A 282,504-nucleotide genomic window follows, 5' to 3' on the forward strand; every position below is an offset into this window, starting at 1 on the left:
ATGCACCTTGTGCACTTAACGTGCCTGTTATATATCAATTACAAAGTATTTTATTAGTGTTTTAAACAGAATATGAGTTACTAAGCAAATAATTATTGAATATGTATTTTTTTTTTTTTTTTTTTTTTTTTTTTGAGACGGAGTCTCGCTCTGTCGCCCAGGCTGGAGTGCAGTGGCCGGATCTCAGCTCACTGCAAGCTCCGCCTCCCGGGTTTATGCCATTCTCCTGCCTCAGCCTCCCGAGTAGCTGGGACTACAGGCGCCCGCCACTTCGCCCGGCTAGTTTTTTTTTATTTTTTAGTAGAGACGGGGTTTCACCATGTTAGCCGGGATGGTCTGGATCTCCTGACCTCGTGATCCGCCCGTCTCGGCCTCCCAAAGTGCTGGGATTACAGGCTTGAGCCACCGCGCCCGACCGAATATGTATTTTAAAACATTCTCTTTATATAAGAAACCTATTAAATGATTAAAGATATGTTTTAATACCTCATATTAAGGAAAAATATATTTAAGCATTAGAAATTTATGTGTTAATCAAGTAACTTGTGCTTCAAATGCTATTTGGAAGTATTTTCCTATTACTTCAGGATCCTATTTTTCTGGCATATATATGCCGTCTTTAAAAATAATTAAATTTTAGGTGGGCCACCGTGACTCATGCCTGTATTCCCAGCCCTTAGGGAGGCTGAGACAGGCAGATCACTTGATCTCAGGAGTTTGAGACCAGCCTGGGCAACACGGTAAAACTCTGTCTCTACAAAAAATACAAAAATTAGCCAGGCATGGTGGCATGTGCTTATAGTCCCAGCTACTTGGGAGGCTGAGGTAGGAAGACCACTTGAGCCTGGGAGGCAGAAATTGCAGTGAGCTGAGATCGCAGCACTGCACTCCAGCCTGGGCAACAGACAGAGTGAGACCCTGTCTCAAAAACAAGAAAAAAAAAAAGACATTGAGAAAAATAAACTCCATCCTCTATGTTCAAATAAAAACATTTATTTTTTTGTTTGTTCACTTAATTTGTTTTCTTTTTCCTTATTTTCCTGTTTTTTCTACTTTTTTTACCCAAGGATTTGACATGCATAATGAACACATTTATAAGTGTCCATATTTATGAAAGGCATTGAGTCATCTTATAATAACATAACAATAACCATAACAATAAACTGAGTTAATCTTAAATAAAAAGGTTTTGCTAGGTCAAATAGGTTTTGTTTATATTTTAACACTCGCCAGGTAGTGGCTCATGCCCTTAATCCCAGCACTTCGGGAGGCCGAGGTGGGTGGGTCGCTTGAGACCAGGAGTTCAAGACCAGCCTGGGCAAAGTAAGAAGATTCTGTCTCTACAAAAAAAAAAAAAGTTAGCTGTGTGTGGTTGCATGCGCCTGTAGTCCCAGCTGCTTGAGGGGCTGAAGTGGGAGGTTCACCTGAGCTCAGGAGGTTGAGGTTGCAGTGAGCCATGATTGTGCCACTTCCCTCCAGCCTGGGCAACAGAGTGAGACCCTGTCTCAAATAAATAAATAAATAAATATAAAAATAAATAAATAAATAAATAAATAAATAAATAAATAAAATAAAACTACATTTGATTTATTTTGTTTTAAAATAGTTATTTTAGGCTGGGCGTGGTGGCTCAAGCCTGTAATCTCAGCACTTCAGGAGGCCGAGACGGGTGGATCACGAGGTCAGGAGATCAAGACCATCCTGGCTAACACGGTGAAACCCCGTCTCTACTAAAAAAAAAAAAAATCCAAAAAGCTAGCCGGGCGAGGTGGCGGGGGCCTGTAGTCCCAGCTACTCGGGAGGCTGAGGCAGGAGAATGGCGTAAACCCGGGAGGCGGAGCTTGCAGTGAGCTGAGATCTGGCCACTGCACTCCAGCCTGGGCGACAAAGCGAGACTCTGTCTCAAAAATAAATAAATAAATAAATAAATAAATAATTTTTAAAAATTTAAAAAATAAAATAAATAAAGTAGTTATTTTAGTCAGGTGCGGTGGTTCATGCCTGTAATCCCAACTTTGGGAGGCCGAGGCAGGTGGATCATGAGCTCAGGAGTTCAAGACCAGCCTGGCCAACAAAGTGAAACCCCGTCTCTACTAAAAAATAGAAAAATCAGCCAGGCATGGTGGCACACACCTGTAATCCCAGCTACTCAGGAGGCTGGCAAAAGAATTACTTGAACCTGGGAGGCAGAGGTTGCAGTGAGCCGAGATTGCGCCACTGCACTTCAACCTGGGCAACAGAGCAAGACTCAGTCTCAGGAAAAAAAAAAAAAAGTTATTTTAAAACTCCAACTTCTGATGATACAATTCAGAATAGGGGTTACCTGTGAGAGATGTTTATTGGCTGGGAAGGAGCATGACGGAGCTTTCTGGGTACTATACCTTCATCTGGTTCTTTGCTTACCAGGATATATACATATTTAAAAATCCATCAAGCTAAGTATTTAAAATTAGTGCCTTTTACTGTACATATATTATACATGTATTTTACCTCAATTTTTTTCTTTCTTTTTTGAGATGGAGTCTCTCTCTGTCACACAGGCTGGAGTGCAGTGGCGCAATCTCACCTCACTGCAACCTCCAGCTCCAGAGTTCAAGTGAGTCTCCTGCCTCAGCCTCCCGAGTAGCTAGGATCACAGGTGTGTGCCACCATGCCCGGCTAATTTTTGTATTTTTAGTAGTGACGGGGTTTCACCATATTGGTCAGGCTGGTCTCGAATTCCTAGCCTCAAGTGATCCACCCACCTTGGCCTCCCAAAGTATTGGGATTACAAGTGTGAACCACTGTGCCCAGACAGGGTCTTGCTCTGTCTCCCAAGCTGGAGTGCAGTGATGTGATCTCAACTCACTGCATCCTCTGCTTCCCAGGCTCAAGCAGTCCTTCAGCCTCAGACTCTGGAGCAGCTGGGCAGCTGGGCACCTGGGACCACAGGAGCAAGTTACCATGCCCAGCTAATTTTTTTTTTTTTTTGTTTGTTTGAGAGGGAGTCTCGCTCTGTCACCCAGGCTGGAGTGCAGTGGCCAGATCTCAGCTCACTGCAAGCTACGCCTCCCGGTTTCACACCATTCTCCTGCCTCAGCCTCCCGAGTAGCTGGGACTACAGGCGCCGCCACCTCGCCCGGCTAGTTTTTTGTATTTTTAGTAGAGACGGAGTTTCACCGTGTTAGCCAGGATGGTCTCAATCTCCTGACCTCGTGATCCGCCCGTCTCGGCCTCCCAAAGTGCTGGGATTACAGGCTTGAGCCACCGCGCCCGGCCTTTTTTTTTTTTTTTTAAGAGATGGGGTTTCCATGTTGCCCAGGCTGGTATATCTCAATGGTTTTTTTGTTTTGTTTTGTTTGTTTGTTTGTTTGTTTGTTTTTTCTGAGACGGAGTTTTGCACTGTTGCCTGGGCTGGAGTGCAATGGCACGATCTCAGCTCACTGCAACCTCTGCCTCCCGGGTTCAAGTGATTCTCCTGCCTTAGCCTCCTGAGTAGCTGGGATTACAGGCGCCCACTACCACACCTGGCTAATTTTTTGTATTTTTAGTAGAGACAGGGTTTCACTATGTTGGCCAGGCTGGTCTCGAACTCCTGACCTCGTGATCTGCCCACCTTGGCCTCCCAAGTGCTGGGATTACAGATGTGAGCCACCGTGCTTGGCCCTCAATGTCTAAGTTTTACTGTATACATGTTTGAACAAAAGTATGTTCCCAGTTTTTGTTTTTTTAATTTTGTTGTTGTTTTTGTTGTTGTTTTTGTTTTTGTTTTGTTTTGTTTTTGAGACACCATCTCACTCCCTCACCTGGGGCTGGAGTGCATGAGTGTGATCTCGGCTCACTGAAACCTCTGTCTCCTGCGTTCAAGTGATTCTCCTGCCTCAGCCTCCTGAGTAGCTGAGATTACAGGTGTGAGCCACCACACCTGGCTAATTTTTGTATTTTTAGTAGAGATGAGGTTTCACCATGTTGGCCAGGCTGTTGTCGAACTCCTGATCTCAGGTCATCCACCTACCTCAGCCTCCCAAAGTGCTGGGATTACAGGTGTGAGCCACTGCGCCCAGCCAAAAAAAATGTAAATTTAAGAATATAATCCTTTCATAAATTGGGAACTGCCTGTAATGTTCTAGTGATCTTTGGAAAACATTCACAAAGCTCTGGAGAAACAAAAATCTTACAACTATTGGCTTCATGAGCCATATTTGAAACCCAAGCCTGTGTGTGTGTGTGTGTGTGTGTGTGTGTGTGTGTGTGTGTGTATGAGTTTAAGCCAAACCCCACATCTAAGATGGTAGATATAACCATTTTGTCCCCTTTTCCCCATGAGTGGTTCTAAAGCAAAAAGTCTGCAAGTGAACGGGCCTGAAGATGATTTATACCTGTTTAAATGCTTTTATTCAACATCATTGGATTCAAGCCTATGAGTTCCCTTTGTGTATAGGGCAGGAGGCTGAAGGGTGTATGACAGGTGGGGAAAATGCTGTTAGTTAATGTGTGAACAATAGTTGCCCTTCCCAATTTAAATCTTGTTTGTGTCCAGTAAGCCTGCCAGTGTTAATATTCAAGGGTACTCTAGGGATTGCTATTGCCAAAGGGCAAAGCCAAGTTAAAAGACAAAGTTACTCAGAACTAGCTTCCCAAGTATTTGGAAGGTGCCTGTCATGTGATATAGCTGCCCAGATGCAACAATGCGGTGGAAAAGCTCTGCCGCTGTTCATAGAGTTTATAGTGATACCCAGGATTTTCTTAGAAACCCTCAGGGTTGGCCGGGCGCAGTGGCTCACGCCTGTAATCCCAGCACTTTAGGAGGCCGAGACGGGCGGATCACAAGGTCAGGAGATCGAGACCATTCTGGCTAACACGGTGAAACCCTGTCTCTACTGAAAATACAAAAAAGTTAGCCAGGCGCCGTGGCGGGCGCCTATAGTCCTAGCTACTCGGGAGGCTGAGGCAGGAGAATGGCGTGAACCCAGGAGGCGGAGCTTGCAGTGAGCCGAGATCCGGCCACTGCACTCCAGCCTGGGCGACAGAGCGAGACTCCATTTCAAAAAGAAAAAAAAAAAGAAAAAGAAACCCTCAGGGCTAAGGGTTTGAAATTAGAGAATGTGAGAGATTACATACTATAAGAACATTATTGTAGGTGTTTGATGTCAATGCCCCAAATGTCTGTGAGTAACTCATGAGTCACTTTCAGAGAATCACTCTTTCCCTACAGTTCCTTGATTCCTGCCTATTCTCAAGAGGAGGAATTGGTACCGCATGACTGTACTGTAGAAAGTCCTCTTCCTCTTTGTGACATTCCCGCCAGCAATGCATGCGGGTTCCAATTTCTCCACAACCTTGCCAACGCTTGTTATTTTCTCTTTCTCTCTTTTAATAAATAGCCATACTGCCAGGTGCGGTGGCTCGTGCCTATAATCCCAACACTCTGGGAGGCTGAGGTACGCGGATCACTTGAGGTAAGGAGTTTGAGACCAGCTTGGTCAACACGGTGAAACCGCGTCTCTACTAAAAATACTAAATTAGCTGGGCATGGTGGTGCATGTCTGTAATCCCAGCTTCTCAGGAGGCTGAGGCAGGAGAATCACTTGAACCTGGGAGGGAGGTTGCAGTGAGCTGAGATCGTGCCACTGCATTCCAGCCTGGGCTACAGAGTGAGACCCTGCCATAAAAACAAACAAAAACCACACAAATAAAATAAAATAAAATAAAATAAAATAAAATAAATTAAAATAAAATATGATGACCCCTAACAGAAAGGTGTTTCTAGACTGGACTTGGTGGCTGATGCCTGTAATCCTAGCACTTTGGGAGGTGAGGTGGGTGGATCATGAGGTCAGGAGTTTGAGACCAGCCTGGCCAACAAGATGAAATCCTGTCTCTACTAAAAACACAAAAATTAGCCAGGCGTGGTGGCATGCACCTGTAATCCCAGCTACTCAGGAAGCTGAAGCAGGAGAATCGTTTGAAACCAGGAGGCAGAGGTTATAGTGAGCTGCAATCGCACCATTGCACTCTAGCCTGGGCAGCATACTGAGACTCTGTCCCAAACAAACAAACAAACAAAAGGTGTTTCTATAAAAATCAAGTTAATTGTTAAAAGACTCAAAATGATGTTGCTTTGGAAAAAAAAAAAATTGTTGGCTAGGTGGGATGGCTCATGCCTATAATCTCAACACTTTTGGAGGCTGAGGCTGGAGGATCCTGTGAGCCCAGGAGTTTGAGACCAGCCTGGGCAGCATGGCAAGACCCCGTCTCTATGAAAAAATCAAAAATTAGCCAGGTGTGGTGGCACACACCTGTGGTCCCAGCTACTCAGGAGCCTTAGGTGGGAGGATCACTTCAGCCCAGACGGTTGAGACTGCAGTGAGCCGTGTTTGCACCACTGCACTGCAGCCTGGGTAACAGAGCGAGACCCTGTCTCTAAAACAAATTAATTAATTAAAAATGAAAAATGAAAAAGCTTTAAGACAAACTATGGCATTCATATGTCACTTTTTGACGTTCAGCTTTAATCTACTTTTTCGAATTGACAATCTAATTACTGATCCCAGCTGTGTCAGGTAAGACAGCAACAATCTGTTGACTTCAAAATTATCTTACCTGAACAATAGAAGGTATGAACTTACTTAGGAGCTGGAAGATTTATTTTAATTATGACCCCACATAAAATCTTCAAGACAACAAAACTTTAAGATAAGACTTTCTAATATATTAGGTAACAGAGTACACTTCAATGAGACATTTGTTTACGTTTATTTTTATTCATTTATTTATTACTTATTATTATTATTATTATTTTTTGATGAGGTCTCACTCTGTCACCCACAGGCTGGAGTGCAGTGGCTTGATCTCGGCTCACTGCAGCCTCTACCTCCTGGGTTCAAGCAATTCTCCCACCTAAGCCTCCCGAGTAGCTGGGATTACAGGGGCCTGCCACCACACCTGGCTAATTTTTGTATTTTTAGTAAAGACAGGGTTTCGCCATGTTGGGAAGGCTAGTCTTGAACTCCTGGCCTCAGGTGATCCACCCACCTTGGCCTCCTAAAGTGCTGAGATTACAGGCATGAGCCACTGCACCCCGTACTATTTTTATTTTTTTTTTTATGTTTATTTTTATTTTTGTTTTTTGAGACAGAGTTTCGCTCTTGTCATCCAGGCTGGAGTGCAATGCTATGATCTCAGCTCACTGCAACCTCTGCCTCCCAGGTTCAAGCGATTCTCCTGCCTCAGCCTCCTGAGTAGCTGCGATTACAGGCATACGCTACCACACCTGGCTAATTTTGTATTTTTAGTAGAGACAGGGTTTCTTCATGTTGGTCAGGCTGGTCTCGAACTCCTGAACTCAGGTGATCCGCCCGCTTTGGCCTTATTTTTATTTTTTTAGAGACAGAGTCTGACTCTGTCACCCAGGCTGGAGTGCAGTGGTGTGATCATAGCTCACCACAGCCTTGAACTCCTGGGTTAAAGTGATCCTCCCGCCTCGTTCTCCCAAAGTGCTGGTATTACAGGCATGAACCACCATGCCTGGTTGCAGTCTTATCTGTTTTTTTTTTTTTTTTTCAAAAATGTTCTGACTATTCCATTCTACTATAGCCTCTTGGGAATTCTCTCTCGCCAGGATTTAAGGCACTATCAAGGTCTGTCAATCCCGAGATGAGCTATGTAAAAGTATTTAAGAAAGGATAGGGCCAGGTACAGGGGCTCACGCCTGTAACCCCCCACTTTGGGAGGCCGAGGCAGGGTGGATCACGAGGTCAAGAGATCGAGACAATCCTGACCAACATAGTGAAACCCCGTCTCTACTAAAAATACAAAAAATTAGCCGGGCGTGGTGGCGGGCACCTGTAGTCCCAGCTACTCAGGAGGCTGAGGCAGGAGAATCACTTAACCTGGGAAGCGGAGGTTGCAGTGAGCTGAGATCACACCACTGCACTCCAGCCTGGGTGACAGAGCGAGACTCCGTCTCAAAAAAAAAAAAAAAAAAAAAAAAAAAAAAAAGAAAGACAAAGAAAGGATAAGGACTAAGGACCATATACATGTAAAAGTATAGTACTTCTTTCTCGCTCTCGTTCTCATTTTCTCTCTCTTTCTCTTCCTTCCTTCCTTCCTCCATCCCTCCCTCCCTCCCTCCCTCCCTCCCTCCCTCCCTCCCTTCCTTCCTTCCTCTCTCTCTCTCTCTCTTTCTTTCTCAGGATCTTGCTCTGTTGCCCAGGCTGGAGTGCAGTGGTGAGATCATGGCTCACTGCAACCTGGAACTCCTGGGCTCAAGTGATCCTTCTTCCTCCTGCCTCAGCCTCCAGAGTACCTGGGACTACAAGCTTGCTCCACCATATCTGGCTTTTATACATATATATATATTTATTTTTATTTTTATTTTTATTTATTTATTTATTTTTTTGAGATGGAGTCTTGCTTTGTTGCCCAGGCTGGAGTGCAGTGGTACGATCTCGGCTCACTGCAATCTCCACTTCCTGGGTTCAAGCGATTCTCCTGTCTCAGCCTCCCAAGTAGCTGGGATTATAGGCGCACGCCACCATGCCCAGCTAATTTTTGTATTTTTAGTAGAGATGGGGGGAGGGGGGGGTTCCACCATATTGGTCAGGCTGGTCTTGAACTCCTGACCTCGTGATCCACCCACTTCAGCCTCCCAAAGTGCTGGGATTACAGGCGTGAGCCACCGTGCCCAGCCTCTGGCTGATATTTTTAAAACATTTTTTGTAGAGTGAGGTCTTGCTATGCTGTCCATGCTGGTCTCAAGCTCTTGGCTCAAGCGAACCTCCTGCCTCGGCCTCCCATAAATGTAGGAGTTACAGGTGTGAGCCACTGTGCCCCGCCTTAATATTTCTTGTGTTGTTATTTAAATGTAAGTATTCCCTTGTCTTTAATTCAGCAGAAAATTCCTCAACAGCCAAAAATGCTTTTTAAATTTTTAAATTTTAAATTTTATTTTAATAAATAAATAAATAATACAAATTTTAAAATTTAAAAAATTTTAAAGAGCACTTTATAAATCTCAAACTGCCCTGGTCCTCACAGTCTTTCCAACTTGGCTGAAGATAGCTCTGCTTTTGCTGAGAAAATGCAGGTCACTTTCCTCTCTCTCAAAGGATCTGTGGAGCCATCCCTCTCCTCTTACATCCTCTACTCCCTCTCCTCACATTGTACACTCAGATTTCAAAATCTTGGAGGAAGCACCTCCCTCATCCTTCTCAGGGTTCGCTTTATGTTCTCCGAGTGCACCTCCCAAGGGGCAGCCCACTGATTCCAAATTGGAAGTCCTTTCCTTGGTTCTTATGAACAAAGGCAGGAGTGAAACCTCGTCTCTACTAAAAATAGAAAAATTAGCCGGGCATGGTGGTGGGCGCCTGTAATCCCAGCTACTCAGGAGGCTGAGGCAGGAGAATTGCTTGAACCCAGGAGGCGGAGGTTACAGTGAGCTGAGATGGCACCACTGCACTCCAGTCTGGGCGACAGAGCGAGACACCATCTCAAAAAAGAAAAGAAAATAAAAGAAAATTTGAGTTACTGGTAACTATGTAAAGCTCCCACTATGCAAATACCTACATCCTTGGGATTCCTCAACTTTCTAGTTAGATAGGTTTTTTATCAACAAAGATAGATTTGTTACCAGCACTTTATGTGTTGACTCAAGACAGTTCGTTAGGTATTAGGTTGGCTTAGTCTTTCCTTTAACATGTCATTTATTAGTTTAGCTTCATTATTATCGATTTGGTGTTTCCTTTAGCCAACTGTATGGTTTCTGCAATGCTCATCTGCATGAGCATTTTTTTGTTTTGACATGGAGTCTCGCTGTCTCTCAGTCTGAAGTACAGTGGCGCGATCTCAGCTCACTGCAACCTCTGCCTCCTGGGTTCAAGCAATTCTCCTGCCTCAGCCTCCTGAGTAGCTGGGATTACAGGTGTGCACCGCCACACCCAGTTAATTTTTGTATTTTTAGTAGAGATGGGGTTTCTCCATATTGGTCAGGTTGGTCTTGAACTCCTGACCTGAGGTGATACACCTGCCTCAGCCTCCCAAAGTGCTGGGATTACAAGTGTGAGCACTAGGTCCAGCCAAGTAGGCTTTTTAGGCCATAATTTTCAAGGAATTAGACTTCAAGATGTGTATAGTTTGATATTCTTTTATTTTATTTTATTTATTTATTTTTTTTTTTTTGAGACAGACTCTTGCTCTGTCACCCAGACTGGAGTTCAGTGACGTGATCTCAGCTCACTGCAACCTCTGCCTCCCGGGTTCAAGCGATTCTCCTTCCTCAGCCTCCTGAGTAACTGGGATGACAGGCGCTCACCACCAGGCTGGTCTCGAACTCCTGACTTCAGGTGGTCCGCCTGCTTTGGCCTCCCAAAGTGTTGGGATTACAGGTGTAAGCCACCACACCCAGCCAGTTTGATACTCTAATAGGATTCTTCTATATATATATCGCTAAATCAGAGGTTTGTATAATTTCCTAAATATATGCTTGCACTATGACACTTCATTGGTTATGTGCTTCTCATGAGTTTGTGCTATTTATAGAACATGGAAGCTAGATAGTTGTAATGAAATGACTGGGTTATTCTTTATTTATTTATTTATTTATTTATTTATTTATTTATTTTTGAGAGGGAGTCTTGCTCTGTCACCCAGGCTGGAGTGCAGTGGCACGATCTTGGTTCACTGCAGCCTCTGCCTCCTGGGTTCAAGTGATTCTTCTGCCTCAGTCTCCCAAGTAACTGGCATTACAGGCATGTGCCACCACACCTGTCTAATTTGTGTATTTTTTGTGGAGACGGGGTTTCACCATATTGGCCAGGCTGGTCTCAACCTCAAGTGATCCACCGGCCTTGGCCTCCCAAAGTGCTGGGATTACAGGCGTGAGCCACTGCGCCCGGCCAATGACTGGGTTATTTTTAAATGTATAAGGCACTTTGTACAACATAAAACCATGTGGACAAGCTCATATTCTTTTATCAAGTAAATACCAAGTGATTGTATGTTTTGTATCCAGCAACATATCCACCCCAATTTGTTTATGGGTCAAAGCGTATCAATCGTATCCCTAGTGTACATCATGGTATCATATTGTGATATGGCATTGAGAATATGTTTATCGTTTTGCTAAAAATATATAGCTATTTTCAACAAGGGTACCATTCAATGGAGAAAGACAGTTTTTTTCAACATATGATGTTGGGAATATTGGATATCCACATGCAAGAAAATAAAATTGGACCCTTACCTTATTTACACCATGTGGTGGTTAATTTTATGTGTTAAACTTGACTGGACATAGGGATGCCCAGATAGCTGGCATCATGTCTGGATGTGTCTGTGAGGGTGTTTCTAGAAGAGATTAGCATTTGAATCAAACTGAGTAAAGATCACCCTCACGTGTGTGAGTGAGCATCTTCCCATCGCTGAGGACCTGGATAGAACGCAAAGGCAGAGGAAGGGCAAACTTGCTCTCCTTTCTGGAACTGGGATATCCGTCTTCTCCTGCACTTGGACATTAAAGCTCCAGGTTCTCAGGCCTTCAGACTCAGATTGAATTATACCACTGGCTTTCCTGGTTCTCTAGCTGCAGCCCACAGACACCACACTCTGGGACTTCATGACCTCTCTGTTTGCATGAGCCAACTGCCATAATAGATCCCCTCTTACTTATCTATGTATATCCTGGGGAGAGTGAAGTATATGCATAGGTTTCTGACTGAGAAGGAAACAAGAGGCTATGTTTCTGCACAAATGTTTTATTCATGTGGGTGGGGCTCTGCTGAGCTGGCTTTTATAACTTAAAACCTTTTCACTGGGAGGACAATGCCAAAGTCTAGCAGAAGCAAGCTTCAGAAAGAACAACAGCTCCAACCCCACCCGTTTTTCCATTTAAGAGAAAAATTAGCTTCTCTGAGACCTCTCCACCCTCCTCTTTGAGTATCTGGATGGGATTAAGACAGTCATTCAGGGAAAAGGGGCATCTCAGAGCTTGGAAGAGAGGAGGCAGAGTCAGCTGCCACAAGCCAGTTGAAAATAAAACAAGAGATTTCATGACAGACGGAAGAGCCTGGTGGCTGGATTTGGTAGGTTATGTCCCTGGAAATTCAGAGCTGCAAATTAGAGCCACGGACTCTTCCCTCTTCCTTCTTCCTGGATTAAAAATAATAATAGACTGACCATCCTGGCTAACATGGTGAAACCCCGTCTCTACTAAAAATACAAAAAATTAGCTGGGCGTGGTGGCGGGCGCCTGTAGTCCCAGCTACTCAGGAGGCTGAGGCAGGAGAATGGTGTGAACCCGGGAGGTAGAACTTGCAGTGAGCCGAGATTGCACCACTGCACTCTAGCCTGGGCGACACAGCGAGACTCCGTCTCAAAAAAAAAAAAAAAAAAAAAAAAATGTTGAAAACCAAAAACCGAAGTGGCTAGGCACAGTGGCTCATGCCTATAATCCCAACACTTTGGAAGGCAGAGGCAGGGGGCCACTTAAGCCCAGGAGTTCAAGACCAGTCTGGCCGACATAGGGAGACGGTGTCTTTACAAAAAATTTTTAAAAATTGGCTGGGCGTGGTGAGGTGCACCTGTGGTCCCAGCTACTTGGGAGGCTAAGGTGAGAGGATCACTTTAGCCCAGGAGGTTGAGGCTGCACTGAGCCGTGATTGCACCACTGCATTCCAGCCTGGATGACAGAACAAGACTTTGTCTCAGAAAAGAAAAAAAGAAAAGAAAAGGAAGTAACATCCTTCCTGGTCTTGTGAACTGGTGGGCCACCCCTCCAATGAACACCACCTTAGCCCCTCGGAAAAGAAAGGTGAGCAACATAACAAAGTTTGGTTTCTTTGTTGTTTTTTGTTTTGAGACAAGGTCTCCCTCTGTCACCCAGGGTGGAGTACAGTGGCATGAACACAGCTCACTGCACCCTGGACCTCCTGAGCTCAAGCGAGCTTCCTGCCTCAGTCTCCCCAGTAGCTGGGCTCACAGGCATGTGCCAACACACCCACCTTATTTTTAATGATTTTTTTTTTTTTTTTGAGAGGGAGTCTTGCTCTGTCACCCAGGCTGGAGTGCAGTGGTGCCATCTTGGCTCACTGCAAGCTCTGCCTCCCGGGTTCACACCATTCTCCCGCCTCAGCCTTCCAAGTAGCTGGGACTACAGGTACCCGCCACCACACCCAGCAAATTTTGTCTTTTTTTTTTTTTTAGTAGAGATGGGGTTTCACCATGTTAGCCAGGATGGTCTCGATCTCCTCACCTTGTGATCTGCTCGCCTCAGCCTTCCAAAGTGCTGAGATCACAGGTGTGAGCCACCACGCCCGGCCTTAATGATTTTTTTTCGGGGGGGATGGGGTCTTGCCATGTTGCCCAGGCTAGTCTCAAACTCCTGGGCTCAAGTGATCCTCCCACCTCAGCCTCCCAAAGTGTTTATTATTTTATTTAAAGGGCTCATGTGGAGTTGAAATAGCCAAAAGCAAAAACAAACAAACAAAGAAAAAGAAAAAAGCTAAAAGGTTTATTTGGTAAAATTTTAAGTAGTTTTCCTTCCTCTTATTCAGAATATATGTTGAATTATTATAATGAGATAATTAGATAAAAATTATTGTCTATAACATTAGATATAACCCCATCCTGACTAACACAGTAAAACCCCGTCTCTACTAAAAATGCAAAACATTAGCTGGGCATGGTGATGGGCGCCTGTAGTCCCAGCTACTCAGGAGGCTGGGGCAGGAGAATGGCATGAACCCGGGAGGCGGAGCTTGCAGTGAGCTGAAATCACGCCACTGCACTCCAACCTGGGCAACAGAGCAAGACTCCATCTCAAAAAAAAAAAAAAAAGAAAAAAAAGGATATAACCAATCGTTGTGTTGCTGTTTTGAAAAGGTCAGGTTGTGTTAGCATGGTGCTTCAGTTATTTGCAATAGTTATGAAACTATCTCAAAATTCAAATGCTTGTATCTTGTCTTCTAAAGGCTCAGGAAAAATAAACTGCAAACAGGGCAAAGGTTGCAGCATGAAAGTAAATATTTAGATTGCCTCTTAACTCTGCCAGGTACAATATTCCTGTAAAATACTGATACCGAAACCAGCTCTGGAGATGGAAAGTAGAATCAGGAGGTTTGTTTTATGATAATTTTAATACCCTGGTCCCAAGTATTTGCTTCTGATAACTACTTTCCTATTCTCTTACTCAATATTTATACCTGAATCCCCACTCTCCCAGTTCTCTGAATGGGCTCTCCCATCATATACTCCTAATTTCATTCACATGTCCCACAACAGTTTCACCAAGGATGTGTTCTATTTTCTTCAGAATCGTTTGACCTAGAGGATCTGCGAATGATTCACTGAAGCACTCCCTCCTCACTGCTACAAAACATGTGTGAAACCTGTCTCTTCCATCTTCCTTCCTTCCTTCCTTCCTTCCTTCCTTCCTTCCTTCCTTTCTTTCTTTCTTCTTTCTTTCTTTCTTTCTCTTTCTGTCTTTCTTTCTTTCTTTTCTTTCTTTCTGTCTCTCTCTCTCTCTTTACTTTCTTTCTTTCTCTCTCTCTCTTTCTTACTTTCTTCTTTTTTTTTGAGATGGAGTCTCACTCTGTCTCCCAGGCTGGAGTGCAGTGGCATGCTTGGCTCACTGCAACCTCTGCCTCCTGGGTTCAAGCGATTCTCCTACTTCAGCCTCCCAAGTAGCTGGGATTACAGGCACCTGTCACCACACCCAGCAAATTTTTGTATTTTTGGTAGAGACAGGGTTTCACTATGTTGGTCACACTGGTCTCAAACTCCGGACTTCAGATGATCCATCCACCTTGGCCTCCCAAAGTGCTGGGATTACAGGCATGAGCCACCGTGCCCAGCTGTTTCTGCCATTTTCTATCCAATTTATGGACACCCAGGTTTGGAGTAGAGAGGACAAGTACCAAGCACAAGGCTTGGTTACTGGGTACCCAGAAAACACAGTTGCAGGTCTCAAAGGAGTCTTGGCCTTGTTGCTTGACTTCTTTTTTTTTTTTTTTTTTTTTTTTGAGACGGAGTCTTGCTCTGCCACCCAGGCTGGAGTGCAGTGGCCGGATCTCAGCTCACTGCAAGCTCCGCCTCCTGGGTTTACGCCATTCTCCTGCCTCAGCCTCCCGAGTAGCTGGGACTACAGGCGCCTGCCTCGTCGCCCGGCTAGTTTTTTGTATTTTTAAGTAGACACAGGGTTTCACCGTATTAGCCAGGATGGTCTCGATCTCCTGACCTCGTGATCCGCCCGTCTCGGCCTCCCAAAGTGCTGGGATTACAGGCTTGAGCCACCGCGCCCGGCCTTGACTTCTATACTTTAAATTTTTTTGTGACCTACTATACTTATCTGGCCAGCCCAACCAGCAGTCCAACAGTAACATCTGTTGCCCTAGATAAACTCCACCATCATTAAGCCCCCTATCAGATTATGTTATTTTCATATCCAAAGATAATTTAGCTGAGATTATTTTCCGGAATACATTTTTACAACTCTTCTGATGAACAAACAGATGGATTTAGCCAAGTTCAAAACTAAATCAAATTCAGAATATATAAAGAACTCCTACAACTGAACAACAAAATGACCACAGCCCGATATAAAAATGGGCAATGACCAGCCGGGCGCGGTGGCTCACGCCTGTAATCCCAGCACTTTGGGAGGCTGAGGCGGGTGGATCATGAGGTCAGGAGATTAAGACCATCCTGGCTAACACAGTGAAACCCCATCTCTATTAAAAATACAAAAAATTAGCTGGGCATGGTGGCACACACCTGTAGGCCCAGGTACTCAGGAGGCTGAGGCGGGAGAATCGTTTGAACCCATGAGGCGGTGGTTGCAGTGAGCCGAGATCATGCCACTGCACTCCAGCCTGGGTGCCAGAGTGAGACTCCATCTCAAAAAAAAAAAAGGGGGGGGGCAATGGATTACAGGTGCACACGATCATGCCTGACTAATTTTTGTATTTTTGGTAGAGATGGGGTTTCACCATGTTGGCCAGGATGGTTTCGAACTCCTGACCTCAGGTGATCCACCTGCTTTGGCCTCTCCAAGTACTGGGATTATAGGCCTGAGCCACCGCACCCGGCCTGCATCATATTTTATCATTTAAATAATATTTAATTAAATCATACACACACACACACACACACACACACACACACACACAGTAACAAGTACAAGTGGGAATAACAGGTTTAGGTACAACAAAACTATTGCTAACCACCCAACTCCACTGTTGAGAGCAGAAGTAGTCTCTAGAAAGAGGCCTGCTAGGTTGCTGAGTGCATCATAAGATACTTAAACTAAGCTTGTATGTTTCAGAATTAGCTGATATTTTTTAAATGGCTTCTATTATTATTAAGTAAATAACTATCAAATTTCATAAGATATGAATTATTTGAGGACTGAAACTGTATTAGTCAGAATGGCTTTGGTTTCAAATAACAGAAACTCAAATCAGCCTATGCATACAAGGGAATCTTTTGACTTAGAGAACTGAGAAGTTCAGGAGCTGACTTGGCTTCAGCGTTCCCTCTCAGTCTGTTTCTCTCGTCTTCACTGCTTCTCACAGCATATTTTAGTCTCATGCTCTCAAGTTTAGACTTTCTCTGTGTAACTGTGGAAGATGGCTGGTGTCAGTTCTAGTACATAAGCACATAGTGGGTTAAAGGGAAGTGACTCTCTTCCAGCAACCTTCTATCATGTCTCTGGAAGCCTCTGATAGGCCTTGGTTTGGGTTATGTGTCCATCTTTGAACCAATCACCACATCAGATGAGCCAGTCTGGATCTCATATCCACTAATGCGTGGGCAGAACATAATCCCATCAGAACCTCACAGAGTGGAAGAAAGATAAGTTTTGTTTTGTTTCTGAGACGGAGTCTCACTCCATTGCCCAGGCTGGAGTGCAGTGGCGTGATCTTGGCTCACCGCAAGCTCCACCTCCATGGTTCACACCATTCTCCTGCCTCAGCCTCCCGAGTAGCTGGGACTACAGGTGCCCGGCACCACACCCAGCTAATTTTCTTGTATTTTTAGTAGAGACGAGGTTTCACTGTGTTAGCCAGGATGGTCTCAATCTCCTGACCTTGTGATGCGCCCACCTTGACCTCCCAAAGTGCTGGGATTACAGGCGTGAGCCACTGCACCGGGCTGAAGAAGGGTAAGTTATAAATGAAAATTTGTATGTGTGCTCTTAATAGAAGCTAGACATGGAAAAACCACAGATGTCTCCAGTATAGACCATGCCTTTGTTACTAAAATACCAGGTATTCAGTCTAAGTTCTGCTCCTCACAGCACAGAAAGCCAATCACTGAGACAATGAATATTGCTGAGGAAGAAGGCTTTAATTGGGTGCTGCAGCAGAAGACATGGGAGCTAGTCTCAAATTCATCTCCTGACTGACAAAAATTAGGGGTTGATCTAGCAGGGAAGAAATGTAACTATGCATGGGAAAACAGAGACTCAACTTGAGAGGGGTAAGGAAGCAATCATGATGAATGAAGGGCTTGGTGTCTTCATTGTCTGAATGCAACGACCTGGTGAGTTTCAGTTATTTTCAGTTCTTTTTCTTCAGGTACTTTTTGAAGGCTATTGAGGGTCCTTTCCTGAGGAAGGAACTCAGTTAATACAAATGTAAGTTTCAAGCTTAAGACCAGAACTGTCTATGGGACTATTGAGTTGGTTTCACCTTAGCTGTTCTTTAATTCCCTCCTAAGACCAAGCCCATGGAAGCAGCTTGCCCTTAAATATTGAATGACTCAACTGCTAGCAGCACTTTATTCTTCCAAACATTTTTACAGACTGATAAGGTTTGAATGTTATGTCTCTTCCAAATCTCATGTTGAAATGTGATCCCCACTGTTGGAGGGGGGCTTGTGGGAGGTGTTTGGGTCATGGGGGCAGATTCCTCATGAATGGGTTAGTGCTGTCCTCACAGTACTGAGTTCTCACTCTCAGAGCTCTCATGAGCTCTGGTTGTTTTAAAAAGTGTGGCACCTCCTCCACCTCTGCCACTCGCTCTCACCACGTGACATGTCTGCTCCTGCTTTGCCTTCTGCTATGCATAAAAGCTCCCTAAGGCCTCACCAGAAGCCAAGCAGATCATGGTGCCATGTTTCCTGTAAAGCCTGCAGAATGGTGAGCCAGTTAAACCTCTTTTTTTTCCTCTCTCTTTTTTTCTTTCTTTTTTTTTTTTTGAGACGGAGTTTCACTCTTGTTGCCCGGGCTGGAGTGCAATGGTGCAATCTCAGCTCACTGCAACCTCCACCTCCTGGGTTCAAGCGATTCACCGGCCTCAGCCTTCCGAGTAGCTGGGATTACAGGTGCCCGCCATCATGCCCAGCTAATTTTTGTATTTGTAGTAAAGACGGGGTTTCACCATTTTGGCTAGGCTGGTCTTGAACTCCTGACCTCAGGTGATCTGCCCACCTTGGCCTCCCAAAGTGCTGGGATTGCAGCCATGAGCCACTGTGGCCGGCCACCTCTTTTCTTTATAAATTACCCAGTCTCTTTCCAACGGTGACAACCTACCCATGAGAACGTGCCTCTCACAAAAGATCTTCATCCCTCTCCAGAAAAGGAGAAGAGGAAACACAAGAAGCAGCGCCTGGTGCAAAGCCCCAGTTCCTACTTCATGGGTGTAAATGCCCAGGATGCTGTAAAATCACCACAGTCTTTAGCCATACACTAACAGAAATGTTGTGTGTTGGCTGCTCCACTCTCCTCTGCTAGCCTACAGGAAGAAAAGCAAGGCTTACACAAGGATGGTCCTTCAGGAGGAAGCAGCACTAAAAGCACTCTGAATCAAGATGAGTGGGAAATCATCTCAATAAACACTTTTTTTTTTTGAGACTGAGTTTCACTCTTGTCACCCAGGCTGGAATGCAGTGGCGTGAGCCTGGCTCACTGCAACCTCCGCCTACCGGGTTCAAGCAATTCTCCTGCCTCAGCCTCCTGAGTATCTGGGATTACAGGTATGCGCCACTATGCCCGGCTAATTTTGGGGTTTCGTCATGTTGGCCAGACTGGTCTTGAACTCCTGACCTCAGGTGATCTGCTCACCTCGACGTCCCAAAGTGCTGAGGTTATAGGCGTGAGCCACTGTGCCTGGCCTCAATAAACACATTTTGGATAAAAAATAAATAAATAAATTACCCAGTCTCTGTTATTTCTTTATAGCAATGCAAGTGGACTAACACACAGACATTATTTTATTGTGAGTGGTAAAGGCAGATTAAATGACTTGCTTAAAATTACACAGCTGCTACTTGACTTCAAATTATACTATGAGACTACAGTAACCAAAATAGTATGGTACTGGTACCAAAACAGATATATAGACCAATGGAACAGAACAGAGGCCTCAGAAATAACACTACACATCTACAACCATCTGATCTTCAACAAACCTGACAAAAACAAGCAATGGGAAAAGGATTCCCTATTTAATAAATGGTGCTGGGAAAACTGTCTAGCCATATACAGAAAACTGAAACTAGACCCCTTCCTTACAGCTTATACAAAAATTAACTCAAGATGGATTAAAGACTTAAACATAAAACCTAAAACCATAAAAACTCTAGAAGAAAACCTAGGCAGTACCATTCAGGACATAGGCATGGGCAAAGACTTCATGACTAAAACACCAAAAACAATTGCAACAAAAGCCAAAATTGACAAATGGGATCTAATCAAAGAGCTTCTGCACAGCAAAAGAAACTATCATCAGAATGAACAGGCAACCTACATTGTAGAATGGGAGAAAATGTTTGCAACCTATCCATCTGACAAAGGTCTAATATCCAGAATCTACAGGAAACTTAAACAAATTTACAAGAAAAAACCAAACAACCCCATCAGAAAGTGGGCGAAGGATATGCACAGACAATTCTCAAAAGAAGACATTTATGTGGCCAACAAACATATGAAAAAAGCTCATCATCACTGGTCATTAGAGAAATGCAAATCAAAACCACAATGAGATACCATCTCACAACTGTTAGAACAGTGATCATTAAAAAGTCAGGAAACAATAGATGCTGAGAGGATGTGGAGAGAAATAGGAACGCTTTTACACTGTTGGTGTGAGTGTAAATTAGTTCAACCATTGTGGAAGATAGTGTGGTGATTTCTTGAGGATCTAGAACCAGAAATACCATTTGACCCAGCCATCCCATTACTGGGTATACACCCAAAGGATTATCAATCATTCTACTATAAAGACACATGCACGTGCATATTTATTGCAGCACTATTCACAACAGCAAAGGCTTAGAACCAACCCGAATGCCCATCAATGATAGACTGGGTAAAGAAAATGTGGCTCACACATACCATGGAATACTATGCAGCCATAAAAAATCATGAGTTCACGTTGTTTTCAGGGACATGGATGAAACTGGAAACCATCACTCTCAGCAAACTAACTCAGGAACAGAAAACCAAACACCGCATGTTCTCACTCATAAGTGGGAGTTGAACAATGAGAACACATGGACACAGAGAGGGGAACATCACATACCAGCGCCTGTTGGAGGGTTGGGAGGAAGGGGAGGGAGAGCATTAGGACAAATACCTAATGCATGCGGGTCTTAAAACCTAGATGACGAGACGATGGATGCAGCAAACCACCATGGCACATATATACCTATGTAACAAACCTGCATGCTCTGCACATGTCTCCCAGAACTTAAAGTATAATTAAAAAGAAAAAATACTACACAGCTGATTTCTGACAGAGTTGAGTTCATAAGTGGGTTTCCTTAGGATGTTTCTCTCTTTTCTTCTCTCGTGCTGCCAGAACTGATATCAAAGGGAAGGAAGAACATAGAAATATTCAATTTCACTACTTCTTTGACAGTTTGATATGTTGTCCCTAGAAGGCCACGATGATGATGTGTCATCTCTAACTTTCAGGCTAATTATAGGTACAGATAATGGGTGATTATTCAGACTATTTTAAAAAATAGAGACAGGTTCTCACTATGTTGCCCAGGCTGGTCTCAAACTCCAGGGCTCAAGTGATCCTCCTGCCTTGGCTTCCCAAAGTGCTGGGATTACAGGTGTGAGCCACCACACCCAAACTTTTTTTTTTTTTGATAGGTTCTCATTGTGTCACCCAGGCTGGAGTGCTGTGGTGTGATCATGGCTCACTGCAGCCTCCACCTCTTGAGCTCAAGCAATTCTCCCACCTCAGCTTCCCGAGTAGTTGGGACTACAGGTGCTTGCCACCACACCCAGCTAATTTTAAAACTTTCTCATGGAGATAAGGTCTTGCTGTGTTGCCCAGGCTGATCCCGGATTCCTGGGTTCCAGCGATCCTCCCACCTCGGCCTCCCAAAGTGTGGAGATTACAGGCATGAGCCAGTGTACCCAGCCTATTTAGCCTATTGATTTATGGAGTTGTGGAGTCTGCTAAAGGAAACCTCACCTATGTTTTCGTTTCTAAGGCTAATATTTTCCCTTATGTTTGACAATACATTGATGTGCTAAGACTCCATAGTGAAGATAGTTTCTTTCTTTCTTTGATTCTTTTTTTTTTTCTTGAGATGGAGTTTCACTCTTGTTGCCCAGGCTGGAGTGCAATGGCATGATCTTGGCTCACTGCAACTTCTACCTCCCGGGTTCAAGTCATTCTCCTGCCTCAGCCTCCTGAGTAGCTGAAATTACAGGCATGCGCCACCACGCCTGGCTAATTTTGTATTTTACTAGAGACGGGGTTTCTCCATGTTGGTCAGGCTAGTCTCGAACTCCCGACCTCAGGTGATCCACCTGTCTCAGCCTACCAAAGTGCTAAGATTACAGGCATGAGGCCCCACGCCCGGCCTGAAGATAGTTTCTTAAAGACAGTGTGGTATATTGGACATAATGTAAGATATACAGTCAAACTGTGTTTGAATCTCAAGTCAATTATTTGTATCCTTGGGTAAGTCAGGTAAGCGCCATGAGCCTCTGTGTTCCATTAAAAAAAGGGTGATATCATCATCTATCTACTATACATACTTCACAGGATTGTGGTGAATATAAAATGAGGGAATTGTAGGGAAAGCTTTCCCTTGACCCTCTTAAGATTTGTTGAACAATAACTCACAGCCAGGCGTCTCGTGGCTTACGCCTGTAATCCCAGCACTTTGGGAGGCCAAGGCAGGCAGATCACCAGAGGTCAGGAGTTTGCCACCAGCCTGGCCAACATAGTTAAACCCCTACACAAATTAGCCAAGTGTGGTGGTGTACACTTGTAGTCCCAGCCACTTGGGAGGCTGAAGCGGGCGGATTGCTTGAACCCAGGAGGTGGAGGCTGCAGTGAGCTGAGATGGCACCACCGCCTAGGTGACAGAAAGAAAAGGAAAAAAAGAGGCCGGGCGCGGTGGCTCACTCCTGTAATCCCAGCACTTTGGGAGGCCGAGGTGGGTGGATCGCGAGGTCAGGAGATTGAGACCATCTTGGCTAACACAGTGAAACCCCGTCTCTTCTAAAAATACAAAAAATTAGCCGGGGGTGGTGGCGGGCGCCTGTAGTCCCAGCTACTCAGGAGGCTGAGGCAGGAGAATGGCGTGAACCCGGGAGGCAGAGCTTGCAGTGAGCCAAGATCGTGCCACTGCACTCCAGCCTGGGTGACAGAGCGAGACTCTGTCTCAAAAAAAAAAAAAAAAAAAGAAAGAAAAGAAAATAAAAAAAGCAAAATAACTCACAAAAGGAGATTAATTGGAGAAAAGGCATATACATGGATTAATGTACACATATAGTGATTACTTCCAAGCTCCCAATAGGGTATGGAAGTTTATGCATCATCTTGAGGTTCCATAAAGAATGGGGGTTTGGATAGCGGCAAAACAGGTTATGGGAGAGGGAGAAGAGGAGGCCTGGCGAAACCTCACAGGCAGCAGCCTTCACAGAGAATAGATGGTGAAGGTTTTTTTCAGATCTTTAAAACTGTTGGACTCTCGGTTAACTTGTTTTAGGTCAGAGAAGGGAAGGCCCTAGGAAAAAACCTAACTGTACTGATGTAGACTTTATTTTTATAGATGTAAATCTCCCCCACAACAAACAGTCTTTCAGCTCTTCTATTTCTAGCCCTTTTGAACAGACATCTTAACTATGTCAGGGAAATAAATATGTTTTGGGGTGAAACATCTTGGTTTCCTTCATAATGTTTGTAAAAATATATTTGTAAAGTGTTTTGAAGGGTTCCATGAAATTTGCAAACTCTAAGTTTTAAATAACTATGAGGTTTTTTTTTTCTTTTTAAGACAGGGTCTTGCTCTATCACCCAGGTTGGAGTGCAGTGTCATGATCATAGCTCCCTATAACCCCAAACTCCTGGGCTCAAGGGATCCTCCTGCCTGAGCCTTTTGAGTAGCTGGGACTACAGGCATGCACCACTACACCTAGCTAAATTTTTTATTTTTATTTTTCATAGAGACTAGTTCTTGTTGCCTAGGCTGGTCTCAAACTTTTGGGCTCAAGAGATCCTCTGGCCTTGGCCTCTCAAAATTCTGGGATTACAGGCATGAGCTATCACGCTCAGTCACTATGATTTATTTCAAGAACGAGTATTAATTCAGGCATACTCTACTATGTATGACCAGTTATGTGGTTTTTACTGCTGTTCACAGATGAGATAGCCAGTTTTCCTCCCCTTCCCTACACATGGAAGACTGTGGCTGGGTGGGCCATCTGTCTAATTCTGGCAATTTTTTGTGAATGGAAGTGATTTGCATCACTTCTGAGTCAAAGCACTCAGTTTCCAGTGTGAGACCCTCCAGAGCTTTCTTCTCCTTTGATATATATATATACACACATATATACACACACACACACCCCATATGTCTAATACACGTACATATATACACACCATATATCTAATAGATATACATACATATACATATGACTGGTAACATTTGAAATGTTGTTTTCTCTAACAACCTGGGTCCAAGAGTAACAAAATTGTGAAGCAGATGCCTTAGCCAACTCTCTCTGGACATGGCCATGAGAAAGAAAGAAAGTTTTGTTGTTTTAAGACACCAAGATTGTGTTGAGTTTTTGTTCCCTCAGCATAACCTAGCCTATCCTAATGAAATCACTGTGATTAAACTTGGCCATTTTGGACATGGACGTTTTGGTCTATGTCAGTGAAGGTGAATGGAAATGTCTGTTTAGTAAAAGAGACATAAGAAGATAATCTTGGCAAGTAATGGTCTTATGACTTCCTGCGTGTTTTTCCTTAAGCAAAAGAACGTCACGGGTCAGGTGTAGTAGCTTACGCCTGTAATCCCAGCACTTTGGGAGGCCAAGGTGGGCAGATTGCATGAGTCCAGGAGTTCGAGACCAACCTGGGCAACGTGGCAAAACCCCATCTCCACAAAAAAATTAGCCAGGCATGGTGATGGGCGCCTGTGGTCCCAGCTACTCAAGAGGGCTGCTGAGGTGGGAGGATTACGGGAGCCTGGAGAGGTCGAGGCTGCAGTAAGCCATGATGGTGCCACTGCACTCAAGCCTGGGCAACAGAGTGAGACCCTGCCTTAAAAAAAAAAAAAAAAAGAGCGTCATAGCACAGAGTGAGCACCTTCACTTTCTTCCCTCTGTCAGTATAGTGGGTAAGGGGGCCAGGGTATCAAAAGATTCTACTTTGATTCCCAAATTCAGTATTTATCAACTCTATGACACTTTAAACAAACAACTTAATCTTCTGAGGCTTAATTTCCTTACTTATAAAGTGGAGGTGATGACAGGCCCAGTGGTGCCTATGTGGGGGTACCAGTAGTCCCGTCTACTAGTAAGACTGAGGCAGGAGGATCACTGGAGCCTAGGAGTTCTGGGATGTAGTGCGCTATGCTGATTGGGTGTCCTCACTAAGTTCTGTCTCAATATGGTGACATTCTGGGAGTAGGGACCACTGGGTTGCCCAAGGAGGGGTGAACTGGCCCAGGTTGGAAACGGAGCAACTCAAAACTCCCGTGCTAATCAGTAGTGATATATCCTGTGCTAATCATCAGTAGTGGTATAACCTGTGCTAATCAGTAGTGGTATAAACTGCGCTAATCATCAGTAGTGGTATATTCTGTGCCAGTCATCCGTCGTGGGATATCCTGTGCTAATCATCAGTAGTGGTATATCCTGTGCTAATCATCAGTAGTGGTATATCCTGTGCTAATCATCAGTAGTGGTATAACCTGTGCTAATCAGTAGTGGTATATCCTGTGCTAATCATCAGTAGTGGTATAACCTGTGCTAATCATTAGTGGTGGGCTATCCTGTGCTAATCAGTAGTGGTATAACCTGTGCTAATCATCAGTCGTGGGATATCCTGTGCTAATCATCAGTCGTGGGATATCCTGTGCTAATCATCAGTAGTGGTATATCCTGTGCTAATCAGGATCCTGTGCTAATCATCAGTAGTGGTATATCCTGTGCTAATCAGTAGTGGTCTATCCTGTGCTAATCATCAGTAGTGGTATATCCTGTGCTAATCATCAGTGGTGGGATATCCTGTGCTAATCAGTAGTGGTATAACCTGTGCTAATCATCAGTCGTGGGATATCCTATGCTAATCATCAGTGGTGGTATAACCTGTGCTAATCAGTAGTGGTATATCCTGTGCTAATCATCAGTTGTGGGATATCCTGTGCTAATCAGTAGAGGTATAGTGCCTGTGAATAGCCACTGCACTCCAGCCTGAGCAATATAATGAGACCCCCCATTAAAAAAGCTTTTACATGAAAATTAAATGGAAGTGATGGTAATACCCCCCTTGCAAGGGTTATATGTAAAATGGCCTTATTCCTGGCACAAAATAAATATTATTCGATGGATATTTAGTAGCTGCCTATGCTTCCTATATCAGGATGATTTCAGCTCAATGCTACCAAAAAAAAAAAAAAAAAAGGGTTTAAAGTAGTTTAAATAATAAGGCAATGTATTGTCCCACATAAATGGAAGTACAGAGTGAATAAAACATAAAATTTGGTGAGGTAAGATTTAGTGAGGTGGCCGGGCAAGGTGGCTCACGCCTGTAATCCCAGCACTTTGGGAGGCCAAGGCAGGTGGATCACGAGGTCAGGAGTTCAAGACCAGGCTGGCCAAGATCATGAACCCTTGTCTCTACTAAAACTACAAAATTAGCCAGGTGGGGTGGCAGGCGCCTGTAATCCCAGCTATTTGGAAGGCTGAGGCAGAAGAATCACTTGAACCCAGGCGGCAGAGGTTGTAGTGAGCCGAGATTGCACCACTGCACTTCGGCCTGGGTGACAGAGTGAGACTCTGTCTCAAAAAACAAAACAAAACAAAACAAAAAAAAGATTTAATGAGGTAAGATGAAAGGGGTAAGGGAAGCTGGAAGATATCCAATAGTATTCAATACTCATGCACCCAGCATTGGGGTAAGTGATGTGGACATAAGGACCTCACGGTTTGGCATGGGAGGCAGGTACCTAAATAAACAAGTCTATGATGGCATGGGTGTGGGGGTCAGAAAGACATGGGTTTTTGAACCCTGATTTTATTCTTTGCTAGCTGTATACTTTGGGGCACTTTTTTTTTTTTTTTTTTTTTTCCTGTTTGAGATGGAGTCTCGCTCTGTCGCCCTGGCTGGAGTGCAATGGCACAATCTCGGCTCACTGCAACCGCCGCCTCCCAGATTCAAGCGATTCTCCTGCCTCGGCCTCCTGAGTAGCTAGCATTACAGGCGTGTGCCACTATGCCTAATTTTTGTATTTTTAGTGGAGATGAGGTTTCACCATGTTGGCCAGGCTGGTCTCGAACTCCTGACCTCGTGATCCGCCTGCCTCAGCCTCCCAAAGTGCTGGGATTAAGACATGAGCCACTGCGCCCGGGCCTGGGGCACGTTTTAAACATCTGTGAAACTTAATTTCCCTGTCTATGAAATGAAGATAATATTTAAGATGTTGCGGTGACAACTGTATAAAACATCTGTGTTTGTGACACATAGACAGTGCTTAATAAGTAGCATCTTCTAGTTATTTTATTTTTTTACAGTGTACAATGTCTATGTGAGCACAACAAGAAAGCGACTTAACTGCCTGCAGCAGCAGACCAAGTTCCTGGATCACAAGTTTGAAAGCAGCTTCTAGATGACGCTTGTGGATATTTGGAATAATATCTACCAATTTCTGTTAAGTGGCTATGTTTCAACTCCACTTCAATAAAAACAGCCAAATTTCTCTCCTGGAAATTCTTAAAACTCAGAGAAACTTTGATTCTTTCAAGTGTTAGTATGATGACCTAATTTTGTGTCTCTCCTCTTACATAGAAAGGAACAAATATTTGATATTCATCTTCATTGTTTTTTGTGGGTTGGTTTCCTGTTATTTTTTTCCCTCTGTCTAGGGGAAAAGGAGTAAAGAAAACTTCCTTGTTAAACTGCTACTATAAGGAACATGTTTCAAAAAATAAACACGGAGGAGAGCAAGTGAGTTTCTCATTAATATCATTACCAGCATAATTCACCTCTTAAGTACTTAGGGATAGTATTGAAGCATTGAATACTGTTCATTTACTTAACTAAGGTAACAGAAGTGCAAAGTCCCAGAAGGAGGGTCACCCTCAGAGAGAATACAATCTAGGATGAGGGACCCACACATGATTGATGTAATACAAGTTAGAAAGTGATTTAACTTCAGGGGTCAAAAGATTCAATTTTTTTTTTTTTTTAAATACAGGAGTCCTGCTCTGTGGCCCAGGCTGGAGTAGAGTGGCACAATCTTGGCTCATTGCAACCTCTGCCTCCCAGGTTCAAGCAATTCTCCTGCCTCAGCCTCCTGAGTAGCTGGGATTACAGGCACACACCGCCATGCCTGGCTAATTTTTTTGTACTTTTAGTAGAGATGGGGGTTTTGCCATGTTGGCCAGGCTGGTCTTGACCTCCTGACCTAAGGTGAACTGCCAGCCTCAGCCTCCCAAAGTGGTGGAATTACAGGCGTGAGCCACCGCACCCGGCTGATTTAAATTGTTTATGAAGTATATGCAGAATAGGAGGAAGCCACTTCTTGGAGAAGAAAAGAAAGGAGTTTTTTGTTTTTGTTTTTTTTGAGACAGAGTCTTGCTCTGTCACCCCAGCTGGAGTGCAATGGTGTGATCTCAGCTCACTGTAACCACTGCCTCTTGGGTTCAAGCAATTCTCCTGCCTTAGCCTCCCAAGGAGGTGGGACTACAGGCGCCCGCCACCACGCCCGGTTAATTCTTTGTATTTTTGGTAGAGATGACTGACCTTGTGATCCACCCACCTTGGCCTCCCAAAGTCCTGGGATTATAGGCCTGAGCCACCACACCCGGTCCAGTTTTTTTTGTTTTTGTTTTTGTGTGTTTGGTTTTTTTTTTGAGATGGAATCTTGCTCTGTTGCCCAGGCTGGAGTGCAATGGCATGATCTGGGGTTCACTGCAACTTCTGCCTCCTGGGTCCAAGTCATTCTCCTGCCTCAGCCTCCCAAGTAGCTGGGATAACAGACATATGCCACCACACCAGGCTAGTTTTTGTATTTTTAGTAGAGATGGGGTTTTACCATATTGGCCAGGCTGGTCTCAAACTCCTGACCTCAGGTGATCTGCCTGCCTCGGCCTCCCAAAGTGCTGGAATTACAGGCGTGAGCCACCACGCCCGGCCTAAAGGAGGTTTTAAAAAATAATAATAAGGCTGGGCGCGGTGGCTCACGCCTGTAATCCCAGCACTTTGGGAGGCCGAGACGGGCGGATCACGAGGTCAGGAGATCGAGACCATCCTGGCTAACACGGTGAAACCCTGTCTCTACTAAAAATACAAAAATAATAATAATAATAATAATAATAATAATAATAATAATAATAATAAATGAAAGAGATTGTATCTCAGCTCAGTCTTGAAGCACTGGCAGTATTTTAGAATATGAACTTCCAGATGCAAAGTTGGGAAGAGAATGTTCCAGGTAGAGGAATTAGTATGGGCAAAGGGCAAGTCACAGAGACAAGAGTGGGAGGGACAGATGGGCAGCCAGGTGAGCAGTTCCACTTAGAAGAGAGAGTGGGCCAGGCGCGGTGGCTCATGCCTGTAATCCTAGCACTTTGGGAGGCTGAGGTGGGTGGATCACCTGAAGTCAGGAGTTCGAGACCAGCCTGGCCAACATGGTGAAACCCTGTCTCTACTAAAAATATAAAAATTAGCTGGGCATGGTCGTGGGTGCCTGTAATTCCAGCTACTCTGGAGGCTGAGTCAGGAGAATTGTTTGAACCCGGGAAGCAGAGGTTGCAGTGAGCCGAGAAAGCGCCTGGGTGACAGAGCGAGACTCCATCTCAAAAAAAAAAAAAAAAAAGAGTGGCCTTATCTCTGCCACTCATCTGCCACTTATCTGTCCTTTTATTTTATTTCATTTTATTTGTTTGAGACAGAGTCTCGCTCTGTAACCCAGGCTGGAGGGCAGTGGTAAGATCTCGGCTCACTGCAAGCTGTGCCTCCTAGGTTCACGCCATTCTCCTGTCTCAGCCTCCCGAGTAGCTGGGACTACAGGTGCCCTCCACCATGCCTGGCTAATTTTTTTGTATTTTCAGTAGAGACAGGGTTTCACTGTGTTAGCCAGGATGGTCTTGATCTCCTGACCTTGTGATCTGCCCGCCTCGGCCTCCCCAAGTGCTGGGATTACAGGTGTGAGCCACTGCGCCCGGCCTTTTCATTTTATTTTCAATTTTTATGAGTGTATGCCTCATCTTCTAGATGAGTGGTCCCCAACCTCTTTGGCCTAGGAATCGGTTTCGTGAAAGATAATTCTTCCATGGATCAGGGCAGAGGGGGATGGTTTCAGGATCATTCGAGTGCATTACATTTGTTGTGCACTTTATTCATATTATTATTACATTGTAAGATTTAGTGAAATAATTATTTAACTCATCATAATATAGAATCAGTGAGAGCCCTGAGCTTGTTTTCTTACAACTAGATGGTCCCAAATGGGGGTGATGGGAGAAAGTGACAGATCATCAGGCATTAGATTATGAGAAGAAGCTGCAACCTAGATCCTTCGCATCCGCAGTTCACCATAGGGTTCATGCTCCTATGAGAATCTAATGCTGCTGCTGATCTGACAGGAGGCGAAGCTCAGACGGTAAGCTCAGAGGGATGGGGAGCAACTGTAAATACAGATGAAGCCTAACATGCTTGCCAGCCACTTACATCCTAAATTAGCTATTTCCACCGTGCCAGTCCATGGCAGGAGGTGAGAGGCTCGATTCCTAAGAGATCATGGTCCGTGGCCTGGGGGATGGGGACCCCTGTCCTAGACTGCATGAAGGAAGAGTGCTGTCCAAAAAAATATGCTTTGGGCCAGTTGTGATGGCTCACACCTGTAATCCCAGCGCTTTGGGGGATTGAGGAGAGAGGACTGCTTGAGCCCAGGAGTTTCAGACCAGCCTAGGCAACATAGGGAGACCTCGTCTCTACAAAACATTTTAAAACTTAGCTGGACATGGTGAGGTGGGAGGATTGCTGGAGCTTAGGAGTTCAAGGTTGCAGTGAGCTATGATGGTGCCACTGCGCTCCAGCCTGGGCAACAGAGCAAGACTCTGCCTTAAAAAACAAAAAACAAAAAACAAAAAGTATGCTTTGATTTCTTCCTATATCGTCTACCCTCCTTAGTAAATAAAAAAGTAACACATCCTATTATGGAGGTGAGGGCATTGGTTGACTCATTAAAGGCAAAATAGAAAGAAAATGTGTCAGGCCGGGCGCGGTGGCTCAAGCCTGTAATCCCAGCACTTTGGGAGGCCGAGACGGGCGGATCATGAGGTCAGGAGATCAAGACCATCCTGGCTAACACGGTGAAACCCCGTCTCTTCTAAAAAATACAAAAAACTAGCCGGGCGAGGTGGCGGCACCTGTAGTCCCGGCTACCCGGGAGGCTGAGACAGGAGAATGGCGTGAACCCGGGAGGCGGAGCTTGCAGTGAGCTGAGCTCCGGCCACAGCACTCCAGCCTGGGTGACAGAGCGAGACTCTGTCTCAAAAAAAAAAAAAAGAAAAGAAAAAAAAAAGAAAATGTGTCACAAGAAGGAAAATTATGTCATGAAAAGTCGATATTTTAATGATTTAGAGCCTGTTCCAACTTCTTTTTCTCAAACTAACAATTTTTTTTTTTTTTGAGACAGTCTCACTCTGTCGCCCAGGCTGGAGTGCAGGGGCATGGTCTCGGCTCACTGCAGCCTCCACCTCCTGGGCTCAAGCAATTCTCCTGCCTCAGCCTCCTGAGTAGGTGGGACTACAGGCATGCGCCACCATGCCCCGCTAATTTTTGTATTTTTGGTGGAGATAGGTTTCACCATGTTGGCCAGGATGCTCTCAGTCTCCTGACCTCATGATCTGCCCACCTCGGCCTCCCAAAGTGCTGGGATTACAGGTATGAACCACCATGTCTGGCCTACACTTAAATTCTTTTTTTATTTTTTGAGACAGAGTCTTACTCTGTTTCCCAGGCTGGAGTACAGTGGTGCAATCTCGGCTCACTGCAGCCTCCGCCTCCTGGGTTCAAGCAATTCTTCTGCCTCAGCCTCCCAAGTAGCTGGGACTACAGGCTCACACCACCATGCCCAGCTAAATTTTATTTTTAGTAGAGATGGAGTTTCACCATATTGGCCAGGTTTCACCATATTGGCCAACCCCTGACCTCGTGATCCACCTGCCTGGGCCTCCCAAAGTGCTGGGATTACAGGCGTGAGCCACCGAGCCCGGCCTATACTTAAAATTTTTTTAAAAATTTCCCCTGGTAGTATTAAATAGTGTTGATGCTAATAGTTGATAGTATTAGAAAATAACCATAATGCAACAGCCAATGAAATGATGGATCAGCAGTGGACACTGAAAGCTTTCATTGGGTGAAAGGTTGTTGGGGAATAAGAGAGTCACACAGAATCAAAGCATGGCTCCATGGAATACTTACAAATTACAAAGAGAAAAGAGAGATCTCAAGAGCACGCCCTGAACCAAGCATTCTAACTTATCATCACCTATCCTGGGACAACTTGATAGTGATAGCCTCCTGATGTAATGCTCTATGAGGTCCACAACATCACCTGTGTAGTATTTTTGCCAAAATGTTTCCTTTAAATCTAATAATGAGGAAGGAAAATACAAATCCTAGTTGTGAGACATGCAACAGGACAACTGGACCAGATTCTTAAAAAAATGGCAACGTCATGAAAGACAAAAATGGCAATGGAACTGCTCAAGATTTAAGGAGACTTACATTTTGGGAGGTTGAGGCAGGCAGATCACTTGAGGTCAGGAGTTTGGGACTAGCCATGAGGTCAGGCCAACATGGTAAAACCCTGTCTCTACTAAAAATACAAAAATTAGCCGGACCTGGTGGCAGGTGCCTGTAGTCCCAGCTCCTCGGGAGGCTGAAGTGCAAGAATTGCTTGAACCTGGGAGATAGAGGTTGCAGTGAGCTGAGATCGTGCCACTGCACTCCAGCCTGGGCAACAGAGCAAGACCCAGTCTCAAAAAAAGAAAAAAAAGGCAAGATGGTGAGATGTGAGGATGATCCTTGATTGGTTCCTGGATTTTAAAAAAGAACATATATATACACATATATATACACACACACACACATATATATACACACACATATGTGTGTGTGTGTGTGTGTAGAGGATATTTTTGGAACAATTAGAACAATGTAAATATAATCTATATTAATGTTTGCTTGGAGATGTGTTCATGATACGGTAGTTATGCAGAAGGATGTCTTGATTCTTAGGAGATACATGCTGAAGTATTTAGGGTAAGGTATTATTATATCTAATAGTTAATTTTAGAAAGCTGAACAAAAAAGTATAAATGTTAGAGTATAAATGGTTGGGCAAAAAAAGTATACCATGGGCCAGGAGCGGTGGCTCATGCCTGTAATCCCAGCACTTTGTGAGACTGAGGTGGGTAGATTGCTTGAGCTCAGGAGTTCAAGACCAGCTTGGGCAACATGGCAAAACCCTGTCTCTACCAAAAATACAAAAATTAGGCAATTTCATAACCTGGTCTCAAAATAAATAATAAAAGTTAAAAAATTATACTATGTATACTTTTTATGTATATGTGTGAGAGAGAAAAACAAATGTGGGCAATGTTAACAACTGGTGAATTTAGGTGAAGGATATAATTCACTGTACTATTTCTCAACTTTTGCTTGTTTGTTTGTTTGTTTTTGAGACATGGTCTTGCTGTGTTGCCCAGGCAGGAGTGCAGGTGGCATGATTGCAGCTCACTGCTGCCTCTGTCTCAGGGGATCAAGCAATCCTCCCACCTCAGCTTTTTGAGTAGCTGGGACTACAGGGGTGTGACACCATGCCCAGCTAAAAACTTCTTGTAGAGATGGGGTCTCCCTATGTTGCCCAGGCTGATCTCAAATTTCTCGGCTCAAGCAATCTTCCCATCTCGGCCTCCCAAAGTGTTGGGATTACAGGTGTGAGCCACCATGCCCAGCCAACATTTCTATGGGTTTCAAATTTTCAACACAGTAAATTAGGGAAAAAATTAAAATATGGCCGGGTGTGATGGCTCACGCCTGTAATCCCAGCACTTTGGGAGGCCCAGGCAGGTAGATTATTTGAGGTCAGGAGTTCGAGACCAGCCTGGCCAACATGGTGAAACCCCGTCTCTACTAAAAATACAAAAAATTAGCCAGGTGTGGTGGCTGGCGTCTGTAATCCCAGCTACTAGGGAGGTTGAGGCAGGAGAATCACTTGAACCTGGGAGGTGGAGATTGCAGTGAGCCGAGATCGTGCCACTGCATTCCAGTCTGGGCAACAGAGTGAGACCCTGTCTCAAAAATAAATAAATGAATAAATAAATAAATAATAAATAAGTAAATAAATAAAATATGTTATTTTCCTAATTGTTGGAAATAATGCATGCCTATTCATTGAGAAATTTTAGAAAGTACAGAAAAAACGTTTTAAAACATCATGCCATTATGGTAGGGCTTCTCCTACTATGTCTCTTTCCACCCCTGGCACTGTCACCAGACCTCTCAGGCACAAAGGCCAATCTTTCTAATTAAGATTCATGTAGGAAGATGAACAGGAGTCATATGCATTTCTCCAGATCCTATTAACTGGGTTTCAGATCACCCAGACTCTCTTTCTCAAGTTTAGTCCTTTCTATTCAGAAGCCACAAACTTTAAAGATAAAATGCTCAAGCGCTACAAAACATTATTCTAAAAACAGGAAAATATTTAGGTTAACATTCAGAATTTCACAACATTCCAAACATAATTCATCACCCTTCAAAGACTTCCTGTTGCAGTTAGAAGAAAACAGACACTCGGCTGGGTGCGGTGGCTCATGCCTGTAATCCCAGCACTTTGGGATGCTGAAGTGGGAGAATTGCTTGAGCCCAAAGAGTTCGAGAACAGCCTGGGCAACAAAGTGAGACCCCTGTCACTACAAAATAGATAAATAAATAATAAAAAGTTTGCCAGATGTGGTGGCATGCACCTGTAGTCCCAACTACTCAGGAGGCTGAGCAGAGGGGATCACTTGAACCCAGGAGATTGAGGTTGCAGTGAGCTATGATTGCACCACTGCACCGCAGCCCCGGGAAAAGTGAGACCCTGTCTCAAAACAAAGAAAAAGAAAAAGAAGCCCAGACACTTTGTGACACAGCATCCAAGATCTGACCTCTGCCTTCCTTGTGTTTCATCTCCCCCACGCTCCCCTTCCTCTTCCTTCCTTTGCTTTGAATGTCCAAAGCGGTCCTAGATTCTAGCCCTAGAATGTTGTTGTCACAGATCTTCGCATGGCTGATTCCTTCTCACTAAAAGTCTTGGCTCAAATGTCACCTCTTCAGAGCAGCCACCTGTGACCACTCTACAAGGCAGCTGTTCCTCCACCTGCCTCTCCTAGCCTTCTCTGTCCCCTTAGCTGGCTTAGTTTCTCCAAGTCACTTATCATTATCTTGTTTATTTTCAGTTTCATCATCTTTGTTGTATTTCCTCTCCTAACTATTTCCTCCCTAAACTTCCATAAAGGACCTTGTCTGTCCTGAGTCCACTGTATTTCCAGGGCTTAGAATAGGGTCTGGTATACAGCAGGTACTGAGGTAAATATTTCTTGACTGAATAAATACTCCTTTTCACATACAATTCCCATATGTACCACTTATGCTGTACCCTGTGTTAGCCAACAACATTTCAGGAACTGTAGTGAGTTTTTGCTTGTAGGCTCCTTGAGTTTCTCCTAAAGAAACTCCAAGTAAAATCAGAAAACCTGCCATAAGGGGCCAGGTGCAGTGGCTCATGCCTGTAATCCCAGCACTTTGGAAGGCTGAAGAGGGCAGATCACTTGAGGTCAGGAGTTCAAGACCAGCTTGGGCAACATAGCGAAACCCCATCTCTACTAAAAATACAACAATTAGCCGGGTGTGGTGGTGCATGCCTGTAATCCCAGCTACTCAGGAGGCTGAGGCAGGAGGATGCTTGAACCCCGCAGATGGAGGTTGCGGTGAGCCGAGATTGTGCCACTGCACTCCAGCCTAGGAGACAGAGTGAGACTCCGACACTCTCTCTCAAACAAAAACAAAAAATGAGAAAAGCTGCTATTTGGAAACCCCTATATCGAATAAAAGGAGTCCTGTACCTCAAAACCAAAGAATAAGAGAAATTTGTGATCTGCTTAAAGTGTATTGGTTTCACACTGACCCAGTTCAAGTGATTTTCCTAGGGTTAGGATTCCTTATGCTAAATTACAAGATAATTATTATTACCTTTTTCAGTTTGGGGACATAGGAGGTAAAGAGCCCCGTGAAGTTAAAAGTAGGTAAGCGAAGGCAGTATTTGGTTAATGTTTATTTTTTCCTCTTTCCTCTTTTGAGCTTAAAAGATTCGGGAAGGCTAGTTCCTGAAAAAGCCTGCAAGGCCAATTTTCCACTGCAATAGATGACTGATAAAATTTTTAAAAATCAGTCCCAAATCTCTTTCTCTGTATTATCCTTATAATTGTGCCAATATTCTGTCCACACCAAACTCATTTACTCTCTCTTTAGATGATGATCTCAACTTACTCTGATCCTATGAATGTATTTTCTGTTGGTATTTGAAAAATGTTATTCACAAAACAAAAATCCTGGATGTAGGTCTCCAACTAAATCTTATTAGCAAATTTTGACTGGGAGTGGTGGCTCACACCTGTAATCCTAGCACTTTGGGAGGCAGAGATGGGAGGACTGCTTGAGCCCAAGAATTTGAGACCAGCCTGGGCAACATAGAGAAACCTCATCTCTATTTATTTATTTATATTTATATTTATATTTATATTTATATTTATATATTTTTTGAGACGGAGTCTTGCTCTGTCACCCAGGCTGGAGTGCAGTGGCACAGTCTCGACTCACTGCAATCTCTCCTCCCGGTTTCAAGCGATTCTCCTGCCCTAGCCTCCCAAGTAACTGAGATTACAGGTGCTGCCACCATGCTGGGCTAATGTTTTTTGTATTTTTAGTAGAGATGAGGTTTTACCATGTTGGCCAAGCTGGTCTGGAACTCCTAACCTCAAGTGATCCACCCACCTCGGCCTCCCAAAATGCTGGGATTACAGGCATGAGCCACTGCGCCCGGTCTGACCTCATCTTTACTAAAAAAAAAAAAAAAAAAAAATCAGCCAGTTGTGGGTGCATGCCTGTAGTCTCAGCTACCCAGGAGGCTGACGTGGGAAGATCGCTTGAGCCTAGGAGATAGAGGCTGCAGTAAGCCATGGTCATGCTACTACATTCCAGCCTGGGTGACAGAGGTGATTCAAAATAATTTTTTTAAATTATGAAATACAAAATTCCTACAAAAATGCATATAAAACATTTATGTACAGCTTGATAAATTGTTGTAAGGCTAACAGCCATGTAACTTGGACTTGGGAAGAAACAGAATATTGCCTATAGACAAAAAGTAGTCCTAAAATATAGTAAAACTGTTAAGAACATTCGTTCAGGAATCAGATGACCTGTTTTTGAATACTGACTCTACAACTTAGTAGACAACTTGAGTAATCATCAATACTTTCTGAGCTTTAGTTTTCCTATGTGTAAAATGGGGAAAATAATAGTACATCATAAGGTTGTTGTAAAGACCAAAAAAATAAAAATACCCGGCCGGGGCCGGGCATGGTGGCTCACGTCTGTAATCCCAGCACTTTGGGAGGCTGAGGTGGGTGGATCACTTGAGGTCAGGAGTTCAAGACCAGCCTGACCAACATGGAGAAACCCCATCTCTACTAAACATACAAAATTAGCTGGGTGTGGTGGCTCATGCTTATAATCCCAGTTACTCGGGAGGCTGAGGCAGGGGAATCGCTTGAACCCGCAAGGTGGGGGTTGCCGTGAGCTGAGATCGCGCCATTGCACTCCAGCCTAGGCAACAAGAACTCCATCTCAAAAAACAAAAACAAACAAAAAAACCCAGCTGGGCACGGTGGCTCACACCTGTAATCCCAGCACTTTGGAAGACTGAGGTGGGCGGATCACTTGAGGGCAGGAGTTCGAGACTAGCCTGACCAACATAGCAAAACCCCGTCTCTATTAAAAATACAAAAATTTAACCAGGCGTGGTGGCGGGCACCTGTAATCCCAGCTACTTGGGAGGCTGAGGCAGGAGAATTGCTTGAACCTGGGAGGCAGAGGTTGCAGTGAGCTAAGATCGCGCCATTGCACTCCAGCCTGGGCAACAGAGGGAGACTCTATCTCAACAAAACCCCCAAAAATAGAAAAAAATTAAAAAACCATAAAACTGCCAGGCATGGTGGCTCATCCCTGTAATCCCAGTGCTTTAAGAGGCCAAGGCATGGGTATCACCTGAGGTCAGGAGTTCGAGACCAGCCTGACCAACAAGGTGAAACCCCTGTCTCTACTAAAAATACAAAAATTAGCCAGTCGTGGTGGCAGGTGCCTGTAGTCGCAGCTATTCGGGAGGCTGAGGTAGGAGAATCATTTGAGCCCGGGAGGCGGAGGTTGCAGTGAGCTGATCACACCACTGCACTCCAGCCTGTGATGAGACTCCATTTCAAAACAAACAGAAAACCAAAAAACACTTAGCATAGTACTTAGAACATGTTTTTCCCTGAGTAAATGGTGCTATTATTATTCTTCCACCTGTTGCAGTTCCTGCTCAGGTGCTGAGTCTCTTTGTTTAAATGTGGATTCCTCCCAGGAGGATCTTGCTTAACACATAGGAATTGAGGAGATAAAGGTTTACTCATCTAGTGTAATCATCCTTTTAGAAATCGTCTTCCCAGTGGCTGCCCCATAAATTCTTCCATACACCTGTCCAAGGAAACTGTCCTGTGTGGACCAGGAGCCTCCCTCTTCATAATTGGGCAGAGAAACCAGAGGCCTTTCAGGCCAGGCCCTCAGCAACTCCAAACTGAGTTGCCTTGGACACATACCAGTGCTTGAATTCATTTACTAAGTAGGCAAGGCAGAGTGGAAACAGTGGAACTATTTTAATCTCCCGTCTTTTCCCCTCTAAACCCTAGTACTAGAATGTAAGCCTTGAAATGCTACTAAGGAATGTGCAGGTTTCACAATGGCAGGAGGCCATCTGAGAGGAGGACAAGACTCCACAGGTACGTTGGATTTGGGAAGCAGGGCTATAGTCATTCATTCATTCATCCAACACATAGTTATGGAATTCCTATGTGACAGGAACTATTTCAGGCAGACAGGATACAGCAATGGCTTGTTAAATTTATTGAGACTTGTTTCATGGCTCAGCATATAGACTGTCTTGGTGAATGTTCCACATTCCCACCAACAGACTTATAAAGATAGTATTGTTTATTATCATCTCAAATTTATGGTAGAAAAAAATGAGGCTTATGTAGTTTAATTTCCTTTAGTCCTACCCAGTTACCAGGGAGCAACACTGGAATTTCAAACGAAATTTCTGACACCATAATCTGAGCTCTTAAGTTTCTCTTTTACACATAAAAAAGGAGAAAAAATTGTTTTTTCATCTTATCATCATTTGACTGCAGGTAAAGTCAACAAGTTTCTAATCACGGGGTTCTTCTGAAAATAATATTTACATTGCTCTGAGTCATAGGGATTTTCATCAAGTAATATCCAACAGTGGATACTACTCAATATTACTGTGAGTTGCCAAGAAGGAATATTTGGTAAAAATATAGTAGTTAAATTTTGCTATAATTTATGATTATGTAAATTTTAGATTAAATCGAGCATGGCATTATTTAACATCCAACAAATTTTGTTTTGGTATTGAAGAATGATGTGTTTAAGTTTTAAGGCTGGATTTTTCTTTCTAGACACTTTCAACTACCAAATATACACAATATTGGGCAATAGTTAACTGTTCTTTTGATGCTGTGTTGTTTAGTTTTCTTTTTTCTTTTTTTTTTTTTTTGAGACGGAGTCTTGCTCTGTCGCCCAGGCTGGAGTGCAGTGGCCGGATCTTAGCTCACTGCAAGCTCCCCCTCCCGGGTTTATACCATTCTCCTGCCTCAGCCTCCCGAGTAGCTGGGACTACAGGCTCCTGCTACCTCGCCCGGCTAATTTTTTGTATTTTTTAGTAGAGACGGGGTTTTCACCGTCTTAGCCAGGATGGTCTCGATCTCCTGACCTCGTGATCCACCCGTCTCAGCCTCCCAAAGTGCTGGGATTACAGGCTTGAGCCACCGCGCCCGGCGATGCTGTGTTGTTTAGAAAATTAATCTCAAGTGAATAAAATAGAATTCATATATTTCAACTTAATGAATCCTATTATTCCATATGGATGAACTCAGAACTAACTAGAAAGTAAGTTTCACAGAGATTTTTGAGTTTTGTTCACTCATGTGTACCGAGCACTCAGAAAACAGTTGAAGGAATGAATTGGGAAAGCAAATAAAATATGAAAGCTAACCTTCTACCCAACACAACATGTCTTTGAGTTTAGGTTTAGGGTGAGAATAAGAAAAATAACATGATACGCATAAGTTATTATCTTAAAATGATAAAAAGTTTAATTTAAAAACCTAATTTACCAAGAGAACTGACAACATACATCCACAAAAAAACTTGTACACAAATATTCATAGTAACATTATTCATAGCATCCCCAAAGGAAAAACAACCCAAATGTTCATCAATAGATGAATGATTAAACAAAATGTGATACATCGATACAATGGAATATTATTCAGTTATAAAAAGGAACGAAGTACTGATACACACTACAACATGGATGAACCTTTAAAACATTGTGCTAAGTGAAAGAAGACAGACACAAAGGGCACATATTGTGTTATCCATTCACATAAAATGTCCGGAACAGGCAAATTAACAGAGACAGAAAGTACATTAGTGGTTGCCGAGGGATGAGGGGTGAGGGGAAATGGAGAGTGACTATTAATGGGCATGGGGTTTCTTTTGGGGGTGATTAAAATGGAATTAGATGGTGGTGATGGTTGTACAATCTGGTGAGTATACTAAAACCTACTGAATTGTACGTGCCCTTTAAAAGGGTGAATTTTATGGTATGTGAACTCTCTTTTATAAAGTGGAAAAAAACTCTTAAGATCTCCTCTTCAGAACATATCAAGATACATTATAAAATAATGGACATGTGTTTACAAATCTCAGAGTATTAGGAAATGTTCCCTTGTTTAATTATAAACCAAGTGGAATGTTTGGAGATTTCAGTAATCTGACAGGGAACATTAAGAGGATTAACCTGACTTCCCCAGTGTTAACAATACCAATTTAAACCGCATCATTCAAAAACTACATAGTCATATTAAAGCATTTGTAGCAATGACTTCCACGAAAAAAATACCAATTAAATTAATTACCCATTAAAGCTGTCATCATCTGAAATACCTCATATTTCCATAGTGCTTTTACTTCCTTAAGTATGAATTGTGCCTTAAGATCTAATGTATGGGAGAGTCACATCGCCAACCATTTAATTAAAGGTAGAGAAGTGGGTGGGAATGGATAAAAATTTATTAGCAATGCTGACATTCCAGATTGGAGCGCAAAGACAAGCAGGATTTAAGAAACCTAACAGTTCGCTTTCAATGCAGATAGTTAAATGCCAAGAACTATAATTACTTCATCCTGGAGTACAATTTAAAAATATGTTGAAAAACAACAAACATATATAAAAATATACACAATGTTAAGTGCAGACTATGAAATTTCCTTTGGAACCAGAATCCATATCAAGAAATAGAATACAGCACCCAGGACTAAGGTGCTTTTTCGTTTTCTTAAAAAAATAAATAAACCAGGTTTATTTTGCTTTTTAAGTAGGGTTCTTAAAGCACTACAGGTTGGTAAACAAAGTATAAGGTGCTTTTTCTTAGGCCAAAGAGCCATAATAGTTTAAATCTCCCCGTCCCCAAGAGCGGACCAGTTGCATTTCGGACAGGGTGGGCTGGGCAGGACCCTGAGGTGGTGATGTGTAAACTATTACGCACTTTAGCTTGCTGGACGGCAACTAACAGCTACAGTAGTTCACCCTCATTTTATCCCAAGTAATTGTCTTATTCTGAATCTAGAGATTCAGAAATAGCGCCAATATTTACACATGAGTTTTGAAATTTTCCCAAGAGTCTTTCGTGGGAGCAACAAATCTAGATGCCTTTTTCCAGCAACAGTTCAATCAAATTTTGGAAGCAGAAAAGTGTCCCGTGAGGACGTGCCTTTCCTATCAAAGTGCTTAGTGCCTAGACCCTTTCCGGAGGAAACAGTCCCCTCCGGACCTCGTTCGGCCTCTCTCCGTCAGACACCCAAGGTTCCATGTGAAGCAGGCGGAGCACCGAACGCACCCCTAGGTGGTCCGGGACCCCCATCCGTGCTGCCCCCTGGGACCCCGCGCTTCTCCTCTGCGCTCCGCCCCTCGGGCCGGAACATCGCGCGGTTCCTTTAACAGCGCGCTGGCAGGGTGTGGGAAGCAGGGCTGCGTCCTCCCGCCCCCTCCCATCCGAGTTTCAGGTGAATGGGTCACCGAGGGAGGAGGCCGACACACCACACCTACAGTCCCGCGCCCAACTCTCCCTCCCTGCTTCCTCCGGCGGAGGCGGCAAGAACCGAGAACTAGGGCCAGAGCGCCGAGGAGCCCGTCCGGGACGCAGCAGGTGGGTCTGCCGGCGCTGGCCCGCAGGCTTCCCGCACCCCCCCTCCACGTTGGTGCGCATGTCCGGGGGCAGGGCCGGTTGTAGAGAGGAGGGGGAGGAGGGGAAGGAGAGAGAGGAGGGGGAGGAGACGTCCCCAGCCCAGTCCCTGGCTGCGCTCTGGCGGTCGGCGCAGCGTCAGGTGCGCCCGCCAGGTGAGCACGCTCACTGGCTCCGTTGGCCCCCGGTGGGTCGGGCCCAGGTGCGGCAAGTGGGTGAGTGTTGGGCGCGGCGTCAGGGGCGCACGGGAGCCCCCAGGGTCCCCGTGGGGGGGCCGCGGCGCCTCTGTTGGGGGAGGTGCGGGGGGGGGGAGGACGCTCCGCACTGGTTTCGGTGGCAGTTTCGTCCCCGGGCTGGGACTCGTGGGAACCGGAGAGGCGCGGGTCTGCGGAGAGAGCAGCACCGGCCAACTCGGGAGGCTGCCTCCCCGGGCAAGGGGCGGCTTGGAGCCGCCGATCAAGCTTTATTCCGCGGAGACGCTTAAAGCTAGCAGTGCCTCAGCGGCGCGGGCAACTTTTCACTTTTATGAGGCAGGACATTCCTGAACAGCGACGATCCTGCATCAGCTCTGGGGCTGCAGTTTTGGGGGGCGGCCCTCATGGAGAGGGGTCCTGCGCCCAGCTCGTTGGGGGTCCTAAGCTTGAGGCTGCAGCAAGGGACTGCTTGCTGGTCCGGGCGGCTTAGATCCCAGGGGGAATTTCATCCCTTCCGCTCCCACCCCACCCCACCCCTTTGGGTATCCCGGGGAGCCCGGGGCTGGATTCAGTCTGTGAAATATTCCGGGAGTCACGGTGTGGGCCACACTGGCTACTTCGAATCCACTTGTTGGGAGTTGTGTGAACCCGCGCCGATTTAAGTTGGGGTTCAGGGAGTTAATTTCGAGTGAAGCTGTAGTTCGAGGGAAGCTGCTCACGCTTGGGATTCTCACCCGTGACCAAAAGGGCTGCCGCCAGGGGGGCGGAACTGCCTCCGGGCGGTGCCTGCCCAGCGAACGCGGGCGCGCGCTGCCCGGGAGCGCCTCGGGGCGCACGGACGCCGGGACCCGCGCCCAGCCGGACCACGGAGTTTGGGGACCTCCGGGACTGGGCCGGCCCCGCACGCCAGCCATGTTGCCTGCGTGGAAGGAAGCTTGCGGGGAGCGGGGGTCAAGGGCCAAGATGGCCTCTGTGCCTAGGGGTTTGGGAGCGGCGCCGAGGTCCTCGCGCTCCTCGGGAAGCCACCGGGCCCGAGGGGAAAACTGCGGCATCCTTAGGCCGGACCCGGGGCTCGCTGGCTACACTGCCCGCTTGGGGAATTACCCCGGGCGAGGAGGCGGCGGCTTTCTAGGCCAGTTAGTGTGTGGCCCTTAGGCAACAGGTGTATTATCGGGATACCTGGAAAAGAGAAACGCTTCCCATGAAGGCACTTATGGTGATTTAGAAAACTGGGCATTCCCAAGTGTAACAATAGTTCTTTTGCACTGTACGTATGAGTCGTTTTTGTTTTTGTTTTGGTTTTTGTTTGCTTTTTTGAGACGGAGTCCGGCTGTGTCTCCCAGGCTGGAGTGCAGTGGTGTGATCTGGGCTCACTGCAACCTCTGCCTCCCGGGTTCAAGTGATTCTCCTGCTCAGCCTCCCGAGTAGCTGGGATTGCAGGCACCCACTAGTATGCACGGCTAAGTTTTGTATTTTTAGTAGAGACAGAGTTTTGCCATGTTGGTCAGGCTGATCTCGAACTGCTGACCTCCGGTGATCCACCCGCCTCGGCCTCCCAAAGTACTGGGATTACAGGCAGGAGCCACCATGCCCAGCCTTTATGAATATTTTCTTAGTGGTGCTTTTTGAGTGTGTGTGGGCGGCACAGATATTTCCTCAAACAAAACAACACTTTTTTTTTTTTGTCGTTTTGCAATTTATTTAGTTATTAGGGGCCTCCTTTGTTAGGTGATGGAGCGGAGGATAGGGAGGTCGGTAAGACCTGATTCTCCACCTTTTGGCAGCTTTCAGGCCATTTCGGGAAATAACGGGCAGTGTCTCCTGCACGTGAGGCACTGTGCTAAAAGCATTTTGTATTTTCTCATTTAATTATCCCAACAACTCTAAAAGGCAGGCCTTAGTAGAACTCCATTTTAAAAGTGGGCACATGCTGTGGGGAAAACGTGTTGCGTGGGCTTGCTTGCAAACTGCTTCAGCTAATCTGGGAAGGAATATCAGAAGCAGCGGTCCTTGATATTCCAGAACCAGATTTGGGGGTTTTTCTGGACCTTTCTACCATTGACTAGTACCTATAGCCTGATACAAGATTTTCCGCATTTTGCTTGATGTCACGGTAAAATTCTTTTTTCTTCTAAAGGTAATGTTGGAATTACTGCCTTTCCAAAATAATAGATTACTTTTAACCACATAAATGATCTGATGTAATATCTTTCACCTTCCCAGGAATGTCCCAGAAGGAAGTTTTCTTCAGTTACAGTTTTAAGACTTATTTGATTGGAATATCAGTGGATCTTTTTCATCAAATTACTATTTATAGAAATAAGAGAGTAAACAGACTATGTAGATTTCTGTTAGGCTTTTCGTTTTAACCCTTAGGTTTGCCGCTGCTCCGTAACCCAGTGATTCCAGTCTTGGCTGTAGTATGAATCACCTAGGGATCTTGTTAAAACACAGATTCTGATTGGGAGGTCAGGAGTGGGACCTGGGATTCTGCCTTTCTAACAGGCTCACAGGTGATTCTCAGACTGTTCTGTCCTCTTTTTCTCCCTTTCTCTTAGACTCTACTCAATTACATTTGACACACTGAAGTTGGAAATAAAGGAAAAAAAATACGTTTATTGGGTGTTGATTGGGTGTTGTGTGAAGAACTTCAAGGCATTCACTGCTGGATTGAAATCCCAACTCTAATAATTGACTTGGTTTTATTAATTGAGTACTCATTGACAATCAGTTTGTGTCAGGGCTAGTTCCAGGGACCAGGGATATAAATGATGGTCAAAATAGACATTTGATGCCTGGGATGCGGGCATTCCAGATGGGGTGGAGATAATACCTAAAATAATTTTAGGTATGAGGGTGGAGGGGAGTTTGCTCTGAAAAAACAAGTTTTGTGTGATGGAGTGAGGGACTGGGAGGGCATCTCCCAGAAGGTGGCATCTGAGCTGAGACGTGAACGGCAGGTGTCTGCTGTGTAAAAGATCTGGGCTTTCTAGACAGGAAATTGTAAGATCAATGTCCTTTTTGAATTGACACCATTATTGTAAACAGCAATTCTCAAAATATGTAGCGTGTTTAAAAATCACTTGGAAGGTTTATTAAAAATACAATTTCTGACAGTCTGTTACAAAATCTGCCTAACTTCACATTTTTAGACAATTTAATGATGTGCCTATAATCTAAATCATTTAATATAAGGCACAACTTAAACTTTTTAAAGACAAATTGACAGTTACTGCATGTGCCCTACAAGGAACAGATTTCTCTTAAATATGTTTATTTTTCACTTATTGAGAGTTTTCTTTAAAGAATAATTTGAGGGCAAAGCATTTTCAGGCTCTTTTTTTTCTTCTTTCTCTCTCTCTCTCTCTCTCTCTCTCTCTCTCTCTCTCTCTATATATATATATATATATATATATTTTTTTTTTTTTTTTTTTTTTTGAGACGGAGTCTTGCTTTGTCTCCCAGGCTGGAGTGCAGTGGCCGGATCTCAGCTCACTGCAAGCTCCGTCTCCAGGGTTCACGCCATTCTCCTGCCTCAGCCTCCCAAGTAGCTGGGACTATAGGCGCCCGCCACCTCGCCTGGCTAGTTTTTTGTTGTATTTTTTTAGTAGAGACGGGGTTTCACCGTGTTAGCCAGGATGGTCTCAATCTCCTGACCTCGTGATCTGCCCGTCTCGGCCTCCCAAAGTGCTAGGATTAAGACGGAGACGGAGTCTCTGTTGTCCAGCTTGATCTTGAAGTTCTGGGCTCAAACAATCCCTCTGCCTTGGCTTCCCAAAGTACTGAGATTACAAGTGTGAGCCACCTCACCCAGCCTCAGCCTGTTTTTTTCATCTTAGCTTAGTTTTCCATTAAGACAGCTTTTGGTCAGTAAACATTGTCAAGGGGAGAACGCTTTTTATATTTTATCATTAGATCAAGATGCTGGTTTTCAGATTAACATATTTGACAAGGATCTGCTGCTTCCCTTTTGCCCCTGACTCTAATTTAGCTATCTGACTTCTGTCCTTGTCACTCTTGACATAAGTTCATGTAGTTGATAAGTGGTCTCTTCATTCCTCATTTTATTTTTTCCTTCACTCAACACATGTACAGATTGTTAATGTTGCTGTGCTGGGCATTGGTCCTCTTTCACCTTTGGCTGCTGGCCTTAAAGCACAGTCACAGATTCCCTTTGAAATTTCAGAGACCTTAGAAGTCCTCCAGTCTGGTCTCCAAAAAAATATCAAATAACTAAAGCTTTGTATAAATTGCATGAGCTCAAATTGTTCGTTATTTTTGGAGGGGGTGTGGGGTCAGGGTGAGGGAGAGGCTTCCTAACATGGTGGTTTTTGGATTTTTTTTTTTTTTAACCATTTCTAGGATAACAAAGACAGCTCTTCAGATACCTCAGGGCTACTAAAGTGATTCTTCTAATGTTCAGTTCTCCAGGCCAAACATTTCCTGTTTTCCCAATTGTTTGTCTTAAGACATGGTTTTTCTAGATTTTTTTTTGTGGGGGCCAGAGTCTCACTCTGGCTCTCACTCCAGGCTGGAGTGCAGTGGCACAATCTCAGCTCACTGCAACCTCTGCCTCCTGGGTTCAAGCAATTCCCCTGCCTCAGCCTCCCAAGTAGCTGGGATTATAAGCCCAACTAATTTCCGTATTTTTAGTAGAGACGAGGTTTCACCATGTTGGCCAAGATGGTCTCAATCTCCTGACCTTGTGATCCACCTGCCTTGGCCTCCCAAAGTGCTGGGCTTACAGGCATGAGCCACTGTGCCTGGCCAGCTTTTCTAGATCTTTAAGGATCTTAGTCACCCTCCTGGAGAGGCATGTAGTTTAGAATGTGATATACAAATCAGGTTTTGTTTGTTCTTTTTAATAGCTGTATTATTCCTAGATATGAGCACTATTTCTGTGAATAAAGTTTGGGATCGCTTGTTAGCTTTTGTTGGTATTCTTACCAAAGAAATGCACCTTTAAAAATGAACGATTATTAAATTAGTTCTCCTCTATACTGTACTATGGAATTGACTTTTAAAAAATTCAGTTTACTGCTGGGCATGGTGGCTCATGCCTGTAATCCCAGCACTTTGGGAGGCCGAGGCGGGTGGATCACCTGAGGTCAGGAGTTTGAGACCAGCTTGGTTAACATGGTAAAACCCCATTTCTACTAAAAATAAAAAATTAGCCTGGCCTGGTGGCATGCGCTGGTAATCTCAGCTACTCAGGAGGCTGAGGTGGGAGAATCGCTTGAATCTGGGAGGTGGAGGTTGCATTGAGCTGAGATCACGCCATTGCATTCCAGGCTGGGTGACAGAGCTAGACTCTGTCTCAAAAGAAAAAGAAAAAAAAATTCAGTTTACATTTTAAAAATGACTCATTTATGCCACCAATATAGTCACCCTTCAGTATCTGTGAGAGGTTGCTTCCAGGACACCATGATACTAAAATCTGAGGAGGCTGAAGTCTCCGTTACAAAATAGCTTTGTAATTGCATATGGCCTAAATGCTCTTGTATACTTTTTTTTTTTTTTATTTTTTTTTGAGACAGAATCTCACTGCATCATCTAGGCTGGAGTGCAGTGATGCAGTTTTGGCCCACTGCAAACTCTGCGTCCTGGGCTCAAGCGATTCTCCTGCCTCAGCCTCCGAAGTAGCTGGGATTACAGGCATGCACCACCACGCCCAGCTAATTTTTGTATTTTTAATAGAGACAGGGTTTCATCATGTTGGCCAGGCTGGTATCGAACTCCTGACCTCAAGTGATCCGCCCGTCTTGGGCTCCCAAAGAGCTGGAATTACAGGTGTGAGCCACCGCACCCAGACCTCTTGTAAACTTTAAATAATCTCTAGGTTAGTTATAATACCTAATACAGCGTAAATGCTACATAGAATTGTGATATTGTAGTTTTAAAAATCTGTATTTTTTGTTTTACTGTTTATTATTTTTTTTTGACAAGGTATTACTGTTACTCAGGCTGGAATACAATGATGTGATCATGGCTCTCACTCCAGCCTCAACTTCCTCTGCTCAAGAGATCCTCCCACCTCAGTCTCTTGAGTAGCTGGAGCTTATAGGCATGTGCCACCATGCCTGGCTAATTTTAAGAAAAATTTTTTGTAGAGATGGGATCTTGCTATGTTGCTGTGGTCGGTCTTGAACTCCTGGGTTCAAGTGATCTTCCTGCCTTAGCTTCCTTTAGTGTTGGGATTACAGGTGTGAACCACTGTACCTGCCTTGTTATTTTTAATTTTTTTTCCCCTGAATATTTTCTGTCTGAGGTTGGTTGAATCTGGATTTAAAACCCATGGATATGGAGCGTCAGCTGTATTTGAAAATGGATACGGTGCCGGGCGCGGTGGCTCAAGCCTGTAATCCCAGCACTTTGGGAGGCCGAGACGGGCGGATCATGAGGTCAGGAGATCGAGACCATCCTGGCTAACACGGTGAAACCCCGTCTCTACTAAAAAAATACAAAAAACTAGCCGGGCGAGGTGGCGGGCGCCTGTAGTCCCAGCTACTCCGGAGGCTGAGGCAGGAGAATGGCGTAAACCCGGGAGGCAGAGCTTGCAGTGAGCTGAGATCTGGCCACTGCACTCCAACCCGGGCGAGAGCGAGACTCCGTCTCAAAAAAAAAAAAAAAGAAAATGGATACGGTATACCTAAGTGCCTAAGCACTGAAATTTCTCACTTTCAGGATAACCACCTTATGATGAATGCAGTTGCCCATTTTCTTGAAGACTTTTTCTTGTGTTTTTTTTTTTTTTTTTGAGCTGGAGTCTTGCTCTGTCGCCAGGCTGGAGTGCATTGGCATGATCTCTGCTCACTGCAACCTCCTCCTCCTGGATTCAAGAGATTCTCCTGCCTCAGCCTCCTGAGTAGCTGGGGCTACAGGAGCACGTCGCCACGCCCAGCTAATTTTTGTATTTTTTTAGTAGAGACAGGGTTTCACCAGTTGGCCAGGGTGGTCTCCATCTCTTGACCTCGTGATCCACCCGCCTCGGCCTCCCAAAGTGCTGGGATTACAGGTGTGAGCCACAGCGCTTGGCTCTTTAAGACTTTTTCTTATCCCAGTGCAGAGGTCAGGATTATTCCTGCATTTGACAGAGGAGTGCACTTAGAGGAGATAAAGAATTTGTCTCAGATTGTGAGCCAGTAAATGGGGGCTGTTAAAACCACTAGTTTGTTTTAAACTCATCATTCTTATTTTACAGAGAGTTCTTGCTTAGTGTTGATGGCCTAGCCAATGGGTTAGTTATCCTTTCCAGCGTGTTTGGTCAGCTGCAAATCTGGATAAGCTGTCTCCTCCACTTTGTGGTTACCACTGGAGACCTCCCACCAGGTGGACATAAATGGTTCATTCTTTTGTGCTAATGGGGTGCCATAATTCAGCCCCTTGGGAATCTGCCCACCCACACAGGATGTGCTCAAGATTCTCAGGATTCTTTCTTTCTGCATTCCCTTCATCCACCAGTCTGGTAACCTTCCCAGAAAAGGAAGTGAAGTTGGTGTGCCATGACTTGTTCTTAACGAGCTTGCTTTTTTTTTTGAGACGGAGTTTTGCTCTTTTTGCCCAGGCTGGAGTGCAATGGCACAATATCGGCTCACTGCAACGTCCGCCTCCCAGGTTCAAGCGATTCTCCTACCTCAACCTCCCAAGGAGCTGGGTTTACAGGCATGCACCAACATGCCTGGCTAATTTTTCGTGTTTTTAGCAGAGATGGGGTTTCACCATGTTGGTCCGCTGGTCTTGAACTCCTTGCCTCCAGCAATCCACCTGCTTCCGCCTCCCAAGTGCTGGGATTACAGGTGTGAGCCACCTCACCTGGCCTAAAATCAGTTTTCCTTAATGGTTTTTCTGAACATCAGTTTGGAAGACAGTTTGGACTTTTGCCTTTTTATAGTACCATAACATTTTGGCCTAAATTGCACATTTGTGTGTGTGTTTCACCATTATTAGAATATAGAGAAATTGACCAGGTGTGTTGGCTCATGCCTGTAATCCTAGTACTTTGGGAGGCCAAGGCAGGTGGATAGCTTGAGCTCAGGGGTTTGAGACCAGCCTGGGCAACATAGTGATACTTTATCTCTACTAAAAAAAACAAAAATTAGCCAGGCGTGGTGGCATGTGCCTATAGTCCAGCTACTTGGGAGGCTGAGGCGGGAGGATGGCTTGAGCCTGGGAGGCAGGTTGCAGTGAGCTGAGATGATAGCACTGCATTTCATCCTGGGTGACAGAGTGAGACCTTGTCTCAAAAAAAAAAAAAAAAAAGTATAGAGAAATTGACTTGAGTGCTAGTTACAGGGCTGTGTACACTTATGATTTCTGCACTTTTCTCTATGGTATACTTTAATAAAGTGGTTTTCAAAAATGTAGAAAAGTCATCTTCCTTCATGTCTTTGGAAAATTATGCTAATTGTGTTGGTGTTATTAACATTATATTTCCATCTTTGAGGATTTATCTAATAGTTGGGCAGAGTTTAATTCTGAGAGATTTAATTCTCCGCAACACGGTGAAACCCTGTCTTTACTAAAAATACAAACAATTATCCGGGCGTGGCAGCATGCACCTATAGTCCCAGCTACTCTGGAGGCTGAGGCAGAAGAATTGCTTGAAGCCGGGAGGCGGAGGTTGCAGTGAGCTGAGATCGTGCCAATGCATTCCATCCTGGCGACAGAGCGAGACTCGGCTCAAAAAAAAAAAAAAAAAAAGGAAGAGTTGCCATTAATTTAAAAAAAAGTTTTAACAGTTTGAATTGATGTACTGCTGTTAGTATAGTAATGTATGATTGTACAGGCCTTATTAGAAAAGGAAAACAAATCAGATACTTTAATATACTCATTATAGATGTTGCTCAAGTGTCATTCAAAGATCATACCTTTTAAAGTTACTCTGATACTTTTCCATTACCTTCAACTTGAAAACACAAGAGGTTTTGCAGGCAGAGATATCCATGGTCCAGTCTGGTTCCTGTAAACATTCAACAAATTATTTGGACGTCTACTATGTGCCAGGCATTGTTTTAATCAGTGAACAAAACAAGCAAAAATTCCTGTTCACGTGGAATTTACCTTCTAGTAGATCTCAAAGTTGCCTACTCTACTAATCACTGGTATAGCCTGGAAAGAATTTATTGTTGGTTCAACATAGCTAAGGAGTGGCATAAAGTTCTGTAGCTGATGTGGGAAGTACCTTGCCAGTGTCTCCAGCACTGGGTTTTCTAGAATAATCCTTAAGCTTTGTAGGTTTGGGAGTTGTGTTTTTACCACATCTTGCTGAGACTTGTCTTTTTCCTGGAGAGCTCTCAGTGCCCATGGATCCACCTACAGACCTAGGCAGACGATCTCCATCTTCACTGCCTCATGGATGCTAACACCAGCTGTGCGCTCCCCACAAAAGCTGGTGTTTCCCAAATGGAACTCATTGTTTCAAACTAGCATTGTGAAAAGCACAGGAGATCATCTGGGTTCAAGTTACATCTGAGTGACTCACTGTCATCCATATAACCTTGAGCGTATTACTTTACATCTCTTTCTGACCCTCTTTGCATCTGTGAAGTGACTAATCAACCATGGAGGGTTGTTTTGAGGATGAAAGGAGGATTTTGTTTAAAACACCCAGCATGTCGGTAGGTGTCTGCTGAGTGGTAGTTTCCTTCCCATCTTCTGTCTCCTAAGCTAGTGTTTCATTGTTGCCTCACACCTAGGTTTGCTGCTGCTGACTCTAGGTGCTTCTTTTTACTGTTGACTTTGTCCTTCAAATTTGTTTCAAATCAAACTTACACCTCCCTTGCCGAGAATCATGAACTGGCTCCCTGTTTCCTACCTGAAGGAAGTGAGACATTTCCACTAGACTTTCAAAGCCCTCCCTTTTCTTACTCATCCTCCATCCACTATATTCTTACTGTAACCTTATTTTAAAAGACTACACCATTCCACCATGTTCCCACCTGGTCTCCTCACTGTTCCATAAGCTAGCCACCTGTGTATCAGCACCACACCAGCCTGGAAGAACCAGGACCCCAGCGCTGGCTCTCATGCGTCACTCCCACAGGCTCTCCTGGTCTAGTGTAGGCACTTAATACATGCTTGGTGAGTGAAATTGCTTCTCAGATGTTTAGGAACTTGTGCTGAAGAACGTTAGGACAGAATTTCAGAAAACGACCAATTAATACTATGCATATTATCTTTTGTCCCCTTGTATAAAAAGTATGCTCGGTTTTGAACACTTGGAAAAGGAGATAAGGGGAAAACATCTACAATTCTGCCATTTATAGATTCATTTTATTATCTTTTTTTAATGATAAAGGCATTTAACCCATTAGATTGTTAGTTTGCATTGAGGAGCTACTATGTGCTAGTGCTGCTATATGTGCACTTTCATATGCATTCTCATTTAATATGAACTTTCAAAAGTAATATGAAATTATATATATTTTGAATTTTTGTGCAAAAAATAGAGGAATTAGCCGGGCATGGTGGTGCACATCTGTAGTACCAGCTACTTCGGAAGCTGAGGTAGGAGGAGGGCTTGAGCTTGGGAGGTCAAGGCTGCAGTGAGCTGTGATTGGACCACTGCACTCCAGCCTGGGTGACAGGGTGAGACCCTCTCTCGATGGGGGCGAGGAGGTGAAGAAAAGAAAGAAATTGTGAGCTCAGTAGTAATGCCATAACCCTACTTTTGTTGCTTAGATTGGTGTATCTTGGGAGCTATAGGGCATTGCTCATCCTGAAGATCAGCTGACCATTGACATCAGCCATGTCATCCAGGCCTCTTGAAAGTCCACCTCCTTACAGACCTGATGAATTGTAAGTAAACAATCCTGTAGTTATTCTCTTTTAAAAAGTCTGTCATGTGTAAACAGTAAGTATGGTTGAAACTTTCATTTTTAAGTGTTTGCTTTTAAAAATAAAATGATACGTGTACTTGTAAATTTAAATTGTATCAAAGGGTCTGCACTGAAAAGTGAATTTCTCTCAACTTTCAGAGTGACAGTTTGTCTCTGCTAGGACAACTACTGTCACCAATTGCTAATGTTTGTTTTGAGAGATTGCCAAGGTTTATATTTTTATGTTCATTTTTGTTATGTACAAATGATAATGAAGCTTCCTTTTAAATGCCTCGTTTAGATGGGCATTGGCAATATATTGTCAGCTTTTAAAAATGACAGCTTTAGGCCAGGCCGGGTGCCAGGGCTCATGCCTGTAATCCCAGCACCTTGGGAGGCTGAGGCTGGCAGATCACAAGGTCAAGAGATCAAGACCATCCTGGCCAACATGGTGAAATCCCATCTCTACTAATAAACTATAAAAATTAGCTGGGTGTGGTGGCATGCACCTGTAATCCCAGCTACTTGCCTGTAATTCTGGCTACTCGGGAGGCCGAGGCAGGAGATTCGCTTGAACCCAGGAGGCGGAGGTTGCAGTGAGCTGAGATGATGCCACTGCACTCCAGCCTAGAGACAGAGCAAGACTCCATCTAAAAAAAAAAAAAGGCCGGGCCTGGGGGCTCATGCCTGTAATCCCAGCACTTTGGGAGGCTGAGGCGGGCGGATCACCTGAGGTCGGGAGTTTGAGACCACTGTGACCAACGTGGAGAACCCCCCATCTCTACTAAAAATACAAAATTAGCCAGGCATGGTGGTGCATGCCTGTAATCCCAGCTGTTTGGGAGGCTGAGGCAGGAGAACCGCTTGAACCCAGGAGGCGAAGGTTGCGGTGAGCTGAGATCACACCACTGCACTCCAGCCTGGGAGACGAGCGAAACTCCTTGTCAAAAAATAAATTAATAAATAAAAATAACAGCTTTATTGAGATATAATTAACATACTTTACAGTTTACCCATTTAGAATGGATAGTTTAATGATTTTTAATATATTCACAGAGTTGTATAACCATCACCACAATTAATTTTAGAACATTTCATTACTCTCCAAAGAAACCTACCCATTGGCAATCATCTCCCAGTTCCATCAGCCCTAAGCAACTATCGGTCTACTTTCTGTCTCTATAGATTTGTCTATTCTGCATATTTTGTATAAATGGAGGACTCATGTAATATGTGGCCTTTTGTAACTGGCTTCTTTCACTTAGCATAATACTTTCCATACTGTCAGTTTTAAGAGTGATTCCTGCCATTATCTAAAACAAGCAATGTTGAGGGGTTTGGGGCTCCTTTGTCATGTGAAGATTTATCAGTGAATTTTTGAATTCCAAATTTGCTATCAAACGTTGATAGGGATTTCCTCCTCTAAGTAGTTTGCAGCTTTAACCTTGATAAGTGTAGTGGAGTCTAACATAGGCAAAAACAGTTTCTCCTGCTGTTCTGTCACAACATGTCTGTGACCTCTGATCACCAGAATTTGTGGGGCTTTTTCCCCACCAGCAACCAAGTAATCAGTTCTACAGTGGACAATAGCTCTATGTCCTCTAATTATCAGTCGAGTTCTGACACTGTCCGGAGATAGCATCAGATCACAGGTTCAGCGCTCATTCCCACAAGACTGCCCCCACTTCACGTAGCAGCCACAAGCTCAGGTTGTAGCCTGTGTTTCTGACCCACCTACAGTAAATCAGGATTCCCACAGTTCTCTCCTTGGGTTCAATTAATTTGCTAAAGTGGCTCGCAGAACTCAGGGAAACACTACTTATCATTACTGGTTTATTATAAAGGGTATTACAAAAACCAGGTGTGGTGGTGCACGCCTGTGATCCCAGCTACTCGGGAATATGAGGCAGGAGGAGTGCTTGAGCCTGGGAGTTCGAGGCCAGCCTGGGCAACATAGGGAGACTTTGTCTTTTAAGAATGAATGAATGAATGAACAAACAGATGATATTACAGTGGATGCCAACAAATACCAGATGAAGAGTTGGACAGGGCGAGGTATGTGGGAAGGGGCCCTCCCTGGTTGTGCCACCCTCCAGGAACCTACACATGTTCAGCTGTCCAGAAGCTCTATGAATTCAGTCCTTTTGGGTTTTTATGGAAGCTATATGACACAGGCATGATTGACTAAATCATTGGCCATTGGTGAGCAGTGTAAGCCTCAGCCCCCCTTTCCTGTCCAGAGGGGTTTGGGGCTGAAAAGTTCCAACCCTCTAATCCTAGCTCCCATCCTGAAGCTTCCTAGGGCTGCCAGGAACCTATCATTTTATTAACATAAAGGGACACTTATCACTTTGGAGATTCCAAAGATTTTAGGAGTTGCATGCCAGAAAATGGAGATGAAGACCAAATACATATTTCACAATATCATGTCGAGGTTGTGTTCCAGTTATTTAACCTCCTTACTAGTGCCTAAAACATGGTGGGGACACAAGTTGTTTATGACAATACAGTTTTTAAAACATACTAGAGAATATAGTAATTGAGTAGTGCACCACTAATCTGACACTTATTTTGTGTTGCTTTTGTAAATAATGATGAACTGCAACATACATAAAGAAAAGGACATACAACGTATGTAGGAGATCATGAGGAAAGACCAAGCAAACATACATACTCACTACCCAGGTCAAGAAACAGAACACTTCCAAGTCCTTCCCTGTGTCCTCTCCTTTTCTCTGGAGACCACTGTCCTGAAGTTATGATCATTACCTGCTTTTATCATTTTATCACCTTGTATATCCTAAACATTTCAGTTTAGTTTTACCTGTTTTATTTATTTTTGAGACGGAGTCTCACTCTGTTGGCCAGGTTGGAGTGCAGTGGTACAATCTTGGCTCACTGCAACCTCTGCCTCCTGGATTCAAGCAATTCTCCTGCCTCAGCCTCCCAAGTAGCTGGGATTACAGGTAACCACCACAATGCACAATCAATTTTTATACTTTTAGTAGAGACGAGGTTTCACCATGTTGGCCAGGCTGGTCTCGAATTCCTGACCTCAGGTGACCTGCCCTCCTCCTAAAGTGCTGGGATTATAGGTGTGAGCCACCATGCCCAGCCAGTTTTACCTGTTTTAAAACTATATAAATATAATAATGCTATATGTATTTTTTCATTTTTTTCAGCATTATCTGTAACTGCATGTATTCATAGTTCATCAGTTTTGGCTTCATAGCACTGTAGAAATATAACATGAGCCATATTTATGTAATTTTATATTTTCAAGAAAAATAAAAGGAGAATTTTTTTTTTGAGACAGTGTTTCGCTCTTTTTGCCTAGGCTAGAGTGCAATGGCATGGTCTCGGCTCACTGCAACCTCCACCTCCCAGGTTCACGTGATTCTCCTGCCTCAGCCTCCCAAGTAGCTGGGATTACAGGCATCTGCCACAACGCCCAGCTAATTTTGTATTTTTAGTAGAGATGGGGTTTCACCAGGTTAGCCAGGCTGGTCTCGAACTCCTGACCTCAGGTGATCCACCCGCCGCGGCCTCCGAAAGTGCTGGGATTGCAGGTGTGAGCCACCGTGCCTGGCCAAAAGGAGAAATTAATTTTAATATACTTCACTTAATCTTGTATATCTAAAACATTATTTCATCATGTGATTGATATAAAAATGAATGATTCAGGAGATGCTTTACATTCTTTCTTCATATTATATCTTTGAAATCCACTGTGTATTTTTAAATTTTTTTGGAGACAGAGTCTTGCTCTGTCACCCAGGCTGGAGTGCAGTGGGCGTGATCGCGGCTCACTACAGCCTCTGCCTCCTGGGTTCAAGTGATTCTTGATTTTCGTGCCTCAGCCTCCCAAGTAAGTGGGATATGTCACCATGCCTGGCTAATTTTTGTATTTTTAGTAGAGATGAAGTTTTACCATGTTTACCAGGCTGGTCTCAAACTCCTGGCCTCAAGTGATCTGCCCACCCCGAACTTACCACTGTGCATTTTAACAGCATATCTGAGTTTGGACTAGCCACATTTCTTTTTTTTTTGAGATGGAGTCTTGCTCTGTCACCCAGGCTGCAGTGCAATGGCGCGATCTCGGCTCACTGCAACCTCCATCTCCCGGGTTCAAGCAAGTCTTGTGCCTCAGCCACCTGAGTAGCTGGGATTACAGGCGTATACCACCACACCTGGCTAATTTTTGTATTTTTAGTAGAGATGGGGTTTCGCCATGTTGGCCAGGCTGGTCTCGAACTCCTGACCTCAAGTGATCCATCCGCCTCGGCCTCCCAAAGTGCTGGGATTACAGACATGAGCCACCATGCCCAGCCGGACTAGATACATTTCAAGTGTACAATAGACCCAAGTGGCTAGTGGCTGCCACATTGGACAGTATAGTTATGGAGTATTCCATTGTATGGATATATTACAGTTACCCGTTCCACTGTAGGTAATTGGTACAATCACTTGGAAAACAGTTTGTGAAGTTGAAGATAAAAAAAATGTGATCCAGAAATTCTCCTGGGTATATACCCTAGAAAAATGAGTACTTTTCTATACCAGAATACACATTGAAGGATGTTTATAGTTAAACTGTTTACAATACCCCCAAACAGAGATAACCCAGATGTCTGAGCACAATAGGTTGTGGCCAGAGGCCAATAATCTTATGTTTTAACAAGCCCTCCAGGTGATTCCTATGCACAGATAAGCTTTAGTTTCATTTACCCAATGGTTTAAATTATTCCAAGTAAGTTGTGTTCTTTCTGCTTACTACCAGAAAGTGCTAACTTGGAATTATTTTCATGTTCATTTCAGCAAACCAAATCATTATGCACCAAGCAATGACGTATATGGTGGAGAGATGCATGTTCGACCGATGCTGTCTCAGCCAGCATACTCTTTTTACCCAGAAGATGAAATTCTTCACTTCTACAAATGGACCTCTCCTCCAGGAGTGATTCGGATTCTGTCTATGCTCATTATTGTGATGTGCATTGCCATCTTTGCATGTGTGGCCTCCACGCTTGCCTGGGACAGAGGCTATGGAACTTCCCTTTTAGGAGGTAGTATAGGCTACCCTTATGGAGGAAGTGGCTTTGGTAGCTACGGAAGTGGCTATGGCTATGGCTATGGTTATGGCTATGGCTACGGAGGCTATACAGACCCAAGAGCAGCAAAGGGCTTCATGTTGGCCATGGCTGCCTTTTGTTTCATTGCCGCGTTGGTGATCTTTGCTACCAGTGTTATAAGATCCGAAATGTCCAGAACAAGAAGATATTACTTAAGTGTGATAATAGTGAGTGCTATCCTGGGCATCATGGTGTTTATTGCCACAATTGTCTATATAATGGGAGTCAACCCAACTGCTCAGTCTTCTGGATCTCTGTATGGTTCACAAATATATGCCCTCTGCAACCAATTTTATACACCTGCAGTTACTGGACTCTACGTGGATCAGTATTTATATCACTACTGTGTGGTGGATCCCCAGGAGGTACGAGTGGTGTGTTGGGTTTTTTCTCCATCTCCTTAGCCAGAGGCTTTCAACTTGGGATATGTAATAGACTCACTCTGGAAACCCTTAAAAAATATTAATGACAAGGCTCCACTTCTAATTAAATCTGGGGGAGGGGCTGAGTGTCATTAAGATATAATTAACATACCATGTAATTTGGTTACTTAACCAGTGGTTTTTAATATATTCACAGAATTGTGCCACCATCACCACAATCAATTTTAGAACATTTTCGCTATCGTGAAAAGAAAGTTGTACCTGTTAGTGGTCATTCCTCATTTCCCTAACTGTTCTTAGCCCTAGGCAACCACTAATCGTACGTCTATAAATTTGTCTATTCTCTAGGTATTTCATACAAATGGAATCACACAATGTGGTCTTTGTGATGGGCTTCTTTTACTTAGCATAATGTTTTTAAGGTTTACCCATGTCATAGCTTGTGCCATTCCCTCATTCCTTTTTATTGCTAATATTCCAGTATGTGGATAAACCACATTTTATTTATCAGTTGATAGACATTTGGGCCGTGTCTACATTGGCTATTAAGAATCATGCTAGGCCAGGCGCAGTGGCTCACCCCTGTAATCCCAGCACTTTTGGGAGGCTGAGGCGGGCGGATCATGAGGTCAGGAGATTGAGACCATCCTTGCTAATACAGTGAAATCCTGTCTTTTTCCAAAAATAAAAAAAATCAGCAAGGCATGGTGGCGGGCGCCTGTAGTCCCAGCTGCTCGGGAGGCTCAGGCAGGAGAAATGGCATGAATCTGGGAGGTGGAGCTTGCAGTGAGCCGAGATCGCGCCCATACAGTCCAACCTGAGCGACAGAGCAAGACTCCATCTCAAAAAAATAAATAAATAAAAAGAATCATGCTATAGATATTCTTGTATACGTTTTTGTGTGAACCTATATTTTAATGATTTCTTGAGTTGGGTTATACCTAGGGGTGAAATTGCTGGGTCATATGGTGACTCTTTAATCTTTTGAAGAGCTACCAGAGTTTTTCCAAAGAGTTTGCATCATTTTACATTCACACCAGAGATGTATGACAGTTCTGATTTCTCCACATCCTCACCAACACTTGTTATTGTCTGTTTGATTCTAGCCATGCTGATGGGTGAGAAGTGAAGTGGTACTTCATTGTGATTTTGATTTGTATTTTCTTTGTAGCTAATGTTATTGAGCGTCTTTTCATGTACTTACTGGCCATTTCTCTTTTATCTTTGGAGAAATGGCTATTTAGACAACTTGCCCCCCCCCCCTTTTTTTTTTTTTGAGACGGATTCTTGCTCTGTCTCCCAGGCTGGAGTGCAGTGGCACGTTCTCGGCTCACTGCAAGCTCTGCCTCCCGGGTTCACACCATTCTCCTGCTTCAGCCTCCCAAGTAGCTGGGACTACAGGCGCCCTCCACCACGCCTGGCTAATTTTTTGTATTTTTAGTAGAGATGGGGTTTCACCATGTTAGCCAGGATGGTCTCGATCTTCTGACCTCGTGATCTGCCTGCCTCGGCCTCCAAAGTGCTGGGATTACAGGCGTGAGCCACTGCGCCTGGCCTAGACTTGCCCATTTTTTAATTGGGCTATTTTTGTTGTTGTTTTGTTTTTGAGACAGAGTCTCACTCTGTCACCCACGCTGGGATGCGGTGGTGCAGTCACTGCTCACTGCAGCCTTGACCTCCTGGGCTCAAGTGACCCTCCTACCTCAGTCTCCTGTGTAGCTAGGACCACAGGGGCATGCCACCACACTCGGATAATTTTTTAAAAATTTTTTCTGTAGAGATAGGGTCTCACTTTGTTGCCCAGTCTGGGCTGAAACTCCTGGGCTCAAGCGATCCTGCCTTGGCCTTCCAAACCGCTGGGATTATAGGCATCTTTTCACTTTCTTGATGGTGTCCTTTGCATAAAAGTTTTTAGTTTTGGGCTGGGCATGGTAGCTCACGCCTGTAATCCCAGCACTTTGGGAGGCCAAGGTGGGCGGATCACGTGACGTCAGGAGTTCGAGACCAGCCTGGCCAACATGGTGAAACCCTGTCTCTACTAAAAATAGAAAAATTAGCTGGACATGGTGGCATGCACCTGTAATCCCAGCTACTCAGGAGGCTGAGGCAGGAGAATCACTTGAACCCAGGAGGTGGAGGTGAAATTGCAGTGAGCTGAAATTGTGCCACTACACTCCAGCCTGGACAACAAGAGCGAAAACTCTGTCTTAAAAAAAAAAGAGGCCGGGCGCGGTGGCTCAAGCCTGTAATCCCAGCACTTTGGGAGGCCGAGACGGGTGGATCGCGAGGTCAGGAGATCGAGACCAACCTAGCTAACACGGCGAAACCCCGTCTCTACTAAAAAATACAAAAAACTAGCCGGGCGAGTTGGCGGGCGCCTGTAGTCCCAGCTACTTGGGAGGCTGAGGCAGGAGAATGGTGTAAACCCGAGAGGCGGAGCTTGCAGTGAGCTGAGATCCGGCCACTGCACTCCAGCCTGGGCGACAGCGCGAGACTCCGTCTCAAAAAAAAAAAAAAAAAAGAAAAAAGTTTTTAGTTTTGATGATGTCCAGTTTATTTAATTTTTCTTCTGTTGCTTGTATTTTTCGTGTCATAGCTAATGTTTTGCCCAATTCAGGATCACAAGGATTTATTCCTACATTGTCTATTTTTTAAATTTTCTGTAGTTTCATAATTTTAGCTCTTACCGTTAGGTCTGTGATTCATGTTGTGTTAATTTTGGGCGTGATGGAAGCAAGGGTTCTGAAAGCTTTCACATGTTTATATGCAGTTGTCTTAGTGTTCTTGTTGAAAGGACTTTTCCTCCACTAAGTTTTCTTCATGCCTTTGTCAAAAATGAATTGATCATAAATGTGGACATTTATTTCTGGGCTCTCAATTCAGTTCCATTAATCATATGTCCTTATGCCAGTACCATACTGTCTTGATTACTGTAGCTTTGTAGTAAGTTTTGAAATTGTGGAGTGGGAGTTCTCCAACTTTGTTCTTCAAAACTGTTTTGGCTAGATTCTGGATTCCTTGCATTTCCATATGGATTTTAAGATGAGCATGTCAATTTTGGGAAAAAATGCCAGCTAGGATTTTGAAGGGTTATATTGAATCTGTAGGTCAATTTTGGATGTATTGTCGTCGTTACAATTACAAGTCTTTTGATTCATGAACATAAGATGTCTTTCAATTTATGTAGGTCTTGTTAAACTTCTTTTAATGTGTTTTATAGTTTTCAGAGTGTAAGTATGTTTAAAAGCTATGCAAGTGATTCAAATGTGCAGGTTGGGGTTGAGAAACCTACCTCAGTAACCATGAGTCATCCTGATTATATTAACATCTGAAACATTTCTGAGTTGCTAATCTTTTTTCCCTTGTTTTCCTTTTTTCTTACACTGACTTAGGAATTCCCATTCCTGAATGAGTCACTCCTTTGGAGTTCGACCTCTAGTATCTGTTTGCCATTATTTTGAAGACAGAAGGTTTTCCCTGCAGATACAGGTTTTCACAGTGCTTGTTGTTGCCATTTAGACATGTCCATGTTAGATAGGGACTGAGGGTTGGCACTCCTATCCTATCACACCCCCATCCATCCCTCTTAGTTCTGTTACTACTTGAAACTTGTAGTCTTTGAAAAATAATGTCACTGTCAGACAGCTGGAAGGAGAGCCTCTTGTTCCCATTAGCAGACATCCAGGGCAGAGGCCTGGTACTTCCCTCGACTTCAAGTGCCTCCCAGGCCAATATACCATTTAATATCCTATCACTGCAGGGAGAACTGTTAAGAGTAGGAAGTTTCTTTGTCACAGGGCCCTTTCTAGTAAGTATGCAAGACTCCTAAAACAGAAACCTACCAGACCAAACGAATCATTAGTCAATTTGCTACTTGTAGCTTGATTAGATCCATGTCTTCATCATTTTTGGTAAGATAGAGATCTGTGGACTGAAATTTACGTTCATTGTAAAAAGGCTTGCCAAGCATGTGTTTTGAACAAGATTACAAGCATGATTGGCTATTTTAAAGCTTTTGAATAGCATTTTTCAGGCCCTGTAGAAGTATACCAATGATTGAGTTACTTTACTGGCCATTCTCATCTGTTTATAAAACTGTGGCCCATAGATGCACAAGCTTTGAAACTAGTTTTCTACAGCTCTGAAATGAGGGTGATGATTGATAGTTTTTAACGTTAGGCATTTTCTGAGGATTGAATCAAGTAGTATATATGTGTGTACATTTGCTGGCCTTAGCCCAGTTAGTGTGGGTTAGGTTTCATGATATGTCTGAAATGTAAATATTTGCTTCAGTTTTCTATAAGTTAAACCACATGGATTTAGTAGGGCCTTAGGTAGATAAGGGTTTTAATAGTATGTAGAGGGTGAATTGTGATTAAGTAATTAAAATCTAATTATGCCAACATTTTTCACCCCTTTTTAGGCCATTGCCATTGTACTGGGTTTCATGATTATTGTGGCTTTTGCTTTAATAATTTTCTTTGCTGTGAAAACTCGAAGAAAGATGGACAGGTATGACAAGTCCAATATTTTGTGGGACAAGGAACACATTTATGAAGAGCAGTCCCCCAATGTCGAGGAGTGGGTAAGTGTTAAAAAAATAACTTTACATCTTTTATTAAAGCCCCAAATTTGTGTCTGAATTTTTAGTGCTTTGTTAAACTTTATTCTTATAATTAATGTTTGTATATGTTGCAAAAGTTGTTGCATTGGTTTTTACTCAGAATTTTAAGAGGGTGGGCTAAGTGGAAGTGGTTTTACTAAAAGGTGAAAATCAGTCCATTTTCAAGGAGTGAATCTAGGTTTTGAAAAGAAATGGCTTCTAAAAAAATCATGCAGAAAGAACTTGGTTTTTGCAAAACAAAAACTGCTTCTTCCCCTACTGCCTTTGATTTTTCTGCTTATTATTTTGGAGATAAACAGAAACCATTGCCAAGGGTGCTCTCTTGGGTCAAGATTGGCAAGGGTGTTTTTGGAATAGCAGGTGGCAGGCCTTTTAAACTTTTGACATAGATAACAGCATGACAAACCACAGTGACTAATTCTGAGTTAACATTATGAAATACTTCAGTGAGGCAAAGACAGATTAGAACAATTTCCTTTTAAAAATATATACTATTAATCTTACCAGGCTTCCTACATGATGTGATTTGCTGAAAGCCTGGAAAGTTCCTCTCTTTAAAAATGCCTCCCAAATGAGTGTTAGTAAACTGTCTTTAGAGATGTTTAGAGGCCAGGTGTGGTGGCTCACACTTGGAATCCCAGCACTTAGAGAAGCCAAGGTGGGAGGATCACTTGAGTCCAGGAGTTTGAGAACAACCCGGGCAACGTAATTGGACCCTGTCTCTACAAAAAATAAAAAAAAAAAAATTAGCTGGGCTTGATGGTGTATGCCGGTAGTCCCAGCTACTCAGGAGGCTGAGGTAGGAGAATCACCCGAGCATGGGAGGTTGAAGCTGCAGTGAGCTGTGATTCTGCCACTGGCACTCTTGCCTGGGTGGCAGGGTGAGACCCTGTCTCGGAAAAAATAAAAACAAAGAGATGTTTGGAGTGAAACTTTTTCTAAGAAATCCTGTTAGGGTCCTGTTAGAAGCTACCTCAGAAACTGACATCACAGGGTTCTTTGAGCAGATTGATTGATTGTCATGAAGGTATTGCCAGTGGATCCCGGGGAGGTTTATTTTGGCCTCTGGGAGTGCGGTGGGGAGTAGGCTGGCTAAAGATGGATGCTGGCTGCTGCTGGTCAGGTCTAGGGTAAAGACATTAATATCTTTTTTTTTTTTTTTTTTTTTGAGGCGGAGTCTCGCTCTGTCGCCCGGACTGGAGTGCAGTGGCCGGTTCTCAGCTCACTGCAAGCTCCGCCTCCCGGGTTTTATGCAATTCTCCTGCCTCAGCCTCCCGAGTAGCTGGGACTACAGGCGCCCGGCACCTCGCCCGGCTAGTTTTTGTATTTTTAGTAGAGACGGGGTTTCACCGTGTTAGCCAGGAAGGTCTCGATCTCCTGACCTCGTGATCCACCCGTCTCGGCCTCTCAAAGTGCTGGGATTACAGGCTTGAGCCACCGCGCCCGGCCTTTTTTTTTTTTTTTTTTGAGACGAGTCTGGCTCTGTTGCTCAGGCTGGAGTACAGTGGTGCAGTATCGGCTCACTGCAACCTCCACCTCCCGGGTTCAAGCAATTCTCCTGCCTCGGCTTCCCGAGTAGCTAGGACTACAGGTGCATACCACCACACCTGATTAGTTCTTTTGTATTTTTAGGAGAGACGGGGTTTCACCATGTTGGCCAGGCTGGTCTCGAACTCCGACCTCAAGTGATCTGCCTGCCTTGGCCTCCCAAAGTGCTGGGATTATAGGCGAGACATTACTATCTTGAAGGCTTAGCTCTAACATTCTGTAAGTCTGATTTTTAAGGGAATCTAGGAAGATAGATGAATTTTTTTTTTCTGGTTAATTAAGGAGCAAAGATGAAGCAGTCTTAGGAAAGCCAAGAAGGCCGTGGTATGTGTTCACCACTGAGATGATAGTTCTTGTGTCCCTGCCCTTGACTCGAAGCCCTGTTTTTTTTTCCCCTGGCTTTAACATGATAAGGTGTTAGGAAGTGTTTTCTTTCGACCTTTACCTCCAGGCAAGGCCACCTGTAGCTGGAATAGGACAGGTCTGTATTAGAAGCTATGAAGTAAATGTTTCGCTGAGAGTTTCTGGGTGTGTTAGTTTTCATTGGCAGTTAGATTTGTTTACTTAAGGTTTCAAGAGGCTTAAAAACAAACCCAACTCAAGGGAGACCAATGCCAGTAATATAAGTGCCAGTGAACTTTGGCCTCTCATCTGATTTACTATCATGTAGGTTTAATCAGTTCTAGTTGCTTTTGATAACTTGGCAAAAGATAACTATTGTAACTTATGGAGGTGATGATGATTTAGGTGAAAGAACGACTTAGCTTTTAAAAAGGTATTATTTTAATAAAATTCCTCCTTGAACCTCTGGAAATTTGATACCCTGTGGGTTGTTGCACATAGACTTCATTGTTTCTCTCCAGTAACAAGTATTTTCATTGTATGTAAAAGAACTATCTGTTGAATAGCAGATATGATTTTGCCCAGACTAATGTTTTATGTGATACTTAACCAGAGGCAAATTCCTCGTTTCTTTTCCTCTCCCCTTCAGTTTTCTGAACTGAAATGCCTTAGAAAGCCTATTTAAAATAAATTATTTGGAGGTGGTTTAACCACTGGTATTTTGCCTTTCTTTCTGTTCTCCCCTCACCTGCCCAAGTTCACGTCGCGGAATTCAATACCACGTTCTCATTCTTTCCTTAATTGATGGCAACAGGCAGATGTAGCCTGTTACTCTCCTTTCTGTTTGAATTAGTTTCACTCTGATAATGTGGCTATCGCTGTGGAATTGTGTCATCCTGCATCGAAACTGTTCACAGTGGAGTAGATTAGGGAGTTTTCTTCCTTTTGGTCATAAGAAATTAATATCAAAACAATTTCTACTTTTTTTTTTTTTTTTTTTTTTGAGACGGAGTCTCGCTCTGTCGTCCAGGCTGGAGTGCAGTGGCCAGATCTCAGCCCACTGCAAGCTCCGCCTCCCGGGTTTACGCCATTCTCCTGCCTCAGCCTCCCGTGTAGCTGGGACTACAGGCGCCCGCCACCTCGCCCGGCTAGTTTTTTGTATTTTTTTTTTAGTAGAGACGGGGTTTCACCGTGTTAGCCAGGATGGTCTCGGATCTCCTGACCTCGTGATCCGCCCGTCTCGGCCTCCCAAAGTGCTGGGATTACAGGCTTGAGCCACTGCGCCTGGCCAATTTCTACTTAAAATAATGGACAAGAATCTATAATTAACTACTTGGATTAAAGGAGAATTAAAATTTGGGTTTTATTGATTACAAAGAGCCGAGACAGGTTACTCCCCGAATAGCTAATAATGGTTGATTGGGGGAAAAAGAAAAACTCAAGTCTGTAATCCCAGTACTTGCGAGGCCAAGGAGGATCACTTGAGCCCAGGAGTTTAAGACCATCTGGGGCAACGTGGCAAGACCCTGCGTATCTACAAAAAATTAAAAAAATTAGCTGGACGTGGGCACAGGTGCCTGTAGTCCCAGCTACTTGGGAAGCTGAGGTGGGAGGATTGCTGGAGCCTGGGAGGTCAAGGCTGCAGTGAGCCATGATCTCGCCACTGCCCTCCAGCCTGGGTGACAGAATGAGACCCTGTCTCAAAAAAGCAAAACAAAAATTGACTACAGTAACAATTAGCTATTCAATATTAGTTTAATCCCTCCCTACAGATTGCGGTCGGTCTAGAATTTTATTATGTTGCTAAATCTTACTGCCTGCCTTCTTGGATTTTTAGCATCTTCAGGATTATAACACGCCTCCTGCCCCCCCACCTCTCAGAGCAGAGGGTAGTCAAAAGCTGTGCCTTCAGTGTTTAAAACAGGTTTTAGGCTGGGCGCGGTGGCTCAAACCTGTAATCCCAGCACTTTGGGAGGCCGAGACGGGCGGATCACGAGGTCAGGAGATCGAGACCATCCTGGCTAACACGGTGAAACCCCGTCTCTACTAAAAAATACAAAAAACTAGCCGGGCGAGGTGGCGGGCGCCTGTAGTCCCAGCTACTCGGGAGGCTGAGGCAGGAGAATGGCGTGAACCCGGAAGGCGGAGCTTGCGGTGAGCCGAGATCTGGCCACTGCACTCCAGCCTGGGTGACAGAGCGAGACTCCGTCTCAAAAAAAAAAAAAAAAAAAAAAAGGTTTTAGCCCTTTTGTATAATCTGTGAGAAAACTTAGAGTTATAATTCCCTGTCCCTGTTGGCTGAAAACAGTGGTTTCTCTGCCCTTCTTAGGGCTTTTTAGTGTTGTTGCTTTTTTCTCTTCCTTTTTCTGGATATCTTGTTCCTTGTAAAATAAACAGCTCATGTTTGCACACTGCTTGGTTTATAACCTGGTCTTTTATAGTCACTCAGATGGATACCAGTTTGTATTTGAAATGTTTTAAGATTTGTTTAATTAAACTTTGCAGGTCTTTGTTTTGTTCTGCCCTCAAATTTCAGATCTGATTTTTTAAGTTAAATATTATGTTTGTTTAAGTATGGATGATTTGGAAAACACAGTGAAGTGCAGCCATTCCTTGGTATACTCGGGGTTGGTTCCAGGACCCCCATGCATATTCAACTCCTGTAGTTGGTGGAACCCACATGTATGAAAAATTGGCCCTCTGGATACCCGGGTTTTGCATCCCGCCAATACTGTTTTCCATCTGTGTTTAGTTGAAAAAAATCCACATATATGTGGACCCATGCAGTTCCAACCTGGTTGTTCAAGGGACGACTGTATGAAGTAATTTTTTGTTTGTTTGTTTTGAGACAAAGTCTCACTCTGTTGCCAGGCTGGAGTGCAATGGCACGATCTCAGCTCACTGCAACCTCCCGCTCCCAGGTTCAAGTAGTTCTCCTGCCTCAGCCTCCCAAGTAGCTGGGATTACAGGTGCCTGCCACCATGCTCAGCTAATTTTTGTATGTTTAGTAGAGATAGGGTTTCGTCATGTTGGCCAGGCTGGTCTCAAACTTCTGACCTCAGGTGATCCTCCTGCCTCGGCCTCCCAAAGTGCTAGGATTATAGGCATGAGCCACCATGCCTGGCCTATATAAAGAAAATTATGGGCCGGGCGCGGTGGCTCAAGCCTGTAATCCCAGCACTTTGGGAGGCCGAGACGGGCGGATCACGAGGTCAGGAGATCGAGACCATCCTGGCTAACACGGTGAAACCCCGTCTCTACTAAAAAATACAAAAACTAGCTGGGCGAGGTGGCGGGCGTCTGTAGTCCCAGCTACTCGGGAGGCTGAGGCTGGAGAATGGCGTAAACCCGGGAGGCGGAGCTTGCAGTGAGCTGAGATCTGGCCACTGCACTCCAGCCCGGGCAACAGAGCGAGACTCCGTCTCAAAAAAAAAAAAAAAAAAAAAAAAAAAATTATGTCAACTTCAGTTAGCACTTGGGGTACTTTTTTTTTTTTTTTTTGGGGAGAGAAGGAGTCTTGCTCTGTTGCCAGGCTGGAGTGCAATGGCACTATCTCAGCTCACTGCAACCTCCGCCTCCTGGGTTAAAGCGATTCTCCTGCCTCAGCCTCCCAAGTAGCTGGGATTACAGGCACCTGCCACCATGCCTGGCTAATTTTTGTATTTTTAGTGGAGACGGAGTTTCACCATCTTGGCCAGGCTGGCCTCAAACTCCTGAGCACGTGATCCATGCGCCTCCACCTCCCAAAGTGCTGGGATTACGGGCATGAGCCACCATGCCTGACCCAGGGTACTTTCTTTAATCATCTTTTTCCTTTCCTACTTCTTACTCTAAATCAGAAATATGGTCATACTCCCTTAAATTTTTTTTTTAAATTTTGTTAATATTTATTTAGAGACAGGGTGTAGCTCTGTCACCTGTGTTGGAGTGCAGTGGTGCAGTCATAGCTCACTGCAGCCTCAAACTGGTTAATATTTGTAAAATACTTAGTATAATACCTTGTATATGGTAAATAATGTAATGTTGTTATTTTTAATAATTTGGTGGTCTTTTTGCTTTTTGTTTTGAGATGGAGTCTTGCTCTGTCGCCCAGGCTGGAGTGCAGTGGCGCAGTCTCAGCTCACTACAACCTCCACCTCCTGGGTTCAAGTGATTCTCCTGCCTCAGACTCCTGAGTAGCTGGGATTACAGGTGCACACCACCGTGTCTAGATAATTTTTGTACTTTTTTTTTTTGAGACGAAGTCTCGCTCTGTCGTCCAGGCTGGAGTGCAGTGGCCAGATCTCAGCCCACTGCAAGCTCCGCCTGCCGGGTTCACGCCATTCTCCTGCCTCAGCCTCCCGAGTAGCTGGGACTACAGGCGCCCGCCACCTCGCCCGGCTAATTTTTTGTGTTTTTAGTAGAGACAGGGTTTCACCATGTTAGCCAGGATAGTCTCGATCTCCTGACCTTGTGATCTGCCCGCCTCGGCCTCCCAAAGTGCTGGGATTACAGGCTTGAGCCACCGCGCCTGGCCTGTACTTTTAGTAGAGATGGGGTTTCACCACGTTGGTTGAACTCCTGACCTCAGGTGATCCACCTGCCTTGGCCTCCCGAAGTGCTGGGATTACAGGCATGAGCCACTGTGCCCAGCCAATTTTGTGTTATTTTAAAACCAAAAATAGGATCATAATGTACACATTATGTGCAGTTTGCTTTTTTAAAAACTTTGTTTTGTGAACATCTTTCCAAGTCTGTCAGCACACAGACCTAATTGCTCTTAGCAGCTGGGTGGTATTTCATAGCATGAGTACACGATGATTCATTCTCCTATTTATGGATGTTTTAATTGTGTTCGGTTTACTATTATAGATAATGCTACAGTGAACAGTCTCTCACATGTCTTTATGCACTCTTGCTAGTGCTTGTGTAAGATAAATTTCCAGAGCTAGTCATCAAGTGTGCTAACTTAACTAGGTTAGCTGGGCATGGTGGCTCGACTGTAGTCCCAGCTATTCAGGAGGATGAGACAGGAGGATCTCTTGAGCTCAAGAGTTTGAGGCTTCAGTGAGCTATGGTTGTGTCACTGTACTCCAGCTCAGGCAATATTGCTCCGCAAGACCCTATCTCTTGAAAAAAAGCATTTTACAAGGGATTACCAAGTTGAATTGTTTTTAAAAGCTCTGCAAGTTCTACTAACCCTAATGGTATATGAAATTGCTCAGTTCCCAACATTTTTTTTCTGCTCTGGTTATTATCTGTCATTCATTTTTGTTAATCCAGTAAGTAAAAATAAAGTTTCATTTTCAAAATTTGGTGATTAAGCATATGCTTATTTCCTGTTCTTCATCACTTGATGTCTTCAGAGCATAGCTTAGTTTTCTGTGATTGTTCGTTCTTTCCTGACAGGAGTTTTTTATATTATGGATATCAATATTTTGTCTTATTGATGATAATTTCTCACACATTATTGTGGTCTTTCACCTTTGTCTACAGCGTTTTTTTGTTTGTTTTAAGAGAGGGTCTCACTATGTTGTCAGGCTGGTTTTGAACTCCTGGCCTCAAGTGATCCTTGTGCCTTGGCCTCCCAAAGTGTTGGGATTGCAGGCATTTGCCACCGTGCCCAGACTTCTTATTTTTTTAAATGTACCTATATTTTCTGTCTGTTTCTTTATGGCTTCTACATATCTTTGTTCCTAGAAAGTTTTATACCCCCTTCAAGGTTTAAATAATACCCTCCTATAGTTTCTTTGGTATCTTAAAGTTTTGTTTTTTTACCCCATGTGTACTAAATGTGTGTAGAGGGTTGAGTTAAACATATGTCAGTCCTTGGTACATTTTCTTTTTCTTTTTCTTTTATTTTTTTTCATTTATTATTATTATTTTTATTTTATTTATTACTATTATTATTATTTTTTTATTATACTTTAAATTCTAGGGTACATGTGCATAACGTGCAGGTTTGTTACATATGTATATTTGTGCCATGTTGGTGTGCTGCACCCATCAACTCGTCAGCACCCATCAATTCATCATTTATATCATGTATAACTCCCCAATGCAATCTCTCCCCCCTCCCCCCTCCCCATGATAGGCCCCAGTGTGTGATGTTCCCCTTCCCGAGTCCAAGTGATCTCATTGTTCAGTTCCCACCTATGAGTGAGAACATGCGGTGTTTGGTTTTCTCTTCTTGTGATAGTTTGCTAAGAATGATGGTTTCCAGCTGCATCCATGTCCCTACAAAGGACACAAACTCATCCTTTTTTATGGTTGCATAGTATTCCATGGTGTATATGTGCCACATTTTCTTAATCCAGTCTGTCACTGATGGACATTTGGGTTGATTCCAAGTCTTTGCTATTGTGAATAGTGCTGCAATAAACATACGTGTGCATGTGTCTTTGTAGTAGAATAATTTATAATCCTTTGGGTATATACCCAGTAGTGGGATAGCTGGGTCATATGGTACATCTAGTTCTAGATCCTTGAGGAATTGCCATACTGTTTTCCATAATGGTTGAACTAGTTTACAATCCCACCAACAGTGTAAAAGTGTTCCTATTTCTCCACATCCTCTCCAACAACTGTTGTTTCCTGATTTTTTAATGATTGCCATTCTAACTGGTGTGAGATGGTATCTCATTGTGGTTTTGATTTGCATTTCTCTGATGGCGAGTGATGATGAGCATTTTTTCATGTGTCTGTTGGCTGTATGAATGTCTTCTTTTGAGAAATGTCTGTTCATATCCTTTGCCCACTTTTTGATGGGGTTGTTTGATTTTTTCTTGTATATTTGTTTGAGTTCTTTGTAGATTCTGGATATTAGCCCTTTGTCAGATGAGTAGATTGCAAAAATTTTCTCCCATTCTGTAGGTTGCCTGTTCACTCTGATGGTAATTTCTTTTGCTGTGCAGAAGCTCTTTAGTTTAATTAGATCCCATTTGTCAATTTTGGCTTTTGCTGCCGTTGCTTTTGGTGTTTTAGACATGAAGTCCTTGCCCATGCCTATGTCCTGAATGGTACTACCTAGATTTTCTTCTAGGGTTTTTATGGTATTAGGTCTAACATTTAAGTCTCTAATCCATCTTGAATTAATCTTCGTATAAGGAGTAAGGAAAGGATCCAGTTTCAGCTTTCTACTTATGGCTAGCCAATTTTCCCAGCACCATTTATTAAATAGGGAATCCTTTCCCCATTTCTTGTTTGTCTCAGGTTTGTCAAAGATCAGATGGCTGTAGATGTGTGGTATTATTTCTGAGGACTCTGTTCTGTTCCATTGGTCTATATCTCTGTTTTGGTACCAGTACCATGCTGTTTTGGTTACTGTAGCCTTGTAGTATAGTTTGAAGTCAGGTAGCGTGTCGCCTCCAGCTTTGTCCTTTTGACTTAGGATTGTCTTGGCAATGCGGGCTCTTTTTTGGTTCCATATGAACTTTAAAGCAGTTTTTTCCAATTCTGTGAAGAAACTCATTGGTAGCTTGATGGGGATGGCATTGAATCTATAAATTACCTTGGGCAGTATGGCCATTTTCACGATATTGATTCTTCCTATCCATGAGCATGGTATGTTCTTCCATTTGTTTGTGTCCTCTTTGATTTCACTGAGCAGTGGTTTGTAGTTCTCCTTGAAGAGGTCCTTTACATCCCTTGTAAGTTGGATTCCTAGGTATTTTATTCTCTTTGAAGCAATTGTGAATGGAAGTTCATTCCTGATTTGGCTCTCTGCTTGTCTGTTACTGGTGTATAAGAATGCTTGTGATTTTTGCACATTAATTTTGTATCCTGAGACTTTGCTGAAGTTGCTTATCAGCTTAAGAAGATTTGGGGTGAGACGATGGGGTTTTCTAAATATACAATCATGTCATCTGCAAACAGGGACAATTTGACTTCTTCTTTTCCTAACTGAATACCCTTGATTTCTTTCTCTTGCCTGATTGCCCTAGCCAGAACTTCCAACACTATGTTGAATAGGAGTGGTGAGAGAGGGCATCCCTGTCTTGTACCAGTTTTCAAAGGGAATTTTTCCAGTTTTTGCCCATTCAGTATGATATTAGCTGTGGGTTTGTCATAAATAGCTCTTATTATTTTGAGGTACGTTCCATCAATACCGAATTTATTGAGAGTTTTTAGCATGAAGCACTGTTGAATTTTGTCAAAGGCCTTTTCTGCATCTATTGAGATAATCATGTGGTTCTTGACTTTGGTTCTGTTTATATGCTGGATTATGTTTATTGATTTGCGAATGTTGAACCAGCCTTGCATCCCAGGGATGAAGCCCACTTGATCATGGTGGATAAGCTTTTTGATGTGCTGCTGAATCCGGTTTGCCAGTATTTTATTGAGGATTTTTGCATCGATGTTCATCAGGGATATTGGTCTAAAATTCTCTTTTTTTGTTGTGTCTCTGCCAGGCTTTGGTATCAGGATGATGTTGGCCTCATAAAATGAGTTAGGGAGGATTCCCTCTTTTTCTATTGATTGGAATAGTTTCAGAAGGAATGGTACCAGCTCCTCCTTGTACCTCTGGTAGAATTCAGCTGTGAATCCATCTGGTCGTGGACTTTTTTTGGTGGGTAGGCTATTAATTGTTGCCTCAATTTCAGAGCCTGCTATTGGTCTATTCAGGGATTCAACTTCTTCCTGGTTTAGTCTTGGGGGAGTGTAAGTGTCCAGGAAATTATCCATTTCTTCTAGATTTTCTAGTTGATTTGCGTAGAGGTGTTTATAGTATTCTCTGATGGTAGTTTGTATTTCTGTGGGGTCAGTGGTGATATCCCCTTTATCATTTTTTATTGCGTCTATTTGATTCCTCTCTCTTTTCTTCTTTATTAGACTTGCTAGCGGTCTGTCCATTTTGTTGATCTTTTCAAAAAACCAACTCCTGGATTCATTGATTTTTTGGAGGGTTTTTTGTGTCTCTATCTCCTTCAGTTCTGCTCTGATCTTAGTTATTTCTTGCCTTCTGCTAGCTTTTGAATGTGTTTGCTCTTGCCTCTCTAGTTCTTTTAATTGTGATGTTAGAGTGTCAATTTTAGATCTTTCCAGCTTTCTCTTGTGGGCATTTAGTGCTATAAATTTCCCTCTACACACTGCTTTAAATGTGTCCCAGAGATTCTGGTATGTTGTATCTTTGTTCTCATTGGTTTCAAAGAACATCTTTATTTCTGCCTTCATTTCATTATGTACCCAGTAGTCATTCAGGAGCAGGTTGTTCAGTTTCCATGTAGTTGAGCGGTTTTGATTGAGTTTCTTAGTCCTGAGTTCTAGTTTGATTGCACTGTGGTCTGAGAGACAGTTGGTTATAATTTCTGTTCTTTTACATTTGCTGAGGAGTGCTTTACTTCCAATTATGTGGTCAATTTTGGAATAAGTGCGATGTGGTGCTGAGAAGAATGTATATTCTGTTGATTTGGGGTGGAGAGTTCTATAGATGTCTATTAGGTCCACTTGGTGCAGAGATGAGTTCAATTCCTGGATATCCTTGTTAACTTTCTGTCTCGTTGTTCTGTCTAATGTTGACAGTGGAGTGTTGAAGTCTCCCATTATTATTGTATGGGAGTCTAAGTCTCTTTGTAAGTCTCTAAGGACTTGCTTTATGAATCTGGGTGCTCCTGTACTGGGTGCATATATATTTAGGATAGTTAGCTCTTCCTGTTGAATTGATCCCTTTACCATTATGTAATGGCCTTCTTTGTCTCTTTTGATCTTTGATGGTTTAAAGTCTGTTTTATCAGAGACTAGGATTGCAACGCCTGCTTTTTTTTTGTTCTCCATTTGCTTGGTAGATCTTCCTCCATCCCTTTATTTTGAGCCTATGTATGTCTCTGCATGTGAGATGGGTCTCCTGAATACAGCAGACTGATGGGTCTTGACTCTTTATCCAGTTTGCCAGTCTGTGTCTTTTAATTGGAGCATTTAGTCCATTTACATTTAAGGTTAATATTGTTATGTGTGAACTTGATCCTGCCATTATGATATTAACTGGTTATTTTGCTCATTAGTTGATGCAGTTTCTTCCTAGCCTCGATGGTCTTTACATTTTGGCATGTTTTTGCAATGGCTGGTACCAGTTGTTCTTTCCATGTTTAGGGCTTCCTTCAGGGTCTCTTGTAAGGCAGGCCTGGTGGTGACAAAATCTCTAAGCATTTGCTTATCTGTAAAGGATTTTATTTCTCCTTCACTTATGAAACTTAGTTTGGCTGGATATGAAATTCTGGGTTTAAAATTCTTTTCTTTAAGAACGTTGAATATTGGCCCCCACTCTCTTCTGGCTTGTAGAGTTTCTGCCGAGAGATCTGCTGTTAGTCTGATGGGCTTCCCTTTGTGGGTAACCCGACCTTTCTCTCTGGCTGCCCTTAAGATTTTTTCCTTCATTTCAACTTTGGTGAATCTGGCAATTATGTGTCTTGGAGTTGCTCTTCTGGAGGAGTATCTTTGTGGCGTTCTCTTTATTTCCTGAATTTGAATGTTGGCCTGCCCTACTAGGTTGGGGAAGTTCTCCTGGATGATATCCTGAAGAGTGTTTTCCAACTTGGATCCATTTTCCCCCTCACTTTCAGGTACCCCAATCAGACGTAGATTTGGTCTTTTTACATAATCCCATACTTCTTGCAGGCTTTGTTCATTTCTTTTTCTTCTTTTTTCTTTTGGTTTCTCTTCTCGCTTCATTTCATTCATTTGATCCTCAATCGCTGATACTCTTTCTTCCAGTTGATCGAGTCGGTTACTGAAGCTTGTGGATTTGTCACGTATTTCTTGTGTCATGGTTTTCATCTCTGTCATTTCGTTTATGACCTTCTCTGCATTAATTAGTCTAGCTGTCAATTCTTCCACTCTTTTTTCAAGATTTTTAGTTTCTTTGCGCTGGGTACGTAATTCCTCCTTTAGCTCTGAGAAGTTTGATGGACTGAAGCCTTCTTCTCTCATCTCGTCAAAGTCATTCTCTGACCAGCTTCCATCCGTTGCTGGCGATGGGCTGCGCTCCTTTGCAGGGGGAGATGCGCTCTTATTTTTTGAATTTCCAGCTTTTCTGCCCTGCTTTTTCCCCATCTTTGTGGTTTTATCTGTCTCTGGTCTTTGATGATGGTGACGTACTGATGGGGTTTTCGTATAGGTGTCCTTCCTGTTTGATAGTTTTCCTTCTGACAGTCAGGACCCTCAGCTATAGGTCTGTTGGAGATTGCTTGAGGTCCACTCCAGACCCTGTTTGCCTGGGTATCAGCAGCAGAGGTTGCAGAAGATAGAATATTGCTGAACAGCGAGTGTACCTGTCTGATTCTTACTTTGGAAGCTTCCTCTCAGGGGTGTACTCCACCCTGTGAGGTGTGGGGTGTCAGACTGCTGCCCCTAGTGGGGGATGTCTCCCAGTTAGGCTACTCAGGGGTCAGTGACCCACTTGAGCAGGCAGTCTGTCCGTTCTCAGATCTCAACCTCCGTGTTGGGAGATCCACTGCTCTCTTCAAAGCTGTCAGAGTCGTTCGCGTCTGCTCAGACCTTTGCTGCTTCCCCTGTTGTTTTTTTAGCTGAGCCCTGCCCCCAGAGGTGGAGTCTATTGAGACAGGCAGGTTTCCTTGAGCTGCTGTGAGCTCCACCCAGTTTGAGCTTCCCAGCGGCTTTGTTTACCTACTGAAGCCTCAGCAATGTAGGGCGCCCCTCCCCCAGCCTCGCTGCTGCCTTGCGGTTAGATCCCCGCAGACTGCTGTGTTAACAATGAGGGAGGCTCCGTGGGCGTGGGACCCTCCCAGCCAGGTGAGGGATATTCTTCTGGTGTGCCAGTTTGCTTAAAGCGCGGTATTGGGGTAGGAGTTACCCGATTTTCCAGGTGTTGTGTGTCTCAGTTCCCCTGGCTAGGAAAAGGGATTCCCTTCCCCCTTGCACTTACCAGGTGAGGCGATGCCTCGCCCTGCTTCAGCTCTTGCTGGTCAGGCTGCAGCAGCTGGCCAGCACCGATTGTCCGGCACTCCCTAGTGAGATGACCCCAGTACCTCAGTTGAAAATGCAGAAATCACCGGTCTTCTGTGTCGCTCGCGCTGGGCGTTGGAGACTGGAGCTGTTCCTATTCGGCCATCTTGCTCCGCCCCCGGTACATTTTAACATCCTTGATTGGTGTAATGTTCCTCTCTCATGTTTCTTGTTTTTATTTTTGCCCAATCTAAACCTTTAAGATCACCAGAAGCTTTAGACCACCAGAAACTTGTTTTTTTAAACAGCTTTATTGAGGTACAATTTATATACCATAAATAGTAATCACCCATAAAAATTTACAGTAATTTTTAGCAAACTTAGAAGTGCCGTGCACCCAATCCAGTTTTTGTGTTTTTGTTTCTGTTTTTTTAACATCCAGGATATACAATGGACCACTCCCCTTGTTTTTGAAGATAAACGTTTCATTTTAGAATACTTTCATTAATAGATTTACAGAAAAGTTGCAATTATAGTACGATGGATTTCTGTATACCATGGTATTCAGTTTTCCCTTTTGTTTTTTTTTCTTGAGACAAAGTCTCACTCTGTTGTCCAGGCCGGAGTGCAGTGGTACAACCATAGCTCACTACAGCCTTGACTTCTGGGCTCAAGCAGTCCTCCCACCTCAGCCTCCCAAGTAACTGGGACTATAGGCACATGCCAGTATTCTTGGCTGATCTTTTTTTTTTTTTTTTAAAGTAGAGACAGAGTTCCCTATGTTGCCCAGGCTAGTCTTGAACTCCTGAACTCATGCAGTTCTCCTGGCTTGGCCTCCCAAAGTGGTGGGATTACAGGTGTGAGCCACTACACACAGTGCAGCTAGTTGTCCTTATTGTTAACATCCTACATTAGTATGGTGTATTTGTCACCACTAATGGACCAATATTGATATTTGCTATTAACCAAATGTCATAACTTTATTCAGATTGAGAAGCTTGTTTTTTTATTATAGTATGAGATAAACACTAACTTAATTTTGTTCCCAAATGGTCAACTTGAATAATACTGAAATTGTGTTTTCTGAAATTTTACATTTTTTGGTGAAAATTGAGTCTTTTGATTATTATTCTTCCTTTTTTGAACACATTTTGGCCAGAATAATTGTGTAAAAGGGGGCTATTAAGCCATTTTGTAACAGTATATGATAATATTTTTAGAGAATAGACAAAATTGATGTTGAAGTTAAATTTGGTTTTATATTAACAGAAAAGCATTTTCATCCGCATGCCTGGGGTCACATATGGGTGACAAAGCCAGGATTAGAACCCTAATTGAGCATTTCCATGCCAAATAGATTCTTAGGAAAAACCTTAATGATTACCTTTTTTTTTTTTTTTTTTTTAAATTATTTTTTGAGATGGAGTCTTGCTCTGTTACACAGGCTAGAGTGTAGTGGCGTGATCTTGGCTCACTGCAACCTCCACCTCCTGGATTCAAGCGATTCTCCTTCCTCAGCCTCCCGAGTAGCTGGGATTACAGGCGCCCGCCACCACACCCGGCTAATTTTTGTATTTTTAGTAGAGATGGGGTTTCGCCATGTTGGCCAGGCTGGTCTCAAACTCCTGACCTCAAGTGATCCATCCGCCTCAGCCTCCCAAAGTGCTGGGGTTATAGGTGTAAGCCACGGTGCCCAGCTAATGATTACCTTTTTAAAAACTGGACTTTAAGGCTGAGCACAGTGGCTGACACTTGTAATCCCAGCACTTTGGGAGGCCAAGGTGCGTGGATCACTTGAGGTCAGGAGTTTGACACCAGCCTGGCCAACATGGTGAAACCCCATCTCTACTGAAAATACAAAATTAGCAGGGCCTAGTGGCACACACCTCTAGTCCCAGCTACTCTGGAGGCTGAGGTGGGAAATCCACCTGAACCTGGTAGGTGGAGGTTGCAGTGAGCCGAGATGTGCCACTGCAACCTCTCGGTGACAAAGTGAGACTGGGTGACAAAGTGAGACTGTGTCTCTAAAAACAAAAGCTGGACTTCAGGTGCACAGAAATAGATTAATTCAATTCTTAGCTTATGACATGATCACCTTTAGTCCATGCATAGCATTCCTGGTACATTTATTGTTTCATAATGAACACCTGCAGATCTACCACCCCACCTAATAATTACAATACATTATTAAGTTACATTATACAGTTTTCACTCTCTCATCTACTTGCTTCTACCTGCCCCCAGAGGTAGGCTGTCTAGAATTTGGAGTTTATTATAATTTGCTTTTTAAGAAGTTTTTACCTATGTGTATGTATAACTTAGCAATACATAATTTTGTTTTGGGTGTTTTTTAACTTTGTAGAAGGTGTACCTGCATGTAGTGTCTTGGCATTTGCCTTTTTACTGAGAGTTAGGTTATAGATTAATGCATGTTGATGGAGCTGAAGTCCATCTGATGTCGCCATTGTCTGGTCCTCTATTTTATAACATTTCTTAGCAGTTTATCCAGTTTCCTTTTAATGGGGTTTTGGATTATTAAAACCATTACAAATGCCATGAACGTTTTTATTTTTTATTTATTTTTTTTGAGATAGTGTCTCGCTCTGTTGCCTGGGCTGGAGTGTAGTGGCATGATCTTGGCTTACTGTAACCTCCGCCTCCCAGGTTCGAGCAATTCTCCCACTTCAGCCTCCAAAGTAGCTGGGATTACAGGCGTATGCCACCACAGCTGGCTAATTTTTGTATTTTCAGTAGGGACAGGGTTTTGCCATGTTGGCCAGGCTGGTCTCAAAGTCCTGACCTTAAGTGATCCACCTGCCTTGGCCTCCCAAAGTGCTGGAATTACAGGCGTGAGCGACCCTGCCTGGTCCTATGAACATTTTAAAATCACCTATACTTGTGAAAATTTCTCTTGGCTATGTACCTAAGAGTGGAGCTTCTGGGATGTAGCATTTGTGGGTGTACATTTCTTTCTTTCTTTTTTTTTTTTTGAGACAGGGTCTCACTCTGTCACCCAGACTGGAGTGCAGTGGTGCGATCTCTGCTCACTGCAAGCTCCGCCTCCCGGGTTCACGCCATTCTTCTGCCTCAGCCTCCTGAGTAGCTGGGACTACAGGTGCCCACCACCATGCCTGCCTAATTTTTTGTATTTTTAGTAGAGATGGAGTTTCACCATGTTAGCCAGGATAGTCTCGGTCTCCTGACCTCGTGATCCGCCCGCCTCGGCCTCCCGAAGTGCTGGGATTACAGGCGTGAGCCACCGTGCCCGGCCTGTGAGTGTACATTTCTATAAAACAATGCCAAGTTATTTTTCATATATAATCTAAACAAGCAACTCTTGGTGGTGGTAGACTTTATAATATTTTCCAGTCAAAAGTGTAAAAGTGTATCACTGTTGTCTTGGTTTATATTTCTTCTGAACATGTCATGTTTATTGGCCTAATGTGTTTTCTCTTCTACTTTTTACCTTTTGGCAATTGCTGAGGTGGCAAAACTCAACCAGTTTCTCTGATACTCTTGATTTTTATAAGCATTTTGATGGGGTGAAGGTCAACTTTTTATGAGGCATAGTCCTGAGGAAGTATAGTCTATTGCCTGATCATTAGTGTCCTTTTCACAAATGACTAACCCTTTATAGATATGACAAGCCAAAGTGCCTTCTCGCCTTTATTTAGGGAAAGATGTGTTCCTTCCCTTTTCCACTGTGTTGTTGGCATGATAGAGGTCCTTCTCAGGGTTGAGAATCAATTAATGTTTCTACTGTGATATAAGTAGGTACCCTCAGCTGTTGTCATGCCGAGTGAACCTTCTCACTGTTGCTCTAGGTTATTTTATGATACCTGGGCCAGAAAACCAGGCACTGTCAGGTTTGTGCATCATTGCAGGCAAACGAGACCCATAACTTGTATGTCTTTACAAGATACAGTGATCTGCAACATCGAAGAGAATTGTGTCTACCTCAGTGGTTCTCAAACTTTTGCAGGCAACAGAGTCACCCGGAGGGCTCATTGAAACAGCCCACTCACTCCCACCCTGGAGTTTATGATGCGCACACTATGTCTGGGTGGGGCGTAGGTCGGTAATATTAATGTAGCTGGTCTGGGGACCATATTTTGAGAACCGCTATTTTATAGATTCAAGCTGCAACCATTAAACTGTAAGCAAGTTATCATTACATCATGGCATACTTGGAAAATGGTAACTTAGTACAAGATACTGGAGTAAACTGAGGGGGATCTGGAACTGCAGATGATTGGTTCACAGGCTGGACTACCAAAGACATCGTGGCACACCTGTTGAAAAACTCTGGCATGAGGTACAGGTATATTTGACAGTCTGAAATTCACAGGGATTTTCATTTAAGTAAGGGGCCTTGAATGAGATCATTGATAAGCCTCATTGAGTACAAGGTTTTTCTACCTCATCCTCTTCCAGAGCTCTAATAACTTGTTGACTCTCAGGGAATTTCAGAATTTACCTTTGCTGGTGTCAACCTAAAGATGACACAATTATAAATTTAGAAAAAATCTAGGCCGGGTGCGGTGGCTCAAGCCTGTAATCCCAGCACTTTGGGAGGCCGAGACGGGCGGATCACGAGGTCAGGAGATCGCGACCATCCTGGCTAACACGGTGAAACCCCGTCTCTACTAAAAAATACAAAAAACTAGCTGGGCGAGGTGGCAGGCGCCTGTAGTCCCAGCTACTCGGGAGGCTGAGGCAGGAGAATGGCATAAACCCGGGAGGCGGAGCTTGCAGTGAGCTGAGATCTGGCCACTGCACTCCAGCCTGGGCAAAAAAAAAAAAAGAATCTCCAGCTGTGAAAGGGAAGAAGAAAGTAGAAAGGAGACTGTTTATTATAAAGGGTCACAACATGCAAGGTGGCCATCCTTGGCAGTCTTGGAAGCGTGGCTTCTGGCAGACACTGAAAGGCACTTAGAATGAGATGGAGTTGGGACAAGAGCTTAATGCTGAACAGGTTGACCATACGTTCCTATTCAATAGGTTATAGGAGGAGCTATGAATATCCATGAATGGGGTCCTCATGCTTGCGTAATGAACAAACATTCATGTTACATGCATCCCACGTTCACTTTGGGGTGGAGACTTAACATTTAGATGTATTACAATTAGACCCTGTACATCAAAAGATGAAGCAGGGGCCGGGCACGGTGGCTCCCACCTGTAATCCCAGCACTTTGGGAGGCCGAGGCAGGTGGATCACCTGAGGTCAGGAGTTCAAGACCAGCTGGCCAACATGGTGAAACTCCTTCTCTTTAAAAATATAAAAATTAGCTGGGTGTGGTGGTGGGCGCCTGTAATCCCAGTTACTTGGGAGGCTGAGGCAGGAGAATTGCTTGAACCCAGGAGACGGTGGTTGCAGTGAGCCAACACAGTGCCACTGCACTCCATCCTGGGCAACAAAGTGAGACTTTGTCTCAAAAAAAAAAAAGGTGAAACAGGAACACAAGGCGCTCACATGCAGCCTCTGCAAGCTGGCCAGAACCACTCTGATCAGGAGGAAGTTACTGAAATCAGTTTCTTGTCCAGTCAAAGCTGTATGGCTTGTGGAACAGGGGTCAGTCAGTATCTGTTGGTGGATGAGCTGTGGTTGTTTTCTTTTTGTATTTTTTTGTAAGTTTTTATTTTTAATTTTTGTGGGTACATAGTAGGCTTATGCAATTGCTTTAATCTTGCTTATCTTGAGGCCAGTGCTTGTTTGGCTGCTGGAGAAAAAGAGCAACCTTATTATGGTAGTTAGAACATAGTGTATGGTTAGGACAAATATAGGGGTGTGGGATTTAACCCTTGTCTGGCATGGCCTTAGGTCTTGTTTATAACTTGGTGTTTTATTGCCACAAAGAGTCTGTTTCTATCAGTCTTGATGATCTCTATGTTAACATGAATGCTGGTCAGTTGTGCCTGAACCACAAAAAGGAGGGAGTAAATGAGTTGTGTCTGATCTCCCATTCTCTCATGGCCAGGAACTCAGTTAAGATTTCTCTGAAGTACTCTTGGCCAAAAGGGGGTCTCTCGGTTGGGGGCTTAGGATTTTATTTATAGTTCTCATTGGTCTATATTATTAGTATTTTTGGACAGCGTGTAGTTGGGTAGGGGCAATTTGTTTCCTAAATCCTGAGTGCCACCTGAGCAAGGTAAAATAACCAGACATGTTCAGACCTGGTCCACGATCTCTTTATTTGTGGGATTAGTACATGTGGGACCGTCTGCCTTCAAGTGACCAAAGGTGGAGAAAAGTCTAAGAGAACTTTCCAGTCAGTTTTGAAGCTTTTATTGGGGGGAGTATCTGAGGGTGTAAAATATCAGAAAACAGGAAAAACGAGTTAGACCACTTACTGTTGAGAACCTGTAGTACAAGGGCATAGGGCCGAGGAGGGTGGAATGGGCAGGTTGTAAACATGGAGATGATCCTTGAGATTAAGATGCTCCTCCCTCTGATGCCTGTGGTATTTCTCCACTTTAATCACCAAGCTGGGAAAAACCTACTCTTTCCTTTTTGAGAGAGGTGTTCCTAAACGCTGACCTAAACAAAAGCACATGGTGACTGAAACATGCTCATAATAATTTTGCATCAATAGCTGCTCTTACAAAGTTAAACTAATAGGCAAATAAAATTCTTCAAAATAGTGAGGAGTTTAAGACCATGAGAATGGTCTCCTTTGTTACAAAGACCAGTCAAAATACCGAGTACTCAAGATGGGTACTTCAAGCCGTGTTTGAATTCTTGAGGTGGCAGTTTGTTATGCCAGAAAGAGCTGGGCTTTGGAGCTAGGTGGACCAGCGTTCAAATCTCCCCTCTGCTACTTTACCTTCTCTGTGACTTTGAGCAAGTTAATTTAACCATAGAAGCTCAATTTTCTCATCTGAAAATAGAGATAATTGTATCTCCCTGGGTGGTGGTGAGAATAAACAGTCAGGTTTGCCTGGCACAGGCTGGATACTCAGCAGGTGAACTTCCCTTTCCTTCTTAGTGGTAGATGGCTTTTGCACATCGCTAGGCCACATGGATGCAGGTCTAGTCTGACTCTCTCCCATATGTGAACTAGGGATGAAATTAAGGTGAGGGGAAAAATTAGGATTAGCTATAATTGCATATAATTTGCATATATTTTGCTTTTAGTAACTCTAAATGAAATATGAAATTGATTTAAGTGGGGATAAGTGTTTTCCCCAATCTTTGTTTTGGAGGAGAGAAGATTTTCTTTCAGAGTGACCTAGAACATTCCTTCTTGCCCTTTTTGTTCCTTCTCTGACTTCAGGGAGTCAGGGTGGGGAAGTGGGACCAACATGATGGTGTAGACCCATCTTACTCTCAGGTGAGGAAGAATCACGGTACGTATTTGGAGAAGAGCACCTGAGCTGCCCTAAAGGAGAGCTGCCCTCTTTGTTTTCCTTTTGGCATCCCACAGGGGTTTAGGATGTTTTCATTAACTCTCCAAGGAGTGTTGGGTGTTATTTGTCACAAAGAATTTTTTCACAAGTGACATAATCAGAACATTTCTAATGAGTACAATTAAACTGTGAATAAAAATTTATCCTCATAATTACCTCTTGTGAAGATCTATAAAAATGTTATTTTGGCCAAGCGCGGTGGCTCACTCCTGTAATCCCAGCACTTTGGGAGGCTGAGGCGGGTGGATCACCTGAGGTCGGGAGTTTAAGACCAGCCTGACCAACATGGAGAAACCCCGTCTCTACTAAAAATACAAAATTAGCCAGGCTTGGTGGCGCATGCCTGTAATCCCAGCTACTTGGGAGGCTGAGGCAAGAGAATCGCTTGAACCCAGGAAGTGGAGGTTGCAATGAGCGGAGATCGTGCCATTGCACTCCAGCCTGGGCAAAAAGAGCGAAACTCTGTCTCAAAAAAAAAAAAAAAAGTGATATTTCATTTTGCTATTTTGGAAATACTGAAGTTCTTTCTTGATTGGAATAAGAATCTTAATAAAACTTCCGGCCGGGCGCGGTGGCTCAAGCCTGTAATCCCACCCAGCACTTTGGGAGGCCGAGACGGGCAGATCACGAGGTCAGGAGATCGAGACCATCCTGGCTAACACTGTGAAACCCCGTCTCTACTAAAAAAAAAAATACAAAAAACTAGCCGGGCGAGGTGGCGGGCGCCTGTAGTCCCAGCTACTCGGGAGGCTGAGGCAGGAGAATGGCATGAACCTGGGAGGCGGAGCTTGCAGTGAGCTGAGGTCCGGCCACTGCACTCCAGCCCCGGCGACAGAGCGAGACTCCGTCTCAAAAAAAAAAATAAAAAAATAAAAAAATAAAACTTCCCTGCTTATCCCCTAAATTAATAATTCGTACTCCTTAAGCATGTTTAGTGTGAGCGCTTGTCCTTTTTGAATGTAATTTCAAGAGTAAGTCTGAGTTACCTTTTTTTTTTTTTGAGATGGAATCTGTCACCCAGGCTGGAGTGCAGTGGTGTGATCTCAGCACACTGCTCCTCCACCTCCTGGGTGCAAAGCGATTCTCCTGCCTCAGCCTTCAAGTAGCTGGGATTACAGGCATGCGCCACCATGCCTGGCTAATATTTGTATTTTTAGTAGAGATGGGGTTTCACCATGTTGGCCAGACTGGTCTCGAACTTCCGACTTCAGGTGATCGCTCCTGCCTCAGCCTCCCAAAGTACTGGGATTACAGGTATCAGCTACCATGCCCGGCCTAGAGAAATCTTTAATTTGTGTTTTCATCCTACTTTCTTCTGTCCCTAATTTCTTAGAGATATCCTCAAGTTACTTAAGGGAAAATTGTTACAAAGACATTTTACTGTTTAGAATTATGCCTAGCTGGTTTTCTCAAGTTCTCATTCTTTAAAAGCGAGGTGTAGTGGTGTGAGCCTGTAGTCCCAGCTACTCAGGAGGCCGGGGTAGGAGGATTGCATGAGTCCAGGAGTTCAAGTCCAGCCTGGGCAACATAGCAAGGCCTCATCTCTTAAGAAAAAAAAACTTACTGAAAATTAAAATCTTTTTTTTTTCTTTTTTAAGAGAACTTTAACTACATCATTGAGTTTTATGAGCTGACTGGGGATCCTATCGGTAATAACAGTGAAATTCAGAAGTCCTTTCTCTCATAATAGGAAATACAAGTTGGGGACTCCTTGTAGAAATGAGCACCTGTTCACTTTGTATTGCCCCCTCCAACCCCCTTCTACTTTCCTACTGTCCTTCAAAAGCCACAGATACTGGGTTTATACTTACTTTGCATTGATACCATTAAGTGGGTTAGAGGAAAAAATAGTTTAGCCTTTTTCAGAAAAATTGAAGCGTAAAGAGGGAAAAAATGATCTTTTCAAATATATTTTGTTTTTCAAATATATTTTGCCATTGCCTCTAGACTCTTGGAGTGGCATCATAGCTGGCTCAGAATTAAAAAAAATATACATGTGGAATGTTTCATGAATTTGGGTGCCATCCTTGCCCAGGAGCCATGCTAACCTTTCCTGTATTGTTCAGCTTTATATACGTGCTGCCGAAGGGAGCACTGCTTTGGAATTTATTATGCACGTGTATAGAAAAGGTTTAATCAAAGATCTGTGCTGGAGGGTGGAATCAGTGGTCAAGCTAGTCCAGTTCTGCTGACGCTAAGAGAGAAAGGTCAGCTCAGCGTGCCTCATTGATAAGATACCTCGGTATACATGTAGGAATATAACAGTTATCAATGAGGTAACCTTTATGCAGCAACTTGGGGCTCCCGATTTGTGCCAGACACTGTGTGGTACTTTGGAGACTCGAAGAGGAAAGCAGGAGACTGCCAACCCTTCCTTTTTTTTTTTTTTTTTTTTTTTGAGACAGAGTCTCGCTCTGTCACCCAGGCTGAGTGCAGTGGTCGGATCTCAGCTCACTTCCATTTTCTATGTCTAGGTTCTTGGGAAAGTTGTCTAACTCCCTGAGCCACAGCTTCCTCATTTCTGAAAAAGAAATGATATTTGTCTGTAGAGCCATGCCTACTAAATGATCTGTCACTTCAATATTTGGCTCATTGTAAGCAGTCAGATAGTGGTGGCTTAAGCCCAGTCCACTGCCTACTGAAATGAGATAGGTGAGCAAGCCATTGTTCGGCAGTGTGTAAGTGATTTGGTGGGAGGTTTGTATGCACAGGTGTAGGGAAATAGCACAGGTTGGTGCCTCATCCAGGAGGGGCTTGTATGAGGAGGAGGTGGTGGCACGTGAGCCAAGAATTGAAGCCCAATTAAGGAATAGCTGGCAAAAGGGGAAGGGCATTCTAGCCAGTAAGAAATCTCTGAAAAGATACCCAGACTCTGCTAAAGCTCACGCTGTGAGGAGGGGGTGGGACCTAGAGAAGTATAAAATGGGTTTTTAAGCAAAGGAAGCATTTTTAAATTCTGATGAGGTATTGGATTAAGAATAGGCTTTGATTTGATGAAGCATTTGTCTGTGAAGCTTGGCAACTTCTGCTGTAAACTTTTGTTGTAAGGAATTCTGTGGGAACCAAGAGTGCTCCCCTCCCGTCCCCCCTGTGGTGGGATCTGAGCACACTCCGTGGTAACCCACCCACTGGTTTCGCAGTTGCTGCCAAATTCCACTTTCAGAGGGAAATGATTCTATTCCTTTCTGACTCTGAATGTTAAACAATCAAGAATACCCCTATGTACTTTGAGGGGTAGGTAAATATCTTTCTGCATGCAGTACTGCCTGGATAAGTCAGGAGAGTGCATCTTGTGTTTTAATGCTACTAAGAATGGGAAAGTTAAGATGTAAGGAATGTGTATTGCAGGAAGATACACTGTATTGAAGCTGAACTTAATTGTAAGGCTTTATAATAGCAAAATCATCCAAATAAAGGTCTTCTGCCACCTCTAAATTCTTGTAAAAATTAATTTGATCAGATCCAGTGGCCTTAATTCCAAAATCCAGCATCTTTTGAATTTTTACTGTGTTTAAAGGCACTGTGGTAAATGTGATACCTTGTCACCTCATTTAATCGTCAAAATAACTTTATGTACTAGTTTTCTTCTTCTTCTTCTTCTTCTTTTTTTTCCACATGAAAACTGAGGCTTTATAGAATTTGTGGTTGGCAGATCTGGGGTGAGCCCAGATAATCTGATGCCATTGGTTGTTTGTGTATGTATTTGAGACAGGGTCTCATTCTGTCACCCAGGTTGGAGTGCAGTGGCACAATCAGAGCTCACTGCAGCCTCCGTCTCTCAGGCTCAAGAGGTCTTCCCATCTCAGCCTCCCGAGTAACTGACACTATGGGCACGTGTACCAAACCTGGCTAAAATGCCATTGATCCTATTGCAAAGCTAAAGCGGTTCTACCCTTTTGAATAGCAGCTCTTTTTCCCAGAAATGATTTGTAGATTTAGTTTTTTTCCACCCTTTATTTCTATTCCTTTGCCTTAAAACAACTAAATGATTCATCTAGGGTTAGCACTTGTTTGAGGTCTTTGATTTTTTTTTTTCCAATTTTTTTTTCTCAATTACAGAGTGATATGTAATTAAAGACTATTAGGTGAAATGTCAAGAGTGTTGGAGCTGTAACATAAAACATAAAATCTTAACAGTGGCCGGGCGGAGTGGCTCACGCCTGTAATCCTAGCACTTTGGGAGGCCAAGGTGGGTGGATCATTTGAGGTCAGGAGTTGGAGACCAGCTTGGCCAACATGGTTAGGCCCTGACTCTACTAAAAATACAAAAATTAGCCAGGCATGTTGGCGGGCGCCTGTAATCCCAGCTACTCAGAAGGCTGAAGCAGGAGAATCTCTTGAACCCGGGAGGTGGAGGTTGCAGTGAGCCGAGATCGCACCACTGCACTCCAGCCTGGGTGACAGGGTGAGACTCCGTCTCTCTCTCTCTTTCTCTCTTTCTCTCTCTCTCTCTCTCTCTCTCTCTCTCTCTCTCTCTCTCTCTCTCTCTGTCTCTCTCTCTCTCTCTCTCTCTCTATGTAAAACAGTGTTGGGAGTCTAATTGGCTGTGCTTTTTATGTTTAAATTTTTTATCCCAAAGGTTCTGTGGTAAGCCTTCCATGTTAACGTTGACCTAAGGGAAGAACCTGAGGCAAAATTAATATAGAGAGTTTATTTGGGCCAAAGTTGAGAACAGCTGCCTGGGACATGCTTCCAAGCTGCCCTGGGGAGTGTTCCATTCAGGCTTTTTTATAAGCAAGTTTTTAAAGGCAAAAGAGGGGCACAAGGAGTGGGCAGAAACAAAGTTATTCATCAGGAATTCTCATTGGTTTACAGAAATAACGTTGTTACATGTTGAGCTATAGCAGGGTTATGGTGCCCAGTGTGTAGCATTGTTAGGTTATGCAGTTTCTAGAGATAACTACATAGCTCAAGGGGGAAGTAGGACTTGATTGCTGTTTCATTTTAATGCCTCTCCGGGCCTGATAAGTTTTAAAAAAGGGCTTACATTCCTCAGATAAGAAGAACTTGTATATGTATTTAACATTAAGGCATAATTTCTTTCTTTCTTTTTTTTGAGACGGTCTCACTGTCGGCCAGGCCGGAGTGCAGTGGCACAATCTCTGCTCACTGCAACCTCTGCCTCTCCAGTTCAAGCGATTCTCCTGCCTCCGCCTCCTGAGTAGCTGGGACTACAGGCGCATGCCACCACGCCCGGCTAATTTTTGTGCCTGTGTGTGTGTGTATTTTTAGTAGAAACAGGGTTTCGCCATGTTAGCCAGGATGGTCTCGATCGCCTGACCTCGTGATCCACCTGCCTCGGCCTTCCAAAGTGCTGGGATTACAGGCGTGAGCCACTGCACCCAGCCTATTAAGGCGTAATTTCTAATGCATGTTACTTCTGTAGGATGAATTCACTTACACATCACAATGAAATAAGGAAAGTGAAAAGGGAAGGCACTGATGTGGTGTGATATATTGTGTAGGCTATTAGTAATAGAGCCATTGAGAACCTACATTAAGGGAGAATAAACAAATCTCTTATTAAAAGAGCAGAAGTCAGCTTGAACTGCTTAATTTCTTCTGTGGTTTTAACATTCCACGTTGAGAGATGAATGGATTAATAACCACCAGTGGCCGGGCGCGGTGGCTCAAGCCTGTAATCCCAGCACTTTGGGAGGCCGAGACGGGTGGATCGCGAGGTCAGGAGATCGAGACCATCCTGGCTAACACGGCGAAACCCCGTCTCTACTAAAAAATACAAAAAACTAGCCGGGCGAGTTGGCGGGTGCCTGTAGTCCCAGCTACTTGGGAGACTGAGGCAGGAGAATGGCGTAAACCCGGGAGGCGGAGCTTGCAGTGAGCTAAGATCCGGCCACTGCACTCCAGCCTGGGCGACAGAGCGAGACTCCGTCTCAAAAAAAAAAAAAAAAAAAAAAAAAAAAAAAGAACCACCAGTGTACTTTGTTCTAGATTAGTGCTTTTCCAAGTGTGGTGCACAGACAGCAACATAGCATTACCTGAGAGCTTGTTAGAAATGAAAATTCTCCTAACCTGGACCTAGCTTACGTTAAATGAGAATGGTCTTTTTAATGTGGGTGTGAGATAATAAGACCGACCAGTCTTCCTAATATGGAGGTGGGAAATTGCCATGGATAATATTAAACCTAATCACATTAGGATGAGAACGAGGTGATCAGATTTTTCTTCTTGGTAATATACTTGTTTCAACTAGCAGTAGCACTATTTATATGTCTATTAAAAAGTGGATTTGACTATTAACCTGTAATGATTGCCTTTTTTTTTTTTTTTTTTGAGGCGGAGTCTCGCTCTGTCACCCAGGCTGGAGTACTGTGGCCGGATCTCAGCTTACTGCAAGCTCTGCCTCCTGGGTTCACGCCATTCTCATACCTCAGCCTCCCGAGTAGCTGGGAGTACAGGCGCCCACCACCACGCCCGGCTAGTTTTTTGTATTTTTTAGTAGAGACGGGGTTTCACCGTGTTAGCCAGGATGGTCTCGATCTCCTGACCTCGTGATCCGCCCGTCTCGGCCTCCCAAAGTGCTGGGATTACAGGCTTGAGCCACCGCGCCTGGCCATGATTGCCTTTTTATTATTAGCGTTAATAGCATTAATGGGCCACATAAATACTAGATAATGCATATAAGATAATTTTCTTCAGTGTATGCCCCCTTTTCGTTACAAGATAAATAATAACTATCTCTTGGGGTTTTTTAAGGTTAAAAATGTGTCTGCAGACACACAGGACGTGCCTCCACCCCCATCTGACTATGCGGAAAGAGTTGACAGTCCCATGGCATACTCTTCCAATGGCAAAGTGAATGACAAGCGGTTTTATCCAGAGTCTTCCTATAAATCCACGCCGTAAGTAGTGTCTCTCTTAGTTTGATAGACTGAGTATAAAAATGAGTATTTGCACATAATTGGTTTTTGTACCTTTCTGCTTAAAAAAGTATCCAGCAGTGCACACAAAAGCTGGATCTGGATCTTGGTATTACAAGAATCTTTGCTTTGTTGGTAGAGAGGCCTACGGCTACTTGGAAGACCAGGACGAGGAGGGTGGGGTTCTCTTTCCCTTCTAAGTTGAAAATGCTTCTTTTCACTTGCTTGTTTAATTGAAAGGCTGGGTTGGGTTCTTTCACTCTAGGAATGTGGTTCTGCTATTTCTGGTTTTGAAGTTTAGGTGAGGGTGAGAGGAAGTGACTAAGCAGAGGTCAGTGCTGTGCTCAGCCTCTCCTTTTGCCTGAAATTGTTGGATCTCATAAACAGAAGGAGGACACTGCACATTAATCAACCCTGTCCACATACATTTCTGTTAAACTGGAAGACTTCATTTGAATCCAGGAATTGTGGTATTTCATTTGCTGTGCTAGGTCCTCAGTATTGCTGGGAGATATGAAACTTTAGTGAACGTCTGGCCTAGGGTAGGTGCCATATGATTATTGAAATGATATCTCTGTGGTGGAAACACTTACCCTAAAGCCCAATTCTAATTCCACCTAATGACTAGTGAGAGGAGAATATTGGAGGTAATTGGTATGGACGGGGATGTAATTTTTGCCTAAGGATGATAAAATCGGTATTTTTACATATATAGTCATGCATTGTTTAACGATGGGAATACAGAGAAGCGTGTCTTTAGGCAATTTCATCCTTGAGTGAACATCACAGTGTACTTAACACAAACCTAGATGGATAGCCTGCTTATGTGGCATAGCTTCTTGCTCCTACGCTACAAATGCAGACAGCATGTTAATATACCGAATACTCTAGGCAGAGGTAATACAGTGATATTTGTATATCTAAACACAAAAAAGTTACAGTAAATATAAAAGATAAAAAATGGTAGATCTTGGCTGGGTGCGGTGGCTCACGCCTATAATCCCAGCACTTTGGGAAGCCGAGACAGGCGGATCACCTGAGGTCGGGAGTTCAAGACCAGCCCGACTAACACGGAGAAACCCCATCTCTACTAAAAATACAAATTAGCCGGGCATGGTGGCGTATGCCTGTAATCCCAGCTACTCAGGAAGGCTGCAGCAGGAGAATCGCTTGAACCTGGGAGGTGGAGGTTGCAGTGAGCTGAGATTGCACCAGTGCACTCCAGCCTGGGTGACAGAGTGAAACTCTGTTTTAAAAAAATTCAAAAAAACAACAACGAAAAACAGAATCACAAAGCCTGGTACAGTGGTGCACACCAGCAGTCCCAGCTAATTGGGAGGCTGAGGTGGGAGGGATCACACTTAAGCCCAGGAGCTCAAATCCAGCCTGGGTAATATAGTGAGACAGGAGAAAAAGAAAAAAAAAAAAAAAAGGCCAAAAAACCCATACCTACATTGTATAGATATAGAGAAATAATTGCCTTATTCTATAAGCTTTGTTTTTTTTTTTTTGTTTTGTTGTTTTGTTTTGTTTTTTTGGTAGAGACATGGTCTCAATCTGTCACCCAGGCTGGGGTGCGGTGCTGTGATCACAGCTCACTGTAGCCTTGACCTCCCAGGCTCAAGCGATCCTCCCACTTTAGTCACCTCAGTAGCTGGGACTATATGTGCTCTACCATGCCCAGCTAATTTTTTTCTATTTTTTTTGTAGAGACAGGGTCTCGCTATGTTGCCCAGGCTGGTCTCGAACTCCTGGGCTCAAGTGATCTGCCTGCCTCGGCTTCCCAAAGTGCTGGGATTACAGGCATGAGCCACCATGCCTTGCCACCAGGCTGTTCTTAGACTGTTGACCTCAAGTGATCCTCCCACTTTGGCCTCCCAAAGTGCTGTTTTCTATTTTTACCACGTAAATTTTATTTTAATTTCTACGCTTTTTTGTTAAAAACTAAGATACAGATTGGGTGCAGTGGCTCATGCCTGTAATCCCACCACTTTGGGAGGCTGCAGTGAGCTGTGATTGCACCACTGCCCTCCAGCCTGGGCAACAGAGACCCTATCTCAAAACAAACAAACAACAAACAAAAACACACACACACAAAAAAACCCAAAGCTAAGATTCAAACATACACATTTGCCTAGGCCTACATTAATATCACTGTCTTCCATTTCTACGTCTTGTTGCACTGGAAGGTTATCAGGGCCAATAACATACCCAGAGCTGTCATCTTCAGTGGTAACAGTGCTTTCTTCTAGAATATCTCCTGAAGCACCTGTCTGAGCCTCTTTTAACTTTTTTTTTCTCTTTCAACTCTTTTTTTTTAATAAGTTGAAGGAATCCAATAATAAAAAACATAGTGTAAATACATAAACCAGTAGCATAGTTGTTTATTGTCAAGTATTATATACTGTATGTAATTGCATTTGCCGTGTACTTTTATTAGTCCATCGTTCACTAAAATGCCCTTACGACTTTGTGACTGTAATTCTAGAACTCCAGGTTCCTTTGGAGGCTGAAAAAGCCCAAAAAACTTCCTTTCAGCTAGTTGGAATGTCTATGTTAAAAGTCTATCTACTGAAAATAACTTTTTTGTTACTTCGAAGTGTTTTTTTTTTGTTTTTTTTTTTTTTGTTTTTTTGAGACTGAGTCTCACTCTGTTGCCTGGGCTGGAGTACGGTGGTTCAATCTTGGTTCACTGCAACCTCCGCCTCCTGGGTTCCAATGATTCTCCTGCCTCAGCCTCCTCCTAGTAGCTGGGATTACAGGCGCATGCCACCATGCCTGGCTAATTTTTGTATTTTTAGTAGAGCCGGGGTTTCACCACGTTGGCCAGGTTGGTCTCGAACTCCTGACTTCAGGTGATCTACCGGTCTTGGCCTCCCAAAGTGTGGGCATTACAGGCGTGAGCCACCGCACCTCACCTACTTTGAAGTTTCATCTGCAACGCCCGACTCGTGATTAGTGGGCCATGATATATGAGATTTACTCTGAGTGCATAGTTGTTTTGGTATTCAGATTTGATCTTGCTGTTGATTTCAATTGTGAATGATTTGGAGAAAGCACTTTTTCTCTGTTTCTTCTCTTTGGATTTTGACAAAAACTAAAGCACTTGAGACTGTTAGGGACAAGGGTACACAAAAGAGATGCAGTCCTTCTAAGTTTTTTTTTCATCATTTGTTTGAGACGCTGTTTCACTCTGTCACCCAGACCTATAGTGCAGTGGTGTGATCATAGCTCACTGTGGCCTTGAACTCGTGGGCTCAAGCCATCCTCTTGCCTCATAGCTCACTTTAGCCAGGACCACAGGTGTGTGCCACTATGCCTGGCTAATTTTTTATTTTTATAGAGAAGGGGTCTTGTTTTGTTGCCCAGGATAGTCTTGAACTCCTGGCCTTAAGTGATCCTCCTGCCTCAACCTCTAAATTTTTTTTTTTTTTTTTTTTTTTTTTTTTTTTTTTTTTTTTTTTTTTTTTGAGACAGAGTCTCGCTCTGTCGCCCAGGCTGGAGTGCAGTGGCGGGATCTCAGCTCACTGCAAGCTCCACCTCCCGGGTTCCCGCTATTCTCCTGCCTCAGCCTCCCAAGTAGCTGGGACTACAGGCACCCGCCACCTCGCCCGGCTAGTTTTTTTGTATTTTTAGTAGAGACGGGGTTTCACCATGTTAGCCAGGATGGTCTCGATCTCCTGACCTCGTGATCCGCCCGTCTCGGCCTCCCAAAGTGCTGGGATTACAGGCTTGAGCCACCGCGCCCGGCCAACCTCTAAAATTTTTAAGCTATGATTTGCAGGGCTTTTTTTTTTTTCTCTTCTTTTTCATGTCACACGGGTAATCTGCCAATATTGTGATAAGGTTTGAGGGTGGCACATTTTACACATGGGTGTGAACACCCAGTCATCATGCTCATGAACTATAAAAGGACCGATTTGCAGAACTTTCATACACACAAAATGTCTGTCTATACTGCATCTTGGCACCAGCTGTGCCTCTAAATTGTGAGGCCTGCATGCTTACACAGCATTCCCAGGTGGTGTCCCTTTTCACGAAAACCAGGATAGTTTCACAAATTCATATGAAATTAATTTGAAAATCTTATTCCTTAAATATTAATCTTTCTTATTCTTGAATACCTTAGGTAGTGTAAAATTTAAAAGGGACAAAAGGTATCAGCTACCTAGTTCCTCTCCCCTGAGGCAACTAATGTCATCACTTTCTTTTATATTTCTCCTGAGATTTTAAAACATAAAGATCCTGGCCAAAGTACATTGATTTCCCCCACTCCCCTGTTAAAATACTAGCATACCAGAGCTGGGCACAGTGGCTCAAGCCTGTAATTCTAGCACTTGGGGAGGCTGAGGTGGGTGGATTGCTTGAGCCTAGGAGTTCGAGAACACCCTGGGCAGTATCGCTAAACCCCCTCTCTACAAAAAATATAAAGATTTGCCAGGTATGGTGGCACATGCCTCTCTGGTGGCACGTGCCTCTCTAGTCCTAGCTATTGGGAGGCTGAGGTGAGAGGATTGATTGAGCCCAGGAGGTCGAGCCTGCAGTGAGCCAAGACCGTGCGACTCCACTTCAGTCTGGGTGACACAGCAAGACCCTGTTTCGAAACAAAGAAAAAGAAAATATTAGCATACCAAAAGTATCATTAGCAATATATTTTATCTTGGATATTGTCCATATCAGTATGCAATGAGTTGACTGATTCTGTTTTATTTTTTAAATTATAACCAAGAAGAAGCACTGTTCTGTTTTATAGCTGTATAATATTCTATCAAATGGTATACTTTATTTAATTATTATTTTTTGAGGCGGAGTCTCACTCTGTTGCCTAGGCTGGAGTGCAGTGGTGTGATCTCGGCTCACTGCAACCTCTGCCTCCCAGGTTCAAGTGATTCTCCTGCCTTAGCCTTCTGAGTAGCTGGGATTACGGGCATCCACCACCACGCCCGGCTAATTTTTAGTAGAGACGGGGTTTTGTCATGTTGGCCAGGCTGGTCTCGAACTCCTGACCTCAGGTGATCCGCCCGCCTCGGCCTTCTAAAGTGCTGGGATTACAGGTGTGAGCCACCGCACCCGGCTGGTATACTTAATGTATTAATTCTATATGATGCACACTTCCCCCAATGTTTTGTTATTACAGACCACTCTAAGGAATAACCTTATACATTTATCACTTTATACATATGTGAATGTATCTGGAGGATAAATACTACAAGCAGAATTGCTGAGCTAAAATAAGTGTGCATTTTTTCATTTTGATAGATGTAAAAATTTTATTTCATAAGGGTTGTACTAGTTTCTACTCTGAACTTATGCCCCAGAATTTTTTTTGAAAGTCTGGAAAATGCAAACATGATGCTTCATTTTAGAACCCAGATGAATGGGTGAATGGGAGTGGTATTAGGAGATACAAATGCACAGTATCTCCCCCAGAGCATGGTAATGATGGAAGTATTTTACAGCTTCTGGGGGGCAATAGAAATTGTCAAGTGTTGTTCACAGTAGAGTGCTGAGTGCTGTAGAGGACTCAGAGGACATCCACTTGAATGGGAATAAGAACACATAAGTCATAGCCTGTCTTTCCTAAGGCATTCTCGCAAGTGCTTAGTAACCCATGAGCACCTCTCTTCCTCACCACTCTAGTGGATAGAGAAGGAGTTAGATGGAGAACATTGTGTCTATCCATCCATCTATGCTAAGGATGAGGTAACTCAGTATTAAGATGTTTTTTTCTCCCAACGCATAATGTACATTCCATAAAAAGAACACTAATCTTGAGTATACAACTTGATGAGTTTTCCCATATATGAACTTAACTCCCACCACCAAGATACATTTTGAGCCCCACATAAGGTCCCCATGTGCCCTTTCTCCATCAATACCCACCCACACCCATCCTAAGGTAACCGCTATTTTGATGTCTGTCACCATTTGTTAGTGAACTTACATAAAATGGAATCATGCAATTTACTCTCATATCTGGTTGCTTTTGCTTATAATGTCCTATACCTTAGAATTTTAAGGCAGTTGGCTATGAGAATTAATCCTGCATCAGGGGACACCAGAATTTAGCTGAAGATGGTTGCCTCTCCAAACTTACTAAACGAACTTGGGAGAGCCCTATTAGGTACACTGTCTACTATCCTGTCCACACCCAGGTTGAATTACCCTTCGTAAATCAAGGAAGTTGAATGTTGCTGCAATGCAAAACTTTCAAAGACTGACTCCTTGCATTGCCAAATGAGACTATTGTTTGGTAGCAATAGGCTGGTAGGATGATGTTAGGACTTTTATGCAAGTTAGAGGAATTATAGAAGCCCAGTTTAAACTAGTTTAAGACAGGGCATGGTGGTTCAAGCTGATAATCCCAGCACTTTGGGAGGCCAATGAGGTGGGAATATTGCTTGAGGCCAGGATTTCGAGACCAGCCTGGGCAACATAGGGAGACTCTGTCTCAATTTTTTAAAAAATCATGAAAAAAAATAGCTTAAGCAAAAGGAGGAATTATCTGAGTCACATGAGGCCCAAGGATGTCTCTAGCTTCAGTCATGGCATAATCGAGGGATTCAGAAGATAGCAGGGCTCTTACGTGCTTTCATCTGTCAGTATGTTGGCTTTATTCTCAGTTCAGCTTCTGTTGTGACAGGATAGCCATCTACATTTATTTATTTATTTATTTATCTTTACTTTTCAGAGATAGAGTCTCACTGTTTCACACAGGCTGGAGTCCAGTGAGGCTGGAGTCCAGTGGTGTGATCATAGCTCACTGAATCCTCAAATTATTACACTCAAGTGATCCTTCTACCTCAGCCTCCTGAGTAGCTAATACTACATGTGCATGCAGCCACGCCTGGGTTTTTGTTGTTGTTGGTTTTTTTGAAATGGAGACTTGCTCTGTCACCCAGGCTGGAGGCTTGGCACAATCTTGGTTCATTGCAACCTCCACCTCTCAGGTTCAAGTGATCCTCCCACCTCAACCTCCCGAGTAGCTGGGATCACAGGCGTGCACCACCATGCCTGGCTAATTTTTGTATTTTAGTAGAGACGAGGGTTTCACCGTGTTAGCCAGACTGGTCTCAAACTCCTGACCTCAAGTGATCCCCCTGCCTCAGCCTTCCAAAGTGCTGGATTACAAGTGTGAGCTACCGCACCTGGCCGGCTTGTTTTTATTCTTCAGTCATTTGTTTCATTCTCACACACACTCCTTCATGCTGCCTTTATTGCTCCTACCTTGCCCTGACTCTCAGTGGAGTTGTGCACTTTCCACCACCCCTGTTTTGCAGCCTCCGTGAGAACATGGACCTGGTCTTCCCAGGGTCACCTGGCTCAGTACTCTATGCATGTCAAGTGTTAAGGACAATTACTGAATTGAAAACACATGCATAAGAATCCTTCTTTTCTGATTACACACAGAATCAGTGACAGCAGAGAAACAACCTATGATCAACAATGCCATGACTATTAGAATGAAGTTTGTTATACACTCTGTATTTTAGAGCTGCCACCATTATTGGGAGGCATATCTAAGTCTTACTAATAAGAGAACATTCTCCTGGCTTCAAGGATGACAGTGACCTGAAAAGGGCCAATCAGAACCTTTTTGCTATGTAAGCTTTGGGAAAGGAAACTTCATGCTGGGCTGAAAAGATCAGTGCAGCTCGGGAAATGTGGAGGGCCCAGCCCGGGCAAAGAGTGAGACCCTGTCTCTACAAAAAAAATTAAAAATTAGCCCAGTGTGGTGTTGCTCACACCTGTAGTCAATAGTTTTCTTGTGAAACATTTTGCTTTTAGCTTTCATGCTAGATCAAGTATGTTAATATTTTAAAGGGGTGTAGGAGGAGGGGAGGAAAACTTCGAAGGTAAAGATATATCAATAATATAAAAATTCTGGCAGGAGGCCTACTTCGATGTTTTACTTTTTATGTTTTTTGTTGTTGTTGTTGAGACAGAGTCTCACTCTGTGGCCCGGGCTGGAGTGCAGTGGCCGGTTCTCAGCTCACTGCAAGCTCCGCCTCCCGGGTTTACGCCATTCTCCTGCCTCAGCCTCCGAGTAGCTGGGACTACAGGCGCCCGCCACCTCGCCCGGCTAGTTTTTTGTATTTTTTTAGTAGAGACGGGGTTTCACCGTGTTAGCCAGGATGGTCTCGATCTCCTGACCTCGTGATCCGCCCGTCTCGGCCTCCCAAAATGCTGGGATTACAGGCTTGAGCCACTGCGCCCGGCCCTTTTTTATGTTTTTTTGTAATTTCTTTTGCCCTTTAGTTTCCTCCCTCTTTGGCCCTACCCCTAAAATAAATCCACTGCATTCTAAAGGTTTTGTTTTGCTACCTCAAAGAAGCAGCATAGTACCTGGCAGTTTTGGCAGAGTGTCTAGGAACTTGTTAATCATTGACTCATGGAGAAAGTCACATTTTCCCTCCATTAGAAGTAACTTTAGCATAGCACACAAAGCCATATTACCTGAATACATTTTTTTTTTTTTTTTTTTGAGACAGAATCTCATTCTTTACCCAGGGTGGAGCGCAGTGGTACGATCTCAGCGCACTGCACTCTCTGCCTCGTGGGTTCAAGCAATTCTTCTGCCTCAGCCTCCCGAGTAGCTGGGATTACAGACGCCCGCCACAATGCACGGCTAATTTTTGTATTTTTTGTAGAGATGGGGTTTCACCATATTGGCCAGGCTGATCTTGAACTCCTGGCCTCAAGGGATTTGCCCACCTTGGCCTCCCAAAGTGCTGGGATTACAGGTGTGAGCTACCGCCCTCGGCCATAAATCTTGAAAGAGGAAATAAATACCACCCCCACCTGCATCTACACACACATACCCCAAAGTTTAGAGTCTGCAAGAAATTGTATGCTTACAAATCTAAGACTCTGACAACAGTTAGAGCAAAGCACATGTGGATCACCTAGAAAAGGGACTAAACCTGGAAGATAAAGCTTAGTATGATAGTTTATGTAAATTGGCAGCAAAAAGAAATGCTTCAGACGTTTTAAATAGTTGATTGGAATGCCAAGGCTGATGCTTGGAAAGTCTTAGGCCCATTCTTTGTATTTGTTTATGATGTGTAGCCTTCCTATGCCCAAGTATTCTGAGGACTAAGACACACATCAGAAACATTTGCAGTGTGAATGGTAATCAAAACATTGCTTCTCAGAGAGTGAGAAGCATTTCTGTGCTTGCCCTTTTCTACAAGAAAATGAAACTTCGTATTTCTTTTACTCAGAAGTAGTTCCCACTTTCAACTTTGGTATTTTATTCCTCAGTTAGGGTTATTTTCATGTTTATGTCTGAAACACTATAAATGTGCAATTGTGATGCAACTTTAATTGTATTAGAAAAAATAATAAGTGTGTAATGGTAACCCTTCTATTCATTCTACATGACTTCAGGATTAACAGCAATTTTAAAAAGAATCCTAAAGGAACTCTTTAATTTATTGTAATGTAAAGCTTCTTAATTTTTTAGTTTAGACATTTAGTTTATTTTGCAAGATTTTATCTTAATATGATAATTGATATATGGTAGTATAAGATTAATATTACAAAGAGCATATGTGCATTCTTCCCCACGCAGCATTCCAGGGAACTAGAAGAGCCTGTAGAAAAGAATGATCATTATTTTCCTGACAGCATTTGTAGAGTAAGTCCCTGGCACAGGTCAAGTAAACACCTCTTATAGATCAGCCTGAACTTTTAAAAATGAAATCTGAGATCCATTGTACTTAGAAGGTATGAAAATGGCTACTCCCCTTTAAATTGGAACCTACTACTTGTGTGTATTAGAGGACTCTGAACTGCTGTCCAATTGTGTGCAGAAAACGAGGCATCTGCTCAGTGCTAATGTTGAGGCAGGTGGATTACTTGAACTGAAGTTCAAGCAATTCAAGACTTCAATTGTCTGAAGTCCTTGCTTGAGTGCACCTGTGTGCAGATGTCTCCTGGTGTTTATTATGGCTGTGCTCTGTGATTACAGTGCACTGGCAAAGGGCTGTAGTGTACTGAACAATGATGCCTGTTTTTATTAGGGTTCCTGAAGTGGTTCAGGAGCTTCCAGTGACTTCGCCTGTGGATGACTTCAGGCAGCCTCGTTACAGCAGCAGTGGTAACTTTGAGACACCTTCAAAAAGGACTTCTGCAAAGGGAAGAGCAGGAAAGTCAAAGAGAACAGAGCAAGATCACTATGAAACAGACTACACAACTGGCGGCGAGTCCTGTGATGAGCTGGAGGAGGACTGGATCAGGTACCGACTCAGCTCTCCTTTTCCTGGGCCACGTGCACCTCCTGATGATTAAAGGAGACCAACCTGGTGTCGGAGTTGTTGCCTCCCAAATTGAGGTCACTGGTGTAATTTCATTCTTTGCCAACCAGGACTGGAGACAGTTTTTTGTGTGGTGTTGGTTGGTTTTTTCCTTAGCACCCTTTTGTGATAAAGATTGAAGTGGAGAGAATGTTTGGCAGTAATCATGTCTTTGAATTTTGGCAGTAACTACTTTGAACTTTCCATAGCGTGGCTGGTGAACTTCACCAGTGCTCTTACTTATACCAATAGTCACGCAAGAAAGGTCTCCCAGCACTTTGGGAGGCTAAGGCTAAGAGTTCAAGACCAGCCAGGCATAGTGGTGTGGGCCTGTAGTTCCAGCTACTCAGGAGGCTGAGGCTGAGGCAGGAGGATTGCTTAAGCCCAGGAGTTCAAGGCTGCAGTGAGCTTTAATTGCACCACTGCACCCCAGGCTGGGCGATAGAGCTAGACCCTGTCTCAAAAAACAACCAAAGAAAGGCCTTTCAAATAAATAAAATCCAGGTGTAGAGGAACTTTGTTTTACTGATTATAAAATTCCCAGACCAGTGCTATGGTTTTCCTTTGGCACTACTTTTTTTTTTTTTGAGACGGAGTCTTGCTCTATCATCCAGGCTGGAGTGCAATGGCACGATCTCGGCTCGCTGCAACCTCTGCCTTCCGGGTTCAAGCGATTCCTGCCTCAGCCTCCCAAGTAGCTGGGATTACAGGCGCCCACCACCATGCCTGGCTAATTGTATTTTTAGTAGAGACGAGTTTCACCGTGTTGGCCAGGCTGATCTTGAAAAATCCTGACCTCAGGTGATCCGCCCGCCTCGGCCTCCCAAAGTGCTGGGATTACAAGTGTGAGGCACCGCGCCTGGTTGGCAATTATTTTTTAAGTTAAGCTTAAAATGATAAGACCAGAGTTTCTTTTAAAGTTTAATGCAAAGAGTTTCGTAAACAATTGAGGTAACAATTTAGTGTTCAGCCACAGTTGTGGTTAAGTTTCTTTGTGTGTCCGTGGTTTTGTTACAGTCCACCCACCATCACCAAATGTATTTGTTTATGATGTGTAGCCTTCCTATGCCCAAGTATTCTGAGGACTAAGACACACATCAGAAACATTTGCAATGTGAATGGTAATCAAAACATTGCTTCTCAGAGAGTGAGGAAGGATAGGCGGGGCATGGGTAACTTGAGATCCCCTATTCACTGATGATTCTGGTACTTTATCTTCCCCTCTCCCCTCAAGAATTTTTGGCCTGGCTTAGTCATCTATCTGTAAAATATTCACCTAACTTGTATCACGGAAGATTTAACTGAAAACTTTTTTTTTGAGATAAGAGTCTCACTCTGTTGCCGAGGCTGGAGTGCAGTAGCACAATCTCTGCTCACTGCAACCTCCGCCTCCCAGGTTCAAGCAATCCTCCTGCCTCAGCCTCCCAAATAGCTGGGATTACAGGCATGTGTCACCACGCCTGGCTAATTTTTGAGGTTTTATTAGAGACAGGGTTTCACCATGTTGGCTGGGCTGGTCTCAAACTCCTGACCTCAGGTGATCCACCCGCCTCGGCTTCCCAAAGTGCTGGGATTACAGGTGTGAGCTACTGTGCCCAGCCTGAAAATTTTCAAAATCCGGAATTCTTGTTTCCCTTTTGATCAAATCATTTAAATTTCTCCCCTCTGTAAAATGAAGATACTAGATTGTTAGATCTAAAATTTGAAATTCGACATCATTGTGAAACTCCAGTCCTGTGAAAGGATTCAGAGTATTTTCTCTATGGATTATGGGTTGATGGCATCATCTCCCTATGTAAGGAGTAGCTGGCATATTGAGAGATACATGTGATACAAAATTTCAGTTTTTCTTCTTTATACTTTAATGAATTGCCAGATTATTTTAATAATGAGCCCATGTTTTTATACATGTACATTTTTAATGTCTATTTTTATTATGAAAGAAGTAGATAAGCTATTTCCACTTTGGAAAAACAAGAGCAAAAAATAAATAAACCAGTCTGAAAACTATGGGTGGTAGCAGGAAACAGCCACTTCCAGTCAGCTGTGCTGCCACTGTGGTGATCAAAGCGGACTTTGTGTTCCAGAATTTCAGTTTTAAGACTTTAAACAGGCCAGGCGTGGTGGCTTACTCCTGTAATCCCAGCACTTCAGGAGGCTGAGGCGGGTGGATCACCTGAGGTCAGGAGTTTGAGACCAGCCAGGCCAACATGGTGAAACCCCGTCTCCACTAAAATACAAAAATTAGCTGGGCGTGGTGGCAGCTGCCTGTAATCCCAGCTACTATGGAGGCTGAGGGATGAAAATCGCTTGAACCCAGGAAGTAGAGGTTGCAGTGAGCCGAGATTGTGCCACTGCACTCCAGCCTGGGTGATAGAGTGGGCTTTGTCTCAAAAAAAGAAAGAAAGAAAAACTTGAAACATAAGTAGTCCATTATTGATACTGTGTATGGAGAATAAATGAGTTCCTATGACTTGTACCTTCAGTTTTGTAAATGATTTTCAAAATTATTTCTGCAAATTATGTCGGCATAGTTTTTTAAAAATGAGCAGTAATTTGAGCAGTAATATATAGTCACTCTTAATAGAACTTATTTGTACTCTCTCTCTCTTTACCCATAAGAAACAAAAAGGAAACAAGAAAACGTCGTTCTCCATACCCCACCAGCTTTATTACCTTTGAGGAAGGAGCATTGAATTTTATGTCTGCTAAGGATACATATGTAGTCATTTTCTCTCACCTTTTAGGGAATATCCACCTATCACTTCAGATCAACAAAGACAACTGTACAAGAGAAATTTTGACACTGGCCTACAGGAATACAAGAGCTTACAATCAGAACTTGATGAGATCAATAAAGAACTCTCCCGTTTGGATAAAGAACTGGATGACTATAGAGAAGAAAGTGAAGAGTACATGGTAAATTCAACCTGATATTTGCATATTATGCAGAATTTGAATCTTATCTGTGGAGGCACAGCATCCTTTATATTAATGTTGATTAAAATGTGCTAGTAATTATCAAATTGCAGTTTCATTGAAGAATAGTTGAGATTGGGTTTTGGATGAAATTCTTTTCTAATAGAAGACTAAACTAATGTATAATAGTTAAGAATTACAAAGCACTATTCCTTTTTGTTGAGGCAGAGTCTTGCTCTGTCGCCCAGGCTGGAGTGGTGCGATCTTGGCTCACTTCAAGCTCCGCCTCCGGGGTTCACACCATTCTCCTGCCTCAGCCTCCTGAGTAGCTGGACTACAGGTGCCCGCCACCACCACGCCTGGCTAATTTTTTTTTATTCTTTTTTTGGTAGACACGGGGTTTCACCATGTTAGCCAGGATGGTCTCAATCTCCTGACCTTGTGATCGCCCACCTCAGCCTCCCAAAGTGCTGGGATTTCAGGCATGAGCCACCGTGCCCGGCCCCTACAAAGCACTATTCTATGTACATCTATGCTTTCCTATTTAAAATAGCCAGGCTGGGCATGGTGGTTTCATGGCTATAATCCCCACACTTTGGGAGGCCAAGGCGGGTGGATCACCTGAGGTGAGGAGTTTGAGAATAGCGTGGCCAACATGGCGAAACCCCGTCTCTACTAAAAATATAAAAAATAGCAGGGCTTGGTGGTGGACACCTGTAATCCCAGCTACTCAGGAGGCTGAGGCAGGAGAATTGCTTGAACCCAGGATGGGGGAGGTTGCAGTGAGCCAAGATTGCACCATTGCACTCCAGCCTGGGCGACAGAGTGAGACTCCATCTCAAAAATAATGATAATAATAAAAATAATAAAATAGCCCTATTATCTTTCCTATTTATAAAGCCATTCTTTCTGTAGAAAAGAACTTAACACAGAATTGTATACAGAAAAGGAAATCACCTTAAATCCTACCATCAAGAAATCCTTATCACCAAAATATTAGTTGTTAAAACAATCTCTCCAAGCAGGAGTCACCGAGGTACATATAACTTTCTCTAAGGAAACATCGTCTTCCATGTTCCACTTACTTTCTTCCTGTCTTTTAAATCAACAGTTTATGGTTATCTTTTTTTTTCCTCCCTTGATCACCTGGCTGAGATAGAATTTGTCCATGTAAAGTTACTGGGTTTTATTAACTGAGTTTTTTTTTTTTTTTAATCCATCCTTTTCATACTGTATTTTGTATACGTACTGAAATTAATGTAGTTACACCACCTTTTAGAGGGAGATTAGTTCTCTTCTTGTTTATTTGTTCCTTTATTGATCAATCACTTATGTAACTGTGGACTCATGGATATCTGTCTTATACTGTGAGTTATAATCCAAGCTGCTTTATTTTGTAGCTCTAATTGTTCTCACTTTGACCACTGGGAACTCTTTCAGTTGCTTCCTGTGTCCCTTTGATGTACTCTTATCATTGTGGTGTTTTATCTTTAAAGAAAAAAAAAACTTTCTTGCACTGCTTATTTCTGGCTTTTCTTAACAGCAAGTTTTTTTTATATCAGTAATAAAGACCTACTTAGTTTTAAGTTTTTTATGTGTAAAATTAAGTAAACAACTTTCAATTTTATGGTTGCATCATAATTTAAGAGTCATTTTCTATGGATAGACATTTAAGTATGTCTCCCCCTACTCCAGTAGTACCAGTACGTACTGGTGAACCTCTCCATTTTTGTACTCTTGTCTGCTTATCTAGTGTTTTTTTGTTTTTTTTTGTTTTTGTTTTTTTGAGACAGAGTCTTGCTCTGTTGCCCACACTGGAGTGCAATGGCGCTGTCTTGGCTCACTGCAACCTCTGCCTCCCAGGTTCAAGTGATTCTTCTGCCTCAGCCTCCCAAGTAACTGGGATTATAGGCATATGGCACCACACCTGGCTAATTTTTGTATTTTTAGTAGAGACGGGGTTTTGCCATGTTGGTCAGGCTGGTCTCGAACTCCTGACCTCAGGTGATCTGCCTGCCTCGGCCTCCCAAAGTGCTGGAATTACAGGTGTGAGCCACAGCCCCCAGCCCGCTTATCTAATTAAAACTAATTCCAGAATGTGAAATTGCTGAGAGTCAGAAGGTACGTATCTTTAAACTTCTGTTGCAAAATTGCCCTCCAGAGAGATTGCACTAACTGCGTCTCCCTCCTGATACAATTCAGGGCTCATTTGATGCACAGCTCACTTACACCTGAAAAATTAAATATTCTGCCATTTTTCAGTTGAAGTGATCTGCTTTTTAGTTTTGATATATTCACATCTTTGTATAGTTAGATTCATGTATTTCCTTTATGGTTTCTATAGGGTGTTATAGATCTTTCTTAATTTAGTGAACATGTACTGATCACTTAATTGTTCTTTGATGTGGAAATGCTGAGGTTAGATATATAAAATCCTGTCCCACCCTCAAAGAGCTCATATTTTAAGAAAAAAACTGACATCTAAACAATTTAGACAATATGATTAATGCTGTATTTGTATCATGTGTAGAAAGCACTATAACTTAACTGCTCATAGGAGAAATAAAGTCTTTCGAGGCTTCACAGTAAGGGAATCATTAAGAATTTTCCAGACAGAAGGGTGGGGGGAGGTGCATGATTTCAGCCATAAGGAAAACATGATCAAAATCTTGAAGCATTTAACATGTTTCAGTTTTTAAAGGAGTTGCTGATGATGGGTGCTGAGACTGGAAAAGTAGGAAACTGGGTGAAGAGAGAAGTTAATGGGAAGCTCAGACCAGTTGTGTAGTGGGATATTACCTGATCAGCGCTCAGTGTTTTAAAAGACCTTACTGGTGTCAGTGTAGCATGGGGACTGGCATGAGGAGAGATGAGAAGTAGCAGAACAGATAGTTACCTGCCTATGTGAGTGGAATGTGAAAGATACAGTATCATAAATATCTCTTCACTGAATTTCTTCAGACCTTCCTGCTGAGTTTTAAGAGCTTTATGACTTTGTTCTTTTAATTGCTTATATTTTTGTCATAAGCTGTCATTTTTAGCTCCAAAGTATAACATCAGGAATGTTACTTTTGAAAGAGAAAATGCCCCAGTAAACATATTCCTTTGTGTCTCTCATTAATAGGCTGCTGCTGATGAATACAATAGACTGAAGCAAGTGAAGGGAGTAAGTATCCAAGATCTTTCTTTTAAGAAGAACTTTCCTCCTCTTCTTTTTCTTTTAATTCCCATACCTACTCATCTGGAGGAAGAGCTTTTCTATTATGTGTTTTTCATTTTTTATTTTATGTATTTTGTAAAAGTTGAAGTATACATACAGAAAAGTGTACAAATCAAAGTATATAACATGATGAATTTTCACAATTTGACTACATACCTGTGTATGCAGATCAAGAAATGTATTTCCCAGTACCTCCCCACCCCCTGCTTGTACTCCTTTCCAGTGTTTACACTCTCTGCAGAGGGGTCCACCGTGCTCACTTCTAACATTATAGAGTTTTGTCTCTCTTGCACATTACATAAATGGAACCATACAGTATGTATTTTGTGTGTGATTTCTTTTGCTCAGTATTGTGTTTGTAAGGGTCCATTCATGGTTCATTACTATTTTTTTGTTTTAGACGGAGTCTTGCTCTGTTGCCCAGGATGGAGTGCAGTGGCGCAATCTTGGTTCACTACAACCTCCGCCTCCCAGGTTCAAGCAATTCTCCTGCCTCAGCCTAGCTGGGATTGCAAGCACACACCACCATGCCTGGCTAATTTTTGTATTTTTAGTAGAGACAAAATTTTGCCATGTTGGCCAGGCTGGTCTTGAACTCCCAACATCAGGTGATCGCCTGCCTTGGCCTCCCAAAGTGCTGGGATTACAGGCATGAGCAACCATGCCCGGCCATGGTTCATTTTTTTTTGAGAGAGTCTCGCTCTGTCGCCCAGGCTGGAGTGCAGTAGCATGATCTCAGCTCACTGCAACCTCAAGCAGTTCTCCTGCCTCAGCCTCCTGAGCCACTGAGATTACAGGCAAGCACTACCACACCCGGCTAATTTTCCTATTTTTAGTAGAGATGGGGTTTCACCATGTTCGCCAGGCAGGTCTCAAATTCCTGGCCTCAAGTGATCCACCTGCCTCAGCCTTCCAAAGTGCTGGGATTACAGGCATGAGCCACCACGCCTGGCCGTCTGATTAATTTTTATTGCTGTGTAGTGTTGTATATAAAATGCAACTTTATTCATCCATTCTATTGTTAATGAACATTTGGGTTGTTCTCAATTTTTGGCATTTAAAAATACCACAGCTTCAAACATATTTGTAAATGTTTGAACATAGAAGTGATGGGCATTTTGTGTATCCAGCGCTAGTAGATACTGTCAAATGGCCTTCCAAAGTAGTTGTACCAGTTTACTTTCCCATCAACCACTACAGACTCCTATTGCCCTATATCGTTGCTAACACTTGGCATGTCAGTCACTATTGACTTAAAACATTAACAACAATTATATTAAAATTTTTGTAAATTACTTATCCAGGTGCTGTGGTACGTGCCTGTGGTCCTAGCTACTAGGGAGACTGAGGCAAAAGGATCCCTTGAACCCAGGAGTTCAGAGCTGCAGGGAGCTATAATTGTACCACCACACTCCAGCCTGGGCAATAGGATGAGACCCTTTCTAAAAACAACAACAACAAAAAAAATTATCAATTACAGGCATCATGATTTGCAATAAGAGTTTAAAGGGTATACAGTAAAATTTCCCATCTCTCTTATCCCCTATTCAGCTTCCCTTTCCCTAGTCAACTGAGATCACCAGTCTCTTGTTTTACTTACAGTTTTAGATTATGTGTTAGCAAAAAGGCTGATAAGTTTTCTTGGTCATTTTACAGATTTTTAGAAATGGGGTATCCTTTTTAAAAACCCAGGTTAGAAGACAGAACTGAGCAAACAGAATCAGCTGCCTGTGTGCTTAGTGATACTGCCAGGCACCTTGAGTATATTACTTCAATTAACACTCCCAACAATTCTCTGACTAAATATTCAATTTTTTTGTTCACCTCTGCCTTCCCAGAAGACCTGTTTTTATTTTGTTGAATTTATGTGATTCATTTTCTCCCTTTTTAGTCTGCAGATTACAAAAGTAAGAAGGATCATTGCAAGCAGTTAAAGAGCAAATTGTCACACATCAAGAAGATGGTTGGAGACTATGATAGACAGAAAACATAGAAGGCTGATGCCAAGGTGTTTGAGAAATTAAGTATCTGACATCTCTGCAATCTTCTCAGAAGGCAAATGACTTTGGACCATAACCCAGGAGACGAAACCTTGTGAGCATCACAAAGTTTTGGTTGCTTTAATATCATCAATATTGAAGCATTTTATAAATAGCTTTTGATAATTAACTGGGCTGAACACTCCAATTAAGGATTTTATGCTTTAAACATTGGTTCTTGTATTAAGAATGAAATACTGTTTGAGGTTTTTAAGCCTTAAAGGAAGGTTCTGGTGTGAACTAAACTTTCATACCCCAGATGTTGTCTTAATACCTACATGTATTTGTTTGCATAGGTGATCTCATTTAATCCTCTCAACCACCCTTCAGATAACTGTTATTTATAATCACTTTTTTCCACTTAAGGAAACTGGGTTCCTGCAATGAAGTCTCTGAAGTGAAACTGCTTGTTTCCTAGCACACACTTTTGGTTAAGTCTGTTTTATGACTCCATTAATAATAAACTCCCTGGCCTTTCATATTTTAGATGCTATATATGTGATGATCTACCGGCCTCCCTATTTTTTTCTGTTATATAAATGGCTAAAAGAAGTTTTTCTTAAATAATAAAGATCATGTAAAAGTAACAAATGTGTGAAATTTAAAGATTGTAAATATATATTTACTTTTTTAAGATCAAAGTTTAAACCCAGTGGTTAGAATTTTGGTATTTTTAAATACTTTTTATCTTTTATGGTTTACATGCATTTTTTAAAAAACCAACTAGACCTTTTCTTTATATCAGAATATCTGATGACATTTATAATTCAATTGTGACTTGAACTGTATCTTATAGGAATGTTCAATTTCTATACATATTTTATAAGGTATTAAACCTGGTGTTTTCTTTCCATAATAACCTGTTTGATGTTGTTAGTGCTGTTAACATACAGCTGTGGAAAACCACACTCAGGAGTTGTATCTGTTGTTGTTTATACTCTTTTGGGTGCTGTGCTGGTTAGTTGTTTCCCAATCCTTTGGCTGTAAGAATGCTGGTATGTCTGCAAATAGAATGCTATACCACGAAATACCAAATAATTTCAAATGGTGCCCTTAAATTGTATCACTTTTTTAAAAATTCAGATTCTTATTAGTAAAATTAGTTGATAGCACTGTGCTGACCAAGTTGATCATGACCATCCCAGCGCAGACTTTTCTAAAAACCTTTTTTTAGAATAATCTGTGACCTTTAGTATGCGTTTCAGATATTTAGGTATGTATATATATATATATTTTTTTTTTTTTTTTTAAGACGGAGTCTCACTCTGTCACCCAGGCTGGAGTGCAGTGGTGCTATCTTGGCTCACTGCAACCTCCACCTCCTGGGTTCAAGCGATTCTCCTGCCTCAGCCTCCCGAGTAGCTGGGACTACAGGTGCCTGTCACCATGCCTGGCTAATTTTTGTATTTTTAATAGAGACAGGGTTTCAACATATTGGCCAGGCTGGTCTTGAACTCCTGACCTTGTGGTCCACCTGTCTCAGCCTTTCAAAGTGCTAGGATTACAGGCGTGAGCCACCACACCCAGCCTAAGTATGTGTGTGTGTGTGTGTGTGTATAATATATATATGTTTATATATATATATATATATATATATTTTTTTTTTTTTTTGAGATGGAGTTTTGCTCTTGTTGCCCAGGCTGGAGTGCAATGGCGTGATCTTGGCTCACTGCAACGTCTGCCTCCCAGGTTCAAGCAATTCTCCTGCCTCAGCCTCCCGAGTAGCTGGGATTACAGGCATGCGCCACCATGTCTGGCTAATTTTTTTTGTATTTTTAGTAGAGATGAGGTTTCTCCATGTTGCCTAGGCTGGTCTTGAACTCCTGACCTCAGGTGATCTGCCCACCTCGGCCTCCCAAAGTGCTGGGATTAGAGGTGTGAGCCACTGTGCCCAGCCTATAATTTTTGATAGATGATTTTGAATTATTTTCCGGAGATAAAATTTTAAATGTTTCCATTATATCACTGATTTATTTCTGCAAATTGAATAAATTCTTAATTTTCTGCATGCTGCACATAATACAAAAGGTATTTTCATAGCTTTTGGATTTATACCAAATGAAAAGGACTCTCGAGCACCTTTAACTGGTTTTTCTGTGTTAAATTTTTAACAATTTGTTCTTGGAAGTCAGTGTAGTTAATTCATGAAGGCAAGTTTGTCAGTATTTTCACAAAACAAAACTATTCAGCTGAATCCAGAAAGTGAAATAGCAACAATTTGCATTGTAAAATTGTGTTATAAAATTGGACTTTGAAATTTTAAAAATAAGAAAAATTTTCACGTGTATTTATATTAAATACCATTTTAGGAAACCAGGATCAGAGTGTTTTTGTTGGTGTTGGCATTAACTAGCTGGATGTAAATTTGGAAAGCCACTCAGAAAGTTTTCTAGTCTAGAAAGTCACAGGTTTAGATTAGATTTCCGCCATCCCTTCCATTTCTGACCTGTGGTTCTTGTCTAGAATTCTGCTTTGTTATAAACTATTGTTCTAAGGAGTTCGTTGTGATAGCACATAGTTCATTTTGTGAAGATTCCCTTTATATAAAGTGATACCCTACATGTGTGACTTTGTATTAAAAGTATATAGGATCATATTTTATTTTGAAAATTTTAAATACAGAAAAGTATAAAAGATAAGTACCATCCACCCAGAAATAACATGTGTTAATGTTTTGTCATATGTGCTTCATAGTTTTTGAAATAAAGTGAAGTCAACTAGTATTTATAGTAAATAAGTTATATATACATAGGTACATGTATGATATTTAATCCTCACAATGATCTTTTGATATGTGACCATTTCTTATTCTTGTTTTATAGACAAGGAACTAATGATATGATAGATTAACTGGCCATTGTCACACTAGCAAGTGGCAAAACAAGGGATTAGGATCTTGGTCTCTTGGACTGTTAGATTCTATACTTCCATCCTGTGTTGACTTTGTTAATGGATTGGATAATGTGAGATCACTCTGATGTAAATAAAGTATTCTACATTAATTTTGAGTGCATTTTAAGTACTTGTAACATAAATGCTTCCTGTGAAATATCTGTAAAGACCTGAATGGGTACATATGTGTAAAGAAGAATCAGGGCAGAAGAGTGCTTTTATCATGGCTCCAGGGACCTTACCTTCAGTTGGTGTTGTGAGAATTCCTCACACAAGGACATTCTCCTTGCTTCAGCATCAGGATGGAAGTGTTTCCCATCTGGACTTTTTCAAAGACTCAGCTGAAGGAATACAGAACTCATAATTTCCTGGCAGCTTATGATTCTGCTACATTACACCATGCCATCTCTCGTGTGAAAGGGCAAATTTGATGGAGGACTGCGTCATCCCTCATGCATTTCTTATTGTCTACATTTATTCTAATGGGAAGAAGTGAGCAAAAACACCTCAATAATTCGGGTCGTTTTTAGAAAACGTTGTGTTAGTAAATTAGAATAGTGCCACTTTGGCATTATGAGAAAGCAGCATGGATACATAACTAGGTTTGTGTATGACTGCAACAAAATGCAGAATGGTGTCTCCAAAAGGTTTCCAGTTGCTGCCACAAGACCTGCTTGGTGTTGCCTACATGTGTTGTCCTATTTTTGCTTTGCCCTTCTGCAGTTACTTGCAGTGGGACCTTGGAGAAATTAGCCTCTCTGTACTTCAGTTTTTTGTATCTGTAAAATATATTTGTAATAATCTCATAGTTAAGAAGGTAGTTAATGTGTGACTCAGTCCTTGTCTAAAAGTAAATATGCCTAGCTACCCCTATCTTTCAAAGCCAGAAGGTAAAACTTTACAAGTTTTCTAAAAGCAAATTGTGGGGTTTTTTTTTGTTTTGAGATGGAGTCTCTCTCTGTTGCCCAGGCTGGAGTGCAGTGGCGCGATCTCGGCTCACTGCAAGCTCCGCCTCCTGGGTTCATGCCATTCTCCTGCCTCAGCCTACAGGCGTCTGCCACCACGATCGGCTTTTTTTTTTTTTTTTTTTTTTTGTATTTTTTAGTAGAGATGGGGTTTCACCGTGTTAGCTAGGATGGTCTTGATCACCTGATCTCGTGATCCAACCCACCTCGGCCTCCCAAAGTGCTGGGATTACAGGCGTGAGCCACCGCACCGGGCTGCAAATTGTGAATTCTGCCGCAGAATTCTTTTGAATTCTAGGCAGAGAATGCAGGATTGGCATTCTAAATATTTGTACATGATAAACAAATGCTTCTTTAGGTTAGAGCAAATAGTTACATATCAAGATCAAGATTGTTAGATATATTGTCAATTACAGAGGTTTTAGATGAGGCTTTCTGGAATGATTTAGTTTCCCTGTAAGGGAATCAGCTCTCCCAGTCTTTCAAGTTGCATGCTTTTTATATCTGTTTGATTCCATTAGCTGAGCTGATTGTGAATGTCCTAACCCTGTTGATTGTGTCTGGCCACTCGTGGGCAAAGAGCAGATTTATTCCATTCTTTATAGTTGTCTTTTAGTTTTACAAGTTGAAAAAACATCTGAGTAGGTTGGATAATTTATTTTACCACTTGTACATGATTAGAATATGTCAGTCATAATCAAGCCAAGAGATTATGGATTTATGCATATTTTGTTTTACTTTAGTACCATTCCTAGTTGAATCTTAACATCCATGTCTAAAATCTATACAGAGCAAATATTACAGTTCGGAAAACTGTTTTAGTCTTCTCTCTGCAAATATGCTTTACATTTACTGGGGAATCCTCTATCCTTTTCCTGGTTTTCCTTAAAGTCTTCCCAGGGTGATGGATAACAAACATATGCAAGAAATTTGGGGCTTGGGATTCCTCTAGGCTGTTTGTCCTAGAGGAATGCATCCCATCTTGCAAATAGGATGGTCAATTAAGATGGAAGGAAGCAGAAGTGTGGATAGGAAGGAAGGGCACAAACGGAAAAGTGTGGAGTTTGGGTGTGAGTCCTCTAATGAGGTCAAAGGTGGGAGGGAGGCAAGCATGGAAGCTTCCTGGCACTGTGATACTAATTTCCCCTCCTCTCCCTTTTAAAATCGTGTTCATGCAAAGCCAACACAAATAACTGAATAAAATCTTGTCTTCTGGGAGGAACTGAGACTGATTACAGAGCTGCCACTAAGTCCTGTAGGTGGTGTGACTTGCTTGAGGTCACCCAGCCACTATGTCAGAACCTGATTTTAAATCCAGGGCTGTTCTTTCCACTGCTATGCAAGATACCTTCTGTTTATATTTTTGAGGGAGACAACAGAGGTGGGAAGAATTTTTAACAATAAAGGCAACGGAGGGGATGAATATGCTGATGGGGAAGGAAAGAGGCCCCAGCTTCTGCAGTTGCTTTCTGTTATTCCTAATCCTCTTCTCATCTGGGGGTGCACTGCCTCTCCATTTCTCAAGTATGGGAAATGCCAATAATTCCACTTGTGTTAATTGGCAGTCAGACAACTTGTCCAAAATTGAATTGATCTTACCGACCCCACCAACATTTCAATAATTGCGACCCCAACCTTTCAGTTGCTCAGCTAAAGACTTTGGAGGTATCCTTGATTCTTTTCTCATAACACACATCCAGTGTATCACTAAGATTTAGAATTCAGTCACTTCTCACCAGCTGCTGGTCCAAGCCATCACAATCCCCCCAAAGTTCTTAACAATGCTCACAGCCTCTCCTCCCCACCTTACCTTTCTGATTGCAGCTGCCATCACTCATCCCTTGCTCACTCCTGCAGTCGTCCAAGACCCCGATGCACTTCTAACTTGGGGCCTTTGCACTTGCAGCTGTCTTTGTCTGAAGAGCTTTCCCCCTAGGTATCAGGAGGGTTAACACCCTTCCTCATTCAGGTCATGGCTTAACTGTCTTCTCAGCGAGGACTCCTCTGGCCACCCTATTTTATTTTTTTGAGACGGAGTCTCTGTCACCCAGGCTGGAGTGCAAGGTGCGACCTTGGCTCGCTGCAACCTCTGCCTCCTGGATTCAAGCGATTCTCCTGCCTCAGCCTCTCGAGTAGCTGGGATCACAGGCGCTTGCCAGCACGCCCGGCTAATTTTTTTGTATTTTTAGTAGAGACGGAATTCACCATGTTGGCCAGGACTGGTCTCAAACTCCTGCCCTCCGGTGATCCATCCCCGCTCGGCCTCCCAAATCACCATGCCTGGGATTACAGGCGTGAACCATCGCACCCGGTCTAGCCACCCTATTTTAAACTGCCAACATTTCCCCTTCAATGCTTAGTTTTTCTCCACAGCACTATCACTATTTCATATAGTATATGTTTTTCTTCATACTTACTCCCCTTGGAGAAAAAAAACTCCACGAGAGTAAGGATTTTTGTCAGTTTTTCACTGCTATTTCCTCAGTGCTTAGACATGCATCAGGCTCAAAGTAGATGCTCAGTTTGCTGAATGAACAGCAAGAGCAACGGAGGAGTCCTGAAATACACAGTAAGAAGCAAGGATAACCCTGGCCTTACTTCTGTAGCCAGGGTCCTTCATCCCAACGTTTTAGAGGTAGAAAAACATGATCGAGCTCCTCAGAACCCAGGTCGACAGCTGCAGAGCCTTCGACCTTCCGAGAGCGAATGGCGATCACTGTTTTCCGGTTCTCTGCGAAGTCCAGCTGGAAGACAGTCCCTTTCCGCGCCCCAACAAAGCGGCAGGCATGCCCTGAACCAGAGCGCCCCGCTAAGGCACCATCCGGAACGTTTCGGCGTGGCCGCAGCGCGAGGCGGAATGACTTCCGGGGCGCCCCTAAAGCGGCGGGGCGGAGTTTCCGGCTGAGAGTCCGTCTAGCCGGGCCGGTGAGTCCGTGAGTGGAAGTCTGTGAGGCGCAGAGGTGGGGCAGGCCGCTTGGCTAGGTAGGCGGCTGGGAGGGTTTTCGTGGCGGGGAACGGAGGCTGAACTGCCCTGCCTGTGCTCATAGGGAAGGAGGATGTGAAGGAGCTTGTGAAGGCAGAGGAAGGTAACTTTCGTGTGGGGAGCCGCAGAGTAGGGAGGGAGGCTGCAGGCCGTCCCTCCCTAAGTAAAAGCGCGACTTTTAGAAATGATGGTTCAGGGTTCGAGTTTGTGACCCAACCTCGGAGCCTGAATCCCATACCTGAAAAACAAGGACAGTAATCAGCCTTGCCAGTTTCACATAGCTTGGTAGGGTAAGGTGTGAAGAAAAGCTTCTTAAATTGGGATGTTTGGTGCGCTCATTTGTTTCCAGATAGCATTCCGAGTTCATGTAACGGGAATGACACCAGTAGGCTTATGCTGAGAAATGTGGATTGTTTGGGGTTGGATTCCAGGAAACAGGTCACTTAATTTTTTTTTTCCCCGAGATGGAGTCTCGCTCTGTTGCCAGCCTGGAGTGCAGCGGCGCGATCTCGGCTCACTGCAACCTCCACCTCCCGGGTTCAAGCGATTCTCCGGCCTCAGCCTACCGAGTAGCTGGAACTACAGGCGCGCGCCACCACGCCCAGCTAATTTTTGTATTTTTAGTACAGACGGGGTTTCACCATGTTGGCCAGCATGGTCTCGATGTCTTGACCTCGTGATCCTCCCGCCTCGGCCTCCCAAAGTGCTGGGATTACAGGTGTGAGCCACCCACCCGGCCTCACTGATATTTTTAAGAAGAAAATGGACTGTTGGGAAATGATAGGCCATTGGAGATCTTTACAAAGTCCATCTTCAAGATGCATGAATCCTTTAAACAGCATGCATGTTTACAATCAGACTTCCCATTGAACTGCAGACGTCTGCAGTTTTAGCGACCTTAATACCTCCTGTCCAGTCTCTGATTTCCCATTGCAGGCAGCTCTAATTAAGAAGTCCTTTTAGCCGGGCGTGGTGACTCATGCCTCTAGTCCCAACACTTTGGAGGGCCGAGGTGGGAGGACCAGTTGTGGTTAGGAATTCGAGGCCAGGCCTGGCCAACAGGCTGGTGAAACCCCGTCTCTATCCAAAAAAAAGTTAGCTGTGTTGGTGTGCGCCTTAATCTCAGCTATGCCGGAGACAGAAGAGGCAGTGGAATCGCTTGAACCCTGAGGTGGAAGTTGCAGTGAGCTGAGATCGTGTCACTGCACTCCAAGCTTAGGCGACAGAGCAAGACTGTCTCAGAAAAAAAAAAGGAAAAAAAAGAAGTCCTTTGATACGATCATCCAAAAGTCTCTCAGTTGCTATTTATTTTTATATTTACAATATATATTATATATTTATAATTACTTATTTTGAGACAGGGTCTCACTCTGTCACCCAGTCTGGAATGCAGTAGTGAACATGACTTACTGTAGCCTTGACGTGCCTGGGCTCAATCCATCCTCCCACTTTAGCTTCCCAAGTAGCTGGGACTCAAGTACTCGCCACTTCGCCCAGCTAATTTTTTGATGTTTTGTAGAGACGAGGTTATTGCCCAGGCTGATCTGAGCTCCTGAACTCAAGCGATCCTTTTGCGTTGGCCCCCCAAAGTGCTGGGATTACAGGTTTGAGCCACCGTGCCCTGCCAAGAATTTGAGTTTAAAAACATTGAGAACGGGCCGGGCGCGGTGGCTCAAGCCTGTAATCCCAGCACTTTGGGAGGCTGAGGCGGGTGGATCACGAGGTCAGGAGATCGAGACCATCCTGGCTAACATGGTGAAACCCCGTCTCTACTAAAAATACAAAAAAAAAAACTAGCCGGGCGTGGTGGCGGGCGCCTGTAGTCCCAGCTACTCGGAGGCTGAGGCGGGAGAATGGCGTGAACCCGGGAGGCGGAGCTTGCAGTGAGCCGAGATCGCGCCACTGCACTCCAGCCTGGGCGACACAGCGAGACGCCGTCTCAAAAAAAAAAAAAAAAAAAAAAAAAAAACATTGAGAACGTTATGTGAGTTTTTCATTTTTGAAGTTCGCAATACGTAACAGAAAACAGGGAAGAGCAAAATGTTCAGTTTAGGCTGTGTGCGGTGACTCACGCCTGTAATCCCAGCACTTTCAGAGGTCGAGGTGAGTGGATCACCTGAGGTCAAGAGTTCGAGACCAGCCTGGCCACCATGGCGAAACCCCATTTCTACTAAAAACACAAAAATTAGCCAGGTGTGGTGGTAGCTCTTATAATCCCAGCTACTTGGGAGGCTGAGGCAGGAGGATCACTTGAACCCAGAGGCAGAGGTTGTAGTGAGCTGAGATAGCGCCATTGCACTCCAGCCTAGTTGGTGAGTGAAACTGTCTCAAAACAAAGAAACAGGCCAGGCGCGGTGGCTCAAGCCTGTAATTCCAGCACTTTGGGAGGCCGAGACGGGCGGATCACGAGGTCAGGAGATCGAGACCATCCTGGCTAATACGGTGAAACCCCGTCTCTACTAAAAAATACAAAAAAAAACTAGCCGGGCGACGAGGGGGGCGCCTGTAGTCCCAGCTACTCGGGAGGCTGAGACAGGAGAATGGCGTGAACCCGGGAGGCGGAGCTTGCAGTGAGCTGAGAGCCAGCCACTGCACTCCAGCCTGGGCGGCAGAGCAAGACTCCGTCTCAAAAAAAAAAAAAAAAAAAAAAAAAAGAAACAAAAATATTCCATTTATGGGCAGATCACTTGAGGTCAGGAGTTCGAGATCAGCCTGACAAGTCAGGTGAAACCCTGGCTCTACAAAAATACAAAACATGGCAAAACCCTGACTGTACTAAAAATACAAAAATTAGCTGGGCATGGTGGCACGCACCTGCAATCCCAGCTACTCGGGAGGCTGAGGCAGGAGAATCACTTGAACCCGGGAGGCGGAGGTTGCAGTGAGCCAGGAGGTGGTGGAGTGGAGAGGGAGATTGCATTGGGGAGGGTGGAGGTATGATGAGGACATTTATTTATGAATGAATGAATGAATGAATGACAGAGTCTTGCTCTTTCACCCAGGCTGGAGTACAGTGGCACAACCTCGGCTCACTGCAGTGTCTACCTCCTAGGTTCAAGCGATTCTCCTACCTCAGCCTCCCAAGTAGCTGGGATTATAGGTGTGTACCACCATGCCCTGCTAATTTTTGTATTTCTAGTAGAGATGGGGTTTCACTATGTTGGCCAGCCTGGTCTCGAACTCCTGACCTCAAATGATCTGCTGGCCTCGGCCTCCCAATGTGCTGGGATTACAAGCGTGAGCCACCGTGCCTGTTTCTCTCTCTCTCTCTCTTTCCTTTCTTTTCTTTCTTTTTGAGGCAGGGTCTCACTCTGTTGCCCAGGCTGGAGTGCAGTGACATGATCTTGGCTCACTGCAGCCTCCGTGCCTCCTGGGTTCAAGCAGTCCTGTCTCAGCCTCCGCAGTAGCTGGGATTACAGGCGCCCGCCCCCACCAACCTCCTAGCTAATTTTTGAATTCCTGACCTCAAGTGATCACCTGCCTCAGTCTCCCAAAGTGCTGGAATTACAGGTGTGAGCCAGCATAGCCGGCCTGGTTTTGTTTTTGTTTTTGTTTTTTGTGACTCACTGCAACTTCTGCCCTCCAGGTTCAAGCAATTCTCCTGCCTCAGCCTCCCTAGTAGCTGGGATTACAGGCACCCGTCACCATGCCCAACTAATTTATGTATTTTTAGTAGAGACGGGTATCGCCATGTTGGCCTGGCTGGTCTTGAACTCCTGACCTCAGGTGATCCGCACCTTGGCCTCTCGAAGTGCAGGGATTACAGGGATGGAGCCACTGCACCTGGGCCTGGCCTGTGTTTGTTTGTTGTTTTGTTTTGTTTTCAACTTTTATTTTCAGGGAGTATGTGTGCATGTTTGTTACATGGATAAATTGCTTGTTGTTGAGGTTTGGTGTACAAATGATCCCGTCACCCTGGTAGTAAACTTAGTACTTAATAGGCAGTTTTTCAGCCCTCACTCTCTCCCATTCTTCCTCGTCTAGTAGTCTCCAATGTCTGTTCTCATCGTTATGTCCATGTGTACTCTGTTTTGCTCCCACTCGTAAATGAGAACATGCTGTATTTGGTTCCCTGTTCCTGTTTTTTTTTAGGCCAGAGTGCAGTGGCACGATCTCGGCTCACTGCAGCCTCTCTGCCTTCCAGGTTCAAGTGATTCTCCTGCCTTAGCCTCCCAAGTAGATAGGACTACAGGTGCTCGCCACCACGCCTGGCTAATTTTTTTCTATTTTTAGTAGAGACAGGGTTTCACCATGTTGGCCAGGCTGATTTCGAACTCCTGACCTCAGGTGATCCACTTGCCTCGGCCTCCCAAGTGCCAGGATTACAGGCGTGAGCCACTGCGTTGGGACTCTGTTCCTGTTAATTCAGTGAGGATAATGGCCTCCAGCTGTATCCATGTTACTGCAAAAGACAGGATTTCATTGTGGGTTTTTTTTGTTGTTTTTTTTTTGGCTGCTAGTCTTCCATGATATATTATGTACCACATTTTCTTTATCCAGTGCACCACTGATGAGCATCTAAGTTGATTCAGTGTCTTTGCTATTTTGGATAGTGCTGTGATTAACATGAGTGCATGTGTACTTTTGGTAGAATGATTTTATTTTCCTTTGGGTATGTACCCAGTATTGGGATTGTTGGGTCGACATACATGTGTCCAATAAATATATGAAAAAATGTTCAACATCACTGATCATTAGAGAAATGCAAACCAAAACCACAATGTAAATCAAAACCACAGAACCATCTCACCACCAGTCAGAATGGATATTATTAAAAAGTCAAAAAATAACAGATGTTGGCAAGGTTGTGGAGAAAAGGGAATGCTTATCCACTGTTGGTAGGAATGTAGATTAGTTCATCCACTGTGGAAAGCAGTTTGGAGATGTCTGAAAGAACTATGCTTAATTTTGTGTCCTTTTTTTTGAATTATGAGCCATAGCATTTACCCATTTATAAATAATAAATGTGATTTAAAAACTTTTGATTATGAGAAAATTCAGACATACACAAAGAGAGATAGTACAATGAATCACATGTCACTCAGCTGTAGTAGTTTACACCCATACTGACTCCTCACAATTTTACAGTCATGTGTCATGTGACACATCTATAAAGCATCTATAAAGTAGTTTTGTCATGTGACATATCTATAAAGCATTTTTGTTCTTTTACAAATCGTAAAAAGATGCTTATTTTTATTAGTGCCAAGTTTGTGTATCAATGTTCATATTATTTCTTGAAAATGAGAAATGGAGTTCTATGAAGATTTTTAATGACAATTATTAAGTAAAATACAAAGAATAAGATGACCTGGCATTCGATTTTTTTACTTTATATATATGTCTAATTTTCAAATTTAATTGGATGCATTTTGTAACAAACATCTTTAGATAACTTACATTCTAATGGTTTTTACAGATTATTGAATAATAAAATACAGTTTTGAAAAAATGGATGAAGAACCTGAAAGAACTAAGCGATGGGAAGGAGGCTATGAAAGAACATGGTAAGGAGAGCATTATTGCCCTGTCTTTTCTTTTAGACATTGTCTTTTTTTTTTTTTTTACAACTTTATTAAAGTATATTTTACATTGTTAAAATTCACTCATTTCCAATGTACAATTCAGTGATTTTTTATTAATACTTAGCTGTGCAGCCATTATCATAAACCAGTTTTAGAACATTGTAACCACTCCAGTAAGATCCTTCATGTCCTTTTACAATTAATTTAATCTTGATTTAATTCCACCTGTAGGCAATCATTAGTCTACTTTTTGTCTCTAAATTTTAACCTTTTCTGGACATTTCACAAAAATGTGATCATATACAATCATGTGCCGCATAATGATGTTTTGGTCAAAGACAGACTGCATATATGACAGTGGTCCCATAATATTATAATACTGTATTTTTACTATACCTTTTCTATGTATGTTTAGATACACAAATACTGACCATTGTGTTACAGTTGTCTTTACTATATTCAGTATAGTAACATGCTGTACAGGTTCGTAACCTAGGCGTGTGGTAGGCTATACCATCTAGGTTTGTGTAAGTATACCCTGTGATATTCACACAATAATGAAATCACCTAACAATGCATTTCTCAGAATGTATCCCTGTCAGTAAGCAATGCATGACTTATTATAGCATGGTGGTCTGCTGTGGCTGGCTTTCACTTATTTTCAAGACTCATCCATGTTGCAGTGTGTATTGATACTTCATTCCTTTTTTATTGCTGAATAGTATTCCCATCTATGGTTATGCCACATTGTTGTTTATCCATTCACTAGTCTGTGGATATTTAGGTTCTTTACGGTGTTTGGCTGTTAGGTAAATGCAGCCATGAACACTCACATGCAGATCTTTGTGTGGACATATATTTTCATTTCATTTGGGCTAGTAATCATTTTAGCTTGTCTTTTCAAACAAATAATTATGACTTATAGGGAGATTCTTAAAGAAGATGAATCTGGATCACTTAAAGCTACAATAGAAGACATTCTATTCAAGGCAAAGAGAAAAAGGTATGTAACCTTCCTACGTATGTTAAAAAGGTAAAATATATTCATTTTAAGCCTTTCTGTCTATAAACACTCCTCAGTACTTCACTTCAGACTTCAGCTGTGTTTCAGGGAAACTGACCTATTGTCTTCTGACTGTGGGGAAAGAACTAGCCACCTACCCTTGCCTCAGCAGGAAATGGTCTTTAGAGACTATCTATAATACCTATAATTATGTGTATTGTATTCCATAAGTTAATTATTTACTCCACTAAAAATGCACATTATGACATTCTTAATCAGAATTAGAAAAAAAGAAAAAGCAGGTCAATTGGAAAGTTGTATTTTTTGTGTGTGTTGGGGGGGGATAGTACATTGAATTCCATTAAAATGTTTGTATAATTTTAACAGAGTATTTGAGCACCATGGACAAGTTCGACTTGGAATGGTATGTCATTATTTTTTACTAGTACAGAACTAGTTTAGGTTAGAGAAATATTCTGACTTGCTAGAAAAAACAATAGCGAAATAACAAAGTTTTTAAAAGAATACATTAAAAATATGTGCATAGAATATGTAATTATTAAATACTATTTTTACTAATCAAAATGGCACTTGAGGCTGGGCACAGTGGCTCATGCCTATAATCCCAGCTCTTTGGGAGGCCACGGCAGGAGGATTGCTTGAGCCCAGGAGTTTGAGACCAACATGGGCAACAGAGTGAGACCCATTTTCTACAAAACAAAACAAGTACTTGAAATTGGCCCTTTCTTTTTTCTGGTAGATGCGCCACCTTTATGTGGTAGTAGATGGATCAAGAACAATGGAAGACCAAGATTTAAAGCCTAATAGACTGACGTGTACTTTAAAGGTAAAATTTAAATTTATGCTAAATCATTTAAATTTATACCAAAATCACCTAAACTTCTACTAAAAAAGTGGGGAAGGACACTGGATTCTAAAGGATATTTTTAAAGAATGCAATATTTTTTATTTTTTGCCTTGTATTTTTAGTTAGTACTAATGATAGCTAAGTAGAAGTACTGCCAGGTCATTTAGGGAAATTTTAAACCAACATAGCTAATTATTTGTGTTTTTAATTTCTGTCCTCCCACCCCACGTCAGGATCTTGGTTTGTCAGTTATCCCTTTTCTTTATTGAATCTTCATTCTCCTTTGTCTTACTTAAATCTGTCTCCTCAGATTACAAATATGTTCATATTATTCCTAATTTATCAAAACCTATTCTCAATTCTGCTCGTTCTCCCATCTCTCTTCATTGGATCTTTTCCTCTTTGAAATTTTTTCTGATACATCCAAATGGTTCCATCTTTTAAAACCTAGCTCAAACCTATCTCATTACCCACCATTTAAAATTAAGGTTTTTACTGTTTAATATTTTTATTACTTAAAATTTTTTGAAAATCTGTAAGTTTAAAAATCATGAGAAGTGATGCTTGAAACGGTTCATAAACATCAGTTGGACATGTTCTTTATGATTGTTATTTTGCCTTTATCTAGTGTGTCTTTTTTTATTTAAACAGTTGTTGGAATACTTTGTAGAGGAATATTTTGATCAAAATCCTATTAGTCAGGTACGTATATAAATGATAGAATTCAGAATTAGATTCCTGTTTTGCTTCCAAATGTAATTAATTTTTTAAAATTGGACATGTATTTTGTGAATTACCCAAATTGTTTAACCAGTTTCCGGTATACTTAAAAATGAAAAGCATAATAACTCTAAAAGTTAAACAGTGTACGGTGAACTCATAGCTAAATTTATTTACCAAAAGCACCATGAGAAAAAGTTTCTCACCTGTTGCTTCTTTCTTTTGTAATTACTTGTTTATTTTAGCTATGTAAATTATTTTTTTTCTGCCCCAATATGATCTACAGGAATAGTTATATATATTCTTAATGGGAGGAAATAACTTGTTAGATTAATAATAATTTTTGTTTTTATTTCAAGATAGGAATAATTGTGACTAAGAGTAAAAGAGCTGAAAAATTGACTGAACTCTCAGGTATGCATAAAATTACCTTTACATGACTCAAGGACTTTGCTTTATTTACCCAACCTCGTAGCCCTGTTTGTATGTCTGCTTAATAAGTAACGTGAAGGGTTCCTCTGTCTTCTCTAGGGGAAACAATTTAATAACATTTCCCCCACCATTATATTCTTAGGATACAAAGTTAACTATTCTAAATTGAGTTCTTCATAGTGGTAAATAATAATTACATTGAATATAAATGTTTTAATTTAAAATCTATGTGTGCTTATCCTGAAATTTTTTTTTTTCTTTCTTTCTTTTTTTTTTTTTGGAGACAGAGTCTTGCTCTGTCACCAGGCTGGAGTGCAGTAGCATGATTTCGGCTCACTGCAAAGTCTGCCTCACGGGTTCAAGCGATTCCCTGCCTCAGCCTCCTGAGTAGCTGGAACTACAGGTGCCCACCACCACGGCCTCCTAATTTTTTGTATTTTAATAGATATGGGGTTTCACCATGTTGGCCAGGATGGTCTCGATCTCTTGACCTTGTGATCAGCCTGCCTTGGCCTCTCAAAGCACTGGGATTACAGGCTTGAGCCACTGCGCCTGGCCTTATCCTGAAAATATTAAAATACACTTATTGTAATCATTTATAAAATCCAGTTAATCTTAAATTTTAAAAAGTTAAGCATCTAATTTAAAAGGGAAAAAGTATAAAAATTAAACTGTAGCTATTGCTACTGAATCAATTTTTCTGCTTCCATGACATACCTAACTGAATTTTAGTTGCAAAACGTAGTAATGGCATTTTAAATTTGCTTTGGTATATATGCTGTTACAAATTTGCATCACTGATTCTATTTTATTTTCTGTGAAATACACTGTCCCTTAAATCTGGTTCTCAACCTTTTATCCTTGACAACACACATAAGGGAAATGACATACTTTCTTCATTAGTAGTTTTTCATTAAATGCAGTGAGGAGTGAAATGTACATTGGCTTGAAGTGATCCAAGAAACTCAGTTGTGAGTAACCAAAAGAATGTCACGCCAGCTTAGGTGCAGAAGGAACATTTTTGGCTATGTTCAAAGGTGGGCCAATTCCATATATAGTTGCTGCGTATGTTGGGGTCCTGGCTTTGTCTGGCTTCATTCTCAGATAGATTTTCTGGAAGTGGAAAAGATGTCTCTTAATTGTTCCAGTCTACATTGTACCCGTAGCCTATAGCTTCAGCACACATCTAAGGAGAACTCTGATTGGCCTGACTTACGATTTGCCCATCCATGAACAAAGTGGCCAGTGAATGAAGTATTTTGTTTGTATGCTTCGATTGCCTGCCGATGCCCAGAGCAGGATAGAAGTAGGGTCAGCACCACATGAACTAAGCAGGATTATTATGTAGTGGAAGAAAATGGTTCCTCCAAGGTAGGGCTATAGGGTCAATACTTTCCTCTCACTTTCCCCACCCCAAATTACCAGCAGTTTTCTTTCCTTCTTTCTTTTTCTTTCTCTCTCTCTCTCTCTCTTTCTTTCTTTCTGTCTTTCCTTTCTGTTTTTCGTCTGTCTTTCTGTCTTTCTTAGAAGGAATCTCTCACTCTGTGGCCCAGGCTGGAGTGCAGTGGCGCTATCTTGGCTCACTGCAACCTCCACCTCCCGGATTCAAGTGATCCTCCTGCCTCCCCCTCCCGAGTAGCTGGGATTACAGGTGTGTGCTGCCATGCCTGGCTAATTTTTTTATTTTTAGTAGAGATAGAATTTCACCATGCTGGCCAGGCTGATCACAAACTCCTGACCTCAGGTAATCCACCCACCTCAGCCTCCCAAAGTGCTGGGATTACAAGTGTGAGCCACCATGCCCAGCCCCAGCAGTTTTCTATGGATGTTAGTGAAGTCATATATGTAAAGATGAAAAATACTCTGGAGATTCTGACAGGCCTCTTGAAGCCACCTTTTTTCCTCCAATCAGACCACTGCTGTAAACCACACTGACACTATTATGGTATGCTTTTTTCCTATACCCATAACACAGTGGGAGATTAAAAATAATTTTGTAGGGTAGGAAGAGAAGTGGATAGAGAGCCAGGAGATCTAGGTTTGGGTGCTGCTGGTCCTGTAGTTAAGTAGGCATATGTCTTTGGGCAAATGATTTCACTTGTTTAGATTTAGATTAATTTTCTCACTTATGAAGTGAGGGATTTGGACTGCTTAGTGAGGTACTTTCCATCTCTAAAATTTATGAATCTAAAATACTTGCAGTAAATATTAAATATTACAAATAGTTAATATTTTAAAACTTACTCAGATGAATAAAAACTCAAGGGAGCTCCCAAGTTGATGAATAGACAAAGAAGACATGATTCACACAGAAAAAAACCCCAGAAATTAAATAATGGAAACTAGTAATCCAAAAAAACTCCACCCAATTCCATAACATTTTATTTTTTAATATATTTTAAATGAGCAAAATTAAGTTTCAAAAGCAATATGTTGCTTGTGGAACCACAGAGAAACTGTTATTTATAGTGCTGATAGTCTTATAAATTAGTTCAGTATTTTTTAGAATAGCATAAAAATTGTTCCTGAAATTATATTTAGGAATTGTTATGGAAGGAGAATGATCACTCTACAAAAATACTCTTTGTAACATTATGTGTAATAGTGACAGATTAAAAATTAAACATTTAAAAGTATACTTTGATGAATTATATTTTATGACAAAATCAATTTAATGATACATAGATTATTGATTGATACGAAGACAGTGCTGAAATGGAAAATGTTTACGGAATACTATATTTCATTGAAACTCAGATTCCATCAATTACAATATACTTTTATAAGCCATTAAGAAGGAAAAGTCGTAGTAGTTAAACTTTGACACAATATCAAATGATATATGGGTTGGCTATACTAGCTTCTTGGTAATTTGACATGTCTGTCACTTTGGGGGCTGGGCGTGGCGACTTCCCAGTTCTTTGAGAGGCTGAGACCGGAGGATTGCTTGAATCCAGGAATTCAGGACTAGCCCGGACAACATGGTGAAACCCTGTCTCTACCAAAAATATAAAAAAAATTTAGCCGAGTATGGTGCCGGGCACCTGTAGTCCCAGCTACTTGGGAGGCTGAGGTGGGAGGATGGTTTGAGCCTGGGAGGTGGAGGTTGCAGTGAGCCGAGATTGCCCCATTGCACTCCAGCCTGGGCAACAGAGCCAGATCTTGTCTATAAAAAATTTTTGTATTAAAAAGAAAGAAAAGGATTTGGCAACTTCTCCCCCCTTCATTTGAATCGCTTGGCATAAGATAGACAATCTTTTCAGATGCTATTTGGTAAGAGAAGATAACACAGCTTTGTCTATTTGTGGGAATATTCCTTTCTTAGGTCTTGTAAAGCTCTTGATTTCTTCCCTCAAGAAAAATACGGGATTGCATGCATTCTTCCATCAATATTTGCTTCATTAATAATAAATTTATGCCTCACTGCTGTGTTCCATGCCTTTCTACATAAAAATATAGCCTTTTGTATTAACAACCTTTCTAAAAACATTTTATTGTTTGTTTTTTGAGATGGAGTTTCGCTGTTGTTGCCCAGGCTGGAGTGCACTGGTGTTATCTCAGCTCACTGCAACCTCCACCTTCTGGGTTCAAGCGATTCTTGTGCCTCAGCCTCCCTAGTGGCTGGGATTACAGGTGTGTGCCACCACACCCAGCTAATTTTTGCATTTTTAGTACAGATGGGATTTACACCATGTTGGCCAGGTGCGTCTTGAACTCCTGACCTCAGGTTATCTGCCTGCCATGGCCTCCCGAAGTGCTGGGGTTACAGGCATGAGCCACCGTGCCCGGCCTTAAAAACATTTTAAATAGCAGTTAAACTCACCATGAAGAGGACAATGTACATAATGCAATTGAAGCAACAACATGTGAAGACCTATTTGTAGGTTCACATATGAGCAGGCAAAGACTATGTTACAAGTGCTGCTGGCTACCAGTGATTATTAAACACATGCTGATTTCAGAGATGTTAAAATGTGAAAATGTATTGGTCTTAAAAATGATAAAATGTGGAAATATTAAGAGTAAAAAAATGCACTCTAGGTTAGTATTATTTTAAAATATGTATGCTAATCTATAAGGAGATTATTTGTATTCTGTTTTTCAGTATGAAGTGAGACTATTTACAAAATATTTCAGATAAAATTCTAACAGAAATGCAAATTGAAAGGATTCTGTTCTTTAACATCACAGATATGTAAATTTTGAGAGAAAGAAAGTTTTTTAATATATAGTATTTTATTTAAAGATCTTATTTCTGTTTTAGGAAACCCAAGAAAACATGTAACGTCTTTGAAGAAAGCTGTGGATATGACCTGCCATGGAGAGCCATCTCTTTATAATTCCCTAAGCATGGCTATGCAAACTCTAAAGTTAGTATTATACATTATGTATAATTGAATTAGAAGTTTTTTACATGAGTTAAGTTGAAATGATGTGTTAATATGGGGCCCATAAACACAGCTATAACAAAATTGTTAAGTACGAAAAGTATGTAATGTCATTTATGATGTTTAGTGTGGTGTTGGTTAGTAATTTTTATTTTACATTTTAGTAGGATGTTAAAGGTTTTATAAAAATATAATTTAAAACTGTTGTCAATATCAATAGTACAAAAGAAATATGTTGGTAAAAAATATTTTATTAAAATGAAATTTAATGTAGTATAATAATTGTAAGTTGGTTGTACCTTTATTAACATTTATTAATTTATTTTGAAAATAATGGCCAAAACCACAATTCCTTTTGCACCAACCTCATATATCTGTAAATTAATAGATATGGCAAGTTCAGCTATGTGGAATAGAGCCAAGACCCGAAAGGAAATACTTAGTATAGTTGAAGCTTATATATATATATATATATATATATATATATTTTTTTTTTTTTTTTTTTTTTTCTCGAGACAGAGTTTTGCTCTGTCACCTAGGCTGGAGTGCAGTGGCATGATCTCAGCTCACTACAACCTCCGCCTTCTGGGTTCAAGTGATTCTTGTGCCTCAGCCTCCCTGGTGGCTGGGATTACAGGTGTGTGCAACCATGCCCAGCCAATTTTTGTATTTTTAGTACAGATGGGGTTTCACCATGTTAGCCAAGCTGGTCTTGAACTCCTGGCCTCAAGCGATCCGCTCACCTCAGCCTCCCTAAAGCTTACATATTTTATCTCTGGATAGTCTGTCCTGGCTCAGACTTTATAACTTTACATAATAGATATTTTTCTAGTTTTGAAGTGGATGAGAAGGAGGTAACACATGTAACAGAGGTAAGTACAGTAGTAGGGTCTACCAGTGAGAGCTGAGAAGATAACAATGAAAATATAAGCAGGAAAGCTATAACTAACTGATAAAATTGCTGCAGAAAACATAGAAACGTCTATTTAGTATAGGTGAAAACTGGTCACCACAACTTAAAACTCTACAAGCTATCATTTTAGTTAAATGGTATACAAGATTAATGTTCGTGATTATGACTGAATTACTATGAGGTTAAATTACAGTAATCCCCCCTTTATCTGCAGTTTCACTTTCCAGTTTTAGTTACTCTTGGTCTGAAATTATTAAATTGAAAATTTCAGTAATAAATAATTCATAAGATTTAAGTTGGGCCGGGCGCGGTGGCTCAAGCCTGTAATCCCAGCACTTTGGGAGGCCGAGACGGGCGGATCACGAGGTCAGGAGATCGAGACCATCCTGGCTAACATGGTGAAACCCCGTCTCTACTAAAAAATACAAAAAACTAGCCGGGCGAGGTGGCGGGCGCCTGTAGTCCCAGCTACTGGGGAGGCTGAGGCAGGAGAATGGCGTAAACCTGGGAGGCAGAGCTTGCAGTGAGCTGAGATCCGGCCACTGCACTCCAGCCTGGGTGACAGAGCGAGACTCCATCTCAAAAAAAAAAAAAAAAAAGATTTAAGTTGTATGCCATTCTGGGTAGCGTGATGAAATCCTACACCTTCCTTCTCTGTCCTGCCCAGGATGTGAATCATCCCTTGGTCCTGTAGATCCACACAGTATATGCTGCCCACCCATGTAATGGCCTAAGTCATCAGATTAAGTGTTGTTATTGACTGTCAAAACTATTGCAGTGTTTGTGTCATTTTACTTAATAATGACCCCAAAGTGCAGGAGTAGTGATGCCAGCACATTGTTATAATTGTTCTATTATTATTATTGTTAATCTCTTACTGTGCCTAATTTTTATACATTAAACTTGATCATAGGTGTGTATGTACAGGCACACCTCATTTTGTTGCACTTTTATTACACTTTTCAGATAACTTTTTTTTTTTTTTTTTTTTTTTGAGAGGGAGTCTTGCTCTGTCGCCCAGGCTGGAGTGCAGTGGCCGGTTCTCAGCTCACTGCAAGCTCCGCCTCCCGGGTTTACGCCATTCTCCTGCCTCAGCCTCCGGAGTAGCTGGGACTACAGGCGCCCGCCACCTCACCCGGCTAGGTTTTTGTATTTTTAGTAGAGACGGGGTTGTTCACCATGTTAGCCAGATGGTCTCGATCTCCTGACCTCGTGATCCGCCCGTCTCGGCCTCCCAAAGTGCTGGGATTACAGGCTTGAGCCACCGCGCCCGGCCTTTTTTTATTTTTTTTTTTGAGACGGAGTCTAGCTCTGTCGCCCAGGCTGGAGTGCAGTGGCCAGATCTCAGCTCACTGCAAGCTCCGCCTCCCGGGTTTACGCCATTCTCCTGCCTCAGCCTCCTGAGTAGCTGGGACTACAGGCGCCCGCCACCTCGCCCGGCTAGTTTTTTGTATTTTTTAGTAGAGACGGGGTTTCACCGTGTTAGCCAGGATGGTCTCGATCTCCTGACCTCGTGATCCGCCCGTCTCGGCCTCCCAAAGTGCTGGGATTACAGGCTTGAGCCACCGCGCCCGGCCAACTTTTTTTTTTTTTTTTTAACAAACTGACAGTTTATGGCAACTCTGTGTTGAGCAAGTCTGTTGGTGCCATTTTTTTTTAACAGCACGTGCTCACTTCATGCTTCTATATCACACTTGGTAGTTCTTGCAATATTTCAAGCTTTGTAAATTATTGTTATATCTGTTATGGTGATCTGTGATCAGTCATCTTTGATGTTACTATTGTAATTATTTTAGGGCACCACAAACTGGGCCCATATAAGACAACAGACTTAATTGATAAGCGTTATGTGTGTTCTGACTGCTCCACCAACTGGCTGTTTTCCAGTCTCTCTCCCTCTGTTCAGGGCCCCCCATCTCCTAAGACAAAAAAACACTCAAATTACACCAATCATAACCCTACAGTGGCCTCTGATTGTTCAAGAGAAAGGGGGAGTCGCATGTCTCACTTTAAATCAAAAGCTAGAAGTGATTGAGCTTAGTGAGGAAGGTATGTCAAAATGCAAGATGGGCTGAAAGCTAGGTCTCTTGTGCTAAACAGTTAGTCAAATTGTGAATGTAAAGGTAAAGTTCTTGAAGGAAATTAAAAGTGCTTGGCTGGGCATGGTGGCTCTTACCTGTAACTGCAATACTTTGGGAGGCTGAGATGGGAGGATTACCTGAGGCCATGAGTTTGAGGCCAGCCCTGGTAACATAGCAAGACCCCCATCTCTACCAAAAAAAAAAAAAAATAGCCAGGTACAGTGGCGAGCACCTGTAGTCCCTAACTTCTCAGGAGGCTGAGCCCAGTAGTTTAAGGCTGCAGTGAGCTATGATTGTGCTACTGCACTCCAGCTTGTATGATAGAGCAAGATCCTGTCTCAAAAAAAGAAAAACATAATGGAAATTCAAAGTGCTGCTTCAGTGGACACATGAATGATAAGAAAGTGAAACAGCTTTATTGCTGATATGGAGAAAGTTTTAATGGTCTGGATAGAAGATTAAAGTAGCCACAACAGTCCTTTAAGTCAAATTCTAATCCAGAACACAGCTCTAATTCTCTTCAATTCTATGAAGGCTGAGAGCAGTGAGGAAGCTGCGGAAGAAAAGTTTGAAGCTAACAGAGCTGAGCTCATGAGGTTAATGAAAGAAGCTATCTCCAAAACAAAAGTGCAAGAGGGGCCAGACACAGTGGCTCAGGCCTGTAATTCCAGCACTTTGGGAGGCCGACGTGGGCGGATCATGAGGTCAGGAGTTCGAGACCAGTCTGGCCAACGTAGTGAAACCCTGTCTCTACTAAAAATACAAAAAATTAGCCAGACGTGGTGGTGTGCACCCATAATCCCAGCTACTCGGGAGGCTGAGGCAGGAGAATTGCATGAACCCAGGAGGCGGAGGTTGCAGTGAGCCAAGATCATGCCATTGCACTTTAGCCCAGGCGATACTGTGAGACTGTATCTCAAAAAAAAAAAAAAAAAAAAAGTGCAAGAGGAAGCAGCAAGTTATCCAGAAGATCTAGCTAAAATAATTGATGAAGGTGACTACACTAAATATCAAATTTTCTTTTTCTTTTCTTTTGTTGTTGGTTTGCTTTTGAGACAGGGTCTCACTCTCTCACCCAGGCTAGAGTGCAGTGGTGCAGTCATGGATCACTGCAGCCTCAAACTCCCAGGCTCAAGCTATTCTCCCAGCCCCGCAAGTAGGAGGGACTACAGACGTGTGCCACCACACCCAGCTAAGTTTTGTATTTTTTGTTGTTGTTTTTGTAGAGGTAGGGTTTTGCCACATTGCCCAGGCTGGTCTTGAACTCCTGGGCTCAAGCAGTCCTCCTGCCTCTGCCTCCCAAAGTGCTGGGATTACAAGCGTGAGCCACTGCACCTGGCCTCATATTTTCAATGTAGATGAAACAGCCCTCTGTTGGAAGAAGATGCCATCTAGGATTTTCATAGCTAGAAGAAGTGAATGCTTGGTTTCAGAGCTTCATGGGATAGGCTTCCTCTCTTGTTTGGGGCTAATACAGCTGGTGACTTGATGTTGGCACCAATGTTTGTTACCATTCTGAAAATCCTAGAGTCCTTAAGAATTATGCTAAATCTATTCAGTCTGTGCTCTGCAAATGGAATAACAAAGTTCGGATGACAGCACATCTGTTTACAGCATGGCTTACTGAATATTTGAAGCCCATTGTTGAGATCTATCTCAGAAAAAAGATTTATTTCAAAATATTACTGCTCACTGACAATGCACCTAGTCACCCAAGAGCTCTAATTGAGATGTACAAGGAGATTAATGTTATTTTCATGTCTACTAACATAGCACTCATTCTGCAACCCTTGGATAAAGGAATACTTTGAACTTTCACATCTTGATTATTTAAGAAATACATTATCATAAGGCTGTGACTGCCATAGATGGATCTGGGCAAAGTACACTGAAAACCTTCTGGAAAGAATTCACCATTCTAAATGCCATTCATGGAAGGAGTTCAAAATATCCATACTGGCTGGGTGTGGTGGCTCATGCCTGTAATCCCAGCACATTGGGAGGCCAAGGCACGGGTGGATCACTTGAGGTCAGGAGTTCAAGACTAGTCTGGCCAACATGGTAAAACCCTGTCTTCACTAAAAATACAAAAAGTATCTGGACATGGTGGCGCATGCCTGTAATCCCAGCTACTTGGGAGGCTAAGGCAGGAGAATTGTTTGAACCCGGGAGGTGAAGGTTGCAGTGAGCCAAGATTGCACTACTGCACTCCAGCCTGGGTGACAGAGCAAGAATCAGTCTCAAAAAAAAAAAAAAGAATACCCCATAAACTTAGTTGATAAAGCATCAGTGGGGTTTCAAAGGAATGACTCCCATTTTGAAAGAGGTAATACTGTGAATAAAATGCTATGAATCAGCATTTGCATTCCTTTCATAAAAGGAAGGGTTGACCCATGTAGCAAACTACTTTGTCTTATTTTAAGAAATTGCCATAGCCACCTCACCCTTCAGAAAGCACCACTCTGATCAGTCAGCCGCCATCAACATCAAGGCAAGACTCTCCATCAACAAAAAGATATTATTCACTGACAGCTCAGTTGATTTTTAGCAATAAAGTATTTTTCATTAAGGTGTGTACTTTTTTTTTTAGATATAATGCTGTTGCACACTTATTAGACTACAGCATAGTGTAAACAGAACTTTTTTTTTTTTTTTTGAGATGGAGTCTCATTCTGTCACCCAGGCTGGAGTGCAATGGCACGATCTCGGCTCACTGTAAACCCCACCTTCCGGGTTCACACCATTCTCCTGCCTTAGCCTCCTGAGCAGCTGGGACTACAGGCGCCCTTCACCATGCCTGGCTAATGTTTTTGTATTTTTAGTGTAGACGGGGTTTCACCATGTTAACCAGGATGGTCTCGATCTCCTGACCTCGTGATCCACCTGCTTCGGCCTCCCAAAGTGCTGGGATTACAGGTGTGAGCCACCACCCCTGGCCGTAAACAGAACTTTTATATACACTAGGAAACCTGAAAGTTCATGTGACTTGCTGTATTGCAAATATTTATTGTGATATTTGCTTTATTGCTGTGGTCTGGAACCAACCCTGCAGTATCTCCAAGGTATGCCTGTATTGGGAAAAACATGGTATAGTCAGCCCTCCGAATCCTCGGTTCTGCTTCTGTGAATTCAATCAACCACACATCGAAAATATTTGGAAAAAAATTGTACCTGTACTGAACAAATAGACATTTTTTTCTTGTCATTATCCCCTAAAAGAGGATAACAATTATTTACATAGTATACATTGTATTAGGTATTATCAATAATCTAGAGATGTCTTAAAACATGTAGGAGGATGTGTACAGGTTATATGCAAATACTATGCTATATTGTATCTGGGACTTGAGCGTCTGCAGATTTTGGTATCCATAGCAGGTCCTGAAATCAATCCCCCAAGGATACCGAAGGATGACTGTATATATAGGGTTCAGTACAATCCTTGATTTCAGTTATCCATTGGGGGTCTTGGAATGTATCCTCTGCAGATAAGAGGGGACCACTATGTAGTCTTCTAGAAAAAAGTGTGTGTGACTACTTTTTTTTTTTTTTGAGACGGAGTCTCGCTCTGTCACCCAGGCTGGAGTGCTGTGGCCGGATCTCAGCTCACTGCAAGCTCCGCCTCCCGGGTTCAGGCCATTCTCCTGTCTCAGCCTCCCGAGTAGCTGGGACTACAGGCGCCGCCACGTCGCCCGGCTAGTTTTTTGTAGTTTTTAGTAGAGACGGGGTTTCACCCTGTTAGCCAGGATGGTCTCGATCTCCTGACCTCGTGATCTGCCCGTCTCGGCCTCCCAAAGTGCTGGGATTACAGGCTTGAGCCATCGCGCCCAGCCTGTGTTACTATTTTGAAGCCACCTCTATATACTTTAAAGCTGATTCATATAATATTGCCACATTTTAAAGTTTATCCATATATTGTTGTATTTCTTAGTGTATACTTTAGACTTTGTATGAAACAAGCCACTGGAATGTAAGCTTCATGATGTCGGGAACATTGTCAGTCTTGTTTATCACTCTATCCCCAGAACTTGAGAGTACTCAGTATTTATTAAATGAATCAATTAACAATTTTTTGAAGTGCGTAGTTCATCTTAGAAAAATTTACATTAAAGTGTTTAAAATATACTCACAACCTTTCCTTGCATTATCGAAACAAATGAGGTATTCTATAGTCTAAATGTGTAATCCTATGTTTACTATTCTTTTTGGGTAAATTTTTTGGTAGTGTAATTTATTGTACCTAATTGGAGTGTATTTTATCTTTCTTTTAAGACACATGCCTGGACATACAAGTCGAGAAGTACTAATCATCTTTAGCAGCCTTACAACTTGTGATCCATCTAATATTTATGATCTCATCAAGGTACACCAAAAAATCAAAACCCAAGTTACAACTCTAAAAAGAATTCTGTAGCAAATTTGTTTATATATATATATATTTGTGTGTGTAATTCATCTTTGTGGTAGATGTAGTGAATTTATCACTAGTTTTCAGAGCATTCTTTATTTTTCAAATACATTAATTCTTAAATGTTTTTCTTCTTTCCTGAAACTATCTATCTACTTGGATTTTATGAAGACCCTAAAGGCAGCTAAAATTAGAGTATCTGTTATTGGATTGTCTGCAGAGGTTCGCGTTTGCACTGTACTTGCTCGTGAAACTGGTGGTATGTATATAATTTCTTTAATATTTGCTCATAATTACTGTGTAGGAAATAATTTAATAATTAAATTAGGATGTTTTAATCTGTTCTGAGGTACTAAAAGTAGTCTAAAATATGGGCAGTCATCTTAAATATATCATTGATTCTGTAAGAAATCATCTCAAAATGCAAAGAGTTTTCAGTACTTATGTCAGTATTTAGAGGAAGTATTATAACTCTTGGAAAGCTGGAAATTTTACTGTATGTAATTCTTTATAAAGATTTTATAACTTGTCTTTAATTAAATTCTAATTACAGGCCAGGCATGATGGCTCTGCCTGTAATCCCAACATTTTGGTAGGCCAAGGCAGGAGAATCACTTGAAGCCAGAAGTTTGAGATCAGGCTGATTAACATAGTGAGACCTGTCTCTATTTATATGTTAAAATAATAATAATAGTAATAATAATCAATTGTAATTACAGTTATTCCTAGAGAAGTTGGTTTAGATATGTTATTTAAATAAGGTTTTAAAAGTGATAATTTAGCTGAAATCATTATTTTGAAAATGTACATTTTCAGATGATAAAACTTTTACAGAATTACATAGAACGTATACTTCGTTATGTCTATGAAGCTGTTTTTTTTTTCCTTTTCATCTTGTTAGGCACATACCATGTTATTTTAGATGAAAGCCATTACAAAGAGTTGCTCACACATCATGTTAGTCCTCCTCCTGCTAGCTCAAGTTCTGAATGCTCCCTTATTCGTATGGGTAAGTGTTTTTATGTTTTTAAAAAATATATATCTAGGCTCTCTATTTTTATTTGTACAAGTTATTTTAATATTTAAGAATTTTTAAGGAAAAAATATGCTTGTTGAAGCAATTTTGGAAAGTACAGAGAAGTAAAAAAAAAAAAAAATTAAAACTACCAGTAGTCCTGTCACCCAGAAAATACTGTTGGCTTTCTTTATTTTTAAGGCTAGAAAGGTAAAAACTGTGTTTATAGAAAAATACTTATATTAAGCTGGACGTGGTGGCTCACACCTGTAATCTCAGCACTTTGGGAGGTCAAGGTGGGCGGATCACGAGGTCAGGAGATCAAGACCATCCTGGCTAACACGGTGAAACCCCATCTATACTAAAAATACAAAAAATTAGCCGGATGTGGTGGCGGGTGCCTGTAGTCCCAGCTACTCGGGAGGCTGAGGCAGGAGAATGGCATGAACCCAGGAGGCAGAGCTGGCAATGAGCCGAGATTGCGCCACTGCACTGTAGCCTGGGCGACAGAGCAAGACTCCGTCTCGAAAAAAAAGAAAAGAAAAAAAGAAAAATACTTATATTAAGAAATTTTTAAATAAGCTACAAAGGCCAGGCATGGTGGCTCATGCCTGTAATCCCAGCACTTTGGGAGGCCGAGGCTAGCAGATCACCTGAGGTCAGGAGTTTGAGACCACCCTAGCCAACATGGCGAAACCCTGTCTCTACTAAAAATTACAAAAAATGGCTGGGCATAGTGGCAGACGTCTGTAATCCCAGCTACTCAGGAGGTTGAGGCAGGAGAATCACTTGAACTCAGGAGGTGGAGGTTGCCATGAGCTGAGATTGCACCACTGACTCCAGTCTGGGTGGCAGAGCAAGACTGTCTTAAAAAAAAATAAAATTAAAATAAGCTACAGAATTCTCTGTACTGTATGATCAAAGCTGTGTAATACAAACTGTGCAAAGACAAAGCTTGCAGGGAAGTACACCAAATTGCTCAAAGGAGGAGAAATTATTGGTTTTTGATCACTTTCTCTTTTTTTTTTTTTTTTGAGACAGAGTCTCACTCTATTGCCTAGGCTAAACTGCAATGGCGCGATCTCAACTCACTGCAACTTCTGCTTCCTGGGTTCAAGCAATTATCCTGCCTCAGCCTCCCGAGTAGCTGGGATTATAGGCGGGCACCACCACACCCAGCTAATTTTTGTATTTTTAGTAGAGACGGGGTTTCAGCATGTTGGCCAGGCTTGTCTTGAACTCCTGACCTCGTGATCCGCCCGCCTCATCCTCCCAAAGTGCTGGGATTCCAGGCGTGAGCCACTGCACCTGGGCTTGGATCACTTTTTTAAAATGTTATTTTCTTCTATTTTACAAAAATGTTACAATGAAGATTTATTATATTTATATTGAAAAAAGGTATAACTTTTAAATAGAAAAAGAATCTCCTTAAATTTTTAAATGTTAATGAAGTAGGATGCTTTTCTACTTTTGGCCTTTTGTATTACTAGTCGACCTTTCTTTTACCACGGTCTTCTCATGTGTTTAATGGTGTTAGTAACTACCTTATTGTGTGTTGCAAGGATTGAGTTAATACAGATGATGCATTTAGAATAATGCTTGATGTAAACATTCAATACATTTAGATCTTATTTAGCTAATCTTTTTGGTTTACTGATATATATTATTCCATTTTAAGGTTTTTTCAACTTGTAATTTGTTAGAGTCCTTTAGGAATATTAACCTTTTCTTAGTCACCTGATGCAAATATTTTTCTTGTTGGTTATTTGCCTTTACTTTTATTTATTTGTTTTGATATGTAGATACATTTAAATTTTTTATGTAATATCTCTTTTTAAAAATGGTTTCTGCTTTTCCTGAACATGTTTTCAGAATTTAAAATTATATGTGGAAAACAAATTACATGAAAGATTTGAGCATTTCAAAATTTTAAACATAAAAGTATAAACTTAGATAAAATGAAGGTGTACTATATCTTTAGTTGTATCAGAAATGATGTAAAAATTACAACCTCTTTAAAAAGTAGTGTTGATCATTATTAAGTTAGAAAATATATAGCTGGGCATGGTGGCGGATGCCTGTAATCCCAGCTACTTGGGAGGCTGAGGTGGGAGAATCACTTGAACCCGAGTGGTGGAGGATACAGTGAGCCAAGATAATGCCACTGCACCCCAGCCTGGGTGACAGAGCAAGACTCCATCTCAAAAAAAAAAAAAAAAAGAAAAGAAAAAGAAAAATATATATATGAACTTCAGAATCTGAGGTCATATATATAGACAGATCTTTCCCCCGTTTACTTTTTCTTGTAGCTTGGAATTAGTTTCATCATGCTATAATAAGCTTATCTGAAAGGTGGTAAAGTGATATTTTGTGCAACTTCATTGGCTTTTTGATAAGAACATCTTTAGGTTCTTAGTCCTAGAATTCTGCTGTTTGCTTGGAAAAAGAAAGTAATACATTTTCTTCTATGAAGGATTTCCTCAGCACACCATTGCTTCTTTATCTGACCAGGATGCAAAACCCTCTTTCAGCATGGCGTAAGTAAAGACCTTGAAAATATCAGTGATAATGTTTTTACATTTTTAATTCCTTCTTTTAAGTTATAAATTCAAAAGATAGGCAATGAAGAGTATGTCTGTATACTTGTATGGAGTGATCTTCAGGATATATTACTAAGTAAAATAGTAAGTTTGAGAGAATTTTGTAGTATGCTACTGATCACCTAAGAAGAAAGTAGAGATGTAAGTGGATATATTTGCTTGTTTATGTTAATAATAAAAACAGTAGTATGGAAATAATAAAAACTTACAAGGGGTGGAGGGGGAAGTCTTTTTTTTATGTTTATCTCAGTGAGTGCGTAGGGAAAAGCAAAGGGATAGACCCTAGACTTTTCTGAATGCATCACTTAATGATAGGGATCCGTTCTGAGAAATGCGTCATTAGGTGATACCATCATTGTGCAAACATCACAGAGTGCACTTACACAAACCTAGATAGTGTAGCCTACTAACATCACAGTTATATGGTATAGCCTATTTCTCCTAGGCTGCACACCTGTACAGCATATTGTGTACTGAATAATGTAGGCAGTTGTAATGTAACACTTAGTGTTTGTGTAACTAAACACAGAAAAGGTGCAACTAAAATGTGGTATTATCTTATGGGACCACTGTCATGTATGTGGTCCATCACTGACCAAAATGTTACATAGAATATTACTGTACCATGTTTTAACTTCAGAGCTTTGTATTTTACATAATTATAAAACAAAATTAAATTTAAGAGAGTAATTCTTAAAAATCACAAGATTTCTGCCTCCAGCCAAAAAGGTGTAATAGGGACTAGATTTACCCTCCTGTCAAAAAAAGTAGACAAAGTATATAAAACAGTGGTTTTCAGACATTGGACAGCAAGCCTTGCGATAATGATCCCTGAAAAAAAGGAGACAAATGAGATGGGCCCTAAGAGCACTCCAGCTTACTGCCTGGATGGAATTTCCAGGCTGCAGACAGAGGCTGGAGATGTTGTTGAGTTGAAGAAACAAAGTTCATCTTTCAAGGAGGCTGAGATGGTGATAATTTTGCAGGTCAGAGTACTGGAGAGGAAAGAGCTGCACAGAGAGAACTCTCTGGGGACTCTCTGCAGAGACTCTGGGGAGCTGCTCATGAGTCAGCAGCTGAGTGTTGATCAGCACTTTCGTGTGAGGAGACTACTGGAAGTCAGGGAAAGAATCACTGGAAAGCAGCAGACAGAGCAATTCTCAGAGCTCACACAGAGAACATTCATGTTCTCACTAGTCTGTATGGAAATACCTCTTCACATGACAGGCATTAAATAGAGTCCACAGTAATGGGATCAAATTAATTCTATCACAAGAACTGGAACCAGAGGCAAAAAAAAAAAAAAAAGAGAGAGAAATCTAGACTAACAGCTGTTCTGGACTAGCCTAACAAAGCTTAAAAGCAAGTTTTGAAGAGATTAAACTGTTTCCAAGTTAATGAAGTATATTCTGGAACAAACCCTTAAATATTTAAGGGAATACAAAAAAAAGAAAAAGAAAAAATCCAGCACCCAAAACAAAGCAAAATTCACAATGTCTGGCAAAGCAAAATTCACAGTCCCTGGCAGAAATTACCAAGGATGCAAAGGAAAATATGACCCGTAAAACAGAGAAAAATCACAGAATGGAAACATACCCAGAAATAACCCAGTTGGTAGAATTAATAGACAAAGGGTTGGGTGCAGTAGCTCATGCCTATAATCCTAGCACTTTGGGAGGCTCAGGTGGGCAGATCACTTGAGCCCAGGAGTTCAAGATCAGTATAGCCAACATGGTGAAACCCATCTCTACTAAAAACACAAAAATTAGCCAGGCCTGGTGGCACACTCCTGTAATCCCAGCTACTCAGGAGGCTGAGGTACAAGATACACTTGAACCCAGGAGCTAGAGATTGCAGTGAGCTGAGATCGTGCCATTGCACTCCAGCCTGGGTGACAGGCTAAAAAAAAAAAAAAAAAAAAAAAAAAGAATTAGTAGACAAAGATGTTAGGACAACAATTATATTATAAATGTACTCTGTATGTTCAGGATATTATAGAACATGAGAATGGTAAGAAGAAATATGGAAGGTATAAAAAAGACCCCAATCAAACTTCTAGTGATGAAGAATACAGTGTTCTAGATGAAAAATATATTGGCTGGGATTAACAGCAGATTAGATACTACAGAAGAAAAAAATTAGTGAATTCGAAGATAGTAATAGAAACTTTAAAATAAAAAATGAAGGGCTGGGTGTAGTGGCTCACATCTGTAATCCCAGCACTTTGGGAGGCCGAGGCAGGCAGATCACTTGAGACCAGGAGTTTGACACCAGCCTGGCCAACATGATGAAACCCCATCTCTACTAAAAATACAAAAATTAACTGGGCGTGGTAGCACGTGCCTGTAATCCCAGCTGCTCAGGAAGCCAAGCACGAGAATTGCTTGAACCTGGGCGGCGGAGGCGGTGAGTTGAGATTGCGCCACTGTACTCCAGCTTGGGCAATAGAGTGAGACTCTGTCTCAAAAAAAAAAAAACTGAAGAGAGGGCAAAAAATGAATGTAGCATAATTGAGCTATAAGACATACAGATTTAAAAATAGACTTTCAGCCCAGGCACAGTGGCTCACACCTATAATCCCAGCACTTTGGGAAGCTGAGGCAAGTAGATCATTTGAGGCTAGGAGTTCAAGACCAGCAACATAGTGAGACCCCCATCTCTACAAAAAGTTATAAATTTTTTAAAAATATAGACTAATTTTGTTTTTTTTTTTTTTTTGAGATAGAGTTTCACTCTTGTCACCCAGGCTGGAGTGCAGTGGTTCTATCTCAGCTCACTGCAACCTCTGCTTCCTGGGTTCAAGCAATTCTGCTTCAGCCTCCCAAGTAGCTGGGATTACAGATGCCCAGCTAATTTTTGTATTTTTTAGTAGAGACGAGGCTTCACCATGTTGGCCAGGCTGGTCTTGAACTCCTGACCTCAGGTGATCCACCCACCTTGGCCTCCCAAAGTGCTGGGATTACAGGTGTGAGCCACTGCACCCGGCCAAAAATACAGACTTTTAAATAGATTTTTAAATAGTGTCAAGATTTTAAGGTCAAGATAATGTGCTTTCCTGCTCTAACTTTTCAGATTCTTATATGTTACCTTTTTTTTCCCTCTACAGGCATTTGGATGGCAATACTGAGCCGGGGCTTACATTAGGAGGCTATTTCTGTCCACAGTGTCGGGCAAAGTACTGTGAGCTACCTGTTGAATGTAAAATCTGTGGTAAGAAACCAACTATTCATTATTCAGTAAATGTTGAATGACTTCTTACCTGTATTGCTGCTAAAATTAATGTAAATGTTAAGTTATTCCTATGTTTCTGGAATTAATCTATGCAAAGAAAAATAGATTACTTTTTAAATTGAGTGCCTAGTACTCCACTTCCAGATATAAATGTAGCATTCTAGTTTTCTGATCCTCTTTCTGAAAAAAGTATATTCTTTAAAGGCAGTGCAGTAGATCTAGTAGACATTTTTCCATCTCTTACCTTTGTAAAGTAAATATATACAAGAATGAAGAATTAAACTAATAGAATTGTCTAATTTTATTTCATTTATAAGTAAGCAAATAGACCAAGACAGGTTGGTTACATACTTAGTGACAGAACTAAGATTTCATCCTACAATCTTCTGTTATAGCCACAGGTAAAATGAATAACTGCCATCCTAAAAGAAACTGAAAATATTCTGCCAAAGTTACATCTTTTGTCTTTTCAGCCGTTGTCTTCATGAGGTTTGGGCTGCTCAACATGTCTCTCTGCTTAATGTGTTAGGTCTTACTTTGGTGTCTGCTCCCCACTTGGCACGGTCTTACCATCATTTGTTTCCTTTGGATGCTTTTCAAGAAATTCCCCTAGAAGAATATAATGGAGAAAGGTATATCAGTTTGGATTAATTTATATCTGTTATAAGTGGTAAGCTAATGTTTGAATAGATTGTTACTACCTTAAAAAATAATCCTATTGGCTTGGACAAGAGTACTTCTAATATGGACGATGAGATGAAGAATGTCGTGGTTATGATTGAAATGACTCATTGTTAAATAGATCTGAATCTCCAGAAACCAAATAATTTCACTAAACCCACGTATGTATAAATAAGGGTAATGATTGTACTACTAAATCAGTTTTCCAGAAGGAAAAGAAAAAAAACCCTGACTGGTAGTATTCACAGATTTCCATGGTTTGAATACTCCACTATGGCCAATTTTTAGCTACCAATTAACAACCAGTTCTCAAAATCCTTGAATACATATTTAACAATATATCCTCTTGAGCCAGTACAATCCAGTCCTAGCATACTACTGAAAATAAGAGGCTCATTCAGCACTTTGGGAGGCTAAGGTGGGAGGATCACTTGAGGCCAGGAGTTGAAGACTAGCCTGGGCAACATAGTGAGACACCATCTCTTAAAAAAGAAAAAAAAAAGCTGGGCACAGTGGCTCATGCCTGTAATCCCAGCACTTTTGGAGGCCAAGGCAGGCAGATCACCTGAGGTCAGGGGTTCAACACCAGCCTGTTCGACCCCATCTCTACTAAAAATACAAAATTTAGCCCAGTGGTGGCGCATGCCTGTAATCCCAGCTACTCGGGAGGCTGAGGCAGGAGAATTGCTTGAACTCGAAAGGCGGAGGTTGTAGTGAGCTGAGATTGCGCCATTGCACTCCAGCCTGGGCAACAAGAGTGAAACTTTGTCTCAAATATAAAATAAAATAAAATAAAAATCTGGCATAACATAATTTACCTAAAATCTTTAAGTATTTTTATGAATGGTATTTGTGTGAAATACAACAAATAAAGTCTGAAATAGAGGTAGTCAATCTTTTATAGAGTAGTTTTCAGAAAATACAGATTTACTACTTTTAAGAACATCCAGGATCGCTTGGGCATGGTGGCTTATGCCTGTAATCCCAGCACTTTGGGAGACCGAGGCAGATGGATCACCTGAGGTCAGCGGTTCGAGACCAGCCTGGTCAACATGGTGAAACACCATCTCTACTAAAAATACAAATATTAGCCGAGTGTGGTTGGAGGTTCCTGTAACCCTTAGCTACTCAGGAGGCTGAGGCAGGAGAATCACTTGAACCTGGGAGGTGGAGGTTACAGTGAGCCAAGATCACACCATTGCACTCCAGCTAGGCAACAAGAGGGAAACTCCATTCAAAAAAAAAAAAGAACATCCAGGATTTAGGAATCACATTAAACGCTTACTGGCTAGCAGAAGACAATTATGTATCCATCTTTTTTTTTTTCTTTTTTCTTTTTTTTGAGACGGAGGCTTTCTCTGTCGCCCAGGCTGGAGTGCAGTGGCCGGATCTCAGCTCCCTGCAAGCTCCGCCTCCCGGGTTCACACCATTCTCCTACCTCAGCCTCCTGAGTAGCTGGGACTACAGGTGCCCGCCACTTCACCCGGCTAGTTTTTTTATGTATTTTTTAGTAGAGAGGGGGTTTCACCGTGTTAGCCAGGATGGTCTTGATCTCCTGACCTCGTGATACGCCTGTCTCGGCCTCCCAAAGTGCTGGGATTACAGGCTTGAGCCACTGCGCCCGACTTATGTATCCATCTTGCTTTTCACACTTAAATCATTTGGAAGTCATTTAACGTCACCATATCTAGATCAGTGTTGTTTTTGAAATTGTTGCATATTTCAGGGATAATTATGGTTTATATAACCAATTGCTTCCTGTTGGATATAAGATTTTTTTTTTTTTGCTATTAACAAATAATGCTTATATCTATATTTTTGAACATTTGTACAAGTATAAATGCATGGTAAATTCCTAGAGATAAAATTACTGAGTCAAGAGTTTTACATGTTTTGTGAATTTTGATAGATATTGTAAAGTTGTTCTTCAAAGAAGTTTGATTTATTGTTTTCCCACATTTAGCCAACATTAGGTATTAAGAAACTTTTTTATATTGGCTAAAACTGACAGACAAAAAAAAAGTCTCATTGTTTTAGCTTGGTATTTATTTGCTTATGGTTGAGGTTAAATGTAGTAGAAAGGAAAAACCCAGTACTATAGAAGATGGAGTTGAAGAAATGTTCCAGAAAGTACAATAAAAGGAGTAAAATAAAGAAGTTGAAATAGGTACAGTAAAGATAAGAATACTGGGGATTCATCCAGAAGGTCCAGTATGAGAATAATATAAGAAAAAAAAAGTAGGATAGAAAATCATCAAAGACATAATTCAAAGAAATTTTCTGTTGAAGGACAGAACTTTCTAGACATAAGTAGAAAGCTGAAACTGGATCCTTTCCTTACTCCTTATACTGAAAATTAATTCAAGATGGATTAGAGACTTAAATGTTAGACCTAATACCATAAAAACCCTAGAAGAAAACCTAGGTAGTACCATTCAGGACATAGGCATGGGCAAGGACTTCATGTCTAAAACACCAAAAGCAACGGCAGCAAAAGCCAAAATTGACCAATGGGATCTAATTAAACTAAAGAGCTTCTGCACAGCAAAAGAAACTACCATCAGAGTGAACAGGCAACCTACAGAATGGGAGAACATTTTTGCAATCTACTCATCTGACAAAGGGCTAATATCCAGAATCTACAAAGAACTGAAACAAATTTACAAGAAAAAACAAACAACCGCATCAAAAAGTGGGCAAAGGATATGAACAGACATTTCTCAAAAGAAGACATTCATACAGCCAACAGACACATGAAAAAATGCTCATCATCACTGGCCATCAGAGAAATGCAAATCAAAACCACAATGAGATACCATCTCACACCAGTTAGAATGGCAATCATTAAAAAGTCAGGAAACAACAGGTGCTGGAGAGGATGTGGAGAAACAGGAACACTTTTACACTGTTGGTGGGATTGTAAACTAGTTCAACCATTATGGAAAACAGTATGGCGATTCCTCAAGGATCTAGAACTAGATGTACCATATGACCCAGCCATCCCACTACTGGGTATATACCCAAAGGATTATAAATCATGCTGCTATAAAGACACATGCACACGTATGTTTATTGTGGCACTATTCACAATAGCAAAGACTTGGAATCAACCCAAATGTCCATCTGTGACAGACTGGATTAAGAAAATGTGGCACATATATACCATGGAATATTATGCAGCCATAAAAAAGGATGAGTTTGTGTCCTTTGTAGGGACATGGATGCAGCTGGAAACCATCATTCTTAGCAAACTATCACAAGAACAGAAAACCAAACACTGCATGTTCTCACTCATAGGTGGGAACTGAACAATGAGATCACTTGGACTCGGGAAGGGGAACATCACACACTGGGGCCTATCATGGGCAGGGGGAAGGGATTGCATTGGGAGTTATACCTGATATAAATGACGAATTGATGGGTGCTGACGAGTTGATGGGTGCAGCACACCAACATGGCACAAGTATACATATGTAACAAACCTGCACGTTATGCACATGTACCCTAGAACTTAAAGTATAATAAAAAAAAAATAAAAAAAAAAAAAAGAAAGAAAGGGTCTATTGGCTGGGAAGGGTGGCTCATAGCTCTAATGCTTGTACTTTGGGAGACCGAGATGGGGATCACTTGAGGCCAGGAGTTCCAGGCCAGCCTGGGTCACATAGCAAGACCTCATCTCTACAACAAAGATAAAAGAAAGGGACTGCCAAGTGCCTAACAGTATTGAAGGAAGACAGACTCCATAATTGTGAAATTTCAGAATACACAATAAATCCTTAACCCTAAACATTTCCAGAGAGGACAAACTAGGTCACATACAAAGGATCTGGAATTAAACTTGTTTAGCTTCTCATTAGCAACACTGGATGCAGAGAGGGAGCAGTCACCTTCAAAGTTTGTAGTGAAAATTGTTACCCTTAGATACCCAGCCAACCTATCAGTTAAGTGAAGGTAGAATAACAACGTTTTCAGACTTGTAAGGTCTCAAAAAGATATTTTTCTGGGGAAGGTCTGGAAGAGGTAGGTGATTCAAGGGAACAGAGAAAGAGAATGACATGGGATCTAGTAATATGTATCTAATTCAAAACAGGCCGAAGAACGGCCTAGCATGATGGTAAGAAGAAATTCCAGAATGATAACCTGTGTGTCACATATGGGGAACAGTCCAGTTTGGAGACAGTCAGAATGCTCCAGGAAAGATAATCACCAAGGGGATGAAAACTGCAGAACTCCTGATGTATTTAAATATATTGAGAGGACAGTTATACTATTCCAGAGAAGACTGGGCCTGAATTAGTGTCAGTTACATAGGAAACTAACCTTGGGAATAGCAACACAGTATTTCCAGGAAAAAAAAAATGTTTTTTTTTTTTTTTTTTTTTTGAGACAGAGTCTCACTCTGTTGCCCAGGCTGGAGTGCAGTGGCTGGATCTCAGCTCACTGCAAGCTCCGCCTCCCGGGTTCACGCCATTCTCCTGCCTCAGCCTCCTGAGTAGCTGGGACTACAGGCGCCCGCCACCTCGCCCGGCTAGTTTTTTGTATATTTTAGTAGAGACGGGGTTTCACCATGTTAGCCAGGATGGTCTCGATCTCCTGACCTCGTGATCCGCCCATCTCGGCCTCCCAAAGTGCTGGGATTACATGCTTGAGCCACCGCGCCCGGCCAAAAAAATGTTTTAAATAGGGGAAAACTTATGGCTTAGCTGAGAATATTTTTATAGGCATAGTAAACTAAACATTGATTATTGTTCTATCCAAAAGGTAGACTTAACTATGTAGAAAGAATTGAGAATGACGTTAGTTACATATTTATGCATTACTGGGTTCAAGATGGTTGAAAGAGAATTAAATTCTCTTCTTTCATAGTTGGAGGTTCATAGCCAGTAACTGTGAAGAATCACAAAGTAACACTTATTAGAATAACTGACTATCAAACAAAAGTTTGAAAGTGCTTCTGGCTGGGCACGGTGGCTTATGACTGTAATCCTAACACTTTGGGAAGCCAAGATGGGAGGATTGCTTGAGCCCAGGCATTCGAGACCAGCCTGGGCAATATAGCGAGACTCTGTCTAAATAAAAACTTAGGCGTAGAGATGCATGCCTGTAGTCCCAGCTACTCAGGAGGCTGAGGCAGAAGGATCACTTGAGCCCAGGAGGTTGAGGCTGCAGTAAGCCATGATAGCACGTCTGCACTCCAGCCTTTGAGACAAAGCAAGACCCTTGACTTGAAAAAAAAGAAAAATAAAGCATGCTCACATTTAACCTTAATGAAAATAAAAACTACATTTTGGGCTGTCAGATGACCTTGTATATACTGTGGAATTTTTTTAAATTTATGGTATTCTTTTTTTTTTTTTTGAGACGGAGTTTTGCTCCTGTCACTCAGTGTGGAGTGCAATGACACCATGTCGGCTCACTGCAACCTCCGCCTCCTGGGTTTAAGCGATTCTCCTGCCTCAACCTCCCGAGTAGCTGGGATTACAGGCGCACACCATCACGCCCGGCTAATTTTTGTATTTTTAGTGGAGACGAGGTTTCACCATGTTCAGGCTGGTCTCAAACTCCTGACCTCAGGTGATCCACCCGCCTCGGCCTCCCAAAGTGCTGGGATTACAGGCATGAGCCACCGTGCCTGGCCTTTTGGTATTCTTAACTCTTTTTCCTAAAAGTCATGTGAAGACAAGTACATATTAATTAAAGGATTCTAGTTATTGAGATTTTGCTGAACTATTTTAATGAGTGAATTTTAAGAAAAAACTGATTGTGGCCGGGCGCGGTGGCTCAAGCCTGTAATCCCAGCACTTTGGGAGGCCGAGACGGGCGGATCACAAGGTCAGGAGATCGAGACCATCCTGGCTAACACAGTGAAACCCCCTCTCTACTAAAAATACAAAAACTAGCCGGACGAGGTGGCGGGCGCCTGTGGTCCCAGCTGCTCGGGAGGCTGAGGCAGGAGAATGGCGTAAACCCGGGAGGCGGAGCTTGCAGTGAGCTGAGATCCGGCCACTGCACTCCAGTCCGGGCGACAGAGCGAGACTCCGCCTCAAAAAAAAAAAAAAAAAAAAAAAAAAAAAAAAAAAAAAAAAAAAAAAGAAAAAACTGATTGTTAAACTTTTTTTTCAGATTTTGTTATGGATGTCAGGGGGAATTGAAAGACCAACATGTAAGTTCATTGGCTTTCTAAATATTAAGTAATGTACAAGAAATACCGAAATAAATGGTACTATAAGTTTTCAACAGGTTGTTAAAGACCAGGCTCATATCAGTTTATTTCTTGTAAAGATAATTACAATAGGTGGAGGTAAAATGGGAACAAAATAGTTTAAATAGTAGTTTTGTTATTCTGCATTATAATTTTTGCTATACAGATACTTTGTAATTCATCTCTTTTTTTTTGAGACTGAGTCTGGCTCTGTCACCCAGGCTGGAGTGCAGTGGCATGATCTCGACTCACTGCAAGCTCCACCTCCCGATTCATGCCGTTCTCCTGCCTCAGCCTCCCGAGTTGCTGGGACTACAGGCGCCCGCCACCACGCCCAGCTAATTTTTTTTGTATTTTTAGTAGAGACGGGGTTTCACCATGTTAGCCAGTATGGTCTCAATCTCCTGACCTCGTGATCCGTCCACCTTGGCCTTCCAAAGTGCTGAGATTACAGGCATGAGCCACCATGCCCGGCTGTAATTCATCTTTTTAAAAAATTTTTGTATTAAAAGTTTTAAGCCGGGCGCGGTGGCTCAAGCCTGTAATCCCAGCACTTTGGGAGGCCGAGACGGGCGGATCACAAGGTCAGGAGATCGAGACCATCCTGGCTAACACGGTAAAACCCCGTCTCTACTAAAAATACAAAAAAAAAAAAAAACTAGCCGGGCGAGGTGGCGGGCGCCTGTAGTCCCAGCTACTCGGGAGGCTGAGGCAGGAGAATGGCGTAAACCCAGGAGGCGGAGCTTGCAGTGAGCTGAGATCCGGCCACTGCACTCCAGTCCGGATGACAGAGCGAGACTCCGCCTCAAAAAAAAAAAAAAAAAAAAAAAAGTTTTAAAATATTTTTCTTCTTTTTTAAAATTCTTTGATTGTTTTGTCTACTTTGGTACACCCTTGTAAAACATGTAATTTGTCTTTATCTTTCAAGCTAAACTGCATTTAGTCTGAAAGTATTTAAAATATTTTCTTCATATTATACTTTAAGCTGTGTGATAACACATTGAAGTTGTTTAAGGTGGCCACAGATAATAGGTGATTCTTCCATTATGCCAATGAGAAAATATTTTTTCAATTTTGAAGAGGGCCAACTTTAATATATAAACTTGTATAGATGTAAATAATATGGATCACTGTCTAGCTTTAATTTTTAATTTAGTTACATGTTCCTATTTAAAACTATATAAATTATATAAAAAATAATTGTAAGTATTGCTATTCCACTGTCACAATTTATAAAGTAATTTTATTAAATTGTATATACCTCTTTGACATCAGTAGCTTCCTCTTTACTGGAACTACTTTTTGAGTCATTTGACAGGTTTTTAGTTTTATTTTCTGAGACAAACTCTTGCTCTGTCACCTAGGTTGTAGTGCATTGATGCAATATTGGCTCATTGCAACCTCTGCTTCCCAAGTTCAAGTGATTCTTGTGCCTCAGCCTCCCAAGTAGCTGGGATTATAGGCATGTGCCACCATGCCCAGCCAATTTTTGTATTTTTAGTAGAGACTGGGTTTCATCATGTTGACCAGCTGGTCTTGAACTTGTGGGCTCAAGCAATCTGCCCGCCTTGGCCTCCCAAAGTGCTGGGATTACAGGTGTGAGCCACCACACCCGGCCTCTTTTGAGTTTTTAAGAATAAGTCATTGTCTGTGTTGTTTGAGATTTATTTATTCATTCATTTTGTTTTTATTTTTTTATCCAAAGCCACATACTTCTGAGATTTAGTGATCTTTGAATCTGTGTATGAAGCTGCCCTGGAAATTTTATCCCAAGGCACAAGTACTCATATATGTAATGCTGAAAGAACAAATGTAGTTTTTTCCTTTTTATTTGTCTTATCTGGGTCATTTGACATTTTTTTTTTTTTTTTTTTTTTTTTGAGACGGAGTCTCGCTCTGTTGCCCAGGCTGGAGTGCAGTGGCCGGATCTCAGCTCACTGCAAGCTCCACCTCCCGGGTTTATGCCATTCTCCCGCCTCAGCCTCCCGAGTAGCTGGGACTACAGGCGCCCACCACCTCGCCCGGCTAGTTTTTTGTATTTTTTTAGTAGAGACGGGGTTTCACCATGTTAGCCAGGATGGTCTCGATCTCCTGACCTCGTGATCCGCCCATCTCGGCCTCCCAAAGTGCTGGGATTACAGGCTTGAGCCACCGCGCCCGGCCTGACATGTTTTTTTGAAAGGTTTACTTGAAAAGGAAATACAACGTTTGCAATTGTGAGGTCATTCCCTAAGAATAATTCAATCTATGTTAAATTTTTATGCTTCTCTTTTTAATTGAATCAATCAGGTGGTCTTGCTAAGCATTCAAAAGTAGCGCTGGTTTGAAGCTCATGTCTTTCCCAAACCTTAGAATGAAATAATTGAGAGTGAACTATAATAGAATAGACTTTAAAGGCTCGAAAACAAAGTCATTCCCTCATTTCTAAGGGATAGTTTGGGGTAAAAAATTAATTGCCTTAGATTTGAGAATATAGAGTACATTGGAAGTACTAAAGTAGGTAGTGGCAAAAAACTGGTAGAGATACAAAAGAGCAAAGCACACCTTGAATGTCATCAAGCTGTGCTGTAATTAACTTTTGGAAACTAGTTTATCACTTTTCTCTTTTTCACTACAGGTTTATGTTTGTGCTGTGTGCCAAAATGTTTTCTGTGTGGACTGTGATGTTTTTGTTCATGATTCTCTACACTGTTGCCCTGGCTGTATTCATAAGATTCCAGCTCCTTCAGGTGTTTGATTCCAGCATGTACTATATACATTGTATGTGTTAAAAAGAATTTTGCAAAACTGTGAATAAAATGACTTATTTAGAAGAAGCTTCATTTAAAACATGAAAGGATAATCTGACTTAAGAAACTTTTTGCTAAGAAAAGGTAATATTTTATTAAATTTTAAATTTGTGTTCTGTCACAGAAATACCTGAAATTCAGTAGTACTTCATTCAGTTAATTTTGTTTTCTATTATTTTGAGTTATACTGTTTTCAAAGTCATTATGCAGTATGTATAAATTACTTATAATAATTAAATTGATGTGGTAATTTTGTGTTTTTATAATTAAATACAGAATATGATTTATGTTAATTCATTAATTTAGTGTAAGAAGAAAGTTAAGTCTAAATGTAAATTCAGTGTAAGATGAAAATTTATCAATAGTTATGAAATTAGGCTGGGCACCGTGGCTCAGGCCTATAATCCCAACACTTTGGGAGGCCAAAGTGGGCAGATCACCTGAGGTCCAGGGTTCTAGACCAGCCTGGCCAACATGGTGAAACCCTGTCACTACTAAAAACACACAAAAAAATTGCCGGGCATGGTGGTTCATGCCTGTAGTCTCAGCTACTTGGGAGGCTGAGGCAGGAGAATTGCTTGAACCCGGGAGGCAGAGGTTGCAGTGAGCTGAGATGGTGCCACTGCACTCCACCCTAAAGTGAGACTCCATCTCGAAAAAAAAAAAAGTTATGAAATTAATACATATGAAATGATATACTGCTACATCCACCAGAGAGGTCTTTTTAGGTTTAACCAAACATTTGGGATATGTTTATCAAGTTAGTACATCTGAAATTATTTGTGGCTATGACCAACAGAAGTCACTTTAGATTAAACATTCAAACTCACAAGACTGCCATGGCCATGGTGTGCTTACTCAAAAGGATACTCAGCACAGCATCAAGCAGTCCTCGTTAGCAGTGGAAGTCTTTGTAGCAGTCCACTATTACAGTTTAGGTGCAAGGAGATAAGATCCTCCACAGGCATCAAGGAACCAATATCTCTTAACAATTCCATAAACGCAGCTTCCAGGGTATCCACAAGGGATGTGTCAATTTCAAGAGTTACCACACTCAGGAAAGCCTAAAGCTTGAAGTCTCCATTAGATTACTTATAGTGCATCCCAATCCAGATACCGTAACAATTACGAGTTATTTTTGCTATAAGGAAAGTTGCCTAAAATCATAGTTGATACTAACCATGGTTAACAGAGCTCTAAAAGTTTGACAGAAAGTGAGATTCAAATCCTTTCACTCTCATATGCTAAACCTTTTGCTTTACTCTGGGTCATCAGAGAAATTTAGGTGAGAATGTATGATGAAGTCTGTGTTTTAGGTTCAATGCAGATATATCATTATAGGCAGAACTCTTTTCTGGTTATACCCAGTTAAGAGTAAATCAGGCTTTCATAGCAAAGGTATGTCTATTTTATGTATATAAACTTCAGGTACTCTAGGTTGAGTTTCACTATGAAATTTGTGACTTTTTTTTTTTTTTTTTTTTTCTTGAGATGGAGTCTTGCTCCATCACTTAGGCTGGAGTGCAGTGGCGTGATCTTGGCTCACTGCAACCTCCATCTCCTGGGCTCAGGCAATTCTCCTGTCTCAGCCTCCTGAGTAGCTGGGACTACAGATGCCTGCCACCATGCCTGGCTAATTTTTGTATTTTTAGTAAAGAGACAGGGTTTCACTTTGTTGATCAGGCTGGTCTCCAACTCCTGACCTCAGGTCATCCACCCACCTCGGCCACCGTGCCCAGTGGAAATTTGTGATTTTATAACTAAGAATTTTTAGTTAAGAACATTATCAGTAAAGACAATGTAGTCCCACCCTGGAGAGTCTATTCAATAGATCTTCAGGGGAGCCCAGGAATATGCATCTTTAGTAAGTGTGTGTGCACATGCACACACATACACACACACACACACACACACAATGTGATTAGAGTAACAGGAGTTTCTCTCAGGAGTCATACTCCATGAGCCTAGACTCAGTGGTTCTTTATGTGGACACAAATTTCAGCTATAGGTTACCTAGTAACTGCTATTTTCTTCCATCTGCTCTGTCAACAAAGGTGTCAGTGGCTTGCAGGAGATGCCTTTAATACTCTCAGAGCATTCTATCTCCCCCTATCTGGTTTAGAAGGAAGGCCTTCATTAATTACCTATTGAAAAGTTACTAGAACTCTCTATTAGAGATTCACCCTCTTGACCTGATAAAAAGGGATATCCATGTCTCTGTTATCAGCTTTATCTCTTTCTACAGTTTTGGGTATTTGATAAGGTTAAGACAAAATTTTAGTTATGCTTAAGGAGGAGTTCTTTTTTCACAATTACAGAGAAAATTTTGGTTTGTTGAATATTGCAGAAATAGAAATGGTAATGTAAGACAATTCTGGCCTTTAATTGTTTTCTTGAAACTCTACAGTATACTACAATAGTGAAGGAAACTATTAACATGAGACATCCTTCTGAATAGGATATATTTCTGAGTTCCACTATTCAGTTACAAAACTCCTTTATGCTTAAAATTCATTATGAAAATTAGATTTATTTTAAATACTTTCAAGTGTATACATTTTTATTTCATAATTTTTATTCTGTTTGTCTTTAAAGCATTTAGTTCATTTATATTTACTGTGTACATTTTATATTTAATAAACAAATATATTTATTAAAAGATTACCACTGATATATTTGGGTTTAAATTTATTATCTTTGTGTTATTGGTTCCAACAATTCCATCTTTCCTTTTTTTCTTAGTTTTTTTAACTGCATATTTGACACTATCTTTTCCTTCCTGCCTTCTTTTTGATTACTTACTTTCTACCATTCTGTGTTTTTCCTCACTAGTTTGAAAATTGTGTACTTTGTTTTTATTCTTTCAGTGGTTACCCTAGAAATTACAACAAACAAAACTTACAACAACAAGAAATCACAACATGAAGAATTTCTTTCTTTTTCTTTTTTTTGAGACAGAGCTGGAGTGCAGTGGCGCGATCTCGGCTCACTGCAAGTTCTGCCCCCCAGGTTCACGCCATTCTCCTGCCTTAGCCTCCCAAGTAGCTAGGACTACAGGCGCCCGTCATCATGCCCGGCTAATTTTTTGTGTTTTTAGTGGAGACGGGGTTTCACTGTGTTAGCCAGGGTGGTCTCGATCTCCTGACCTCGTGATCCACCTGCCTTGGCCTCCCAAAGTGCTGGGATTACAGGCGTGAGCCACCACGCCTGGCCAACAACAATTTCTTAACTTAAGTCCCCTAGAAAGTAGAACCTGAGGCAAAGATGAAAGTATTGTTACTTTATTAGGAAGGGGCAGATCTAGGGGGGTGAGAGTGTGGAAGAAAAGGGAAAGCAAGGCAAGGAAAAACGTGATGCATTGCGTTACTGCAGTGGCTGGACTTCATGACAAGCTGTGACAAGATACAGGAGCCTCCCAGCAAGTGTGTTCACTTAGAGTGTGGGGCTTCTCCAAAAGGTTTATAAGGAGAAACTGCCCCTCTGAACAGTCCATTGAAGGGAGGAAGGAGAAGTGACTTACTTTGCTTAAGGTCTTCTATTTTCCATTGATCCTAATTTGCTCACAGGGCTGTGTCATCTCATCCTTTGGTAACTGCTCAGGAAGCCAGGTCTTGTGCTCAGTAGTGTGGCATTGCATCCGCCTCTAGAAGGATTTCTCAATACTTTATAACTTCCTCATGTTTGTGGTCATATCTGTGTTCAGCTGTATCTCTAGAATGGCTGGCAAATTCATAGCATGAAATGATTTCATGAGTGGTGACAAAGAAAGGGTGCAGTCAGCCCTTGGGGAGTGGGTTAGTGGAATCCCAGTCTGGAGGCCATTAGTGGGTGGCAGAGTTCAGCAGAAAAGGTAAGAAGTTTCAGTGCTTGGGCCCTGTAGTAAGGAGAAAAACAGTACAGGAGGTTGTCGCATTTCTGAGAAGTAGTCTTAGAGTGCCCTAGTACCTGCTTTGGATCCAGTTCTGTAAGGGCAGAGGATTCATTATTTCCAGGTAATCTAAGTCTGTTCTGGGGAGAAGTATTACAAGATGGACTGGGAACTCAGCTGGGATCCTGAAGGGATTTAAATTATTGATTTCACCTGACTGAATTGCTATTTGTGTCACATCTCAGGACCCTGGAAACAATACACAATTTGCTCATTCATTCATTTATTAATTCACTCAACAAACTTGTACATCTGCCGTAAGTCTGACACAATCCTAGTTATCAGGGATGTAGATACTCAAAAGAAGATGTAAACCTAACCTCATGCATCTGTGAATCTCCCCTCTGAAAAGACACAGCCTTGTAAAGAAGCTTGTGTGAAAGTGCTAACGACATGCCAAGTGTTATGGGGATGCAGGAGAGGTGTGGTAAAGTGGGTTGGGAGGCAGCTCAGATGTCTAAAGGGGTCAGGCAGACAATGCAGATAAGTGAAAGGGGGCCAGTTGATGCACAGTGGGGACATCTGGAAAGCACCCATCCCATCTAAAGGAGGCAGCCTCTGAGAGGCTGGGGATCAGGGATAGAAGGGAGATGTACTTTTCACTGTACATCCTTTTATATCTTTTAAATTTTGTTACTTAATTCAAAAAAATGTAAAAATAAAGATTTTAAAGTGAGGTAACCGTTATTTGGCCCCAGCCTACTTTTTTCTTCTGGGAATGATACTTAAACTAAAAACTAGAATTTTTTTTTTTTTTTTTTTTTTTTTTTTTTTTTTTTTTTTTTTTTTGAGACAAAGCCTTGCTCTGTTGCCCAGGCTGGAGTGCCTTGGTGCAATCATGGCTCACTGCAGTCTCGACCTTCCAGACTCAAGTGATGGTCCCACTTAAGACTCCCTAGTAGCTGGGACCACAGGTGTGTGCCACTGTGCCTGGCTAATTTTTAAAAAGTTTTTTTTTGTAGAGACAGTGTCTTCCTATGTTGCCCAGGCTGGTGTTGAACTCCTGAGCTCAATTAATCTGCATGCCTCAGTCTTCCAAAGTGTTGGTATCACAAGCTTGAGCCACTGTGCCCAGCCGTAAAAACTGGATTTTTAAAGTGAATTCTCCCAAGTTTGAGATGTTGGCATCTAATTTAGAAAAACACAGAGGCTAAATATCTTCAGGCCACCAGTTTACAAACTTTGGCTTGGCCTGTCTCTTTTCTATCACTTATCATCAGGGCAGATATTCTTATAAGTTTCAGGTGTTATACTTTCCTGGGATATACTCCTCTTAGGGGATAATTTATTTATTTTTTGTTTTTGTGACAGAGTCTCGCTCTGTCAACCAAGCTAGAGTGCAGTGGCACAATCTTGGCTCACTGCAACCTGTGCCTCCTGGGTTCAAGTGATTCTCCTGCCTCAGCCTGCTGAGTAGCTGGAACTACAAGCGTGCACCACCATGCCTGGCTAATTTTTGTATTTTTAGTACTGACAGGGTTTCACCATGTTGGCCAGGCTGGTCTTGGAACTCCTGACCTCAAGTGATCCACCCACCTGGACCTTCCAACATGCTGGGATTACAGGCGTGAGCCACCGTGGCCGGCCTTAGGGGATAATTTAGTTTAGGTTTTTTGTGTTTCTGTTTTAAATTTAAATTTTTATTTTTTTGAGGCAGTATCACTCTCTCTCTCAGGCTAGAGTGCAATGGCACAATCAACTCACTGCAGCCTTGAATTCCTGGGCGCAAGTGATCCTCCCAATTCAGCTTCTCCAGTAGCTAGGACTACAGGCGTGCACCACTATGCCTGGCTGATTTTTTTTTTTTTAAGAGATGGACTCTTGTCGTGCTGTCCAGGCTTGTCTCAACTCCAGGGCTCAAACGATCCTGTCTCCTAGGCCTCCCAAAGTGCTGGGATTACAGACTACAGACGTTAGCCACTGTGCCCAGCCTAGTTCAAGTTTTAAGCATTAAGAATTGACTCTTTGGAGGACTAGGGATCTTTTAAGGATCTCTACAGTCAGTGACTCTAAATGTAGTGTTTGGACCAGTAAGTAGCATTAGCATCACCCAAAAAGTCATTAGAAATGCAAATTCTTGGCCGGGGGCGGTGCCTCACGCCTGTAATCCCAGCACTTTGGGAGGCTGAGGTGGACAGATCACGAGGTCAGGAGTTTGAGACCAGCCTGACCAACATGGTGAAACCTTGTCTCTACTAAAAATACAAAAATTAGCCGGGTGTGGTGGAGGGCACCTGTAATCCCAGCTACTCAGGAGGCTGAGGCAGGAGAATCACTTGAACCCGGGAGGAGGAGGTTGCTGTGAGCTGAGATCGCACCACTGCACTGCAGCCTGGGCAACAGAGTGAGACTCCATCTCAAAAAAAAAAAAAAAAGGCAAATTCTTGAGCCCCATCACAGGCCTGTTGAATCAGAAACTCTGAGGATGGGTCTGGCAGTCTTTGCTTTAACAAATCCTCCAGGTGGTCACGACAAATGTTGATGTGTGAGAGTTACTGCCTGTAATCCCATTACAGAGGTACGTAGGTAACTTAAAAACAGGTCCTGATAAACGAATTCTACTAAACTTAAAAAACAAATTCAGGTAACTTTATAAAAAAACAAATCTCAAACATGGAATTATTTTTTCACTTCTTTTTTTTTTTTTTTTTTTTTTGGAGACAGAGTCTTGCTCTGTTGCCCAGGCTGGAGGGCAGTGGTGCGACCTCGGCTCACTGCAATTTCCATCTCCCAGGTTCACGCCATTCTCCTGCCTCAGCCTCCCAAGTAGCTGGGACTACAGGCGCCCGCTACCATGCCCAGCTAATTTTTTTTGTATTTTTAGTAGAGACGGGGTTTCACCATGTTAGCCAGGTTGGTCTCAATCTCCTGACCTCGATATCCACCCGCTTCAGCCTCCGAAAGTGCTGGGATTACAGGCGTGAGCCACTGCGCCCGGCCTTTTTCACTTCTCTTCATGCTCTGTAAACATTAGTGTATTTATATATGTACTTAGAATTTTTAAAAATCAATTTTATTGAGTTATAATTAACATACAGTAAAAATGCTCCCATTTTGAGTAATTCCATGCCTTTTGACACGTGTTCTGTACCCATGCCACAACCACCACAATCGAGAGAGAACATCTTCATCATTCCAGAAGGGCTCCTTTGCGGTCAGTATTCCTGAGGAGTTCCAGCCACCGGTGACACTGATCTGTTTTCTGTCACTGTAGATGAGATTTGTCTGTTATATACAATTTTTAACAATTAAATATGTATGGCTTCTTTTGCTTAGCATGATGTTTTTGAGCTTATTCATTTGTTGCATATATCAATACTTTGCTTCTTTTTACCACCTGTATTTCATTTATGGATACTTTATCCATGTGTTTATCCCCAGTGGACACTGGGCTGTTTCTGATTTTTTGGTTATTATGAATAAAGTTGCTATGAACATTATTGTATAAATCTTTGTGTGTTCATGTGTTTTCATTTTTCTTGGGTAAATATGTAGGAATAGGCCGGGCGCGGTGGCTCACGCCTGTAATCCAGTACTTTGGGAGGCCAAGGTGGACGGATCACAAGGTCAGGAGATCAAGACCATCCTGGCCAACATGGTGAAACCCCGTCTCTACTAAAATACAAAAAAAATTACCTGGGTGTGGTGTTGTGCACCTGTAGTCCCAGCTACTTGGGAGGCTGAGGCAGGGTAATCGCTTGAACCCAGGAGGTGGAGATTGCGGTGAGTGAAGATCATGCCAGTGCACCCCAGCCTGGCAATAGAGCAAGACTCCGTCTCAAAAAAAAAAAAAAAAATTCTAGTCTGTATGGCAGCATAACATCAGGTAAAAGTACAGACTAGCCAGATCACCAGGTTAACCTTAACCTCTATGTGCTTGAGTTTTCTTATCTGTAATATGGAGATATAGCAATAGCTGATTTGGACTGTTAAAGGAATTAAGTGGACACACGTAAAGTGCTTAGAATTGTCCCTGGCAAGTAGTAGGCTGCAATATTGTGATATAATAAACATATATATTTGATCTTCATCCAGTTCCTGGCATGGATCTCCAGAAACCCTTGTAATTTCCTGGGTGACAGGGGTGATAGAAACATCTTTTATTAGAATACTTGGTCTTGGTTCCTGACACAAGAGCTTCTAAGACCTTTGGAATCTCCAAATGATAAGAGTGTATGATAATGAGCTAACAGGTGGCTGGGATCCTTTAGACAACTTCAGGATGGCGGCTATGCCCTGAAAGACTAAGGCATGATTAGAGGTCTGGGACTTGCAGCCCCACCCCTTGACCTCCAGAGAGGGTAAAAGGGCTGGAGATTGACTAACCACCAAAGGCCAGTGATTTAACCAATCATGCCTAAGTGATGGCACCTCCATTAAAAAATAAACCGCAGGGTTGGAGAGCTTTTGGTTTGGTTAACCCTAACCACATACCAAGAAGGTGATGCATCTCAAACTGCAAGAAGACAAAAGGTCCTGTGTTCACCTGGGACCCTTCTGGACCTTGCCCTGTGTACCTCTTCCACTGCCTGTTCATCTGTATCCTTTATAATAAATCAGTAAACATAAGTAAAGTTTCTGAGTTCTGTGAGCCATTGTAAGAAATGATCAAAACTGGGATTTTCCTTTCGGAAGCCCCTCTCTCTCGCAAGGGAGAGAGCTGTTCTCCTTTTTCTTTTGCTTGTTAAACCTCCGCTCCTAAACCCACTCCTCGTGTATATCCGTGTCCTTAACCTTCTTGGTGCGAGACGACGAACCCCGGGTACTGACCCTAGACAACAATGCCACTTCATATTGGGGACTTCGTCTGGGATTCCAAGGTTCATTCATTGGAAAGGTGAGTGGAGGAGCGGACCTCAACTCTGTCCTTTGATTTCGAGGCTCTTGGCCTCCATTTTAGAATCAGACCAAACCAAATACTGGGCCCCCTTCTGCTTCTGTGAATGGGAAAACTGCCTTCAACAATTAGCCGTTTAAAAATAATGAGCATGCCTGCCAGCCTTACAAGTCTTGGGGGACAGGCTTGCGGGGGAGAACATGGAGAACCCCCAAGTACCCACGGACTGCTGGGCATATTGGCCATGTTTGAACCAGTTTCCTTTCACGGAGAACCAAGCCGTGGTGTGGGGCTGGAAGAGGTCCTGGAGCAACTGAGGATTTCTGGCTGGGGCTATCTCCTGGTGCCATCCAAAGGCTTCTGGACTCACCCCAGCCTCCGACCACTCTAAGGGGTGTCGGCAACAGGACCTCCAACTTTCCTATCCTAATTCCCTCATTTCCTATCCACGACCACCGTGTCTCCTATCCTCTCTCTGTATGCAGTGCTGCGGGAGTTTTACAGTTCAGGGAAGTAATCTTGTTAGGCAAGAACAAGGAATGCTGTAGTAACCGGGGATATAGCACAGGGGCACGCTGTTGTGATTTTCTAGGAACAGAGGGTCTCCTCCCCCACCACAGTGAGCATCACTCTCTGCCCTTGCTCTGGAAAGCACATGGCATGTCAAGGTCACTCTGCCCTTTGTCATAGTAAGATTCGGGTGGGGTGACCAACCTTCCCCATCGTGCTATGTAAACGTCACACCTGGTCAAACCAACCTGTGGGCTGTAGGCAAATCAGACACCGCCTCCTCAGGCCTGCCTATAAAATCTGGTGCAGTCCACTGCGGGCCGGATTTTCCTTTCGGAAGCCCCTCAGAAGGGAGAGATCTGTTCTCATTATTCTTTCTTTTGCCTATTAAACCTCTGCTCCTAAACTCCCCCAACCCCCAAGAAGGAAATTATTGAACCTGAGGGGGTTGCAGATGCCCATGATTTGTAGTGAACTTGGACAGAAGTGTGGATACCCTGGGCTCCTAATAGTTGTGGCTGGCATCCGAAGTAGGGGGCAGTCTTGGGGGCTGAGCCCCTAACCCGTGGGGTCTGCACTAACTCTGGTTACTTAGCATCAGAATTGAGTAAAATTGTAGGACACTCAGCTGCTGTCTGCAGAGAATTGGTCGATGGAAAACTCATATATTTGATGTCAGAAATGTGAGTAGAGAAATGGTTTTTCCTTTATAGACTCTATGTAAATTTTAATTCGTGTTTTTTGTAATACACAATATTACTGATTCTTAAAAGTATAAACCCAGGAAAATTAAGAAAATAGGAATGTCAAGTCCAACAGAGCTTAAAGGTAAAATAAAATAAAACAGAAATGGGACCAGTAGCACATTTTAACACATTCTTGGAAAGTAGAAACTAAACGGACTAGTAGTCATGAAGGAAGCAGCCCCAGGAAACCGCTTCCTGAGTATGGAGTCTCCTATGAGAGACTATCTGCCCTATGGAGAAGCTTTGAGTAACTGTGGACATGATGCCAGGTAGGAAGGAGGGCTGGAGTGACACGAAGGGCTGAAAATTGAGGGACTAATTGGAAGCCTGTGCGTGGGACAGTCAGCTCCCTCTACCCCATGATCAGAATATTTGACACACAAGTGTTTACCCTGGGGCAAAAAATTAAAGAAGTCTTCCCTGCTGCCCCCAAAATTGAACACATTGCTTTCTCTTAGCTGACCTAGAGAACCAGTGTGGGCACAGTTGACACTATGAAAATAACAGAAAAGAAAGAGCTGTGGGAAATTATAATTGCTGAAATTTTAAACTACGATTGGAGAGCTGGAATATAAAGGAGAGGACAGCTGGGTGTGGTGGCTCACACCTGTAATCCCAGCATTTTGGGAGGCTGAGGCCGGCAGACCACTTGAGCCCAGGAGTGCGAGACCAACCTGGGCAACGTGGTGAGTCCCCCATCTCTACACGAAATGAAACAAAAAATTAGCTGGGCGTGCTAGCACACATCTGTAGTCCCAGCAACTTGGGAGGCTGAGGTGGGAGGATCACTTGAGCCCAGGAGGTGGTGGCTGCAGTGAGCTGTGATTGTGCCATTGCACTCCAGCCTGGATGACAGAGCAAGACCCTTAGAAAGTAGGAAAATAATATATGGGAAAAAAAAGTGATCAATTAATTTCTCACCTGAATAGTGGGAATACCAAAAGGAGTAAAAACAGAGTAACAGACAGTAGGAAGTTATCAAAGAAATAATAGAAGGTAATTTCCCAGGCTTGATGGGAGACCCAAGAGTTCAGATTGAAAAGGCCCATTGAATACCCAGCCCAATGAATGTAGAGAGATCTACACGTAGGAGAAAAGATCCTAAAAGCTACCAGAAAGATAGAAACTGTTACTATAACAGAAATAAGAGACTAGCACCTTAACTGTTAACCAATCTCAACAAACTAGAATAAAGGCCGGGTGTGGTGGTTCATGCCTATAATCCTAGCACTTTGGGAGGTCGAGATGGGAGGATCGCTTCCGTCTGGGAGCTTGAGGCTGCAGTGAGCTAGGATGGTGCCACTGCACTCCAGCCTGGGCAACAGAGTGAGACACTGTCTCAAAAACAACAGAAACAAAAAAACTAGAATAAAATACTTCTGGTGTGAGACTCCGTAGGTTTCATTACTCCCCTTGGGTCCTGCACTGAATCCTGTTGACTCAAGACCTTAGAGCATTTACTGGTAACGTGTGACTGCGCAATTTGTTTTGCGTTTCAGTTCCTTAAATATTTTCTCACTGCCTCCTATTAAAGGAGGAACAGAGCATTTGTACTTCAGCCTCGTACTTTCCTTCCACTGGCCAGCATTCTCCTCCATTAGACTAGAACTGTGGATCAACCTCAGGTAAGTAAATTACCATCTCTGGCTAAGGTGATTTTCTTCTACACCTAAACCTGTGGCCCCTTCTTTGTCTTGCTATTGTTTCTCTCTCTGGAGGCAGGATGGTATGGAGGAAAGAGGACAGACACTGGAGTCACACAGACTTGGATTTAAATCCTAGCTCCATGGCACAGTTACCTCAGTGGCACTCTTAGCACTGTAGTCAAAGAATATTAGACCTGGAAAGGACCTTGGAAATTACTTCTCCTCCCCCAGAAACAGCCTCTAGACTGGCATGATTGACCACCAAACTTTGTTGTGTCAGACAGGATCGATGTCTGCTGGTCTGCTGCAACCCTGTACTCATTCATCTCTGGGGAGGCCTGAAGCCTTGGTGCTGTTCCTTGGCCAAACCTAAATGAAATGTACTAGTCAGTGATTAATAGAGTCCTGTGCTGGGGTGGGAGACAGATCAGGGAGCAGCCTGTTTCTTGTTTCTTTCTTTCTTTTTGGAGATGAAATCTCATTGGCTTTGAACTTCTGGGCTCAAGTGATCCTCCCACTTCAGCCACCCAAGTAGCTGGGATTACAGGTGCATGCCACTGCCCCAGCTTGACTATACCAGCTTGTTGCTGGTTTTGAGCCCTGGTATGCAAGCTAGTGTTGGCTACCTGATCAGAGGAGTATAAAAGAGCCTCTGATGAGGTTACGGTTCTCCTCAGACCAAGGTGTCTTGCAGGTATCTAGCTGGTTCATTACTTAAAGATGAAGCACATTTTCCACATCCTTTGTGTCTGCAAAAGGACCCTAGGAACTGGGCCTGGTGTTTCACTTGCCTTTTGGTTTGTTGGAGGTTTTTTGTTTGTTTGTTTGTTTGTTTTTAAATCTATCCTTTACCTTTATTAAAGCCTTACGTGAGTATACTATGTCAGAGTTTTCTGAGTCTTTTCAATTATCCAAACCTGTGTAATTGATGACGAGGGTACTGTGAATAGGATCATTAAATTTTTTTTGTTTGTTTTTGAGACAGGGTCTTACTCTGTCACCCAAGTTGAGTGCAGTGTCTCAATCGTGGCTATATAGCCTCAACCTCCTGGGTTCAAGAGATCCTCGCACCTCAGCCTCCCGAGTAGCTGGGTCTACAGGCACACATCATCACAGCTGCCTAACTTTAAGAAAAATTATTTTTTTGTAGAGATGGAGTCTCACCATGTTGCCTGGGCTGGTCTCAAACTCCTGGGCTCAAGTGATTTGCCTGCCTCGGCCCCTAAAGTGATGGGATTACAGGTGTGAGCAGCTTCACCTGGCCCCAGGTTTTTGTTTTGTTTTGTTTTGTTTTTCGAGACAGGGTCTCACACTGTTGCCCAGGCTGTAGTGCAGTGGCACTGAAGCCTGAAACCTCTGCCTCCTGGGTTCAAACAATTCTTATGCCTCAGCCACCTGAGTAGCTGGGATTACAGGCATTGCACCACCACACCCGGCTAATTTGTATTTTTAGTAGAGATGGGGTTTCGCCATGTTGGCCCGGCTGGTCTTGAACTCCTGAACTCAAGTGATCCGCCTGTCCCAGCCTCCCAAAGTGCTGGGATTACAGGTGTGAGCCACTGCACCTGGCCCCCAGTTTTTTACTTTATAATTTAAATGATAGCTAAGGCTTTGGGAGAAAGATGAAAAGTGGGGAAGATTTAGAGCCACCGGTGCCAGGCTGGTTGCTGGGGAATCCCTGTTTGAATTTGCTGAAGTGCTACAACTCTCAATGGGAAGAAAGGGATGGCAATGGAACTTGAATGTGGTTGATGCAGAGCAAGAGGAAATAGTTAAATAGATTTAAAAAGAAATCCAGACACAGAGGAAGTCAGCCAAGAATCCAGCTCCCTAGCTGGTTAGGTTGCTTTGGCAAAAATGAAAGTAACTAAAAAAGAGCCCTGCGTTGCCAAATCCAAGTTCCTTCTGTAAAGGGAAGGACCGTGATGCCAAAGGGGAGTTGGGCAGATATTTCTTCTGATGGTAATGTGACCCTCATCTGGTAGGTAATCACCAAGGAAACTACAGTGGGAGGGCATCAAGAGACAACTGAAACAGGGAACTACACAAGAGTTAAGTTTCCTGTGGACTGACAGGGCTTCCTGCAGAACCACTGCTGGACATGATATACATGAATGACAAAGGAGCTCTTTTACTTGTATTAGGTACTGTCAAATGTACCTTCAAATGAATGTACGTGTACACAAGGTGTGCTTGGTCTTCATTAGCTGAATTCGTCGAAGATCTTCAATTAGCTGCAGCTTTTGCTGGAATGTGGTTAGCTGGGCAAATTCCAAATCGGTTGAGCTGGACAAAGGTGGGAGTACATAAAACATATCTTGTAAAGGGGAACTGCCCAATTACACCCATAATTATTAGATGAAATACTCCCTAGAGGTGACTGAAACATTGAGAATGCGAGCAAGCACATTGGGACTGGTTCTATGATGAAACTAAGGTATCCCTTAATTTTATCTCTTTGACTTAAGTGATGATTGATGCTGTGATAAGAGGGCCTCCACCTTTGTGGAGTTTTTGTGTGACCCTACTACTGGGGAAGCAGGATGAAGTGAGAGGCTGTTGAAGATTTACTAGCTCCTTTGCTCCAAATTGTGCTGAATGATGAACAGATTAATATCATTCAAAAGAAAGGAGGCCAGGTGTCATGGCTCACACCTGTAATCCCAGCACTTTGAGAGGCTGAGGCAGGAGGATTGCTTCAGCCTAGGAATCTGAGGCTGCAGTGAGCTAGAATCATGCCACTGCACTTGTACTACAGCCTTGGCAACAGAGTGAGCCCTTGTCTCTTAAAAAGAAAGGAAAGGGCTGGGCATGGTGGCTCCTGCCTGTAATCCCAGCACTTTGGGAGGCCAAGGCGGGCGGATCACCTGAGGTCAGGAGTTTGAGACCAGCCTGGCCAACATGGTGAAACCCTGTCTCTACTAAAAATAAAAAAATTAGCCAGGCATGGTGGCACATGTCTGTAATCCCAGCTACTCAGGAGGCTGAGTCAGGAGAATTGCTTGAACCTGGAAAGCAGAGGTTGCAGTGAGTCAAAATTGTGCCACTGCACTCTAGCCTGGGCGACAGAGCGAGACTCTGTCTCGCTCTGTCGCCCAGGCTGGTTTCAAATTCCTGGGCTCAAGCAATCCTCCTGCGTTAGCCTCCCAAAGTGCTGGGATTACAGGTGTGAGCCACTGTGCCCTGCCAAGATTTCTAATGTATCCTAGTCTTGATGAATTAAACAAATAAACTTTTAGGATGATGCAAAAGCAGAATCTACAGTCACTTTAGAGCAGTGTGATGTAAAGAAAAGGGTAGCAGAGTTTCTCGGTGCTATGAGACCTAAGGACATTTACATTGGTGTGGATAAAATGCCCGTAGTGGTGAAAAACTTTGTTGTCATCATTGGACCGTGGTGCATAATGTATTGTTATACCTGCTAATAGAAAATGAAAGGGCAATTAACTTAATTAGTTTAATATGACAATGCAACTAAGTTTAAGAGTGGAAAATGGGCCAGGTGTGGTGGCTCATGCCTGTAATCCCAGCACTTTAGGAGGTTGGGGTGGGAGGATCACTTGAACCCAGGGGTTTGAGAGCAGCCTGGGCAACACTGGGAGACCCCCCTGAACACCCTGCACACCCCGTCTCTATAAAAAATGGTGGTGTGCTCCTGTAGTACCAGCTACTTGGGAAGCTGAGGTGGGAGGATCGCTTCAGCCTATGAGGTTGAGGCTGCAATGGATGGTGATCAAGCCATTGCACTCCAGCCTAGATGACAGAGTGCAACCCTGTCTCAAGAAAAAAAAAAGTGAAAAATGTCCATACAAAAACTTGTACACTAATGTGCACACCAGTATTTATAATAGCCAAAAGTGGCTGGGCGCGGTGGCTCAAGCCTGTAATCCCAGCACTTTGGGAGGCCGAGACAGGCGGATCACGAGGTCAGGAGATCGAGACCATCCTGGCTAACCCGGTGAAACCCCATCTCTACTAAAAAAAATACAAAAATCTAGCCGGGCGAGGTGGCGGGCGCCTGTAGTCCCAGCTACTCAGGAGGCTGAGGCAGGAGAATGGCGTAAACCCGGGAGGCGGAGCTTGCAGTGAGCCCAGATCGCACCACTGCACTCCAGCCTGGGCGACAGAGTGAGACTCCGTCTCAAAAAAAAAAAAAATAGCCAAAAAGTGTAAACAATCCACATATCCACTGGGTTGAGGAATAAAATATGGCATATATAATAATAAAATGTGGTATATCCACATAATGAAGTATCATTTGACAATGAAAAGGAATATGAAGTACTAAAACAATACAACATGGATGAATTTGGCTTCCTTTTTTTGTTGTTCTTTTTATTTTATTTTTTAAGGACCTCTACCAACATGAACATTTTGCTAAGTGAAAGCAACCAGACACAAAGGACCACTTATTGTTTGATTCAATCTATATGAAATGTCCCCAAGTAGGCAAATCTATAGAGACAGGAATTAACATAGTAGTTGCCTAGGGGTAGGAGGGTAATGGGGGAAATGGAAAGCAACTGCTAATGGGCACAGCGTTTCTTTCTGGGGGGATGAAAATGTTCTAAAATTGATTGTGGTGATGGTTCTGCTTGTTTATGAATAGGCTGAAATCTATTGAACTGTACATTGTATTTAGTTTTTTTAGAGACAGAGCCTCACTCTGTTTCCCAGACTGGAGTATAGTAGTGCCATCATAGCTCTCCACAGTTTCATACTCCTAGGCTCAAGAGATCCTTCCGGCCGGGCGCGGTGGCTCAAGCCTGTAATCCCAGCACTTTGGGAGGCCGAGACGGGCGGACCACAAGGTCAGGAGATCGAGACCATCCTGGATAATATGGTGAAACCCTGTCTCTACTTAAAAATACAAAAAAAAAAAAAAAAAAACTAGCCGGGCGACGAGGCGGGCGCCTGTAGTCCCAGCTACTCGGGAGGCTGAGGCAGGAGAATGGCGTAAACTCGGGAGGCGGAGCTTGCAGTGAGCTGAGATCTGGCCACTGCACTCCAGCCTGGGTGGCAGAGCGAGACTCCGTCTCAAAAAAAAAAAAAAAAAGAAAAAAAGAAAAAAAAAAAAACAAAAAGAGATCCTTCCACCTCAGCCTCCCGAGTAGTTAGGACTACAGGCATGTGCCACCATGCCCGGCTAAGTTTTCATTTTCTTTAAAAAAATTTTTTTTAGAGACAGGGTCTAGCTCTGTTGCCCAGGCTGATCTCAACTCCTGGCCTCAGGCAATCCTCCCACCTTGGCCTCCAAAGCACTGGGGTTATAGGTGTGCGTCACCACACCCTGAGTTGTTCATTTTAAATGGGTGAATTTTATGATGTGTGAATTACATTTCTTTCTTTTTTTTTGAGATGGAGTTTCACTCTTGTCACCTAGGCTGGAGTTCAGTGATATGATCTTGGCTCACCGCAACCTCCGCCTCCTGGGTTCAAGCAATTCTCCTGCCTCGGCCTCCTGAATAGCTGAGATTATAGGCATGCACCACTATGCCCAGCTTTTTCTTTTTCGTTTTTTTTGTATTGTTAGTAGAGATGGGGTTTCACCATGTTGGCCAGGCTAGTCTTAAACTCCTGGCCTCAGCCTCCAAAATGCTGGGATTATAGGCGTGAGCCACCTATAAGCTACTCAGCTGGGCCTGAGTAGCTGGGACTACAAGCACGCGCCACCACTCCCGGCTAATTTTTTTGTTTGTTTCTTTGTATTTTTAGTAGAGATGGGGTTTCGCCATGTTGGCCGGGCTGGTCTCAAACATCTGACTTCAGGTGATCCACCCACCTCGCCCTCCTAAAGTGCTGAGATTACAGGCATGAGGCACTACTCCCAGTGAATTATATTTCAATATAATTCAGTGATGTAATATAATTGCATAATTGTTATCATTTCTCCCTGATGTATTATTGGAATGGATATGACATCTGAATGGGGATGCCTTTGAGGAAAGAGATTTCAAAAAATGAACAGTGAGTGGCATAATCGTGGCTTGCTGTAACCTTGAACTCTTGGGCTCCAGTGATCCTCCTGCCTCCGCTCCCCGAGTAGCTGGAACTACAGGCATGTGCCACCACATCTGGCTAATTTTTGAAATTTTTTGTAGAGACAAGGTCTCACTAAGTTGCCTAAACTGGCCTCAAACTCCTAGCCACAAACAATCCTCCCACCTTGGCCTCCCAAAATGCTGGGATTACAGGTGTGAGCCACACCGGGCCACTTACTTTCTTCTTGATTCCTATTTCAGAAGAAAATCATAACCAATTTGCATTTGTGTGAAAAGGCCACCATAGTACATTTAAGGTGCTCCCACAGGACATTTAAATTATCTTGCTTATTGCTACAACCTAATGAGGAACAACTTAGATTTGATTTCACTGGAAAATACTGTATCTTTTTTTTTTTTTTTTTTTTGAGATGGAGTCTTACTCTGTTGCCCAGGCTGGAGTGCAATGACAAGATATCGGCTCACTGCATCCTCCGCCTGCCGGGTTCGAGTGATTCTCTCGCCTCAGCCTCCCGAGTAGCTGGGATTACAGGCACCCACCATCATGCCCAGCTAATTTTTTATATTTTTGTAGAGGCAGGGTTTCAACATGTTGGCCAGGCTGGTCTTGAACTCCTGACCTCAGGTGATCTGCCCACCTCGGCCTCCCAAAGTGCTGGGATTACGGGCATGAGCCACTGCAACTGGCTAACACTACGTCTTATTATATTGATGATATAATGTTAATCTCTCAATTCAAATATCCAGCTAAGACTGAATTGGAAGGGCTTGTTAATCCTGTAACCACCAGGGAGGGGCTGATTACCTGGCTAAAATGCAAGGCTTAGTATAAATGGTAAAATTCTTAGAAATTACTTGGGCTAGGCTGGGTGTGGTGGCTCATGCCTGTAATCCCAGTGTGGGAGCCGAAGTGCCACTGCACTTCAGCCTGGGTGACAAGGACAAGAGTGGGAGGCCAAGGCAGGTGGATCACTTGAGGTCAGGAGTTGGAGACCAGCCTGGCCAACATGGCGAAACCCCGTCTCTACTAAAAATACAGAAATTAGCCGGGTTTGGTGGCACGCGTCTGAAATCCCAGCTACTCAGGAGGCTGAGGCAGGAGAATTGCTTGAACCCGGGAGGCAGAGGTTGCAGTGAGTCAAGATCTCGCCACTGCACTCCAGCCTGGGTGACAGAGTGAGACTCTGTCTCAAAAAAAAAAGAAAAGAAAAAAGAAAGAAATTACTTGGACTAGAGCCACTAGAAACATTCCCAAACATCCAAAATTAAGTTGCTAGCTACAAGACAGAGGAAAAAGGCACAAAAATTGGTTCAATTTATTGGTTCCTGGAGAAATCACATACCACGTTTGGGAATTTTATCAACCCTTGTTCTCAAAGTTAAGACAGAAAGGGGAGCTAATTTACATGGAGCTTTGAAAAATGAACAAATGGCAGACTCTTTGGGAACTTCGGAGAGATTCCTTTGGGGCCATAGCACCTCAGTGTTCAAATGATGTTAGCAGTGTCAGCAACCGACTCACGCTCATGGAGCTTCTTACCAAAGCCTGTGACTGCCCCTCAGGGATGGTCATGGGGATCTGGGACTAGAAAGTTACCTGAGGCTTCTGGCAGGTATATGTCCTTTGAAAAACAGTCATTGGCCTGTTACTGGGCTTTAATGGACTGCTTCTATAATGGAAGGACATAAAATTATTTTGAGATCTGAAAACCCAGGACAGAGAACATTCTGGGGGAGAACCAGGGCCCTGACAATATGAAGGACTTCATTTTACCATTCTCCAGAGCAATTTGGTGACATATATAAAAATCTTAAAAAATATACATATGATTTGACTCAAATTCTCTTGAAACTTTGTTGTGAGGAAAAAATAATGACTGGAAAAACATTTTTTTGTTATAGGATACTCAATTATCCTATAACATTTGTTTATACAGAGAAAAATGGCAACAGCCTGAATGTCTTAAATGAGGAGATTCATGAAGCCATTAAGGAGTAACTTGCAGATATGTATTTATTAATGTGATATTATACATATATACACACACAGAGAGAATATATATAGAGAGAGAGGTTACATATATATACATATATATAAAGAGACACATGTAGAGAGATGGGATCTTGCTATGTTGCCCAGGCTGGTCAAACTCCTGGCCTTAAGCAGTCCTCCCACCTTGGCCTCCCAAAGCACTGGGATTACAGGCATGAGCCATCTCCCCTGGCTATAATTTTTAGTTAAGAGGAAAATAGTTCATAAAATAAAACCTTTGACACCCGTAACCATAATTATAGTGGGACATCTGCAGCTTTGGCACAGAGCACTGGGACTTCAAACTGAACACAAAATAATGATTTTTAAAAACTGAGTAATTTGATCAAATCATTGCTGCCAGGCTATCCAATTTTGTGTATGTTTTTCTTTAATGTAAATGGTAAGTATATGTTCATGTTACCACATTGTGTCCATAGCTAATGTCTGGAAAGCTTCGTGAATGGAGGCAGATAGGTGTCTGTCCTGTTGGTTGCTAGATCCCCAGTGCCTCGCACAGTACCTGATATGTAGGAAGTGCTTAGTAAATAGTTGTTGATTAAGTAGACGAATACTGATGTTTCATACTTTTCCCAACAATTTCTCTTTTGCATTAAAATTCCAGGCATTCCTTTAATTCCTGGTTTCTTCAGAAACAGTGGGAAATGCTCTTCTAAGAAAAATCTTACTCTAAGGGATCAACCTGCTTTATTTCCCTTTTCAGAAAATGGCCACCCAGCAGGAAGCCTCTGATGAGAGGATCTCCCAGTTTGATTATGATTTTCTGCCAGAGCTGTCTGCTATTCTGGGCATAGATGCAGTGCAGTTGGCAAAGGAAATGGAAGAAGATCAGCAGAAAGTGCAGGCAAAAATGCGGAAAGGCTACAACTCTCAAATGCGCAGTGAAGCGAAAAGGTTAAAGACTTTTGTGACCTATGAACCGTACAGCTCATGGACACCGCAGGAGATGGCGGCCGCTGGGTTTTACTTCACTGGGGTAAAAGCTGGGGTTCAGTGCTTCTGCTGTAGCCTCATCCTCTTTGGTACCAGCCTCAGGAGACTCCCCATAGAAGACCACAAGAAGTTTCATCCAGACTGTGGGTTCCTTCTGAACAAGGATGTTGGTAACATTGCCAAGTATGACATAAGGGTGAAGAATCTGGGGAGCAGGCTGAGAGGAGGTAAAATGAGGTACCAACAAGAGGAGGCTAGACTTGGATCCTTCAGGAACTGGCCATTTTATGCCCAAGGGATATCCCCACCTGTGCTCTCAGAGGCTGGTTTTGTCTTTACAGGTACCTTGAAATTATTCTCTGAAGTGTTTCTCTGGCGTTTTAAGTTTAGGTTTCATTTTTCAATTGCTTTTGCAATATTTGGCTAAACTTTCTTCTCTGGTTAAATGTGTTATATTAGGTATAAGGTCTAGTTTATTAAAATTCAACGTCAATATTTTTATTTTTGCTCATTTTATATTTAGTACAGCCTGTGTTAATTTGCCAAATATACATAAAATAAGAAAGCTACTTCTCCTTAAACTTGGACCTTAGAAAATACTGGCTGTATTCTTTTTTTTTTTTTTTTTTTTTGAGACGGAGTCTCACTCTGTCGCCCGGGCTGGAGTGCAGTGGCCGGATCTCAGCTCACTGCAAGCTCCGCCTCCCGGGTTCACGCCATTCTCCTGCCTCAGCCTCCCGAGTAGCTGGGACTACAGGCGCCCGCCACCTCGCCCGGCTAGTTTTTTGTATTTTTTAGTAGAGACGGGGTTTCACCGTATTAGCCAGGATGGTCTCGATCTCCTGACCTTGTGATCCGCCCGTCTCGGCCTCCCAAAGTGCTGGGATTACAGGCTTGAGCCACCGCGCCCGGCCCTGGCTGTATTCTTAAGGCCCTGAAAAGATTAAATAACTCATGTGGTCATCCTGTTATCAGTCTCCTCACTCATCCTCCTTCTACGGCTCTTACATGATCTTTCTTTGATTCTTCTCATCGCTGCAGTATTGGAGGGTTTTGTTTGTTTGTCCTAGCCCTGCCCTAGGGGTTATGATACGTAAATGAGAATTCTAACAATAACACCGATGATTTACTGAGTACTGTACCTACTTTATGCTAGGCATAGAGTGAGTATCCAATGAATTTACCCCTTTCTCTCCCATTTCACAGCTGAGTTCATGGAGGCTCAGAGAGTTTAAGAAACATGCCTATGTTTCTACCGAAATGTCATGGCAAAGCTAAAACGTAGATTTTCTAATTGCACGTTACTTCAGCTGGTCCTGGTGTTAGTCGGCTTCCCTATCACTTTGACCCTGAGAGCTCAAAGAGCAACACACCAGCTCTAGGAGGCAGCTGGGGAAGGATATTGAGTTACACCGCTTAGGGTTCTGTACCTGGAGCGCAGCCGTGGTGGAGGGGCCCATTTTGGGTGGTGGGACTGTGGATGGAGACTCAGGCTAATAAGATCGGGAGTGCACAGGCACGCTGGAGCATGTCTTGCTCCTGCACAAAACAATCAACTCTGTGTACATACCCTCTGGTGCCACTGCCAGGCAATCTAAATATTTTCCTTCATATATAGGTAAACAGGACACGGTACAGTGTTTTTCCTGTGGTGGATGTTTAGGAAATTGGGAAGAAGGAGATGATCCTTGGAAGGAACATGCCAAATGGTTCCCCAAGTAAGTAGATAATTTTTGCTTAAATCTTTCTTTCTTTCTTTCTTTCTTTCTTTCTTTCTTTCTTTCTTTCTTTCTTTCTTTCTTTCTTTCTTTCTTTCTTTCTTTCTTTTCTTTCTTTCTTTCTTTCTTTTTCTTTCTTTCGACAGAGTCTTGCTGTGCCACCCAGACTGGAGTATAGTGGCATGACTTCAGCTCGCTGCAACTTCTGCCTCCCAGGTTCAAGTGATTCTCCCGCCTCAGCCTTCTGAGTAGCTGGGATTATAGGTGAGCACCACCAAGACAGGCTAATTTTTGTATTTTTAGCCCCTTAAGATTTTTAATTTGTAGATTTCCTCTTTATCCATCTCTTTTTTCTTGTCACTTATTTGTTAAAGAAGCCATGTAATCTGTCCTGTAAAATTCCGTCTACTCTAGATTTGGCAAATGTGTTCCTCTGGCATCGTCTAACATATTCCTCTACCTTCTGCATTTCCAGGAACCTGACACTTGGATCTAGCAGTCTGGTCAGGCTCAGATTCTTTTTTCTTTCTTTCTTTCTCTCTTTCTCTCTTTCTCTCTTTCTCTCTTTCTTTCTTTCTTTCTTTCTTTCTTTCTTTCTTTCTTTCTTTCTTTCTTTCTTTCTTTCTTTCTTTCTTTCTTTCTTTCTTTTCTTTTTCCAAATTAAGTCAAGGAAAGCTACCTCACTGTCTATCCTTCAATATACTATCCTCCTTAACTTTTTTCCCGCCTACTTCCTTCTTCTCCATCTTCCTCTTCGTCCTACTTCCTCCTTCAGGTCTCCTTCCTCCTCCTAGCCCCCTCCACTTCTTTTCTTCTTCGTTTCTCCTTCCTCTCTCCTTCCCTCCCTCCTTCCTTCCCTCCTTCCTTCTCTTTCTTCCTTCCTTCCTTCCTCCCTCCCTCTCTCTCTCTCTCTCTTTATCTCTTTCTCTATTCTCTCTCTCTCTCTCTCTCTCTCTCTTCTTTCTTTCGACAGTCTCACTCTCTTGCCCAGGCTTGAGTGCAGCAGTACCATCGTGGCTCACTGCAACCTCTACCTCCTGGGTTCAAGTGATTCTCCTTCCTCACCCACCCAGGTCTGGGATTACAGGTGCACGCCGCCACACCTGGCTAATTTTTGTATTTTTAGTAGAGATGGGGGTCTCTCCATATTGGCGAGGCTGGTCTCGAACTCCTGACCTCAGGCAGTCCACCTGCCTTGGCCTCCCAAAGTGCTGGGATTATAGGCATGAGCCACTGCGCCCAGCCTCAGATTCTATTTTCTTTAACAAATATTTGTCACACACCTACTACATGCAAAGTTGTTGGTTGGATGCTAAATTAACCGCAAACCTGGGCACAGTTATTTACATTTATAAGTTATCTTGCACATGGACAGCCATGCCCACAAAACTGAATGGAGGCCCAGCACGGTGGCTCACGCCTATAATCCCAGCACTTTGGGAGGCCAAGGCATGTGGATCATTTGAGGTCAGTAGTTCAAGACCAGCTTGGCCAACATGGTAAAACCCTGTCTCTATTAAAAATACAAAAATTGGCCAGGCGTGGTGGCAGGCATCTGTAATCCTACCTACTTGGGAGGCTGAGGCAGGAGAACTGCTTGAGCCCGGGAGGCAGAGGTTGCAGTGAGCTGAGATCGCACCACTGCACTCTAGCCTGGTCAACAGAGCAAGACTCCATCTCAAAAAAAAAAAAGGTTGGGCACAGTGGCTCATGCCTGTGATCCCAGCACTTTGGGAGGCCAAGGCGGGCAAATCACTTGAGGCTAGAAGTTCAAGTGATGAACTCTCCTCTCCCCTCTCCCCTCTCTCCTCTCCCATCTCCCCTCTCCCCTGGCCAACATGGTGAAACCCCGTCTCTACTAAAAATACAAAAATTAGCCAAGCGTGGTGGTGCATGCCTGTAGTCCTAGCTACTTGGGAGGCTGAGGCAGGAAATTGCTTGAACCCGGGAGGCAGAGGTTGCAGTGAGCTGAGATCACACCACTGCGCTGCAGCCTGGGCAACAGAGTGAGACTCTATCTCAAAAGAAAAAAAAAGGGAATGGATATCTTTGATATGTTTTGATATGTTATGTGGGAAAGCAATATGTACAATAAGTGCAGTGTGAGACTTTGAAAACGTTTAAAACCACTAAACTGTACATGGAGTTGTTTGAAAATACATAGAAAAACTTATGAAAATATATAAACCAAACTGTAGATACTTCTGGATCTGGATTTGTCAGGGGGTGAAGTAGTGACAGATTTTCACATTTATTTTGTTCATTGCTGTCTTGTTTAAATTTTTGGAAACAAGTATATATTACTTTTGCAGTTGAAAAGAAAGTGAGGAGATTAGGAGGGAGGAAGTAAATAAGGGAGGAGAGGAGAAAGAGAGGCAGGAAGAGGAGAAAGTTAGACAAGCAGATTATAGGGACGAATGAAGCTAGAATTGTGAAATCATTTGATGGTCACTCTGGCTCCTTGACGAATCAAAACAGCCCCCCAGGCAGTCCTTGTCCGAGCTGAAGTGCGCCATTTATGCTTATGTAACAGTGAACAGCAGCCCTGGCTGGAGCACAAGCCACTGCTCGTGGGCACCTGTCTCAGCTCGGGCCTCAGCTCAGGCTTCACTTAGCCTCAGGGTCACTGTGTTTAGTGTCGCTGGGTTATACACTGGACAAGTGCCAGTGGCACCATTCACACATTATCACATTATCACGTGACTAGCACCTACTAGAGCCGCACATCCTGTCTGGAGGGGCCTTCATGTGCCTTCTCTAACATAGGACGGAGGGTAAGGTAATAAGCACAGGGAGGGGAGACAGCAGTCCAGCAACCCCTCCTAGAGCAGGAAGGAGCTCAGGCCATCAGACAAGGGCAGGGGGTAGTGCAGAGGCTTAGGAGATAGAGCCAGGCTTGAATCTGCTGCTACCTGACTACCAGACCCTAGACAAGGGACTGACTTTATCTGAATCTCATATGTAAAATGCAGTGTCAACCTAAAAAAAAAATTTAGAGAAATATATCCCCAAATATGTCAAATTTATTCAGGAATAAGAAAAGAGGGTTATGATTTGGAATGCACTATGGTAAACCACAGGCATGTGCAATGAGGGCAAAGGGAAGTTTTCTTGGCAAAAGGGAGAAGTTCACATAAGCTGCTTAGAAACAGAGTTCATAGCAGGGCATGGTAGCTCATATGTGTAATCACAGCTATGTGGGAGGCTGAGGCGGGAGGGTCGTTGGAGGCCAGGAGTTGGAGATCAGCCTGGGCAATATGACAAGGCTCCAGTTTCTTGAGAGAGAGAGAGAGAGAAGAGAGGGGAGAGGGGAGAGGCGAGAGGGGCGAAGAGAATTCCTTGGTTCTGAAGGCTCAAAGCCAGAGTTGTTGTGTGTTCATTGGTGGAGATGCCATTCCTGGGCAGGTGTTCTTTTGAGAGCATCTCATCTCATCTTATCTTATCTGAATTGCTGCAGTCCTAAAGAATGTGCAGTGATAAACCTTGTCATAGAAATATGTGCATACATGCAAGCAATGCAAAGCAGGAGATGTGTGACACGCATGAAGGGATTTTTATGGGATTCTTAGAAAGTCTTTGGAACCGTTCCTATCTTGGACATGTAAACCTGAACCCCACTCCTTTGTGCCTTCCCAGCCCTATTTTGTGTGGGTCTGACAAAAGTGGTTTCATCTTGGTATCTGCAACTTCCACAGCAGATAATAATATACAGCTTGTCTGGTGGCTGTAAGGATGAGAAAAAAAGTATATGGATCAAATGCTTTGTAAAAATTACGATGTATAATGTGAGGATGACTGATGACCAACTGTTTTGCCTTTCATTTGTTTGTCATCATAAGCATTTGGTCAGTCAATAAAATTTAAGAGCTGGAATTAGAGCAAGAATCCCCAAGTTTCTTGCTGGTTACTCTGTTTTTAGTTTTTGGGGCTTTAATTTGTTGCTTCTTTTATAAACTCTCAACAAAATGAGTATACCCTAACACTTTTTAAAATGTGGCACTCCATAAATGTAAGCTGATTTTATGGTAATTTTTTAAGGTACTGAGTTCCTCCTCAATCCACATAAATCCTGAGGACAGGGAACCACGCTGTGCATTGTGTGCCGTATGGATTATGTGCAGACTTAGGGCAATCTTTGGAAGATTTATACACCTGAAAACTGGGGACCCTGGCTGCCTATCACATAGAATCGTGACCCTGGGGAAATATACAGATCATCTGATGGCATCCATGTTCTCCTGTGATTTATTTAAGAGAATGATGGCAAGGTTGGTCACCTCCCCACTAGTGGAAGAGCAGGGACTAATGCTCCAGCCTTTGGGTTTGCAACCCATTCTTTGCTACAGCACCATAGAAAGAAAACTTAAATTTGAATTGGAGGAATTTTTTTTTTTTTTGAGACAGAGTCTCACTCTGTCGCCCAGGCTGGAGTGTAGTGGTACAATCATGACTCACTGCAAACTCTGCTTACCAGGTTTAAGTGATCCTCCTCCTGCCTCAGCCTCTCAAGTAGCTGGGATTACAGGTGCCTGCCACCATGCCTGGCTAATTTTTGTAGTTTTAGTAGAGATGGGCTTTCACCATGTTGACCAGGCTGGTCTCGAACTCCTGGCCTCAAGCAATCCACCTGCCTCAGCCTCCAAAAGTGCTGGGATTACAGGCATGATCCCCCATGCCCACCTAAATTGGAGGAATTTTTAAAAGTTAATTTTAAAACTGCTTCTCTTTTATGGGAAATGAATGTGTTTTTAAAATGGTATTCAATATGCTCTTTTTAAAAAAAATAAAAAATTATAAATTAACATCCATTACTTTTTTTTTTTTGAGACAGAGTCTTGCTCTGTTGCCCAGGCTAGCATGCAGTGGCATGATTTCAGCTCACTGCAACCTCCACCTCCCAGGGTCAAGCAATTCTCCTGCCTCAGCTCCTGAGTAGCTGGGATTATAGGCACCTGCCACCACACCCAGCTAATTTTTGTACTTTTAGTAGAGACAGGGTTTCACCATCTTGGCCAGGCTGGTCTCGAACTCCTGATCTCGTGATCCACCTGCCTCGGCCTCCCGAAGTGCTGGGATTCCAGGTGTGAGCCATCATGCCTGGTGCCTAATATACATTACTTTTTAATGCATGGTAATTTTTTGTTCGGTAGATAAATATATTATTGTTATTTTAAAAAGATTTTTTGTATTTATTTTTGAGACTGGGTCTCAGTCTGTTGCCCAGGCTGGAGTGCAGCAGCCTGATCGTGGCTCAGTGCAGCCTCTACCTCCCCAGGCTCAGGTGATCCTTCCCGCTCAGCCTCCCGAGTAGCTGGTACAACAGAGGTGTGGCACCATGCCTGGCTAATTTTTGTATTTTTTGTAGAGATGGGGTTTCGCCATGTTGCCCAGGCTAGTCTTGAACTCCTGGATGTGAGCCACTGCATCTGGCCTATTATTTTAAATGTAGTTCTCTTTACTGCCAGTAGCTTTCATATAACCCCAGGTACTAGATTTAGTCACCACTGCTTAATTCCAAAAAACAAAAGCTCCATCCTATATTTACTGTAAATCAGTCTCGTTGATTGTGTTGTATATTTTATTTCAAGAAAAAAGTTAATCTGAAGATTTAATTTTAAATAACTACACATGTTGTCACTAATAGAAATAAAAAATAATTATATGAGAATAATGGTAATTCTCCTAAGTAAGTTTTGTGGTAAATTTTTGGGCAATTTTATTGAAGTATAATACAATTCAACAATTCATTACGTTTTTATAAATGTTCATTGTGATATAGGACAGCTCTATCACAGTATCGGGGTAAATTTTAAATATATTCATTAATTACAGATGTGAATTTCTTCAAAGTAAGAAATCCTCAGAGGAAATTGCCCAGTATATTCAAAGCTACAAGGGATTTGTTGACATAACGGTAATGTAGAACAGCAATTTTTTTCTCAAGTCTTTGGATTACCTACAAATGTCTGACTCAGAAGGGCGTAGGCATTCTTTTTATGTCACGGGTTTGATTTCTTTCTTCCTTTTTCCTTTCATTCCCCTGGCTCCCATCTTCAAAGTGAAAAAATATCACATTCACTTGCTGACCTAGAGCCTTTCTCTTTTTCCAGAGCTGGCTTCTGATGGGCTCTGCTTGCCTTCCTGATAGTCTTCCCCTTTATGAATGAAGCCACTTGGCCCAGCTTCTCCCTGCTGCCCCATCTGCACGCTTGCTATGATCTCCTGACCTATGCACTGTCACCCACAGTGGGCCGCAGAGCTGGCTCTTCCCAGCTGGCTAACTATCCTGTATCAGTACAAATTTCCTAGTGGAGAGTGATGGGAAATTGAATCCAAACTGGCTTAAACAAAAATGAGAATGTATTGATTAACATGACTCAGAAGACCAGAGCTCTATAGAGAACATGGCCTGACAGTGGGGGAAGAGAGGTGTTTCCCCAAAAAGAAATTGGGTGCAGCTTTCCCAGAAGAATCAGTTGCTCAATATATAATACCCTGATGAATTTAGATACCATTCTATGTCTCTTACTTCCTCATTCGTCAAAGTACATCTGTGATATCTAAATGCAAGTCTGTTTTCAAGGTCAGTTTCCGGAAACAGTGACCCTGAGAAGGCTTCCTGCTGAGTATGCATAAACATTCACAGCTTGCATGCGTGTGTGTGTGTGTGTGTGTGTGTGTGTGTGTGTGTGTATTTGCTTGCTTGCACTGCATAAAAACAATTGCAACATCAGCAGAAATCAAAATTAAAGAAATGATTCTCCTACGACCCTGCCGTTCCATCCAATGAAACTCTTCATTCTGGGGAAAGGTTCCTTCAGTTCTTGTTCACAGATATGTATATACTTCATAAGTCAAACTATCAGGCCAGGCGCAGTAGCTCATGCCTGTAATCCCAGCACTTTGGGAGGCCGAGTTGGGCGGATCTCTTGAGATCAGGTGTTCGAGACCAACCTCAAGACTTCCCACATGGGCCAGGCGCGGTGGCTCACGCCTGTAATCCCAGCACTTTGGGAGACAAGATGGACAGATCACGAAGGTCAGGAGATCAAGACCATTCTGGCTAACACGGTGAAACCCCATCTCTACTAAAAATACAAAAAATTAGCCAGGCGTGGTGGTGGGCGCCTGTAGTCCCAGCCACTCAGGAGGCTGAGGCAGGGGAATGGTGTGAATCCGGGAGGCGGAGCTTGCAGTAAGCCAAGGTCACGCCACTGCAGTCCAGCCTGGGCGACAGAGCAAGACTCTGTCTCAAAAAAAAAAAAACTTCAACATGGTGTCTGTCTCTACTAAAATTACAAAAAAAAAAAAAAAAAAAAAAAAAAAATTAGCTGGGTGTGGTGGCACATGCCTGTACTACTCGGGAGGTTGAGCAGGGGAATCACCTGAACCCAGGAGGCGGAGGTTGCAGTGAGACGAGAATGTGCCACTGCACTTCTCAAAGTGGAAGTGAGTGAGACTCTGCCTCAAAAAAAAAAAAGACAATCAACGACTTGAATTTTAATTTCTCTCAGGGAGAACATTTTGTGAATTCCTGGGTCCAGAGAGAATTACCTATGGCATCAGGTAAAAACTCAAACATTTTCCAGAGGCTTTGCTTGTTTATTTCTTCTTCTGATTTTTTTGTCCCTATCTCTTTTTGTCTTTTCTTCCCCCATGTGTTTTGAAGCACACTCTAGATACCATTCCATCTGTAACTGTGAAGGGACAGCTTGAACACTGATACTTGCAATATCAAAGCCTACTGGTCTCTTTAATTTGTGCAGCAGCAATAAAGATATAGAAAAAAAAAAAAGACTAAAGCCTGCTGGTCTCACCCTGTGCTTTTCATTCAAGCTTATTGCAATGACAGCATCTTTGCTTACGAAGAACTACGGCTGGACTCTTTTAAGGACTGGCCCTGGGAGTCAGAGGTGGGAGCTGCAGCACTGGCCAAAGCAGGTCTTTTCTACACAGGTGAGTCAGTAGGTTGTGACCACTTGCTTGCTTGACCTTTAATTCCCACATAGACTTGATGCTCCTGGGCTTGCGTTTAGCTACACTCGGCAATCTCCACTAGCTTCAGCATTTCTTTTTCTTTTCTTTTCTTTTTTCCTTGGAGACAGAGTCTCGCTCTGTTGCTGGAATGCAGTGGCACAATCTCGGCTCACTGCAACCTCCGCCTCCCAGGTTCAAGTGATTCTCCTGCCTCAGCCTCTGGAGTAGCTGGAACCACAGGCGTGTGCCACCACACCCAGCTACTTTTTTGTATTTTTAGTAGAGACGGGGTTTCGCTGTACTAGTCAGAATGGTCTCAATCTCCTGATCTCGTGATCCGCCCACCTTGGCCTCCCAATGCTGGGATTACGGGCGTGAGCCACCATACCAGGCCTCGCTTCAGCATTTCTTATAGATTCTTTTTCTTTTCTTTCTATTTTTAGAAACAGGGTCACCCAGGCTGGAGGGCAGTGGTGAGATCATGGCTCACTGCAGCCTCGACCTCCTGGGCTCAAGCAATCCTCCTGCCTTGGCTTCCCAAAATGCTGGGATTACAGGTGTGAGCCACTGCACCTGACACAGATCCCTTTTCTTTCCTGCATCATAAATCCTCTCCCAGTTTTCTATTCCTCCCTTAGGTGGTAAACCTTCACATTTGAAACCTGAAGGTCTGGACTAACAATGAATACAAGTATTCTATTTGTGATCATCATCGTGTCTTTTCTTTCTACACATCACTCTCCTCACCTCTTGTCCCCCGACAAGGTGCTCCTAGAAACTGTCACAGGACACTTCTGCTTATATTTCTTTCATCAGAACTTAATTGTATGGGCCAGGTATGGTGGCTCACACCTGTAATCCCAGCACTTTGGGAGGCCGAGGTGGGTGGATCACCTGAGGTCAGGAGTTGGAGACCAGCCTGGCCAATATGGTGAAACTTCGTCTCTACTAAAAATACAAAGAATTAGCCAGACATGGTGGTGGGTGCCTGTAATCCCAGCTACTTGGGAGGCTGAAGCAGGAGAATTGCTTGAACCTGGGAAATGGAGGTTGCAGTGAGTTGAGATCATGCCATTGCACTCCAGCCTGGGCAACAAGAGTGAAACTCCGTCTCAAAAAGAAAAAAAAAAAAAAAAGGAATTTAGTCAGATGGAGATGACCATACCTAGCTATAAGAGAAGCTGGGAAACCTAATCTTTTTCCTGTGTGACAATGTGCCCAGCTGAAAATTGGGATTTCTATTAGTATGGAAGGATTTGAGATAGTAAGAACATGGATAGCAATCTCTGCCACATTCTGCCTGCAGGAGAAAATCAGGAAATTCATTTTCATGATTCCTAAACATGCAGCATCTTCCACCAGATTGTGACATTTTTCTCTTTAGCTGCTGGTCATTAGGAAGCACCTCTGCAATCCACAAATGATGGGCTGGTTCCTCTCAGCTAAATCTTTACCTAAGATACATGATGATCAGGGAAAGGTTCCTAGGTACCTTGCTGGTCTTGCTCAGACCAAACACATGCATAAGTTACAGTGGAGGTTAACACAGATCTTTAACTGAGAGATCAAGTAGCTGTCACAAATATCACAGAGCAATACAGAGAAAGAGAATGTAGTTGTCACTCTACCTAACAGACATATTCCATTGGGAAAAATAAAATCTGACTGCCTCACCATCTTAAGCCTTTGGAAAGAGTGTTTGCCATTTCTCCCTACTCTACTGTGTCTTCCTCTTGTCAGCCTTCCGCAAGACCCCTCTGACCAGTGTCCTCGCCCTCTTCCTTTCCAGTCCTCCACCTCTCCACACAAATCCTAATCATCTCTCACCCTTTTCAGATCTTGCAAGCTTTAGGATCTCATATTTCTGGGAGGCTTTCCTCTGCTCCAGCTTTCCCAGAGTGGAAGGAAGATGAGAAATGCTCTGTTTCTAGTTTGATCCTTTTGCGGAGCTAAATATCAGTTTCTTTCCAAAGACATATAATTTCACAAAGAGACTTAATCCTATTTCTGGTGTAATAAACCTGGCAGTAATGTGGTAAGATGCAATTAATTCTTCATGCATTCACTTACATAAGGGCTGCTAGATTTGCTGATTTTTTTTTCTTGAGCTCTAAATATATTCTTTCTGATTCATTCATTAAACGAATACTAATTGAGTGCCACATGAGTGCCAAGCACTCTTCTAGGTTCATGTCATTCATTAGTGAGCAAAAACCTCTACCCTAATGGAGCTTATTTTATTTTTATTTTTTGAGACGGAGTTTCACTCTTGTCACCCAGGCTGGAGTGCAATGGTGCTATCTTAGTTCACTGCAACCTCTGTCTCCTGGATTCAAGCGATTCTCCTGCCTCAGCCTCCTGAGTAGCTGGGATTACAGGCATGTGCCACCACGCCCAGCTAATTTTTGTATTTTTAGTAGAGACAGGGTTTCACCATGTTGGCCAGACTGGTCTCAGACTCCTGACCTCAGGTGATCCGCTGGCCTTGGCCTCCCAAAGTGCTGGGATTACGGGCATGAGCCACTGCGCCCAGTCCCCTCATGGAGCTTCAATGCCAGATTCTGGTTGCCAGTCTGTTGATCAAAGGAGAATGGAGCAGAGGGATGGTGCACATCAAAGTGCATGGTGCGTAGGAGCATTCAATGACTACTTGCTGGTTACCCCATTGGTGGACAGAGTCTTATATAGAAAATTGCCTCACTGGTAACCAGCTTCTGACTGTCACAAAACCCAACTGGAGACTGACTAGGCTTTCACTATTACAGGTCTGGTGGTTATTGGACATTAACATGTGGGCATGTTAATGGACAGATGCCCACGCCAGTGGCACTGATCAAGTTTCCTTACTTTTAGGTATAAAGGACATCGTCCAGTGCTTTTCCTGTGGCAGGTGTTTAGAGAAGTGGCAGGAAGGTGATGACCCATTAGAGGATCACACCAGATGTTTTCCCAAGTGAGTAGAATGAATGTTAACCATCTGCGACTTTGGATGTACATCAACAGTTTTTTTTTTTCCCCCCCTCATTTCCTGCCTTATTTTATCTTTAGATCGAGTCTTTATCCACTCCTCTGATTCAGGCTATGAAGGATGAGTCTTCATGTCTTTCATCCCTTTGCTCCATGACCCCCTTCCTGTACTAGCCTTCGCCTCTTTATAGTTATGGCATAGTTTAGGTTAGATTCATATTTTCACATTACATGTTTACATTATCATGACTATATAAATGCTATGCAGAGCTGAAGCTTGTGGTAAATTTTTATTTTTTTCCCCTTCCTTTATTTTCTTTAGGAAGTAGTAACTGTCCTGTTAGTATGTTTGCTTATTTTTTTTTTTCCCTGAGGTAAAATTCACATAGTAACCATTTTATTTATTTATTTATTTATTATTTTTCGTGACAGGGTCTCTCTCTTGCCCAGGTTGGAGTGCAGTGGTGCGGTCATGGCTCACTGCAGCCTTGACCTCTCTGGCTCAAGCAGTCTTCCTCCCTCAGCCTCCCAAGTAGCTGGGAATATAGGCACCTGTCTCCACACCCAGCTAATTTTTTTTTTTTTTTTTTTTTTTTAAGAGACAGGGTCTCCCTATGTTGCCCAGGTTGGTCTCAAACTTCTGGGTTCAAGCAATCCTCCCATCCTGGCTTCCTAAGGTGCTGGGATTATAGGCGTGAGCCACCATGCACCACAATTAAATTATTTTAGAGTGTACAATTCTGTGGCATTTATTATAGTACTTCACAATGTTGTGCAACCACCCCTTCCATCTGGTTCCAAAAAGCTTTCATCGCCCCCAGAGAAAACTCTGTATCCATTAAGCAAGCCCTCCGTATCTCTCCACCCCACTCCATGCCCAGCCCCTGGGATACACCAACTTAATTGGTGTCTATTGATTTATTTGTTCTATTTCCTCTAAATAGAAACATACGGTTTGACCTTTTGCATTTGGATCTTTCACTTGGCATATTGTTTTGAGGTTTATCCATGTTGTAGCTTGCATAAATACTTCCTTCCTTTTTTTTTTTGAGACGGAGTCTCGCTCTGTCGCCCAGGCTGGAGTGCAGTGGCCGGATCTCGGCTCACTGCAAGCTCCGCCTCCCGGGTTTACACCATTCTCCTGCCTCAGCCTCCCGTGTATGGGACTACAGGCGCCCGCCACCTCGCCCAGTTACTTTTTTTTGGTATTTTTTAGTGGAGACGGGGTTTCACCGTGTTAGCCAGGATGGTCTCGATCTCCTGACCTCGTGATCCGCCCGTCTCGGCCTCCCAAAGTGCTGGGATTACAGGCTTGAGCCACCGCGCCCGGCCAGTACTTCCTTCCTTTTGTGACCAAGTAATATTCCATATGGATACACTACATTTTATTTATCCATTCATCTAGTTGCAGATATTTGGGTTGTTTCTACCTTTTGGCTACCATGAGTAATACCGATAGGAACATTTGGGTACAGGTATCTGTTGGAGCATGTAACTATATTCAATTCTTTGGGGCATATACCTAATAATGAAATTGCTAGCTATATAGTAATTCTATGTTTTAACTTTTTTTTTTTTTTTTTTTCAGACAGAGTCTCACTCTGTCACCCAGGCTGGAGTGCAGTGCTGCCATCTCAGCTCACTGCAACCTCCGACTCCCGGGTTCAAGCGATTTTCCTGCCTCATCCTTCTGAGTAGCTGGGATTACAGGTGCCTGCCACCATGCCCAGCTAATTTTTTGTATTTTTATTAGAGACGGGGTTTCACCATGTTGGCCAGGCTGGTCTCAAACTCCAGACCTCAAGTGATCCACCCGCCTTGGCCTCTCAAAGTGCTGGAATTACAAGCGTGAGTCACCGTACCTGGCCTGTTTTAACTTTTTGAGGAACCGCTAAACTGTTTTCCACAGTGCTTGCACCATTTTAAATTCCCACCAACAATGTATGAGGGTTCCAATTTCTCATCAACTTTTTCTGTTTTTAAAAAAATTATAGCCATCTGCTTAATTTTTATGTACATTGCTTATTTTTGTTTCTTGAGAGAAAATTCACATATTAATCATTTTACTTATTTATTTAAGTAAATAAAGACGAATACTAGCTCATCTTCAAATTATCCCAAATGTTTAAATCTCCTCTTAAGTCATCCAGACCTACCAGGTATCTCATCATTTTCATTTTCTGAAAGAGTCATCATCATATTTGTCTTTTTTTTAATTTATTTGAGATGGATTCTTGTTCTGTCACCCAGGCTGGAGTACAGTGGCATGATCTCGGCTCACTGCAACCTCTGCCTCCCAGGTTCAGGCAATTCTCCCTGCCTCAGCATCCCAAGTAGCTGGGACTACAGGCATGCACCACTATGCCTGTCTAATTTTTGTATTTTTAATAGAGATGGGGTTTTGCCATGTTGGCCAGGCTAGTCTGGAACTCCTGACCTCAGGTGATCCACCTGCCTCAACCTCCCAAAGTGCTGGAATTACAGGCGTGAGCCGCCGTGCCCAGCCCATTTTCATCTTGAAGTAGTCATCCACAATTTTCACTTTCTTGAATGAGTTTCCCTGAAAGTCTTCTGGCCTGCTGGATTATGAACAACTTGTCCTATAATCATCCTGGGATCCAGGGATCTTTCTTCACAGGCATCCTGGAGATTATCTCCTCTGTTGTATCTCCCGGATCTAATGTCATCCTCTTCTTGGTTCACTGGCTCATTTTGGTGCAACACTTCATCAGAGTTCACTGTAAAAGACTGCGTAAGACATACACATTTTTAGTTGCACATAATGCATATATAGACATATAGATCTATCTATATATGTTTTTCCTGTATTCTCACACTTACTTGATAGTTTAGCTAGGTGTAGAATTATAGGTTGGAAATCATTTTAATTCTAAATTGTAGAGGCATTGCTACATTTCCACTAGCTCCTAATGTGCTGTTGAGAAGTTCCATGCCTTTCTGATTCTCAATCCTTTGATTGCAAACAACTTTTTTTTTTTTCCTGCTCTGGAAGTTTTTAGAAAAATATCTATTCTACAATTTTATGAAAAAATATTTCTTTTCTGTGAATCTTTAAACTTAATTTTTTTACCCATCAAACTCTTTAGAAATGTTTAATTGCAAGAAGAAATTTGTGTTTTCACTATGTAATTAGTAAGAGTTTTTTTTTTTTTAGAAATGAATATGAACACATACAGATTTTAAAATGAATGCTTCCTGCTGATTTGTATAGTGGTAAAAACAAAAATAAAATAAAATTAATACTTCCATCTAATTTTATTACCTTGAAGGTGTTTTGACAGCAGCAGTTAACCTCATTTTTCTTTCTTATTTGGGCTTAGTATGTAATAAATTATTGTGAACAATGGGGACATTCTACTTAATTCTTGGAATGAGAAGCTAGGATGCAGTCTAGTTTTATTTAGAACTTACTCTGGAATCTATCAACTCCCTTTTATACTATTATTATTGTCATTAGTTTTAGTGTTTTGTTGTTGTTGTTTTTGAGATGGCTCTGTCACCCAGGCTGGAGTGCAGTGGTGTGATCTTGGCTCACTGCAACCTCCGCCTCCCAGGTTCAAGCGATTCTCCTGCCTCAGCCTCCCAAGTAGCTGAGATTACAGGTGCCTCCCACCACGCCTGGCTACTTTTTTGTACTTTTAGTAGAGACAGGGTTTCACCATGTTGGTCAGGCTGGTCTTGAACTCCTGACCTCAAGTGATCCTCCTGCCTCAGCCTCCCAAAGTGCTGGGATTACAGGTATGAGCCACCACACCTGGCCTTTAGTGTTGTTGTTTTTTTTTTTTTTAAAGAGACTGGGTCTTGGCTCTGTCACCCAGGCTGGAGCAAGTGCAGGGGTACAATCCTAGCTCACTGTAGCCTCAAATTCCTGGGCTCAAGCGATCCTCAGCCTCCCCAGTGGCTAGGACTACAAACATGTGTCACCATGCCTGGCTAATTTTTTTAAATTATTTTTTTTGTAGAGATAGAGTCTTGTTTTGTTTCCCAGGCTGGTCTCAAACTCCTGGCTCCAAATGATCCTTCTGCTTCAGCCTTCCAAAGTACTTGGATTACAGGCATGAGCCACAGCTCCCAGCCAACTCCTTTTTGGATTTTTACTCTTCCTTTGCCTCTTTTTAAAAAACTGCAAACCAGTATGTCTCCAAATGAGTGCCTAAAATTTTTATGTATGCTTTAAAGAATGGATAAAAAGCAACCCATGAACCTACTACTAAAGTCAAGAAATTGGACATTATCCATGCCTTAAAAGACCCCCATGGCTGGGTGCAGTGGCTCACGCCTGTAATCTCAGCACTTTGGGAGGCTGATGTGGGCAGATTGTCTGAGCTCAACAGTTCGAGACCAGCCTGGGCAACATGGTGAAATCCCATCTCTATTAAAAAATAGAAAAAATTAACTGGGCATGGTGGCACACGCCTTTAGTCCCAGCTATTAGGGAGGCTGAGGCAGGAGAATGGCTTGAACCTGGGAGGCAGAAGTTGCAGTGAGCCGAGATGGCGCCATTGTACTCCAGGCGACAGAGCAAGACTCCGTCTCAAAAAAAAAAAAGAAAAAGAAAAACAAAAAACAACTCTGGATGCCAACCACCCCCTAATTCTGATTATATCCTTGTCCCTCCAATCCAGAGGTAAACATGATGCTCAGTTTTGGGTTAATTATCCCCTTGCTTCTCTTTGTGGTTTTACCAACTGCATATACATCCTTAAACATATTTAGCTTCGTCTATTCTTGAAGTTCAAATAAGAAGCATACTGCATGGTTCTTCTTATAATTGGCTTGTTTTACTCCACGCTGTTTTTGAGATTCATCCATATTTATATGTACTACACAGTTGTAGTTCCCTTGTTTTCATTGGTAAATAGTGTATTATGTTACAAATATATAATTTATTTTACTGTTGATTAACCTCATGTGTCGTTTTCAGAGTGTTGCAAATTCAAATAATGCCCTGTGAACATTCTTATACATATTTCCCAGTGCTCATGTGTGTTTCTCTAGGATACATAACAAAGTAAAGAATTGCAGAGTCACAGAGTTTGCGGATGTTCAACTCCACTAGATAATGCAAAGTTTTTTCCAAAGTGGTTGCACTGATTTACATTCCCATTGGCCTAGATGCATTTCTATTGATTTGCTTCCTCACTAACTTGGTATTGCCCGAATTTTAATTTTTGTCAATGTAATTACTAATAATGTTAAACTTATTTTCTTCTTCTTCTTCTTCCTCCTCCTCCTCTTCTTCTTCCTCTTCCTCTTCTTTCTCTTCCTCTTCTTCCCCTTCTTCTTCCTCCTCTTCTTCCTCTTCTTGTTCTTCCTCTACTTCTTCCTCTTCTTCTTCTTCTTCCTCTTCTTCTTCTTCTTCTTCCAGACGGAGTTTCACTCTGTCACCCAGGCTGGAGTGCAATGGCACCATCTCGGCTCACTGCAACCTCCACCTCCCTGCAACCTCTGTCTCCCAGGTTCAAGCGATTCTCCTGCCTCAGCCTCCCTGGTAGCTGGGATTACAGGCATGTGCCACCACGCCCAGCTAATTTTGTATTTTTAGTAGGGATGGGGTTTCTCTGTGTTGGTCAGGCTGGTCTCGAACTCCCAACCTCAGATGATCCATCTGCCTTTGCCTCCCAAAGTGCTGGGATTACAAGCGTGAGCCACTGCGCCCAGCCATTGAGCTTATTTTCATATTTTCCTGCAAAATAGTCTTGTTCTTTCTCTTTAAGAGTGTGTCTTAGCAATTTTTTTGCCTTTTGGTCTTTCATATTCCAGAGAATATATTAAATATCCCAAGCAGGCATGGTGGTTCACACCTATAATCCCAGAACTTTGGGAGGCTGAGGTAGGAGGAGTGCACAAGGCTAGGAGTTTGAGACTAGCCTTTGCAACACAGCTAGACTCCATTTCTTTTTTTTTTCTTTTGAGATGGAGTCTCGCTATGTTGCCCAGGCTGGAGTGCAGTGGCGCAATCTCGGCTCACTACAAGCTCTGCCTCCCGAGTTCACGCCATTCTCCTGCCTCAGCCTCCCGAGTAGCTGGGACTATAGGCGCCCGCCACCACGCCCGGCTAATTTTTTGTATTTTTAGTAGAGATGGGGTTTCACCGTGTTAGCCAGGATGGTCTCGATCTCCTGACCTCCTGATCCGCCCGCCTCGGCCTCCCAAAGTGCTGGGATTACAGGCGTGAGCCACCGCGCCCGGCCTAGACTCCGTTTCTATAAAAAACATTTTAAAACAGGGTGTGGTAGCATGCATCTGTAGTCCCAGCTACCTGGGAGGCAGAGGCAGGAGAATCGCTTGAGCTCAGGAGGACAGGTTGCAATGAGGTATGTTTGTGCCACTGGACTCCAGCCTGGGTGACAGAGTGAAACTTTTAAATATCCCTCTTTATCCCTGATAGTATTTTTTAGGCCTTTATTAGTTTTTTTCATGTTACATCTTTTAGATCATTTTATTTTTAATCTATCTGTGACTACATTTAAAGTGAATTCTTGTTTTTTCCTTTTCCTTTCTGTGGGTAACGGTGTCTCACTATGTTGCCTAGGCAGATCTCAAACTCCTGGGCTCAAGCTGTCCTCCCACCTCTGCCACCCTAAGTGTTGAGATTACAGGCATGAGCCACTGCACCCAGCCTTAAAGTGAATTCTTATAGGCAACAACACAGGTGGGGTCTTTTATTTTATTTTTTATTTTTTTATGAGACAGATTCTTGCTCTGTTGCCTGCATTGGGTACAGTGGTGCAGTCTCGACTCACTGCAGCCTGGACCTCCCAGGCTCAAGCAATCCTCCCACCTTAGGCTTCTGAGTAGCTGGGACTATGGGCACATGCCAGCACACTTGGCTAAGGTTGTTAATTTTTTGTAGAGACAAGGTCTCACTATGTTGCCCAGTCTGATCTCGAACACCTAGCCACAAGCAATTCTCCTGCCTTATCTTCCCAGAGTGCTGAGATTACATGTGTGAACCACCGAACCCAGCAGGTCTTGCTTTTTTTTTTGAGATGGAGGTGTGAGCCACCACATCCAGCCAGGTCTTGCTTTTTTAAGAGTCTGACAATAACTGCTTTCTAATTGGAATGTTTAGAATGTTTAAATTTAATGCAATTATGAATATGGTTGGATTTAAACCATTTTACCGTTTGCTTTCTATTTATTTCATCACTCCTTTGTTTTTCTTTTCCTGACTTCCTAGGGTTTAGGGTTTTTTTTTTTTCTTTTTTCTACTCCCTCCTTGAGTACTTTTTTAGTAGTCCATTTTATTTCTGTCAGCTTATTAGCTATTCATCCTTATTTTACCTTTTTACTACTTGCTGTAGAGTTTACCATATGCCTATTTAACATATCGCAGTCATCTTCAAAAAATATTATAACAGCCGGGCACAGTGGCTTATGCCTGTAATCCTGGTAATTTGGGAGGCTGAGGCAGGCAGATCACTTGAGGTCAGGAGTTCCAGAGCAACCTGGGCAACATGGTGAAATCCCGTCTGTACTAAAAATACAAAAGTATTGGCTGGGTGTGGTGGCGCACACCTGTAATCCCCAGCTACTTGGGAGACTGAGGCACGAGAATTGCTTGAACCCAGGAAGCAGAGGCTGCAGCAAGCTAAGATCGTGCCACTGCACTCCAGCCTGGGTGACACAGTGAGACTCTGTGTCAAAAAAATATATAACTTTGACATAAAATGTATGAACCATACAATAGTATATTTTCATTTCTCCCCTCTCATTCTCTGTGCTATTGTCATACATTTTATTTCCACGTACTTTAATAAATCTTACAATATAATGTTATATCTTTGCTTTAAACAATTTAAGTACATTTTTACAATGGGAAATGTCTTTCATATTTACCCTGTTAGTTATCATTCCTGTACTATTCATTCCTTTGAGTAGAACCAAATTTCCATCTGCTGTCATTTCCCTTTTAACTGATGTGCTTCCTTTCACTTTTTTTTTTTTTTTTTTGAAATGGAGTCTTGTTCTGTCTCCCAGGCTGGAGTACAGTGCTGCAATCTTGGCTCACTGCAACCTCTGCCTCCCGGGTTCAAGTGATTTTCCTGCCTTAGCCTCCTGAGTAGCTGAGATTACAGGTGCCCACCACCCTAATTGTTGTATTTTTAGTAGAGATAGAGTTTCACCATGTTGGCCAGGCTGGTCTTGAACTCCTGACCTCATGATCTGCCTGCCTCAGCCTCCCAAAGTGCTGGGATTACAGGGGAGAGCCACCGTGCCCGGTCCCTTTCACATTTTTTGTACTGCAGTTTTGCTGGCAACTAACTTTATTTGGCATTTGTCTGTATGAATAAGTTCATATTTTACCTTCCTTAATGGTTATTTTCCTTGATGGGCCTATTAAAATACTTTTTTTTTCTTTTGTAAGCCACTTCACCCCTCCCCTATGGGTCTGCTTTTATTTGCCTCTACGTGGCTGACTTTAGACAGAAACATTAAAAGTTCTACTTGTTGTTTTCCTGAAGCTATGCTTCTATTTCTGTATTCATCGCCAAGCCACTTGAAGGCAATACAAATGAAGTATCTGGGCCAGATGTAGTGGCTCACGCCTGTGATCCCAGCACTTTGGGAAACTGAGGTGGGAGGATACCTTGAGCCCAGGAGTTCCAGGCCACCCTAAGCAACATAGTTAGACCCTGTCTCTACAAAAAAAGAATTAGCCTGGCATGGTGGCACGTGCCTGTAGTCCCAGTTACTTTGGAGGCTGAGGTGGGAGGATCACTTGAGCCTGGGAGTTGCAGGCTACATTGATCGTGCCACTAGCCTCAAGCCTGGGCAACAGAGTGAGATCTTGTCTCAAAAAAAAAAAAGAAAAAAAAGTGTCCCTTTGCTTTACTCCTGCTCTCCTGTGATTCTGCAGCATGGAATGGGCCACTGACTTACTCACATGTATAGTTCTCATCTGTCCATTTTAATAATTGCAACTAGAGATCTTTTTAAACTTTCTCTCTTGTTCTTCAAGCATACATCAAACCCGAGTTTAGAGGGTATTTGCATCCTGGTTTCACGAGACTGGCAAGTAGTTTTTAGAGAGTATGTTTGTGGCCATTCTTTTGTTTTGATACTGATGGAGAGTTTCTTTTTTAAGTTTTTGTTTGTTTAAGACAGGGTCTTACTCTGTCACCCAGGCTGGAGTGTAGTGATGCAGTCATGGCTCACTGTAGCCTCAGCCTCCTGGCCTCAAGCCATCTTCTTGCCTCAGCCCCCCAAGTAGCTGGGACTATACATGCATGCCACCCCGCTAGCTAATTTTTAGAGGAGATCTCTCTATGTTGCACAGGTTGGTCTGGTCTTGAACTTCTGGCCTCAAGCGATCCTCCTACTTCGGCTTCCCCAAGTGCTGGGATTACAGGCATGAGCCATTGCACCTGGCAATGGAGTGGTTTGTGGTTGGTTGGTTTTTTTCTGTTTCTTTGTTTGTTTTTGAGACAGAGTTTCGCTCCTGTTGCCCAGACTGGAGTGCAATGGCGCAATCTTGGCTTACTTCAACTTCTGCCTCCTGGGTTCAAGCAATTCTCCTGCCTCAGCTTCCCAAGTTGCTGGGATTATAAGCATCCACTACCATGCCTGGCTAATTTTTGCATTTTTAGTAGAGATGAGATTTCACCGTGTTGGTCAGGCTGGTCTCAAACTCCTGACTTCAAGTGATCCACCCGCCTCAGCCTCCCATAGTGCTGGGATTACAGGCGTGAGCCACTATGCCCGGCCTTGTTTGTTTTTTTGTTTTGTTTTGTTTTGAGACAGAGTCTAACTCCATCACCCAGACTGGAGTGCAGTGGCACAATCTCGGCTCACTGTAACCTCCGCCCCCCGGGTTCAAGCCTGTAGTCCTAGCTACTCGGGAGGTTGGGGCACAAGAATCGCTTGAACTGGTTAATTTTTGAATTTTCTTTTTAATAGAGACAGGGTTTTGCCATGTTGGCCAGGCTGGTCTCAAACTTCTGGCATCAAGTGATCTGCCCGCCTTTTTCTCCCAAAGTGCTGGGATTATAGGCATGAACCACCTTACTCACAGAGGTTTTTTTTTTTTTTTTTTTTTAATAAATTTTTATTTGAAATTATTTAGATTTACAGAAAAAGTGCAAAGTAATACAAAGAGTTCCTATATATTGCCATACCCAATTTACCCTAATGCTAACATCTTACACTAGCATGATATATTTGTCAAAATCATCAATGTACCATTCATATACTGTACATTACTATTTACTAAAATCCAGATTTTATTTGGATTTCACCAGTTTTTCCACTAATGTGGTTTTTTTGTTCCAGAATTCATAGTTGTTTTTTTTTTTTTCTATTTTTGATTCTTTAAGTTCATTTTTGTTGGTTGCATGGAAGAGTGTTAAATATGCACTCATTCCATCAAATTCCCTTGATATCTTTACCATTACTTTGTAAACCATTTATGTTTCTCTTGCAGAGTGCCACAACCTAAATGCCTTACCTGATAACACTGACAGAGAGAATCACTGGAAATAGTTTTATACTTAATTCTTGTCACTAAAACTCTAATAGTGTTTTTAAAAACCTAATACAAGGCCAGACGTGGTGGCTCACACCTGTAATCCCAGCACTTTGGGATGCCTAAGGAGGAGGATTGCTCAAGGCCAGAAGTTGGAAACCAGAACAGCCTGGGCAACATAGTGAGACCCTGTCTCTGACAAAACAAAACAAAACAAAACAACAAAAAAACCTAATGCAAATACTTAAATGCATACAACTATTTTTATAACTTTTAACTTTTACACATAGTTGTCCATTTCTCCAAAATATGAAGTCCTCTGTGGAAGTGATTCCAGACCTTCAGAGCCCTGGTGAAGTTTGTGAATTACCGGTAATGATCACCCCCATCTTGTCTGTTTTAGTAGCACATGATCATGTTTTTGAAAACTGTTTTGAACAGGAATGTCTCATCATAAATAAGTTAATAAATTCTATAAAAATCTACTAAACACCTATTATGTTCTAGGTACAGATTGGGGAAATCACAATAAACCAGTCAGGCACAATACCTAGCTTCGTGAAATGTATAGTCAGTCTCTTCTACTTTAAGGCCTAGACTCTCTTAGACTTTGTTGATTAGCATCCAGACTAAATGAATCATCTCTGGATCTTCATTTGGAGGGCAATAAGGCTGGATTTGCCACTTGGCCTTTTTAGGGGTTCAGAAGATGTTACTTTAACAAAAGCAAGTGCCCAAGAAAATCATAAACCCAGGTAATAGGCTGACCACTTTAAGCTGAGAAATCCTACATAGTTCTCTGGAATATAAGCCACTACTAATGTAACGCACACACATACCACCTTATTTTGAAGCTGTGTGTTAGGTATGTTATGTTTGTCATTCCCCCACCCCCCACACACAAACTAACTTGCTATTCACTTGATTCTTTTTTTTATGTGAATTGAAAAATGGCACTAAAGAAAAAAGTTTAGGGATATAGAAATAGCTTTTTTTTTTTTTTGAGACGGAGTCTCACTGTGTCGCCCAGGCTGGAGTGCAGTGGCCAGATCTCAGCTCACTGCAAGCTCCACCTCCCGGGTTTACGCCATTCTCCTGCCTCAGCCTCCCGAGTAGCTGGGACTACAGGCGCCTGCCACCTCGCCCGGCTAGTTTTTTGTATTTTTTAGTAGAGACGGAGTTTCACTGTGTTAGCCAGGATGGTCTCGATCTCCTGACCTCATGATCCGCCCATCTCGGCCTCCCAAAGTGCCGGGATTACAGGCTTGAGCCACCGCGCCCAGCCAGAAATAGCTTATTTTTTAAGGAAGAAACATAACCTTTCTAAATCCTAGATGTGTAATATTGAAAATGTAGTTAACCAAGGACAGAGGCTGCACCTAATGACTTTTGAGGATCCTTCTTGCTCTAGACACTATGATTCTCATTACTTGAATAGTATTCATCTATGGATTGTATCATATATGAACCACTGAGGAACACACACTCTTGCAGATGTTTGCAGATTATTAATTGCTTTATATTTGGAACACCCTTCCCTTCAATCAGCATAAATATTTGAGGGTGGGCTGTGTTTAGAAGATGTTTAGTCCCCAATGATTATAACATGATGCACCACCCTCCTATATAAATTTTGATTTAAGAAAGGATTTTGTTTTCCAAAGGAAACCACAAGTGAAAGCCATCTTGAAGATTCAATAGCAGTTGATCCTATAGTGCCAGGTAAGAACTTTGAAGTAGCATGTAGGATTATATGTATGTGTAAATATATTTGTATACAGGGCAGTTGCAAAAAGGAGTATTTATAATTGTCCAAAGAGCTTCCAAAGAGGAACAGCATTGCAACAGTGTCATGTATGAGCAAAAGTCAAGGTTCTTGTGGCTTCTCCAGAGTACAGGCAGGACCAAACTGATAGTAGGCAACGTGTCTCAGGTACGAGCAAACCAGTCCTTAGAAGCACCAATCAGCAAGCTTCTTTCCTGAGATTTTTATTTTTATTTATTTTATTTTATTTTATTTGAGACAGGGTCTTACTTTGTCACCCAGGCTGGAATGCAATGGCAAGATCACAGCTCACTGCAGCCTCAACCTCCCAGGCTCAAGTGATCCTCCCATCTCAGCCTCCCCAGTAGCTGGGACCACAAGCATGTGCCACCACACCTGGCTAATTTTTGTATTTTTTGTAGAGACAGGGTTTTGCCATGTTGGCCAGGCTGGTCTTGAACTCCTAGGCTCAAGCAATTCGCCTGCATCGGCCTCCCAAAGTGCTGGGATTACAGGCATGAGTCACTTTGCCTGGCCTCTTTCCTGAGATGTTTTAAATGGGAAACTATAGGATTCCATGGTGCTTATGATAAGCACACATTATGTCTAGGTCCCTGTTTCAAGTGGGGCACTTTGGACACGGGCTTCCCACATTCTGATTTTGTGCCAAAACCTATGAGATGATCGCAATGTGGGAATCATGGATGGCTGTGGAAAGTCCTAACACATTTGTAGTAGAGAGGCAGAATCATGGAGTGAAAAGGGCATGGTGTTGAGACTGAGGGAGATGTGACTATGTATCCCCGTTGTTTCCCCTTTCTTTTCTCTACAGAAGTGGCACAGGGTGAAGCCCAGTGGTTTCAAGAGGCGAAGAATCTGAATGAGCAGCTGAGAGCAGCTTATACCAGCGCCAGTTTCCGCCACATGTCTTTGCTTGATATCTCTTCCGATCTGACCACGGACCACTTGCTGGGCTGTGATCTGTCCATTGCTTCAAAACACATCAGCAAACCTGTGCAGGAGCCCCTGGTGCTGCCTGAGGTTTTTGCCAGCTTGAACTCTGTCATGTGTGTGGAGGGTGAAGCTGGAAGTGGAAAGACGGTTCTCCTGAAGAAAATAGCTTTTCTGTGGGCGTCTGGATGCTGTCCCCTGTTAAACAGGTTCCAGCTGGTTTTCTACCTCTCCCTTAGTTCCACCAGACCAGATCAGGGGCTGGTCAATATCATCTGTGACCAACTCCTAGAGAAAGAAGTGTCTGTTACTGAAATGTGCATGAGAAACATCCTCCAGCAGTTAAAGAATCAGGTCTTATTCCTTTTAGATGACTACAAAGAAATATGTTCAGTCCCTCAAGTCATAGGAAAACTGATTCAAAAAAACCACTTGTCACGGACCTGCCTATTGATTGCTGTCCGTACAGACAGGGCCAGGGACATCCGCCAATACCTAGAGACGATCCTAGAGATCAAAGCATTTCCCTTTTATAATACTATCTTTATATTACGGAAACTCTTTTCACATAATATGACTCGTCTGCAAAAGTTTATGATTTACTTTAGAAAGAATGAAAGTTTGCAGAAGATTCAGAAAACTCCTCTCTTTGTGGCAGCGGTCTGTGCTCATTGGTTTCAGTATCCTTTTGACCCATCCTTTTATGATGTGGCTGTTTTCAAATCCTATATGGAACGCCTTTTCTTAAGGAACAAAGTGACAGCTGAACTTCTCAAAGCAACTGTATCCTCCTGTGGTGAGCTGGCCTTGAAAGGGTTTTTTTCATGTTGCTTTGAGTTTAATGATGATGATCTCACAGAAGCAGGGGTTGATGAAGATGAAGATCTAACCATGTGCTTGATGAGCAAATTTACAGCCCAGAGACTAAGACCATCCTACCAGTTTTTAAGTCCTGCCTTCCAAGAATTTCTTGCGGGGATGAGGCTGATAGAACTCCTGGATTCAGATAGGCAGGAACATCAAGATTTGGGACTGTATTATTTGAAACAAATCAACTCACCCATGATGACTGTAAGCGCCTACAACAATTTTTTGAACTATGTCTCCAGCCTCCCTTCAACAAAAGCAGGGCCCAAAATTGTGTCTCATTTGCTCCATTTAGTGGATAACAAAGAGTCATTGGAGAATATATCTGAAAATGATGACTACTTAAAGCACCAGCCAGAAATTTCACTGAAGATGCAGTTAATTAGGGGGTTGTGGCAAATTTGTCCACAAGCTTACTTTTCAATGGTTTCAGAACATTTACTGGTTCTTGCCCTGAATATTGCTTATCAAAGCAACACTGTTGCTGCGTGTTCTCCATTTGTTTTGCAATTCCTTCAAGGGAGAACACTGACTTTGAAAGTACTTAACTTACAGTACTTTTTCGACCACCCAGAAAGCTTGTCATTGCTGAGGAGCATCCACGTCTCGATAAAAGGCAATAAGACATCACCCAGATTCGATTTTTCAGTCCTGGAAGCATGTTTGGACAAATCACAGGCACCAACTATAGATCAGGACTATGCTTCTGCCTTTGAACCTATGAATGAATGGGAGCAAAATTTAGCTGAAAAAGAGGATAACGTAAAGAGCTATATGGCTATCCAGCGCAGGGCACCACCAGACCTTAGTACTGGCTATTGGAAACTTTCTCCAAAGCAGTACAAGATTCCCTGTCTGGAAGTCCATGTGAATGGTATTGATGCTGTAGACCAGGAGATGCTCGAGATTCTAATGACAGTTTTCTCAGCTTCACAGCGCATCGAACTCCATTTAAACCACAGCGGAGGCTTTATTGAAAGCATCCGCCCAGCTCTTGAGCTGTCTAAGGCCTCTGTCACCAAGTGCTCCATAAGCAAATTGGAACTCAGTGCAGCCGAAGAGGAACTGCTTCTCACCCTGCCTTCCCTGGAATCTCTTGAACTCTCAGGGACAATCCAGTCACAAGGTATACCTGTGTGTATTTTGGATGACTATTCTGATGTGTAATTTCTTTTTCTTACTTTAAGTGGTTGAAAACTTGAGGCCATGAAAGCATGAATGCTCATTGACAGAATAGATATAAAATAAACCTTCACTAATGTTTTTTTGACAGTAGCATGAATTAGTGAAAAGTCCCTGAACAATAGAATGGTTTTCAAATAACTTAAATAAAATGAATAAAATATTTACATTAAATTATTGAAGGGGCCAGGCGCCGTGGCTCATGCCTGTAATCCCAGCACTTTGGGAGGCCAAGGCGGATGGATCACAAGTTAGGAGATCGAGACCACCCTGGATAACACAGTGAAACCCCGTCTCTACTAAAAATACAAAAAAACTAGCCGGGTGAGGTGGTGGGCACCTGTAGTCCCAGCTACTTGGGAGGCTGAGGCAGGAGAATGGCGGGAACCCGGGAGGCGAAGCTTGCAGTGAGCCGAGATTGTGTCACTGCACTCCAGCCTGGGCGACAGAGCAAGACTCTGTCTCAAAAATAAATAAATAAATAAATAAATAAATAAATAAATAAATAACTGAAGGCTCTTAATAAAGACATGAATTATTTGGTATTACTAAAAGAATTAGCTATATGTAAGATGATGCTTAGAAATTACCTTCACCCTAGCTGCCTAAAGGAAGAAAGACCTGTAGTCCCTGGGAAATAAATAAATTAATGGGAAATAACATCTTCACCTATTTGTGTCTTAACTCTTCTAAGCACTATTTGATAGTTTTCAGTGTAGACTTTACCCATCTTTCGTTAAATTTATTCCTAAATACTCATATCTTTTGAATGTATTGTAAATGTCATTAAAAATATTTTTTCATTTTCTAATTGTTGCTAGTATTGCTGTGGTCTTAAGCAGTTTCACTGTTACATGCCTAGGTGTGCTTTGCTTTTTATATATCTTGCTTGAGGTACACTGAACTTTCTTGGGATGTGTGGGTTGACATTTACCAAATTTAGAAAATTTTTCATCTTTTTTCAAGTACTTTTTTCTTATGGTAAAATACATGTAACAAAACTTACATTTTAATCATTTTAAGTGTACAACTCGGTGGCATTAAGTGCATTCACTACGTTGTACAACCATCACCACTATCCATCTCCAGAACCTTTTCATCATTCCAGACTCTACCCATTAAACAGTAAATCTCCGGGCTGGGTGCGGTGGCTCACGCCTGTAATCCCAGCACTTTGGGAGGTTGAGGAGGGTGGATCGCCTGAGCTCAGGAGTTAGATACCACGTCTCTACTAAAATACAAAAAATTAGCTTGGCGTGGTGGCATGTACCTGTAGTTCCAGGTACTCGGGAGGCTGAGGCATGAGAGTCACTTAAGCCTGGGAGGCGGAGGTTGCAGTGAGCCCAGATCATGCCACTGCACTCCAGCTTGGGCTACCTAGTGAGGCTCCATCTCAAAAAATAATAATAATAAAAATAAAAAAATCTTCCCTCCCACCAGCCCCTGATAACTTCTCTTCTATTTTCTGTCTGTATGAATTTGCCTATTGTCTAGATATTGCAACCTCCGTCTCCCAGGTTTACGGGATTCTCCTGCCTCAGCCTCCTGAGTAGCTGGGATTACAGATGCACACCACTACACCCAGCTAATTTTTTTTTGTATTTTTAGTAGAGACAGGATTTCACTATGTTGGCCAGACTGGTCTCGAACTCCTGACCTCATGACCCGCCCACCTTGGCCTCCAAAAGTGCTGGGATTACAGGTGTGAGCCACCGCGCCCGGCTGAAATGCTGTATTTCTTTCTGTGAGCCTAAAGAGTAGCACAGGGCTTCCCATACAGTACGTAATCAGTAAATGCTGCAAACAGCAATATCTCCATATATGTACTCTGTAAAAAAAAAAATGTTTTATGGTATGTGGAAGGTTTGCATGTGAAAATAGCTGGATGAATCAAAATGACAGTTTTAAAATGTCCATTCAGAACTCTTTAGATTAATAATGGGAAACTGTGTGCTGCTTTCCAGACCAAATCTTTCCTAATCTGGATAAGTTCCTGTGCCTGAAAGAACTGTCTGTGGATCTGAAGGGCAACATAAATGTTTTTTCAGTCATTCCTGAAGAATTTCCAAACTTCCACCATATGGAGAAATTATTGATTCAAATTTCAGCTGACTGTGATCCTTCCAAACTAGGTAAGGATGGCACTTTAATATGCTTGTTTTTTACATCAGTTGGAAAAGCTACTTGGCCAATAATTTACTTAAGAGTTAAAGTTCCTGTGGTTCTAAGGGTGTAGCCTGTATCCATGGCAAATTGTGAGGAATAGCACTCTTTCTCATTAAGAAAGCAGAGCGCTATTTGTAATTATTGAGCCTTTACTACACACTAGGAAGTGTCCTAAGCACTTCACAAATATTAACTCAGTCTTCATACTCACTCTATGAAGTAAAGTACTATTACTAATGCTCTTTTGTAGCTGGGAAAACTGAGACATAAAGAGATTAAGTAATTTGTAATATCCAGCTAAGGAAATGTAGATCTGTGACTCTAAAATAGAGGAATTTTGACTCTAAAATCTGAGTTCTTAATCCCTAATATAGGCCGGGTATGCTGGCTCACGCCTAATCCCACCACTTTAGGAGACCAAGAAGGGCAGATCACTTGAGGTCAGGAGTTCAAGACCAACCTGACCAACATGGTGAAACCCCGTCTCTACTAAAAATACAAAAATTAGCTGGCATGGTGGCATATGCCTGTAATCCCAGCTACTTGAGAGGCTGAGGTAGGAGAATTGCCTGAACCCGGGAGGCAGAGATTGCAGTATGAGCCGAGGCTGCGCCATAGTACTCCAGCCTGGGGAAAAACAGCGAAACTTGTGTGTGTGTGTGTGTGTGTGTGTGTGTGTGTGTGTGTGTGTGTATACGTATATACATCGAAGCTGGAGGTGGTAGTTATATTTGTCAGCAATTTTTGCAACAAATTTAGGTTTTGCTTCAGAGTTGTCATTCCTTTTATGTTTCTTTTTTTTTTTTTTTTTGCGATAGAGTCTCACTCTGTCGCCCAGGCTGGAGTGCAGTGGCACCATGTTGGCTCACTGCAACCTCCATTTCCTGGGTTCAAGCAATTCTCCTGCCTCAGTATCCCAAGTAACTGGGATTACAGGCATCCACCACCACGCCTGGCTAATTTTTTAATATTTTTAGTAGAGACGGGGTTTCACCATGTTGGTCAGGCCAGTCTCAAACTCCTGACCTCAGGTGATCTGCCCCCACTTGGCCTCCCAAAGTACTAGGATTACAGTATTCTTTGTATCTTTGTATAGTTTTCTTTTTTTTTTTTTTTTTTTTTTTTTTTTTTTTGAGACGCAGTCTTGCTCTGTTGGCCCAGGCTGGAGTTTGGTGGCACAATCTCGGCTCACTGCAACCTCTGCCTCCTGGGTTCAAGTGATTCTCCTACCTCAGCCTCCCGAGTAGTTGGGATTACAGGCGCCTGCCACCCACGCCCGGCAAATGTTTATATTTTTAGTAGAGACAGGGTTTCACCATGTTGGTCAGGCTGGTCTCAAACTCCTGAGCTCAGGCAATCCACCCGCCTCAGCCTCCCAAAGTGCTGGGATTACAGGCGTGAGCCACCGCACCTGGCCTCTTTGTACAGTATTCTTATTGTGCAAATGTCATGTACAAACTTAGAGTTATTAGATGTTAAAGCTGAAGGTGATGCTACTGAGTCAATGCCTGTATTTTTTAGAAGAGAAAACTGTTATCCAGAGAGGGTCAATAATGTGTCAAAATTCACATCAGTTGTTAGTTGCAGAACCTGAACCCAAGTCCAGTGACCTGATTCTTAGATCATGACATCGTGGTAGCTGGTTTTAATTCACTATTATTGAAACAAAATAATAAACTACTCGGCTAATTTTGATAGAAATTTGCGGTATTTTCTAATTTCTGAAAATCCTTGATCTTTTACAGTAAAATTGATTCAAAATTCTCCAAACCTTCATGTTTTCCATCTGAAGTGTAACTTCTTTTCGGATTTTGAGTCTCTCATGACTGCACTTGCTTCCTGTAAGAAACTCACAGAAATTAAGTTTTTGGATTCATTTTTTGAAGCTGTCCCATTTGGTAAGAGTTATAATATTACAATTGTGGTTTAAGATGTTTCTATGGACACAGAGTCATATTAACCACTCTTTAAAAAGAGCCATATTTTGAGGCTGGGCGTGGTGACTCATGCCTGTAATCCCAGCACTTTGGGAAGCTGAGGCAGGAGGCTCACTTGAGGTCAGGGGTTTAAGACCAGTCTGGGCAACATAACAAGTCCTCCATCTCTTAAAAAGTTTTAAAAAAATCAGTTGGGCACAGTGGTACCTGTAATCCTAGCTACTAGGGAAGAAGGCAGGAAGATTACTTGAGCCCAGAAGGTTGAGGTTGCAGTGAGCTGTGATGGTACCAGTGCACTCCAGCCTTGGTGACAGAGACCTTGTCTCTTTAAAAAAAGAAAGAAAAAAAGAGAAAAATTGTTTCTTAAATAATGAAGTATATGTGTTTCTAGAATTTTCTTTTTTACCTTTAAGTTCAGTTGAATTTGAAATTTCTAGAATTTTAATGACATTTCTAGTTATCAGAATTATTTTCTGAGCAAAAATTTGTTTTATTTACTTAGTCATATGAATTCAGTCTGAATTACTACATTAATTTCTAATTTCTTCATTTTAAAAATGTTACGCTTTGCTGTGAGAGATGTAGCGGACATAACTAAATTTTTATTTTCCCTTTCATAGTTGCCATTTTGCCAAATTTTATTTCTCTGAAGATATTAAATCTTGCAGGCCAGCACTTTCCTGATGAGGAAACATCGGAAAAATTTGGTATGTTTACAAAATAGTGCTTTTTACGTACTCTTATTCTCTTTCTGCCCAGAATCCTTTTTCTCCTATTTTTAATTAGCCACAAGGAAGCAAGATATGTATTAGCTACCCTTGCTTACTAGAACAAAGCGATAGTGATGCTCAACTTCTACCCACCAAATGCCTTCACTATAGTTTTACCTCCAGACTTGATCTCATTCAAAGCAGAATGACTTCTAAGAGTACATATTTGGTCATTATAGCACTATGCAATTTCATTGTCAGGTATCTGTTCCAAATATAAGACCTCATAGTTTCAAAGGTTACTAGAATATAGGTAAAAATCTATCTTTTAAGGTTAAGAAAACTCAATATGTGAAACCCTATATTTCATAAAATGATAGCTATAGAATTTAAATACTTTTTGATTTTAAAAAAAATGATTATGAAAGTAATGTATGCTCATCAAAAACATTCTAACAGGAAAAAAAAATAAAGGGAGGCAGTGGAGACAGGAACTGTAGAGCTGTGCTATTCAAAGTGCTTCTCAAACATAAGCATGCATAAAGATTGCCAGGATCCTCCTCTTCTCTTCCCTTCCTTTGGAGGCACCTAGGTGGGTAGGGGCTGAGGTGGCAGAGGTAGGATCAGGGCCAAGGGGATGGCTGGCATACATCACAGGTTGATTAAGCAAATAATACTGTGAGTATAGCCAGGTGCAGTGGCTCACGCCTGTAATCCCAGCACTTTGGGAGGCCGAGGTGGGTGGATCACCTGAGGTCAGGAGTTCAAGACCAGCCTGGCCAACATGGTGAAACCCCGTCTCTACTAAAAAATACAAAAATTTGCTGGGCGTGGTGGCACATGCCTGTAGTCCCAGCTACTTGGGAGGCTGAGGCAGGAGAATCTCTCAAACCTGGGAGGCAGAGATTGCAGTGAGCCAAGATCAGGCCAGTGTACTCCAGCCTGGGTGACAGAGCAAGACTCCATCTCAAAAACGAACATACAAAGAAACAAAACAGTGAGTATAACGAGAGCCACGTTTCCTCACAGTTGGAAAAGGAATTTACTAATACTGAAAGGTGAGGCTAGAACGAACTTTGAGGTATTGGATTAGAATTGGAAATATTGGTCTGGCCTCATGGTTTTTTAACCTATGAACATACATAAATAGATATCTCTGTATATATACACTCATCTCCACATGTCTATAGATACACACATACATATTTCTCAGTTCAGTCAATGGAGAGACTAGAAGACACTGCAGTAATAATGAACACACCAAGTGCCTAGATACTGATTTCTAAATCCTGTCCTTCCTTAAAGGAACCAGGGTCCTTGCAAAATTGGCTGATTCAAGAACTGAGACAGGGAAAGAAAATAAGCCTGGGACATTGTTTTATGCTAGAAAGTATTCAATATATTTCCATGCGTGAGGCCTCAGAAGTTAACTTTCTAATGATCAAATGATCTATAGTGCGCCATGCTAGGAAGGAGTCAAAGTGAAAAGGAAGGTTCTAAAAGTGGTGGACTGTGAGGCTTTAGGGCTGGGAGGCCGGTGCAGAATCACAGAGTATGCCTGGCCCATAGTGGGAACTCAATAAATATTTGTTGACTGAACAAAGCAAGCTTACTTTTCTGTAGCTTCTTCTGACGGACAGCTGAGAGGCCATTGTTTGCCAGTAGTCAGTAATGCTTAGACTTTACCTGTGGGAGACAGCATTCAGACACATCACGGAACTGGCTAACCACACAACAGGAAGTGGACGTTATGCTGAAACAGGGGAAAGAAGGGAATGCATGTGGAAGACCTGAGTCTTTCTTCAAGTCCCTTCAGAAGTGTCCTTCATGTGGGGGAATGAGAAATATCTCTTGAATGTTACTGAAGATACCTATTCAGGACATAGCTGAAGACATTTTCTCAGTACCTCTGTTCTTTAACCTCAGCGGGAGGTGGAACGGGAAAGGAGGTGGCTGAAGGCATTGCAAAGCTAGGAAAGGGAACTGCAGGTCAGGAAAGCTTCATTCTAAACGAGGAAATGGAGATTTAATTGGCAGCCTGGACTTCAGTGCAGGAGAGATTGGTTGGTAGCGGGTGGTGGAGGAATTGTCTAGAGGAGCGAGGAAGATGAAAGCATGTGCTGGCCCTTCTCTTGCCCTCGGAGAGCAAGAGGAATGGCCTCTTTGCTACATGGAGTTTCCTGGACTGTGCATGATGTTTAGACCATGCATGATTTTCAGATTACTGTTGCACAGGAACAAAAAGTACAAAGAGAATAGCTTTTTGGTCTTTTCTGACAGCCTACATTTTAGGTTCTCTTAGTAACCTGGAAGAATTGATCCTTCCTACTGGGGATGCAATTTATCAAGTGGCTAAACTGATCATCCAGCAGTGTCAGCAGCTTCATTGTCTCCGAGTCCTCTCATTTTTCCAGACTTTGAATGACGACAGCGTGGTGGAAATTGGTGAGCTAGTGTTTCAGCTTGCATGGAAGCCAGTGGTATAGCCAAGCTTTCTGCTGCAACATGTCTATATAAACATTTGTCCCTCTAGAAATTTTCAACCCACTTCCTCATTTTCACTATCATACTGTTCCTTCTAGTGTCCTTCTTGGATTTAGGCGCATTCTGGTCAGATTTGGAAGTACAAAAAGGTCTCCCATTTGTGGATATACAAGCCCTCAAATCTGTGTTCTTGTCACCTGGTGTTTCAGACACCTGGTCACATATCCTCCTAAGTACTCCTTTTTAAAACTGAAGATGAATACACACACAGGAGAGTACAAAAATCATATATGTACTGCTCACTGATTTTTCTTTTTTTCTTTTTCCTTTTTTTGAGATGGCATTTCGCTCGTTGCCCAGGCTGGAGTGCAATGGCACGATCTCAGGTCACTGCAACCTCTGCCTCCTGGGTTCAAGCGATTCTCCTGCCTCAGCCGCCCAAGTATCTGGGATTACAGGTGCATGCCACCACACCTGGCTAATGTTTGTATTTTTAGTAAACACAGGGTTTCACCATGTTGGCCAGGCTAGTCTCGAACTCCTGACCTCAAGTGATCCGCCCTCCTTGACCTCCCAAAGTGCTGGGATTACAGGCATGAGCCACCGTGCCCAGCCTAGAAAGGTCTTTTACTTTGCTTTTGAAATATATTTTTTTCAGTGAGTATAGACTTCTATTTTTGGCACGTATTTTCTCTCACATTTCTAGCTTCCATAATATCTTTTGTTTAGGCGGCTGTCGTCTTTTTGTTGTGCTCTTGAAGGTGAGGTATCTTTTCCCCCCTCCTTTGGTGGGATTATTTTAAGATTATTTTCTTTGTTTTCTGTTGTGGCAGTTGCTCTGAACTTGTGTACCCCCCAGAATCCACGTGTTGAAGCCCTAACCCTCAGTGTGATTGTATCTGGAGATAGGACATTTTAGGGCATTTTGTTATGGCCACCTGAGCAGACAACAGCAGCAGGTGCACGCTAATGTGTCCTGCTGGGTTTTCTTTGTATTTACTCTGCTTGTGGTTTCTAGAACTGATTGGCTCTGTGCTTGATGTCTTTTATCAGTTTTGAGAAGTTCTTGGCCAATATGCATATAGCTTCTGCCCGGTTCTTCTCCTCCATTCTTTCTCTGCTCTTCTTGCATATAGCAGAATGACTCAACCTAATTTGGAACCAGGGGAGCCCTTTTTTAGGAACTGAGATTTCTTTTTCTTTTCCTTTTCTTTTGTTTTTTTGAGGCAGAGTCTTGCTCTGTCACCCATGCTGGAGCGCAGTGGCGGGATCTTGGCTCACTGCAACCTCAGCCTCCTGGGTTCAAGCCATTCTCCTGCCTCAGCCTCCTGAGTAGCTGGGACTATAGGCATGCACCACCACACCCAGCTAATTTTTGTATTTTTAGTAGAGACGGGGTTTCGTCATGTTATCTAGGCTGGTCTCAAACTCCTGACCTCAAGTAATCTGCCCACTTCGGCCTCCCAAAGTGCTGGGATTACAGGCGTGAGCCACGGTGCCTGGCCTGAGGAATTGAGATTTCTGTCAAGACCTGAAGGAAGAATGACCCAGGCATAGTTGGTAGAGGAGGGATTGAGACATCATTTCAAACAGAGGTAATCACTTAGGTCATAGCCTGGAGTTAAAGAGAACCAGATATATTTGAAGAACTTGGGGGAAAAAAAGGAATATCTGGAGCAAGAGGCAGGAGTGAGTTGTGAGAAAAAGACTGGAGAGGAAAGTACAAGCCCGACTGGAGAGGCTGTGTCGGGTGTGTTACAAGGGCAGGGTCTCATTTTCTTACTGCTCAGCACTGTTATTTTATGTTATTTAAAAAAAAACAAAAAACAAAAAACAATGACAACTTACAGCCTTTTTCTTAAAGGCCTTGTTTCTTCCTCCTTATGAGGAAGAATTTAATAACATTAAATTTTATGGTCTCTCTCATCCTCATTTACTATAAATTATTTGTGTTTTATTCTTCTCACTACATTAGGTCAAAGCCTTCCTTAGAACTTGAATCTCACTTACAGATTTGAGCCAGTAACCCCTGTCCCTCTCCCTCCTGAGAGCAGGTGTTTTCTCTTCCCAGCACCCAGCAGAGTATGCCTGGCCCATAGTGGGAACTCAATAAATATTTGTTGACTGAACAAAGCAAGCTTACTTTTCTGTAGCTTCTTCTGACGGACAGCTGAGAGGCCATTGTTTGCCAGTAGTCAGTAATGCTTAGACTTTACTTGTGGGAGACAGCATTCAGACACATCACGGAACTGGCTAACCACACAACAGGAAGTGGACGTTATGCTGAAACAGGGGAAAGAAGGGAATGCATGTGGAAGACCTGAGTCTTTCTTCAAGTCCTTTCAGAAGTGTCCTTCATGTGGGGGAATGAGAAATATCTCTTGAATGTTACTGAAGATACCTATTCAGGACATAGCTGAAGACATTTTCTCAGTACCTCTGTTCTTTAACCTCAGTGAAGCTACAGTCATAGATTCTAGATTGAAACCAAACTTAACCTTTGCCCAAGTTAGAAAAAAAAAAGAGGTTTAGCAATTAAAAACAAAGCTGGGCATAGTGGCTCATGCCTGTAATCCCAACATGTTGGGAGGCCAAGACAGAAGGACTGCTTGAGGCCAGGAGTTTGAGACAAGATTGGGCAATATAGCAAGACCTTATCTCCATAAAAAATTGAAAAAATTAGCCAAGCATGGTGGCTAGTCCTGAGTAGCTAGGACTCAGGAGGCTGAGGCGGGAGGATTGCCTGAGCCCAGAAATTCTAGGCTGCAGTGAGTTATAACTGAACCATTGCAACTCCAGCCTAGGCAACCAAGTGACACCCTGTCTCAAAAAAGAATTTTTTTTTTTTTTAAACCCCAGAACGAAACAACAAAAACTCTGCTCGGTTGACCCATTCCAAAGTCTAGTCAACCTGTGTTCATTGAGAACACAGGGTGTGCCCAGCTTCCGTTTCCTTCAGAGGCTTTAGTCTCAAACAGGAGGGTCCCTTCTGGGCCACAGAAATAGGGCATAGCAGTAGACAGTCAGATGACATGGCTTTAGGAATGTCACACCCCCTTCTCTATAAAAGGGGAAGACATAGTTGCCACAATCTCTGAAGTCCCTTGTAATTTAGTCTGGATTTTTCTTTTTTGTTTTTTCGTGTGTTTTTGTTTTGTTTTTCTGTTTTGTTTTTTTAGACGGAGTCTTGCGCTGTCACCCAGGCTGGAGTGCAGTAGTGGGATCTCGGCTCACTGCAACCTCTACCTCCCAGGTTCAAGCTGATTCTCCTGCCTCGGCCTCCCGAGTAGCTGAGATTACAGGCATGTGCCACCATATCCGGCTGATTCTTGTATTTTTAGTAGAGACTGGGTTTCACCATGTTGGCCAGGCTGGTCTCAAACTCCTGACTTCAAGTGATCCACCCACCTTGGCCTCCCAAAGTGCTGGGATTACAGGCGTGAACCAGCGTGACTGGCCAACTTAGTCTGGTTTGTAGGCACGATGTGCCTTGGCATGTGACCTCCTGTGAGACCAAAAGAGAAGCTCATATTTGTCCAGGATGGCGAAACTCTCAGCACAATGGCGTCAGTGCTTTAAGACTCAGCTGTACTTCTTTGGTTTTTGCTTCTCCCTTATATTTTTGCCAGGTGCTTCTTTATTAACCCATCAGCTCTTTGGGTTTTTTAAGGAGATATTTTAAAAATATTATATTAAGCTGGGCACAGTGACATGTGCTTGTAATCCCAGCTACTTGGGAAGCTGAGGCAGGAGGATCACTTGAGTCCAGGAGTTTGAGACCAGCCTGTGATGGCCAGGCGCAGTGGCTTACACCTGTAATCCCAGCACTTTGGGAGGCTGAAGCAGGTGGATCACAAGGTCAGGCGATCGAGACCATCCTGGCTAACATGGTGAAACCCCACCTCTACTAAAAATACAAAAAATTAGCTGGGCGTGGTGGTGGGCGCCTGTAGTCCCAGCTACTCTGGAGGCTGAGGCAGGAGAATGGCGTGAACCTGGGAGGCAGAGGTTGCAGTGAGCCGAGATCGCACCACTGCACTCCAGCCTGGGTGACAGAGCGAGACTCCATCTCAAAAAAAAAAAAAAAAAGGAAAAAGAAAAAGAGACCCACCTGTGTTAACCCAGCAAGACCACATTTCAAAAAACAAAATTATATTGAGCACTTCCTACTAGTAGTGGTGGTGGGAGAGGAGGCTAGTTAAAATAACCTAGTCCACCATTATTGAAATGGAAGTCCTTATGATTCTATTTTCATAAATGTTTTGTTTTTGTAGCCAAAGTAGCAATCAATGGAGGTTTCCAGAAACTTGAGAACTTAAATCTTTCAATCAATCACAAGATTACAGAGGAAGGATACAGAAATTTCTTTCAAGCACTGGACAACATGCCAAACTTGCAGGAGTTGAACATCTCCAGGCATTTCACAGAGTGTATCAAAGCTCAGGCCACAACAGTCAAGTCTTTGAGTCAATGTGTGTTACGACTGCCAAGCCTCATTAGACTGAACATGTTAAGTTGGCTCTTGGATGCAGATGATATTGCATTGCTTAATGTCATGAAAGAAAGACATCCTCAATCTAAGTACTTAACTATTCTCCAGAAATGGATACTGCCGTTCTCTCCCATCATTCAGAAATAAAAGATTCAGCTAAAAACTGCTGAATCAATAATTTGTCTTGTGGCACATTGAGGATGTAAAAAAAGTTGTTCAATTAATGCTAAAAACCAAATTATCCAAAATTATTTTATTAAATATTGCATACAAAAGAAAATGTGTAAGGCTTGCTAAAAAACAAAACAAAACAAAACAAAAAACAGTCCTGCATACTCACCACCAAGCTCAAGAAATAAATCATCACCAATACCTTTGAGGTCCCTGAAAAATCCACCCCAGCTAAAGGTAAACCCTTCAATCAAGTTGATACAGCTAACCCTCTATTGTCCATGGTCAACAGGGAAGGGGTTGGGGACAGATCTGCCAATCTATCTAAAAGCCACAATATGGAAGAAGTGTTCAATTTATATAATAAATGGCTAACTTAATGGTTGAATCAGTTTCATACATGGATGAAACGAGTTTAACACAGGATCCACATGAATCTTCTGTGGGTCAAGAGATATTCCTTAATCCTTGTAGAACCTGTTTTCTATATTGAACTAGCTTTGGTACAGTAGAATTAACTTACTTTCCCTTTATCCACTGCCAGTGTAAAGAGGAAACAGGGGTTAGGGAAAAATGACTTTATTCCAGAGGCTTTTCAGAGTTCAACATATGCTATAATTTAGAATTTTCTTATGAATCCACTCTCCTTGGGTAGAAAATATTTTATCTCTAGTGATTTCATAATATTATTTCCATATCATAGTATTTCATAGTATTATATTTGATATGAGTGTCTATATCAATATCAGTGTCCAGAATTTCATTCCTACCAGTTAAGTAGTTTTCTGAACGGCCAGAAGACCATTCTAAATTCATGATACTACTATAAGTTGGTAAACAACCATACTTTTATCCTCATTTTTATTTTTACTAAGAAAAAAGTCAATTCTCCTCCCTGTGCCCAAGTATGAAATATAGGGACAATATGTATGGTGTGGTCTCATTTGTTTAGAAAACCACTTACGACTGAGTGCAGTGGCTCACACCTGTAATCCCAGCACTTTGGGAGGCTGAGGTGGGCGAATCATTTAAGGTCAGGAATTCCAGACCAGCCTGGCCAGCATGGTGAAACCCCATCTCTACTAAAAATACAAAAACTAGCTAGGTGTGGTGGCACATGCCTGTAGTCCCAGCCAGTAGGGCAGCTGAGATGCAAGACTTGCTTGAACCCGGGAGGCAGAGGTTGCAGTGAGCCGAGATGGCGCCACTGCATTCCAACCTGGGCAACAGAGCGAGACCCTGTCTCAAAACAAAAAACAAAAAACAAAACCACTTACATTTCTAGCTACATTAAGAATTTCTGGGGGCCGGGCGCGGTGGCTCAAGCCTGTAATCCCAGCACTTTGGGAGGCCGAGACGGGCGGATCACGAGGTCAGGAAATCGAGACCATCCTGGCTAATACGGTGAAACCCTGTCTCTACTTAAAAATACAAAAAACTAGCCGGGCGACGAGGCGGGCGCCTGTAGTCCCAGCTACTCGGGAGGCTGAGGCAGGAGAATGGCGTAAACCCGGGAGGCGGAGCTTGCAGTGAGCTGAGATCTGGCCACTGCACTCCAGCCTGGGTGGCAGAGCAAGACTCCATCTCAAAAAAAAAAAAAAAAAAAAAAAAAAAAAAGAATTTCTGAATATGTTAATGAGCTTGCTTGTGGTAACCATTTATCATATCAGAAAGTATATGTATACCAAAACATGTTGAACATCCATGTTGTACAACTGAAATATACATAATTTTAATTTGTTAATTATACCTAAATGAAACTGGAAAAAAATTCTGGAAGGATGTATCTAAAAATGTTAATAGTGGGTACCTCTAGGAAGTGGGCCTGGAAGCCATTCTTAGTTTTCACTCTCTCCCTTTCTGTACTGCTTTTTGTTTTACTAGTGCCTACATTATTTTTCTATTTAAAACAAAAATAAATCTAGTTTAGCACTAAAACATTAACTGGAGCTACCTCTGGAGGGCAAGAGTACTAGAAGGTGGGATGGATAGTCTTCTTGCTTGTCTGATTTTATATGTAATACCTTTGTAATTAGAAAGGTTGTTAAGCATTATATCAGAATCCAGTTAGGAGACAGAAACCACACAGCAATTTCAATGGGGAATGTTTAATATACAGATGCTCGGCCGGATGCAGTGGCTCACGCCTGTAATTCCAGCACTTTGGGAGGCCGAGGTGGGCAGATCACTTGAGGTCAGGAGTTCGAGACCAGCCTGGCCAACATGGTGAAATCCTGTCTCTACTAACAATACAAAAAAAATTAAAAAAAAAAAAAAAAAATAGCCAGGCATGGTGGTGTGCAACTGTAGTCCCAGCTACTTGGGAGGCTGAGGCAGGAGAATTGCTTGAACCCAGGAGGTGGAGGTTGCAGTGAGCCGAGATCGTGCCACTGCACTCCAGCCTGGGTGACAGAGCAAGACTCCGCTTCAAAAAAAGTAAAAATAAAATAAAAATATACAGATGCTCCTCAACTTACAACAGGGTTATATCCTGAAAAACCCATTGTAAGTAAAAATATTGTATGTCAGGCATTTAATATACCTAAACTACCGAACATCATAATACGTTAAAAACTCGTAAGATTCCATGCAAATTATTTGTCCAGAGTTTCTTCTAAGGGCTTTTAGTTTAAGCAGGGGTCAGTAAAGTATGGCCCTGGACTGTCTAGCCCTCAAGCTAAGAATGGTTTTTACATTTTTTAAAGCAACAGAGACTATCAGTGGCCTCCAAAGCTAAAATATTTACTCTGTTCTTTTACAGAAAATGAACTACTTCTATGACAAAATACTTTTGAATCATAAGCTTATCATGCCCTTTATTCTAGTTTACATCAGTCTTCATAGGACTCCCAAGTCATCCCTCATTGACCCAACACCTGTCCTCATGGTTGTAAGTCCTCCCTCCTTTCCTCCATCCATCTCTTCCTCTCTCCCTTTCTCTTTCCCTCTCTCCCTTCCTTCCTTTTCTTTCTTTCATAAAGAAAAGAGGTTTAGATGACTCACGGTTCTGCAGGCTTCACAGGAAGTATGGTGCTGGCATCTGCTTCCACTTTTAGGGAGGCCTCAGGAAACTTAAAATCATGGTGGAAGGTGAGCACACATGTCACATGACAAAAGCAGAAACAAGTGAGAGATAGTCGGGGGGGCAGGTTCCATACACTTTTAAATGACCAGATCTCATGAGAACTCAGTATCAACACAAAGATAACACCAAGCCATGAGGGATTTGCCTCCATGATCCAAACACCTCCCACCATGCCCCATCTCTAACACTGGGGACACAATTCAACATGAGTAGAGACAAATATCCAAACCATATCATTCCACCTCTGGCCCCTCCCAAGTCTTATGTCCTTTTCACGTTGCAAAATACAACCATGCCTTCCCAACAGTCCCCCAAAGTCTTAACTCATTCCAGCATTAACTCAGAAGTCCAAAGTCTCATCTGAGACAAGACAAATCCCTTCCACCTATGAGCCTATAAAATAAAAAACAAATTATTTACTTCCAACATACAGTAAGGGTTCAGGGGTTGGGGAAATATTTCCATTCCAAAATGGAAAAATCTGCCAAAAAAGGGGGCTACAGGCCCCATGCAAGTTCAAAACCCAGCATGCCAGTCATTGAATCATAAAACTCCACAATGATCTCCATGTGGCACGCTGATATGAGGATTGGGCTCCCAAGGCCTTGGGCAGCTCTGCTCCTATAGCTTTGCAGAGTTCAGCCCCTGAGGCTGCTGTCACAGGCTGGAGTTGATTGCCTGTGGCTTTTCCAGGTACAGAGTACAAGCTGCCAGTGGCTCTACCATTCTGGAGTCTGGAGAACAGTAGCCCTCTTCTCACAGCTCCACTAGGCACTGCCCCAGTAGGGACTCTGCATGGGGCCTTTAACCCCACATTTCCCCTCCACACTGCCCTAGTAGAGGCTCTCTGTGAGGGCTCTGCCCCTGCAGCAAGCTTCTGTTTGGACACCCAGGCTTTTCCATACATCCTCTGAAATCCAGGCAGAGGCTACCAAGAATCCACCATTTTTGCATTCTGTGTGCCTGCAGGCTTACCAACTAATGGAAGCTGTGAAGGCTATGGCTTATGCCCTCCAAAGTAACAGCCCAAGCTATACCTAGGCCCCTTTGAGCCCCTGCTGAGTTGGAGCCATCTGGATGCAGTGTTCGGAGGATGCACAGGGCCCAGCCCAGGAAAACATTCAGTCCTCCTAGGCCTCAGGGCCTATGATAGGAGGGGCTGCCCCATAGGTCTCTAAAATGCCTTTGAGGCCTTTGCCCCATTGTCTTGGATATTACCACTTGGATCCCTTTCAGTTATGCAAATATCAACAAGTGGTTGCTCCACAGCCTGCTTGAATTCCTTGATGAGAAAGTGTTTTCTATTTTTTACCACATGGCTAGGCTGCAAATTTTCCAAACTTTTAGGCTCTGCTTCCTGTTTAAATGTAAGTTCCAACTTTAAGTCATTCATTTGCTCCCACATCTCAGCACAGGCTGTTAGAAGCAGCAGGCCACATCTTGAATGCTTTGCTGCTTAGAAATTTCTTCTGCCAGATACCCTAGGTCATAATTTTTAAGTTCAAACTTCCACAGATCCCTAGGGCACAAACAGAATGCAGCCAAGTTATTTGCTAAGGCATAACATGTGACTTTTGTTCCAGTTCCCAATAAATTACTTGTTTCCTTTTGAGACCTTGTCAGCCTGGACTTCACTGTCCACATCACCATCAGCATTTTGGTCACAACCATTTAACCAGTCTCTTAAGAAGTTCCAAACTTGGCCAGGTGCGGTGGTTCACGGCTGTAATCCCAGCACTTTGGGAGGCCGAGACGGGCGGATCACGAGGTCAGGAGATCGAGACCATCCTGGCTAACATGGGGAAACCCCATCTCTACTAAAACTACAAAAAATTTTTAAAAATTGGTGTTGGGCACCTGTAGTCCCAGCTACTTGGGAGGCTGAGACAGGAGAATGGCATGAACACAGGAGGTGGAGCTTGCAGTGAGCCGAGATCGCGCCACTGCACTCCAGCCTGGGCGACAGAGAAAAAAAAGAAGTTCCAAACTTGCTGGGAGTGGTGGCTCACACCTGTAAACTTAGTGTCAGGCCTCTGAGCCCAAGCCAAGCCATTGCATCCCCTGTGACTTGCACATATACGCCCAGATGGCCTGAAGTAACTGAAGAATCACAAAAGAAATGCAAATGCCCTGCCCCACCTTAACTGATGACATTCCACCACAAAAGAAGTGAAAATGACCGGTCCTTGCCTTAAGGGATGATATTGTCTTGTGGGATTCCTTTTCCTGGCTCATCCTGGCTCAAAAAGCTCCCCCACTGAGCACCGTGTAACCCCCACTCCTGCCTGCCAGAGAACAACACCCCTTTGGCTGTGATTTTCCTTTACCTACCCAAATCCTATAAAACGGCCCCACCCTTATCTCCCTTCGCTGACTCTCTTTTCGTACTCAGCCCGCCTGCACCCAGGTGAAATAAACAGCCATGTTGCTCACACAAAGTCTGTTTGGTGGTCTCTTCACATGGACGCACATGACACTTAGCACTTTCGGAGGTCGAGGTGGGTGAATCACTGAGGTCAGGAGTTCAAGACCAGCCTGGTCAACATGGTGAAACTCCATCCCTACTAAAAATACAAAAATATTAGCCAGGCGTGGTGGCGCATGCCTGTAACCCCAGCCACTTGGGAAGCTGAGGCAGGAGAATCGCTTGAACCTGGGAGGCAGAGGTTGCAGTGAGCCAAGATCACACCACTGCACTCCAGCCTGGGTGACAGAGAAAGACTCCATCTCAAAAAAAAAAAAAAAAAGTTCCAAACTTACCCTCATTTTCCTGTCTTTTTCTGAGCCCTGCAAACTCTTCCAACCACTACTCACTACCCAGTTCCAAAGCTGCTTCCACATTTTCAGGTATCTTTATAGCAATGCCCAACTTCTTGGTACCAGTTTTCTGTATTAGGGCATTCTTGTACTGCTATAAATACCTGAAACTGGATAATTTACAAAGAGGTTTCATTGGCTCATGGTTCTGCAGGCTTTACAGGAAGCATGGTGCTGGCATCTGCTTGGCTTCTAGGGAGACCTCTGGAAGCTTACAGTCATCGTGGAAGGTGAAGGGGTAGCAGACACATCACATGGTAAAAGCAGGGGCAAGTGAGAGAGCTAAATTCCTGCTTTTTGGTCACATATATATCCCAACCTGCTCCAACTCCCTAAATCCTTCCACTGTGTCCACATGGGTAGAATCTCCTATATCTACAACTCGTGTCAACATTCCTTCTACCTTCTTGATCTCACTCCTTATTCTCAGGCTTTTTGTTTAACCATGACCCATAATTAATAAATTTTCCATCAAAACGCCATATGCACACACATGCACACACATATGTGTATACACAACTGAAGTTCCACAAATCTTACTAAAATAAAGCTATATCCGATGATTTTATTAATATCCAAATAAATGAAAATTCAGAAATACAAAGTTCCGTGAAAGAGTTGTTTATATGCACTGTCAACTGTTCGCTCATTCTTATGTTCTCTCCCTCCAGGATTTTACCTCCTCCATTCCACCAAAACAGCTCTTATGAGGGTCACCAATGAGCTCCACATTGCTAAATTTGTGAATACTTGTCAGTCCTCACTTTAGTTGACCCGTTAACAGCATTTGACCTATTGGTTTTCATATGGCCCATCATCCCCTCTTCCTCAAAACACTGCCTTCATTTGGCTTCCAGAGCATCCCTCTTGATTTTCCTAACTCACTGAGAGCTCCTTCTTAGTCTCCTGCACTGTTTCTCTTCATATCTCATCTCTAACCACTGAGAGAACCCCAGAGTTCTCCTCTGACGTCTTCTCTATTTGACTGCACTTCCTCAGCTATCTCCTGTAGTTGAATAGCTTTAAATTCTGTATCTATACTAACTTCTACATTTCCACCTCTAGCCCAGACCTCTCCTCTGAACCATTTTTTAATTTTAATAATATAGACGGGGTCTCACTTTGTTGCCCAGTCTGGTCTTCAACTCCTGGGCTCACATGATTCTCCTGCCTTGGCCTCCCCAAGTGCTGAGATTACAGGCATGAGGCACTGCACCTGGCCTGGACTCTTTATTCACATCCAGCTTCTATTAATGGGCATCTCCATTTTCACATGTTCAAAACCCAACTTCTTTCCTGCCACAAAAGTACTCCTTATGTAGACCTCCATCTCATTAAATTCTGACTTTATTTTTCCAGATGCATAAGCCAAAAATCTTGGAGTTATACTTGACACTCCTCTTTCATACACCACATGTAATCAATCTACTGGAAAATCCTGGTGGCTCCACTTGGAAAATATACTCAGATGCAACCACTGCTACCCACACTGGCTCTAACTAGTCAGCCTGCTTCCTCCCTTGAAACCTATGGTGTATTTTCAACACAGCAATCAGAAGTCTCTTTGTGTAAGTCAGATCATGCTATAACTTGGGTTCAAACCTTTCAACAATGGACTCCCAACTTCAAGTAAATGCTGAAGACCTTACTGTCGCTGACATATAGCCTGACCCTTGACTACCTCTCTTAGCTCCATCTCCTTAATCTCTCCTCCTTACTTCCACTCCAGCCACGATTAACTCCTTGTTGTTCCCCAACAATACACTTGTGTCTTAGGGCCTTTGTACTTGTTATCTCCCTCGCCTGGGATACTCTCCCTCTAGTTGTACCTAGAACAGCTGAATCATCGCATAATTGCTAAAAGGACAAGTGACAATGTGACAATGTTCTTTCATCTTTTATGCTTGTACACCAGAATTTACTTGAAACAGTTTGTAAGGGGACAAGTATGGAAGACAGATATGTATACAAGGTAACGGGAAGGTAAAGATGATGTGAAAAATGAAAACCAATCCACTGAAAGTCATTCTAACTGGCATTTATAAATGTAAAAACAAAAATGTTTTGCTGTTATGTAACAAAGAACATAGCCATCATCTATCACTTCAACAAAACTATAAGCCCTGAAGTTTTCAAAAGTATTGCAGTTTGGACAGGTGTGGTGGCTCATTCCTGCAATCCCCAGCACTTTGGAAGGCAGGAAGATCACTTGAGGCCAGGTGTTCAAGGCCATCCTGGGCAACACAGTGAGACCCTATTCCTACAAAAAATAAAAATAAATTAAAAAACAAAAAGTATTGCATTTTGACCAAGTGAGTTCATGAAGAATAAAAATAATAAGGTAGAACATGGTAGAGATGCATTTGAAATCCAAAATCAGTATTTATAAGGTAGGTATGTTCCAGATTCATACATAATGAACAGTTGCTTTCAAAGGATGTAATGCCTTTTAGGTATACATAAACATTCAAAACTGAGAAAATATGGGAAAAAAATTGGGTCTCCTATATTTGGATTCTCATTAAAATTGGTAGCAAAGTTGATTTTCACCATCCCTTTATTCTTCTGTAAATCGTTCATAAAATGACTTGAGGTAGTTATGTTCTATAAAGTTGCCACAAACACGCAAATTAGTGAATACTTAGCCATTGTTCCTAAGAGAAATACAGGGTTAGGTTCCTGTAAGCCTTTGGTCACATTTTCTTCAACTTATGAATACATAACCTTATTTTATATCTGTTTCTGTTTAAAGACACATTACTTAATAAATATAGACCTTGGCCGGGCACGGTGGCTCAAGCCTGTAATCCCAGCACTTTGGGAGGCCGAGACGGGCGGATCACAAGGTCAGGAGATTGAGACCATCCTGGCTAACACTGTGAAACCCCGTCTCTACTAAAAAAAAAAATACAAAAAACTAGCCGGGCGAGGTGGCGGGCGCCTGTAGTCCCAGCTACTCGGGAGGCTGAGGCAGGAGAATGGCGTGAACCCGGGAGGCGGAGCTTGCAGTGAGCTGAGATCCAGCCACTGCACTCCAGCCCGGGCGACTCCAGCCCGGGCGACAGAGCGAGACTCCGTCTCAAAAAAAAAAAAATAATAAATAAAAATAAATAAAATAAAAAAAATAAATATAGACCTGGCAGGGTGGCTCATACCTGTAATCCCAGTACTTTGGGACGCCAAGGTGGGCGGATCACTTGAGGTCAGGAGTTCAAGACCAGCCTGCCCAACATGGTAAAACCCCACCTCTACAAAAATTAAGCCGGGTGCAGTGGTAGGCGCCTATAATCCCAGCTACTGGGAAGGCTGAGGCAGGAGAATCGTTTGAACCTGGGAGGAGGAGGTTGCAGTGAGCCAAGATTATGCTACAGAACTCCAGCCTGGGCGACAGAGCGAGACTCCATCTCAAAAAATATAATAAATAAATAAATATTGATGACTCATCATCATCTAAGTCCCACTCAACAGTACCAAACTCATGCCGAAACAAAGGTTATCTAACATATGTATTCTCTTTTTTTTTTTTTTTTTTTGGAGACGGAGTCTTGCTCTGTCACCCAGGCTGGAGTGCAGTGGCCGGATCTTAGCTCATTGCAAGCTCCGCCTCCCAGGTTCACGCCATTCTCCTGCCTCAGCCTCCCGAGTAGCTGGGACTACAGGCGCCCGCCACCTCGCCCAGCTCGTTTTTTGTATTTTTTTAGTAGAGACGGAGTTTCACTGTGTTCGCCAGGATGGTCTCGATCTCCTGACCTCGTGATCCGCCCGTCTCGGCCTCCCAAAGTGCTGGGATTACAGGCTTGAGCCACCGCGCCCGGTCCAACATATGTATTCTCTAAGGCACCTCACAGCCCGCATGCGCCTCGGAATACCATACTATATAGCACTTCAGCACAATGCTTGGGAATCACTTTGAACAGTAAAATCACAAACAGAAGGCACAAAAATGTGAAAAATGTAGAACTATATAAACTGCTTTCGAAAAGGACACTTTTTTATAGTAAGAAAGCTAAACAAAAAACATTGTTTAACCCCAGATAGGAATATCTGGGTAAGGTTCTCAAATTTTTCACCTCTGTGTATGTCCATGAAAAACCATGAAACTGCCATGAGTATTGATGTTAGGTTACAAATAAATTTTAGCAAGTAGGTACCTTTACAAATACAGATTCCACAAATAATGAGAATTGACTGTAAATAAAATTTTATAAGCAAAAATTATGAAAATAAAAACAAAAACCTAAAAATGGTAACGGGAAGACCATATAAACAACAAAAAAACTGAAAGTTCTTAAACACATGAAAAGGTGCTGAACTTCACAATAAGATAAAAATTTATAAATATGAGATAATCATTTTTATTCAATTGACAAAGATTCAAAGGTTTGATAAATTATTGGCTATTTTGTGGTAAACAAACTCTCCATGTTGGTATAAATATAAATTAATATAAACTCTACTGAGAACAATTTAGCAAACATTTATTAAAAATTTAAATGTAGGTCGGGCGCGGTGGCTCACGGCTGTAATCCCAGGACTTTGGGAGGCCGAGGCGAGCAGATCACAAGGTCAGGAGTTCGAGACCAGTGTGGCCAACATGGTGAAACCCCGTGTCTACCAAAAAAAATACAAAAATTAGCTAGGCATGGTGGCGTGCGCCTGTAATCCTAGCCACTCAGGAGGCTGAGACAGGAGGACTGCTTGAACCCGGGAGGTGGAGGTTGTGGTGAGCTGAGATCACGTCATTGCACTTCAGCCTGGGTAACAGAGCAAGACTCCATCTCAAAAAAAAAAAAAAAAAAAAAAAAAAATTAAATGCAATATCCTTTTCAACACAGTAGTTCTAATTCTAGATACTTAATCCTAAAGATGCTGACTGTACTATTAAATAGCAAATGATTAGAAACAAACTCTCATCCACAAGAGCTCAATTCATTAAGCATGGTACATACACATCTATCCATAAGAATATCCTGTAAGTGCTTAAAAGAATAAGAGTTTTAAATACTGATATGGTGTGTTCTCTAAGATATATTGACAGAAAAGCACTTATCTATTAAAGAACATTGTATGAATTACCTCTAAAGATAAAAAAATTTTTAAAGTTCAAAAAGGGTAATGATGATATATCATGATACAATTTAATTAGTTTCTTTTTTTTTTTTTTTTTGAGACAGTCACTCAGTCACCCAGGCTGGAGTGTAGTGGTGTGATCTTGGCTCACTGCAACCTCCACCTCCCGGGTTCAAGTGGTTCTCATGCCTCAGCCTCTCCAGTAGCTGGGATTACAGGCATCCACCACCATGCTGAGCTAATTTTTTTTTTTGTATTTTTAGAAGAGATAGGGTTTCCACCATGTTGGCCAGGTTGGTCTCGAACTCCTGACCTCAGGTGATCCACCCACCTTGGCCTCTCAAAGTGCTGGGATTACAGGTATGAGCCACTGCATCTAGCCTTAATTACATGTTTTAAAAAATTCACAATAAATGTACACACAAACATTTTAAAAATCACAAAAGGGTACACTGTGAAAAGTGTACAGAAGGGCTGGGCATGGTGATTCATGCCTGTAATCCCAGCACTTTGGGAGCCCGAGGGAGGAGAATGGCTTGAACCCAGGAATTCGAGACCGGCTTGGGCAACATAGTGAGATCATGTTGCTACCAAAAAAAAAAAGTGTACAAAAGCAGAGGAAAAAAAAAAGTGTACAGAAGCAGAGTTGCTCATTTTTTTGTTTGTTGCTTTTGTTTTGTTTTTTTTGAGACAGGCTCTCAGTCTGTTGCCCAGGCTGAAGTGCAATGGTGTGAACATGGCTCATTACACAGCCTTAACCTCCTGTACTCAAGTTATCCTTTTGTCTCATCCTCTCCAATGGCTGGGACTACAGGTATGCACCATCATGCCTTGCTAATTTTTTAATTTTTTATACAGTCAGGGGTTTTGCTTTGTTGCTTACGCTGGTCTTGAACTCCTGGGCTCAAGTGATTCGCCCGTCTCGGCCTCCCAAAATGCTGGGATTACAGATGTAAGCCACTGTGCCTGGCCCAGAGTTGCTCTCAGTAACTTTTTTTTTGAGACGGAGTCTCGCTTTAGCCCAGGATTGAACACAGTGGCGCGATCCTGGCTCACCACAACCTCCACGTCCCGGGTTCAAGCAATTCTCCTGCCTCAGCCTCCCGAGTAAGTGGGCCTACAGGCGCGTGCCACCATGCCCGGCTAATTTTTGTATTTTTAGTAGAGACGGGGTTTTACTATGTTGGCCAGGCTGGTCTGGAACTCCTGACCTCAGATGATCTGCGTGCCTTGGCCTCCCAAAGTGTTGGGATTACAGGTGTGAGCCACTGTGCCCAGCTGCTCTTAGTAACTTTTGGAATTTGATGTCTACATTGAATCCATTATTTCAAACAACACAAGACTTAAGTTCATAAAAACATTTTAAAAAACTTAACTCTGGGTCAGGCGTAGTGGCTCACACTTGTAATCCCATCACTTCGGGAGGCTAAGGCGGGTGGATCACCTGAGGTCAGGAGTTTGAGACCAGCCTGGCCAACATGGCGAAACCCCATCTCTACTAAAAATACAAAAATTAGCCAGGCTTAGTGGCACATGCCTATAGTCCCAGCTGTTCGGGAGGCTGAGGCAGGAGAATTGCTTGAACCTGGGAGGCAGAGGTTGCAGTGAGCCGAAATCATGCCAGTACACTCCAGCTTGGGCAAGAGTTGAAACTGTATCAAAACACACACAAAAAAGTTAACTCTGTAGTTTATTTCTGTTAATGGCAACCCTGCAGAAAAGCTAAACTTAGATGTCTCAAAGTAATCTCTGTCTGATCCCTTAATGAAGGATCTCTTCAAACATAGCAACTTGTGCCTGTCTTCTGAATGTAGGTACAGCTATGGCTGTAGAACAGACCATGTAATTTTCATCTAGATTCCTTACAACCACAAGGACAATTGTTACAGGTAAAGCCAGAGAACTAGCTCAGTTTTGACTTTATTACTAGGATAAGTCCAGCCAGGCAGTGTGGTGGCTTTGATGTTTTCTGTCTGTATCTAAGGGGGAAGCCGCTTCACTATTCGATATTAAGATAAATAGGGCCTAAAAAGTCCTAGGTCAAACACCATTATGATTAACTCAACTTTCAAAGCCATTTACCTAATGTAGGATTTATTAAGTCTTCTTCAAAATTTGTAAGAATTACAACTAATGCCTAACCTGTCATGATGAATTAAAGACTGATCCAAAAACAACTGACATTTCTCTTCCATTTGCTCTCTTCTTTGACAATCCCACCAGTCTATGCTCTTAAGTTCATCCTCAACTTCCAAAAACTGCCAGATATTGTAGACACCATGAAGAATAAGATGTAGTACCTTTCCTCTAATGAAAGAGGAAATACAGATATAAACAATATATAAACAAGAAACAATATGTGAAAAGCTATGTATAGAAATAGAGAGGCCAGGCGCGGTGGCTCACGCCTGTAATCCCAGCATTTTGGGAGGCCGGGGTGGTCAGATCACTTAAGGTCAGGAGTTTGAAACCAGCGTGGCCAACATGGTGAAACTCCATCTCTACAAAAATACAAAAATGAGCGGGGTGTGGTGCCACATGCCTGTAATCCCAACTACTCACGTGGCTGAGGCACGAGAACCGCTTGAACCCGGGTAGCAGAGGTTGCAGTGAGCTGAGACTGTGCCACTGCATTCCAGCCTGGGCAGCAGAGTGAGACTCTGTCTCAAAAATAAACAAAAATATGTAAAGACATGAAAAATGTGACATTAAGTGGGAATACACATGCACATACACAAAACACTGTGGTGGCATCCATATCAAAATATGGGCCAAAGGGCAAAATAATATGCAAAAAAGAAATACAATCACAGACACATAGCTAATTTTAAAAAAAATATTAAATATTTTTATTATATACTTTTAAACATACAGAAGATAGAAAAAAACAGTACAATGAACAGCCATGTCCACCAGTTAGATTCTGTAACATTTTGCCACATATGCATTACATCACATTTTGTTAAACCATTTTAAACATTTTAAGACGTTCTAACACTTCATTCCTAAATGCTGAAGTATGAAAATTAAGACAGTCTTTTATAAACTACAACACCCTTCTCACAGCTCATAAAATTACCAATAATTATCCAGTATCATTCAAAATCTAATCCACATTCCAATTTTCTCAACTGTCTCACCACCGTGCTGGCCTCCCACCCCCACCCCAGTCTTTTACAGATGGTTTTTCAAAATAGGGCCCAATAAAATATTTCACATTGCATTTGGTTATTACGTAACTTTTAATCTAGAAGAGTTACCCACTCTACTTCCTTTTTTCTTTCCCAGCACTGGTATTTTGAAGAAATGAGGCCAGTTATCTTCTATAACGCTTCACATTCCAGATCTGTCTGATCGTTTCTTTAGTGGTGTCATTTAGTGCTGCTCTATGCCAGCATTTCCTGCAAATGAGAAATTAGAACCAGAGGCTTGACGAATTCCAGTTAAACCATGTCCTCTCTGGACACCAGTTAAACTTGACTAGAGCACTTCATATGTCAGAGTGCACAGTGCAGTATGCCTAGATTATCTCGTATCATAATAAAAAAAAGTCTGCTGGTCTGTCTACTAGTGATATAAAGTGGCATCATATCCTAAAGCTCTTTATTGTGAAGGTATGTTTATTCCACACAACCAATCAGTTAAGTATTTGGTGCAATGATACTTTGACACCATGAGAATTCTAGTAGGGATGTAGATTAACCTTTTATCTAATAGTTTTGGCATCAAAATTATTTAATATTGATTGTTTTACATTAACCTTTCAACTTTTTAAGATTTCAACTTTTTAAATGTTCAAAAACATTTGTTTTCCACAAACCACAAAGTTTTACAAAAGTAAGATTCACTTTCATAATGTCGGCAGACTTACTCCTTAATTTAAGGAATGTGAGCACCTTCCTTCTTTTTGATTTTGTCTGAAACCCTGTAAGGAAAATAAAGGAAGTTAAAAAAAATAGCTATATAGATACAGATAGCTATATACAGATAGCTTTATATGGATGTTAATAAGCATTTTGTTTCACAAGACATTTTACTTATTTTATTCAACAAAATACGATCAGAAATTAAGTTGATAGTCTTTTAATCAACTTAAAAGTTTAAAAGTTATCCCAAAGAAAACAACTATTAGGCTGCAGTTAAGGTTTCCTTGCAGTGGCTCATGCCTACAATCCCACGACGTTGGGAGGCTGAGGTAGGGGGAGCACTTGAGACCCAGAGCTTGACACCACCCTGGGCAACATAATGAGACCCTGTCTCTATAAAAAATTTAAAAATTATGCCGGCGTGGTGGCTCAGGCTGGGTGCAGTGGCTCATGCCTGTAATCCCAGCACTTTGGGAGGCCGAGACAGTTGGATCACCTGAGCTCAGGAGTTCGAGACCAGCCTGCCCAACACAGCAAAACCCCATCTCTACTGCAAGTACAAACAATTAGCCAGGCGTGGTGGCAGGCACCTGTGATCCCAGCTACTTGGAAGGCTGAGGCAGGAGAATCGCTTGAACCCAGGAGGCGGAGGCTGCACTGAGCCGAGATCACGCCACTGCACTCCAGTCTGGGTGACACAGCAAGACTCTGCCTCAAATAAATAAATAAATAAATAAATGGCCAGGTGCAGTGGCATATCCCTGCAGTCCCAGCTACTCAGGAAGGTGAGGTGAGAGGACTGCTTGAGCCCTGGAGGCCAAGGCTGCAGTGAGCTGTGAATATGCCCTTGCACTCCAGCCTGAGCAACAGGGTGAGACCCTGTCTCTAAAAAATAAAATTTAAACTTCAAAAATTTAAAAACATTGCCGGGCAAGGTGGTTCATGCTTATAATCCTTGCACTTTGGGAGGCCAAGGTGGGCGGATCACCTGAGGTCGAAGTTTGAGACCAGCCTGACCAACATGGAGAAACCCCAACTCTACTAAAAATACAAAACTAGGCCAGGCGCAGTGGCTCACGCCTGTAATCCCAGCACTCTGGGAGGCCCACGCAGGTGGATCACAAGGTCAGGAGATCTAGACCATCCTGCCTAACACGGTGAAACCCCATCTCTACTAAAAACATAAAAAAATTAGCCGGGCATGGTGGCGGGCGCCTGTAGTCCCAGCTATTTGGGAGGCTGAGGCAGGAGAACGGTGTGAACCTGGGAGGCAGAGCTTGCAGTGAGCTGAGATCCCGCCGCTGCACTCCAGCTTGGGGGACAGAGCGAGACTGCCTCTCAAAAAAAAAAAAAAAACCTAGCTGGGCATGGTGGTGCATGCCTGTAATTCCAGCTACTCGGGAGGCTGAGGCAGGAGAATTGCTTGAACCCAGGAGGCAGAGGTTGCAGTGAGCCGAGATCACGCCATTGCACACTAGGCTGGGCAACAGGGCAAAACTCCATCTTAAAAAATTAATTAATTAATTTTAAAAAATATTTTTCTTCCTTTTTTTTTTAAGACGAAGTTTCGCTCTTGTTGCCCAGGCTGGAGTGCAATGGTGTGATCTTGGCTCACTGCAACCTCCGCCTCCCGGTTTCAAGCAATTCTCCTGCCTCAGTCTCCCGAGTAGCTGGGATTACAGGCATGCACCACCACGCCCAGCTAATTTTGTATATTTTTTTAGTAGAGACCGGGTTTCTCCATGTTGAGGCTAGTCTCTAACTCCTGACCTCAGGTGATTCGCCTGCCTCGGCCTCCCAAAGTGCTGGGATTACAGGCGTGAGCCACCATGCCTGGCCTATACCTTATTCTCATCAAATAAAATATATGACCTTAAACTACTTGTGCCATACTTATTAAAATAAGACCATTAAACACCAGTATTCACTAAAAAAAAAATTAAAGTCAAAAATTAATACTAAAGCATTTGTTTTTCTTGTCAGATCTAGCCCAAATGTCCTCTCTTTTCTGGCTTCAATGCTTTCTATCTTTTCCTACATGTATACTAGGCTTGCAGTGGCTTCCCACTTCATTACTAATCTACACCTAAGAGACCATAAGATGTACTGAAAGATTTGTTACTAATGAGTATCAAAGTTATAACCTATTTTGTGTTATTTCAACAACATTACTCTTAGTCATTTGCACTCTGCTTAGGTTTCTAAGACAAAAAGAGGTTAAGAGCTAGACTCAGAGCCTATCTCAACCACGTGGCTTCAGTAGAACAAACGTTAAGAATTGCTAGCTTAAGGCAATGACATATTAAAAACACTTAAGGCCAAGCGCAGTGACTCATGCCTGTAATCCCAACACTTTGGGAGGCTGAGGCGGGCAAATCACGAGGTCAGGAGATTGAGACCATCCTGTCTAACATATGAAACCCCATCTCTACTAAAAATACAAAAAAATTAGCCGTGCATGGTGGCACACACCTGTAGTTCCAGCTACTTGGGAGGCTGAGGCAGGAGAATCGCTTGAACCCAGGAGGCAGAGTTGCAGTGAGCTGAGATCACATCACTGCACTTAGTCTGGGTGACAGAGCGAGACTGTCTCAAAAAAAAAGAAAAAAAAAAAAAGAAAAAAGAAAACCACTTAAGCTGGGCCAGGGAATGGCTGGCTCCCACCTATAATTGCACCATTCTGAAAGGCCAGGGTGGGAGGATCACTTGAGCCCGGGAGTTCAAGACCAGCCTGGGCAACACAGGGAGACCTCATCTCTACTAAAAATTTAAAAAATCAGCTGGGTGTTGTGGCTTGTGCCTGTAGTCCCACCTACTCAGAAGGCTGAGGTGGGAAGGTCACTTGAGCCCAGGAGATTGAGGCTACAGTGAGCCACAACTGTGCTACTGTACTCCAGCCTGGGAGACAGAGTAAGACCCTGATTCTACTTTTTAAAAATGTAAAGAAAAAAATCCCTTTTTCAAAACAACAACAAAAAAACACACTAAAGCTGTTGGAAAACCTAACCATCAGCAATGGCTTGTTCTTTTTGTTTGTTTAGACACAGCATCTCTCTCTGTTGCCCAGGCTGGAGTGCAGTTCAGACAGAGTAGGGACAGGACTCAGTGTCTCCTTCCCCTACCCCGATCCCCACCAAGGACCTCTACTGCAAGCTGGTGCAGGGGAGGCCCCATGGCCAGCGGAGACCCCAACCAAACCATTTGGACCATGTACCATAAATCTTACTCAAGGGGCCATACCTACTTATTATGATGCCTTGGAGCTAAAATAAGCAGCTCCCATTATAAATCTCACTCAAGGGAGTTAGCTCTATCTCCAGCATACACACAAGGCCAGAGAAGGACCAGTCCTTAACTTAGCTTCATTATAACACTAAAAATCACACCTGGGGTGGAGATGTAACATGCTAATGCGACATGCCAGGCATGAAGAAACATGTTATGAAACTGCACAGGTGCTAAAAGTTCTCTGCTTCTACATACATAAAGTCACTCTTTTCCCACTGTAGCCTCTTAAAAACTGCCTTTCCAACTCCCTCCGGGGAGCCAGCCAGAAAACTGTCTCTCTCTTGTGCTGCCATCCTTATGCCTGGGCATATGGTCCAATAAAGCCTTATTTGGGAAAAGTCCTTTGGCCTCACGATTTCTATTGCATTGAGAGCCGAAGAACCCATGGTCAGTAACACAATGGTGTATATCATAGCTCACTGCAGCCTTAAACTCTTGGGCTCATGCAATCCTCCTGCCTCAGCCTCCCAAATAGCTAGGATAACAAATGCATGCCACCGTGCCTAGCTAATTTTTTAAAAAAATGCTTGCAGACACAGGCTCTTACCATGTTGCCCAGGCAAGTCTCCAACTCCTGGCCTCAAGCAATCAATCACCTCACCTCGGCCTCCCAAAGCACTGGGAATACAGGCCTAAGCCACTGTGCCCAGCTGGCTTATTTTTTTAAACGATAAAAATTCCCAAGAGACAAAAATGCAGGCTCAGGAAAGTGGAATTTCCTAACACTGCTGAACTGAAGTTCATATGTTTATATTTTAATTAATTAACTTTAATGAATGCATATATGCAAAAAATATTTCTAAAAGTAAAGATCATTTCTCTAGTTAGCTAGAATTTGTGGCAAATATTCTGGAAAAGGTGCTGCCCAACAACTGCTGCTCAAACTCCGGTAAAAGAAACAGAAACATCTGGATGTTGTTGGTCAAGAGGCTCATGCCTGTAATCCCAGCACTTTGGGAGGCTGAGGTGGGTGGATCACTTGAGCTCAGGAGTTCGAGACCAGCCTGGGCAACATGGTGAAACCCCATCTCTACAAAAAAACCCACAAAAATTGTAGGTGCGGTCACACTCATAATCCCACCACTCTGGGAGGCCGAGGCAGGCAGATGACCTGAGATTGGGAGTTTGAGACCAGCCTGACCAACATGGAGAAACCCGGTCTCTACTAAAAATTCAAAATTAGTCAGGCAAGATGGTGCATGCCTGTAATCCCAGCTACTCGGGGGGCTGATGCAGGAGAATCGCTTGAACCTGGGAGGCGGAGGTTGTGGTGAGGTGAGATTGCGCCATTGCACTCCAGCCTTGGCAACAAGAGCGAAACTCTGTTTCAAAAAAAAAAAAAAATTAGCCAGGTGTGGCACATGCCTATAGTCCCAGCTACTCAGAAGGCTGAGGTGAGAGGACTGCTTGAGCCTAGAAGGCGGAGGTTGCAGTGAGCCAAAATTATACCACTGCATTCCAGCCGGGATGACAGAGTGACACTGTCTCAAAAAAAAAAAAAAAAAAAAAAAAAAGGAGGTCAGGCGCAGTGGCTCACGCCTGTATTCCCAGCACTTTGGGAGGCCAAGGGGGGCAATCATGAGGTCAAGAGATTGAGACCATCTGGCCAACATGGTGAAACCCCGACTCTACCAAAAATACAAAAATTAGCTGGGTGTGGTGGTGCATGCCTGTAGTCCCAGCTACTTGGGAGGCTGAGGCAGGAGAATCGCTTGAACCCAGGAGGCAGAGATTGTGCCACTGCATTGCATTCCAGCCTGGCGACAGAGCAAGACTCCATCTCAAAAAAAAAAAGTCCTGACTTTTCAGTAAAAGTCAAAAGTCTACTGAAAAACCTACTAGGTTTTAATAACAGTTCTATCAAGTACCTGAAACAGGAATGTTTAAGTACAATTTAACTCTAATTTTTCATCCTTATCAACCTTCAAATCAACTATATTCCAACACATAAGTGCATTCATATTTTTAAATTATTGCTAGAAACATCAATAATAAGATCCATAACTATCTAGAGCCATGGTAAAATAGGCATTTTCAAGTTGTACTGGTGGCAATGCTTATAGGAATAAGAATTTTGGAAAGCCAGTTGTCAGTGTGTATCAAAAGCTATTAAAATGTTTATACTTTTTCACCTGATAATGATATGTCTTAGTCATAAGGAAATAATCTACAAAAAAACTTTATATATAAAAATGGTTATCTCATTATCAGAGTTAAACCTTGTTAATGTTCAACATTTGGCAAAATATCAACTTATTCTGAACCAAGTTTACTCTGAACCAGGCACTGTTCTAAAGGCCACAGATACAAGATACAAGGACTACAAGACAGACAAGGCCCCTGCTCTCACAGCACTTACATTCTATTAGACATAAACAGATAAAACAGGAAAGAAAAATTATATCAGGGAATGACAAATGCTACACAGAGAATCTAAGTGGGATAAAGTGACAGAGAATGAGGGGGTATCACTTCCAGACTGAACAGGGAAGGTGAAATTTAAGATGATATCTGAATGGCAAGAAGCCAGACAAGTGAAATCTGAGGTAGGGTTTCCAGATGAAAGAACATGAGTGCCAAGGCCCTGAAGAAGCTATAAACCTGGTATACAAGAGGAAGAAAAGAGGCCAGTGTTGCTGGAGCAGAGGAAGAGAGAGCATGAAATGAGATTCAGGCAAAGAAACTGGCAAGAAATACAACATGTTATACTTTGCAAACCAGGGTAAAACGTTTGGATTTTAACCCAAGTGTGACTGGAAGCTATTGGAGAGTCTTTTAAAGGAAGAGGTGGGATCTACTTTACATTTTTAAAATATTACTCTAGCTTCTGTATGAAAAATAAATTTAGCAGGGTGAGACATGAGATTTGGGAACTACTGCAGTAAGGTAAGAGATTATGATGATATCTTTTATCCAGAAAATATAAAGAGCTATTAACACCCAACAATAAAGACAAACCCAATAAAAAAAAAAGCCAAAAGACTTGAAAAGATATTTCTCCAAAGATATATAAATGACCAGCAGCATCTTAGGAAAAGATGCAACATCATTCAGTCATTAGGAAATGCAAATTGAAGCCACAGTAAGGTATCATTTCTCCCCCAACTAGGATGGCTACAATCAGAGACAGTAATAACTGCTGAAGAGAATGTGGAGAAAGAAGAACCTTTATACACTGTTGGTGGGAATGTGAAATGGTACGGCAACTTCAGAAAACAGTTTCAAAGTTCCTCAAAGAGTTAAACATGGAGTTAGCCTAAGAGCCAACAGTTACACTCCTAGTTGTATACCCAAGAGAACTGAAAACATGCCCATACAAAATTCTGCAAACAAACATTCCTAACAGCATTATTCATAATAACCCAAAGAGGAAACAACCCAAACACCTTTCTGGATAAACAAAATGTTCTATGTCCATATGACGAAATATTATTCAGTAACAAAAGATACGAAGTACTGATATATGGCTTCAATATGGATGAACCTTGAGAAACTTACGCTAAGTAAAAGAATCCAGGTATAGGCCGGGCGCGGTGGCTCAAGCCTGTAATCCCAGCACTTTAGGAGGCCGAGATGGGCGGATCTCCTGAGATCGAGACCATCCTGGCTAACACGGTGAAACCCCGTCTCTACTAAAAATACAAAAAACTAGCCGGGCGAGGTGGCGGGTGCCTGTAGTCCCAGCTACTCGGGAGGCTGAGGCAGGAGAATGGCATAAACCCGGGAGGTGGAGCTTGCAGTGAGCTGAGATCCGGCCACTGCACTCCAGCCTGGGCGACAGAGCGAGACTCCGTCTCAACAAAAAAAAAAAAAAAAAAAAAGAATCCAGGTATAAATGGCCACATATTGTAGAATTCCATTTATATAAAATGTCCAGAATAGGCAAATCCATAGAAAGTAAATTAGTGGTTCTCAGGGGCTGGGACGACAGGATATTAGGGAGTTCTAATGGGTATGGGGTTTCTTTTTGGGTAATGAAAATGTTCTGGGCTGGGCATGGTGGGGAAGGGGCCTTGTCGAGCCCAGGAGTTTGAGGCTGCAGTGAGATATGATCATGGCACTGCATTCCAGTTTGTGTGACAGAGCAAGAGCCCATCTAAAAAAAAAAGGAAAAATTAGCCAGGTGTGGTGGCGGGCGCCTATAGTCCCACCTACTCGGGAGGTTTAGGCAGGAGAATGGCGTGAACCTGGGAGGCGGAGCTTGCAGTGAGCCAAGATCATGCCACTGCACTCCAGTCTGGGTGACAGAACAAGACTCTGTCTCAAAAAACAAAACAAAACAAAACACCAAAAAACAAAAACAGCACAAACAAATGTTCATAGCAACATTATTCATTATAGCCCAAAAATAAAAACAACCTAAATGTCCATGAACTGATGAATGGATAAAACGTGATATAACCAAACGTGATATTGCTGAATGGAATATTCAGCAATAAGAAGGAATGCAGTACTGATGCATGCTACAGCATCGATGAATCTTGAAAATAGTAAGCTAAGTGAAAGAAGCCAGACACAAAAAACCACGTATCGTATACTTCCGTTTATATATAATATCTAAAATAGACAAATTCATAGAGACAGAAAGCGTACTGACTGCCTAGGGGTGGGGAAAATGAAGGTAACAGGGTTTCTTTTTGGGGTGATGAAAATGTTCTAAAATTGTAGTGATGGTTGCATAACTGTGAAAACCAAAACCACTGACTTGTATATTTTCTTTTTTATTTTATTTTATTTTTTGAGACGGAGTCTCGCTCTGTTGCCCAGGGTGGAGTGCAGTGGCGTAATCTCGGCTCACTGCAAGCTCCACCTCCTGGGTTCACACCATTCTCCTGCCTCAGCCTACCGAGTAGCTGGGACACAAGGCGCCCGCCACCATGCCTGGCTAGTTTTTTTTGTATATTTAGTAGAGATGATATTTTCACTGTATTAGCCAGGATGGTCTCGATCTCCTGACCTCGTGATCTGCCTGCCTTGGCCCCCCAAAGTGCTGGGATTAGAGGCGTGAGCCACTGTGCCCGGTCAACTTGTATATTTTCAAAGGTAAACTGCACACCATGTGAATTATATCTCAAGAAAGCTATTTAGAACATAAATTATACCAATACTTTATATTTACATTATATATTTTTTCTTCAACTATTTCATGATTTAAAAAACGTAAAAGCTGAGAGTATTACAGTCATAACTGATCTCAAAACAAATTACAAGCTGTTGATTTGTTACTTTTTGGTCATTAAAATGAAGAATTCATGATATATACAAATATACCAAGGTTATACAACAACAACTGACGAGTGACTCTTTTTTTTTTCCCCCTCAAATTCTCACTCTGTTGACTAGGCTAGAACGCAGCAGTGTGATCTTGGCTCACTGCAACCTCTGCCTCTCAGGTTCAAGTGATTCTCCTGCCTCAGCCTCCCAAGTAGCTGGGATTATAGCTGCCCGCTACCACACTGGGCTAATTTTGTGTATTTAGTAGAGACGGGGTGTCACCATGTTGTCCAGGCTGGTCTTGAACTCCTAACCTCAAGTGATCCACCTGCCTCGACCTCCCAAAGTACTGGGATTATAGGTGTGAGCCACTGCGCCAGGCCTTTTTCTTTTTTTGAGATGGAGTCATACTCTGTCACCAAGGGTAGAGTGCAGTGGTACAATCTCAACTCACCGCAACCTCCGCCTCCCTGGTTCAAGCAATTTTCCTGCCACAGCCTCCCAAGTAGCTGGGATTACAGGCATGCGCCACCACGCCCAGCTAAATTTTTTTTTGGTATTTTTAGTAGAGACGGGGTTTCATCATGCTGGCCAGGCTGGTCTCGAACTCCTGATCTCAAGTGATCTGCCCGCCTCGACCTCACAAAGTGTTGGGATTATAGGCATGAGCCACTATGCCCGGCCTTAACTTTTAAATAAGAATATTAAAGGGAGCACACATAGACGATACATTTACAAACGTACACCTTTAAGTCAGTTGTTTCTTCTATATTAATTTACTAAAAATTCAAGTGCCTATAATATCACATCATAATTTTAGCAGGGCACATGAGCTTCCTTTTAAAAATAATTTTAAATGTTTTGACTAAAATACAATAGAACATGTCTGTAAGAGACTAATGTATAAAGTGACAAGTTTGAAGCCATACTCCCCAAAGTTCATGTGGTACATATTACCCCAGATCTTTGTGCATAAGAAGAATTTCATTTTTCTTGGGAGGCCGAGGTGGGTGGATCATAAGGTCAGGAGATTGCGACCATCCTGGCTAACACGGTCAAACCCTGTCTCTACTAAAAAATACAAAAAATTAGCCGGGTGTGGTGGCAGACACCTGTAGTCCCAGCTACTTGGGAGGCTGAGGCAGGAGACTGGCATGAACCCGGGAGGCAGAGCTTGCAGTGAGCCAAGATCGTGCCACTGCACTCCAGCCTGGGCAACAGAGCAAGACTCCGTCTCAAAAAAAAAAAAAAAAAAGAAATAAAAATTTCATTTTTCTTTTATGAAAAATTATCCCATCTTTTCCATTCCCGTACAATCAATTTCAAATCAAAGCAGAGATTAAAACATTATTTACAAAAAGTATAACTTCAATTCAAAAATGTATAATCAAAATAATCTAACAGCAGCATGAAAGCTTTTAAAAATTAACTACAATTATACTTAGGGACAATGCAAGAGTAATTTAAGCTTCAGACAGATAGTTGTACTTTATTATTATTTTTTTTTAGGAATATAAAGAGAGAAGCAAGTAGTATTTTACAAATTTACAAAACAAAGTCACATAACTACAAAAAAATTGTCAGGAAAAGATTCTGAGTGATTACTTACCATATAATAGCCAGTGTGATAGCCACTCATGTACCACGAAATTAACATACTTCCCAAAGCATCAGCATCCTCAAGAGAATCTGGACATATGGGAGGTGGTGGGGGAATTATCTGGAGACAGAAAAAGATGTTATTTATATCCAGTAAACAAAAAAGTAAAGTCTGGGGATTTATATTATACAGTGAATGCTGGATATTAATTGTATATTTGCTTAGATCATCTCCTACTTAAATTTCTTTTTTTTCCCCCTAAACAAAGACAAGGTCTTGCTATGCTGCCCAGACTGGTCTCAAACTCCTGAGCTCAAGTGATCCTCCTGCCTTGGCCTTCTAAACTGCTGGGATTACAGGCATGAGCCACTGTACCTGGCCTTAAATTTCTTAATATAGCTAGCATTTGGAGAAAGCCAACCAATAACAAAAGACCAACAAAATTAAATTTAACAAGGATCAAAAGACAGTGACATAAAAATTTAAACATTTTGATTTAGACTATATATCTGTTCCACTATGAAGCTATGAGTAAAAAAAAGTCAAGCATAAATACCTTTATGCTTTTCCTTAATACACACACACACACACACACACACACACACAGCTCACATACCATTTCAAGGGCCATTTTAAGCAAACATCTTGGGTAGAACATCTGTCCTAACCCCATCCCAATGCACAGTAAGCCAAAGAGTATCGTTGTATCTATTGTTAATACCTAAAAATCTAACATTAGAAATCCAGTTTACAGCTGGGTGCAGTAGATCACGCCTGTAATCCCAGCACTTTGGGAGGCCAAGGTGGGCAGATCACCTAAGGTCAGGAGTTCAAGACCAGTCTGGCCAACATGGTGAAACCCCATTTCTACTAATAATACAAAAATAAGCCGGGCGTGGTGGCAGGCGCCTGTAATCCCAGCTACTCGGGAGGTTGAGGCAGGAGAATTGCTTGAACCCAGGAGGCGGAGGTTGCAGTGAGCCGAGATCACACCACTGTACTCCAGCCTGGGCGACAAGGGCAAAACTCTGCCTCAAAAAAAAAAAAAAAAAAAAGAAAGAAAGAAAAAGAAATCCAGTTTACATCAGAAGCTAACATCCAACTATACCTAGAAGGGCAAACACTAATCCCTTATATATGGTATAATTAAATCCCTTCTAACAGGAACTACCTCCCTATAGACTAGATACCAACTTCTGCCAGGAAAGAAGCAGGCAACCTAGAGCTTAGAGTTGGGACTACAAGAGCACTGCATTTGGGTAACAGAAAGGCATTAAAAACAAACAAAAAAACCCCAGAGGTTTAGTTCAAATTTCTACCCATTAGAATCTGGCCCAAGGGATGGTCTACAATGACATTTTCCGATCCTATTCTGCTAATTATCAAATTGTATATGAAAGCAAAACCTAATCTATACTCTTTTTTACTTACCGGTGGTCCAGAAGGAAATGGAGGCAGCCAGCATGATAGTAAGTGGGGTGGTGGTGGTGGCGGCGGTGGTGGTGGGCCATTGAATTTTAGACCTGGCTATAAGGAATATTCAAATGAAAATTAACTTACCAATTTCAATATGATAGGAATAAAAAGGACTCAAAACCAAAAGGATAAAAATAATTACCCAGAATATTTGTATTATACATATCAAAAAGGTTAAGTGAAATTTCATGTACCAAATCCTGAAGTCAAACAGACTCATAAGTCAAATGACAACCTCTGGATTTTTCTCATTTCCCTTCTATGTAGATATTAAGGAAGTAAAAAAAAAAAATAAGAGTGGTAATTACCTAATAAATCAGAAAGAGTCTATTCAGCAAAATTATTTCAATCATAAAATACTATAGCCTGAATTTCATTAACTAAATTGTATAATGTTTTTATGAAAGCCTGTTTAGCTATATATGCTAACTTAGAGCACATACTGTGAAAACTAGCCAATCTCTCACCTTATAAAAATCAGCCCCCTGAGACCAATGAAGCATGATATACATATTCTAAGAGGGTACATCATTTTAGAGTCAAAAAACTACAATATAATGTAAGCCTAATAAAAACATTATCCCAGAAAATCTTAAAACTTTTGATGAGTCATGCTTGATTTTTAAACATGATTGCCTAGGCCAGGCGCCTGTAATCCTAGCATTTTGGAAGGCCAAGGTGGGGAGATCACTTGAGGTCAGGAGTTTAAGAGCAGCCTGGCCAACATGGTGAAACCCCGTCTCTACTAAAAATACAAAATTAGCCGGGTGCAGTGGTGGGTGCCTTTAATCTCAGCTACTTAGGAGGCTGAGGCAGGAGAATCGCTTGAATCCAGGAGGTGGAAGTTGCAGTGAGCCGAGATGGCGCCACTGCACTCCAGCCTGAGTAAAAGAGCAAGACTCCATCTCAAAAAAAAAAAAAAAAAAAAAGCCTAAATACCATCCCCTCCATGGAAGAAATCACTGCTTTACACAAAAGAACTAGAAAGGGACAAGCCCTTAGGTTCCATGACATAATCTAACCTATAATAAAATCTTTTTAGAGTTGATTTCTGTTACTTATAACCAAAACGACCATAAATGAAAACAATATTTACATTTGAACTCTACAAAACAATCTGAGAGCGCCTCAGGATTTTATCTGTATTAGATGTAAATAAAGTGTTCTTATTTTACATATCTTATACAGGTGACATGGGAAACAACAGCATATCATCCAGCTAATGATAAATTATTATTACACTTTCTTTTTTTTTGAGACAGAGTCTCGTTCTGTCGTCCAGGTTGGAGTGCAGTGGCACGATCTTGACTCAGTGCAAGCTCTGCCTCCCAGGTTAACGCCATTCTCCTGCCTCAGTCTCCCGAGTAGCTGGGACTACAGGTGTCTGCCACCATGCCTGGCTAATATTTTTGTATTTTTACTAAAGATGGGGTTTCACCGTGTTAGCCAGGATGGTCTCCATCTCCTGACCTCGTGATCCGCCCGCCTTGGCCTTCCAAAGTGCTGGGATTACAGGCGTGAGCCACCGCATCTGGCCCACGATTATACTTTCTAACTTAAATAAGTGTGCTAATTATCAGTCTAATACCTAATACTCCACAAAAGTAACCAGATAAATCTTTCATATAAAGCATTGTTGCATCCACTGCAGTGTCTAACTTTTTTTAAAAAATTAACTATTTTGCATCATCTTATTTGCTTTTCAAAAAATTCTTGTGTATTTAAGCTATAAAAATTTCACGGGAGAGCTACAAATTAGTTAACAGAGAGGTTATATGTCCCGATATTAACTATTTTCTGGAAAACCTTTCATAGAAGGTTTACCTTTCCTGGTCCAAGTCTTGGCCCTGGCATGGGGGGTGGTGGAGGGAGAAAAGAGTTCCATGGAGCAGATTTGGACTTGATGTTATCTGATTTACTTCCAGGAGACCTGGAGTTCTCACTTTCATCTGTTGAAACTTGGCTTTCATTTTCATTCTTTAAAAAGAAAAAATATGCAGGTTTTTGTTATAAGGGTGTCATTAAGAAAAAATTAATGCCTTAGTGGATCAAACTGACAACTATATATACTATTTAACAGTTTCTCATCTAGTCTCTGCTTCAAGAAATTGAATTTTTTTTTTGTATCCTTACCTCTTGAGCATTCTGTTCTATATTATTAGCTACTTCAGAGATTGGGGACAGTAGATCGGACAGATTTTGCTCCTCTCTATTTCCATATCCAGTGTAAACCACAACACAGGTTTCTCTCTTAAAATCAACTGAAGCAATGGTAGCTGGGTAAATGCAACCGTCTTCTGACCAAATGGCAGAACATTTGTCCCCAACTTTCCACTACAAAAGAAATCAAAGATATATACATGCACACATTTCTTTTGAAGAGGGCAAACTAACATCTTGTTTTGATCAGTGTGGAGGCAAAGGATAGAGGGTAGAGACTTGGAAGGCAAAATAATGTAATGAGAAAGGCTTGGGGTCTAAATACATAAATCTGAATTCCAACTCTCTCACTTTTATAATCATGTACAAGTTTCTGAATCTCTTTGAGTCTTAGTTTCCCTATCTTATTAGATGGCTATAATATAAGCTACCTCCCATATTTGTGGTGAACAGCAGGAGGGAGAGAAAATGCATATGGTGCCCAGCACTCTGGACTGGCCTAGACCAAGTGCTCGTCAACTGTCAGCTCTCTTCCCCTTGGTAATGATGAAACTAAAGTTGCCTCAAAAGACACCAAAATATTCAGCTTTCAGGACTACTGTTTTTAACTAGCAGAAATAATCCACCTAGACTTCTGGGTTCCTTGGAATTAATAGTTTCAGGGTTTTTGAAGCAAAAGGGGGAAAAAATCTCTCAGCTTAAGATGTAAAACACTGCCAATTCAGCTTACGGCTCTTGGGTACTCCTCCCAAACGGCACCTTCTCCCTGCCTTCCACTCACAAATGGAACACATGTCCTGATTTTAGCATTTATCATTCCCATCTAATTCTTTATACTTTCATGACTAACATGCATGTTCCTAAATAACAGAAAATTTAATAGTTGTTTTTGAAGTTGTGTAATTATGTGTCAACATAAACACTGTACTAATCACTTAAGTTAAAGACATTTTACACTATTAAATAAGGACTAACGAGACATCCTTTGAAGTTAAATCTCAACATTTTAAAATAACCTGTTTTAAGGGAGCTGCAGTATTCTTCTTTTGGCTTTTATTCTTCTTAGCAGGTTTTCTTTTAGGTGTGGTTTTTGGTTTACCTGAAGTTTCACAAATGTCACCATTCTTTAGAGCATGCTATGAAAATAGGAATAAAAATGTATATGTTACAGGGTGGTGCACAGAATAAAAGTCACAACACAACCCAGTTACCATTATAAGCTAGTCTCAAGGCTCCATCACCTCAGAAAGCATCTATTTCCTCTTTTGACCACTCCCTACACTATAAAAACTGCTCTTAAAGGCATCATATATCTGATTATATCAGCTCTAAAGACCCTTTTAATCAAATCTCCTTCCTCTCAACCTCTCTGTAACATTAGACCCTGTTAATTATCTTTATTCCTGATATTCATGGCCCCTTGGATGTCATGGCAATGTAGGGCCCCAATGGTTTCATTACTTCTGATCAAGCCTTAGATTTAGGCATTCCCAGTAAGAGCTGGCCATCCTTCTTTACTTGCTTAAGGCCATCTTTTTTTTATTTTAACACAGAGTCTCACTCTGTCACCAGCCTGGAGTGCAGTCGCGCTGATCTCAGCTCACTGCAACCTCCGCCTCCCGGATTCAAGCGATTCCCCTGCCTCAGCCTCCTGAGTAGCTGGGATTACAGGTGTGTACCACCATGCCCAGCTAATTTTTGTATCTTTAGTAAAGACGGGGTTTCACCACGTTGGCCAGGCTGGTCTTGAACTCCTGACCTCGTGGTTTGCTTGCCTCGGCCTCCCAAAGTGCTCGGATTACAGGCATGAGCCACCGCACCCAGCCAAGGCCATCTATTCTTATTAGTTACAACAGTCTGCAAACACACTTATGAAGCTATTAATCCAGCTCTGACTGTTCTCAATCTAACATTTCCAATGATCAATTTCACATCTTAATTCATACCTCAAACTCAACCTCAACTTAATTCATATTCAACCTCAACTTAATTCAAACTCAATCTCAACTTAATTCATACTCAAACTCACTACTAAAACAATCGTTTTCCCGCATCAGTTCTTTTCTTCCTTTACTCAGATTACATCTCCCTGAAATATAACTCAATCTCAACTTAATTCATACTCAAACTCACTACTAAAACAATCGTTTTCCCGCATCAGTTCTTTTCTTCCTTTACTCAGATTACATCTCCCTGAAATATAACCAACCCACCCCACACTGAGCCCCATTTCAATCTCTATTTTATAGAACTCTCTTGGTAATTCTTTAGTTGACTTCTAGTTTCAGTGTATACTGGAAAGCACATTTAAAAATCTAGGCCGGGTGCACTGGCTCATGCCTGTAATCCCAGCACTTTGGGAGGTCAAGGCGGAGGGATCTTTTAAGCTCAGGAGTTCCAGGCCAGCCTGGGCAACAGGGTGAGACTGCATCTCTACAAAGAAAACAAAAATGAGCTGGGTGTGATGGCACACACCTGTGGTCCCAACTACTCAGGAAGCTGAGGTAGGAGGATTGTTTGAGCTCGTGAGTTGAATGCTCCAATGAGGCATGATCATGCCACTACACACTCTAGCCTGGGTGACACGGCAAGACCCCATCTCAAAAAAAAAAAAAAAATCTAGAAATTAGTTACAAAGGTGACACGGAGGTCTGATCCTTAGCTCACGTTACAAGAGTAACTATGAGAAAGACATCAACTCTGTATGCTTGGTACCCTTTATATACTGTATGAGTATATGCTCTGTTCAAGGTAGCCTGGACTACTGATGACCCTTATTTAGTGCTCAGTAAGACTAAATATCTCAGAGAATGGAGAAGGTGATGATGTTGGCCAACTGTATAAGTGTCTTGAGACACAGAACCATACTACACTTCCTAAAAGAACTGTATATTCCTACCCAATAGGAACACTTGACTTGATACCCAACTTACAGGATTTGGGATGATTAGATTAATTTAATATATGCAAAGCACATAGAGTACTGTCAGCATGCTACAAGTATTAATTGCCATACTAATGCTATTTATCTTCATCATTATTTTATTAAATGCTTGTTAAATGTTTAAAATTATAATCCAGGTTGTCCCTTTCCTATTAATCTCAATTACAGGAATTCTACAGTTTGATACAATGTAAAAATACTAAAAGGAATACACTTTTTGTTTGTTTTCTGCCATGGAGTCTCACTCTATCGCCCAGGCTGGAGTGCAGAGGTGCGATCTTGGCTCACTGCAACCTCTGCCTCCCAGGTTTAAGTGATTCTCCTGCCCCAGTGTCCCAAGCAGCTGGGATTACAGGCACGTGCCACCACACTTGGCTAATTTTTGTATTTTTATTTAAGATGGGGTTTCACCATGTTGGCCAGGCTGGTCTCGAACTCCTGAGCTCAGGTGATCCACCCGCCTCGGCTTCTCAAAGTGCTGAGATTACAGGAGTGAGCCACCATGCCCAGGTAGGAATAAATATTTTAAATTTTACTTAAATTGCCTTCATAAAAAGGATGACATATATAAGCTATCAACTTCTAAAGGAAGATATCACCTGATTTAACTAACTCATATTACCATCTAATCTTCAAAATGAAAACTGAGTAACATGTACTTTAACATTTTACTGTATGTTACCAATTCCCTTCCAAATGAATAACAAGAGAAAATAAGAAAACGACTAAGTAAGCATTTCATACCTTAAATGAAGCCACAGCTTTATCATATGCTTTTATCAATGCTGTATCATCCCAAATGTCAGAATCATCGCTCTGGAAAGGGTAAGAAATAAAAACAACTCATGTTCAGATAGGTTTAATCAGAAAATGTATGTTAGTACCAACAGTCATCTTAATCTAAACATAACTAAATTAAACTGAAAATGAGTATTTAAAATCCTAAATAAAGCCGCAGGAAACTTACCTGCTTAGAGGTTATGTGACTTTACTTCAAAAGCTGGACATAGGTAAATGTTCTAAGAATGAATGCCATAAAGTGAATGCCCCTACAATTTAATTCCTATCCACAGACCATGAGTAGATTTGTTCAAGGCCAGCTACACTTATTTCAATTAAGATCAGAAAAAACTTGACTTCATCTAGACTATGGGAAAGCTGTTCTGACCTCAGAACCTATGATCCAAAGAATATTTTTTCTTTTGAAATTATAATGTTTCCAGATTATAAGGATACAAAATTGTTAATAGTGACTAACCAATTTTCATTTTATTTTTATTATTATTTTTTACTTCCATTTCCCTTTCCTGCTTTCCTGGTACCAGTTTTCTTTCTTTCTTTTCCTTTATTTTGTTTCTTTCTTCTCTCCCTCCCTCCTTCCTTTCTTCACTTCTCTCTCTCTCTTTCTCTGCCTTTTTTCTCCCCTCAAATTCCTGTGTTCAAACGACCCTCCACCTCAGCCCACTGAGAATACAGGTGCATGCCACCATGCCTGGCTAGTTTTTTTTTTTTTTTTTTTTTTTGAGAAGGAGTCTCGCTCTGCCGCCCAGGCTGGAGTGTAGTGGCCGGATCTCAGCTCACTGCAAGCTCCGCCTCCCGGGTTCCCGCCATTCTCCTGCCTCAGCCTCCCGAGTAGCTGGGACTACAGGCGCCCGCCAGGTCGCCCGGCTAGTTTTTTGTATTTTTAGTAGAGACGGGGTTTCACCATGTTAGCCAGGATGGTCTCGATCTCCTGACCTCGTGATCCACCCGTCTCAGCCTCCCAAAGTGCTGGGATTACAGGCTTGAGCCAGCGCGCCCAGCCGCCTGGCTAGTTTTTAAAATTTTTTTAGAGATGGGGTCTCGCCATCTTAGCCAAGCTGGTCTCGAACTCCTAGGCTCAAGTCATTCTCCAGCCTCACTCGGCTTCCCAAGTGTGGGAATTACAGGCACGAGCCACCACACCTAGAAATATTTTTGTCCAGACATGGTAGCTCATGCCTGTAATCCCAGCTAATTGGGAGGCTGAGGCAGGAGAATTACATGAGCCCAGTTGTTGGAGGTTGCAGTAAGCAATGATTTTCCCATTGCTCTCTAGCCTGGGTGACACAGCAAGACCCTGTCTAACAACAACAACGACGACAAAATAATAATAATAAATACTTTTTTAGCACTACTAGCACTGTGCAAGTCACTGAGAGATATATAGAAACATGTTACTGTTCAGTTATGATCTAACTAGGGATTTAAGACTATCACACAAGACAAAACAAAAAACAATATAAAACAAATCTGAACAAACATCAAAATGTGAAATACAAACAGTATTTTAATTAAAAAGGAAAGAAACTAATGTATACTGAAAGATCATATGCAGGAAACTGACCTAAGAAATAAAAACCACTCACGCCTGTAATCCCAGCACTTTGGGTGGCCGAGGTAGGCAGATCACGAGGTCAGGAGTTCGAGACCAGCCTGGCCAACATGGTGAAACCCTGTCTCTACTAAAAATACAAAAATTAGCTGGACATGGTAGCACAAGCCTGTAATCCCAGGTACTTGGGAGGCTGAGGCAGGAGAATCACTTGAACCTGGGAGGTGGAGGTTGCAGTGAGCCAAGATTGCGCCACTGCTCTCCAGCCTGAGAGACATACCGAGACTCTGTCTCAAAAAACAAACAGAACAAAACAAAACAAAACAAAAAAACCCAACAGGATTTAGGCTGGGCACAGTGGCTTGTAATCCCAGCATTTTGGGAGGCCAAGGTAGGTGAATTGCTTGAGTTCAGGAGTTCGAGACCAGCCTAGGCAACAGGGTAAGAACCTTGTGTCTACTAAAATACAAAAAATTTGGCCGGGTATGGTGGCTCACGCCTGTAATTCCAGCACTTTGGGAGGTCGAGGCAGGCAGATCACGAGGTCAGGAGTTCGAGACCAGCATGGCCAACAAGGTGAAACCTCATCTCTACTAAAACTACAAAAATAAGCTGGCATGGTGGCAGGCACCTGTAATTCCAGCTGCTCAGGAGGCTGAGGCAGGAGAATTGGTTGAACCCAGGCGGCAGAGATTGCAGTGAGCCGAGATTGTGCCACTGCACTCCAGCCTGGGCGACAGAGTGAGACTCCATCTCAAAAACAAACAAACAAAAAACAAATTTAGCTGGCCACGGTGGCACACGCCTGCAGTCCCAGCCACCTGCAGGGCTGAGACGAGAGGGTCACTTGAGCCCAGGAAGTCAAGGATGCAGTGAGTGGAGATGGTGCTGCTGCACTCCAGCCTGGGTAACAAATTAAGACTTTGGGGGGGGAAAAGAAAAAAACCAAAAAACCAATACGATTTGCACAGGTAGACAAAATAGAACACATTCCAAGTAAGAGCATGAACAAGGACAACAAAAAAGGCATGGAAGCAAAAATAAACACACTATAAGAATTTACTTATGTGAGGCCAGGCACAGTGGCTAATGCCTGTAATCCCAGCACTTTGGGAGACTAAGGCGGGTGGATCACGAGGTCAGGAGATTGAGACCATCCTGGCCTGGCTAACACGGTGAAACCCTGTCTCTACTAAAAATACAAAAAATTAGCAGGGTGTGGTGGTAGGCATCTGTAGTCCCAGCTATTTGGGAGGCTGAGGCAGGAGAATGGTGTGAACCCAGGAGGCGGAGCTTAGAGTGAGCTGAGATCATGCCACTGCACTCCAGCCTAGGCAACGAAGCAAGACTGTCTAAAAAAAAAAAAAAAAAAAAAAAAGAATTTACTCATGTGAGGTAACTAAAATAGTCAAACTTATAGAATTAGAAAGAATGATGATTACCATGGGCTAAGTGGAAGAAGAAATGGGGATTTGCTAATGTAGAGTTTCAGGTTGTAAGATGAAAAAGTTCCAAAGATCTATTGCACAACAACATGAACATACTTAATGTTACTGAACTATATACTTAAAAATGGCTAAAATGACAAATTTTTTTACTTCAATAAAAAATAAAACACACTGTTTGAGGGATCAGTGAGACAAGTCCAAATAGAATCCAATTCATACTATAAGGTAGAGTTGGATTTGGTATATTATAGAGTATTTTGGATTTGGTACAGTATTAGCCAATGAATTCCAAAAAAGTTTGTTATAAAATTCACTGAGTTGTAATATTACTTTTTGTCATTTTCTTGTTTTTTTTTTTTTTTTTTTTTTAATTTGTTTGCTTTCTCTTGAGACAAGAGTCTCGCTCTGCCACCCAGGCTGGAGTGCAGTGGCACGATCTCAGCTCACTGCAACCTCTGCCGCCCAGGTTCAAGTGATTCTCATGCCTCAGTCTCTCAAGTAGCTGGGATTACAGGCTCCCACCATCAAGCTGGGCTAATTTCTGTATTTTTAGTAGACATGGGCTTTCATCATCTTGGCAAGACTGGTCTCAAACTCCTGACCTTAAGTGATCCTCCCACCTCAGCCTCCCAAAGTGCTGGGATTATTGGCATGAGCCACCACACCAGCCTTGTCATTTTCCTGTTAATCTCTATTATATAGAGATAAACGTGTTCCAATATAAAACTGTCAATCTTGCTGTACGATAAAAAGTACTTATAATTCCAACCTGGGCAATATGGGAAAACCCCATCTCTACAAAAAGTACAAAAATTAGCTGGGCGTGGTGGTTCATATCTGTAGTCCCAGCTATTCAGAAGGCTAAGGTGGGAGGACCGCTTGAACCAGGGGAAGAGGAGATTGCAGTGAGTGGAGATCAGAGATCATGCCACTGCACTCCAGCCAGGGTGACAGAGTGAGACCCTGTCTTAAAAAAAAAAAAAAAGTACTTAAAATCATTAAGTCACTTTGCAGATAAGAAAAGTAATCACAAAGAGGTTAACTGACTTGTTTAAGGTTACATTCCCACTTGGAAGGGAAGATGTTCCTTGGAGATGTGGTAAAAGGAATAAAAACAGGCTGGGGTCCAGTGGCTCACACCTGTAATCTCTGTCTTGAAAAAAAAAAGGGGGGAGGTAGGCGGGGGAGGCCAGGCACGGCGGCTCATGACTGTAATCCCAGCACTTTGGGATGCAGAAGTGGGTGGATTACTTGAGGTCAGGAGTTTGAGACCAGCCTGCCGATGCAGCAAAACCCCATCTCTATTAAAAATACAAAACTTAGCCGGGCATGGTGGTGTGCACCTGTAGTCTCAGCTACTTGGGAGGCTGAGGCAGGAGAATTGCTGGAACCCGGGAGGCAGAGGTTGCAGTGAGCCAAGATCACACCACTGCACTCCAGCCTGAGTGATAGAGTGAGACTCCACCTCAAAAAAAAAAAAAAAAAAAAGGAAGCAAACAGTAGAAAATGAAGGGTGGTCCTGAAGAAATAAAGAAATCACAGAATCAGAGGACAGTGATATCAACAGAAGAGTGCAGGCCGGGCGCGCTGGCTCAAGCCTGTAATCCCAGCACTTTGGGAGGCCGAGACGGGCAGATCACGAGGTCAGGAGATCGAGACCATCCTGGCTAACACGGTGAAACCCCGTCTCTACTAAAAAACACAAAAAACTAGTCGGGCAAGGTGGTGGGCGCCTGTAGTCTCAGCTACTCGGGAGGCTGAGGCAGGAGAATGGCGTCAACCCGGGAGGCGGAGCTTGCAGTGAGCTGAGATCCGGCCACTGCACTCCAGCCCAGGCGACAGAGTGAGACTCCATCTCAAAAAAAAAAATAGAAGAGTGCAGTCTTAAAGCAAGATACACAGACAGACAGCAACTCAAAATCCTCATATCTCAACTGTTATTGCCAGACCAGGAAACAAGTAATTTCAAAACGAACAGAAAACAAACTGACAGAAGAAAAAGTAATACTGATTACAAGGTACCCAAGGACAAATATATCTGACTGAAAACCTAAGGAGCACTAAAGCAAAGGCATGAAAAAGAACTAAAGGAATAAAAATAAATAAAAAGCAAAATGGTTGATAAGTTGGCAAACAGTATTTATTTAACATATGTACACATGGGGTCCCTGAAGAATAAAAACAAAACAATCTCCCTGGTGGTCTAGCGGTCAGGAATTTAAAAAAAAGAAAAATTCCTAGGTATGGGAGGAAGAACCCCCTCCCATCCTCAGAGCCTCTAAGCAAAAAGACTAAGTTACAAAATAAAAAAAATCAGTTATCATTAGACTTTCTCATAGAAATTTATGGGGAAAAAGTATGAGCCAAGAATTTTACATGCAGCCTAGCTGTCTTGAAGTAGCAAGACTAAGAAAAGTTTAAAATGTAGAATACTGTACTCACTAGCCTTTCCAGGGCAATCTACTGAAAATAAGCTTCATCCAACCAAGATTGACCAGGGAAACTTGGGTTTTAAAAATAACACAACTGGCCAGATGCAGTGGCTCACGCCTGTAATCCCAACACTTTGGGAGGCCGAAGTGGGTGGATCACCTGAGGTCAGGAGTTCGAGACCAGCCTGATAAACATGGAGAAACCCTATCTCTACTAAAAATACAAAATTAGCTGGGCGTGGTGGTGCATGCCTATAATCCCAGCTACTCGGGAGGCTGAGGCAGGAGAACTGCTTTAACCTAGGAGGTGGAGGTTGTGATGAGCCAAGATCGCGCCACTGCACTCCAGCCTGGGCAACAAGAGTGAAACTCTGTCTCAGAAAAACAAAAAAAACAAAAAAACAAAAAACCAGAATTGTTAGCATCAAATATATTTAATTGTGGATCTAAGAGAAAAGTAGTATATTAAATTGAAAAGCTGATTCTAAAATTTATATGGAAATACTAAGGACACAAAGAAACCAAAGCTGGACAATTTACATTACCTAACTTTAAGACTGTAAACCAAAAGTAGCTGAGACAGGTTTCAATCAATTTAGAAAGTTTATTTTGCCAAGGTTAAAGACGCACCTATGACACAGCCTCAGGAGGTCCTGATGACACGTCCCCAAGGTGGTGGGGTACAGCTTTGTTTTATACATTTTAGGGAGACATGCAGCACCAATCAATATATGTAAGATGTATATGAGTTCTGTTGTGAAAGGCGGGACAACTCAAAGTGGGGGTAGGGAGGTTTCTACCTCATAGGAAGATTTAAAGATTTTCTAATTGGCCACTACTTGAAAGAGTTATTATCAACAGAAAGGAATGTTTGGGTTACCATAAGGGGTTGTGGAGACAAAGGTTTTATCATGCAGATGAAGCTACCAGGTAGCAGGCTTCAGAGAGTGTAGGCTGTAAATGTTTTTTATCAGACTTCAAGAGTCTGTTCTATCAGTAATTCCAAAAGGGGAGGAGGGTGTGATGAGACATGTTCAACTCCCCCTTCCATCATGGCTTGAACTAGTTTTTCAGGTTAATTTTGGAATGCCCTTGGCTGAGAGGATGGGTCCATTCAGTTGGTTGTGCAGGGGGGTCCCTATGATTTTATTTTTGGTTTACAAGACATACTCTGAAGCTATAGTAATTAAAAGTGTAGTACTGACATCAATATAGGCTAATAGACAATGTAACAGAATTTAGAGTCAGAAATAGCCCTGTAATATTATGACTGATTTTAACTAAAGTTACAAATGTGGTTTAACAGAGAAAGCATAGTAGTTTCAAGAAATGATGGTAAAACTATTGGAAATCCTTATGCAAAAACAAACCAAATTTCCACCTACATTGAGCCATATATAAGAATTACCTCAAAATGGATTACAGACCTAAGTGTCTAAAAAAAAAAAAAAAAAAAAAAAAAATTAGCCAGGCATGGTGGTGCGTGCTTGTAATTTCAGCTACTCAGAAGGCTGAGGCAAGAAGATTGTGCGCAGGAGGTGGAGGCTGCAGTAGGCTGTGTGACTGCACCACTGCACAACAGCCTAGGTGACAGAGTGAGACACTGTCTCCAAAAAAAAAAAAAAAAAAAAAACCCAAATGATTTGAACAGACACTTCACCAAAGAAGATATACGGATGGCAAATAAGCTCATGAAAGGATCAACAGCAGCACTGGTCATTAGGAAACGCTAATTAAAATCACAAGACGCCACTACATCTATTATAATGCCTAAAATTAAACAGACTGACCATACCAAGTGTTTGCAGGGACACTGAGCAAATGGAACTTTCATACATTGCTGGTAAAAATGCAAAACGGGGGAGCTGTTCTGAACCTATTCTAGGGGCTGTCTAACTTTTGAATTGTTCTTTGCTCAATTAAACTCTGTTACATTCAAAAGTAAAATGGTGCAACCACCACTTTGAAGAAGAGTTTGACAGCTCCTTAAAGACTTAAAAATACATCTACCCTGTGACCTAAGTATTTACTCAAGAAAAATGAAAGCGTTTATGTCTATATAAAGTCTTTTCAAAATTTTTTTATAAAAAAATGTTAATTTTTGATTTTAAAATAAAAAGACAGGGGCATTCACCATTTTTCCCAGGCTGGTCTCAAACTCCTGGGCTCAAGTGATCTGCCAGCCTTGGCTGTACGAAGTCTTATACACTAATATTCACAGTGGTTCTACTTGTTAACAGTCCCAAACTGGAAAAAGCCCAAATGTTCACAACTAAGCGATGGATACAGTATAGTATATACATGCAATGGAACACTACTCAGCAATAAAATGGATGAAAATCAAAATAGCTATGCTAAGTAAAAGAAACATGACAAAAAAGGTACTTATCATTCCATGCTTCTAAAATTCTTAAAAATGCAGGCTAATCTATGGTGACAGAAAGTAGATCAGTGGTTGTCTGGGGACAGGACAAGGAGGGATGAGAAGGATCACAAAACATCAATCCAACTGAGGCCACTATGCTATAAGGAAATCCAAACCAGCCCACACATTGAAACCACATAAAGAAATCTTCATGAGACTACTTGAAAACAAGAGATAGCCCGCCAATCCCTAGTTGCTCAGTCCCCAGCTACTGAAGCTCTAGCAACTATGTAGGCACAACCACGAGACAGCTGCACGAAAACTGCCCAGCAAGGCCCTCACAAATTCCTGACCCACAGAAACAATGAGAAATAATAAAATGTTCTTTGTTGTTTCAAGCCACTAAGTTTTGGCAGATTCGTTACACAGCAACGGCACCCAGAACAGAACATCAGGACTGCTTTTATATCTGATTCTCAGTCACTTCCAGCAGCTGAGATTTCTCAAATTATTCCCAACACCCTGCCATCTTCTACCTTCTCTTACCACTTCCTGAAACTTCCACTGTGCTTCCTTAAGTAAATAACAAAATCCCACTCTTTAACCTCTGAATCATCCCTTCATTTCTCGCTCTAAGTAAAATCCAACTCCCCGAGGATGTCTTTTCCTTCACAGTCATCTCAAATGTCAGATGTTTCCTCTTTTCTCCTCCACACTCTTCATATCACGGTACCTAACCGAGATGTGGGAAAGAAATCTTCCCTGCTCCTTACTTGCACTTCCAGATTATTCTCCTCCATTCCCCTCTAAAAATTCCCAGCTTTGAAAATCCTGACAAAAAGTAGCCAGACATGGTGGTCAGTGCCTGTAGTTCCAGCTACCTGAGAGGCTGAAGTGGGAGAATCACTTGAGCCTGGGAGGAGGTTGTAGTGAGCTGTGATCGCGCCACTGCACTCCCATCTGGGCAAAAGAAAGAAGCCCTGTCTCGGGGGGGGGGGGGGGGGGGGGGGGGGGGGGGGGCGGGGGGGGGGGGGGGGGGGGCGGGGGCGGGGGGGAGAGAAGGAAAATCTTGTCACCAGACTCACAATCTATTATCACTTCCTACTGCAGTCATCTACAGCATCCTGAGTCACTCTTCCTCATTCCTTAATATTTACATTGCAGTTCTCTCTCCAACACTGCCACACTGCCATAATTTTTGGTGATTTAAATATCCATGTAAATGATCCCTTCAACTACCCTATATTTGCAGGGTTCTAAACTCCTCTCCACCACAATCTTGTACATCCCATGATGTGGTTTGGCTCTGTGTCCCCACCCAAATCTCATGCTGAATTGTGATCCCCAGTGTTGGAGGTGGGCATGATATGAGGCGACTGGATCATGGGGGTGATCTCCAATGATTTAGCACCATCCCCCAGTGCTGTCTCCTGATAAGAGTTCTCACAAGATCTGGTTGTTTTAAGGTATGTAGCACTTCCCCCTTCTCTCTCTCTCCTGCTGGTCACACGAAGACTGTGCTTGCTTCCCCTTCACCTTCTGCCATGACTGTAAGTTTCCTTAGGCCTCCACAAGAGAAGCCTGTACAGGCCGCAGAACTGTGAGCCAACTAAACCTCTTATCTTTAATAAATACCTGGTCTCAGGTATGTCTTTGTAGCAGTGTGAGACTGAACTGACACATCCCCAAATCTCAGCTACTCACTCGCTTCAACAGTATTTATTATAACCCATAACCACAACCTCTCCATAAATGCAGTTTCAAGAATCCCACTCTCTTAACCATCACCTTCTAGGCTCTGCAACTTACTCCTACTAGCGGTTTAATGGGGACAATCATTCCACTTCACTAGGACTGGCAATACATTGATCCTCTCACTTTTTTTTTTTTTTTTTTGAGACAGTCTCGTTCTGTCACCCAGGCTGGAGTGCAGTGGCATGATCTCAGCTCACTGCAACCTCCACATCCCAGGTTCAAGCGATTTTCCTGCCTCAGCCTCCTTAGTAGCTGGGACTACAGGCACCTGCCACCACGTCCAGCTAATTTTTTTTTCCCCGAGATGGAGTCTTGCTCTGTCGCCCAGGCTGGATTGCAATGGCGCGATGTCAGCTCACTGCAACTGCTGCCTTACGTGTTCAAGTGACTCTCCTGCCTCAGCCTCCCAAGTAGCTGGGATCACAGGCATGCGCCACCACACCCAGCTAATTTTTGTATTTTTACTTTTTAAGATGGAGTTTTGCTCTTGTTGCCCAGGCTGGAGTGCAAAGGCATGATCTTGGCTCTCTGCAACCTCCGCCTCCCAGGTTCAAGTAATTTTTCTGCCTCGGTCTCCCGAGTAGCTGGGATTACAGATATGTGCCACCACGCCCGCTAATTTTTGTATTTTTAGTAGAGACAGGGGTTCACCATATTGGCCGGACTGGTCTCGAACTCCTGACCTTGTGATCTGCCCCGCTCGGCCACGCAAAGTGCTGGGATTACAGGAGTGAGCCACAATGCCCAGCCGATCCTCCCACTTTTTAAACTGTCTCTTAGGGTCTTAATATCCTCATTTCCTTTCTTAGCCAGCATAAATTCCACGGTCAATTGTTAAGATAACTGGTTTGTACTTCTCCCCCTCACTTCTTCATATCCACGTGGTAAAACTACAACCGTATTAATTTCAACTCTCCATTTACTCTGTGGCTGCCCTCATACACACAATCTTGCTGTCTGGTCTCCTTCAACTCATGACTACGAATCTCAAGTAGGCCTTTTATGTTGCCTAGCAACATTTCCACTAAACTTCCCTGTCCAATCCTTGCCCACTCTTTTTTTTTTTTGAGACGGAGTCTTGCTCTGTCGCCAGGGCTGGAGTGCAGTGGCCGGATCTCAGCTCACTGCAAGCTCCGCCTCCCGGGTTTACGCCATTCTCCTGCCTCAGCCTCCCCAGTAGCTGGGACTACAGGCGCCAGCCACCTCGCCCGGCTAGCTTTTTGTATTTTTCAGTAGAGACGGGGTTTCACCGTGTTAGCCAGGATGGTCTCAAACTCCTGACCTCGTGATCCGCCCGTCTCGGCCTCCCAAAGTGCTGGGATTACAGGCTTGAGCCACCGCGCCCGGCCCCTTGCCCACTCTTCTAAAGAACTATCTACTTCCCAACTTCTCTTTCCTCTCTCATCCTAGCTCCTAGCTGATAACCTTGCTTCTTTCACTAAGAGAACAGTAAGAATCAAGAGAACTTTCAAAATCTCCTGCCATCCTATCTGCCCATTCACATATCATAGATGTGTAACTATATAGCTGTCACCAAAAGAACCGCTAATGTTTCCAACAAAGGCCAAATCCATCCCGTCTTACCTACTCTAGGACATTGCTCTAGCAATTCTCTTCTTTCCAACATCAACTTTCCCATTCTTATCTTTCCCATCAAACCACAAACATGCTGAAACACCTTGCTCCCATCTTAGTGCAGTGGCTCACACCAGTAATCCCAGCACTTTGGGAGGCAAAGGTGGGAGGATAGCTTGAGCCCAGGAGCCCAAGGCTGTAGTGATTCATGATTGCGCCACTGGCACCCCAGCAGCCTAGGCAACAGAGCAAGACCCCCCTCTCTCAAAACCACACACACAATTAAAATTCCTCTTAACTCACTTTCCCCTCCATTTATTGCCCAATTTCTCTACCCTCCATTTATAATAAAATTTCGTGGTGGCTCACTCCTTCAGTCCCAGCTACTCCAAAGGCTGAAGCAGGAGGGTCGCTTGAGGCCAAGAGACTAATGCTACAATGAGCTAGGATCACGCCACTGCACTCCAGCCTGGGCCACAGGGAGTGACCTTGTCTCTAAAAAAAAAAAAATTTTTAAATAAAATTCCTTGAAATATGTCTACCGATGTTTTTGTTTATTTTAAGACAGGGTCTGGCTCTGTCACCCAGAGGCGCAATCACAGCTCACTGCAGCCTCCACCTCCCTGAGCCTTCCAAGACCTGAACCTTCTAAGTAGCTGGGACCACAGGCGCGCACCACAACGCCTGTGTAAATTTTGTGTTTTTAATTTTTGTGGACTCGGAGTCACACTATGTTGCCCAGGCTGGTCAAATGTTGCCTTGGATTTCTCTTCTCCTATTCTCCAACTCACTCCAGTCAAATTCACCCCCACCATGCTATGCCCAAGACTGAACTCCTGAGAAATCTGCTCTACTGGCAATCTGCTCTTTCCTATCTCAGTAAAAAGCAACTGTATCTTTTCAACTATTCAGGATAACCTCCATTATCGAATCTATCTGAAAAACCTGTTGCCTCCGATTTCAAAATATATCCATAATCCAAATACTTTAACTCTGTTAATAACATCTTGATCTAAAGTCCAGATCATCTTAACAGACTCCTAAGTGGTTTCCCTGCTTCACCCTGGCCTAATGCCCTCACCTCCCCGACACCAGCCAGAGACGGGTGAACAAAATAAGTTACTGCCAAGTCGCGGCAGGGCCTCCACTCAACGCCATCAAGGAGCCCAAACTGCTCGAGGAAGGAGCTTACGGATGGGGTTCGCAGGGAACGGAGTGGGAAAAGACGTAGAAAAACGCGGACAACTCCAGTGAGCGGATTGACTTGATGCCGTCCCGCGGCTGTGGAAGGAGAGTCTGGCCGGAAGAAGGGTGCTGCGAGCGCCGGTAGGGAGACTGCGGGGTCCGCGACCTCACCTGGCCTGTGCCGCGCCGGAACAGCACGGAATCCTCCTGCTCCAGGACGCCGCCACCACTGCCGCCGCTGCTCATCGCCATGGTAAAGTTGGGGGTGCGCAGCGTGGAGCCCCTTCCCTTCTTCGAGTGACGACTTCCGCCGCCCGGGGCTTCTGGGAGCGGAACAGCACGGTGGCCTGGAGGACCGCTTGAAGTAACTTCGCACGCTTTGTACGAGTGGTTATCGCCCTCCCACCTTTGTGGCGTGTAATTTTAATTTCCCTCAATCCTTTCATTTCACTGTGTTATATATTTCCTTTCTTTTTTTTGTTTTTTGTTTTTGTTTTGAGACATAGCCTCGCCCTGTCACTCAGGCTGGAGTGCAGCGGCGCGACCCGGCTCACTGCAGCCTCGATTTCTTGGGCTCCAGTGATCCTCCCACCTCAGCCTCCCCAGTAGCTAGGACTATAGGCGTGCGCCACCACGCCCAGCTATTTTTTGTATATTTAGTTGAGACGGGGTTTTGGCATGTTGCTTAGGCTGGTCTCTAACTCCAGTGTGTGTGTGTGTGTGTGTATTCCCGCCCCCCCCACCCCCGCCCACTGGAAAAGTAAATGGTAAGCTCCTACTAGGAATTTAAAACCTGCTTGATCTATATAAAGACAAACAAGGGAAGACAAACATGGGGGCGGGAAGGAAGGCAGATCCTTAAACACTAGAAGACATTTGATCCCCCAACCTTTTTTGTTTGTTTTGAGACAGAATCCCGCTCTGTCACCAGAGTGCAGTGGCGCCATCTCGGCTTATTGCAGCCTCGACCTCCCGAGCTCAAGCGATCCTCCCGCCTAAACCTCCCAAGTACCTAGGACCACAGGGGCGCGCCACCACGCCCGGCTAGTTTTTGTATGTTTTGTAGAGGCTGTGTTTGCAGCATATTGTGCAGGCTGGTCTCGAACTCCTGAGCTCAAGATATTCTGCCTGTCTCTGGCATCCCAAAATGCTGGGATTACAGGTGTGAACCACCTTGCCCAGCCTCCAGTATTTTTTTTTTTTTTTTAAACAGAGTCTTGCTCTGTCACCCAGGCTGGAGTGCAGTGGCACGATCTCAGCTCACTGCAACCTCCACCTCCCAGGTTCAAGCAATTCTCCTGCCTCAGTCTCCCGAGTAGCTGGGATTACAGGTGCCCGCCACCACATCTGGCTAATTGTTGTATTTTTAGTAAAGACGGGGTTTCACCATGTTGGCCAGGCTGGTCTTAAACGCCTACCTCATAATCAATCTGACCACCTCGGCCTCCCAAAGTGCTGGGATTACAGGTGTGAGCCACTGCACCCGGCCTCCAGTATTCTTTATTAAGCATCTACAGTTGCTAAATGGCTTACATGTACATAGTATATATATATATAAAGTCTATCAAAGGAACTTTGAGGGCTTCCCCCCAAATACCCTTGGCTTCTATATAGTATACAAGAAATATCTGTGGAGGAAGGGGAGAATGGGATGATGTTGGCCAAGTGTACAAAAATGGTAACTAGGTAGAGGTAATATGTGGAATGTAATCATTTCACAATGTATATCTAAACATCAAATTGTACACCTTAAATATATACAATTTTTAAGGGTCTGGCGTGGTGGCTCATGCCTGTAATCCCAGGACTTTGGGAGGCCAAAGTGGGTGGATCACTTGAGGTCAGGAGTTCGAGACCAACCTGGGTCAACATGGTGAAACCCCGTTTCTACTAAAAATACAAAAATTAGCCAGGTGTGGTGGTGCAGGCCTGTAATCACAGCTACTTGGGAGGCTGAGGCAGGAGAATCACTTGAACCCAGGAGGCGGAGGTTGCAGTGAGCCAAGATTACGCCACTGCACTCCAGGCTGAGTGACAGAGTGTGACTCCATCTCAAACAAATAAATACATACAGTTTTTATATGTCAAAAAAGTTAAATTGTCACAAGATAAAAAAAAAAATTTAAATCTCATGTCAGGAGAGTAATGTGCCAAAGGTACATCTCATAAATCAACATGAAAACCCAATTATCACACTTATGAACTATGAAAGGATCAAGATAATTTAAAAGCCAAAAAGGCCGGGCACGGTGGCTCACGCCTGTTATCCCAGCACTTGGGGAGACTGAGGCAGGCAGATCACTTGAGGTCAGGAGTTTCAGACCAGCCTGGTCAACATGGTGAAACCCCATCTCTATTAAAAATACAAAAATTAGCCAGGCGTGGTGGCACCCATCTATAATCCTGGGTACTCAGGAGGCTGAGGCAGGAGAATTGTTTGAACCCGGGAGGTGGAGGTTGCAGTGAGCTGAGATCGCACCACTGCACTCCAGCTTGGGCGACAGAGTGAGACTCTGTCTCAGAAAAAAAAAAAAAAAAGTCAAAAAAAATGTGAATTTTTGTAAAGCTTGCTTATATTTTTCTCAATCATAAAAATTCTCACAATTGCATTTGACGTCAAAATTTAAACAAATTACATGGACATATTCCATGATGGTTAAAAAAAGAAATTTAAACAAAATATAGAACCAGGTTTCTTTTTGTTTGTTTTTTAAATTTTTTGTTTTTGAGATGGAGTCTCGCTCTGCCGCCCAAGCTGGAGTGCAGTGGAGCGATCTCGGCTCACTGCAACCTCCACCTCCTGGGTTCAAGTGATTCTCCTGTCTCAGCCTCCCAAGTACCTGCGATTACAGGAGTGCACCACCACGCCCAGATAATTTTTGTATTTTCAGTACAGACGGGGTTTTGTCCTGACCTTGTGATCCACCCGCCCTGGCCTCCCAAAGTGCTGGGATTACAGGCATGAGCCACTGTGCCCAGCTGTTTATTTTTATTTTTATTATTTAGAGATATAGTTGACATACTATAGAATTCATCATTTTAGAGAGTACAATTGAATGGTAGATTGAATGGAAACCTTAGTATATTCACAAGGTTGTGCAACCATCACTGCTATCTAATTCCAGAACATTTAATCACCCACAAAAAAAACTCTGTCTCCTTTAGCAGTATGCTGCCATGCCCAGCTCTTTTTTGGGAGAGAAGGAGTCTCCCCATGTTGTCCAGGCTGGTCTCAAACTCAGTTGCTTAAGCAGTCCTCCCACTTGAGCCGCTGTGCCCAGGCCTGAGTTACTATAAGAGTTACTTCATATGATAGACAAATCATTCAAAACATAATGAGGTAAACTGCCAAAAGAAACCATTTTACCAGATTTGAAGGCACTTAATGTAAATGCTGAATTTAATTTCATGTACTGGAATCAGTCTTTTTTCATATGTAATTTTCACACCAAAAATCTCTCTTCAGTGACTCTTGGACCTCTCTCATGATAAAGTAAATGATGCTGGGGCGGTGGCTCACACCTGTAATCCCAGCACTTTGGGAGTCCGAGGCAGGTGGATGACATGAGGTCAGGAGTCTGAGACCAGCCTAGCCAACATGGCAACACCGCATCTCTACTGAAGATACGAAAGTCAGCCAGGAATGGTGGTGCATGCCTGTAATCTCAGCTACTAAGGAGGCTGCAGCACAAAAATCACTTGAAACTGGGAGGTGGAGGTTGCAATGAGCTGAGATCATGCCACTGCACACCAGCCTGTGAGACAGAGCAACACTCTTGCCTCAAAAAAAAAAAAAAAAAAAAAAAAAAAGGACCAAGTATGGTGGCTTATGCCTGTAATCCTAGCACTTTGGGAGGCTGAGTGGGAGAGAGAGGATCATTTGAGCCCAGGAGTTGGAGACCAGCCTGGGTAACATGGTGAGGCCCCATCTCTACAAAAATTAATTAGCTGGGCATGGTGGTGTGGGCTTGTAGTACCAGCTACTCAGGAGGCTGAGGCAGGAGGATTACTTGAGCCCAGGAGGTCAAAGGCTGCAGTGAGCCATGTTTTTGCCACCGTGCTCCAGCCTGGGCAACAGAGCAATACCCTGTTTCAAAAACCAAAAAAAATGGTAGTACCTACATGTGAAGATTGCATATAATAAAGATTGTAAAGCAGAGAGAAAAACTGCACAGTTCACCAAAAAGAAAATCCAAATGTCCACTAGAGATCTGAGAAGATGCCCAACCTCTAGAGCCAAGGAATTACAAATTGAAAACTAAGATAACATTTCAGGGCCTGGCATGGTAGCTCATATCAGTAATCCCAGCACTTTGGGAGGCTGAGGTGGGCGGATAACTTGAGGTCAGGAGTTGGAAACCATCCTGGCCAACATGGTTAAACCCCATCTCTACTAAAAATACAAAAATTAGCTGAGCGTGGTTGCAGTGCCTATAATCCTAGCTACTTGGGAGACTGAGGCAGAAGAATTGCTTGAACCTGGGAAGCGGAGGTTGCAGTGAGCCGAGATCGTGCCAGTGCACTCCAGCCTGGGTGACAGGGTGAGGCTTCATCTCGAAAAAACAAAAAATTTCAGGAATATACCTGCCTTTAGTGAAAATAAGAAGAAATTGTGAACCAGGCGTGGTGGCTCATGTCTGTAATCCTAGCACTTTGGGAGGCCGAGGCAGGAGGATCTTTTGAGCCCAGGAGTACAAGACCAGCATGGGCAACATAGGGAGACCCTGTCTCAAAAAATTAAAAAATAAAAAATAAAAAAATGTGAATAGTGTCACAATGAATAAAAAAGAAAAAAGAAAAAATTAAAAAGAAAACCCAGAAAAACTAACACACCATTTTCCACCCTGTTTGGCAAAACTATCAGGAATAGTAATCTGATGTTAGCAAAGTATGGGGAAATGAACTTTTATCCTCTTATTGAAAATATCTGTTTATAGTCTGGCATGATGACTCATGCCTGTAATACCAGCAAATTGGGAGGCCAAGGTGGAAGGATTCCTTGAGGCGAGAAGTTTGAGACCAGCCTGAGCAATAAAGTAAGACCCCATGTCATTAAAAAAAAAAAAAAAGAAGAAGAAGAAGAAGAAGGAAAGACTGCCTGGCGCAGTGGCTCATGCCTGTAATCCCAGCACTTTCGGAGGCTGATGGGGGGCGGATCACTTGATGTTGGAAGTTTGAGACCAGCCTGGCCAACATGGTGAAACCCCACCCCGTTTCTACTAAAAATACAAAAATTAGCTGGGCGTGATGGCAGGCACCTGTAATCCCAGCTATTCAGGAGGCTGAGGCTGGAGAATCACTTGAACCCTGGAGGCAGAGGTTGCAGTGAGTAAAGATCACACCACTACACTACAGCTTGGATAACAGAGTGAGACTCCATCTCAAAAACAACAACAACAAAACCCAAAACATCTGTTTAAAGTTTAAGACATGTATACCTGTGAAAGTTGATTACATAAATTTGGTCATTCTTGAAATACTCAACTAAATCAGACTTGAAGGGCCAGGGGGAAGAAGCATTTGGGGTACACAGCATCTGCTTCAAGAATTAAATTTTCCACAAGTCCAACTGCTGAAACAGCCTTCTGTATCCCTAAGACCAGTTTTACCTAATAGCTGCTGAAATGAACTGCCATGACTCTAAGACTGGTTTTACCTACCACCATCACTCACCAATCAGAGCTTGCTAGCTCCCACAAGCTCTAGTGTGAATGAGCTTTCTTCCAAAACAGTATGTAACACTGTTCTTTCTCATAAAACCCTGAACCTTCTTTTTTTTTTTTTTGAGACAGAGTTCTGTTCTTGTTGCCCAGGCTGGAGAGCAATGGGGTGATCTCAGCTCACTGCAACCCTCACCTCCTGGGTTCAAGCGTTTCTCCTGTGTCAGCCTCCTGAGTAGCTGGGATTACAGGCATGCACCACTATTCCCAACTAATTTTGTATTTTTAGTAGAGACGGGGTTTCTCCATGTTGGTCAGGCTGGTCTCAAACTTCTGACCTCAGGTGATCCACCTGTCTTGGCCTCCCAAAGTGCTGGGATTACAGGCGTGAGCTACAGCGCCCAGTCCCAACCTTCCCTTTATTCTCCTGATCATAACAATGATCAGCCTGGTCTGTGTGTAGGCCCTGAATTGCAGCTCTTGCTTACCAAATTTTAGAGATTTGTCTCTATATGGTATTTGGCATTGACATAACTATTTCCTAGGAATTCTATCTTTAAAAATCCATTTTTGCTTTCGGCCGGAACCGCCATCTTCCAGTAATTCGCCAAAATGACGAACACAAAGGGAAAGAGGAGAGGCATCCGATATATGTTCTCTAGGCCTTTTAGAAAACATGGAGTTGTTCCTTTGGCCACGTATATGCGAATCTATAAGAAAGGTGATATCGTAGACATCAAGGGAATGGGTACTGTTCAAAAAGGAATGTCCCACAAGTGTTACCATGGCAAAACTGGGAGAGTCTACATTACCCAGCATGCTGTTGGCATTGTGGTAAACAAACAAGTTAAGGGCAAGATTCTTGCCAAGAGAATTAATGTGCGTATTGAGCACATTAAGCACTCTAAGAGCTGAGATAGCTTCCTGAAACGCGTGAAGGAAAATGATCAGAAAAAGAAAGAAGCCAAAGAGAAAGGTACCTGGGTTCAACTGAAGCACCAGCCTGCTCCACCCAGAGAAGCATACTTTGTGAGAACCAATGGGAAGGAGCCTGAGCTGCTGGAACCTTATTCCCTATGAATTCATGGCATAATAGGTGTTAAAATAAATAAATAAATAAAAGACCTCTGGGCTGAAAAAAAAAATTCATTCTTATAGAAATGAAAGCACCAGTAACTGGGAATAAATATGATAATCTACCTCACAGAATTGTTTGTAGTGGCAAAAGTTGCAAACATCCTAATTGTCTAGGAGTAAGGAAATGATTGAATAAATTACTGTACATCTATACTAAAGTTAAATCTGTAAGTACTGAAGTATAAGCATGGCTATTTTTTTTTCTTTTTGTGGAAACAGGGTTTCACTGTCACCCAGGCTGGAGTGCAGTGGCACCATCTTGCGTCACTGCAACCTCTGCTTCCTGAGTTCAAGTGATCCTTGCACCTCAGCTCCCAAGTAGCTGGGACTATAGGCACGTGCCACCACACCTGGCTACTTTTTGTTTTTGGCTTGTTTTTTAATTGGTATGTTTATTTAAAATATAGACTAATGGGCCGGGCGTGGTAATCCCGGCTCACACCTGTAATCCCAGCACTTTGGGAGGCCGAGGCAGGCGGATCATGAGATCAGGAGATTGAGACCATACGCGCTAACACGGTGAAACCTCATCTCTACTAAATATACAAAAAATTAGCCGGGCATGGTGGCGGGTGCCTGTAGTCCCAGCTACTCAGGAGGCTGAGGCAGGAGAATGGCGGGAACTCGGTTGGCGGAGCTTGCAGTGAGCCAAGACTGCCCCACTGCACTCCAGCCTGGGCGACAGAGCAAGACTCCATCTCAAAAAAAAAATAAATAAAAATAACAATAATAATAATAAAATAAAATGTAAACTAATGATCCTGTGCTTAAATGTCATTGTGGTTATGTGCTGATGTCCGTAAAACATAATTTATAAGGGACTCTTCATAAATACACTCCAGACAGAAGGGTAAACAGAAATGACTGACAAGACAGTGCCGTTTCAGACATACTTCCTTTAATTATTAATACTTGCTAGAAAATGGAGTTTGACATTATCTACAATTATACCAGTATTCACAGAGGCCAACTGTCATAGGCATAAGGGCACACCATGACCAGGAGGCCTTGTTTCAGACTTCCCAAATATTTTTATGTTTTAGCTATTAAGATCAGTTACCAGAGCCAAACTTGTTCTTAACAAGCAGATTTTTTATGTCCATTCAAAGAGTCTCTTACACCTTTCTGGGCCTATTTACTTGCAGAGGGCAGTAGAAACTGTAACCAGATTCTTCATATCATGCATTCACATGTGATGTCCAATCTTCATATGCTGTCCAATTTCTTTAAGATAAAAGGAGTGACTCGCAGCAGGGCCGCGTAGATGAGAAAGTTCCGTATGGAGGAGATCATATCCTCGTGCATCTTCCGTTTCATCTCCTTGGGGTCCAGCTTCTGGGTAAGGCCCTCAATCTGGAAGATCGGGGCTCTGACCAGCCTTCAGCCGCCTTGCTCTGCTCTCCCTAGCGGCCCCCTCACACCCGGAACTTGGCCTATCCCCTCCCTTAAGCTAATTTTTGTATTTTTAGTAAAAACGGGGCTTCACCATGTTGCCCAGGCTGGTCTTGAACTCCTGAGCACAAGGGATCTACCCATTTCAGTCTCCTAAAGTGCTCAGATTATAGGCATGAGCCACCACGCCTGGCCCAACTTGGCTATTCTTTTTTAAAGTGCTAACTTATGGCCGGGGGCTGTGGCTGTAATCCCAGCACTTTGGGAGGCCAAGGCGGGTGAATCACGAGGTCAGGAGACGGAGACCAGCCTGGCCAACATGGTGAAACCCCGTCTCTACTAAAAATACAAGAAATTAGCTGGGCGTGGTGGCAGGTGCCTGTAATCCCATCTACTTGGGAGGCTGAGGCTGGAGAATCACTTGAACCCGGAAGGCAGAGGTTGCAGTGGGCAGTGATCACGCCACTGCTGCAGTCCAGCCTGGGTAACAGTGCGAGAGTCTGTCTCAAAAAAAAAAAAAAAAAAAAATTACCTGGGTGTGGCGGTGCATGCCTGTAATCCCAGCTACTAGGGAGGCTGAGGCAGGAGAATCTCTTGAATCCAGAAGCAGACATTGCAGGGAGCCGAGATCGCACCACCGCACTCCAGCCTGGTGACAGAGCGAGACTCTGTCTCAAAAAAAAAAAAAAAAAAAAAGTGCTAAGTTACATCTAAGTTTCCTATTTTTGTTTAAAAAAACTCCTTGTAGTGGGTTGAATGGCGGACCCCAAAATGATACATCTGTCCATCTGATATGCATGAATGTGACCTATTTGAGAAAATAGTTTTTATAGATGCAATTAAGGATTTCCAGATAAGATCATCCTAGGTTAGAATGGAACCTAAATCCAATAGCAAAAGTCCTCATAAAAAGAAGGGAAGAAGACAGAAAAGAAGACCACAAAGACAAAGGCAGAGATAGGAGTTATACTGCCATAAGCCAAGTAATACCTGGAGCCACCAGCAGCTGGAAGAGGAAAGCAAGGATCCTCCCTTGGAGCCTTCAGAGGGAGGTGTGGCCCAGCTGACACCTTGCTCTCAGATTTCTGGCCTCCAGAACTGTGAACAGAAATATTTCTGTTGTTTTAAGCCAATAAGTTTGTGGTAATTTGTTACAGCAGCTCTCAGAATCAAATACATTCCCACATCCCTTATTTATGTGTATGTGTGTGTATGCATGTTTGCATGAGCACTGAGAGAAGTATACCATTTTTAACATTGGTTAGTTCAGGGGAATGAGACTGGCTTATTGAAGGCTGAGAGTATACGTGTGTGTATATAAATTGAGTGTATTTAAATTAAGTATACAGAAGTAAATTAAGACCACAGTGAGATACCACTACCTCCCACCAATATGGATAAAGGACTGATAATACCTAATGCTGGTATGGAGCAATGGAACCTTCATTTATTGATGGTGGTAAAATGGTATGGTCATTAAAAACAAACTAAAACAAAAACAACAAAAATGCAATTGTTTGATGGTACCTACTAAAAAAAGTGTGTATATGTGTATATAGACACACACCCTATCACCCAGCAATTCCACTCCTAGCATATACTCAGTAGATAGTGTGTTTAAGACCACCACAAGATATATAAAAATGTTATGGTAGCATTATTCATAACAGCCCCAAAGTGGGAGCAATTCAAAGATCCATGAAATGTAGAGTAACTAAATTATGGTATATTCATATAACAGGATGCTATACAGCAGTGAAAAAGGCTGAACTGCTGCGTAGCAGCAAAATAGAGGATTCTTGCAGACATAATGTTGAGCGAATGAAGCTAGGCTCACTACAGCACATACCGTGTGATCCCATTTACATAAAATTCAAAAACAGGCAAAACTATTTATGGTGATAATCAGTTGGGATGCATTATCTAAGACGGTGCTGGAAATGTCCTTTATTGTGATCTGAACATAGTATTCATATACGAGTCATTGAAATATACATTTCAAATGCTGGCTGTTTATTATTTCATTGGGATAAAAGCCCAAAGAGTTAGTTTTCAAAGAGCTGCTATTTAGAATTTATGGATATTTAGAACTTATTGTATTTTCCCAGATTTTCTATAATGAGCAAGCATTGCAGTTTGAGGGTTTGAAAGGTTTGTAGAGACAAAAATTGCATAAGCTGCATGATTATTTCTCACACTTCAGATACTTACCACCTTCATGATTTGCCATATCATGTATTTTTAAAAATACATTTTTTTCTTTTTTTAGATGGAGTCTCGTTCTGTCACCCAGGCTGCAGTGCAGAGGTGTGATCTCAGCTCGCTGTAACCTCCTGAGTTCAAGTGATTCTCCTGCCTCAGCCTCCAGAGTAGCCGAGATTACAGGCACCCACCACAATGCCTGGCTAATTTTTATATTTAAAAATATAGCCGGGCACGGTGGCTCACGCCTGTAATCCCAGCACTTTGGGAGGCCAAGGCTGGCGGATCACCTGAGGTCGGGAGTTCAAGACCAGCCTGACCAACATGGCGAAACCCCGTCTCTACTTAAAACACAAAATTAGCTGGGCGTGGTGGCTCATGCCTGTAATCCCAGTACTTTGGGAGGCCAAGGTGGGGAGATCGCCTGAGGTCAGTTCAAGACCAGCCTGACCAATATGGTGAAACCTCATCTCTACTAAAAATACAAAAATTAGCTGGGCGTGGTGGTGTGCGCCTGTAGTCCCAGCTACCCGGGAGGCTGAGGTAGGAGAATTGTTTGAATTCGGGAGGTGGAGGTTGCAGTGAGCTGAGATCGCGCCACTGCACTCCAGCCTGGGCAACAGAGCAATACTCCATCTCAAAAAAAAAAAAAATACAATTTTTAAAATTTAGTCTTAGCTTTCAATAAGAGGGATTAAAATCTATTATTTTAGTCTGCTCAGCATCCATTCTCCCTTCTTTTGGCAAAGAATCCTAAATTTTTTGGGGGGATGATATAGTTTGGCTGTGTCCCCACTCAAATCTTGTCCTGAATTGTAGCTCCTATAATTCCCGTGTGTCATGGGAGGGAACTTCTTAAAAACAAAAAAAACTAAAAATACAAAAAAAAAAAAAAATTAGCCGGGCGTAGTAGCGGGCGCCTGTAGTCCCAGCTACTCAGGAGGCGGAGCTGGCGGTGAACCAAGATGGCGCCACTGCACTCCAGCCTGGGCGATGGAGCGAGACTCCGCCTAAAAAAAACAAAAATGAAAAAAAAAGTGAAGTTGTAAAAAAAAAGAAAACCTGTAGTAAGTTTCTTATCTTTCAGGAATTTATAGGGAAGTAGATTTGAGGATACACATTGTCATTCTCCTTTTCTCAGTGACAGTTTTATGACTTGGCCATCTCTAAAGGTAATATATTCCAATATGTAATTGTTACATAGCAAATACATTAGCTGATAAAGTTGTAAGAGGCAATATAATAAATGTTCTTACTCAACTCTGGTCTAAGAGATAACTATGACAATTTCATAAAAATAACAGACCGAGTATTTTTAAGTTGAGAGAGAGAGAGAGTATGTGTGTGTGTATGTTTTGAGACAGGGTCCCACTCTATCGCCCAGGGTGGAAGGCAGTGATGAAATCTTGGCTCACTGCAGCCTTGACATTCTGGGCTCAGGTGATCCTCCCACCTTAGCCTCCCAAGTAGCTGGGACTATAGGCGTGCACCACCACACCCAGCTAACTTTTTTTTTTGGTAGAGATGGGGTTTTGCTGTGTTGCGCAGGCTGGTCTCAACCTCCTGAGCTCAAGTGATGCACCTGCTTTGGCCTCCCAAAATGCTGGGATTATAGGCGTGAGCTACTGTGCCCAGCCTATATAAAATTTTTTTAAGTTTTTGGAAAATGTCAGAAATCAATGTTCTCTTTTAGCCCTATTTTCAAAAACAGGCTAGAGTTTGATAAATGGAACACAATTTCTTACACATGCTACTAACAGAAGAGGCATTCAAAAATAAATGACTGATGGCTGGGTGGGTGGATGACTTGAAATCAGGAGTTCGAGACCAGCCTGGCCAAGATGGTGAAACCTCATCTCTACTAAAACTACCAAAAATTAGCCAGGCATGGAAATGGAAGTTGCAGATTTTTTTTCTGTATTTTTAGTAGAGACAGGGTTTCATCATGTTGGTCAGGCTGGTCTCAAACTCCTGACCTCAAGTGATCCGCCTACTCTGGCCTCCCAAAGTGCTGGGATTACGGGCATGAGCCACCATGCCTGGTCCTGTAAATTGATTTCAGAGCAAAATTATACAAATGGATCTTAACTTCTATTATATATTTAAGTTTACTTCAAAGATCTACTTTATCCTTATCCTTAGAAACTGTGAGGAAAAAAAACTACGTTAACAAAGCTGATGACAAAGATTCTTTATTACATAAGAGATCCTATTATCTGATATTACCTAATAAATTATATATGAATGTTCAATAATAAAAATAATATTCACCAATATGTCACATGCATGGTTAGTGTTTTATTCTTTGAAGACTGTTTCTAAAACATCGCACTAAGTCAAGCTGAAAGGGTAAAGTTTAAAATAGTTTTTAAAGGATAAGTTATAACATATGTAATGACTGTTCACTCTACAAAATCTTGATCTTAGAGTTTATGATACACCCAGTTGGCAGAAGCACCCAGGTTTTCCAAATAGCCAGTCATCACTTTTCTCTTGTCTGCATAGACTTCTTCTCATTAGCTGCCTTCTGCTTTTGTTGCATGATCTCAGAGTCCCTACAATGAGGGAAAAGTCTATAAGTTGTTACAGAAAAACCAATTTTATATTCTCACTTGTTTTCTACACATAACCCATTCAGTGTATTAGAAGACAATTGAAAAGATGGTATAAACATTCTTGTCTTTCCATTTTCATGGCTGGAGACAAAATGGAAAGACAAAGACTGGAAAGACTTCGAAGTCAGATCTTACTCTGAATACCATCTCTGTTACAATGACTTTGGGCAAATAACCTCAAAGCCCTTACAAAATCCGAGCAATATGTATCAAGGTTGTCACAAGGAATCACTATGAATAGATAAAAGTGTCTGACATTAGGCAGCTACATGTAGAAATAATAGCTATTACTCCTGGTTGTTAACTAGTTAATTCATTCTAATTTTTTTCTTGAAAGAAGAGGCATTTTATGAACTCTCCTAGATATCCTAACTGGTATCTATGACTAGAATATAGATATTATGAAGGATTTCAATTTCTCACAAGCAAAAAAGCCCAAAAGCTAGTCACTGAAACTGGATTACACTAAAGAAAAGCTGGATGTTCAGGGTACTTTTTTTTTGTTTTTGTTTTTGTTTTTTTTTTGAGACGGAGTCTCGCTCTGTCACCCAGGCTGGAGTGCAGTGGCACGATCTCGGCTCACTGCAACCTCCACTTCCCGGGTTGATGCAATTCTTCTGCCTCAGCCTCCTGAGTAGCTGGGACTAAAGGCCCACGCCACCACACCTAATTTTTGTATTTTAAGTAGAGACGGGGGTTTCACCACATTGGCCAGGCTGGTCTCGAACTCCTGACCTCGTGATCCGCCTGCCTCGGCCTCCCAAAGTGCTGGGATTACAGGCGTGAGCCACTGTGCCCGGCCCTTAACCCTTTTCATCTCTGGTCAAACTGACACATGCCATATAAACTGTGAACTATGACCAGACTACTTTGGTTAGGTGATTCATGAATGAGTCCATGGACCCATATTTTAAAAATAGACTACACGGTCATGTATTCAACATCTACTGTGTGTCAAGCACTCTACCAGCTCTGGTTAAAGTCCCACAACTCTGACTTACTAAGCTCATATTTCAAATTTTTTAATTATTTATTTATTTTTTTGAGACAGAGTCTTGCTCTGTTGCCCAGGCTGCAGTGCAGTGGCACAATCTTTGCTCACTGCAACCTCCACCTCCCTGGTTCAAGTGATTCTCCTGTTTCAGCCTCCCAGTAGATTACAGGCATGTGCCACCATGCCCAGCTAATTTTTGTATTTTTAGTAGAGAGGGTTTCACCATGTTGGCCAGGCTTGTCTCGAACTCCTGGCCTCAAGTTGATCTGTTCACCTCGGCCTCCCAAAGTGATGGAATTACAAGCGTGAGCTGCTGAGCCTGGCTTGTTTTAACTTTTTGAGGAACTGCTAAACTGATTTCTACAGCCATGACAGTAAGACATTTCTGTAAAGCCAATAGCAAAAACAAAGGAATAGAAGAAAGGCAAAATAGGCCCGTGGCTCACGCCTGTAATACCAGCACTTTGAGAGGCTTAGGCAGGTGGATCACATGAGGTCGGGAGTTTGAAACCAGCCCGACCAACATGGAGAAACCCCATCTCTACTAAAAATACAAAATTAGCTAGGCATAGTGGTACATACCTGTAATCCCAGCTACTTGGGAGGCTGAGGCAGGAGAATCACTTGCACCCAAGAGGTGGAGGTTGCGGTGAGCCGAGATTGTGCCACTGTACTCCGCCTGGGCAACAAGAGCGAAACTCAGTCTCAAAAAAAATAAATAAATAAAAATAAAGAAAAGGCAAAATAACACAGCTACAGGCTGTTCTGCCTATGAAGTAGCCAATCTTTATTTCTTTACTTTCCTAATAAACTTGCTTTCACTAAAAAAAAAAAAAAAACAACACAGCTACAAAGAAATGAAGTACAGTGGAAAAACAACCATGACAGTTTCTTCCCTATCTGAAACCAAGCTCTGCTGTGCTTACTGTATGACCTTAGTAATGTTACTGAAGTTTAGAGCCTCAGTTTCCTATTCTACACATTAGTGTTAATACCATTTTTCAGGGTTATGATGAATAAATAATGCATATAGAACATCTAGTACAGAACTTAATAAGGAGTGCATATTTGGTAAACAATGACAATTTCTTTTTCTTTTTTTTGAGATGAAGTCTCGCTCTCGTCCCCCAGGCTGGAGTGCAATGACGCGATCTTGGCTCACTGCAACCTCCCCCTCCTGGGTTCAAGTGATTCTCTTGCCCCAGCCTCCTGACTAGCTGGGATTACAGGTGCCTGTCACCATGCCCAGTTAATTTTTGTATTTTTAGTAGAGACGGGGTTTCACCATGTTGGCCAGGCTGGTCTCGAACTCCTGACATCAGGTGATCCACCCGTCTCGGCCTCCTGAAGTGTTTGGATTACAGGCGTGAGCCACTGTGCCTGGCCAACAACGACAATTTCTGAACCAAGCTAGACTAGGTTCTCCAATAAAAATACTACTGCAGGGTCACTGATTTATACCATGTTCATTTTTAGTCTAATGTGAGTAAACAGAAATTGAAGGCAAAGCTTATCACTTTAATAATAAATGTTAGGGCCGGGCATGGTGGCTCACATCTGTAATTCCAGCACTTTGGGGGACTGAGGTGGGCAAATCACTTGACCCCAGAAGTTCAAGACCTGCCTGGACAACATGATGAAACCCCATTTCTACCCAAAATACAAAAACTATCTGGGATTGGTGGTGTGCCCTTGTAGTCCCAGCTACTCAGAAGGCTGAGGTGGGAGGGTCACTTGAGCCTGGGAGGTAGAGCTTGCAGAGAGGCAAGACTAAGGCACTGCACTCCAGTCTGGGTCACAGAGTAAGACTCCATCTCCAAAAAAAAAAAAAAAAACACCAAAAAAAGTGTCAGGACCTTTGCCTTAAATTAAGGTCTTTAATCTCATTAATCAATGATTCTTACTAGTGGCTGCACATCAGAATCACCTGGGAGCTGTTTTAAGTTCAGTTTAAGGTATAACTGGGTGGGGTGGGAGGCTGGAGGAGGGATAGCACCAGGACAAATAACTAACGTAAATGACGAGTTGATGCGTGCAGCAAACCAACATGGCACATGTATACCTATGTAACAAACCTGCACATTGTGCACATGTACCCTAGAACTTAAAGTATAATAAATAAAAAAAAAATTTTTAAAAAGGTATAACTGGGCCATCGCGGGGCTCACGCCTGTATTCCCAGCACTTTGGGAGGCTGAGGTGGGTGGATCACTTGAGGTCAGTAGCTTGAGACCAGCCTGGCCAACATGGTGAAACCCTGTCTCTATTAAAAATACAAAAATTAGCCAGGCGTGGTGGTGGGCACCTGCAATTCCAGCTACTTGGATTGCTGACGCAGGAGAATCGCTTAAGCCCTGGAGGCAGAGGTTGCAGTGAGCCAAGATCACACAACTGCACTCCAGCCCAGGCAACAGAATAAGACTGTGTCTTCAAAACAAACAAACAAAAAAAGGTATAACCGAAGTACAATAAAATTTACCTAGGGTGCTTTTTAATGCTCGACCTCAGACCAATTAAATCATAACTGGATGAAAGATAAATGTTTGAGCATAGAGATATCCCAATTACCCCGATTTGATCATTACACATACAGGTTTTTTTTTTTTTTTTTTTTTGAGATGGAATTTCGCTCTTGTTGCCCAGGCTGGAGCGCAATGGTAAGATCTCAGTTCACCGCAACCTCCGCGTCCCAGGTTCAAGTGATTCTCCTGTCTCAGCCTCCCAAGTAGCTGGCAGTACAGGTATTCACCACCACACCCGGCTAATTTTATGATTTTAGTAGAGATGGGGTTTCTCCATGTTGGTCAGGCTGGTCTTGAGCTCCCAACCTCAGGTAATCGGCCCACTTCGGCCTCCCAAAGTGCTGGGATAACAGGCATGAGCCACCACACCCAGCCAGTTTCCTTTTGTTCTTGCTGTTTTGAGACAGGGTCTCACTCTTGTCACCCAGGCTGGAATGCAGTGGCAGGATCTCAGCTCTCTGCAACCTCCGCCTCCCAGGTTCAAGTGATTCTCCTGCCTTAGCCTCCCAAGTGGCTGGGACTACCCAGCCCACATACAGGTATTAAAATATCACATGTACCCCCAAAATATGTACAACTATCGTAATTCAATTTTTTAAAAAACAAAAAATCAGAACTGAGCATAAGGCAAGGCTTGAGTAGCTGTCGAGGTTTCCCAGGTGATTCTAATGTGCAGCCAGGCTTGAGAACCCCTAACAAGCCACACTGAAGCACGTGCAGTCACTTACTCACTTAACCTCCAAGTTCCATATGGACAACATGATTTGAAAATAAAATTAAGCTTTGATTAGCTCTTTCAGAAACATGAATGTACTTTTTTTTACTTAAGCTGCAGTCTAAAGTATTTCTGTAGCAGTTTTACATTGGCACATATAGTCATATATTAAGGTTATGTACATGAATTCTCTCCAGTGCAATGGATCTTCAGAAATCAGCATAGCTAGCTATTATACATATACTTTTTGGCATCTTATTCAGAACTATTATCATTATATTAACAATTGAGTCACTTGTCATCCAGAGTAGTTTGGGTAGGCTGTCTGCTTTGAAAATGTTGTTACTCTAGCACCTCACAGTGTTTTGGATATGGAAGATGTTATTCTGCTGAATAAAGCTTTTTTTTTTTGAGACGGAGTTTCCTGCTTAGTACCCAGGCTGGAGTGCAATGGCGCGATCTTCACTCACTGCAACCTCCCCCTCCTCGGTTCAAGCGATTCTCTGCCTCAGCCTCCCAAGTAGCTGGGATTACAGGCATGCACCACTACACCCAGCTAATTTTGTATTTTTATTAGAGATAGGGTTTCACTATGTTGGTCAGGCTGGTCTCGAATTCCTGATCTCAGGTGATTCACCCACCTCGGCCTCCCAAAATGTTGAGCTTATGGGCTTAAGCCACTGCGCCCAGCCTATAAAGTTCTTATGGTTGTGGAGGAGCTGCATGAGTCTCTGCGAAACAAGTAATAGCTTCAGAGCTTTACGTGCTTTATCTATGGGTTGAGATAGCTACCCCACGTGGTTTTAGTCTGCCTGGCACAAATCATTAGGCCCTGTTCTACCGAGGGCTTAACAAAATGCTTTTTGTTCCCCAGAAATGAGGCCTTTTTTTTTTTTCAGACAGGGTCTAACTCTGCCACCCAGGCTGGAGTGCAGTGGTGCAATCGCAGCTCACTGCAGCCTTAACCTCCTGGGCTCAGGCGATTCTCCCGCCTCAGCCTCTGGAGTAGTCAAGACCACAACCATGTGCCACCATGCCTGGCCAATTAAAAAAAAAAATTTTGTAGATACAGGGGCTGGTTATGTTGTCCAAGTTGATCTCAAACTCTTGGCTTCAAGCAGTCCTCCCAAACTGCTGGGATTACAGGCATGATAAAACACACCCAGCCCAAAATGTGGCTTCAATCACAACGTCAGCGACTTTAGAATTAAATTAGTACCACTAACCTCTGCTTTCTCTGAGAGGCAGTCAAGCTGTCCTCTTTTCTCTTACCCTTGCTAATTTCCTGGGTTTTCTTCATGTTTTTCTGGCGGGCAAGTTCTCGTTGATTTCCACCTACAAAGTCAAACAGTCATGCTCTTTTCCCATCTCCAAAATTATTAATAATTCCAATGAACAGGTCTTGTTTAAATGCGTATTTAGTTTGTGTTTTAATAGATAAACCAGCAGAGTAACAGACTGATGGTGTTCCCAGATCTGACAAAAAGGAAGTGGCTTACAGGCAAACACTTAAAGACTTAAGAGTATTATCATCCCAATCAAGGTGGTCACTAGCTATAAATACCAGATATTTTAAAACAGATACTCGAATCTTGGGCCAGTATCCCAAAATAAGTTCTGGCTTTTGAGGGGAGTGGGTGGAAGGAGAAAGCTAGACACAGAGATCACAAGTTCAGCCCATCACTTGAGAGTTATCCTTATCCCCATGCAGAGGCGAAGAGGGATGGATGGGGACTGAACAGATTGAAGGTAACTCTGCGAAAGGCAATGTGGGCCCTTTACATCCTTATTCTAGCCACAACCCTGCAAGGTAGGCTTCATTGTTCTCATTTTGCAGAACAGACTGACCTAATACCTAGGACTAGTAGAAACGAGCATCAAATTTAGGACCGGCTCTAAAGCCTCCTGTTTTTTCGACTATTAGCTGCGAGCGCCAAACAAAAGAACCAGGGAGGCGACTCACTGGAGTTCCCGGTCCTCATTAGGCCTTAAGACTTGAAGTTATCAGCTATAAACCTCCTCCAAACAAGGACCCTCCCCGGGCGGCCGTGTCTACATCTCCGGGGTGTGTTCTTTACCGCCCAAACTCGCACCTAAGAGACAGGCACCCGTCCGGCCTGAGAAGCCGGACCAGAACTACCCGCGAGCTCTCTCTCTGCAGACTGAAGCTGGGATTCCCGCCCTGCGGGACCCAAGGGGATTCTCCAGCCGGACCCCGCCTCCCCCGCCCGCCGCGCCTCAGCGCTAGGCTCCCACGCCGGACGCTCCCGGCAGCTTCCCACCCCAGTCTGCACACTCACGGGCCATGCCGACCACCGAGGGAGCCTGGAAGAGAGCAACTGGGAAAAGCAACGGCTCCCTGGCACTCTGGGCTACTACTGTCACCACTGTTGTCCAAGAAGGCTAAGCCTGCCTGGGCCCTCCGCCCGGCTGCGCCCACGCTCTGCTCCGCCAGCGGCCCCGCCCACTGGAGGCCAGACAACAGCCGGCGGCGTGGCCGGCGCGTCACTGCGCGTGCGCGGCCGGGGCTCCGAAGCTCGGGGAGGCTTGGCCGCGCCAGGAGCCCTGCTGCAACACATGCCTGGGAGATCCCAGAGAGAGCCCAGAAAGCGGGTTCTGTTCTGACTGAGGGATAGGCGTGTGTGGATTTTCCCTACTGTGCACCAGGCACAGGGGCAGGGCTCCACCAGCTCCCCACCTTTTTTTTTTTTTTTGATAGAAAATGACAATAAACTCTACAATATATTACTTTTTGGCAAAGAACATTAGCTTTCATTCATCCCCTTGCGGAGGCGGAGAGTGGTGGATGGGAACTGAACAGATTGAGGGTAACTCTGCAAAAGGCACTGCTTATCTTTTACATATTTTCCTTCCTCATTCTAAACGCAACCCTGCAAGGTAGGCTTCATTGTATTCATTTTGCGGAAGAGACAGACTTAACCGAGTAGGAATTGTTATGAGAATAAAATTTAAGACGGACTCTAAAGCCTATTTATTTTCCAGTTTATCCCAGTGCCCTTGTCACGATCCACAGTGCTTTAGTAGTTTTAGGCTACTGACTCTGTGCTTAGGTTGTTTGGTGGGGAGAGGATGGCAGGGAGTGCAGTCTTAACCACCATTCAGAATAGCCCAGAATAACCTCGGAACCTAGGTAAAAGCTGTGGACCATCTGCCATTGGTAGAAACACGTGTAGAGATGCTTCTGTGGCTCATGTAGCATATAATTACATTGTTCACCTCTGTCATTGTTACACACACACAAGAATAAAAACAAAAGAAAACATTGTTACAAACTGAGATGATTTGGATACCCCACATTGCCCTATATTTTAAAAACTTTTATTTTGGAAGATCTGACATTTATACAGTACAAAAGCATTAGTAATAAGGATAACGAATCCTCAAGGAGATGCGACCAAACTTCAATTATTACCTCATACAATCGTCTATTTTAGAGAAAGTGGAGAAAGTGAAGACTGAGGGGCTCTGGAGATGAACTGTCTGGGTTGAAAGTCCATCTCTACTAATTAGTAGCTATGTCAACTTGGACACTATTTCATTATGTTAAAGCTTTCTTATCTGTAAAATGTGGAGGCATGTACCTCCTTCATTAACTAAATTAATGTATATGAAGTACTAGGTCCCCAGCATATGGTAGCACTCAATATGTTATCTCTTACAGTCATTATTCCTTCAAATTCAGAGAGCCGGGCACACATCACTATCCTATCCCCACACCCCACCTTTCTTCCTTAACACTGCTAACGTCTGTTTCCACTGAGTGAAGTAACTTGAAAGGAAAAGATTGACTTTCTGGTACCGTGTTTTGTTTTGGAGACAGTGTCTCACTCTGTTGCCCAGACTGGAGTACACTGGTGCAGTCTCTGCACACTGCAGCCTCAGCCTCCCGGGTTCAAGCAATTCTTGTGCCTCAGCCTCCGAGTAGCTAGGATTACTAGATCTTTAGAGATAAGATCATCTAAAGAGGGAATGGGGTGGGATTGGAAGGTAAGTGGTAGAGTTGTTTTTTATTTGCTTGTTTTGTTTTGTTTTTTTTAGATAGAGTCTCACTTTGTCACCCAGGCTGGAGTGCAGTGGCGGGATCTCAGCTCACTGCAAGCTCCACCTTCTGGGTTTACGCCATTCTCCTGCCTCAGCCTCCTGAGTAGCTGGGACTACAGGCGCCCACCACCACGCCTGGCTAATTTTTTTTTAGTAGAGACGGGGCTTCACCGTGTTAGCCAGGATGGTCTCGATCTCCCGACCTCGTGACCCGCCCGCCTCGACCTCCCAAAATGCTGGGATTACAGGCGCGAGCCACCGCGCCCCGGCCGGTAGGTGGTAGAGTTGTTTTTGTATGTTCTCTCAATTTAATGTCACTGAACATTTTTCTTTGCAGCTGGAAAATTTTGCAGTTTTTAAGTCGTAGGGCTACACGTGATATACCCCATGTACACAAAACGTGTTGGGTATGTCTCTCAGAGAAAAGTAGAGATTTAAAAAATTACTATGATGCCACTGAGAATTTACTCCACAAACTTGTGTAACAAATGTCTTATGACTTTTTATTTAATAATAAAACTTAATCTGATTCTGATCCCATCCCTTTACTGGTGGGAAATTAAATCTTAGTCATTATTTACTTTCTGACCTGTAAAAACTTGGGAGAATGCCCTAGTCTCTTAAGTGGAACAGAAGCCCATCTGGGGAAAGGCCCTGTGTCTTCGGTTTGTATAAGAATATGCTGTTCAAAGCTGTGTAGTCCTGGCAGTGGCTCCAAGATTCCTGAGACATCTGTAGTGGGGGATTCTCTCAAATTCTTGAGCTTCTTTAGAGAAAACTGAGATCCCGTTCCTTTTCCAGAGTATTGCAGGGAGCCCACAGAATCCACAGACCTTCCCTTCCCTTCTCTTCCGTTCTTCCTTTCCCTCTCTCTCTCTGTTTTTTTTTTTTTTGTTTTTTTTTTTTTTTTTTTTTTTTTTTGAGACAGGGTCTCACTTTGTCACCCAGGCTGGAGTGCAGTAGTGTGATCTTGGCTCACTGCAACTTCTGCCTCCTGGGCTCAAGCAATCCTCCAACCTCAGCCTCCTGAGTAGCTGGGATTACAGGCACAAGCCACCATGCTCAGCTAATTTTTGTATTTTTGGTAGAGATAGGGTTTCACCAATGTTGGCTAGGCTGGTCTTGAACTCCTGGGCTCAAGTGATTCACCCGCCTCAGCCTCCCAAAGTGCTGGGATTACAGGCACAAGCTGTGCCTGGCCTTCAGACCTTCATTTTCTTCATAGTCTTAGAGACATATCTTTTCTCTTCTCTGCTTTCAGTCTTGCCTTCCTACTCTCAAAAGCACTTGCCTCTTTTTTGTTCTCCCTTTAGGTGATCTATTTCTTCAGTCAGTTCAGGATTTTATTCCTTTGACATTTTATTATTAATGTATTACCATATTCTTGTAGGATTTTCTTTTCCTTCCAAGAAGAAAGTCACACCTTTGTGTTCCCATGAGTCAGGGGATTTGTATCACTGGTTCAAACGTTGGCCCAATACCTCCAAGGCCAACCTCAGCTCTGGCTATTTTTCCTCTCATCATAGAGGACTTCCCTAGCCACTCTACTGCCAGCCTCCCTCCCATTAATTCCTATCACATTGTCCTGTACATTTTTTTTTCTTCTTATTATTACATTTTTGTTTTAGAGACGAGGTTTCCTCTGTCACTCAGGCTGGAGGGCTGTGGCACTATCATAGCTCACTGCAGCCTGGACCTCCTGCTTCAGCCTTCCAGGTGGCTGGGGCTAGAGGTGGCAGCCATCACAGCCACCACATGTGGGTAGTTTGTTTTAGGGGTTTCAATATTTTGAGCAGGTTGATCTGGAAGTCTTGGGCTCAAGAGATCCTCCCACTTCAGCCTCCTCAGTAGCTGGGATTATAGGCGTGCCCCGCCATGCCCAGCGTTCAATCCTTAAATTTCTTTCAAATTTCTTTCACGACATTTGATACATTTTATTTTATTGTAATTAATTAATTCATTTAAGACATTCTCACTCATTCTGTCGCCCAGGCTGGAGTGCGGTGGTGCCATCTTGGCTCCCGGCAGCCTCCACCTCCAGGGTTCAAGCGATTCTCCTGTCTCAGCCTCCCATAGCTGGGATTACAGGCTTGCACCACCAGGCCTGGCTCATTTTTGTATTTTCAGTAGAGACGCGGAGTTTAACCACGTTGGCCAGGCTGGTCTCGAATTTCTGACCTCAAGCAATCTGCCTTGCCTTAGCCTCCCAAAGTGCTGGGATTACAGGGATAAGCCACCATGCCCGGCCTGATATATTTTAAAAATAGCTTGTTCATTTCTTTTTTGTATTTTCTCCTTCCAAACCCAGAACGTCCTGTTTACTGCTACTTCCTGAAGCAGATTAAGAATACTCACAATAATTTACAAAGTTTCAACTACAATAATTTTTAAACAGGCTGGAGTATAGTGGCAAGATCTCGGGTGATACATTCATGTTAAAAAGTGCACAAAGGGCTGGGCGCGGTGGCTCACGCCTGTAATCCCAGCACTTTGGGAGGCCGAGGCGTGCGGATCACAAGGTCAGGAGATTGAGACCACCCTGGCGAACACGG

General features: G+C 42.7%; 5 protein-coding genes, 2 non-coding genes and 3 pseudogenes across 18 annotated transcripts; 4 read left to right on the forward strand and 6 right to left on the reverse strand.

Annotated features, from left to right (window-relative positions):
* The first annotated feature begins 41,703 nt into the window (after window positions 1-41,703).
* OCLN (occludin) lies at window positions 41,704-110,649 on the forward strand. 4 transcript variants are annotated; one of them, XM_010380237.2, is made up of 9 exons: window positions 41,704-42,070; window positions 52,981-53,097; window positions 57,936-58,614; window positions 63,056-63,217; window positions 91,154-91,299; window positions 101,343-101,558; window positions 104,363-104,534; window positions 107,659-107,700; window positions 109,646-110,649. In XM_010380237.2, exons 2-9 carry the CDS (start codon window positions 53,048-53,050, stop codon window positions 109,745-109,747), a joined length of 1,569 nt encoding a protein of 522 aa, XP_010378539.2. In that variant the 5' UTR covers window positions 41,704-42,070; window positions 52,981-53,047; the 3' UTR covers window positions 109,748-110,649. The 4 variants fall into 4 exon arrangements, with proteins under 4 accessions (XP_010378539.2, XP_030783205.1, XP_010378538.2 ...); XM_010380236.2 differs by lacking the exon at window positions 41,704-42,070 and adding an exon at window positions 42,184-42,321; XM_030927345.1 differs by lacking the exon at window positions 63,056-63,217.
* On the reverse strand, window positions 86,427-86,529 carry LOC115896634. Its single transcript, XR_004056549.1, has one exon. It is a non-coding gene; the product is annotated as a U6 spliceosomal RNA (small nuclear RNA).
* LOC115896716 lies at window positions 95,130-95,233 on the reverse strand. Its single transcript, XR_004056617.1, has one exon. It is a non-coding gene; the product is annotated as a small nucleolar RNA U13 (small nucleolar RNA).
* A 5,858-nt stretch (window positions 110,650-116,507) lies between the features above and the next one.
* GTF2H2 (general transcription factor IIH subunit 2) lies at window positions 116,508-153,778 on the forward strand. Of its 5 annotated transcripts, none has more exons than XM_030927347.1 (16): window positions 116,508-116,575; window positions 122,053-122,140; window positions 123,084-123,161; window positions 123,549-123,585; window positions 123,922-124,008; window positions 124,681-124,731; window positions 125,109-125,163; window positions 129,446-129,551; window positions 136,836-136,926; window positions 137,143-137,230; window positions 137,873-137,980; window positions 140,460-140,523; window positions 143,693-143,796; window positions 144,347-144,449; window positions 150,622-150,661; window positions 153,318-153,778. In XM_030927347.1, the coding sequence occupies exons 2-16, from the start codon at window positions 122,085-122,087 to the stop codon at window positions 153,435-153,437; spliced, it is 1,188 nt and encodes a 395-aa protein (XP_030783207.1). In that variant the 5' UTR covers window positions 116,508-116,575; window positions 122,053-122,084; the 3' UTR covers window positions 153,438-153,778. The 5 variants fall into 5 exon arrangements, with proteins under 5 accessions (XP_030783207.1, XP_010378540.2, XP_010378542.2 ...); XM_010380238.2 differs by having other exon boundaries at window positions 116,543-116,736; XM_010380240.2 differs by having other exon boundaries at window positions 116,558-116,632; window positions 153,318-153,774.
* Window positions 153,779-165,008: 11,230 nt separating this feature from the next.
* On the forward strand, window positions 165,009-214,400 carry NAIP (NLR family apoptosis inhibitory protein). Of its 3 annotated transcripts, XM_010380245.2 has the most exons (15): window positions 165,009-165,135; window positions 173,915-174,485; window positions 175,763-175,862; window positions 181,695-181,776; window positions 183,377-183,428; window positions 183,699-183,818; window positions 186,693-186,792; window positions 197,586-197,667; window positions 198,960-199,017; window positions 199,893-202,004; window positions 204,025-204,192; window positions 205,972-206,124; window positions 206,784-206,870; window positions 209,154-209,318; window positions 213,632-214,400. In XM_010380245.2, the coding sequence occupies exons 2-15, from the start codon at window positions 173,918-173,920 to the stop codon at window positions 213,994-213,996; spliced, it is 4,212 nt and encodes a 1,403-aa protein (XP_010378547.2). In that variant the 5' UTR covers window positions 165,009-165,135; window positions 173,915-173,917; the 3' UTR covers window positions 213,997-214,400. The 3 variants fall into 3 exon arrangements, with proteins under 3 accessions (XP_010378547.2, XP_030782713.1, XP_030782714.1); XM_030926853.1 differs by lacking the exon at window positions 209,154-209,318; XM_030926854.1 differs by lacking the exons at window positions 165,009-165,135; window positions 181,695-181,776 and having other exon boundaries at window positions 174,350-174,485.
* A 13,414-nt stretch (window positions 214,401-227,814) lies between these two features.
* Window positions 227,815-259,061, reverse strand: LOC104675640 (survival motor neuron protein). The gene is made up of 9 exons (XM_010380246.2): window positions 258,825-259,061; window positions 246,285-246,356; window positions 243,613-243,732; window positions 242,570-242,770; window positions 242,261-242,413; window positions 240,392-240,487; window positions 238,970-239,080; window positions 228,864-228,917; window positions 227,815-228,393 (listed from the first exon to the last, which is right to left on the reverse strand). Exons 1-8 carry the CDS (start codon window positions 258,903-258,905, stop codon window positions 228,867-228,869), a joined length of 885 nt encoding a protein of 294 aa, XP_010378548.1. The 5' UTR covers window positions 258,906-259,061; the 3' UTR covers window positions 227,815-228,393; window positions 228,864-228,866.
* Window positions 259,062-260,785: 1,724 nt separating this feature from the next.
* Window positions 260,786-260,868, reverse strand: LOC115896729 (annotated as a pseudogene).
* Window positions 260,869-264,899: 4,031 nt separating this feature from the next.
* On the forward strand, window positions 264,900-265,406 carry LOC104675641 (annotated as a pseudogene).
* Window positions 265,407-266,326: 920 nt separating this feature from the next.
* On the reverse strand, window positions 266,327-278,406 carry SERF1A (small EDRK-rich factor 1A). 2 transcript variants are annotated; one of them, XM_010380250.2, is made up of 3 exons: window positions 278,191-278,406; window positions 277,117-277,225; window positions 266,327-267,940 (listed from the first exon to the last, which is right to left on the reverse strand). In XM_010380250.2, exons 1-3 carry the CDS (start codon window positions 278,195-278,197, stop codon window positions 267,724-267,726), a joined length of 333 nt encoding a protein of 110 aa, XP_010378552.1. In that variant the 5' UTR covers window positions 278,198-278,406; the 3' UTR covers window positions 266,327-267,723. The 2 variants fall into 2 exon arrangements, with proteins under 2 accessions (XP_010378552.1, XP_010378553.1); XM_010380251.1 differs by lacking the exon at window positions 266,327-267,940 and adding an exon at window positions 271,221-271,599.
* LOC115896571 lies at window positions 266,328-266,830 on the reverse strand (annotated as a pseudogene). The gene has a single exon (XR_004056490.1). The product of XR_004056490.1 is annotated as a mitochondrial import receptor subunit TOM5 homolog pseudogene (transcript).
* Window positions 278,407-282,504: the final 4,098 nt, after the last annotated feature.

The sequence above is a fragment of the Rhinopithecus roxellana genome, chromosome 3, assembly GCF_007565055.1.
Source record: "Rhinopithecus roxellana isolate Shanxi Qingling chromosome 3, ASM756505v1, whole genome shotgun sequence".
In the NCBI taxonomy this organism is placed as follows: Eukaryota; Metazoa; Chordata; class Mammalia; order Primates; family Cercopithecidae; genus Rhinopithecus; species Rhinopithecus roxellana.

What these genes read in the sequence shown, in the direction of transcription:
- SERF1A (XM_010380250.2), bottom strand. An exon ending in GCCTCTCAGAGAAAGCAGAG is followed by an intron (nt 267,941 to 277,116) that starts GTTAGTGGTACT and finishes TTCTGTTCACAG; the next exon opens with TTCTGGAGGCCAGAAATCTG.
- GTF2H2 (XM_030927347.1), top strand. Translation starts at nt 122,085, where the DNA reads ATGGATGAAGAACCTGAAAGAACTAAGCGATGGGAAGGAGGCTATGAA. An exon ending in GGAGGCTATGAAAGAACATG is followed by an intron (nt 122,141 to 123,083) that starts GTAAGGAGAGCA and finishes TATGACTTATAG; the next exon opens with GGAGATTCTTAAAGAAGATG. An exon ending in ATGGCTATGCAAACTCTAAA is followed by an intron (nt 129,552 to 136,835) that starts GTTAGTATTATA and finishes CTTTCTTTTAAG; the next exon opens with ACACATGCCTGGACATACAA.
- NAIP (XM_010380245.2), top strand. Translation starts at nt 173,918, where the DNA reads ATGGCCACCCAGCAGGAAGCCTCTGATGAGAGGATCTCCCAGTTTGAT. An exon ending in AGAATTACCTATGGCATCAG is followed by an intron (nt 183,429 to 183,698) that starts GTAAAAACTCAA and finishes TTTTCATTCAAG; the next exon opens with CTTATTGCAATGACAGCATC. An exon ending in CACACCAGATGTTTTCCCAA is followed by an intron (nt 186,793 to 197,585) that starts GTGAGTAGAATG and finishes TTTTACACATAG; the next exon opens with TTGTCCATTTCTCCAAAATA.
- LOC104675640 (XM_010380246.2), bottom strand. Translation starts at nt 258,905, where the DNA reads ATGGCGATGAGCAGCGGCGGCAGTGGTGGCGGCGTCCTGGAGCAGGAG. An exon ending in AAGCTGTGGCTTCATTTAAG is followed by an intron (nt 243,733 to 246,284) that starts GTATGAAATGCT and finishes CTATTTTCATAG; the next exon opens with CATGCTCTAAAGAATGGTGA. An exon ending in CATTTCCTTCTGGACCACCG is followed by an intron (nt 239,081 to 240,391) that starts GTAAGTAAAAAA and finishes TTCTGTCTCCAG; the next exon opens with ATAATTCCCCCACCACCTCC.
- OCLN (XM_010380237.2), top strand. Translation starts at nt 53,048, where the DNA reads ATGTCATCCAGGCCTCTTGAAAGTCCACCTCCTTACAGACCTGATGAA. An exon ending in CTGGAGGAGGACTGGATCAG is followed by an intron (nt 101,559 to 104,362) that starts GTACCGACTCAG and finishes CTCACCTTTTAG; the next exon opens with GGAATATCCACCTATCACTT. An exon ending in GACTGAAGCAAGTGAAGGGA is followed by an intron (nt 107,701 to 109,645) that starts GTAAGTATCCAA and finishes CTCCCTTTTTAG; the next exon opens with TCTGCAGATTACAAAAGTAA.